This window comes from Gracilinanus agilis, chromosome 3 (genome assembly GCF_016433145.1).
Source record: "Gracilinanus agilis isolate LMUSP501 chromosome 3, AgileGrace, whole genome shotgun sequence".
Taxonomy (NCBI): domain Eukaryota; kingdom Metazoa; phylum Chordata; class Mammalia; order Didelphimorphia; family Didelphidae; genus Gracilinanus; species Gracilinanus agilis.
The window spans coordinates 412,818,008-413,102,331 of NC_058132.1; the positions used below are offsets into that span (position 1 = coordinate 412,818,008).

Genomic DNA, 284,324 nt, shown 5'->3' on the forward strand with positions numbered 1-284,324 from the left:
AAAAAAAAAAAAAAAAAAAAAGAATTGTCCCAGATCATTGTACTGCTGAGAGTAATTGTCTTTTACAGTTGATCATGAAACAATATTGCTGTTACTGTGTGCAATGTTCTCCTGGGTCAGCTTGTTTCACTCTGCATTGGTTCCTGCAGATTTTTCCAGCTTTTTCTGAAATAATCCTGCTCATCATTTCTCATAGCACAACAGTATTCCATCACCAACATATTTTGTTCAGCCATTCCCCAATTGATGGATGTCCCCTGGATTTCTAATTCTTTGCCACCATAAAAAGAGTTGCTATTAATATTTTTTTCAAGTAGGTCCTTTTCCCTTTTTTATGATCTCTTTGGAATGCAGACCTAGTACTGGTATTATAGGATCAAAGGGTATGCACAATTTTATGGTCCTTTGGGCACAGTTTCAAATTGCCCTCCAGAATAGTTAGATAAGTTCACAACTCTGCCAACAATACATTAGTGTCTCAATTTCACCACATCCCTTCCAAAACTTATCACTTTCCTTTTCTATCATATTGGACAATCTGTTAGGCATGAGGTGGTACCTCCGAGTTGCTTTAATTTACATTTCTCTAATCAAGAATGATTTAGAACATTTTTATATGATAATTGATAGCTTTGATTTCTTCATCTGAAAACTGCTTGTTCATATCCTTTGATCATTTGTCAATTGAGGAATTTTTTGTATTCTTATAAATGTGACTTAGTTCTTTATTAATTTGAGAAATTAGACCTTTATCAGAATAACTTTTTATAAAAATTTTCCTCAATTTTGTTGCTTAGGAATTAGAAATCTTGGTTACGTTGGTTTTGTTTGTACAAAAGCCTTTTCACGATAAAATTATTATTATTATTAAAATTATTCATTTTACATCTTCTAATACTTCCCATATTTCTATCTCTTGTTTGGTCATAAATTCTTCTATTTTCCATAGATCTTCCAGGTAAACTATTCTGTTTCCCAACTAACAACAAAAAAGTCAGTGTCCTCTAACTACAGGATAACAATAGTTGTTTATTCCAAAATAACATATAACGTATATCCCTTACCAAAACTCCAAAAATTTGTTCTCCTTACAACAGTCATAATGAGGACCTCTGTAAAAAAAAACAAAAAACAAAAAAACAACCCCACTGAAATTATTGTACAGTTTTGTTTTTTTTCCCACTGAGAGGGACAGATCCACTTAATTGAGCACAAGTTAAATGTCTTATTTAACAGTAAAAACTGTAAAATATAATTTAGTTAAGCTGTTTAATATTCATATATCAATAAATACATATATTCATTGTTTATTTTAATATTTTGTATGTGTATAACTTACGCAGGTAATCAACTTGGATGAACAATATAATTGTGTGAGATAAAAAATGATGACACTCGCTTAAGTAAACAAAACTTGGAATCAGAAGGTAGGAGTAAAAAGTAAAAAAGGGCAGTTGTTTTATTTCCTTCATGAAATAGAGCACTTCAATGATGGACTAAGAAGTGCCAACTGACTAGGCAGCAAACAGACAATATATACAAGTTCCCAAAACAAGGGACCCCTGCCCCCTTCTCCGGCACCAGTCCCTGACTTACAATCCAAAACACCTGTGACTGGTTTGTAGCTTCTTCCAGCCCAGCTCAGGTGAGGTAAGGGGAACAACTGAGTTGTTTATTGCCCTTTCTATCCTTCATCAGTCTTCCTCCCAAACTTTGTCCCTGAGTCCTTAATCAATAAAAGGTAACAAGCCAGCTTTTGTAAGTTGAACACTCATTCTGAGACTAGCACACTCAGTTCTGTCTCATGTTATAAGTTGTATTCATAGTAGAATTGATGATACAGAATAATCCTAATTAGTCATTGAATAATTGTGTATGAGAATCAATAATCATATTGTGAGTAAAAATCACAAAGAAAATCCTCTGAAATATCTTGGCAAGATATTCTTGCCAAGAGGAGGTGTGCCCATGCTCAGAATCCTGAAAGATCCCTAGATAGAATGATAGCTAAGTTGGCATTTGAAGATACCAGAGGTGACCTTGGTTTTTACTATATATGTAATCGATCATTACTTTATAAAATATATTTGCTTTAAAAAAGAGATCTTCTTTGGTCAACCCCCTCTGAGAAGAGCTGTTCAAAAGAGCACTACACTGGGTATTTGACAGAGTTGGGACTGGCCTGAGCACTGGTACATTTTGTAATTTACAACTTTCTACAATAAATGTCAGTATGGCTCAAAGAATTACTTCCCAGCATTTCTTTTTTCATTTTTTAAAAAATAAAATATAATGTAAGTGACATGGAAGGAAAAGGCCCACAAAAAATAGACAAAGTTAGATTATTTTCTTATGACTCCTGAGTATAGCTTAGCCCTGAAAAAGCTACCAACTTGCTCCTATTTATGTAGTGCCTCATTGGACCATGTGACTCACATAGAATACTGCTTAGATTGAGAATTAGTAGCTGTTCAGAGAAGTTAAAAGATGCACACAGAGAAGTTAAAAGATGCACACAAAAAAGGAAGGAAAAGACCTGGGATTCAACCCCAGATTATGATTACAAATCCTGTCCACTTTCCACCACACTGACTGAGTTTCATTTGCCCATTTGTCTTTGAGCTACAATTTCCCCCAATCTAGCCCGCAGACATCTACATTGGTTGAGCACAAACTTTTTAAGGAGTGTGTTTTCTTAAGTAATCTGCCAACGATGCATTAGTAAGAGTCAAATGATCCCAAAATTTACAAAGGATCTTGGGAATTATAAAAGAAGTCTTGCATTCCCATAAAATGAAAAAGAAGTAGCCTGAAATATGGTATTAGAAACTTATTTTGCACGAAGGTCACCCTGACAGTCTATAATGAATGTACCAGTAAATTCCCCAAAGTATAGGTGCCATCTCCATCCCCCAATAGAAGGCTATTACTTGTGTGGTACTTTCCCAGTGTAAGAAATCTTCATTTGTTACTTATTTCTGTGATGAAGCAGATTCTACATGTAAAATTTGATCATAAATAATTAAAACTTCAGAGTATTTAATGATCTTCTTGCTTTTTAAAAAACCTTTTATTCCATTTAAGCAATCTGAATTTTGCTTGTTTTTTTTCCAACAGCATTACAAATATAAAGTCATTAAAAATCTTTCATATAATTAGTAGGCAACTCAAGGAAAACATCTTTTAGAAATTAGCTGTGAGAATTAAAAATGCTACGAAATATAATCTTATTTTTATTTCTTTCTAAATGCACATTTAAATCAACTCTAAGATACTTGACATTCTAGTATAACTAGAATGGATTCACAAATGAAGTTTACCATTTTTCAACCTTTTTCTCTGATACAAACTGGCCATGAGGTTCTGTAGCATTTGGGGGTAAAAGAGCCAAATAAACTGGGGTTTCAGCTCCTTCTTCTGGACTCTTGTTAGCCTTGGGGCCCGCCATGTCAGTTCTCACCCATCCTGGGCAGCAGGCATTCAGAAGAATCTTATCACCTTTCCTTTGCTCATTCAGCTGCCTGGCATGGATTCTAGACAACACGGTGACTCCAATTTGGTCACTCCATAAGCACTGTTGGGCCAACCTTCCTTCTGATGCACTCCTTTCTTTGTATCTTCCACAAACTTTGTCATGAGCCCCACCAGCTCTTCCTCTGTGATGGTGTCACTGCGAAACTTCTGCTGTAGTTCTGGGCCGCAGCCTTCAAGAGAACGTAAGCTCATCCTGCTAGAGACATTCACCACTCTGCCTATGATGAAACACATGGATATATACATATATGTCAATTCTGAAGGACTTATGATAAAGAATGCTATCTGCCTCCAGAGAAAGAACTGTTGGACTTGAGGCTGAGTAATGTTTGGAGGTGGGTAATGCCCAGTTTTTTTGAACATAGATGAAACCTGGGATGCTGGGACCATTCTAATCAAATGTTTTTTACTGGCTCATAGTACCTTTGGCTATGTAGTTCTCTTCATATCTAGAAATCTCCCTTTCCTGCTCCCTCATGCCCACACCAGAATAAAGCCCTTCTTTCTTCTATTCTCTCCACCTCTTGAGCTGTATTTACTTCAAGCACTTGGGAAGAACCCTAGAGTGCAATAATTTATATGAAAGTGAGAATCAATGACATTTTTGTGGGAGTTTAAATATAGATAAGGAAATTGGGGGGGGCTGAAATGTAAGGTAAATTCTCCAAAAGAACTTTATTAATGCTGATAGCACTGGACTGGGAATCAGATTATATATGAATTTGGTCTCAATGGATCTGCCACTAAGTAAATGCATCACTGGTTAGAGTCCCTGAATTCTTTGGATTTCTCAGGAATATTTGAATCTAAAGGAATATTCTAAGGAATAAAGATTTCTTATTTGGAAAATGAGGAGAGTTACACTTGATCCTGTCAGAAGTTCCTTCTGGGTCCAATATTCTGTCATTTCTGTGGCCTTTTTGAACAGAAACATTCAAAATTGTATCATTATCATTATTTTAATGTAGCAACTGCTCTGGGATATCTCCCTAACACACATACCCTTACCCATAAATGAACTGTTTCTTATACCCTGTGTAAATAGAATAGCCAGATCCTATTAATAGTCAAAAATCTACCCAACCCAGGCGTGCTAATGATGTCACTCCCACCTCCCTTAGTGGGGAGGGGAGACGAGTTACCCACACGTGACAATAAGTAACAAATCAAGAATAAGGGACTGCCCTTTGGGCAGTCCAAATCAATGTAGGAACTGCCATTTGTCCATTTGAATTAGAGGTGGACCACAGGAAGTGATGAAAGGCACATTCTCTTTAAGTAAGTTAGTGAACTTCCTGTAGTGGGAGTTGGCGTCTGGAACTGGAAGAAGAAGCATCTCCTGAGACCACAGACAGATTACACTCTGTATTGTCACGTGGGTAAGTTAGGCTGGCTTCCTTGGCCTAGCTGGGCCAATTCTAAACTCTGCCTATCCGGCTGTTGGGCCTTGCGGCTTACAGCTTCATTTATTTAGTCTTCTACCTCCCTCTTCTCTTTATCCCTACTCACTTTCCTGATTGTAAATAAACTCCTCAACCCGATGCTGACTTGGGTCTGATTTAATTACGGAATCAACCTGAATTGTTGATTCCTGGCGGCCACATATTTTAAAGATATAACTATAATAACTAAATTTTAATTCTTACAACCCACACCCTCAACTTAAACACTTCAGACTTAGGAGGTAAAGCAATGAGAAAAGATAAGGGGGCACAGTTCGGTGGCTCAGTGGATTGAAAGTCAGGCCTAGGCAGGGGAGGTCCTAGGTTCAAATCTGGCCTCAGACACTTCCCAGCTGTGTGACCATGGGCAAATTAACCCCCATTGCCTAGCCCTTACCATTCTTCTGCCTTGGAACCAATACACAGTATTAATTCTAAGATGGAAAGTAAGGGTTAAAAAAAAAAGAAAAGAAAAGAAAATATAAGTCCTGAGTTTTAGCCAGTTCTGACACTAACTTTTCTGGAGGCTGGGTTAAATGATCTTCAATATCATCTCTGATTCTATCTTATAGCCATAAATCTGTTATCCAATGTATATATAAAAAATATTTTAAAATAAAAACCACCCAAAGTATTTGGGAATATTTTTAGGAGATCACTTTATGGAGAAAAGAGGATTCTTCCCTTGAGGAGATTAGAATTTGTAAAGAAAATGAAAAGAAAAAAAAAACAAGAAAAATCTCCTTTTCTCTCCTATCTTTGTTCATAATATCTGCTCTACCTATAATGTTCTCTTCCCTCATCTCTCATTATCTGCGACCAGGCTCAAATGTATCATTCTTTGCACGTCTGACTACTGTCTCAGCTGAAAGTTCTGATAGTACTTGTATATAGTACTTTATAGTACTCAAATATTATTGGGTATTATTATATTTTATACTTTTCTGTATTCTCCTCATTGTACCTAGCAGAGATGAAAAGAAAATCTGTTGAATGAATCACCCTGTGCATGGTGGATTAGTGGGTCAGTTTATAGTGTTACAAAGAGGAAAAATAAGAAAAGGAAAACAGTTTCATTTTTGTTACAATTATCCTTAGACGACCTCACTCTGTGACCTCACTCTGGGGTAGACCAAAAACATTTAAATATAGTTATTTTTGTAAAAATAATAAGATACTTGAGTTTTTAATCCTCTTTTTAAAGATGTCAGACATGTACCCTAGCTTTTAGAGAGCAGATTTCAAAGGGTTCAAAGGAAAGAAAGGCAGGATTTCATGGACTAAAGAGCTTTAAGAAAAGTCAGCCTAGGAGACACGAGATGCTCAAGAAAAAAATTCTGAAAGCAATAAAAGGACCGATTCTAATGAGTGGAAAATATGGGATTTGCTTTAAGAGACCAATGTGAATGCCCAGGGAACTCATTAATCAAATTAGATTTTGAAAAGAAATGTGTGGAAGATGATTACTAAAATGTAGCACATAGCTGATTGGCTAATATGACAGCAAAGGAAAGTAATAAATGTTGGAGGGGATGTGGCAAAATTGGGACACTAAGGCATTGCTGGTAGAATTGTGAATTGATCAAACCATTCTGGAAGGCGACTTGGAACTATACCCAAAGGGCTTTAAAAGGCTGCCTGTCCTTTGATCCAGCCATAGCACTGCTGGGTTTATTCACCAAAGGGATTATAAGGAAAAAGACTTGTACAAAAATATTTATAGTCGTGCTCTTTGTGGTGGCAAAAAAATTGGAAAATGAGGGGATGCCCTTTGATTGAGGTATGGCTGAACAAATTGTGTTATCTGTTGGTGATGGAATACTATTTGTGCTAAAAGAAATAATGAGGAATTCCATGTGAACTGGAATGACCTCCAGGAATTGATGCAGAGTGAAAGAGCAGATCCAGGAGAATATTATACACAGAGACTGATACACTGTGGCACAATCAAATGTAATGGATTTCTCTACTAGCAGCAAATCCAGGACAATTCTGAGGGATTTATGAGAAAGAACGCTATCCACATCCAGAGAAAGAACTATGGGAGTAGAAACACAGAAGAAAAACAACTGCTCGATCACATGATTTGATGGGGATATGATTGGGGATGTAGATTCTAAACAATCACCCTAGTGCAAATATTAATAATTTAGAAATAAGTCTTGATCAATAACACATGTAAAAACCAGTGGAATTGCTCATTGGCTATGAGAAGGCAGTGGGAGGAGGGAAGGAAAAGAACATGATTCATGTAACCATGGAAAAAATATTCTAAATTAATTAATTAAAAAAATAAATGTAAAAAAAATGTAGCACAATTCTATAAATATAAGGTCTATTAATGCTAAAGTTCAGAATGCAATGAAAAGTGCTTTTTCTAGCTCAACTCTTACATAAAAGGAGGATAAAAATGGATAGGACAAAAGGGAAGGCAAAACTCCTCAGCTTTTATTTTGTTTTTGCTCACATTAAATAATGTAATGACAGAACCAAAACAGTCAATGGGAAGTTGATAGTTATGAGAAAGATGGTAAAAGGCTATAGGCTGAATCTAATAAGATGAAATTCATGACTAAAGAGGAAGTTTTATATAAATTGTTTTGGAAAAAGTCTGCAGTTCTAATTGACTACAAGTTTAATAAGTGAATCAGCAGTGTAATATACTGGCTAAAAAAGCTAATGTAATTTGGGCTGCATTAAAAGGGGTATCCCTTCTAGGAGCAGAGAAGTCATTCATTTAGTGCTGTATTATTCAGGGATGTGCTGGTAAATATTTAACAGCTAGTTGAAGGGGGCAATGTATGTGTGTGATATACACATGTTGTATTTTTATAAAAATCCAAGATTTAAAATTTTGTTTGAGAAAATTTTCAGGAAAAGAAGCCTGCTAACACTTTGAATCCAGAAGATGAACTATTTGGAAAAAGATGCCTGCAAAAACCTACACTGAATCAAGATGATCCATAATGAACTTTGGGTTGCATTTGATTGAACTTAAGGGGACTGAACACAATTATTTTGAATTGTAAACTCTTATGCTAAAGGGGATTGCCCCCTAAATTGGCTTTTTGTCAATGTGTTTAGCTAAATATTGGTTTTACTCTCTCTCTCTCTCTCCTATTTCCCTCTTATCTCTATTGTAGTTAGAAGATTTTTAGGGGTACAAGATGATTACGTTGTCAAATGATCAATTGGGGAGATGGGTCTCCCAAATGATCATGGGGGGGATTGTGATAATGAGATTAAATCTACCTTGCCCATTATCAAATCTAATCACCAAAAGTGTAAACATCCCCACTTAATTCACAAGTTGGGAGGTCTGTGACCCATGTGTGCTAGAGTAAGTGACAAATCAGAATTTGCTGACTGCCTCCCTGGCAGTCCTAAGAAAAGCGTCTATTGTGATTGGACAAGTAAACTAAGAGGAAGGCACAGGAAGTGACACAAAAGAAGCCCCTTTAAAAGAGAGTGACAACTTCTTGTAGCTCTCTTCTTATTCTTGACTTGGACCTGGAGGAGCGCTGGCTGAAACCTTGGACTAGGCGAGACTGCTCTGAGTCTCTCCCTTGGAATTACACCTGGTGAGTGTAAAGACTAAATCTTCCTGGATTCTGTGAAGGAACTCTCCTTTCAAGAGAGGACCAGCGGGGGCAGCTGGGTAGCTCAGTGGATTGAGAGTCAGGCCTAGAGATGGGAGGTCCTAGGTTCAAATCCCACCTCAGACACTTCCCAGCTGGGTGACCCTGGGCAAGTCACTTGACTCCCATTGCCCACCCTTACCACTCTTCCACCAAGGAGCCAATATACAGAAGTTAAGGGTTTAAAAAACAAAAAAAAGAGAGGACCAGAGATTGAAGCTTTTGCTTCATTCATCCTCAGCCCTTGGGCCTCAGGGACTCTCAGCTCAGGCTTCTCCAATTAAGGACTAGTTAAATCTGCCTGGGTTGAGCCAGGGGCTGGAGAAAATTACTCAGTGTGTTAGATTACTCATCCTATCTTATTCTCTCTCTAATTTTCTTACTTTCTCTCTCTCTTCTCATTTGTAAAAAACTTCCATAAAAGTCATTTTGACTTGAGGTTATTCTTTAATTGGGGATTGATAATTATTCAATTCCCTGGTGACCAACCCTTTTAATATTCACCCAACCAAAACCCCTTTTTAACCCTTACAATGCCACATATTTAAGTGTAATCTTCCTTATTAACTATCACTATACTGGTAACCTATGTAGTTTGCTGCAGTATCTTTTGGCCTCTTGCTTTTCTGACTAGGTCAGCTCTCTTTGGAGAAACTGGACAACGAAATCATCTGATTTTCTTAAATATCCAGCAGGAGGATAATTTGTACACTGCACAATCATCCAGGTAATGATAAATCCTCATTATGTTAAAATGTTTCTTACTCTAAAGACTGCCTTAACATATGTGAATGGAGGCCAACTGCATTATAAATGTTTATACTATACTTAAAATGTTGCATTATCCTAATGATCAATTTTTTTTCTGTAACATATATTTTATTAAATTGCTCTTGGTCAGATGATGCTAGATGGTGTGGGGAGGTTAGAGAGGGGCAGAAATACCTGGAAATAAATACTATTAATAAATTAAAACAAAACAATGTAAATGGAAAGAACAATGAGTCTAAAAAATAAATATAACAAAATTATAAAGATCAAGGGAGAATCAAATGAGGAGATTTGAGAAGATACTAACAATCCAGCCCTTGTGGATGTAGGAAGTCCAAGGGTGTTACATATTGCATATGATTTCAGACTTTTTCATGGTATTGTTCAGTTGTGTTGAATCTCCCCCTCTAAAAAATATTATTTGCCATAGGGCATAGCTTTCTGGGAGGGGGAAAGAGATTCATTCAATGGTGATGTAAAAAATATAAAATATCAATGGAACTTATAGTTTTAAAAAGACATACATATTCCAATTTTAAAAAATTGCTCTGATTGCCTACTTTACCAAAAGTATATGCCAAATACATAAGAGATGAGTGGGCTCCTCTGATGAAGAAAGTGACTTTAATTATAATAATATTATTCAGTTTCCTTCTGGTAATATAAAGGCTTGAAGAAGACTTCCCTTTATTCAACACATATATAACAAGGGATGTATTTAAGATTCTGGCAGAATGGGTGACTACAGTTTCATTTACTAACCAGAAGATTTCTTTCAGAGAAATAAAGCTTCCTCTAAGAGTGTTGGAGGTATACCATGCTGGATTTTCCAAAGAATTTAAAATTAAAATTGTCTCCTTTTGAAATAATTTACTTTTCAGGTTTCTATGGGAAAAACTCTTTTAGAATAGTCTATCTTCTGTTGAGGGGAGAGACTTGATTTGATTTTTATTCTCTTCCCCTTTTTTTGCTATTATAACATTTTTTATAAGCATAATTTAAATAACTACTATAATGTAGTCAAACTTTTGCCAATCTCCCTGAATTATAAGAGGGAGAAAAGTACCAAAGAAACAGATATGGTATTAAGAGCTAATGGAATCTATTTTTTTTTAAGCTGTCAGAATCAAGGTCTAGAATCAAGGGGATAATAAGGCAAAGCAGTTATTTTTAGAAATAGATCTAGAACCCAGATCTTTTGTTTACTATTTAATGTTTCTTAATTGTAGAGTTTTCCTTCTTCTACAAACAAAGTTACAGCTTTATATTCTAAATAATGAATTTACCTTGGGGTTTTACTAAAGGCAGTAATTCTGCAGATACAGCTTTGGTGCCAAAAAAGTTGGTTTTCATTGTTACTTCAGCTTGAATAGGAAAAGGTGTGGTATCAGCAGCTAAAAAAGGAGAGTGAGAAGAAAAGGAAGAAAACCAAGAGTAAGTTAATCAATAATCACTCTGAACTTTACTCTTTCTAAAACAAATAAATTCAAATAATTTTAAAAGGAGAAAGCATTTCTAAAGCTCTTACTACATGCCCCACATTTTACAACACTCACAACAACCTTCTAGGTAGGTGCTTTTATTATAGTCATATTACCATTGGGGAAACAGATTAAGTGACTTGCTCAAGGTCATAAAGGTAGTGTCTGAAGATGTAATTGAACTTAAAGTCTTCCTGACTCTAGACCCAGCTTATATTTACTGAGACACTTAAGAGTAAAGGAAAAATGAAAAATTCACCAAAATGCTCAGACTAGTTGGTGCATAACAGAACTGAGTTTGAGAGTTTTCACTGAGGATTAAACTTCTCAGAGAAAGCATTTGTAAATGCAATTCGTGATGACACAAAGACAAAACACAATAGTAGAGGTACTGTAACATTACTTAGCTAAGAACTTCCTCGGAATTGGACACCTTGTAAAATTCATAAGGAGCAATTGCACCAAGATGCTTTGCAAGGTTCCACAACTACAAGTATACACTAAAGCACAAAACCAGGTGCAAACAGAAAACAGGCCTGGGGATACAATACACAGGGTGCTTTCACTCTACTGGCAGGCTACAATACATACACCAGGAAAGCAATAGGAGATACAAGCAAAATGATATAAAGTAAATTCTCAAGGTAGGGGCAGCTAGATGACTCAATGGATAGAGCAATCATTAGGCCAGGAGTCAGGAAAGACCTAAGTTCAGATTTGACCTGAGGTACTCACTAGCTGTGTGACCCTGGGCAAGTCACTTATTAGGTATGTATTAATGCACTAAAATGGGAAATGCAAACCACTCCAGTGTCTTGGCCAAGAAGACCCCAGGGACACGACTGAACAACAACAGAATGAGCTAACACACTGTAGCTGTTGCCAGCCCCCCAAAGAACTTTCTGATCTCTCCACCTCACCCTCTACTCATCCCCTTTTCTCCCGGAGTGAGGAGTTCAGAATTTTCCACTCAGCACAATCAGTTTTAGCGACTTTCATTTACACACACACACACACACACACACACACACACACACACACACACACACTCCATTCCCNACACACACACACACACACACACACACACACACACACACACACACACAGTCTCCATTCCCACGTCTCGTACCTTTGAAGGCCATTCCCGCATTGTTGACCAGCACATCCACACCCCCGTAGCGCTCCTGGAGAAAATCCCGCAGCGTCCGGATGCTCTGCGGGTCATCGACGTCCAGTTGGTGGAAAATCGGCTTCAGTCCCTCCTCCTGCAGCTTCTTCACAGCCTCCTGGCCCCGGGTCGGGTCCCGGGACGTGAGAATCACATCGCCCGAGAATTTCTTGCACGATGGCGAAGCCGATGCCCTTGTTGCTCCCTGTCACCACGGCTACTCGGCTGCTGGAAGACATGACTTAGCTGCGGGAGAGAGAAGGAGCTCGGAGGCACTGACCCGGGGAGGGACCCGTCAGAGGACGCTGCTACACAGTCCCAGAGAGAGTGCGGAACCGACTGAGTTGGAAGAGACTGGCACATTTTATAAAGCGCAGGAACACGCGCAGCTCCTCCTCCCTTGGATTTAGGGATGAGGATGAGGAGGCTCAATAACTTCCTCCATTCTCACTTCTCCTTCCCAATCTGTCTCTATCTCTCTACCCTCAGAGAAATAAACCCGAGGCTTCCAGGTTCCTAAATTCCCGGAGGAGGAAAAACAAAAAGTAAAACAAAAGCAAAAACAAAAAAAACTACAAACCTTTTAAAAGGGCTGATGCATTTTTTTGTTTTTGCCTCTCCCCCCCCCCCCCCCGCTCCATTCTCTGTGACAATTATTTAGCTCATAAATATTTGTTTCCCTCCTAATTTGTTTTCTTTAAAACCCTCCAACTAACCTCTAAATGTCTTATTTCAATGGACCAGATGTGATGGCAGAGGGAGGAGCCCTATGTCTGGAAACTGACCAAAAGACATCCTACTTAAGAATTAGTGGGAGAGAGCCCAGAAAATTGTCTCTACAGTAGATGAACAGTTAACTCTGCGAGACAAATTGTCAGAAAGCATTCATGAAGCACTAAAGGGGACCAGGAAAGGATATTACATCGGGCGGGATTTGTGTTGAGACTTAAAGAAGGTCCAAGAAACTACCTGGCAGAGGTGGGAAGGGGGGAAATGTTGGGCCTGGGGGACTGGGAGTGCACAGGTAGGGAGATTGGAGATGGATGGGTGGGGGGTGGGCTGCGGGGGGTGGGGGTGGGTTTTATACCCCCATAAATCACCCTAATGAGCAGACAGGTAACAGATAAGACAGTGACAGGGAGCCAGGAAGCAGCTTTTATTAGAGAAGAAACAGACAGCAGGGAACATTGCTGGGCTTCACCTTAGCCATGTCCACAGGTTTAAAAGAAGAATCCTTATTTTATGGGAAATCTATACGGTGGTATCTTGAGTTACCCACCACCTCTTTTTGAGCCATTGGTTTCTTATCAGGCATATTCCTTAACCCCTTTTTGGTTACCAGCTCTCTTTGAATCAAGAGAGTTTTTCTTAAATTAATGCTTTCTCAGTTTTAGTCATATTCAGGAATTGAGAATCAATAACAAAGAAAAGGAAAGGAACTTGGCCACTTTTGAAGAAGTACTAAGGGTATAAGAAGGGGTTTGGATTGGGGAACCAGCTATTCACTTCCCGGAGAGGATATCTCTACTCTTTGTTATGTAGAGATGGGCTTCTTTTCTCTCTTCTCGGAAGGGTCTTGAATCCTCGTTGGAGCAAGTTCCAACGCCTAGAGGGCAAATTCAAACTGTTTTTGAGCCCCGGGATTACTTGAGTTGAGAGAAAAAGTGTTTGCTTTGGGCAGCTAGTCAGAGGGGTGGGGGCAAGCAAAAACTGCCCTCCAGCTGACAGGGAAGAGGGGGAATGGAGAAGTTCCCCAAATGCGGCCTGTGCAGGTGCACCACTTCTTCCCAACACTGGTCTGGCTGAACTAATCTATATAGGAGAGTTACAGGGATAATTGATCAGAAATTATCACTATTATTACTACTTAATGCTAACCACAATTGTGAATAATACACTACTAAATATTAATTTTTACTCCACACAGATGGGCTATAGGAAGAACAAAGAAGTCAGTGTACCAGGATTGCAGAGTGTGGAGAGGACTGAAGTGTAATAAAAACTGCATAGGAAGGAAAGGACCAGGTTGTTAAGGATTTAGAAAACTAAAAAGAGGAATTTGTGTGTGATCCTGGAAGTATAGTAAAGTCGACTCCACATGTATTGGTTGTCTTCTCAAGGAATTCAAGAGGGGCAGGGGAAGGGAGAATATTCTGAATCCAAATTTTTTAAAATAAATTTTACGAGGGTAGCTAGGTGGCTCAGTGGATTGAGAGCCAGGCCTATAGATGGGAGATGCTGGGCTCAAATCTGGCCTCATACACTTCCCAGCTCTGTGACCCAGGGCAAGTCAAATAATCCTTATTGCCTAGACCTTACTGTTCTTCTGCTTTAGAATCAATATTGATTCTAAGAGAGAATGCATTGTGTTTTTTTTTTTAAAAGATCATCAATGATAGGTAATTCAATCTCTTCTACCGATTTTGTTACTCTGAGGATCAACTAAAAAGAAGAGTTAAAATTTGGAAATGGTGAATGAATCCTGGGCATTCTTAAGGATTTTATTCTAAATCATGACCCTCACACCAAGAGTTTCTCATCTCCAGGGCTCAAGCCTCAGACACCAGTGTCTAATCTCTGGGATATAAGAGAACAGAAACTCATTTTAGACATCCCTCCAGAAATGTGCAGAGCTGAGCATGGTTCTTGTAAAGTTTTAATAGATTTCTAATGACTTAATTAGGTTCCTAACAACAGGATTGTATTTTATTTCCTGAGTTTTCAGGAATCCTCCTTCAGATAGTATTCCAATATGTCAACCACTAACTTATTTATTGATGTTCGGGACAAAATATTGTTGACATGGAATCTAGAGACCGCAAACTTTGGCCTAGTGAGATCTGATGAACCCCAAGTTTTAGGAATGGCTTGTAGGTTGGACACCCCCAAAGCTTGTGCTTGTTCCCTTTTCCTATGAGAATCCACCCTGAAGGGAATCTCAGGCTAGCAGTTGCAGACTGAATAATGGACCCTAGGGTAAATGCTAAATATCCTTTCTTCTTAGGTAGTCTTCCTCATTGTATCAGAGGCCCTTTCCCAGGAAGACACACCTGGGCAGGGACCATTCTTTTAGTATCCATTGCCGGGGAGGACTCTCATCTAGCTTGGTGGCACTCCCAGGGGGTCAGGGACCAGAGCAAGCAGTGTTCAATCCTCGCATGTGGAGGGTGGCTCTGAGTGGAAGCCTAATCAGCCCTTTCCCCCCTTTTCCTTAATTAAAGAGTAGCTTTTAGGACTATTTAATAGTTCTGTGTTTTTTCAAAGTTAACAATATATTGTACTTAATTATCCTGGTTTCTGTTTTTTTAATTGCCTTAAATTGAAATAGTAATAGCAAGAGCTCACATTTATATAGGACTTGCCATGTGCCAGGCACTGAAATACAAACAACCTATCTAGTTACCAACATTGTACCAGAAATCTATTTTTTTTCTACAAGGTTTTCAGAAATCCCCTTTTGACTGTGATTCATCATGAACTGGAAGTCTTTACTTACAATTGGATCAATATTGGTAAAGAGATTTATTGGATGTGTGTATCTTCCTTTTTATTTAAAAGATTTTATTGCTGTAGATTGAAATAGAGCTATCCTGTTGTTTAGGAGCAATATGAAACAAATGGAAGTAAACTACTAAGTCTGTAGATCATATACTTTATTTGAATAATTGATTCTCGGTAACATATTTTTGGTACAATGTTGGTAACTAGATAGGTTGTTTGTATTTCAGTGCCTGGCACATGGCAAGTCCTATATAAATGTGAGCTCTTGCTATTACTATTTCAATTTAAGGCAATTAAAAAAACAGAAACCAGGATAATTAAGTCCAGTATATTCATTCATAGCTTCATAAAGATCATATTGTTTTCTTACCACAGGATTTCAAAGGTTCTTCCTCTAAGCATCAATCTGACATGACTTCCTGTTGGATGAATGTCCTAAATGAATTGAATTGGATTTAGGTACCTTCCTTTGTAGTAAGAATGTTTCATTACTTCACATTGAAAGAAACTTACCCCTTTGATTGAGAACAATACAAGTCCAGTGGTAGTGGCATATGTAGATGGGCTCTAGAACATTTTTCTTACTCTCATAAGGTCCTGGAGTTTTAGTTGTTTATATTTTCCTAATGGTGGTTGAGCTTTCAGTCTAACTATAGGTATACCTAACAAGATCTGCAACTGTCCACTGGCAACATTATTAGTGTCCTTGTAGAATATTTATTTTGTTTCTTTTAATTGAGACATCTTTTTTTAAAAAAGCAAAATACAAGTATAATATTGATTGAGAGAAATACAAACCAAATGGGAATAAAAATATTAGTACAGAGCCCATGTATTGTATTTGAGGACTAAACCTGGTTACTAGTTATACATTAAGGTTATTAAAGATTATATTGAGTTTTTTTCTAAATGAGTTTTTGAGATTCTTCCTTATAGAATCAATGCCCCAGATGAACGGTATTAACTTTCTCTCAACTTTGATTTTTCAAAACTAAAAAAAAAAAAAAAATTGAACCAGTTGAAGGAGGAACTAGTACATTTTTTATGCCTTGTGTCCCAAAAATGTTGCTATAGCTTTTGGGGGGGGGATATTACTGGTAACATCACATCAACACCTCCTTCCCTGAGACTGTTTTTAGACATAGTTCCAGTTAAAACTGTTAGGCTTGAAAGCCAACTGGGTATAAGAGCTGATAAAAATAGCAACACCTAATGAGTGGTAGGAAAGACCCCCAACCAGTAACATCTGGTGAATGGATGATAGGAAGCATGTGTTAACATCCAGCCCCCCCAGTTCCTGGAACTCAAACTGTATATAAGCTGGCTAAACCTCTCATTCCTGGTTCCATTGTGGAATGCAAGCTNAAACACCCCCAACCAGTAATATCTGGTGAGTGGATGATAGGAAGCATGTGTTAACATCTAGCCCCCCCAGTTCCTGGAACTCAAACTGTATATAAGCTGGCTAAACCTCTCATTCCTGGTTCCATTGTGGAATGCAAGCTTGAGCTTGCAATAAAACAGTATCTTTTGCTTTTACATTATCTGGTGTACCACCTAATTTGGGAAGTCAGAACTGGGCTGAACATTTCGGGGCTTATCTGGCATTTCCTAACTGGATTGCAAAGGGATAGAAGTACTGGTTCGGAGGGCGAAAGGGTCAGAGAACTGTGTGTGATATGTGGTTTATGTGTGATGTGTGGCTGATGGGGAACCAATCATGGGATTAGAGCATACGACTAAGTGGCCCAGTTAATCTCTCCAACTTCAGGACTTCTACTAAGGGGCCTAGTGTCAAGTCCAGTCTCAATAAGTGATTCGGTTCTTCCTGTTTCTGAGTGTGGACTGGCCTGATACACGTTTCTCAGACTTCACAAGAAGCTGAGCTGGAACAGCCAGGAAGCATTTGAGAAAAAGTGCAAGTAGATTGACCCTTTCAACTGTCCAGGCAGAAAAGATTCATTTCAAAGGGTTGGAGGCCCTTTGCCCAGAGTCCTGGGTCTCTGCAGCAATGGTTAGAGTTCTCTGAGATTTAAGGGAAACTTGCAGGGGATGGAGGCCCTTGCCTGGGGTGACCCCCAGTAAGTTGAGATAGCACCAGTGGACACACTGGAAGAGAAGGGAGAAGTCCAAGCAGGGACCCGGCCACACCACTCTATTTCAGTGGCTTCTTTGGGTTCCAGGCGTATGAATGTGTGAGAGAGTATGTCCTGTAGGTTTCTGTTGAGTCTGTGTTGTTTTTGTGTGACTAGCTATAAGATTAAACAAAGGAAGGGGCGAAAAGAGTTTAAGATGCAGCTTCACAAAGGGGAATTTCCTTCATAGTGGCTGTTCTATATTCCCTTCACCTACATTTCAAACCTCCCAGATTTTAGAACTGGAAAGGCTATGCCTGCTCTGGCATCAGACTTGAGATCTGAGTAGGAAGGGGGGAGAGGATTTAAAAGTTCAAAGTTCTTTTCTTAAGAAACACAGTCAGCCTTATGAATAGCTCACTTCCAATCCCCCCTGAGAACAGATAGCAGTTTTGTCTAGGTGCTACAAGAACATTTTGTTAGAAATCACAGCCAGAAAGAAAGACAGGTTAGATCTATCAGAATGTAAGGTACAGGGGGCAGCTGGGTAGCTCAGTGGAGTGAGAGTCAGGCCTAGAGACAGGAGGTCCTAGGTTCAAACCAGGCCTCAGCCACTTCCCAGCTGTGTGACCCTGGGCAAGTCACTTGACCCCCATTGCCCACCCTTACCAATCTTCCACCTATGAGACAATACACTGAAGTACAAGGGTTTAAAAAACAAAACAAAAAACAAAAACAAAAACAAAAAGAATGTAAGGCACAGGGAGAGTTAGGGGACAGGGAAGTTAGATCACAGTACCTGAGCTCAGCACAGCTTCCTCAGTTAAAGGGGCAGTGTGCTGAAACTGTTTTAATGAGTTTTCTCACTGCAAATATTTCTTTTTAAACATGGATCCTAAAGCACTGATTTTTTCCTTTTAAAGCATGCTTGTCACAAAGTTGTATGTTTCTGTTTAATTGTTGTCTTTGTCACAGTCTCATCTCTATGTATTCTTAAATTGGACACTTACAAAAAAAAGGCAGGGGAGTTGGAAGATTGAACTTCCCACTGTCAAAAATCCTCAGCAGAGGACAAAAGCAAATAGCTGTTCAGTGATTTTTCCTCTTTCTTCCTTTGGATGGGCCCCCAAAGGAGTGAGAGGAAAAAAAAACGAGAAAAATTCAGAGCAGAAAAGGGAGATTTTACTCCACAATTAGAAGCATTTTTCACTTAAGATTTGATTTTAAGGGTTGAGGATTGCTAATGATTTTTGATATGGTACAATGTAATTTTATTTATTGTGGTAACGGTTTGTCAGTCAAATGTGAAATATTAACCAGATTTTATTGAGCAAAAAAAAACTCATGGTTAGAAATTTGTTAGGCCTTGATTTCAGTGAATTTGATAATTGTCTAAGTGTGGTTAATAGCCAGTCTGACACAAAGAGGGAATGTTTATTCTATAAGTACAATAACTGTACTAGCTACTTTGTATATGTAAAAGTCATTCAGAAAAAGTTGTAATGTTGTTATTGAGAACTTATTCTAAAATTTAAACTTTGGATTTTTTAAATGAGATGTTCTTTTAATGTATGTGCTGTCAGAACTAGCAACAAGTAATCATATGACACAAAAGAAGTTTTTTAAAGTGGTTTTAATACTACAGGTACTAAGAATTTGGTATTTTGCAAAAGATGGAATTTCTAAAAGTGTTGTATTTGACTAGGGTTGTATGAACTGTTTTCAAAAAGTGTATAATATATAAGAAGGAATTCATGATCTAGAGATTAACATTTATTTAGACTCAAATTGCTAGAAAGCAATGATGAATAAATACAAAATATGTATGCATTTGGACTATAAAGAGAATTAAGGCCAACAAGGTCTAAGAGCAACACCTAATGAATGGCAGGAAAGACCCCCAACCAGTAACATCTGGTGAATGGATGATAGGATGCATGTGTTAACATCCAGCCCCCCCAGTTCCTGGAACTCAAACTGTATATAAGCTGCCTAAGCCTCTCATTCCTGGTTCCATTGTGGGACCCAAGCTCAAGCTTGCAATAAAACAGTACCTTTTGCTTTTACATTATCTGGTGTACCTCCTAATTTGGGAAATCAGAACTGGGCTGAACAAAACAAAGTTCTTTCTTTGTTCCTTTCTCTGCACTGGGTCATACTTTAAACATACTTGGGGTATAGTTTCAAAAGTGCTTTAGTTAACAATTCCAACAAAAACCCTTCTAGAATTTGTCATTTTTGTCAGCTTTGCCAAACTAAGGCCTATGAGGAGGAACATTAAAACTGTTTTAATTTGGATTTCCTCTAATTATTGGCTATTTAGAGCATTTTTTATGGCTATTGATAGCTTGGGTTTTTTTCCTCTATCATTTATCATTTATCAGTTGGGAAAAGCCTATTATATTATTATAATAAAACTGAATCATGTCCTGATAGATCTTAGAAATAAGAGCTTTATCAGAAAACTTCCAGTTTCCTCCCTTTTTACTTGCTTCTCTTCTTTTATTAGCTACATTGATTTTATTTGTACAGTTATTGTCATTAATTATCCATTTCCCTCTATCTTATTCTCCTTAATTTTAATTTTCATTATTTCTTGCTCCTTCTTTATAAAATAGAATAGGCTTGTGAGAGAAGGGGAATAGGCTCAGTACCAGTGCTGGAAGCTTGGTGCAATCTAATTCTGCTCCCCTATCCCTGTTCTCTTTCCCTCCCTGAATCAAATCACACATTTTTCTGTCTTTCTTTTATTTTTTTTTAAACCCTTACCTTCCATCTTGGAGTCAATACTGAGTGGTAAGGGTAGGCAATGGGGGTCAAGTGACTTGCCCAGGGTCACACAGCTGGGAAGTGTCTGAGGCCAGATTTGAACCTAGGACCTCCTGTTTCTAGGCCTGGCTCTCAATCCACTGAGCTACCCAGCTGCCCCTCTGTCTTTCTTTTAAATCCCACTTCATGATCAATCCTTCTTTGAGTGTTTAAAGTCTAATTCTTCCCCTAATCTCCCTTCCCACTTATCCTCCCCTCTATCCCCCTTTTCCTTTTGCTCCCCTATTGAGTGCACTGTATTTCAGTACCCAGTTGTGTGTATATATTCTTCTCTCCTTTGACCAGTTTAGAGTGAGGTTCAAGTGTCACCCAGTCACCTGCTCTTTCTTGCTTTAATCTATTTGTGCACTCTAATCATGCGAGATTTCCCCCATTCTCTCTCCCTTTCACCCTGCCAAGTATATTCCTCTTCCTTTTACAGTCTTAGATTTCTACTGACTCTTAGTGATATAGTATTATGAAGGTACACTTGTATCATCTAACCATATTAGCATGTGAAGACTTTCCATGTTCATGACTGCTTGTTCATGCTTGTTCTTTTTTTATTTTTGGCTCTTATCTTTTGGAAAATTTTCCCCAATTACATAAAATTTTTTTTATCATATTTTCAAGTTTTCTATTCTAATCTTTTCATCAGGAGTACTTGGAAGTTCTCTATTTCATTAAGATCTATCCCCTCACCCTGTACAATTACATTCAGCATTGCTGGTTGTTATTCTTTGTTATGTCTATATATTTTGGAATATTGTATTCTAATTTCTCTGTTCCTTTATAGTAGGGATTGCTAAATTTTGAGTGACCCTCACTCTAACACCTTAGTAATTGAATATGTCTATTTTGTCTGTTTACTACTTTTTTTCTTTTTTTGACCCAGAAGCTCTTTCACTGCAATGTATTTGGGAATTTTCTTTAATGTTTTTGATGACTGATGTTTTCTTCCTATTTTCATTTTGCCCTTTGAGTCTAAGTCATCAGAGTAGTTTTCTTTTATCTTTTCTGAAAATATTGTCTAGAATCTTTTTTTGGTTATATATTTTAAGTAGCTCAGTTGTTCTTATATGATCTCTTTCATCTTTCTTGGGTAGATATTTTTGGTAAGAGTATATTAACTCTATTTTTGCAATCTTTTGGCTTTAATATTTGTTTTTTTTTTAACAGAGGTATTTCTATATGAGTCATTCCAATTTTCAGAAAGTCTGTTGCTTGGGCAAGGTTTTCCCAAGGCGCTATTTCTATTTCTATTTCTTCAAGTCCTTTCATTTCACTTAATAAAACACTTTAAGTCTCTTGTTTCTTTTCTTCCAGAAATTCTAGCTGAACACATACCCAACCTATTTTTTCTTGTCATCTTTATTATTATAATAGCTTGTAATGTGGTGGGACTTTTACAATTTTCACTCTTCCAATTGACTTCCTGACTTTAGCCTTTATTTTAGGGTGAGGCCCTGCACACTTCTGTCTTGACTGAGTTTGTGTCCTCTTTGGTCCCAGAGTTTAGAGACTGGTATATGAGGCCTGAGCCCTGAAGAAAAGAATTTCTCGGTGTGAAGGTCAGGATTTAGAACAAATTCTCTAAGAATGCTCAGGATCCACTACTTCCAGGCTTTACCTCTTCTTTTAAGTTGATCCTCAGAGTAACAAGCTCTGGTTGTAGAAAGTTGAATTCTCCATCACTGAAGAACTTAAAAAATATGGATATTGGTAACTTGATTAAGGGATAGACTAGCTTGTAGTACTATTAGCTTAAATATGACTTTAAGATTTGCAAAGCACTTCATATATTATCTCCTTTCAGTCTCACAAATCTGTGAGGCAGAAAGACATTATCTTCCTTGCTATACGATATAGGTTAGTAGCAGACAATTAATAAATGCTTCTTTTCATTCCCTCTCTCCTTTTTGTCCCTTATTTAATAAGTAACAATACTGTGTTTGAGATTTTAATTCTAAAATTTGATGATTCAATGTGCTCTTCTCTCAACTTGTTTTCCAATCAAGCAGAAACACAACTATCCACATATTTTTCAATGTTTTATTTTTGACAGGCATTTACAACATTCCATTCATGGACCTAAAAACATAAAAATAGACCTTCTTTCAGCTTATAAAAGAAATATATAAGAACCTTTGACATAGACACGTCATGACAATATGTACAGAGACAATGAAACCTTCTCCAAGCACCAGATTTTGCAGTATTTTAAAACAGGCCATGTTTCACTGGGTACAGTATATAAGGGCTATTAATAAATTTCTACCTCTCTAATCAATTTAAACAACTGAACTGGAGTTAATATGGAACAATGAAGTGATACAAAGGGTATAGAAACCATTCTAAATTTTTTAAGAAAACCAGATAGTATAGCAAAAGTTTAATAGAATATGATTTTCAAAATATTAAGCTTAAGCCCCTGGAAACCCAAAAGGGAAAGAGGGAGTAAGAGTGGAGGTGGGGAGGATATAGGGTAGGAAAGCAGGTAAGACTAGAGGGGACATACATAGAAGCATTTGGAACATTTTCTATTATGTCTTAAAATATAAAGTTATAAATGATTTTGTATAAAATATAATCCCTAAAGCTACTATAAAATTCAGGTTCTTAAGTACCTACTGATGTGTCAAACACCGAATAGATATTTATCCCCAAAAGAAAGTTTTCATATTTGAGCCCTTCTTTGGAAGTGAACATTTGTGGAATGGGATGGTGTGGGGTGGAGGAGCTATAAACCTTTTTTTTTTTTTTGCATTGTTTTAAATTAAAAGTGCCATAACTTGATTTTTTCCCCTTCCTATTTGGATCTATTTAGAACATTAGATTTTGATATGTCTACCCTGCTTTGTTGGCATGAATAAATTATTAAACATTAGAGACTTGTGAAGAGATTTTTGGTTTCTAGGTTTGTTTATAATCTATACATCATGAAAGAGAACATTGATGGATAAAGAAACAATAGTAATGGGGAAATCAATGTGTATACCGTATTCAGTTTTTGTGGAAATGATTGATTTGTTGGTCAAGTTCTCCACCCCACCCCTACCTTGGCTATACTCACCAGACATGTAGAGACTCAGCTACATTGCTAATTCAAATAAATTTCCATCTCAAATATATATTCAAACATAAAATCTGCTTCTTGGGAAAACAATTATTCCCAAGAAAGAGTTCCAGTTGATCTTTCCCATATAAATATAAAGTCACTATGCCTAACTCTTCATTTTATAGACCTGGAGTTAACATTAACACTGTAAAAATCTCAACAATCTGTGCCTTGCACATCAGGTAACATTTTAAAAAAAATAGTGTTTTGTTTTCAAGTGATAAATTTGGATCTCTTTCTTAAAGAGTTTGGCATCTTTATGATTCTATGCAAAACTAGAGCTTCCAACATTAACATTAAAAAAGACCAGCCACAGACCAAAAAAAGAGGGGAAGAGGAAGGGAAAGGCTTATCAAAACATAAATTCCCAAGCCCTTCCACACACATTTCTAAAATACAAATATTCTCTGACATCTAAGAAAGAAAGGAGTAAGAACACTGCAAATTGTACAGAGATAATTGTTCAAGGCAGTTTCTTATCAAGGAGATGAATCTCACAGATAAAAAACAAAACAAAACAAAAAAAACCCAAACCCAACCCAAACCCTTTGTTCTCTTTGCTATCACTTAAGCTCATCTGTTGCACATACTTAAATGCCTTCAGTAACCTATTTTCCAGTGCTATATAATGCGCTTTTAAAAAATATATACATATATTTTCATTTCTCAGCCCCTGATTATTTGAGAATAAATAAAAGCCCTTAGTAATGTACACAATACAAGACTCCAGCTTATTCTTTTTCAAATTCTAAACTATTCTGTTTCTGTTAAAACTTATGAAGTGATGTGGCTACATGGTTTTGGAACAAGTCAGCTGCCAAAACCCTGTGTGCAAGTGCGCAATCTAAAGGATAAAGTCTTAGTATGTAGGAGGATGGGGGTGGGGGGGTGGGGAAACCTACAAATGCTACCTAAAAGAAAGTGACATTTAGATTTCAGTGTTCAGTTTCCTGGCGGGGACAAAATCTTCACGCCTAACCCAAATGACTTCCTCACTAGAGTTCTCCAGGCCACCATTGATGCCAGACAAAGCTGCTTGCTTCTTGAGCTGGGTCATCCTTGAGGCATGACTATCCATAGCTTGTTGGCCTCTTTCCCGCTGACTGAGAGAGGCAGCTTGTAGCTGCTCCTGAAGGTCTCTGTCCTCTGGGGACCCTTTCATGGATTTGCAGTATTCATCATCGTCACTAAGGATGTCCGTCTCCTTGATGTCATCTTGCTCCTCATACTGAGCAAGATCAAACTGTTCCTCTACCCAGCGGTCAGTGTCCCTGCCACTGGAGGGGTGCTGGGACTCTGTCTTAGGGCTGCTTGTGGAGACAGCATCTGAATCAATGGTAAACCTGTTTCGGGCCAGACGCCTCCTCCTTCTCCCAAGAGATTTACTTGGGGCAGACACTGCACACACACAAAACAAATATAAAAATAAAACCTCCATATGTTTTATGTGAAATGAAATTCCAGAAAATATGCCAACATAGATTACATTCCCCTAACAATTTAATCAATTTAATCATTAGATGCATTGAATCCAAGTTTACCTTGGTTCCCGGGAGAGATTCAAGTATTTAAAGAGCGACTGTGATAATGGATGAAAGGATAAAGAGAAACAAATTTCATTCCCTGAAAGAGAATCATTTTTCACTTGGATTCTGTCCACCTAGATGTCAGATGTAACAGAGTGTTTGCTGTCATTTTCTTAAACAAGTAGCTGAATGTGACCTTGGGTTTCTGATTGGTCAAGCCCATATGCCTAAGGAGAAAAGTCTACCCCTTTCCTCCTTTCCCTCCCCACTTTTAACAGTAACGCAGGCAATATCTTAGTGCTTTCTTCATGAATTAAGAAAGACCTTAAGGCAGTGGCCATGACTTGAAAAAGCTCTTTAGACCTAGAATATTTTCTGTACCAAAGGAGCAAAACCATCAATTTGCCTCCTTTAAGATTTTTAGCCAGGCCAAGAGTTCAGAATTTTATTTCTTCTTTCATTCACCCATCCATCCATTTATCCGTCCATTCAGACTGGTTCTCCAACTGCCCAGGAACTTTGGCCTGCTTTGTTTCCAATCTGGGCTGGTTCGTGCCTCCCTAGACAGCCTGGTGGCCTCCTGCTTCTAAGAGCTAGCCATATTGGTTCCAGACTTGGTGCAGACACACGAATAGCTTAGTTTCCTTTAGCTCATAATTTCTGAACTCAAGGACTACTTCAGCCCTCTCAGCAGCAGGGACCAAAGGACATGGGCCACTATGCCCTGTCCAGAATGGTTTTTAGAGTTCAACAAAGATTTTTTTGGGGAAAAAAACAAAACTAAAGTTGGTCAAAAAAGTTCATCTTCCTGGCCATCAAAATATATTCTTTATAATAAAGTTGATTACAGGCTCAGAGGATTAAACTTTACTTTGGAGCTCAGAGAACCTGAACATTGACTATACCTTTAGACAACTCCTATGGGTATCATCTGGCCTTGAACTGTTTCACCTTCTTGCAGAAGGTGGACTAGTTACCAATGACTGGGTCATTGAAAGAAATTAGTAATAAATGATTGTAAAACGCTTCATAAACAAAGTGCTGTAATCTTTCTACATAGGGAAAAGGGGGAATTCTAGGAATTATTGATTCACAAATATACTAAGTGCTAGTCACATGGCAATACAGCTGCGTCTCCGTCTCCTCTAGTGATAAAATGGTCATATTACAGACAAGAGGATGAAGTATGAGGATACAAAAGTTCAAACAGAGCCTAACGTCAAATCCCACAGAGAACTTCCTTGCCTGACACACAAATCATCACATTTCAAGGCAGCTCTATCACTGAAACTACTTTTAACTATTCCCAGATTATATCATGATTATCTAGAAATTTCAGTTAAAGGCTCAGTGGATCAACACAGGCATAGGGCACACATGACACTTGGACATTGGTTTGCCCTTTGGCTAATTTAGACCCCTATCCACTTTTTCATACCAAGGATGATGGTAAGAAAATGGTACGTTCCATCCTAAAACATGGACAAATATGCTCTGATATGGGAAGACATGAAGGTCATTTCCAGGAGAACTGAAAAACACTCAGAAAGATACAGAATTTCTGTTCAAATGTATCTCAATATCATAGTAGAATTTGGCTTTTTTTTTTTCCTGAGCCAGTTTTAACTCAATAATTGATCATTTGTGGTCAGAGCAATAACTAGGAATTTCTAAATCTGTTGTGCCAGCACATTTCTAAAGAAGGCTTGGTGGGAAAGGGGAAAAAAAGGGAGAGATACAAAGAGATACAGGGAGAGATACAAAGAAGCTTACCAAGGGTGAGGTAACTTGAGGGAAGTGAGGATAGAGAGGAAACTGTTTCTTTCTTACTTTAACTATTCCTTCAAACTAGGTGCTAAACTCAGCTATTTCTTTGTTGCTGAAGTATTGACAGTGCTGCCAATGCCTCTATAAATTTCAGGACTCTGGAATAATATTCTAGCTGCTCCACCTTAGTTACTGTTCTGACTAAAGTTAAATAAAGAGAGTCGAATACTATTAGACTTTCCTGGTGATGAGTCAGAGTACTCTGCTTTCATCTTTAGACAGATATCAGAGAGTGAAATTATCTTCATTTAGTGACAGCACGAATAAACATCTATCTGCTAAGTCCACTTAAGAACTTAGTCATCTTGGGTGAGCATATCCCACTTTATCAGACAAATTCTCTGATTTTCCCCAATTATCATCATGTGATCATATGTCTGATTACAGATATGAGCTCTCAGAAGGAGAAAGACAAATATGTTTTTAACAATGAGTCAATGAATTATTCATTTGCCCTATCCAACAGGAGGTGGTGAAAGTTCCTCAGGACATTCACAATGATGGCAAAGTTTGGAGTGTTTTTTAAAAAATGGCTTAAGAAATCTCATCAGGAACTCCTAATGAGTTCCCTAAAGATCAAAAATGCTTACTTTCAATGAACTTGAGTTCACTGAAATATGAATATGTAAAATATGAAAAGAGGCAAAATATAAATGGCTGAATGCATCATCATCAAATATTCCTGAATGGAGAACGGACAGCTGAGAATTTCCAAGTTATATTCTTTTAAAAGAAGAGGAAGAAAATGAGAAGTGAACCTTTCTAGCCTAAGGGCCCAATGGAACAACGTAAAGATAGACAGTATATTAGAATTGGCAAGATTCCTTACAGACATCAGTGCAGAACAGGACACATACTCTATGTAGTAGGCATTTAACAAATATTTGTTCATTCACTGAAACCTACCTAATGGAAAAATTATATTTATAACTTAGAAAACAGAGAATTACTTCTCAGCATTACCTAAGCTTTCTCTTTGAGGGTCTTCACCCAGTCACAGGACACTGTGTCTCTTAGATATAGCTGAAGAAAACGAGGAAGATGATGGAGGAAAGGTCAGACAGTGTAGGACAACTTCTGGTTGCCTCCAAGGGAGGAGGAAATGAAAATATCTGGATCTAATTAAGGAAAATTCTATCTTTTCTAGAAATATATCACAGCCAGGCTCCCAAAAGGATAAACTGCTACAAAACTGCTTTCCTCTCAACTTCTTATTTGTGTGTGTGTATGAGTGAAAGTGAGAGTGAGTGAATGAGTGTTTTGTGTATGTGTGTGTGTGAGGAATTGGAAGGGGAGGAATGAATCAACTTTCCCCTTTTTTATAACAGGTCAAACCATTCTCAAATTAAAAGACTCCTTCAAAAAGCCTCTCCTATGGATATGTTAAGATCATGTAAGATTTATCAAAAGAGAACAATAGGGATGACTTTCTCAATGATCCTCTGATTATTAAAAATTAAATGAAGCTGAAGATAAGGAAAGGTAAATTTGTGTTTGCCACTGCAATAGAGATGGAAGATAGTCAGCACGGATTTCATCAGAAGAGGTTTTCTTAAAGATGGAGAGGTCCTCCAGATGCTCTTCTTTATCAATATTGTTTTGATTCTATCAATCTCAGAGCATTATAGAGACTTCTGAACAAAATCCTTAATGATCCAAAAAGAATTTGGCCTGGCTACCATAATGGCTCAAAAATAATCTGCCCTTACAACCAAATGGGAAAAATCAAGTGTAAAAAAACACCTGTTGTCCAGAGTATGACATATATTTGTTTAGAAAACTGTAAGAATAAATTTATCAGTATAAGTATCTTGGACATTTAGTGCAAATAGAAAATAAAGTATAATCTTAATTAACAATTAAACAGGAAAATAGTAGGTTAAATGCACTATCTTTGGGAAGTGTTTTTAATGACTCTAAACTATGTCCTGAAACAAACTGGTCAGGTCTATATTTTTGTTTTAAATTCTTACCTTCTGTCTTAGAATCCATATTTAGGATCAGTTCCAAGGCAGAAGAGCAATAAGGGTCAGGCAACTGGAGTTAAGTGACTTGCCCAGGGTCACACAGCTAGGAAGTATCTGAAGCCACATTTGAACCTAGGATGTCCCATATCTAGGCCTGGCTCTCTATTCATTGAGCCACTTAGATGTCTATATTTTTTAACAGCAGTATTCTTCCAGAGATGTGGCAAGTGAGAAGCTTAGAAAATAAGGAAGAGGGGCACCTGGGTAGCTCAGTGGATTGGGAATCAGGCCTAGAGATGGGAGATCCTAGGTTCAAATCCGACCTCAGACACTTCCCAGCTGTGTGACCCTGGGCAAGTCACTTGACCCCCATTACCCACCCTTCCTACTCTTCCACCTATGAGCCAGTACACAGAAGTTAAGGGTTTAAAAAACAAAACAAAAAAAAAAATAAGGAAGAGCTGGGTTTGAGTTCTACCTTTAGCATATGCTGTGTGACCACTGTCGAGCCACTTAATTTCTCAGTGTCTTAGGCAATTCTAGAAGACTGTAAATTATAGAAGAGTTGCCAATCTGCATCACTGAGGGAATTTCCACATTAGGGAGTCCCCATAGAATTGAAATCACAGGTCTGGGACAAAAAAAAATCTCTCTAGATGTTGTATGCATGCAAGTTGTGAATGCTAACGCTACTAAAATATCAAAGTTGAGAATTACCAAAGAAGCAATGTAGAGACATACTTTTGGTGTGCTCAGGCTGCGATACACTAGCCATGAAGAATGGTGCAGGAGAAGCTAGTATAACAGACATCATCAAAGTGATGTGGGAGGGAGGGAGGCCAAGCATGAAGCTAAATCCAGAGATGCCTGATGGATAGTCTGTGTTCTCCACTGGTATCCACAGAGTTTCAGGAGCCAAAAAGAAAGGTCCGGCACTGGTAGGACTTTCCATGGAGGATTTATGTACGGATGTGGACAAGAATCATCAGTACAGGAAAGTTTATGATTTGTGCCATTTGCAGGAGCCTCCACTTCAATGGGATCACAGATCCATCAAAGCATTGAATTAAAAGAAGTCATATCAGGCATGAGAGCAAGGAAAGAAAGGAAGCCAACCTTCCTGCTATTTTAGCTGCCCACAAGACCAGAAACAATAACAAGAGTGAATGAGTTACTTAATCACTGTACTAATAGGTTTCCAGAACAGCTTGCTGGGAACTTGGTGAAAAAGTACACGCTTTGCTCTCTCTAAACAAAGCCAACCAGCATGCAAAGCAGCTCTCTTCATTCCTATGGAGTGATCAAGCCTACTCTGCAAAGAGGATGTTATTGCCACTGGCTTGGGAATAAGGGGTATGATAGAGCTCTCAGGTCAAAAGTAGGAGGGCAGTAAAGGGAAAAGGTATAAATAGATGATAATAGAAATGTAAGAGAAGGAGGAGAAATCACACCCAAGGAAAGCCAAAGCACCAGCCTTAACCCTACACAAAGCAATACCTTAGTCTTGCTCAGCAAGTAGGTTAAACTCACTTGGGTCCTATGATAGATTGGGGATGACAGGGATCTTTAAAATCTGTATCCCTACAGTACCTGCCCTGCTCATAGCTGGCCTTGCACCTTTAAGGGGGTATAGTCTTTTTCCTCCAAAAGGGACATATTGCTGAGATGAGGGCAGACTTTCTGTTTTGAGGAGCTGTCGTCTGTGTTTATCACGTAAAATTGAATGCACAGCCTTCAGAAAATCTTTTCTACTTTCTGGGGAGCTGAAAAAAAAAAGAAAGAAAAGATTCAAATAAGCTAAAAGGCAGAGGTCTTTAATATTTATCTAGACTTTCTAATGATATGGAACAAACAAAATCAAATGTCAAATAATCTCTTGTCTAATAGTTATGGACAGAATCATAGACTTAAAAACAACACTTTTTATGCTGCACTAACAAATTAGTAAACATGTATTTCTTTCTCCATAATATTTGATATTTATCTATTACCAGTACATACTTGTCTATGACTAGTGGTCTAAAAGTAGACAGATTTTATACAGCAAAATATAATTAAGCTCTGTTCTTTACAAGCATTTCAGAACTCAAAATACCTAAAATGCTTTCTTAATTCTGGACTGTATCTTTTTTATATCTATCTATCTATCTATCTATCTATCTATCTATCTATCTATCTATCTATCTATCTATCTATCTATCTATCTATCCATCCATCCATCTATCCATCCATCCACACATACATCCTTACCTTCTGTCTCAGGATAATTACTAAGTATTAGTTCCAAGGCAGAAGACAGGTAAGGGATAAATAATGGCATGGGTTAAGTGATTTGTCCAGAGTCATTCAGTTAGGAAGTGTTCGAGGCTGGGTTTGAACTCAGAACCTCTCATGTCCAAGCCTAGCTCTTTACCCACTGAGGTACCTAACTGCCCCTCACATTTTTATTTAATATTAAAGCCTCTGGATCTTTAAATATATATTGTATTTACTAAATGACTTATTCTTCTTGAGTACACATAGAATAGGCACAGTCAAAAATGCTTTTATTAATACATAGTAGATTTTACAGTGGATGGCTCACTAGTCTAGGCTAGGGCTCCACCATGATATCTCCTTGGACCACTGGCTTCAGCCTGTGTCTGCCTCAAATCTCCAGTTATAGAAAAGACACAATAAAATTGATATTTGATCCTCTCCTTTGTTCTCTCCCTCCCCCTCATCCCATTTCCTCAGTCTCTCAAGGATACTCTAAAGACAAATGTGAGCAAAGTAATTTTTCCAAGAGAGGAGAAATTTGGCATTAATTACTGCCAAAATATTATGACATAATCTAGATGTAAATAAAATAGCAGAGTTTCTATTGCATGCTACAAATATATAAAAACTTACATACTTCTTCAAAAGCCAAAGCATTAACCATTCTTATAGCCAGAATCTGTTGAACATTATTAATATCGGCTGTGTTGGCTTTTTAAATCCAGTGTAAACACCAAGGGAGTTTAAATTGCATGTTTTGTGGCTCAAGTTAATGTTTTTAATAGGCCCAATGACATAAAAAGTTCTCTACAGGAGCAAGCCATATAAAGGCTCTTCCATCAGAATATATAGTTTATGCATGCACACTTACCTGCAACAGAGGTGGAATGACCTCTCTGGTCTCCCTTCAGATTCAGATTTAACATGGACAATCTCACAGACTGAATTAGCTTCTGCATCTAGATAAATTGAGAGCAACACAAAGCAAGGATGAATTAATATATTTTTCAAATTGATGAACAAACACTGGATTTTACAAAATTGGTTTTCATTCTTCAGCATAAAGATGAAATCACACAAAACTCCTTATGTTCAAATCCCCCAAACCTAAAAGAAAAGTGTGTCTTCTTGGAAGCATAAAAAAAGCTGTTGGACCTTCTGTAATTTAGGACAGTGAAAGAATTCTTGACCAAACAATGGCTAGTAAGAATCAGTAGATGAAATGGACAATTCTGACTATATAATATTGAAAAATGTTTTCAATAAACAAAATCAATGCAGTTAGTGTTATAAAAGAAGCAGCTCCTCTAATTTTTATAGTATGATCCTTAATATTAATATCATGTATCCATTTAAAATATATTTCAGAATATAACATAAGGTATTAGTCTAAGGTTAATTTCTGTCAGACTGTTTTCTAGTTTTCTATTCAGTTTTTGTCAAATAATTCTTTGTAAAGAATAGAAAAATAAATTCTAATTTATCAAACACTGGATTACTGAGTTCCTGCCTTTCTGATTCTCTCTTATCTAGTCTGTCCTACTGAACTTCCTCTCTATTTTTTTTAACCAATACTAAATGATGCCTGATTCTTTATAATATGGTTTGAGGTTTGGAAGCACTAGTACTCCTTCATCTGTACCTCTTTTTCTTATTTCTTTTGATATTTTGGATCTTTTATTTTTCCAAGTGACTTATTATTTTATAAAGTACTATAAAGTATCCTTTTGACAGTTTGAGTAGCAAAACATTAAAACTGTAAATAAATTTTGGCAGTAATTATCATTTTTATTGCATTGGAATGACGTAGTCATGAGCAGTAATTATATTCCTCCAACTATTTAAGTTGTTCGCTATTTCTTTAATGGGCAGTCTGCAAATTAATTTACACAAACTATTTTATGTGTTTTAATAGACTGAAATGCTTATATTTTGTAAGTCAGTGGGGTTTTTCTTTCTACTATTGATTTTGCTATAGATAGGAGATACATTTTTTTTAAACTCTTACCTTCTGTCTTAGAATCAGTACTAAGTATTAGTTCCAAGGCAGAAGAGCAGAATGGGGGCTAGGCAAATGGAGTTAAATGACTTGCCCAGGATATATAGCAGAGTCTGAAGTCAGATCTGAACCCAGAACCTTCAATCACTAGGCTTGGCTCTCTATTCACTGAGCCACTTAACTTCCCCTAGGAGATGTTATTCTTAACAAAAAACCAAACCAAAACAAAACAAAAAAACATGAGATAGATGTAATTCTAAAAAACAGAGAGATAATTTTGATTTCATGAAAATGAAACATTTGTTTAAATAAAATTAATATGCTCATATTCAGTATACTTAGGATAAGAAGGTAAGTGATCAACTAGAAAAAAAATCTTTTTATTGGATTTCAATGATAAGAGCCTAGCATCCAAGATAAAAAAATAACTAATATAATACACACATATATGTATTATTGAATCATTCCCATTAATAGTGTTAAAACTAAATGAAACTCCTTTCTTTAATTTCTCCCAGGGCTCCCTGCTACAACTTCCTCCGACACCTCCTACTTCTTTTGTGGGAAGTGTGGAAGAAAAGTATCAAAGAGAAAGTTTGGCACCTTTTTAGAGTCACTCTGCTCTCTCAAGCCTTATCTACCCTGATCTCTCTCGGCACTTTTTCCCCTTTCTATCTACCTCCTAGTTTTCCTAGACCTTCCCCTTTCTAATTTAAATAAAACCTAACTATTCTAAACCCTAAAGTTGCTCTCTGATCTTTTATTTGAGCCCTGAAGGGCTCTGGTCAATTTCCCTCTTTTGGGGCTGGGGACCTCTACCTTCCTCTCTCCTCTCTCCCATCCATCAATCCTCCTACCGTCATCCCTTCACCCCCTCACAATAGGCATTATTGGTGGAGCTGTGAGTCAATAAAAACTTACTTATGCACTCTGACTGGCACTGTGCTTGCCAATTAATGGGGATATGAGAGAGAAAAAAAAGCAAAAGGCAGTCCCTGTTCTCAAGGAGCTCACAGTCTAAGAGAGGAGACTAAGCAAATAATTATATTCAAACAAATACAGACAGGATAAATTGGAGATGATCAACTAAACTCAGAAATTAGCAATAAGGGGGATTAGGGAAAGCTTCTTATAGAAGACAGGACTTGAAGGAAGTCAAGGAAACTAACAGGCAGGAATGAGGGAGAGAATTTCTGGGATAGTGAGAATGCAAAGAGGTGAAAAGTCAAGTATGAGAAAAAAGCAAGCAGTACTGAATCCCAATTACTGAATCCCAGGGTATTTAGGGGGTAAGGAAGTAATAAGAAAATTGAAAAGGTTATGAAAAGCTTGGAATGCCCAAAGGAGGATTTCATATCAGCCCTGTGCTTTAGGATTATAGTTTGGATTCAATAATCATCAATTTGATAGCTGAGTGGAAGAGGAACTGAGATGGGGAGAAATTTGAGACAGGTAGAACAATGAGCAGCAATTGCAATAGCTCAGGCAGGAGGTGACAAGGTCCTGATTTAAGGTGGTTAGGAAGGGTACATATGAGAGATGTTGCAAAGGCAGAATCAATGGACTTGGAAAGAAAATGGATGATACCTAGATTTCCAGCCTGACTGTGAGATGGTAGTTCCATAATAGGAAAGTTAGGAAGAAAGTTGAGAAGGAAAGATGAGTTCAGTTTTGGACATGAGAAATTTAATATATCTATGGGACACCTGATTCAAGATGTTGGATGGGCAATTAGAGGAACCAGACTATAGATTAGGAGAAAGGTTGGGGAAGGATAAACAGATATGAGAACCATCAGCATTAAGATAATTGAATCCTAGGAGTTAATGAGATCATCTGGCAAAATAATTGAAATCGGACATTAAGAGATCACTGGTAATTTTGAAGAGAACAATTTTAGTGTAATGATGTCAGAAAATGGACTGTAAGGAGTGAAGGGAAAGAAATGGGAAACATCTATTATAGATGGGCTTGTCAAGGAGTTTGGCCACAAAGAGTAGAAGACACATAAGAGTTGGGGCAGAAAGATAAAATGAGAGTTTTTTGAGGATGGAGGAGATGTGGGCATGTTTGTAGGCAATAGGGAATGAGCCAATAGAAAGGGAGAGATCGAAAACAAGTGACAAAGTAAGGAAGAAGGGAAGGGGGTGGAGGAGATGGGGATGAATGGGATCAATTTTGAATTTAGAGGAGTTTGTCTTAGATAGGAAAAGGGTCAGCTTATTCTGTGAGAAGGCTGTGGAGGAGATAGCTATCGAAAGCATCTGAATGATAAATAAGAAGAAGGAACTCAACAAATAGCTTCAATATTTTTAGGGCAATATGAGGCAATGTTCTCATCCCTTGGGAGTAGGAAGTGGTTGAAGTTATGGGAGGCTTGAGGAGGTCTGAAAAAGTTTAGAAAACCTGCTGCAGTGAGTGGGAGACTGAATGGATTAGGGAGGTATAAAAGGACCACCTTGCTACTGTGAGAGCCCACTTGAGATTATGTTACATAGATTTGCAGTGGCCCCAAATCAGAAGGGTTTCAAGATTTTCTTTAACTTCATTTAGGGGCATGAAAATAGGAATAAAGGCAAGGGATAGTGAGAGTACTCTAAAGCTGAAGTTTAGTATGGCAAGACCAGTAAAAGGATAATTGGGGGCAAAGTACAAGAGAAGAGAGGAAATTATTGAGTTGAGATGGTCCACCAAAGGGTCAAGATGGGGAAGGGCTGACAGTATGGAAAGTGCAGCAATGATAGGCTGGGTAGAAGGATTAGGTTGCTGTGAGGAAAAAAGAATAGGGTTAGAAATTGTAAGGCAGAGCAAAAGATAGAATGAAAAAACAATTATAAGATAAAGCAATACCAAAGTTCATGAACATAGAATTGAATTACTTGTGGGTAATGGCAAGATTAAGGGCATGACTATTTCTGTGTAGGGTGGAGGCATTAAGTCATGCGAAATGAGAAACTGAGAATGTGTTTGAGGGAGTATTATTATGTTGAATATATGTGAATATCAAAATAATATATGTCGAAATCCCCTGTTAAGGACAGGGCAGCTAGGAGGTGAAGTGGTTATAGTGCCTGGCTCGGAATCAGGAAGATGCATCTTCCTGAGTTCAAATCTAGCCTCAGACATTTATTACCTGTGTGACTCTGGGAAAGTCATTTGATCCTATTTGCCTCAGTTTGTAAAATCTGTAAGATGAGCTGGAGAGGGAAATGGCAAACCACGCCAGCCAAGAAAATCCCACATAGAGTCATGAAGAGTCAATGTGACTGAAAACAACAACAATAATTCTAAGGACAGAAGGAAAGGCTGTAAACCTGGTACTGAAATCACTGATAAAGTGTCCTGGGTGTTGGTAGATAAAAAGCTACCAGAATCTTGATTGGGTTAAAATTATGGATTAAATGAACCTCAGAGGAAGAGAGGTTACCAAGAATGGTAGAGGAAGGGTGTGGAAGTGCTAATGGAGAGAAAGGAGAGTTCTAACTGCACCATAATCAATGAGTTGGGGGAATATGAATGAAAATGTGACCAGTGCAGGAAAGGGTAGCCAAGTAAGCTATGTCATCAGGAGGGAGGCAGATCTCAGTTACTAACAGAAGACAAAAGGAATGAGAAAGAAAAATTTTTAAGAGCAAAGCAAGTTTGTCACCTAAAAAGCATGTATTCCAAAGACCACAGTGGAAATGTTAGGGTGTACAAATTTAAAAAAAAAAAAAAAAATATATATATATATATATATATATATAAATAAATAAATCTTTATTTTCTGTTTTGGAATCAATTTTGTGTTTTGGATCCAAGGCTAAGGGCTAGGCAATGAGGGTTATTTGCTAGACAGCTAGGAATTGTCTGAGGCCACATTTGAACCCAGGACCTCCAACCTCTAGGCCTGGCTCTTAACCCACTGAGCCAGCTAGCTGCCTCCAGGGTGTGTGAATGTTGAGTGAAATATTGGGGGGAGGCAGCAGGCTGAGGGGGTGGTAATAAAGGCTCAGACAATGGGGTGCAGGTAGGGATTGAGGGTTGTGCAATGATAGTTGGGGGTTCAGAACCACTGGGGTGGGGATGTTATATTAAGCCGAGACTGGAGATATGTCAGTCACCAAGGAATAAGTTTCAGCAGATTATCACTGTGGGAGGGGAGCAGCCAGTTTGTGGGGCAGGCCTGATGGGGAGCTGTTAGGGAAGGCTAAGCAGTGAGTCATGGATTTCTTTCTTGCTCTTTTCCCCCCTTAGTTACACATAAACGAAAATTAAAAATTTTGAGTTCCAAATTTTCTTTTCTTCCTTCTTCCCTTTCTCCCTCCTTGAGAAGGCAAGCAATTTGATATGGATTATACTTGTGCAGCCATGCAAAACATTTCCACATTAGTCATACTGCAAAAGAAAAAAGACAGACCCATAAACCCCAAGAATAATAAAGTATATGAATCTGGGATTTCTCATGATCTGGATCTTCAGGGTGGAGACACTCTGAGTCAGACTCTGGGTGGAGTCACCAGGGGTTTCAGGTGCTAAGCTAGAAAGCTGGGGGGAGAGCACAGGTTTAACCAAAAGGGAGGCTAGAACTTTCTCCCAGGGTGGGGCAAGCAAACAGAGTCTCTGACCTGATTATTGTGAATTATCAAATACCTTAAAGGAAGCCCAGTGGGAAGAAAGCAAAACAGCTGCAGTCCTGCTGATTAATGGATATCCCAAGGGAGGATGGGGGGGAGGGGGTGAAAGGAAGATAAAAATGAGGAAATAAAAAAGTTTATTCAAAAGAAACAAAAGAAAAAAAATTGTTTATAGACCTCATATTGGGACAGTTTAAGATTTGGAAGAAGGTGAAAGCAGGAGTCTAGCTTTGAAAAAAAACTATAGAGAGGAAATAGAAATAATTATAATAACTGTGTATAGTAATATGTTTTTATGCATGGGTGTGTGTGTGTGTGTGTGTGTGAGAGAGAGAGAGAGAGAAAGAGAGAAAGAGAGAGAGAGAGAGGAAGAGAGAGAGAGAGAGAGACTGAGAGAGAGCCAGACAGTTAAAGACAGAGAGATTGAGAGAGAGAGACTGAGAAATAGAAAAAGAGAGAGATAGAAAAGAGCAACAGAGCTAAACATAAAATGGACTCAACCTTAAAAAGTATCACTGAAAAAAACTTTAAAAGTATCACTGACAGTGAAAGAATATTATTTTAAATATAAATAAAAAATAAATAAAAGCATCTACCTGAATGCAGCCAAATTTTTAAATTAAAAGTTATCACAGAATTAATTCTAAGTTTATTTTGTCAGAAAGACAAAAAAGTTGGGAAATTTCAGTATTTACTAATGAAACATAACAAATTAATCAAAAAGATAAACCCCCGGAACTTAGATAGAACTTTGAAAACAAAAAAAAATGCAGCAAAATTTGATAACTATATGGTAAAAACACAACAGGAAAACTATGAAATTTAACTTTTTACTCAAATTTGGAACATTCACTGATCATAATGTGAGTGAGAAATCCTCCAGTTCTCCCTAAGATGAGGATTAGATTTTAATGTTAGCAGTAGTCTTTAAATAGTCATAATTGCAATTTTAGGATAGTTAAATAATGTTGGCATAAGTGAATTAATATCATAATACTCCTTTATGATGTTAGCAGTGTTTTTATGATTATTTTAGTATAGTTTTAAGGTATAAAATTAGTAGATAGTTGCTTTAATATAGTTAATCATGGTTCGCATAGGCTTTAGTTGTAGCCTCAGACTTGCTCTATCATGCACCCTCAGCAATTACGGTCTTGAACTTATGACTCAGTCTTCATTAGTAGTATAGAGGCTTTTCCCTTGGTTAAGCCTGATTACACCCCTAAACCTTCATATATATACCCCAGTATATATCATCAGGCTTTTGCCTCACTTGGAGGCCTGGCACCTCCCCTTCACTCTGGTCATCTTAGTATACATCATCCTTGACATCATCAGCCTTAGAAAGTAGGGTTCAGGCTCCCCCACTCTCCCTTGTCTATCAAGAGACTTCTATCAATGAGAAGGATTTCCTAGTTGCCTTAATCAATGAACATTGCTCCCATGTGCCTCTATTTTTAGCTGGGTATAACTATTGTCTTCGATTATTTTTGTACTGGTTTATAAATCGTGATATTCTTGGGGTATAAAGAAAGCCCTTTCACAGTGGTCTGGGTCTTTTGGTCTTGAGTAGAAGTCTGTCTTTATTGTGAAACTGGCCCTCTCCCAATAAACCTATTTCCCTTTGGCTTGGATCCTGAGACTTTGTTTTGTGAAGATGGGATTAACTCTCCCCTGCCCATTTTTAGATTTAATCACCAGAAGCATCTACACCCCACTTATCTTTAAGTATGGGGAGGTCTGTGATCCATGCATGCAATAGTGGGTGATGAATCAGAATCCACTAACTGCCCTTGGACAGTCCTAAGCAAAGCTTTAGCTATAAATGGTCCACGTAAAGTGGAAGGAAGGCACAGGAAGTGACGAAAGGAATGGTCTTTGAAAGTGGCAAGAACTTCCTGTGAGGAGGTCTTTTACCTTCAACTTGACCCTGGAGGAGCTCCTACTTAGAACCTTGGACTGCTTTTCTATTTTCCCTTAGAACTACCACATGGGTGAGTGAAAGAGGCTGACTCCTTTCCCTGGCTTGTTTTGGAGGTACTAGCTTCCAAAGAGGCTCCTCGTCTTGGAGGAGGCCTTGTGGATAAAACCCTTCCTTTGGGCCCCTTTGCTGGGGCCTCTTAAGCCCTGCCTGGTTCAAACCAGGCCGGAGTAAATATCTCTCTCTGATTTTCTTACTTTCATTCTTTCTCCTTTTGTAAATAAACTATTACAAAAAGTCATTTGGAATTGAGTAATAATTCCTGGCGACCACACTCTTACAAATTTAGTCCAACCCTTTTATTTTTACCCCTTACATTCTGGTCCTTACAGTTTCTCTCATTGGTGTTTCTGTGGTTAGAAATTTCACCATAATAACTCCTCCAGGGTAGGTAGCCATCCTCTCTGGAAGCCAGAGAGTTAAACTCTGTTCCAGGTAGTGGGAAGAAAGGGGAATAAAAAATATTTGGATAAAAGATCAAATTATAGTAACAATAAAAATAATTTACATACATACTGTGTGTTTGGAATTCAGGGAGGTGCCATTTAAAAGTATTTTACAAACTTCCTGTGGACGCATGGGGACTTTGAGACTACATTCCCCGTGATCCAATGTATAGGGAGCTTAAATGTGGAGGGCGGCCTGCAGAAGGCCTCTATTACCTGAGTGAGCTCTCTAGCATGGGAGACTAGGAAGATGGGTGGAGATACAGATGGGCGATAATTTTAAAGATAGTCAGGTGCAGTCATATATATTTTACCAACATGACCATGGCAATTAAAATATTAATTTCTCTTATAATCTCAGTCTTTATCATTTTTAATTGTAACATTAATGGCAACCACATGAAGTTTGGATTTTGAATTCTCAATTTTCCAGATAGCTTAACGAGAGCATTTAGAGTTCTCTTAAAAGCCATGCTTTCTTTTTGGCCATTTTGCTCAGCTCTTTTGAGCAATTTTTTAAAAAAGGAGAGTGGCTTTGCTCGCCATGTTTTTGCCTGCCAGCCAGTTGAGCCCGATCCACCTTGGGGCATCAGAGCAGCTTACCCCCGCTGCCTCTGCCGCCGATCTTCCTGACTACCGACCTGGCCTCTGTTCCTGCCTGCCCTGATCTCTGCCGAATCCTGAGCCCCAACAGTGCTGACCCCCAGCTGCCGCTTTCACTACCGCCCTGCCCTGACTTGCCATGATCTTCGGAGACTGCTGCAGCCTCTGCCGCTAAAGATTTGTTAAGTATTTCCCCGACTCTTAACCTGAAAGATGCTTTACTCCATTCTTGCCCTCCATGGGGCACCTCCTCTCACAATCTCTACACATGGGATTTTCTAAAAAACTCTCCTAAGCTTTTCTCTAGCCCCGAGCCCACGATCCCACGTGGATGCTAGTGTCTGAACCTTGAACTTTAAAACCTCTTAAGAAGAACCTTAAATTGAACCAGAGGTGGATTTTAAAACCTCAGAACTGAATGGGTTTTAAAAGGACTGTGTCTTACTGTATTTTGCTGATTAGTTTTGTGAATTAATTTTGTTTATATTGTTGATTTTCCTGTTGCACTGAATCACTTTAAGCTAATGAAGTTTCTGCTTATGATTTTATTGTAACTCCCAAATAATGAAAAAAAATCTCTTAGAAACAGTAGAAGGTTTTTTTTTACTGCATAGCTTGTTATCTGGTACTCATATTGTATTTCCTAATTTATTTAAGGTTTTACTGTACCAAAACAATGCTGTTATATGTACCATCTATGAACATCTTATAGGATCACATGTCTTTTAAGTTTTATTCTATCTTGGTAATTGTATAAAACCTTGGAGGTTTCGATGCTTTGAGATTTAATTTGTAATTTTATGAGAGGTCTTTTAAATTTTACTTTAGATCCTAGTCCTTTCTGTATAAATGATAAGGTTTTTATGTATTTATTTTAAAGAATTGTTGTCTTAAAGGATAAGCTTTTATATATTTTATTATAAAAATTGTTGCCTTAAATGGGTAGAAGCATAAAAATTTCCTACCCGGGTTTTTTTTAAAAGAGGAAGCCAAGAGAACTCCTGTATACTTCTATCAGAAGGATCTAGAATTCCTGAGGATAATTTAGACCAGAAGGTTTTTTTTTAATATCAGAGTTTGATATGGAGGCAGTAACAGAGTTTGTTGAGAAACTATCTTAGCCAAGATTTAAAATTTGTAACAAGTATATGATTTTTTACATATGATACTCTATTTGAATGTGCATTGTGAATCTGTTATTTTGTAAAACCCATTTACACTCACGGAAAATGAATCTCATTTTTGGGTAAAAGAAACCCTTCACTAGTTCTAAGCTATACATTTATTTATTTATTTGTTTGTTTGTTTGTTTGTTTATTTATTTATTTGATTTTTAAAACATTCTTTTATTTAATTAGAGCAATTGATTTTTCCTTTTTCTCCTCTTGTACTGGAAGTACATGTATAATCATTATTTATCCTTTTTTTGATTTTACAGTGATATAAACTTAAGGCAAATATATATTTGCTATAATGATGCATACCTGAAGAGCCTGAGACTGTGGGACTGTGATTTAATGCCTCTTTGTCTGATTCCAGGAGAAATGCTAACAAGAGCCACATGGTCATGGAGATTTGACTGAGAATATGCATGGATTGCAGGAGTTCTATGCCAGTACTGAAGGGCTTGAAACTGGGGTTTGAGTTCTGGAGTCCCAGTCTTTTCTAACACTTTAGAGGATGAGGGTCCCCTTTAACTTAGATTCCTAGTAAAGCACCTAAGATTGGTTATTTATTGGCTCATTCCCTGAGAAGTTGAAGGCAAATCAGACCAGGGAGAGACATTCCCTTATTTCTCTCTCTATATAGAGAGAATGGCAATTTTCTATATTCCTGGCCCTGAATAGATAAATGCAAACTGCTTAAATCACTTTAATTGGGCCTTGATTCAAGGGCCTGTTATTCTTTTTATTTTTTTATTATTTCTTTTGTCAACTGATTTCAACCCCCGTGACTCAGCCATGCATCCTTATCTGACCTGAGGTACCCTTTTCAGGGGAGGAATGTGTTGTTTGGAATTTTCCTCAGGGGGATGTGTGTTAAGTTTCTTAAAAATTGATAATGTAAAATTATATGTATATTTAACTCTTTTAGGAGTAATTTCAGGGGGAAATGTATAATTCTTAGAAGGAAATGTATGTTTTATAATCTATAATGTAAAGTTTAAATTCTTTTGAGAGTAATTTCAGGATAAGGATTTTGCCTTCTCCCCAGAATCCAGATGACAGACCTGTTTGGTGAGGGCACTATGAAGATGTCTGAAGACCCTTCACTGGACCATAAAAATCAATTTTGAACTTTGGGTGCAGTTGATTTGAACTATGGGGAGTTGAATGAATTGAACACATTTGTTTTGAATGTACACTCTTATACCAATAGAGGACTGCCCCCAAAATGGCTTTTTGTCAATGCATCTAGTTTTACCCATTTCTTTTATCCCCCAAATTCCTGAAATTCAGAAGTTGTCTATGTTTACAGATCCAGCGAAGAAAAAGGGCCAACCCTTTTTTTTTTTTCTGGATCTCAGGGGGAAATGTGTGTTTGGAATTCAGGGAGGTGCCATTTAAAAGTATCTTACAAAATTCCTGTGGACATGTGGGGACTTTGAGACTACATTCCCCGTGATCCAATGGTTTTTGGATGTGGGGACGTCAGAGACGTATAGGGGAGCTTAAATTCAGAGGGCAGCCTGGAGAAGGCCTCTTGGTTACCTGAGCAGGGTCCCGGGGGACAGAGAGGAGTAGGGAAGGCCATATGGAAGAAAATGGCGGAGGCACCATTTAAATAGATTTCGCATGGTCGATTTATCTCTGTCAGCATGGCTTGTATTAAAATACTAATTTCCCTTTTAATATCTGCCTTCATCATTTTTAATTGTAACAATACTAGAAATCCATGTCAAGAATCCCAAAGGTATATATCATAGTGACTTTACCTGCACTTGTCAAAGCTCGAACCTGAAGAGCTTCAGTAGGGATCATGTGACGAAACCGAAATGGGTCCCATTCCTCGTAAATTGAAAGCCTGTGAGATCCTACCTGTAGGAAGAATGGAAACTACTTCAGTAAAGAATAATGTATTCCACGTGGTAATTGGGTGTTTCATAGTACTTATAGGGATCAGAGGAGATAACATAAGCAAAGTGTTTTGTAAACCTTAAGATTTTTATACAAATATAAACTACAATTATTATTTATAGACCAGTTATAATAATTCGTAATGCTAAAGTGCTTTAAAGTTTATAAAGCACTTTGGTCACAAAAATCCTGAGAGAGAGGTAGAATAAGTACTCTAGTTTATAGGTGAGATAGCTGAATCTTTGAGAAGTTAACCTGTAAAATCATCCAGCTAGTAAGAGTTGGAGATACAAGACTCACAACTGTTATTTCTAACTTTATGACTCCACACTATATGACTATACCATATACTAGGCAGCTCAAATTGATTTTCAAATTGTGATTCCCAACTGAGGATCTTCCATCCTAGGGACCTTCCTTCCCCTCTATGATTAGCAACCAATATAAGTAAATTTTAAAAAATTAAAAACTTCAAAAAAGGAATATAAAAGGAATATAACCAAGGGTTTCACAGAGAATTATAGAATCTCATGGCTAGAAAAGCCATCATCAAAAGTCATGAAATCTAACAAATACACAAACAAGAGTCTTTTCTACATCACTTAACAAATTATCACCCAGACTTTTCTTGAAGACCTCTGGTAAGGGGGAAACCAAGCAGTTTTTTGGATAGCTCCTCTCATTATCAAGTTTTTTTTATATCAATCCTATATTTACACTTTTGCAACTCTAGTTTTGCCCTCTAGCATCAAACCTTTCTCCTATGTGACTGCTCTTGAAATACTTGCAGACTGCTATTTTGTCACCCCCTAATTCTTTCTTTTTCTTTTTTTTAAAACCCTTGCTGGGTTTAAATACTTTTTTGGTTTACTATACTTTATTTACTTTTAATAATAATAAATAACATATTTATTATATAATATAAATAATAAGCAATAAGTTTAAATACATATTGCTTAAATACTGATACTAAGTATGGGCTCTAAGGTACAAAGGCGGCAAGGGCTAGCCAATGATTTGCTGTGGGCCACATAGCTAGGAAGGGTCTAAGGCCACATTTGAACTCAGACCTTTTCAAGGTTTACCACTTGTAATTTACTATAACTGGCATTGCGAAGACTTTTCCAGGTCTAAGCCAAATAAATGTTTAACTAGTTGGCTATGCTATTTAGGATTTCAAATATAACCTTCATTGAAGAGAAGAGAGAACCAAAGTAATCTTATAGAGTAAAACTCGACATTGCATCCTGAATTTAAAAATATAGTCTTGAAGATATGAATAATTAAAACTACTCATAGTATATTGGATCTTCAGGTTGCAGATCTGTCCATGGATTCTGGTTCTCTATCCATTGTGCAGTCTAACTGTTCTCCTCTAATTCTTTCTTGACAAAAGAATTCCTCAAGGCCCTTTACCATCCTGAAAACTCTCTTCTGTTGATCAGTGTCTTTCCTTCCTAAAATGTGGCACTGAGAACCAAAACAATACCACAGATGTGGAAGTGGGGGCTGGCTGATGAGAAATAAATGTTGCTGACAGGCAAATAGAGAAAAAGTAAGCAATTTTTTTAAGGAAGTAGAAGGTAGGAGGTAGAGGAAAAAAGGGAAAAGGAACTAAATAGATGTTATTAATGGTTTTCTGGTTGGTCACTCACAATAGCTCTTTCTTTTTATCTTTTAAGTGGAAGACTGCTTGAAAGTGGTAAACTTTGAAAAAAAAGATAATGCCGATAAACATCTCAGTGCCTTTTCTCGGATATAAGTCATAAAGCTCTTAAACAAGCATGCCTAAAGAACACGTAGAAAGAAACCCCCAAAACAAATCTTACAAGTTTCTTCTTTTGTTTGGAACCATCTTTATACACGAGGACCACAGCCATTTTGAACACTGGAAAAAAAAATAATGTCAGTTATTTTTTTTTAAAGATATTTTCTCTTTTCAGACAAAACTTTCGGTTAGTTTAGTTGAGTGGAAAACAAGTCTCTCTAGAAATATACACTGTTCTTATTTTATATGTATAACTTCAGCTATCACATATGCAGCTTTGCCTCACTTAAATCTAATTTATTCATGTCTCAAAAGATATCATCAGTGATGTCATTTTGGTACAAAAGACAACAACCAACCAATGTAATTCAGGAGCTATGAGTGTAACCAATATTGAATATAAAAGTTGACCTTGGAGATCAGTAATTACAATATTCAACTTTATTTTACTTAAAAACATTTTTCATATTGGTAAATTGTCTTTTACTACATTTAAATAAAAATCTATCTCACAATTAAATACTTCAATATTTAAACAGTTAACCTGTTAAGAAAGGGTATTTGCTTTAAACAACACTGTTTGCTGCTTTGGACCCAAGTTTTATGACAATTAAAATTATTTACCTACACAACAGGGTGATTATTGCTGTGTTTATAATTCTTTTGGGTCTGCCTTGTTTTTAACCATCATTTTTACAGATAAGGAAACTGAAGCCCAAAAGAATGGTAAAATTATTTGTCTATAAGTTATAAGGAATGGAATAAGCCAACACTAGAATCCAGATTTCTTAATTCTAAGTCCAGTACTTAACTTACCAAACATTTATTTCTCATAATATAGTTATATATGTTTTTCAACCTACCCTACATTAAGTCAGTAAATGGTATATAGGCAATCATTGGTTTATCTAAAACCACTTTTCTATTTTTAAAAATAAATTTTAACCTTAATGAAACAATTTTTACATGACCTTCATTTTCTAGCACGTTTTACTCTTTGTTCCTCTCCATCACACAGACCCAAGATAACCCTTATAACAAATAATTTTGTTTTAAGCTCATGAAAATATATCTTTAAAAAGACTGATAATAAGTCCTCAAGGGCAGGCAACACATGTTTTGACACAATTTAATTGCCATCACCCAAAGTTTCACTCTCCTTTCACTCCTCTTGATTCTTTTTGAGCACAATGTGTCCTTGGTTTCGAGGACTCTTAGTTATTTCAGCCAGTCTTGGGCACTCAGTCCCATAGCTGATACTGCTAAGACTTTTTAAGGTATAAGCCAAATACATTTTTTAAAATGAGTTGGCCATGCTATATGATTAATTAGAAGGTTTAATTTAGTATTTGGGAGAACTTCATTGACATAGTAGAAATACCAATTCAGATAACTATTTTTGTTTCAAAAAATATCAGCTTGGGAATCAATTTCTCATCTAGAAAAATTTCCCTGGTTGTCTCTCCTTCTTCAATATTACTATTTATACTTACCAAATGCTGCCAATTCTGGCTCTTTTTTCCACTTTCCAAGTGAGGTTGGAGGATTTAGCCAGATTACTGTAGTATGCAATAGTAAATCTCCCATGGATAGATCTGCAACCTGAAGATCCAATATGCTATGAGTGGTTTTAATTATTCATCTCTTTAACACTGCATTTTGAAATTCAGAAATTGATTTCTAGTTTACATGAGATAAGACAATGAGAGAAGTAAGGAGAGTCTTGAGGACTCCAAAGTTACCCAAGTGGTTAAAAAAAAAACAAACTAGACTTATTTCATTACTACTCCTTCAAAGAGGATGATTACCTCCCTGAAGGCAGGAGCTACGCAGGTTGGAGGAGAAGCATGATGAACTCACCAGAGCAATAGCTTCTGAGGGCATGGTTTAATGCAGAGTGTCCCCTACATAAGGCTCATACATAACATTCTTGAGTCTGGCCTAAATTAGCTTAAAATATAACTGGGAAATATTTAACTAAAGAAATAAAAATACCATAAAACTAAGACAACACTGATAATATAGTTTTCTAAGTCAAGGTCCCCATTTCTATTTGGGTTTGATGCCTTTGGTTTAATGGATCCAAGCCTACTGAGATCCACAAGCTTAGAGATCTATCTGAGAATTTAACTATTTCAGCTAGCTTAATCAATTACAGCCTCCAGAAGGGAACTCCCTGAGATGAGGAGCCATTTGTACCTAGCCCCATAAAGATGAATTTTCACCTCAGACACTTCCAAGCTGTTTGACTCTGGGAAAGTCACTTAATCCTAATTGCCTAGCCTTTACTGCTCTTCTGCCTTGGAATTGATACTTAGAATTTATTCTAAGATGGAAGGTAAGGATATTATTTTTTAAAAAATGAATTTCCACCACAGCTAGCTCTGATGTAGATTAGCTAGGTGGGAGGTGTAGTTGGGTTTTTTTTGTTTGTTTTGACAAGAAAAGAATTTTTTATTGACATGTGAAAAGTAATAGAGGAGTGCGATTATGAATTATGTAGACTGTAGCTTGGCATTTACTAGAAAAGGATCCTGAGCACAGACATCATTGCAAAAATAATTCCACCTCTGCAGTATCCATCATATCCATCCCCAACTCTCCCTTTACACTTTCCTAAGATATGTATTGTGCATTAGAGCGGATTATAATCATTGGTAATTTGTCATGAGATGCAATGTGGTGGCTGAGGTGGCTTCAAAGTCAGAAAAATTTGAATTCAAATCTGGGGGAGGTGTACTTTCTAAAGGAAGTTGGTTTGCTCTTTTGGATTTATGCACTATGCTCTATGTCCTTCCACTCTGCTAGGCAGATGGATAGCAATTATACCCTTTTTTAGATATAGTTCCTGAAACCCAGGGCTCATGGAAAGCTATTGATAGCTAGCCTATGAGATGCTAGTAAAATTGTACAGAGAAATTTAACATCAGTCCCATCCAATCATAAAATTTTCTAAAGCCCCATTTGAAACATTCAGGAGAAGCTATAGAGGAAAGACTATGGATCTTGGGAAGGGGTTGTAATATGTACTTCTAAGAGTTAGGATCTGTGCCAGCCTTTTTAGCAATCTGTATGCTGTGTAGAGGCTAAAATAGAAACTTTACCTGGACCAACCCTTTGCTGTTTTAAGATTTTTTTTAAAAAGACCATCTTAAAAAAAGTCCATCCGTTTCTTTGTAAACTTATCAGTCTGTTTGCTTCTTGAATATAAAATTAATCTCTTCTGTAGTTTTGTTGGATAAATTCTGGAGTTTATGGTCTAATCTAATAAATTTTGTTAATGTAGAATTTAAATTTCTTTGATCTTTCCTTGTTCTTCACTAGTCCAACATAAGCCTAAATATTATTATATGATACTCAATTTTTTAATTTCTTTTTGGTAGCTTGTATCCTTTCCCATTGTTGTAGTACTGAAGTTTAATGCCATATGATGTGTTCAACTAAATCTTGGTTTCTTCCTAGTTGGTGATGAATAGATTCTTTAAATTTAAAGTTTGCTTACTGTCTTCTATTCTGGAAAATTTTATTTGATGATTCCCTGAAATAAAATACTCATATTCTTTTGTTTTTCTAAATTCTCTGGGAAGTCAGTAATACTGAGATTTATCATCCAGGGCTATCAGTTGGGTCTTCATATTTTTCTAATAAGTTATATAATTATGAGATTTTGGGGGGAGTCTTTTTTCCAGTTGTTGAATTATGTACAAATCATTTTTCTGCTACAATAATGCTTTTTAAAAAGCATCTTAAGGTTTTCCAATTGTATCTTTCCCTACCACTTGTTTTTTTCTTCATTGTTGGCATTCTTTTTTGGAGCCACATTTTAAGTTCTTGCTTAATTTTTTCATGTGATCTACTGTTTTCCAAGCACTTTTGCATCTGATCTTGTGATTTCCTCAAAATTGCCAATTTTTATTAATTCCTTCAAATGAAACAATTATGAAATTATTCTGGGGAAAGCTTACATTTCCTCTCCACCCTCATTCTCCTATCATTTTTGGTACTTTAGCTGATTCAGTTGCTCTATATGATTTGAAATTCTGCTTTGTACACTTTCTATTTTGGTTGGCTTTTATTTCCCTGGTACCTAGGTTAAGTTAACCAGAAATGCAAACAGATCTTAAGGCTAAGGAGTTTTCTCATAATTATACATCTTAACCAACTTATATACCTTATCTGAAAACTGGTCCCATATTGATTAATCAGTTATTATTTCAATGTTCCTTGTTTATAGATGTTTACAATGTTTATAGATACTTGGGAGAAGTAGGATATCTCTTTTCTTGAATTCAGGTAATTGTACTTATTCATTCTCCTCCTAGAAACGTGTAAAGTCTCTAATCTTTCATTTGGTTAGAAATCAGATTACCTAATGTTGTACAGTTTCTTTTTAATTAATTGGTCTTACTTGATTATTTTTAATGTATAAAAACCTGTCTCTGCCAGTATTCAGGGTCCCTAAATTGAGAAAGGAGTATGATAAAAATTGTTAGTTATCTGAGCTTAATGAATCAATATGCTAGGATCAGCTAGGTGGCTGTGTGATCCTGGGCAAATCACTTAATCCCTATTGCCTAGCCCTTACTACTCTTCTGCCCTGGAACCAATATACAGTACTGATTCTAAGGTAGAAGATAAGGGTTTAAAAATATTAATAAATTGATTTACTCAGAAGATCAAACTTTGTTTCCCTAATATTTCATCTTTTGCTCATTCCATCTGGAGCCATGTGGTAGTGTTAAAGAAATAAGGGTACAGTGAGGGAGATATAGATGTATAATGATGGTGATGATGAGTATCTGTCTATAGTCTCCTCAGCTGCATTTGGTGGGAGGAACACCTACTCCTATCACCCTGGCTACTGCTGTAAATTATCCCTTTCTCTCTAACAGGTTTGGTTGATAACCTGTTAGAATTCCTTTAACAGCTGCCCAAGTAAGAACCCTTGAGAGGTTAGATAGATGGGTAATCTCTCCAGGCCCAACCTGGGGTTGGATAAATTGGTATTAGGTTATTGATCAGCCTTAGATAATGTTCAGGATATGACTGCGTTTGACTCCCTTCCCAAGGGCAGGGATAGAAAGACCACTCAGGAAGGTACTTGTTATTGAACACTCTTTTATCTATAAGTAGGGAAAGGTTAACAAGGTCAATGATTGGGGATTGGAAACCCTATTGATCTATTATCTATTAAACTAATTAACAATCAGGACTGGAGGCTATTGGTCTGGTGGAGGCATGAGATTTTACCTCTCCCTCTATCTCTGGCTGGACCTGGCCACAGCCAAGCCAAAGAATAGGGAAGGCTATTGTTGCAGATGTATAGATGGTCTTTATTCTCTCAGCTCTCTCACTACTAGTGTTGATGGTTCAGTAACTCTCACAGTCCAGCCAGGAAATAGATTCAGGCTTATTCCTACCCTCTTCTTCTTCTACCTCCTGGCCACCCTTCAACCACCCTTCAGCCAGCCACCCACTGCCCAGATTGAATCATAGAGGCTTGCAGAGGTCTGTGATCTCCAGTTTTCAGCCTCTGAGTCCAGAGACCTCCTTCAATGTAGCTGTGAGGGGATATATATAAGGTGGGGCCAACTGACGTTTGCCCCTGACTCACGGCACCTGGGAACATTCCAAGCTCTCAACTGCCATCCCTGTCAATCAAGGTGGCATCCATCTCTTCCCAGATTATTGAATATAACAGTAGCAGTAGAAAGAAAAATGGATCTGGAGCCAGAAGACCTTTTTTTTTTTTTTTAAATCCTTACTTTCTCTCTAGTAACAACTCAGACAGAAGGGCTAGGCAAACAAGGTAAAGTGATATGTTCATCAGGGTCACGCAGCTAGGAAGTATCTGAGGCCACATTTTAAACCTAGGTCCTTTCAATTCTGCATCTGGTGCTCTATCTACAATGCCACATAGTTGCCCCAGGACCTGGTTTTAAATCCTGCTTCTGCAAGTAGACTGTGGGAAATTCACTTAACCTCATTTTTCCTCACTCCACCTAGTTGTTAAATCCTGTTGTTTTTAACTCTACAATTTATCTTCTGACTTCTCTCTATTCACACAGCTACCACTTTAGACTCTCATCATGTCTTACCTAGAATATTGCAAGAGTCTCCTACCTGGTCCTTCTGCATCAAGCATCCAACCACTGTGATACACCTTCCACATCACTGCTACAGTGATTTCCCTAAGCAGAGAGCCAATCACATCACTCTTCCAGCCCAATCAATTTAATGGTTTCTTGTTACCCCAACAATGACATGTAAAATCCTCTGCTTAGCTTTTAAAGCTTTATTCCAACCTATTTTCCAGTCTCAACACACATTACTTATCCTTTTACACTGTGATTTAACCTAGAGGACATTCTTATCTCCCCATCTTTACACTAGCTGCAACCCATGCCTGGAATGCATTTCCTCTTCACCTCTGCCTCATAAGATTGCCCTCTTCCTTCAAGATAGGGCTCAAACAGTACCTCCACATGAAGCCTTTCTGATCTCAAACTACCACCCTCCCTTTCAAACTATCTTATATTTATTTTTCCTTTCATTAGAATGTAACTTCTTTTGACTAGAGATTGTTTCATTAGTTCCATTTGTATCACCAAGACTTTCCACAGTAAGTATTTAATAAATATTTGTTGATTGATTGCACCAAAAAGAAAACCAATTAAACCTATGCTTTTTTACCTCAGAAATAATTCAGAATATACTAATATGGAAAACTCAAAAAATTCAAAATCTTGTAATTTGAGGAATAAAATATAAAAAGGCAACATATTTGAAATTTTGTCAACTGCAAAGGTCTCTTTCTCTCTCTCTCTCTCTCTCTCTCTCTCTCTCTCTCTCTCTCTCTCTCACACACACACACACACACACACACACACACACACACACAGAAACCCCGCTTCCCCCCCCCCCCAAGAAGTCCTTACCTCTTTTTTCTCTCCCATCTGTTCAGCAATTAGCTGGTCAAATACTGCTCCAAATTCCTCGTGGATTTTCTGCATTTCATTTATATGGCTTGCAACCTTGTTCATTGTTTTGATGGCCACTGGGAAAAAATTTATGGAGTGGATAAAAGGAGAATATATTTTTTTGCTGTTTGTAGGGATTCTTTACATACAGAATAATAGGCTTTCAAAAAAAAGGAGTATGGGGAAGCACTAGCAAAAACTTTTATGTCACTAACTGGCTTACCATCCAGGTAACAGTGCTCCTCACTCTCTTCATCTGTAAGGGCAAAGAGCTCCTTTAAGAGAAGAGGATACTTGAGGATCCTTTGGATTGGCTTGATGAGGTAAGACTCTAGAGTAGACGAATGTTGCTGTTCAGGGTTCTGAGCATCTAAAAATGCCTTGAAAGCTGTGTCTGTCCTGGCTAGAAAAATGCAAATATACATTATCAATGAAAAGCTCAAATTATTCCTCTTTCACAATTTTACTTTTTTTTTTCTTAAAGAGATGGAAAGGAACCTCTGGGGGGTGGAGTGGGAGAAAAAAAAACCAAAATGGGATTTTCCTGTGGTTCAAATAAATGTTTCCCATTAACTTGCTGGGGAATAACAGCTGGGTAATTTAGATTAAGTACTTAAGTTATTTAGGGTTTGATGCTTTTTTCTCCTCTTTCCCCTGATTTCTTGCCTTTTAAACATTTCATGGTTTGCAGCCCTTTCACTAAAGGATGAAGAGAAAAAATAGGTGAAACTCACAAACCCATCTTTCTGTTTCTTAGCTATTCATGACTGGGAGAAGCTTGACACTTGCTTCCCTATTGTCCTTATTATGAGCTTGTTATTATCAATAATTCATTCAGGGATGGAGGAGTTCTCTCACAGAAATAACCTAAATCTGATTTAATGTGTCTGGCAAAACACTTTCACCAAAGAGGCAGTGTCACAATGAAAATATGAGATTTGCAGTACAATCCCAGTTCTGCCATTTACTAGCCAGGTTCATGGAGCCATAGTTTCCTCTTCTGTGATATAATGATGATATTATGACATCCCTTAACTAAACTAAGTTGTTGTGACAATCAAATGAGATAATTCATTTACTTTGTCAACTTTAAAGCAATCTAGAAACACACACTCTTACTAATAACCTAATTCTTTATCTGATGCCACTGGTGAGTTAAAAAGCATCCAAGGAAAAACCATGAGTTTTCATACAATTAATAAGTCAGCTGCTGTAGGACAGCTACCTAGCCAGAGTGATCCTTCCAAAATGGAGAGGGATTGTGGAGTGAGAGAAATGGAAATAAAGACTATTCAATAAGCCCTCTGGTTAAAAAAAAAAGAAAGAAAAGGAAAATAAGTTGATTTAGTTCAAAGAAAACTCAGTTTCTAACAATAATTTCTTTTTATCTTTGTTGCTAAGGAAAGTAATCCAAAATAAGGACACTAGTGATAAGACTTAGTGAAGAATGAAATTTTATAATCCTTTAGAATAGTGTTTGGGATTACATACCCTCTATCAATCAAATAATTTTGAGCAGGTGTCCTTTATAGATATTTGCTTATTTATAGTATGTACTACTAGATTAATTATGTGTACTTTGCATAACTTAACAAAAATTAAAAAATTTAGAAGATAAAATAATAAAATTGAAATAATATTTGAACCTAGAGTTAAAAGAGAAGTGTTGGGGTTTATTGAGTGACATGATCAAATCAATACTTTAAGAATATCACTTTGACTCCGATGTGGAATATGGATTGCAGAGGGGAGATATTTGAGGCTGGGAGATTAGTTAGGGGGCTACTGTAATAGACAAGAGGTGAGGAAGTGTTCAGTGTGTGAATAGAAAGAATTGGATTATGAAAAATGTTGGAGACAAAGAAATGACAAGATTTGACAATTATTGGGATATGCGGGATGACTAAGCAAAGAGCTGATGTTGTGAAACTGGGTAACTTAGAAGGATAGTGAAGTCCTCATTAGAACAGGGAAGCATGGAAGAAGCGTAGGTTTGTAGGGGAAAGATTATGTAATGATATCTGCAATGAAGATCACAACCCATCCATAGCTGCTCTTCCTATGCAGCTCAAAACAAAAAGGGTAGAGAAGTTGGGCTCTTCACTAGTCACTGCCTTGGGGCACTGAACTGACTGTTATAATTTTTAAAAAATCCTTACCTTCCACCTTACAATCAATACTATGTATTAGTTCTAAGGTGGAATAGCAATAAGAGTCAGGCAATGGGGGTTGTGACTTACTTGGGGTCATACAACTAGGAAATGCCTGAGACCAGATTTGAACTCAGGACCTCCTGTCTCTACACCTGCCTCTCTATCCAATGAGCTACCAATGGTATCTGTGCAGCTATTGGCTATGGGTACCTGGGTAATGGCTCAGTTTATAATTGTCCTGAGGGGCTAAAGCTCAGTGTAGAAAGGGATGGGTCAGTGAATTTATAATACTAAGTAGGAGGACTAGAGGATTTTTGGAGAATAAATGTAAGCTTGGTAATGTTTCAGACAAGCTCTATAATTGGTTACTATGGGAAGGAAAGGATGCTACCCATCTTCCTACCTTCTAACTAATGATCACATCAACTCTTGGGGTCACAATTTATCTCCTCTGGAGGCTAATGCTCTAGAGCCTGCCTCAAAGAGAGTCAGAGGGCCTGGTTACTAGAGATTTGCTTTAATTTTTTACTATTCAGTCATTTATAAATAACAACAGGCTCCTCCCCAAAACTACCCAAGGTCAGAATTTTTGAAAAGGAATAGAAAAGGTTGTCTTGGAATGCAACCTTCATATAAGCCATCTAGACCAGAGCTGAGAGAGATCTTTGTGAAAGATATAGCTTTGCTCTTCTGATATAAGGTAACAAAAATAACATGTCATTTAAAGCATCTCTTTTGTGTGTGCTCCATTAGGTCTATATGCTTGACTGTGTCTCTCCCAAATGTGGGCTTTTATTAATATAAAAAAAATCTTCAAATAGTTTGTATGCCTTTTAATTCTATTTGGTTTATAAATAAAAAAGAGATTTTCATGGACTGGCTCCTATGGAAGAGCAGAGGTATGTCCCTTTTCAATGCCTCCAATACTAGTAATATGTAATATTACATAATATTAGTAAGATCTGGTATGGCAGCTAGGTGGTACAGTGGATAGGGTGCTGCACCTGAAGTCAAGAAGACCTGAGTTGTTATCTGGTCTTAGAAACTTACTAGTTATGTGACTCTGGGCAAGCCACTTAACCTATTTGCCTCAATTTCTCTTTTGTAAAATGGGGATAATAGCATCTAATTTCTAGTCATTGTGAGGATTAAATGAAAAAAATTGTTAAGCACTTTGCACAGTGTCTAATGCATAAAAGTACTATATAAATAGTAACCATTATTATCATTAACAATAATAATAATATTTGATTTTTAAAATGTTGAGACAGAGTTAATACAATTATGTTTTTAAAAATACCAACGAATCTTTCATGGTCCTTAAAGAAGGTCTGACCTGTGATGGATAGAGGAGATGATTCAATAACCCGACACTTCCCTTCACTTGTTAAAGGATGTGTAATTTCACAGGTAGAGGTACTCTGTATTAACTGAGCTCAGAGCCCCTCTACAACTTAGTAGAAGTTTTAGAGAAATTCTGTGGCTTAAAAGCTGAACAACTTGGGGAGAAACAATATGACAATAAGGATTTAATAAAGACAGGAATGTATAGACAGTATAAAGCATATAGCATAACACAAGAACAAATATCCTAGGCAAAGATCAAAATTCATTCCAAAATAGGTCAAGACTATGTTCAAATCAAATAAAGTAAGCCACTGATTGAGGCTTAAAGATGGTTTTTAAGGCAGACATTTTTAATAATATTTGTGGTAACCTGTAAATATTAACCTTGAATCAGGTAGCTTTCCAGAACAGCAAACATGAATATGGACAAACACTAGCAATCTCATTTATGTATATAGGATTTTGTTTGGCATCTCTTTTTTTTTGTTCACCAGTTAAGTAAAGAGAAAATAATATTTAGTAATTTGTGGACTTCCAAGTGGTTTTTCCATAGACTCTTGGAAATGTGTTGCTTATTTATGAAAGTTTCCTTTAATTCTTATTCAGCGGGCAACAATAGACATAATAAAATAATGCATGTTATAATTTGTATATTGAAATTTATTTGAAAATACTCCAGATTCTTAGACTACATTAAAATGGATTAGTTGCAAACACAAGCTCCACTTTTGTTCTGCACAGCCTAGATAATTCAAGAAATTTGTTCTAATTCAAGAAATTCATATGAATAATTGCAATAAATTTTGAAGTACTAGAGGTGGTAGCAATCACATTGACAACAACAATACTTAAGACAAATATCTGATTCTCAGAGTATGTATAAACAATGAAAACCACACAGTAAAGCAGTGATAGAAATAAGAATAAAACAACTTCTCAATGCTCCATCTATCAATCTGAATACAAAAGCATCCTGACTATATCAAAGAAAAGTATGTAAATCAACACAACATGAATGAGTACAACAAGATATTTGACCTTTTTGCTCCCTCATTTTTAAAAAAATCCTTACCTTCTGCTTTGGAACCAACACTATGTATTGGTTCCAAGGCAGAAGAGTGGTAAGGGCTAGACAATGGGGGTTAAGTGACTTGCCCAGGGTCATAGAGCTGGGAAGTGTCTGAGGCCAGATTTTAACCCAGGACCTTTCATCTCTAGGGGTGGCTCTCAATCCACTGAATGACCTAGTGTAATGCTGTTTCATTAAACAAAATTAGAGGCAGTTGAAGAATTTACTCTTTGCTTTAACAACCAATTAGGATTCCCCACCCTGAAACCCCATCAGCATTTCACCAACCAAAATCAATCCTTTTAGCATGTTATTATCACCATCTAATAAAGTGACATATTAAATCTCTGCAGACCTTACCTTTTACCAAGACTTTAGGAACTTTTGTGTGACTGGCACAGAAGGCACTGTATAGCTTAAAACGGTCAGCATAATAGAGAAAGGATCCCCCCAGAGAGAAGAGCACTTTCTAAATTGGAAAAAAAAAAGAAAGTTAATTTTGCCCACTTACAGCAATCTCACCACCTAATTTTTAAGCTCTGAGTGTCCTATCTTTGGGCCAATCTTACAGGTAAAAACAGAATTTCCATCTTTAACTGATATATTTTCTCACACTTATGTTTTTCATGGACAGATCCAGATGAGATGGAAATGGTGGAGGATTTTATCTTAAATAGTTTTCTTGGCTGCAATGCTACAAAGTTCTAACATGAGATACAAGTGGGAAAAGTCAATGAAGATGAAAGCACAGGATAACCTATATCAGACTATTTACTAGGGACAGGCGGAGGAGAAACTCTGAATTTTAAAATGTCAACAACTGTGAAAAAGTGTTTCTACATGTAACTGAAAAAATTTAAAAAATGGAAAAAAGCCAAAGAAGAGAAATTTAGTAGCTATATGAGATCAGAAACTGCTCAGAGAAAATTAGGAAACCTGAAATTTATTTATGCCAGTAATAGGGCAGTAAAAAGAAAATAGTACTCAATAAAAGGGAAATACATGACACCAGAGGTGAGCTCTTTAATAACTCTCTTGTTTCTGCCTCTGCTGTCCTTCAAGGTGTCAAACTTAGCCTATAATGAGTGTGGATATACATATGTCTTTTGGGGGAGGGAGAATTGTAGAAAAACCCTGCAGGTTTTGGCACTAATAAGAGGTGGCTTCCCCCTCTCCCCTCCAACTTCTTAGATGTACAGCGTGGACTTTACACATAGAATGGAATTGAAAGCAAAAATCTTATAATCTTGTAAATATGATCAAGAAGATGATAAAGAGAAAAAAGGAGATGAGATGAAAGAGAAACTTTTTTGTATAAATCTGATAGAGTGCATTTGGGTACAGACATACACACATGTGTGCAAACACATGTTATCTCTCCTATTAGAATGTAAGGTCCTTGGAAGCAAGGATTGTTTTAACTTTTGTATTCACAGAGTTTAAAACAGTGCCTAGCATACAGTACACACTTAAAAAAATTTTTTTTTGTTACTTGATTTAAGAACAGCATAGTAGAAAATTAAAAATTAATAGAAGAAAACATAGAGGAAAAGAGCCAGAAATAAAGCCTACAGGCTCAGACGTCTATAAACAAATGCACAAAGTATAAATAATAACAGAACAAATAATAGGGTGGTACCATGACACTATATATTAAAATATATTCCTACAGCATAGCACTGAAGATTCATAATAAAAAAAATGGGAACCAGAATAGGAAAACACAGCAGGGAACATTAGTGTGAAAAGAAATGGAAGAAGAAATAAATAATGATGTGAAGGGAGTATATCATAAATTACTTGTACATTAAGAAGAAAGGGAACAAACCCCAAGTTTAGCATAGTAAAATATTTCAGAATAGGGGGCCTTACATATTTATTGTGGTTTTCCCTCTATTAAAAAGAAACAGAAGAGCAATAGCTAATATATTCTTACAAATCCTAATGATAATTTGTCTTTAAAAATATGAAGAATCAGAAGGAATACAGCAGGTATAATGTGGACTAGCCAGGAAAAACAGAATGCTATTTCAGAAAAGATAGAAACCATAGGCTAAGTGATTTGTTAAGAATATAATTAATTATCATGGAATTTAAGATAGGTCAAGCAGGGCTTGAATGAAAGAGTAGTGAAAACACCTCCAACCTACCCTTTGTGGAGATTAGAGGTTTATAGGTGCTTCACATTGTACATGTTTTCAGACTTTTTCAATGTATCAATCAGTTGTGTTAATGGTATAGTAGAAGAGGGGTAAGACTTATTCTGCTTGGCATAAGGAAGCAAAACTTGAAACAACTGATGGATATTCAAGAAAGATATATTTAGGCTTAAAGTAATGAAAAAGGAGCAGCTAGGTGGCAAAGTAGAGGACCTGGATTCAAATCTGACCTCAGACATTTTCTATATTTGTGACTCTGGACAGGTCACTTAAACCTGATTGCTTAGCCCTTGCTGCTCTTGATTGCTGTCTTAGAAAGGTCTTAACAAGTAGAGTTCCCTTGTACTGTCAGAAGAATGACTTGTGTATATCCACCTCCAGAGACAGAACTGTTAAATAGAAATAAGCAAGACTGTTTTATATATACATAGATCCTTTTGTCAAATGATGTTTTCTCTAATGGGGAGAGGAGAAGGGAAGGAGATACCTGAGTATTTGAATGTAACAAACAAACAAATAAATAAATTTAAATAAAACAAACAAACAAACAAACAAGGAGAGCTTTTCAAAAGTAGGATGGGCTGCCTCTTCCTGGATGCTCTTCCTCATTGAAGGTCATTAAGTTCTGAGTAGATAACCATTTCTACTGTGTATGTGTATTTTTACAAAAGGAATTTTGTTAGGTATGAATTGGATAATGGCTTTTAAGGTCCTTTCCAGATCTTAGCCTCTGTGGGTCTATGATTGATGCCAATGCTAAAAATTTCAATAAAATTAATTGTATTTTCTAAAAATGAGCTTTGGATGATGGCAATTTCTAAGCTTGAAAATCTTTGAAAAAATATCGAAGAAGTGTCAGGTCTAAAATTTGTATTCTAATACTTCTTTGCTATGTTTCTGGGGAAGCTAACAGAAAACATCATAAGGTAAACTACAGAGAAGACCCATCAGCTATTATCATTCTAAATAAGTCACATATGAATCCTACCAACTGGAAAGTTCAATATAACAAAAATCACCAGATGTTTCCAAAATGAAGGACTCTACCAAAATATGAAAATTGCTACATAATATTTCATTAAAGAGGCAATCATGATTCCTCATTACCTTCTTATGAAGAAAAACTATGCTAGCCAAGTTTTTTCCTCCCTAAGAATTAGTTAAGATTTTTGCTGAATGAGGCAAATTAAATTTGCTGCTGCCTGTCAAAAGTAAATTTTCCTTGATAGTTCATTAGTAAATTTTCACACCACATTAAAATTGATGAATGTTTTAAAACTAGAAGTCAAGGATTTCTCTGGCCCATTTTATATGAAATATAACACTCTTAGTAAGACAAATAATAATATTTTTCTTGTATTGTATTTAGACTATGAGTCTATAAATGAATATAATGCAATGTACAAAACAGAACTTTCTACATGTCTTTTACTCTCAATAAAATGTGCTGTTAGTGGGTATCAGTTTTCCACGATTTAGGGAAAGAAATATATTGGGGCAGGGAACTACTGGGGCAGATTACTGAAGTGATAGTATGTGATGACATACTTCATAATGGACTATTTGGTGATGTTGCTTACCTTAAATTGTTCAACTTTCTCAAGTTCATCAAGTTCAGGTACCAATCTTACTCCATCTTCCAAAGTTTTGAGAAATTCTACTTGAAATGCCACCATTTCAGTTAAATTCCCAAAGAGTACATCAAGCTAATAATAAAAAAAAAGACATTGATCCACCAAAGTTCTCACAAGCATTTAAAATTTTAATTCTCATCTTCTCAAATAGTTTTCAAAGAAAAAAGTTCTGGATTTTTTTTAACCTTTCCAAAGATAAATATTGATCCTACAGTCAAGTTAAAGTTCACATACTTGCACAATGAAAAGTATGAAAGGCACCATTTGGCCTACTCAATTAGATTAAATGCATGAAAACATTCTTTGAGTTATCCTTGTTCTTCCTCTCCCAAAGTAAAAATGGCTACAAATTTAACCATATAATTCTAATGATATTAAGAAAATTACCACATACCTCATCTTGGGTAAGGAAAGTTTCTTTCTGTAGAGGTTTCAGGTAGCTCTCCATGAGACAGTTTAAGTCCTAAGGGTTTAAATAAGTACTCTTTAATATATCTAAACGCCTATTAAGAGCACATAAAGACAATATCCTAAATTCCATTATTAGTCTTTCTGAAATAAAATTTTATTTACAGAACAAAATATATAATTACAAAAGAGTTCACAGGGAAAATAAGTTTCCAGTAAAGAGGCAAGAGAGAGGAAAAATTATATGCTTGACTTAAATTCATGCTTTCAAATATTGATGTATGCTTTTAGATAATTTGTGCTTTTGGATAATCTGATATTTATCAAGATTCTATATATTTAAAAGGGAAGAAAGTTTAAAGACACAAATGTAAAACCTCTTCTTTCTCTAGTCAATAAATTTCTATTGGAGTTTATTTTCTGATTATTCTTTTTAGGCATGAGTTTTAAAAATCAATCAGTGAGTATTTTTTAAAGGCTGATTCTGTTCTAGATAGAATGCTAAGGGTTATAGGCAGAAGGAAAAAGAGAGTTTCTGCCCCTATGCTACTTAAAATTATTTATGAATGAGGAGAGGAGGCCAGGGAATGGGCACAGAAATAAGGAGGGCAGAGTGGGGGCAAGGGGAGAAAAAAGGACAAAAAGGGAAAAGAGGACAGAAGGGGAGGCGAAATGAAGAAAAAGACTTACTTTGACATAGGTTCGTTCAGTTTCAAGAAGTTCACAAATAACTTTGCGTAGTTTATCTGCATCTGTTAATTGTCTCATGGTCACCAACTGGGGTACAGTGCATTCCTGAGGAAACAAGCTTAGGTTAGAAGGATTCATCTCAGGCAAAATGTGGCACCTTCTCTGTATTGTTTAAAATTGATTTTTTAAAAATTTAGTACAGACACCTATCTTAGACACTTTTTATTACAGCCTGAATGAGTTTCCAGTAGTGCAAAATCCCTCTACTAACAAAGGCTGGTTTTTAGCCCTTACTTTTCTTCAGCCTTGGAACTAAAACTAAGTATTGATTTTAGGACTGAAGTTAAGGGTTTAAAGAAAAAAAAAGCAAAAGAAAACTGGAACCAAGGGTTGGTACACTTTCAACTATTTCCCAAAGTTGATTATATATATATATATATACATACACACACATTCTCTCTCTCTCTCTCTCTCTCTCTCTCTCTCTCTCTCTCTCTCTCCCCCCTAGTCAGCTTCTGTTAAATGACTATATTATGAAGATACACTCTGCAGACATACATACATGCAATTTTTGAGAAGCACCATTATTATAGGAGAATGTAGCTATATAGGGTGTCTCAAAAGTCTTAGTACAATTTACATACTCTATTTTTTTGGGGAAATTGGGAGCCTTCTCTGGCTCTGTACCACCTTTCCTCTCTCTAAAAAAATTTTTTCTAAACCATTACCTTCCATCTTAGAATCAATACCAAATATTGATAAGGGCTAGATGATGTTCTTAACTAACTTGTCCAGAGTCATACAGCTAGGAAGTGTCTGAGTTGATCAGTGTATCATCTTTAATTATTTTCTCCAAAATATTGGGATATTTAGCTATAGTGTCCTCGTCTGTACTAGCTGCCTCTCTAGTCATTCTAATATTATGCAATTAAGCTTGATTTTTATAATTATCAAATCAACCAACCCTTCCAGTAAAAGTTTCTCCATTATCCACTACATTTACATTTTCTTTTGCTGCTCTAAATAAACTTGAAGCTTTTGTCTGAATAGCTGTTCTAAGATGAGAGCATTTTTAATAACAATCTTCAACCCATACAGTCAAAAGGTGCTTCATTTCTATGATTGCAACACTTCTATTCCTTATTTTTTGCAAAACACAGAAACTTGATGCAACTTTACATTTTTCTTTTATTTTACCTAAGTGTTTTATAATATTCTGTATCATAGATTCAGGCATTCTAACATCATGCTCTGTTTTAGAATTAATGGTCAGGTCATTCAATTACATTTAAGTTTTTGTTCTAATGTAGGTTAAATCTATGCAGCCTGTTCATTCAGGACCATCCAGCTACTAATATATATATATTTTTTACATTTTAAAATACAATAAAACTTGATTTAATCATGTAAAAAACATCTTTAGCTTGCAAGCCCTACAAAAGTATGCCTCAGACCTCTATTCTAATTAATTCAGGTTTGAACATATTGAGTTTAAGTTAGCTACTGGACATTTCAGTTCCAGGCTTCTAATAAGAAGCCTCTTCTTTTATGATAGCAATGTTTCCATTTGAATAATTCTTCCTTTCTCCATTTTGTTAGCTCTTTTTTTTCTTAAGTTAAATGTCACATTAATTGTGTCACATCAATATGTGCCACATTAACTGAATTTTGGCTTCCATTAAATATGACCTGATATTATTTTGTAATTTGACTTGGTATCATTTTATAACTTTCACTAAATTAAATTTCATATTATTCAAACTCACATTACTCTTGACCTAATTGAATAACAATAAATCCATATTAGACATATGAATTCATATATAGAAACAAGGGGCAAAAAGGCTTAAAAGAATAAAGATAATATAGGTACTGTAGGAAGCATATGAATAAAAATTCCTCCTGGATGAACCCTCACTTGGAGCCTTTCATCTCCACTATTGTTCCTTCCATCACCATTAACTACATTTTTCATATCCCCTGCCTCTCTGCCCAGCAGTCCAATAGGAGCACTTTCCCCCCATGTGGCCTCTAAAAGGTGCACCATCACTGGTCTAAGTAGAGCCCTATTGATTCTTTCAGGGAGGGGTCAGGTAGAAATGGGATACAGACTTAGGTTGTAGGTTTCTTCAGTGTTAGTAGGGAACTGTATTGTGATTTTCTTCCTTAGAACTTCTATGTAATGTTATTTGAAATTGTTTTGAGGCAGAGCCATGTGAAAGTAAATGGAGAAATGCTATCATTTTGGATACCTTTCTAAAAACCAGAAATGGCTTGGATATAGATTAATGGATATAGATTAATTAAATAAAAATTTCCAGAAGATTTAAGCAAAAATTATATGGTATTAGTATTAATATTTTTTCTTTGACAGTATTACTAAGTTAAAATTTCTTTGACAGTATTACTAAGTTAAAGTTATTAGAATTAGATGGGTTTGGTAATAATCTACAAATAAAATTTATGGACATATATACTATCATTTACAATATGAAACTTTCTGATTTCATCTTACACACTCATTTTTATTTTATTAAGTTCATATATTTGAACATCTGTACTTGTCAATGGAAATCAGAATAAAATTTAGATTCAAAACCTTTACAAATTTTGGAGATGATTGAGTCACATTACTCTGTCAAATGATAAGAAAAGTATAATTTCCCTTCTATTAAATTAAATTTTTGTAGAAGAACATTTGTAGAGTATGGAATCTCAGTGTAATTACTCTGCTGTATATTTTATACCAGAGGTAGGTAATATTTTCTCTTTCATATCACTAATACACATAAAAATCATGATGACCTCATAAACAAAGAGAACTTTATTTAAGTTTTTCTATTCATTTTCCTTTTAAAGTAAGAAAAGGAAACAAAACTCAAGAAAAATAAAACAAATACCAAGAGTAAACTTACATATGTATATAACTTTCCTGATTTCTTTATTACAGCCAATCAATAAACATTTAATTAAATGTCTACTATGTTCTAGGAACTGCGTTAAATGTTTATCCATTAAGTAAGAAGGATGTTAATGAATAATAGATAGGAGGAAGAAAAAATATGCAAAGATGGCTAAAGAGAAATACATAGACATATATACACAGAAAGGGAGATAGACTAGAAGGAATTCCATTATTCTTTTAAATATGCATAAAGAAAAGTATAAACTGTAAATGACATCATAATTACAATTATACCATTTAGAAACACCTCAAGAATCAGATATTTTCTTTTAAAAAACCCCCCAATGACATGTAGCCGCCAAAGTAATATGTCAGCTATAAAGGAATCATAAGTTAGCCCATTGGATTAAAAAAAAAAATGACCCCAAACTCTTACCTTTCATCTTAAAATCAATACTATGTATTTATTTCTAAGGCAAAAGAGTACTAAGGGCTAGGCAATTGGAGTTAAGTGATTTATCCAGGGTCACACAGTTAAGATGTAGCCAGATTTGAACCCAGGACCTCTAGTCTCTAGGCCTACAGAGCCACCTAGCTGTCCCCTGCCCCTGCCCATTAAATTTTAAGTTCTTTGAGAGCAGGGACTATTTTTTTGCCTCTTTTTGAAACCCTAGCATTTAGCACAGTACCTGGCACATATTAGGCATTTAATTAGGCATTTAATAAATGTTTATTAATTGACTGATTCACAGACTTGTAATTCAAAAATTAAAATCTCTCACCTTGCTTGTTTTGTCACCCTCATCAGAGGACTCCAAGTCATGTACCTCTGTCTCTTCAGGAGTCATCTCAGCACTTCTGACCTGCTCAGAACATGGACTGTTACCTGTTGAAAATGTAAGCAAAAGAAAAAAAATCATATAGTTTCAGAGGTGAAAGGGAATTCAGCTGCAAACACAACCAACAAGAAGCTATTCAATCTCAGTTTGAAATCCTCCAATGAAGAAAGGCTCCTGAGGCAGCCCATTCTACTTTGTAACAGCTCTAATCATTAGGAAGTCTTCTTGACAAGCTGGTTCTGCCCTTCTGGGGCCAAACAAAACATATCTAGTTTCTTTTCCTTGAAACAATTTTACAAATACCTAAATGATAAAACTTTGCTCCCTGAGTCTTCTTCAGGACTGTCTTCTCTTCTGGACTATCTCCAGTTTATGATTAGCCTTAAACTGTCACAGCCCAAACAATACTCCAGCTACAGTCTAGTCAGAACATAGTATGGAAGGACTGATATTACTTATTTCTATAAGCTATATCTCTCCTAATATTAGTTAGCGTTTATTTTTAATGGCTATGCTAAAATCTCCTTTCTGCCTTTCTTTCCTCCCACTCAAAAGCAGAGGTCTTAGCCGCCTACTTTACTGAGAAGAGAGGCCATTTATAGTGATTGACCTCTTCTTCCTGATTTTATATCATCACCCACTCTTTCCTCCTTTTCTCTAGTCTCTGATAAAGAGGTGGCCTATCTCCTGGCCAAAGTTAACTGCTCTGGAGGGTAGCCCTTTGATCACTCCATAACCTATCTTTAATCTTTTGGCTCTTTTCCTGATGCTGGCCAATATGCCCATTTATGTAATGGTTTTCACTTGATCCTGATATTCTTTCAAGCTATCATACTTTTTTACTCTTTCTCATCAAGATTCTTTTTAAAAGATATATACATGTTGTGTGTATATAAAACATATGCATATGCATATATGTATATAAAACACATATACACAATGCTTCTCCTACTTACTTTTCAATCTCTTGAAATCTGTTTTCCTACTCCATCAATCTATTGCAACTATTTCCACCAAGGTTACCAATGAATGGTCTTTTAACTGATAGATCCAATGGTCTTTTCTAGTATTCATTGTACCTGAATGCATATGTATCTTCTGACAATGCTGCACATCTCTTTCTTTGGCTTCATAACACTGCTCTCTTTCTATTCTCCTACTATGTCTGCTTCCAGTTCTACTTATTGCTACTTTGTCTAATTTGCTAGGTCATCACTGGTAATCATCATTCCCCATGGTTCTGCCTGAGCCCCCTTCTCTACTCTCTTAAGGAGCATCTTGTTTTTCTATTTGTATTCCCAGTGTTTAACAGAGTACGTTGTAGATAGTAAATCCTTAAACAATACCTTTTCATTCATTCATTCATTCATTCATTCATTCATTCATTCATTCATTCCCTCTCTCTCNTTCATTCATTCATTCATTCATTCATTCATTCATTCATTCATTCATTCATTCATTTCCTCTCTCTCTGATTTCATCAGCTCCATACATTCAATCATTGGCTCTACATAAATGAATCTAATAACTATATATGCAGAACAAATTCCTCTCCTGAGATTCCACATCAACAAGCATATATTCAATAGCTCCTTCTGAATGTCCTATCAATATTTCAAATTCAAAATGCAAAAGGTCACCATGTCTGGAATGCACTCCCTTTTCATCAATGCTTCCAAAAATTTATTGAGCTTACTTAAAATCTCAGCTCATGTATTACCCAAGTGAACTATTTCCTGATTCCCATAGCTACTGATGTTCTTACTCCCCCTCCAAATAATTTGTATGTACTTATCTTTTTTACATGTTTTACCACCCAATAAAATGTAGTCTTCTTGAAAGCTAAGACTATTTTCTACTATTTTTTGTACTTTTATTCCTAGCACTTCATATGATGTATGTTCATAGTACAGGGTTAATAAATTCCTTTTGAATTGAATTGTATGTGGTCCTGAAAAGGTAGGAATAGACAAAAAAGGAAAATGACAAAGTTGCAGGAGCTAGGGAAAAGAGGCACATGAGCCTACTGTTGGTTGAGCTATGAATTTGTACAGCCACCTGGAAAGCAATTTGGAACTGACCAAAAGCTTTTAAACTGTGCAAACTCTTTGACTCAGCCACTATTAGGTCTACACTTCAAAAAGAATCTCTATCTACCAAAATATTTATAGGAGCTCTTTTTGTTGTGGTAAAAAATGTAGAAACTAGAGGATGTTCATCAAATGGGAAACGACTGAAAAAGTAATTGTACATAAATGTCATGGAATATTGTTTTGCTATCAGAAGTGAAGATGTGATTACAGAAAACCAGAAAGTTCAAACACAGGAGCCAAGAGAAATATAAGAAAGTAGACAAAAACAATGATAGAAGATTAAATAAAGATAAAATGCTTCCATCCTAATGGGGGAGTTAATATACTTGTTGTCCACGAACTGTATCATTATCAAAGGTCAGAGGGAGTCTAATTGTACAGAAGGTCTGAGAATGCTTTTGTTACATCTTGATCTTAAGAGAAGAATGAAGAGAAGGGTAATATATAGGCATAAAATCAAAAAGAAAGGGGAAATTACCTCACATTCTCAGGGTACACAATTAGAAATCTATACAATCTTGGGGAAAAGGGTCAGGAGGACTGACACCGGGGTCCTCATTCTTATATAAAATGGTGAAAGGAGGTAAGAACACACTTATACATAAAAGTACAAAAATATATTTCACTCAATAGAGAAATAGGAAAGATAGGGGATGGAGGGAAATTAGAAGAAGAGTAGATTAAAGGAAAAATTAGTCTTAAGCAAAACAAACTCTAAATATGGATGCACAAAAAATACTTATAGCTTTTTGAGATAGTAAAGAATGGGAATTTGAGGAAGTGTCCCTAAATTAAGGAATATAACCAGTAAGTTATAGTAGATAAATGTGATGGAATACTTTTATGTTGAAAGGAATGATAAAGGGGTTAGTTTTAGGGAAACACGGGAAAACTGAGTTAAGCAAGCAGAACCAGGAGAACAGCTTAAACAAAGATAAAAATATGGCGAAGACAAACAACTTTTTGAAAGAATTTGAAAGAAAGAAAAAAATTTTGAAAGAATAAGAAATCTATCCAGTCAGGAACTAGCAGAACTCATATCAAAGAGGAAGTATTGATATTTCATCATGGATACAAAAAATTTAGAAGTTACTACTATATATGACATTCTAGAAGGCAAAAGATATAGGTTTATAACCAAGAATAATTTACCCAGAAAAATCAAGAATAATCCTCCAGGGGAAAAACAGATTCTCAATGAAATAAAGGACTTCTAAGCCTTCCAGGGAAAAGGGTAGAGGTTAAGAGGTGATCATCACTTGAAACCCAAGTTTTATCAGAATTGGTCAAAGGAGGGAAGAGAACCTCCATGTATATGAATGTACATATATACATGCATGTACATATACACAAAAATGGATACACAAATACATTTAATTTCATAGAGAAATGAGAGGGAAAAAGGAGAGAAGAATGGGGGAAGATTCAGGTAACCCTAAACAAAGCAAATTCTAATTATAGGAGATAGATCTCGAAGAAGATTTTCAAAGGAAAAAAAGGATAAGGAGGAATTAATTCTATGTGGAGAAGGAAAAAGAAAAGGAACAGGGGAATAGAAATATCATATCAAATCTAGAACACTGCTGCTGATTTCTCTCATTATAAAGAGTGGATGGGACCCAAAGAGATAGAAAAGTGTAAGAGAATAGGATAGAGGAGAATAAATAATGTCATAACTGTTCATGTGAATATGATTAACTCATAAAACAAAAGAATATAGAAGAATGGATTAGAAATGAGAATCTAACATTTAACTGTTTATATTCAACACATCTGAAATGTAAAGATTCACATGGAGGGGCAACTGGGAGTTCACTAGATAGAGAGCCAGGTCTGGAGTAGGGAGGACCTGCATTTAAATCTGGCTTCCGACACTTCCTAGTTTTATGATCCCAAGGAAGAACTTAACGCCAGTTGCCTAACCCTTACCACAGTTCTGTCTTAGAGCTGCTACTTAGTATAGTATCAATTCTAAGACAAGGTAAGGGTTAAAAAAAAAATAAAATTCACGCAGAATTAAAATCAGGGGCTGGAGCAAAATCTGTCAAACTTCAGATCAAGCAAAAAAGGGTTCAAGGCAAATGCAAAAATGGATTTGATTGAAAAAGAAGCACACTACCTACATATACTCTACATGCTAAAAGGTACCACAATAAATTAATTCATTACTACTAAACATGGATGTACCAAGTGGAATTGCATCTAAACACTTAAAGGAAAAGTTAAATAAGTTAAAGAGAGAAACGGATAGTAAAAAAACAATAGTGGATGTCATATAATCATTTGGAGGTAATCTTGGTACACAGTGTTCTGCCAGAATGCTTTCCAGATTTCCCACAAGGTTTTGTTAAATAGCGAGTTCTTACCCTCAATAAATAGAATCTTTTAGAACACCAAACATTAAGCTATTGTACTCAATTGCTTCTATTCATTGTGTATCTAATTTATTTCACTGATCAACCCCTCAATTTAACTAGTATCAAATTGTATTATACTTTGAGGCCTGCTTCCTTCCCACCTTTCCCCCACTAATTCCCTTGGAATTCTTGACTTTTTGTTCCTTAAGACAAATTTTGTCATTTTTTCCCCTAACTCACCAAAGTAACCCTTTGATGGCCAAATTGGTAAGCCTTTAAAATTTTTTTGCTTGGCCTACCCATGAGCAATTAATATTTTTCCAATTGTTTAATTGTATCTTCACTTATGTAAAGAGTGTTTTGGAATTGTATTCATATAGTTGCCATCATATCTTGGTAGGTACAATCCCAATGGTTTTATATATTTTACAGTTATTTTAAACAGGATTTAGTTTTCTATCTCTTCCTTCTTGGTTTTGTTGGTAATAGACAGGAATGCTGATGATTTTTGTGGATTTGTTTTATAAGTTACAACTTTGCTGAAGTTGTTAAAAGTGCTATTTTTCTTGTTTGGAAGAAATACTATCTCCCTATTGAAAAAGCACACATAATATAAGAGGTCTTTGTTAGATAGCTAATTGTCCTTACATTCTTTAGATAGTAAATCATAATGGCAAGCTATGACCAGGATGAAACCCAACACAGAATACTCGGAAGATTACAATTCAGTTCTAGCTTTTTTTAAGTGCTCACTAGCAATGCACTGAATCATTCTGTACTTAATAAATAAAGAAGTGCCAGGGATGACTGGTTCAAAAGACTTTGGACAATTCCACAAAATGAATTCAACCCTCAAAGGAAAGGACAAAGGGAACTTAAAAGAATGTAATATAGATTCTAAAGGTAATTTAAATAGATGAGTTCCAAAAGTATTTGAGCAATGTTAGCATTATTAGAATAAGTACAGTTTGATGAGAACAGGATCCATTTATTTGTATAACCTATCTAGTATGTTATAACATGAATTTCAGTATTTTATAGGTAAGCTTCATTTAGATGATATTCACAATTTATATAAAGGCTATACTGCACACTTGAGCAACAAAAAGCATAGGGCAAGGCACTATTTTTCTGAATAATATGTGTTCAATTGTGTTAAACATTATGTAAAAAAATTAAACAATGTCAACTAGTCTGCTAACTTAAAAGTTGTATTACATAAACTATAATAATCAAAAACTGGGTTTCGGTGGCACAAAGCTGCCACCTTGTGGCTAAATAAAAGAATAGTTTAAAATATATATCTGGACTATTTTTCTCAAAGTCTGATCACAAATGATACATGTAAAACCCAGTGGAATTGCTCATTGGCTATGGGAGCGGGGTGGGAGGAAGGGAGCTAAGGGATTTAGATGTACTGGATGGCTTAAGGAGGTTCATTTGAGGGGGGTAAGAGGAGGTTGGATAATACTAGAGTGAGAGATCTATGCATCAGCAATGCGAGTTAAAGCATTAGGTCTCCATGGTTTTGATTTCCCTAGAAGGAAAGGCATCTGGTGAGAAGATGGCTGGATTGTGAAATATATTTCACCTAAATATATTTCATCTCTACATACATATGTAAGAAAAAAAGGGAGACTGGACAATAAGCCTAGTACTTATGAGAATGCACAACATTCTCTGCTGATGCAATGCGTATGTGGACTTCAGAGCATTCACAGAAATTGTTCCTGTTCTGCTTACTACATGACAAGAAGTCTTGATTGACTACTTAGCAAGAACTAAGAATGCTTACAAGATTTCACCCTACTTTTTCTTCCTGGCTGTGCCTGAGGGAGAGAGTTAGGAGGGCCTGGATTCAAATCTGGCTGCTGACACTTGCTCACTGTGTGACCCTGGGCAAGTCACTTAACCCTGCTCAGTCCTCACTATTCATGTCTTATACTGATAGACAGATAGACAAACAGACAATAGAAGTCTCTGGATGAAGAGAGAAATCTTGAGTTTATATCTACGCATCCAAGCCACACCACTGCTCCTGCTGTTGTGTTTATTTTGTCCTAATATTAGGTGAGGGAGCATTGGGATTGAATAGACTAGGCTGCCAATTTGTGAGATTTGAAAGATTGGAGGATCAGGGTTCCACCAAGATCAAGCCTCTCAGCCTGTGGAATGCAATCCAGCAGCAAACTGGATCCAGCATTCAAGATGTCATTGCCTTGTCCTGCGGAAAGGAAGCAAATTTTTCGGTATCTCCCTGTGGCCCCCCTGATAAAATAGAAATTCCTCAGCCTGACATTAAAAAGCCTTTCAGAATCTGACTCCTATGTACCTTTCTGGACCAATATACTCTAAGTTCCGACCAGATACAACCATTTGCTACTTCCCAAATTTAGTATTATATTTTCGTTTATGTGCCTTTGTACAGACTATCTCCTTTGCCTAGAATGCATTCCTTTCTCACCTTAGAATTTCTGGCTTCCTTAGAGACTCAGCTCAGCTGCCACCACCTATTTGAAACTTTTGCTGATCCTTTCCCTCTCTTGGTAATGCTCTCTCTTTTTTCAAATGGTTGATGCATATAGTAGGTATTCGATGAATTTAATTGAATCTCAGGCAGCTCAAGCAGAATATCTTGTCCTCTGATTGTAGACCACCTTGAGTATCCTTGCAGACTCAATTTGCCTCCGAAGGAAATGCTTTTGAGAACCAATGGCCTTTAAGAACCTAGTTCAAACATACCTGGGTTATTAGTGAGAAAAGCAAACGGGCTGTCACTGCAATCTGTAAGGCTGTCCACACGATGAGGGGGAGTCTCTAGCAGCTTCTGTCCTCCAACCAGTTCAGGATAGGTCTGTACTATAAGGCATAGTGACAGTTGAGTAAGGACGTCCTTAAGCATGGATGAGTTGAGGGCATCTGCAGCTTTATTATTGATTTCAAGAATCTCATCTCCTGTTTTCAAGCCTGCCAATATGAGATGGAAATTTTAAAATTTCAGGAAGAACATGGAATTGGAGCACATCACCCATGAACTCTGGTTTTCAATGTCATGCAAGGTTACGCCATTCATAAATGAAACAGTTGAGAACAAAGTCAATGCTATTCTAATACAGAATGTCTACTGACACATAGGTATTTTCTTGTGAATATTCCTTCACAATCAAACTTTACTGTGATCTGTGATACATTTAAAATACTGGTTATTATAATTTCTTTTAATACACTGAAGTAATTCTTTTTTTACAATTTTCCTGGAAAAAGATTGCACAGCAAATCCAATTGTGTGAAATAACCAATAAATAAAGAAACCTATATAAAGTAACTACTGTGCACTGTATGTACTGTTATAAGTATTGAAGATACAAGATCAAAGTTGCCCCAAAGAAGCTTATATTCTATCAGGAATTACTAAAAAGGTTGGGATATTTGTAGCATAGTTACTGAAATCAGTAATGTATCTTTTTTGATCTGAAAAGCTTATATATGCAAAGATTCTTAGAGTGCTACTTTTGTGCTACTTTAATACAGAAATACTGACAAATAATTTTGTACTTTGTCTCTAGACTAACTTGGTTATAATCAGATCTTGCACTGGATACATTTTTATAGATCAGCAAACATTGGGTTGCTTTCAAAAGCGAGTTGAAAAGGTTCTCAAAGCATGTAGTCACAAGACTAGAGTTTCCAGAAGCTACTAGAATACTGCTAATTTTCTTAGCCAGAAAATTATGAGATGACTGATTGTCTTATGGGAGTAATTAAGCCTTGTTAAATACAGGCAAAATGATTTTTGGAAAGAAAAATAGGTTAGAGAAGAGAGGAAAAGTGAGAAGGGGAGGAATATGAACATGTGAAAAAACCAGGAAAATTGAACATTCAATAGGAAGTGGGGAGAGACAAAAATGAGAGATTTAATGCTGTATTTTTAAGTGAGAAAACACTTAAAAGTCTGGTAAGAGTAAGGGAGGAAAGAGCTAAAGGTAGAATGGATTGCAAAATGAAACAATGATGATACATCCAACCACCCCCACCCCCACCCCCAACCTATTCGGCTATTCAGGGAAGTTAATTCCAATGCAACATTACAGAAATTTATACTTTGTGAATTTAGTGAATCATAAGCATTTGCAGGAACTCAGTTGTTTTGCAAGTTGAAATATTGTGTAAGAAATAATAAATTATCTCTACCCTCTGACCCAGAATTTTCATTAGTGGGACCAAGAAAGTTACTGCCAGCAAGAATAGACCCATATGTAAAAAATAAAATATTGAGAGCAGCATTATTTGTGATAATAAAAATGTGGAAAGAAAATGCATGTCTAATGACAGTAGTATATGAATGTAATGACATATTACTGTCTTTTAAGGAATGAAGAATTCATAAATACGTGTGACATATGAATAATGTAGAATGAAGAAAGTAGAAGCAAAAGAATATGCTTCCGAGTCTTGAATCCAAGACTCTGTGTAAACTCTTTTAGTCACTTAATCTCTTAATTACCCAGGCCAACTCACTATGACTATAAATTGAAGGGCAAATGTCAATCTGCACTGGAGGAGGAAGTTTCCTCACTAGGTATTTACCAATGAAAATCACAGAACCAGTAAAGGAAAGGATTTCAGGGGCTAGCTAGGTGGCTCAATGGATTGAGAGTGAGTCCTGGAGACAAAAAGTCTTGGGTTCAAATTTACTGCCCTTCAAATTAGAGGAGAATGAAACTTAAAATAATTTGTGTTTACCTTGTTATTATCACTTTAAAGAAATGGGGAATTTTTTTTTTTTTGGCCTCAGTGCTTAGCAAAGTACATGTCACATTTGTTGTTCAGTCATTCAGTTGTGTCCAACTCTTCATGACCCTATGGATCACAATGCATTAATACTGTCTATGCAGTATTGAATTCATTGAAAAGATAATGGAATGGTTTACTATTTCCTTCTCCAGTGGATTAAGGTAAACAAAGGTTAAGTGATTTGCCAAGTACTCTTTTAGTCACTTAATCTATAGTACACAGCTAGTAAATGTCTGAGTTCAGATCTGACCCCAGGCCCAGTGCTCTTATCCATCTAGTTGCCTCAACTTGGTGCAAAGTACTCACTTCTCAAATGAGCTATAACCCTCAGGTCTATTTGTTGTTGTTCATCTTTTGTTTTTGAAGACCAATGACACTATGAGGTAATGTCTTTTTTTTATGATTTGAAAAAGTTGCATTTATTATTTCTGCTTTTTTGCATTTGTTGATGCTTTTATTTCCAACCAAATGGTCAATCTTTGTATATGTACCATGTGCTCCTGAAATGAAGGTATATTCCTTTTTATCCCTTTTCAATTTTCTCCAGATATCCACTAACTCTAATTTTTCTAAAATTTCATTAACTTCCATTGCTTCTTATTTATTTTTTGGTTAGATTCACTTTTTATAGTTTTATTATCTATTTTCTCCTTAAGCTCCTTTAATTTCTCCTTTAAAATATGGATGCCATACTACTGATATTTCTTCATTAACTACACTGCCTCCTATCAAGATGTAATTTCCTTCCTTATCTTTTTTTTTTATTTTAAACCCTTAACTTCTGTGTATTGACTTATAGGTAGAAGATTGTTAAGGGTAGGCAATGGGGGTCAAGTGACTTGCCCAGGGTCACACAGCTGGGAAGTGTCTGAGGCCGGATTTGAACCTAGGACCTCCTGTCTCTAGGCCTGGCTCTCAATCCACTGAGCTACCCAGCTGCCCCCTCTTCCTTATCTTTTTTAATCAGATCTTATTTTTGCTTTAGCTTTGTCTAAGATCATGATTGCTACTCCTGCCTTCTTTGCCTCTGCTGAAGCCCAATAGATTCTGCTCTGGCCTCTTTCCTTAACCCTGTGTGTGTGTCTACCTGCCTCCTGTGTTTCTTGCAAACAACATATAGTAGGATTCTGGTTTTTAATCCATTCTGAGATTGGCTTCCATTTTATGAGTTTCATCCCATTTATAATCACAGCTATGATTACTGTCTGTGTATTGCCATGAGGTGATGTTTTGTGCATGAACTGGATTTTAGTGAAGAAGAATTGTGCAAAATTGTTTGCCTCACTCTCTCTTTCAGAGTCAACTAAATCCAGTGGCAAGACAAAAGTCAGGATGACTGGCAATGCTAAGTAAAGCAACCAATAGTCTTGAGCCCAAGTTAGGAAGATCTGAGCTTAAATCCAGCTTCAAAACACTTACTGTATGACCCCGTGCAAGTCACTTTAACTTTTGTTTTGCCTCAGTTTCATAAACTATAAAATGGGGATGGTAATAGACTCACTTCCTAAGGCTGTGAGGATCAAATAAGATAATATTTTCAAACTGCTCAGCACAGGGTCCGGCACATAGTAGATGCTTAATAAAGGGTCCCTCCTTCTCCTTATTTCCTCCTTCTTCTTTCTTTCTTTCCTTCCTTTCTGCCTTCTGATATAAAAATGACTGTCCTTCCACAACTTTCAAAGAGAGATGATAGAGAGGTTGATTTAGGTCAACCTTCATATGGTTGGTTTGAGTAAATTATAATTCTATAAAACAGTACTCATAGTGTGAACAATCATTTTAGTAAACAGTTTTGTGTTTGAGTTTGTAAAGTATGACTATTCAGTACAAAAGAGTTGGAAGCTGCATGGTGCACTCAAAAGAACACTGGCTCTTGATTTTGAGGACTTAGATTCCAATGATCTTTTTGACACTTACATCCACTAAGTGACTTTAGACAAGTCTCTAATACTCTCTGAGCTTCAGGCTCCTCATAGTGAAATGAGAAAGTTGGACTAATAGTTTCTGAAATCCCTTCCATTAGATCCTATCTGTGATTGGATGAAGAGCCTGGGTAGATATCATGTGGAGGATAGGTAGAGAACCTGGATAAGAATTGCACAGAATAAGAAAGCATGGATGGAATGTAATCAACACTAATGGAGGCAATACCTTGATTAATTAGTTCCTACAGATCCACTGAATTTCTGAAGTATTCTTGACTTTATTGGTCAATAGTGACCTTTGACATTTCCAAATTAAAATAAAGCCAGCACGTATTTATCTACTGTGCGAAGTATTGGGCATACAAATACAAAAAAAAAAAAAAAAAAGTCCCCTGTGGCAAAGAATTTATATATGTTCTATGGGAGGCAAAGAGGAAGAGGGATATGACATTTACACAGATACTATTTGAGGAGGGTAAGGGTACTAAGAACTAACAGATTTAGGAAGGATTCCCAATCTGTGCCATACTTGACTTCTCACTCACATTCACTACAAATAGCCAAATTATTTCCAAATCTAATAATTTCTACTTTTTATGACATCTCTCCTATAGATCTCTTCTCTCTAGTCACACAGCCATCACGCTAGATCAGGCCCTTTTTACCTCTCACCTAGACTATATTAGGCACTGCACCTCAATGAGTAAAGGAAGGGAATAAGCAATTATATAGTATCTATTAAATGCCAAGTTTAAAAAATGCTAAGTGCTTTAAAAATATTACTTCATTTGATCCTTACAACAATCCTGGAAGATAGATATATGCTATTATTATCCCTATTTTACAGCTGAGGAAACTTAGGTAAACAGAGGTTGTGACTTGCCCAGTCGCATAGCTAAGATGTGTCTGAGGCTAAATTTGAATTAATTTCTTCCTAACTCTAGACACTATCCACTGAACCACCTAGCAAACTCAAATTTTTCACCATTTTTGTATATGCTCTACTCAGCTTCCTAAGTGACTTATCAAAAACTGCCTGAATCATTATCTACCCCCCAATCTTCAATTAATTAATTCCATAGGTTCCCTATGACTTTTAGGATCAAATATTAAGTCTGTGTTTGACAGAGTGCTTGACAAAGTAACTACACCCTACCTTTCCACATTTAATTCTAATTCATGCCATCTATAATCCAGTTCCTCCTCAAAAAAATACTTCACCTCCCATCTTCATGCCTTTGCACTGGCCATTTCTGGAATGTTCACTTTTGCCACTTAATCTTCCTGGCCTTCTTCAAGACTTAGCACAAATGCCACTTTCCACAGATCTTTCCCTACTTCCCCCAGCTGCAAGTCTTTCCTTTTATGATTACCTTCTATCTAGTCTATAATTTTTTCCTATGTACCTAGATATTTGGACCTGAATTCAAATCCAGCCTCAGACACTCAGAAATGGTGTGACCCTGTGCAAGTCATTTAACCCTGTTTGCTTCATATTCCTCACCTATAAAATGAGCTGGAGAGGGAAATGGAAAAACCACTCCAAAATCTTTGCCAAGAACAGCAAAAACAAGGTCATGAACACTCATACATGACTGAAATGACTGAACAACCACAATCACTACCAACTAGACATTTATAAGTTGTCTCCCCTGCTAGATATGAGCCCCTTGGAGAGGGGAAGCTTTTAAAAATTTCTTTGTATCTCCAGTGCTTAGCAGGGTTCCTGAGACATAGTAAATTATAAATATTTATTAGGAATTGTTCACTGACTTATATAAGAGGCAATAACTGAGGTGAGCCTGGAAAAGCAATGTAGAACTGGACCAACAGGCTTTAAAATGCCAAGCTGAGAAGTTTATATTTCATTTTCCAGGCAAGAGGGAACCACCCAAGATTTCCTGAGCAGGATAACACATGGTCCGACATGCTTTAAGATTATTTTGTCAAATTATGGGAAAGATAAATTGGAAACAGGAGAAACTAGAAGGGAGACTGATGAGGATACAATCTCTATAGTTCTGGGAGAGGTGATGAAGGATTGAACTAGTATGGAGTCATCTGAGAGGGCACAAAAAGATGGATGCCACATGAAACCTGCCTAGCCCTTCTACAGAGCTGCCAGCAGAAAGGTTTTGTGATCATACTTTGATACTGTGAGAATCTGTGATGAGGACTTTTCATTTTCATGGAGACTTTTCCCATCCATATATGCTGCAAACCTCTTGCAGTCAACAGAGCACAGGGACTGAGAATCACCAATTTAGTTGGAAGAGTTATTAGAGGTCTCTTAGTCTAACTCTTCATTTTGTGAGATGGAGAAAATAAAGCCCAGAGATGTTAAGAGATTTGCCCAAGGTCATAGAGGCATTAAATAACAGAGCACATTTCCTGTGACTCCAAATTCAGTGCTCTTTTCACTATACTGTATCACTAATAAGATGGTCAAGAGCTGTGGCAGGCAAATAATTCATTCACCAGGGATCAAGCTGCATTAGATACAATGAACCCAAATATTCAGAGAATTTGGTTCATAAATTTTAAGCTTGGGATGAAATTATAAAACACTACCAGTAAAGAATGTTAGGAACAGAATACATTTCAAGATCTACTTGCCTAACCAATTTCTGCATTTAAACAGGAAGATATAAAAGGTAGGACCATATACAAACCATACCTGAACAGATAAATACGTAAACTAATCTGTGGGAGAAAAGTTCTCTTTGGGAACATAAAGGAATCATCTTTAGGTGGTGCAATGGAGAGTGTGCTGGGCCTGGAGCCAGGGAGACCTGAGTTCATATTCGAGCCCAGATACTTATTAGCACTGTGACCCTGGTCAAGTCACTTAACCCTGTTTGCCTCAGTTTTCTTATCTGTAAAATGAGCTGGAGAAGGAAATGACAAACCTTTCCAGTATCTTTGTCAAGAAAACACTAAATGGGACATGACTGAAAAATGACTGAACCACAAAAAAGGAAATTACTCTTCAGAGCTCCCAAAATCACCCTCTTGTTCTGACAAATTCTCAGGAATCTTTTACATATTAGAGATGTAAATGGTTAAAATTTACAAACTTGACTATGGCAGCAGAGACAATAACAAGAAATTTTAAATCCAAGCCTTGAAACCAAGACAATTCTGTTTGCTTTGCCCTGTCTGAGATAGAGCAGTATTTCCGGGGGGTCCTGGGTAAATCATCTGTTACTTAGCTGTTGCAGGTTGACTGAATGTGTCCAGTAAGTAAGAGAGCTGGAAAAGTTTTAATTTAGAGAGAATTAGAGGCAGCTGGATAGCTCAGTGGATTGAGAGTCAGGCCTAGAGACGGGAGGTCCTAGGTTCAAGTCTGGCCTCAGACACTTCCCAGCTGTGTGACCCTGGCCAAGTCACTTGACCCCCATTGCCCACCCTTACCACTCTTCCACCTAGAAACCAATAAACAGAAATCAAGGGCCTAAAAATAAACAAACAAATAAATTAAAAATTAAAAATTAAAAAATAGAGAGAATTAGGAGGCTTATGAGAAGATGGAAGCAGAATTTCTAATGATCATAGGATCCTGGATTTAGAGATGGAAAAAACCCTTGAAAGTCAGTAAGTTCAGTACTCATTTTACAGATAAAGGAAATGAAACCCAGGAAGGTAAAGGGATCACAAGAGCTCACAGATAGGAAATAACCGAATTCTACCATTCAACCTACTATACTATTCTTACTCACATCAAGTGAGTAAATGTTATTTATAATATAGAAAATTAGGTATACCTCTTATCCCCAAATTCTCTTTTATCAAAATAAAGATGAATAGTTTCAAGCTCCAACTTGTCTACTTACCTTTCTTTGATGCTAAACCTGTCTCTTTCACATTATTCACATACAACCTTTGAATACCTTCTTCTTCCACAGAGGATATTGAAAAACCTGTAAACACATATGCAGAATATATAAAATCCCTGGGAATCTATTTACTGAGAAACATAGAGGATTTATACAAATACAAACTACAAAAGACTCCTTTGAGAAATGAAAGATAGGCCTAAATTAGTATTTTATTTATAGTAAAAAAAAAATTAATTGTCCAAAGTCAGGCAATACCAATATTATATATATGACAATAATATTTAAATTAATTTAGAGATTCATTGATATGCCAATCAAACTACCAGAGTTACTTCAAGGAAATATTAAAAACAATAATAAAATTTTTCTAGAGGAATGAAGATTAACAAAACTCAAGGGAAATTATGAAATAAATGGGAAGGAAGGGCACCTAAAATACCAGATAACACCAGATAATTTATATTATTAAAACAATATAAAATTATAATTATTATTTTAATTATTAATTACCTCTAATTTTAGAATTACTTATGGTTAACATTACAACTATAACATTAATAATTTAATTAATATTTTAATTATTAAAACCATGTTAAAAATAGAAAAGTTGATGAGTGGAATAGACTAGGTAAATGAGACACAGAAGCAATTGAACATGGCAGCATAATTTCAGACAAACCCAAAGAGTCCAGTTCCTGAGGTAAGGAATCATTCTTCAGTAAACTGCTCGGCAAACTAGAAAGCAGTTTGATAAATTATATTTAGATCAATAGTTCATACCTAAGGCCACAATAAGATTTACATGGAAATAAGACTGAGATACAAAAAGATCATATTATAAATAAGTTGAGAGGCGGTATGGCCTGGGAACCAGGAGAATCTGATCTCAAGCTCTGCCTCTGGCACATCAGGGAGGTACGGCCCTGGACATGCCACCTACCCACTCGCTGTGCTAATGTCAATGATACTACAGAACAGATGCTGATGTGAACTGGGAGAGGGAATTTCCTATAGTAATGAAATTACAGGCAAACAAAAACAAAATCAAAACAAATAAGGAAGGGACAAAGTGGGGATATTATATATATGTATTATGTAAATTATATATAATTGAAGTTTTTGCATTTAAAAAACCAATTTAGTTAAAATTTGAAAGGGAAGAATTACTTGTGGAAAAATCTTTGCTATAAATTTCTCTGATAAAGGCTTGCTCTCCAATAGAGAAGAGAGAATTGATATAAGAACAAGAACCATTCCCCAATAGACAAATGGTCAAAGGATATAAATAGACAATTTTAAAAAGAAGAAAGGCTATCTTTTAGCAGTCATATGAAAATGATGCAAAAAACTCATAAGAGAAATAAAAATTAAAATAATTTTGATCTCATCACACTTAAATAGTCAATTAAAAAAGCATTTTTTAATGGCTACCCTTTACCAGGAATTCTGATAGATATAAAAAGAATGAAACAGTTCTTCTTCTCTAGGACCTTCAACAAATACAAATGAAAAGTATAAAAGAGCATAAAGACAAATGAATACTAGTTAGGGAAAGAAGCTATTAGCTGTTGGGAGTTGGGGGAGATAGATCAGAAAAAATTTCACATATAAGATGGTGGCTATGTCTCTAAGGAAGACAGGGATACTAAGAAGTGGAGATAAGAAGCGAGTACATTCTTATTATGGGGCATGAGCAATACAAAGAGTATGACAGAGATGAAGTGCTCTGTGTGAGGAATAGCCAGAACTAGTTGGACTTAACTGCAGGCTATAAACTGCAAAACAATGTACAATGAAAATAGAAGATTAAGTCTGGGTCTAAGTTTTGAGAGTTTTTAAAGCTAAATAAACAAAACAGCAGCAAAAAATAGGTTTACAATCCAGAATGGCACCCTGAAAATCTAAAAAAATCATACAGGCAAGAAATGGATTTTTAACAGATTTTCAAGCATTCCTGATGAAAAGACCAGAGCTTAGTAGGAATTTTGAAATGAAAAAAGAAGAATCAAGATAAACCTAGGAAAAATAAATTTATTTGGACAATTGGAAATGGGCTTTATGAGAGGGAGAAAAAAGTGTTCCTTCAGAACTTTAAGGTCTTTGAAGGGTATTAAGGTAATTCATCAAGAAAATAAAAGGCCTTTTTTTTTTTTTTTTTTTTTTTGATGAACTGATCATGTTCTAAGAGTGTTAAGAAAGGAAAGAGAAGGGAGTTTAAAAGGAATACACTAGTATAAAAAGAAGGAAGAAGGGGATAGAACCTGCTATTTTTCATAATTGAGGTGCATGAAAAGAATATGTAGACAAAGACTGAGTTGAACTGAACAAAGGTTGGATAGATACAGACACACACACACACAGTTGATGGGTGTAGAATATACCATAAAAGAGGGAGAGAACACTAAGAATAATTAGCTTACCATAATTATCATTGGATGAATCAGACTTCTCAATTTGGATATTCCGTGTGATTTTGGGGCATATTTCAATTTCTTTGTACAGCTGAAAAGTACAAAAAGTACTAAAATTAAGATAATTATTATTAATATAATAGGATTGGTCATCATTTTGAGTAAAGGTCATTTTAATGTCCATTTTTTCTACGTCACAGTGGCTTACAGTAAGGCTCAATAAATTTAAACTCATATTAGACAGATATTTTTATGTGGTTTATAAGAAATGACTCATGTCATCACTCCTAATACCTCTTCCCCCAATCTTAATCTGGATACAGTAATACCTACCTGTATAAAATTTGCAGTACACGTAAATTTTTAGTAGTCAAAAAAAATTCTAACAGTAGGAAAAAGTTGTTAAGGTTTAACTTTTAGAAGGATAAAGATGGGGTACATAGCCATCTTTCAATTCCTCTTTTACCAACTCAGAAAAAAGATAATAGCTGAATCTAATATATATAGAAAAGGGAACATATTTTTGGAAGGTATATTGCTGTGGTTACTAGGTAATCTATGAAAAGGAATAATAATTTAAAGACTGTGCATCAACAGCTATGACATAATCTGAGCATGTAAATAATTGATCAAACAAGAAAATCAGGTAAATCGTAAATATTAAAATGGATTTGAATAGTCATAAGAATAATATAGCTAAAAAACTAGATATGCTATTTCATGAATTCCATAGTGGAATTTGATACTATTTCCATTGAAAGGCAGAGATTTTTACTTATATAATGTTGATTTGGAGTATAAAAGGCTAATAATGATAATAGTTTTTGTCTCTTTCCTTTCAGCATATCTAGTTTACTTATTTCTTCTATGTTAAGAATTTTCATTTTAACTTTGTCTAATTACATGATTGCAATTCAACTTTTTTAGATTATGAAATGCAGAGAAAATTTTATTCTAGTACCTCATCTTTATTTTGTGTAAGTCATTGCTCTATAGCAGGGGTTGGCAACCTTTTTGGCTGTGAGAGCCATAAACGCCACATTTTTTAAAATATAATTTCGTGAGAGCCGTACAGGGCTTAAAGTGCATGCTCCCGTAACAGTGTGCGCTCCTGTAACAACACCTGAAAAAAATTGACTTTATGGCTCCTGCAGAAAGAGACATATCTGGCCCTCAAAAGAGCCAGATATGGCTCGAGAGCCATATGTTGTTGACCCCTGCTCTATAGGCATATTTCTTAGAGGCAAACATTGTGGAGTTTTGTTTTCTTGTCTAATATGCTACATTTCTTTGTTTCGTTAAAGTGTTTAATCCACTCACATTTGTAATGCAAGGTCTCAAGCCTCAGAGAATAAACCTGTTTGAGCTGCCCTCTCCTACATACCCCATTTCCTTTATCTCCTAAATACCTTCCCATACCTTCATTCCTCCTCCAATCACCTTATAATCATCTATATCCCCTTTTATCTTTCCTCACACCCAAATTGTGTTTCTTTTATCCACTCAGATTATCATACTTGCTTCTTGATAACACATTTAAATTTTATATATTTTAGGTTATATTTTATTCCATGTGATTTTAATATTAGAGGTCTTTTCTAACTTAAAAATTAGGATTTTAAAGATAGTGCTTTTTCTCTTCAGTTATTTTTGCTTAATCTACTTTAAGATTATTTTCCTCTTCCTCTCACTTTCATTCCTACTAATCCTCATTTTTCAAACTTTCTTCTAGTTTTACTGGAAGTTTTGCCTAAGAGAGTTTTAGTTAACATTACTTTTTCTTTCTCCCATTCATCAGTTATCAAACTATTAAACAGTGTCTGACACAAATTAAATGCTTAATAAATGCTTATTTTCTGTCTTCCTTCCTCTTATTTAAGTAAAATCTCTGTTTTCTCTTAAACATCTTTTGTTTGTTAGTTTTTTCATTTTCCATGTATTTTCTAATAAGGATTCTCTCCAACCAGAATCCCATAATATACTGTCTACAAGAAACACATTTAAAGCAAGGAGACAGAGATAAAAGCCAGGGGCTAGAACAGAATCTATTATGCCTCAACAAAAGTAAAAAACAAAAACAAAACCCACAAACAACAAACAAACAGGGGAAGCAATTATGATCTCATACAAAACAAAAATAAAATTGATTTAACCAAAAGAGATAAGGAAGGAAATTATATCTTATAAAAGGCACTACAGACAATTTAAAAAATCAATATTAAACATATGCACCAAATGACATAGCTTTCATATTCCTAAAGGAGAAGTTACATGAGTTACAGGTGGAATAGACAATAAAACTTTACTAGTGGGAGACCTTAATCTTCCCCTATCAGACATAGATAAATCCAACCTAAAAATAAACAAGAAGTTAAGAAGGTAAATAGAACTTCAGGAAAGTTTGATATAATAGACTTATGGAAAAAAAACTGAATTGAAATAGAAAGGAATATGGCCTTTTCTCAGCAACACATGGCAACTATACAAAAACTGACCATATAGTAGGGAACAAAAATCTCACAACCAATGCAGAAAAACAGAAATATTAAATGCATCTTTTTTCAGATAATAATGAAATAAAAATTACACTTAAGAAAGAGAAGCAGTAGAAAGTCTAGAAATTAATTTGAAATTAAATAATCTTATTTTAAAGAATAAATTGATCAAAGAAGAAATGATAAAAACAAGTATTTCATTAAAGAGAATAACAACAAGGAGACAAATACCAAAATTTATGGGATGTAGCCAAAGTATGTCATAGGGGGAAATTTATATCTCTAAATGCTTAGGTTCATAAAACAGAGAAAGAAAAGATCAATGAACTGGGCATGCAACTAAAAAAAAAGCTAGAAAAAGAATAAATTTAAAATCCCCAATTAAACACCAAATTGGAAATCCAGAAAATCAAAGGAGATTAATAAAATTGAAAGTAACAAAACCATTGAACTAATAAATAAGGAGCCTGTTTTATGAAAATAATCTGTAAGTTAAACCATTGGTTAATTTGATTAAAAAAAGAAGAAAACCAAATTACCAGTGTTAAAAATGAAAAAGGTGAAATCACAATCAATAAAGAAGAAATTAAAGTAATTATTAGGAACTGTTTTGTCCAAATATAAGGATTCTTTCCCTCATTCTCTTCATTATTTATCTTCCCTTTCTGTCTGTTATAAATTTTTATTCTTTGATTCATGGTCCTTTTACTTATTTAATTTCTTTATTAGCTGTGTTTCTTAAGAAATGCTTTAAGGTATGTATTTTTAATGTCCTCCTCTAAAGTTGGTATATTATTTCCATTAAAATCTTATACCTTTCCTAATTTTTTTTCTTGCTAAGTCTCACTCTTGGAAGTATCAAATCTTGTAGGAGACAGAGGAAGATAGAATTATTTCCTCATGATAGAAATTTTCTTGTATAGCTAAAAATGCAGTTCATTAGTACCCCTTTCTGTCTTCATGATAATTTTCCTCCATTTACTTCTCTGAGTCTATGTTCTTCCACTCTTTTGGATATGAGGTACCCCAGGAACCTTCTTTTGAAGCATGATGCTATTCATGAATGCATAATTTTTTTCCCCTGAGTTTGGAAGTATCAATTCCTGCAAGATTATAATAATTTTAAACATGGAAGTGCTCTTTAGTGGGACTCTTATCATACCACTGAACTGAGACTTCCATCTAACTTTCAATCTGTTTCAATTCATTCCTTTGACACCTTACCAATACTCTCCTAACTTTCTTTGGCCTGAAGGAATTTTTCCCCCTTTCTGATATAAAATTGACTTGATTAGGAGATATTATACATTTCCTGCCTTCTTTTTAATGTGTCCTCTCATTGCACAGTATAATCCTATGTAAGGCAGGGTTATGTGAGGTTTAGAGCCCATGATGTTTCAGTCCTACGCCTCAGGCATAACTTCTACTTATTACTTATATCTCCACTCTTATCTCTTTGTGTAATTTTGGAAAGATATCTTGTAATGACACTCTTTATAGGTACATCATTATTTGTTGTTGTTTTTTTAAACTCATAGTTGGTTTTTGCCTTTGTAGCTTTTTCTCCCTTTTTTCTATTGAAATCTGTTTTATACTTTTGTGCATTTCTTAGTTGCTGTGTTCAGAAGTTCTGGGAATTATTCTTGTATTATTTTTTGCATTGTAGTGTTCATATTTTTTAACTGTCATGCCCTTCTAGCAGATCTATGATACTTAAGTTGTCTCTACATATTGTGTCTTCGAGAGCAGCATATTTTGCTTGTATTTAGATCATGTTTTCTTTTAATGTCATAGCTTCTTGATTTTTCTTCACATTTTATTCCCAATCTGTTGTTTTCTTTAGTTTCTTGGATAAGACTCATCACTTTGGATTCAAGATTTTCTTATCTGACAATCATTTCTGCTGTGTAGGCCATAAATTCTGCATTCACAATTCTTATTTCATTCTTGACCTATTTGGAACATACTGCTAGAGTCCCATGCTCTGTTGGGAATCCATGGAGTCTTCTGTCTTATTAGACATTGGTTCATTTTCCTTCGTCCTGCAGTATTTATCCAGAGATGCTTGAACTAAGTTAGATATCATGAAGGTTATCTTCCCTTCTGCTATTAATACCTTTCCTGTCGAATTATCTGCATGTGCTCAAGGTTTTTAACTAAATTTTCTTCCTCCTAAGATCTTTGGTAATTTCACTCTTCTCTCTTAATTACCTTATCATTCACTTTCCCCTTTGCAGAACTGAAAGCTGGCATTTCAACTTAGAAGAGCTAATATTACAGTAATGGCAATAACAATCACCACACACTTTAGGTGCCGTGACTAGGGAACATTTCTTTTAGAACCATATCAGTCCCAAACCACAGAATTTGAGAATTTCTCCAAAAATTACCAGTTCATATATGTCCTCTTCTGGCTTTGGAACATAGTACTGCATCTTGTTGTCTATCAGGAACTTGAGACGAAGGTAGTGGATTGCAAGATCTAGTTGATGTGCCTAAAACAAACACCCCCCCGCCAAAAATCCTTTAGTAGTGAATGATATTTAATAGATAGATTATAATAAATAATAATAAAGTACCCATGGGATAAAAGGTAGTAAGAAATCTGAACATGATGGTATTTGGAAGGAAAGTGATGATTCCTATAAAAGATCTTGTGGAAAAACTCTGACTTTCAAAACATAAATAAGGTCATGAGTTGCTTCAGGAACATTGGTTTGCCTACTCATATGTGTTCTTTCTGGGTGACTGTGTGTTCCCATTCTCTCATATGAGTACTGTGTGCATTGCTGAGAGTGTGTGACATAGATTTATGGGTCTATTGCTGTATTTTGTTTATTCTTGCTCATGTCTCTTATGGAAGAAATGTTATAAACTTTTTTTTTGCCTTTCTCCCCTCCCCCAACTTATCATTAAATAAATGATTTATGTTTAAGTTAACATTGACAAGATGACTGCTTTTGTGTACATGGGAAAAAATGCCAGTGGGTGCTTAGAAACTAGTGATAATATACCTGTCCCTTCAAACTAGAATTCTGTGAGATAGGGTTTGAATCATAACCACCTGGCCAGAGATATAGCCAATCTTCTCACTCCTAAAACTTTTGGTATGAGAACAAGTTAAGGTGAGTCAGTCCTGAGAGAAATAGGGTACTAGAGCCACATTAGACCCCACAGCATTCAGGGATACCCACTGCATGAGTAGGTCACAGGGCATGCCCAGCTTAGATGAATCATTCTAATAACAAAAATTGTATGAGATCAAAATCTTAAAGCATTTTCTATACTGGTCTTTACTGGTTTTCACATGCAAATGGATATCTTTATTAGAGGGAAAAGAATGAGTAAGACAGAAGAAACTGATTATTAAATGTCAAAGAAAATAATCCATTCAGAACATGAGAGAATCATAATGGAAAAAATTATGATCATTTTAAATTTAAATTCTTCCTTCCAAAGGGAAAATATACAACATTAAATGTACTAATTATATAATTAATAATAAATACATTACATGATTTCTCATTATTGCTTTGCCTCATAAAAATAAAATCGGCTCTCACAGATTATCATGAAAAGCTTTTTGAATCAGCAGCCATTATCAAAGATGCCCCTGGGACTGAACATATTAATAATCCCCCTAAACAGCTGCTTTTATTTAGGCCAGATGCTTTAAATTTGTATATGTGGGTTTTTTTTTTAATAAACTTAAAAGATGAGAGAATATATTGCAATTATTTTGTTTCTCTTTTTTCCTACCATTAGGGAAGGGACTGAAAGTATGGTGGACATAGGTGTCAATTTTAGTTACTGGGAAGGATTTAATATTAAAATTGACATCATAAGACTTTTCCCCCAAAATCAATGATTAGTGGAAAAATCTGAGTCGGCTAGATGGCTCAATGGATAGAGCATTGAACTTGACATCAGAAAAAACAGCCTTAGTTCAAATCTGGCTTCAGAATTTACTAGCTGTGTGACTTTGGGCAAGTCACTTAACTACTATTTATTTAGGAGGCAGCCAAGTGGCTCAGTGGGCATAGAGTCAGGAAGACCTAAATTCAAATCTGGCCTCAGACACTTACTAGCTGTATGACCCTGGGCAAGTCACTTAATCTCTTTGTCTTAATCCACTGGAGAAGGAAATAACAAACCACTCCAGTCTCTTTGTCAAGAAACACATGAATGGTACGATCCATGAGACACAACTGAATGAAAACAAAATTGGGAAGTTTTGACCAAAGATGAAAATAAGTACTATTTATATTCTAAGATTTATCTATATCTGTAGAAGTTTCAGCCTAACTATTGAACAGTAATGAATATTAATTTCTGACACTTAGCTAGTAGTGATGGTTTCAGACAAGGTAGAAGGTGTATGTTGAGGTGTATGTAATAATTTCCAAATACAGGTAAGCAAGCAATCTTCGTAGGTGGGCAACATACCTTAGACTGTTAATGTATAAAGAATATTTTCTTATAACACTTCTAATACTTGTCATTCTCCTTTTTGTTGCCACCTTTACCAATTTGATGGTAGAAACTCAGAATTGCTTTATTTCCATTTCTCTAATTGTTAATGATTTGAACAGAAATTTTATTTGTCTATTGAAAGCTTGGATTTCATCCTGTTTATATATTTTGACTAGGTATCAACTTGGGAATAGCCCTTATTGTTATAAATGTAAATCAACTATAGATGCACATATGTATGCTTATATGTATCTATATGTATATGAAATATTTGAATATATTGAAGACATCTGTCAGGGAAACTTGCTCTAAAGATTTTGTTCACAGTCAACTGAATTGTTTCCCTTCTAATTTTAACTGCATTGATTTTATTTGTACAAAAACTTTTCAGTTTTATGCAATCAAAATTATTCATTTTATCTTCTATTCTGACCTCTATTCCTTGTTGGGTCAGATAATATCTTCCTTGCTCCTCTAATTTATTTATTAAGGTGACCTTTTATCTCTAAGTGAAATATTCCTCTGGAGTTAATTTTGGTATTTGGTGTCAGCTATTCATCAAAATCTAATTTCTCAAAGAATGCTTTCTAGTTTTCCTAGAACTTTGTGTAGAATAGTGCAGTAGCTGGGATCTGTAGGTTTTTCAAATACTAAGCTACTATGTTCACTTCTGCTTTAAAGGCTTCAATAAAGTCAAATTGTTAATATTCCTATATGGAAAAATGTTATGTGTTTGAACTAATTTTTAGTTGGCTTTAGGATTCTCAAAATGAACTCTTATATCATCTTCAAAAATCAATAATTATGTTTCTCTTTGTGGTTGTTTCATCCATTTCTTTTTTTTTTTTTTTTTGCTAGAGCTAGTATTTATATCAAAGAGTGTTGATGACAGTAATAGTCCTTGCTTTATTCTTGATTTTACTGAAAAGACCAATATTTACCCCCATTTTATATAATACTGGCTATTAGTTTAAATAGATATTACTTACACTATTAAGGAAAGTTTTATTTATTTTTATGTTTTTCTTATGGCTTTGAACAGAAATGAGCTTTATATTTGTCATAAGATTTTTTCTGCATCCACTGGTAAATTATAATAATAGTTTTAGTTTTCTTGCTATTATTATGGTATATTATGTAATTTTTTCTAATACTTGAATATATTTCTGGGATAAATCCAGTCTATTATATAAGTTATCTTTTGATAGGGTACTATAGTTTGTGTGAAATTTCATTTAAATTTTTTATGTCATGATTGGGGATGTAGACTCGAAACTACCACACCAATGCTACTATCAATAATATGGAAATAAGTCTTGATTGATGACACATGTTAAAACCAGTGGAAATGCGCATCGGCTATGGGGGGGAGGTTTGAAGGTGGGGTGAAGGGGAAAGTAAAAAACATGAATCATGTAACCATAGAAAATTTTTCTAAAAAATAAAAATATTTTAAAAAATTAATTTTTTATGTCAGATATGTTGGTACCTGCATTCTAGAAAGTAATTTTGAACTATGTCCAAAAACATAACCCAACAATACCTTTATTAGTCCTATAGCTGAAAAAGGCCAAAGAAAATAGTTCATATCTGAAAAAAAAATTTGTATTAAGAGAACTGGAAACTAAAGGGGTGCCCAAAAATTGGAGCTTGGCTAAAAATTTTTTATGCAATACAAATGTAATGAACAGCTTCAGGGAAATCTCAGTAGACTTGTATGAACTGATAGTGTGAAGTATGCAGAATCAGGGCATCAATTTACACAATAATAATGGCATTGTAAAGTCTCTAACCAGTGCAATGAATAATGATGGTTCCAGCAGACTAAATGATCTTTGCTACCCAACCACTTACAAGAGGTGATGGATATAAAATGAAACCATTGTGGACATGGACAAGAAAACTGACTTTGCTTGGCTATCTGTTTGTTATAAGAGTTTTCTTATTTTTTTAAAAATTATTTCAAATAAGGAAGAGAGGAGGAGAGAAAAATAAATGTTTGCTTATTGAAAAATTAATTTTAAAAAGATCTTTTGATGTATAAAGGAACACATAAATTATCAACAGATTCATTTTGGCTAAATAATTAAGTGAACAAATATGAACCCAAATGTTTTCTTAAAATGGAACTCCTAAAAGTGAAGGACACCTCAGTTTTGTTAAAAAGATATAACATAAACTTAGTAGTTAAGGGGAAGAGAGATATAAGAATTTCTTCTTAGTCTTAAGTTTTCTTTTATCATAGACCACTTGAATGATTTCCCTTTATTTTAAGAAATCCCTGGCCCTACTCATCTGAATAATCCTCAGTTTTTTCTTTCAAGATCAGCCTTTGCAATCTGCAAGGGCAAAATATAATTTGAAAAAATACCAGAAATTCCTTACTGTGTAGTTATGGAAAGTGGAAATCTGCCAAAATGAGAAAAATGTACTTTCATATTCATAGCATGAGACTGGATAGACACCTTTAAAATGTCATCCTTTCTATACTATTGTCTCTGAAAAGTGAAACATTGAAACCATTCCAGAAGAATGATTATCTTTATTTTCAGATTCTCTAGAAAAAAAATAATTTTGTGTTCATCTCCTAGACAGGGCTAGAGCTCCCTATTTTTAAACCAAATTTCTTGCCTTCTTTCTTTGGGGGGCAGCGGAGAAGCAAAAGATGAAAATCATATCTAGACACTGTAGAAGCTAATGGTGATCACATACTTTGTGGAATCCCCAAATCTGAGAGTAGAAAGATACCATTATAGATAATCTGGTCCAAAATGAAATTAAGTTTTCTTGGTTAACAATAAGCTGTATGCTTACTGATTCTCAGAGTATGATAGCAGGACTTAAGGATTATATACCACATCTTAGGAAAATGTCATCTTTTAAATTCCCCTGCCCCCATTGAAAAAACCCATATATTTTCTAATAAATATGTACTTTTATTCTGAAGAGATCCTCCTGAATGCATGATGAAAAGAATCAAATTCCACTTTAAAACAAGAATAGCTATGCTTGATCCTCTGAAAATCCCAAAAGAAATCTGGGATCCCATGTCCTAACATGCCTTCTACAGAAAATATATACATCTTACTCTATCCTACTTGGAAAAGCAACCACATCACTATTTCATACCTTGCAGATTAATTCTAGGATGTCTCTGGCTGTATCCCCTGGATGGACAACTATCAAGGCAGGCTGATTATTTGGCAAGCAGAACCAAGAGGGTGTGAAATACTCATGGACCCAAATGTCACAGTCAGGATTGTGCTGGTGCACACTAGATAACGCAACTTCTTTTTCCCTCTGAATAAAAAGAAATAATATTATCAGAAAAGCAATAGCTGATCACTTAAGATTTCCAGATACCACTCAGGTATCATGCTTCTCTTAGTGAGATCAATTCTTTCATTGGTTTAGATAAGGTGATTTATTTTATGCCCAGCCATAGAATTTATTTTCCATCATATTATTTGTTCTTTGTGCAACAAATTAATTTTCATTTTTTATTTGAACAAAATCATTTTCAACTTAAGGTACTAACATTCTATGAATAGGAAAACTGCTATATGACTTCCTTATATCAAAAGCAGAGAAAAACTAGGCACAAAGAGACATTGACAGAGAAAACAGTATTACAGAAATGGCATCATCCCAAGTAGAACTAGGATAGGCATTCAAATGTTCATGCTGTAACTCTATTTTTTTCTCATTTAAATATAATTTTACTAAACTATACAATATGAATATGACAACTAAATCTAACTAAAAAGATAAAATGGTAAGAACAAATCACTAATAAGGAACATACATATTATTATGTCTAAATAAAATAACAATTCAGAAGCTCCCAGGTTAAAATTAGAAAGTACCTCACCACTTAGATTATATGAGTGATATTTAATTCAACCCCCTCTCCACCAAAGCCCCTAGTATAAAACATTTGTTTATCTGGCCCCAAAAATTTACTTGTACATATTATTTGGGTTTGGAGATTCTGTAACTATGCTCTACTAAGGCCTTTTATATAAGATATATCAGATTAGGTAAAGGGCTTGGAATTTTTCCTCTACTGAATAAAATCACACCACAAATGTGAACGATCAATTTTTGGTTTCCAACAAACACTTGAGCTTATTAGTGTCACAAGAAAACAGTTCATTTTGTGTAGGTTGGTGTACTTATGGTACTTCTTTTACAAAAACAAACCATGTTTATTTTTACCTTGCCATCTGGAAGAGTGTCATCATATATTCCTTCTAAAGATTTCTTTATGGAGTCAACTCCCTCTCCAAACACCTGCATATATAAAAGCACCATTTAAAAAATCTGAAGAAAATAATAGCATAAATGATTTTGGCAAAATGGTCAAATGTAATAGCACAACTTATAGGACTATGACACCCTGATACAAAAAAATCCACATAATTTCCTTATATCTGTTATTCTTTAAAATGGGAAAATTAATTTCTAGACATGAATTAGAAACATGACTACTTGTACCTCTTCCTTTCATCCCACCTTAGTATTGGATGAACTGCTTGCTTTGAATCTTGTCAATTCATTTGAATTTAGTATGCAATGAATGCCCAATCCCAAACCAGCCAAAGCAAGCAATTTCTCTAGACAGATTGCCCTGTGCTACATATTGAAAATGCAGAGAATATGACTCAATTTGCTAAGAACATTGAGTATAATGCTGTTTATCTCTACAAAGGAGAATATTGAGGGAACACTTGGAGGAAAGGTCTTTGAGAAAATTGTCATGAAAGGCCACATAAGCTTCTGAATGGCTACTGGGATCCCTGGAACTTTAGATATGTAGGGAAAATCAGTCCTTTATTAGGTTCTTTGACTTGCTTTTCTTGGAACCCTGACTTTCAATGTTTGCAACCTTTGAGAATGTTGAGAGATGTTGCCCTTGGTGAGATCAATTCTTCTCTTATTGGTTGAGCTGGGATGGTTTATTTTTTACTCCCAGAATTTATTTGCCATCATATATTCCAATCTATATAATTTCCCTAACTTCTGTTTACTGTTTTTTGAATCAATAGGTTTATTCACTGTTTGTGATTCCTAATGATCTATTGTGTGAACAGTGTTTAGTGGGAAGGAATAAATCTGGTAATATTAAACTATTATATTACTCTTGACAGTAATCAGGGAAAGTAATATGAATCCTGGGTCCCTAAAAGTACTGTACTCCCAAGACTTTACAGAGAGTTGGGTTCAAAACCAGCCTGAAGGGCTTTCTAGCTGGGTAACCCTGTGCAAATCACTTAGCCTCAGTTTCCTCATCTGAAAAAATGGCATAATATTATCTATCTCCTAGGGTTGTTATGAGGCTCTAATGAAATAAAAAAGTGTGTAGCACAGTGCTTCATATACAGTAGGCACTATATAAATGTTGGTTACTCTCATAATCATAATCATCATCATCATCGTCTGTCTTGGAAACAGGAAAGTAAAGGATTAAGTGCCATGCCTTCACTCTCTTCAAAGACAGAAATTTAAGTCTTCCTTAGAAAGAAATGGGCCAGATCCCCAGATCAGATGCCTGTCTGTGCCACATTCAAACTAGACATTTTTATATATTTGGGCCATACCCAAATATCTTACAAAAAAAATAAATAATTTTGGCACCTCTATTTCTCAAATTTGCTTCTTCATCTTTATAATGGATTCCTTTCAGATTGTATTATTTTACTTTTTATCCATTTTATGCATATTTTTATAATTTGTCTTTCCTGGAATCCTCAAAATGGTATGCGTCTGTCTGTGCATCTGTGTATGTAAATGCTCTACAGTCTATTATTGGTTTCATATATTTTACTTTAATGAAAAATCCTTTGTATTCTTAAGCCATAGAGTCATTCAGAATGAGTAAATAAACTTTTCCTTATTTACACTTTAACCTTTTGAGATTTTCTTTCTGTTTCCCTTAGCTATTTCTTAGTACAATCCCATAACGGTAGTAGATGCTTTAATTTTTTTTTCTTTTAAACTTACAAGGATAGATTTACAACCATGCTGCTTCCTACATTTTACTTGAAAATAAGTGGGAGGGGAAAAAAACTAACACTGAAATGGTGCTTCAGCCAAATTCTAGATATTTTCCCATCTTGAGGATGTTAACTAAAATATTTCCAGATGGAGAATCATTTTGATAGTAGATCCCATTTTCCCTCCCCCAAATTTCCTGTCAATGGTCCTGTCTTATTTTCTACTCCTGGTTAAATGCTGACTTACCCCCTATCTCCATCACCATATGGGAACTCAGAGCCCCTGCTCCACTTTGACCCTTGGGCCTGTTCTCCCTTTTCTAATTTTCATTGGCTGGATCCTTTGACCTTTCATTCCTTGCCACCGCCCCATCTGGAAATTCTTCTGGTAAGATGGTGGACCACCATACCTTATCATCTGCTCTACTCTTCCAAAACACCCTTCTGATCAAGGTATATTGTAACACTCTAAGAACCACCAGGACTTCATATCTTCCCTTTAGCAAAATCCTTCCAATGTGTGTTGTTTCCCCTCATTACACTGTGAGTACCTTGAAAGTAGAACTGTCTCATCTTTTCTGTTAACATAGTGCTTTGTAATAATGATTGCTTAATAAATGCTTTTTCATTTAGTCAAGGTTTTTTTTGGTTCTATTTTATAGTTACTAGGAAATTATTGTAGAAAACCTTGGTTGTAGAGTTCTCAAGTGCTGTCTCCAAAGTACATTTGCTAGTTTTTATGACATGTATTTGGTAGCTAATAGTTGTTTGAATCACCTCTTAATTTGGTGGTTTTTTGTTTTCATCTTACATTTTGCTTTATATTGAGATTGCTCAACAGATGTAAGGATATAGCAGATTTAGAATCTCAGGGATTCCCCAGTCCCCCAGAGTGGCCATTAACACTGGAACATTTAAAAATCTACATATCCAGCCTGGCTGAAGTCTAACTTTCCAAAAAAATTAGATATTCTTCCCCAATCTCCCCATCCCTAACTGTTTAGTCAAAGTGACCAACTTGCTTGCTATTCCTTCTAAAAAATATTTCAGGGCCCATCTGTGCTTCTGTATAGTCTACCAAGCTATGTCTGGAACACTTTCTTTTTGAGAACTCCTTGATACTCTCTTGGTCTTAGCTCAGATGACATATTCTTCAAGAAAACCTTTTTGACTGTCTTAGTTTTTGGTCTCGTACCTATCCTCCTTCCCAAATCACTTTGTATCTATTTTAGTATATGTATTTATTTAATATATATTTTATTCACAAACATGTTCTAATTCCACCAGTAGAATGTAAGCTCCTTTATGGAAGGAACTGTGTATCTTTTTATTTGTGTCCCTAGCATCTAGTGCAGTATCTGTCATAGAATAGGTACTTAATAAATGTTTGCCAATGAACATACACACATATAATAAATATTACATATATTTGCAAACACACATATACCTATATATATGCATATACATACACACATGTACAAGTACACATATATCTGTGTGATTGTATATGTAAAATTGTATACCTCTCACACATATATAAAACTAGAAAATTTTCCCAGTCAAATTTGGTTCATGAAGTCCCTTTTTAAAATACATTTTCCATTGTTATGAAATTGTTAAGAAATCTGCAAAAGCAATGAATTTTTAACTTCTTAGAATGGGGAATTTTTCCTTTAGCTACCACTCAGCCAATCTGAAATAATAATTATTATGCTTAATTCAAATGTGTCTAAATACTTCAAAAGGCATAAATTGTTTACACTTTGTTGTTAACCACTACATTTTCTTATTTTGGTTTTTATATGGTGATTTTTTCCTCATAAGTTTTCATGAATCAATACTAAATATTTATCTGAAAACACTGCACATGGGGAGATATACCACTATGCAAACCATATATAAGGAGACATTTTTGAACATGTTGAAACCATGTGCACTGGCACTAAAGGAATATGTACTTTGCCCAGAAAAATGCATATAATTAGTAAAAGAACAATATTTTTCCATTCCAATAAGACAGATACTTTTTAATATTGAACTAATTAGTGAATGACCATGCAGTTTATTAGACCAGAGGTCATCAAAAATCTATTGAGGAGAGCCAGGCCTAGAGACAGGAGGTCCTAGGTTCAAATCCGGCCTCAGACACTTCCCAGCTGTGTGACCCTGGGCAGGTCACTTGATCCCCATTGCCTACCCTTACCAATCTTCCACCTATAAGTCAATACACAAAAGTTAAGGGTTTAAACATTTAAAAAAAAATCTATTGAGGGACAGCCATGTGGCTCACAGTGGGTAAAATGCCAGGCCTGAAGATAGGAAGTCCTGGGTTCAAATCTGGCCTAGATTTTTCCTAGCTGTGTGACCCTGGGACAAGTCACTTAGTCCCCAATTGCCTAGAACTTACTTCTGTCTTGGAACTGACACAGTATCAATTCTAAAATAGAAGGTATGGGTTAAAAAAAGAATCTTTTGGAAATAAATATTTTATGAAATAGTTATAACACTACTTTGCTCTTTATTGTAACATATTCAAAAGACCAAATATGCAGAACTAAACATCATTATTCAAAAAAAAAAGTTGTTCTTCAGTGCCATCTATTTTCTTGCAAAGTTAAAAATATTGATGGTGTCTTTTATTTATTCATCACAAGAATCATCCATCCTCAAAAAAAAGGTTCATCTGTTCAGAAGCAAAAACTAGAGCACCAAACTATATTCTTTACTTCTTCCTAAATAACACTGAAGTAATTCCATTATTCACCACACTCATTTTTATTAATAAACCCCCTATAGTTTTTGTCTTAGTGAGCATTCATTTTCATAAGTATTTCTGTCAAGGGCATCACCATCCTGCCATATCACACATGTTCACAACTTTGAAGCAATTCTCAATGCCTCATTCTGCATATACAATCCAATGAGGAGTGTTGATAATTCTGTCTCCACACCTCTCACATTCATTCCCTTCTTTCTACTCATAAGGCAATCTACACTAGTCCAGACCCTCATCACCTCTAAATTGAATTATTGGAAAGGCCTCTATAGTATTATTGCCCTAAATATCCCCTCTCCAATCTATGTTCCATATAGCTACCAGAGTGATGGTACTAATGCACATGTCTGATCATTACTAAATCTTACTCTTATTAAATACATTCTATATGTCTACCAATTACCTTTAGGATCAAATATATTCTTTTCTGTTATTGGAAGTCCTTTCTAATTTGGTTCCAAACTGTTTTTCAGGCTTTTTATATATTATTCCTCTTCATACATTCTATGGGCAAGTCAAATTGGACCTCTTGCTCTCCCTCATCCATAACATTCCAACATTCATATTTGGAACCGAGTATCCCTTCACATCCTCTGCTATTGAAATCCCTGGTTTCCTTCAAGACTCTACTCAATTACTACCTTCCTACTACTTGAGGTCCTTTCTCATCTTCCTAGTATCCCCCCCCCCAAAATATTGTCTTGAATTTATTTTATGTAAACCTTTATATTTATATGTTACCTCCTCCCAAAGAATGTAAGTTCCTTGAGGGCAAGAACTCTTTCATTTTTGCTTCTGTTTCTCCATCATCCAGTTCCTTTTACATTATAGATGCAGAATAAATCTTAACTATTGGGAAATAGCTACTAGTCTAATCTATCTATCTATCTATCTATCTATCTATCTATCTATCTATCTATCATTCAGATATCTTACATACCAAACCCATGTTGAGATATATGTATACACACACACAAAATTATGAAAATGACAAATAGCTATTCTCTAATAAAGAAGTGGCCAAAAGATATAAACAGTTCTCAAAAGAGTAGTCTCAAAGTATTCACAACCACATGAAAGAATGTTCAATATCATTAATAATATGAGAAATTAAAATCAAAACAATTCAGAGGTTCTATCTCACCTGGTATAGATTGACAAAAAATGGAAATAATTTAATGTTGGAGGGGTTGTGGAAGGATAGGCACAGTAACACTTTGTTGGTGGAGTTGTGATTGGTGGAAATTTTGGAAAGTAATTTGGAATTGTGCAAATTAAGTGACTAAAATGTCCATATTTTCTGAATCAGAAACTCCATTACCTGGCCATCAATAAGAAGAAAGTCCTCATATACACCAACATATTTCTATCAGCAATCTTTGTGATAGCAAAGAGTTGGAAACAAAGAAGATGGCCAACAGCCATGCTCTTGATGGTGGCAAAAAATTGGAAAATTAGGGGGTGTCCCTTGATTGGGGAATAGCTGAACAAACTGTGGTATCTGATGGTGATGGAATACTATTGTGCTGAAAGGAATAATGAACTGGAGGAATTCCATGTGAACTGGAATGCAGAACCAGGAGAACATTGTACACAGAGCCTGATACATTATGGTACAATTGAATGTAATGGGCTTCTCTACTAGCAGCGATGCAAAGATCCAGGACAATTCTGAGGGACTTATAAGAACACTATCCACATCCAGAGAAAGAATTGTGGGAGTAGAAATGTAGAAGAAAAACATACGATCAATCACATAGTTCGATGGGGATGTGATTGGGGTTTTGGTGCTAAAAGATCACTCTACTGCAAATATGAGTAACATGGAAATCGGTTTTGAACAATGATTCAACCCAATGGAATTGCTTGTCAGGTTCAGGAGGGGGGAAGAAAGGTAGGGATCATAAATCATGTAACCATGGGAAAACATTCTAAATAAAAAAAAAAAGAAGAAAATGGCCATCAACTAGAGAATTGGCTAAACAAATCATGGTATATGAATGTAATGGATTATTGTTGGGCTATAAGAAATGATGATGTATGTGATGAATACAGAGAAGCATGGAAAGCTCTGAATGAACTGGTGTAGAGTGAAGTAAGCAGAGTTAAGAAAACATTACACAAAGTAAGTAAACAATGTAAATGGAAAGGATACCACACCAAAAAAATAAAAAGTGAATGTAACAAAACTATAAAGATCTAATGGGAAGGGGCAGCTAGGGGGCTCAGTGGACAGAGAGTCAGGCCTGGAGATGGGAAGTCCTGGATTCAAATCTGACCTCACACACTTAATAGTTTTATGATCCTGAGCAAGGTACTTAAATCCTACCTGCCTAGCCCTTTCCACTCTTCTGCCTTGCAACCAATAGTCAGTATTGATTCTACAACAGAAGCCAAGGGTTTAAAGAGAAAAAAAAAAAGAAACTGAAGAACATCATAAAAACTCATTAAACATCCATGACAATTGAGCACTAGACTGCATATCTACTCAGTTTGGGGGCAATTCTGATTTTTAACATTAAATTATGAAATATAATAAATTATATTTACTTATAAAATTATTATTTACTAGAAATAATAATAATTATGAATTCTATCTTTTTCTTCCTGTTGTAGTCAGGAAGAGCAACCACATTCTTCTTCCACATGACAGCCCTTCAAATATTTTGAAATAGTTCTCATATTGCTATAAATTTTCCTTTTTTCAGAGTAAATATCCTCAGATTCTTCACCTTCACAACCAGCATCCTCTAGAAATGCTCCAGTTTGTTACTGGAAACCTCAGAAATGAACATATGAAATCTGATCACAAAAGGGTACAGGGGAGCTATCACCTTCTCTGGATAGTCTACTTTTGTTAATACAGGTCAACTCATTTTATCAACTTCATTCTACATCAATAGTATTCCTGACCCTACCTGATTGATGCTTGGTCTTCCCTGTTTCTTCTTTGAGGTAGTATCCAGACCCCAAAGAGAAGAAAATCTGCTTCTTCTCTTGCTTGCAGTTCTGGACATGGCCTGAGTTCTTCGTCTTACACCAGTCTCACCTGTGCGTGCTGCCACCTGATGATATCAAAATAAGTTGTGAATCAAAGATCAAGTTGCCTCTGCCATCACTGCCACTATATTTATTATGACATTAATAAATACTGACATTTATATAGTGCTTAGTGTATCTTAGACATTGTCCTAGACACTTAATAATTACTATTTCATTTGATCTTCACAACCCTGAGAGATAAGTGCTATTATTATCTCCATTTTAAAGATGAGGAAACAGAGGTGAAGGAACTTGCCCAGGGTCACATAGCTAGGAAGTATTTGATGTCAGATCTGAACCCAGGTCTTTCCCGATGCAGGCCCTATCTCTATCCACTGTGCCACTTTCATGTCCATATGCTATAAAAGTTTCAAAGAATCAGTGAGAAATGTGCCCTCCCAGGAAACTACAGATTTGTCCTACTTGTTCCTTGGCTAAGATACTTCCAAATAAACCACTCACTGCCAACATGATTATCAGAGGGATCCCATGATCCCTCTGATAATCATTGTTAAGGTCAGAGTTTTAGTCACTCAATATATAAATCTGAAGAGGCAAAATAAAGGCATAAAACAGTTTCTTGCTTATTATGGCTATTGGGGAAAAATCATTGTTTCCTCAAAAAGTGAGCTGAAAAAATAATTACTATATAAGGGCATTAAGATTTTGAACAAATATTTAAGAACATGTAAATATTTTTTTCGATCAAAATGGAGTGGGAGACCCTCAGGGAAAGAAATCATCTGACTAAAAATTCAGACTTGAACTTTATCCTAAATGTTGTAATCAAGACCCAAGGATTTCAGGTAAATATGACAAGCCTGATTTGGCCCACCCACTGGCTTTCTTTTGTGAAAAAGGGAGTAGCAGGAGGAACAAGTTTGACTTGAAATAAAAGACTGGAGGTGAATATCCCAGAGCTGACTTTGAAATAGTTGTCCATACAGGTATAACTCCCCAAACATAATTACTGCTGAGTTCAGGGATAACATGTTGCTGGGTAAAAGAAAATCTACATAACTAATTTGCTCTTTGGTGAGAAGTTCCACTTTATTTTCAGTGTTGAGAGAATAAACATAATGAAAGGACTAGAAAGAAAAAAGAGAGTTGGTAATGAAAGGTGTTTGTTAGCAAGATTCCTTGCCCCAAAGGAGAAATAAAGAAGCAAACAAAACTTGTGCTGCCAATGAAATACAACCTTTTGTGGGCAGGGGGTAGAGGGAGTGGCTAGCACATACAGGAAAACCCAGCTCAGTCCAGATCAAAAATGTGGTTGCCAACACTTCTGTGGGCAATGATAATCAACTACTGTGTTATGAATCTGTATTGAGGCAGGGTATATGTATTAAAGAGTAAAAATTTAAATACATAAAGATTAAATTAGGAATCAAAAAATCTCAGACAAACTAGTTTTGTCCACCTCTCCAACTCTGTAATGGCTTCACAATTTTAATTCGCCCATATTATTTGAATGATGATATCAATCTCTAAAGAATCTAAAAACACATTTTATTCCTGCATATATAAAGGTCCAATAGGTTGCACAAGTAGGATTTTACCAAGCTCACTGAACATCTTTATTCATATCAACACTGAGCCAATTTGAGTCTATTGGAGACTCTACATAACAAATGAGCCCCCAGAAGGAAGAATGTAGAAGTGAGGAATGGAGGGACAAGATCAGAGATAGAATGTATCATATTATAGTTGCCAAAGAATAAATATTTACAGTCCAGTAGGCCTTATCATACTATTGGTTACTTTTCCCTTTACCAACTCTAAATTTAGATTCAGAATGTTGTATTAAATTTAAAAGATGTAATAGGAATACATTTAAACCATAATAAAAGTTGCAAATATTTTATTACAAATAACAGCCATTCAGCAAGCTTCATTCTATCAAGTCAGTTTGATAGAAGGGGAGCTATCTAATAAACTATAAGTCCAAAGGACTAAAAATGCAATATACTAACTGTCTATCTCCTGTCAGAAAGGCAATGGACTTAAAATGAATGAGATGTATGTTTTTGAACATGACTAATGTAGCAATTTGTTTTGCTGGATTATGCATAATGGTTAAGAGATTCTGCTTTTGTTTTTTGTCTTTATTATTCAAAATGGAGATGGGAGTGGAAAAAAGACAAATGACCAAGAAAAATAAAAGTATATATTTAAAAAAAAACTTTTATATAAAGTCAGCTACATTAACTTGTTCCTCTGAAAGTTCAATGATGCATTAAAAAGATAAGTTCATGGTGCAAATAACCATATTTGTATTAGTATAAACATCACCAAAAAACCCCATTCCCAAACATAAAGGTTTTGAGTACCTAGCACAATGCTCTACAGAGTATTCATTTGATGTTTATTCCAGTAAATCACTGGACTGAATTGAAAGACAACCACAAAGAGAGCCTTCAAAAATTTAAAAATAATTTGTGGAAACAATTGTAGAATTGTCTTCCTTTCAGATCCAAGTTTTAATAGCCCATGTACCACATAAAATGTGCAAATGAGAAGAGCTGGGCAATAGTAACTCTGTATCAAGAATGTAATGAATTATGGAGAAAGAAAGTAGTCAGAAAGTGCCTGGCACCTAAGAATCTCTTCCCAAGATACAGGGAATACATCTGCCACATTTCTTAAATCATATAACATTAATATTATTCTCTTCTAAATTTTACATATATCATACATTTAGATGTCCTCATTTAGCATTTTTAAAATAAATTTTTATTGACTCATTTATAATTAATATAAGTTGATGACAATATCTTGAAGAAAACAATGCTTCAGGATTCTTCCATACATATTTACAATGGACATTCTCATCCCTATACAAGTATTTTGTACTTATCTCAAAAAAAAATGAATTAGAACCAGGAAAAGAGAACTCATTAATGGATTTTTTTTTCCATACATAGCTTCTCTACTACTAGAAGTGATAGTACTTAAACATTGCATTGAGAAGGCAGAGCCAACAAGACTGAGAGCATTATTATAATTAGTGTAGGGGAAACAAACTCTTTTTAAAAATTGTTTTAAATTAATTAATTGATTATTTTCCAGGTACAGTAGAAGCAATTCTTAACAATTGTTTTCTGACATTTTAAGATTCAGATTTATTCTTTCTCTCCATTCCCCTCTCCCTGAGGTAGTAAATAGTCTGATATAGGTCATATCATTGCTTTCATGGAGTATATATTTCCATATTGCTCATGCTGTGACAAAAGTCACATATCATACAAACAACAAAAAAACTCATGAAAGGAAAAAAAGTGGAAGATAGCATGCTTAGATGTACAATCAGACCCCAATAGTTCCTTCTTTGGCTGTGGATAGCATTGAAAACATAAATTCTAAATACAAGTTCTAGTAATTTAGAAATTAATTGTTCCAAGCAATAGGGAGGTAATAGTTTCCCTGATATTCTACTCTCATGAGACCTCATCCTGAAGTGCTGTGTTCAGTTTCGGGTGACAGGGTTTAAAAAGGTCATTAATAAGTTGGAAAGTGTTCGGGGAAAGACAAATAGGATGGTGAAGGGCCTTGAGTGAATGTCCTAAGAGGGTTGGTTGAAGAAAAGTAGGTAAGTTTAGCTAGAACAAGAGAAGACTTGGAGATATAATTGTCTTCAAGTATCTGAAGGTTACCCCTGAGAATAGAAATAGGAAAAATGAGAATAAAGCTCAAAGAAGTAAATTTATGCCTGATACTAGGGAAAACTTCCTAACAATTCAAATTGTCCAAAAATTGAATTGGCTGCCTAGGGAGACAGTGAGTTCTCTCTCTCTGTGGAAGTCTTTGAGCAGAAATTGGATAAACTCTTGTCAAGTATGTTAAAGTGAAGATTCCTAGTTTCTGAGGGCTTAAATTCTGTTAGCATCTTTTCCATTCTAATTTGTCCATGTAATTTGAATAATGATTGTTAATCTATAGAGAGCCTAAAAACACCTCTGACTGAATTACAGCTCTGTATTCAATTGATGGGTACAGCTGCTTCTACAGTTTTTACCCAAGTAAGATAATAGACTAGAAAAAGCAACAGACTAATTTAGTCCAAAGAACTCTGGTTCAACATCCAAGTGTGGGAATGGTATCCATGGTGACTCTACATTGGGATGCAATTTCATAGGAAAAGGGTGTGCAAGCCTCTATTTAGCCTTTACAATTTCATATTAGCTTTGAAAAGTAACAAACCCCATCAAGACTAGGGCTTATATAATAAACCCCAGAATGTGCCAGAGTAAAGGTTTGCATTCAATACAAAGTATGAAAAGAACCAGAAATTTCTATGCAATAGAGTGACATATGAATGCTGGGAGATTCTTATCAAGTCCTTCTAGGGATTAATGATTAAATTGAACATTTTCAACAACACGCTCTGACCATCAAATCAAACTCACCAGGGCATGAAAGGAGGATACAGAAAAAATTCCAAGGCGTCCCATGGCTACTTTGGTTGGTCGACTGGCAAATGCAAGTAGCCTTTTAGGATTTGGCAACTCCCCTCCTTGCAGGCTAGCTAAATAACAACGGTATCGAAATAGATCCATTTGGAATTGTTCAAGATTTTGCTCCCAAACAAATATCTACAATAGAAAGAAAGGGAGGCAAGATAGACATACAAGTTAACAAGTTTTGCTAAAATATTTACAAAAATATCAATAACATATCTACTCTTCAAAAATTGTTGTAGACCTAGGAGGTAAAAAGAAGACTCCAAATGTTCAAATGTAAACAAATCAAGTATTTTTGCATTCAGCAATGATTTTTTTTTTCTGAAAAGACTTGATTCAGTACGTGCAGAAACTTCAGTGTGACCTTGAAACCTTCCTTCCACTCTCCATTATAAACTTTTTACTAACTGGTATGAGAAAGGGTTAGGAACTCTAGGGAATAGACCAGAGGCAGAAAAAAGAAAAAGCTGAAAAAAAGGCCAGCATATTCATATACTTTAACTCAGTATGAATTAGTAACTTTTCTATATCAAACAAAATTATATATGTTCACAGGTTTTTTTGGTGAGGAGATTTATTTAGAGACAAAATAGGGTATAACATAATATATTTATGAAAGACAGGAAGGAAGGAACAGAATCAAACAGATACCTATATGTAGAGTCATTGAGATTGAGAGTGGGGGAAGAAAGGCCAAAATAAGGGAAAACAAACTAAATAAATACTTTGTAGCATCTTCATCAATAACTTATCTAAGAAGTCAAAGTACCTATGGTGATGATGCTGGGACTTGAAATATAATGCAATATAATAAAGGGAAATTTGGACTACAAGTAGAAGGTAACATGTTAGCCCATGTGATAAGTCAAGTGATTTACATAAACTTTATTTCTATAATTGTTTTATAAATTGTGAACACAAGTTTTAAAACATTGATAAAACAAAAAAAGAGAAGGAGGAGGAGGTAGCAAATATTTAGGTTACATTTAAATTTCACCTTTGCCTCTTTTCTACAAAAAATTTTTATGTATATTCTTATGCCTTTAGATATAACAATGAAAAAGATAAATTATTTTGATCTTCTGTGTGGAATCACTAACATATGCAATTCTTAGGACAAGTTCAACCACCTATGAAACTTTAAAGCTAAGTAAATATCTATCATACATCATGAAGCTGACCAGACATAATGGTTCTTTATAGCATGGAGAGTGTGTTAGTGGAAATTTGGGGTTCATTGAGCTTAAATATTTAGATATATGATATAAACTTCTCTATTTTAATTGTAACAAGAGGTACCTACTTAAACTTGCATTGTATATTTATAAACATTTGTTATCGAAAATGGCTTCTACCTTTGGTTCAACAGAATTGTCTACTGTAAATTAAAAAAACAACAGAAATTTATGATAGCTTCTGAGTCAAAAAACAACAACAGAGGGAATAAAATTTCAATCTTTACAATGAAACAAGCCTGTTTTCCTCTAACACTGCATTACTTGGGAGAGTGAGAAGCTTCTACTGGATTTTACCATAAGTAATTAATATAAATCCCATTTATTTTATGACAAACAACCCTGATCAAAAAGTTGAAGAAAACCAGCAGTCAAAATGATGAACTTAATATCTAGGATAAAAGATGACAACTAGATAATAACTGATTTTTCATAATTTTATAGCAGCAAAAACTTAGAAAGACCTAAGGATTTCACCTAAAACACTTAAGAAAGGTTACCTGATCAAGTATGGTTTTCTTCTTCTTGGAATCAGTTACAGAAGATAATTGCATGTCACCCATTTTCTTCATTTTCTCATCCATATCAATCTTTTGTTCTAGTTTTTTTATCTCTGATTTTAGGAGACGGAGGGTATCCTCTTTGTGGTGTTGTCTTGCTACAGCAGTTGCACAGGCAGAATGGATTGCTGTAATCCAGTTTTCTAACTCAGTCTGGCTGATGGTCTGCACAGAATGGAAGGGGAGCAAAGAAATTCACATTTTATGTAGCTATCAGATACTACAAGACTCATCAAGAAAATTTATTCTCTTGATCCCCAGATTATGTCTTTAAAAACATAACAATGAAAAGACAAGTTATTTCGATTTTCCATAAGAAACAAAAAAGTAATTCTTAGAGCTGATTCAATAATCTATGAGTTCAGGCTTTGGAGGGGAGCAAATAAAGATCCTATATCATGAAGCTGTCCAGACTGATAAGCAGAGTTGTAAATATCCTTTGATAGCTTGTTGTAGAATAGAGGAACCCTGGAAGTCTTTTAGATTATGGTGGACTTAAAAAGCAGTAAAGGATAATCTCTGAGTAGGTTCTACAAAGCTAAGAAGAGTTTTGTTTCTGCTTTAAAAATGTATTTGTTTGTTACATAGAAGTTCCCAGGTATTTCCCTCTCTCCTTCTCTTCCCTCACTAGCGAAGGCATCATTTCACAAAAAAAAAAAAAAAAAAAGTACATATAAACCTACATCTTGCTTATTTCTATTTTCAGTTCTTTCTCTGGAAGTAGGCATACACAAGTTATACTTCAAACAATATTTTTGTTGTTATATAAAATATTCTCTTGGTTCTGCTTATTTCACTCTTCATAAATTCATGTAGGGTTTTTTTAATTAGCCTGCTTGTCATTTGTTAGGGTGTAGTAGTATTCCATCACAATTCTATGCCACAACTTGTTTAGCCATTTCCCAATTGATGGGCATCTCCTTAATTTCCAGTTCTTTGCCACTACAAAGAGAGCTGCTGGAGAGACTTTGAATATGAGTCAAATTGTTGATTAGATTAGTAGGATATTGGAAGAATTCAGTGATGAATTCTTGGTTATGGCAGCACATGGAAAAGAAAAATTTCAAATGACTCTAAACCTTATGTAGTTCTCCTCTGCTTCTATGGAGAGAATGATGAAGAAATAGAAAAAAAGGAGAGAGTAAATATAAAGTTTTAAAGCAGCCTACAAACACTACCCATGGTTGGTATTCAAAATATGAAATTTTGATCAATGAAAAATGAGCTGATAAAAAATATTTTAAAAGTGAAAAAATAGAGCCATAACAAAATTCACATTTTGAATAAATAAGTGAATAATGAATGAAATCAAAGATGTAAGGAACTTGCAGCTTAAGAAAAGGACAGGGTTTTTTTTCTTTTTTTTCTTTTTTAGAGAGGCAAACAAGAGAATTCATAGTTGGTTTCTTTTTGTGTTCTCAAAGATAATAAGAAATATTTTATGGAAAACTCAGTCATTCCATCTTGTAGTTCTTATGATGAGCATAAGCAAAGAGCCTACCGTGTAGATAATTGTAGCTTATGATTCAGTATCTGCTACAGAAGATTAGAATAATAATTTGACAATGTCCTTCAAACCAAGTGAACATATTTTTTGATATTTAGTAACTTCAATGCAAAATCAGTCATGAGTAGGATGACAGAGACATGGTTTAGGCATAATAAATTAAAGATTTATTTGTAGACTACCCTGCAACCTCATGCCTTTGATTTATGAATATATTCTTTAAGAGAAATGAAAGAGTTTAAATGTAAAGCATTGAATAGAAACAAAAGTGAAGTCAAATATATCTCAACAGACATAAAATTACCAGTTCCTCATTTGGAATCATGTAAGAATTTGTGTCATCAGTCAATAAACATTTATTAAGTACCTACTATGATGTACCAGATATACAAAGAAAGGTAAATAATAGTCCCTGCTTTCCAGAAGCTTCAAATCTAATGGGGAAGAAATAAAAGGTCGAATTGTAACTGGACCTTGAAAGAAAGCAGAGAAGCCAGAAAGCAGAGATGAGGAAGGAGAGCTGTCAGTTTGTGTGGGATATTTGGTGAAAATAAGTGGAATCAGTTCAAAGAAGAGCCACAAGGCCAGTCTGGTCATTGAATTGAAGAGTATGTGGTGGGGTATAAGGTATAAGAAGAATGGAAAAGTAGAAAGGGGATCAAGTTACAAAGAATTTTGAACACTAAACGACAGATTTTATATTTGATCGTAGAAGTGATAGGGAGACTGCAGTTTTATTGAATTTGTGCAGGGGACAGGGATTTAAATGATCAGACTTGTGTTTAAGGAAGATCACTTTGAAAGATGAATAGAGGACATAATGGAGTGGGGAGACCAACCAAAAGGCTATTACAATGGTCCAGATATGAGGTGATGACTACCCAAAGCAGGATGTATCAATGACAGAAGAAAGACATAACTGAAAGATATTATGAAGGGAAAACCAAAAAGACTTGGCAACTTGGATATGAGGAGGTAAAAAAGTCAAGGATGACATCTACTTTGTGATCCTGGGTTATTGGAATAATATTAGTACCCTAAATAGTTATAGAAAGCTAATGAATTGCTAGACATCCAGTTCAAAATATCTAATGGGCAGCTGTAGATGAAAGCCTGGAGGTGAGGAGGCCATTTCCTCTAAAGAGGGGAGTAAAGGTTTAAGGGTAGAGATCCACATCTTAGATATGAATTACAGTGCCTCAATGGGAATAAAGAGAGAGTTTAAGTTCTTTCTACCAGTTTCAGGTGAGGTAAGTCATGGGTGGGGAAAGAGACCTTCCCTTATCAGCTTTTGGACATTTTTGGTATGGAGTAGTATCGCATAGGGAGATTGTACAGATCATTTCTATGAAACATAGTATAGGTTGGTCTTATCTGCCAGACATTGACATTTGGGAGCTTTAGAGATGGATGTATTAGCAGCAAATTCAGGTAAAATGAGAGGCTAGAGTTGTATGCATCAGTGTTTACTGGGTTGTCTTGGTATGGTAAGCAGTGTTTCCTTCAACCCCACTCTCCTTCCCCTCTGTCTGTCATTGAAATTTTTAAGATAGGTGGGGGATTCTTAGCAGAGTTATATATTATTCTACCACCTTTACCAAAATTCCAATTTGATTATTTTTTAAGAGCTCTTTCATGCCCTCCACCAAAAGTTAAGTGTTAATTCAACCCTCTATACCCATTTAAAACCTAATTAAATATCATCTCATCTTGTGGTTGTCGTCAAAATCTGTTATATTAGAAAGAATTTTTGTTCTTGCCGGCCTATCTAAATAAAGCAGCAGTCAGTGCCAATCTCTATTTTTAGGCTAACTCAATTTCCAGAGATACACAATCCATTAAATTATCTTTCCAACAAAATTGGTCCTTATTCAGAGGAACAAGCTATGCTGACATGAATGTACACTGTGAATGGCAAGCTGTTTCCTGTTGCTAGTTAAGTGCTTAATACTATTCTGGAATATTTTATTTAAAGGTTTCAGGGTTAACAATTCACCAGCATTCCTAATTGAATTTTTCACTTGACACAAATGCTTTTTATCACTTCTTTCAATCTTTAAATTCCAACATCCTGGAATCCACTTTAGGAAATTACTAATCTTATAATATTTTCTTTAGGTAAGTTTAATTAAGGCCTTTAAACCTGTTAAAGGGAGTCTCAGCAAAACAAATTCTCTTGCTCACAGTGGAGTATAAAAGAGCAGTATCTCAGTTCTACTCTCTGGACTCCCACACCACTTACTTTTTCAGTGAAGCAATTAAGAGATAGGCAGAAATAGGGAGTTTTATAATATTCTTGCCCTTCTGGTAATACCATAAATACTATATGAAGGTCAAAAATTAAAGCTACTAGAGGCAGTTAGGTTGCTCAGTAGATTGAGAGCCAGGTCCAGAAACAGGAAGTCCTGGGTTCAAATCTGGCCTCAGATATTTCCTAGCTATATGATCTTGGGCAAGTCACTTAACCCCCCCACTGCCCAGCCCTTATCATTCTTCTGCCTTGGAACTAAAACACAATATTTACTCTAGAACAGAAGGTAAATATTTTAAGAAATAATAATAAAGTTACTGATGACCTGAGCCTAATTATAAAAAATGCATTTGTGCTATAATAGAACTTCTTTGACATCACATGATTAAACTGACAGTTTAATTATTTAAACTCAGCTTCCCATCTCTCTCCACTAAAATCCTAAAGCTTCATTATAGAATAGATATTGCTTGTAATTATAACAATATCTTTTCATAGAAATAGAGAAAGGTTGCCATTACACTACAACAATAAGGCAATCCATTCCACACATATTCCTTATTAATATTAACCACATAAATTTGCAAGGTGGCCAACTCGATTTAATAATACTGTTTATAGACAAGGAACTTTCAAAAAGCTTGGGCTCAATCCTCAGTCCCACACTGTTCAATATCCTGATCAGCAATTTATCAATTTATACATTGACATAGAAGCATCAATCAAATGAGGAAAGGATGAAAAGTTGGTAAGGTTACATAGGTAATACAGCAAATAACGATCAGATTAGAGGAAAAATATTTAGTCAATATAAGCAAAAATGAATATTTGGGAAATATTTATGCAAAGCCCTACATTTAAGTTTAAAAATCAAACATAAAATTATAGGCTAGAGAAGATCTAGTTTACTATAACTCATAATAGAAATTACCTGAAGGATTTTAGTTGACCCTTTGCTTGATATCAGACGATAGTATAAAAGATACTCAAAATAAAACAAGAACAGTAAAGCAATTTTAGGATACATTGACAGAGGGGGCAGCTAGGTAGCACAATCTATAGAGTGCCAAGCCTGGAATTGATAGGAGCTGGGTTCAAATCTAGCTCCAGACACTTCTGAGCTATGTGACTATGGGCAAGTCAATCAACTCCAACTGCCTAGCCCTTGCCATTCTTCTGTCTTAGAACTGATGCTAAAACAGAAGATAAATGTTTTTTTTAAAGAATTCACTGATAGAAGTAGAGCATTTAACTCAGAGGAAGCAGAATCCACATCCAGTGTACTGTGTCCATTTACAGCTACTATACTTGAAGTTTTATTACACTAATGATAAAACTAGACAGCATTTGCAAGAGGGAAACCAAGATCGTAGGAGGTCCTGAAGCCAGGTAGCATGTAGATTAGTTAACAGAATTGTGGATGGTTAGTCTAGAGAAGAAAAAATTTTGGAATTTAATTGTTTATTTTTGCTCCAAAGGGAAGTAAGTGAAAAGAGGATTTCAACTCAACACATAACAAGAATTTTTTAACAAGTAAAGAGATGTTCAAGAATTGAACAGGCTCTGGGGAAGAACCAGATAAACTATGACTGTGATAATTTTTTTTCAAAATGCTGATTTATGAAACTTCTCATTACTTATATAAATATATTTACCATTAAGGAATTTGGTCATTTCAAATACCATCCTTCCATTGTAAATGAAAATAAGCTGACATTTCCTGCTACTTAATATACACATGTGTGTATTTGGGTGTATTTATATACATCTATGTAGGCCTCTTGTCCTTATTCTGATACTTGTACATCAGAAGTTTTTCAATCAATAATCATTTATAAAATGCCTACTATGTGGCAGGACTATGCAAAGCACTAAGGATACAAAAAAAAAAGGCAAAAGACTGTCCATGTCCTCAAGGAGTCCCCAATTTCATACAGAAGGCAACATGTAAACAAATACACACAAACCAAACTATATAGAGAATAAATAGAAAATAACTGACAGACAGAAGGCACTTGAGTTAAAAAGGGTTAGGAAGGGCTTCTTGTAAAACAGAATGTTAGAAATTAAAGAAAACTAGAGAAGCTAGTAGACAGAATTGAAGAGAGAGAACATTCTATACCTGGGGAACAGCCAAAGAAAATTCTTGGAATCAAGAGATGGAGTGTCTTATTCATTGACCAGCAAGGAGAACATTGCCACTGGATTGAAGAGTGTATGTCAAAGAGGAAAGGGAAAAAAAGACTAGAATGGTAGAAAGGGGGATTAGCTTATGAAGGGCTATGAATGGCAAATATTTTGTATTTGATCCTAGAGGCAACAAGGAGCCAATGGAGTTTCCTTGATGGGGGATGCCACAGTCAAATCTATTGCTTAAGAAAATCATATTGGTGGCTGAACGGAGGATCTGTTAGAATAGAGAAAGACTTGAGGCAGGTAGACTCACTAGACCAGATGTGAGGTGACAAGTGGTGGTAGTGTCAGAGAAAAGAAGGAAGTATTTCTAAAGATGTTGCAGAAGTGAAATTGCCAGGCCTTGATAACAGATTGAATATTTGGGGGGTGAGGAGGGTGAGAAGTCCAGGATATCTTGTAGGTTGTGAGCCTTAGAGATTAGGAGGATGGTATTACCCTCTCTAATAATAGGAAAGATAGAAAGGGAAGAGTCTTTAAGAGAAAAGGTAATGAGTTCTGTTTTGGACAAGCTATGTTGAGGACACCTACTGTACATATAATTTAAGATATCTCAAAGGCAGTTGTTGGTAATATGAGAATGTAGGTCAGCAGAGAAGTTGGAGCAGAATAAGTAGGTTTGAGCATTATAAGCACAGAGAAAGTAGTTTTTCACCTTCAGAGAAAGTTTCCTTCATCCACTCTCTTCTACAAAATATAAGCTAAAAATCATAAAAATCAAAAAGACTGTCTTCTCACTAAAGATGACCTTCCAATATTATTATTGGAATATTGTTATTCCAATCATTAGCCAATCAATTTTTTAAATGAGAACTCCCTTGGGATATCTACACCCATAGCAATTCTTCATTATTCTACATTATTTATGGAGCTTTAACTGCTTCCTTTGCATAGGCTTTCTGCCTCGAAAGTTCTCAACTCCAAAAATATCTATTTATGGACAAGTATCCACTTGGGACCAAATGGCTCCAAAGTGCTTGGGATAACAGTTAATAGACTTTTGGGACATCTTTATCAAAGGTTGGGGAAAGAACATTCTAATCCCATGTACTTCATCCAATTTAACCAATTACAAGGCTCAAAGATCCCCAAATGGTTGTTTTTGGAGCTAACACACACTATCTCTTGCTTCCATATCAATCACTGACCTGGAATCCTGAGGAAGTGAGAAACTGAGGGAACCATCCACAAAACATGTCAGAGATAGAAAATACTATTTTGTATAAAGAGAAAAACTGGAAAGCCATCTTTGGTTCTACTTGAGCCTCTTTCCTCTCCATAATATATTAAGAGACTTAAAGTATCTGCCATTTCCATCCCTTCTGAAGCATTGAATTGCTATAAAAACATCCTTAAATAAATCTCATTTGGATATTTCAATTTAGTGCATGGGTTCTCTCCTTTCCTAGCACAGTGCCTGGAACATAATAAGGGTTTAATTGATATTTGGTGATTGACTGAAAGATTACAAAACTACTTATTTAGAGAATATTTCATAGCAAATGTAGAACTGAAATGGGTAGAAGTTGATTAATTCTCCTTTATAGAAAAATTAAATTAAAAGAACAGTATCAATTCTTGCTCAAAGAATTTTAGTACAAGATTGGTAACCACTTGGCAGAAATCACAAAATGGGATGATAATGTAAGTCAGATTATTTCTAAGGTTATTCCTATGTCTTAAGAGCAAAGTTCCATAGCAAGTCTGCTGGATATAGTTGAAAGACTTTGGATTAAATCATAGCTTTTGTCAAATGTGTAACCTTGAACAAGTCACAAACTCCTTAGGTCTCAGCTTCTTCATCTATAAAATGAAGGAATCTGGAATTATATGAACTCTGTGGTTCTTTCAGAAACCTATTAACCTATAATGTTGTTTTCTGCTCTACATCCCTGTTTCCTTCCCCTACAATCTCATCGTTTTCAGGCCAAATAAACTCATTTTTGTTTACCAACTCTCTCTTAAGTGTGGTACCCAGTACTAAATACACTACATTATGGTTGGGAATAAGAGAAACTCTAAGGCAGAACTCTATAGCACTATAAACCAGAACCCTATAACTTTGAACAAGTGAGCATGTAGTTAGTAAGGCCCCCTTACCTAGTCTTCATTTGCAATATAAAGCCAAACTCTTTCAGCTCACAGACAAATTTTGTGCGTTTGATAGCAATAAATGTAACAACCTTTTAAGGAATTTGTCAGATTTTTCTTAAACACTTAAAAACCATTAGGGAATCAACTATTTTCTACCAAGTCAGGCTCATGCTGCTTTGTAAACATGCAAACAAGAAATAAATATAGGAGTTAGTGATAGAGCAAAATGCAGTAAATTTTCTGGTAATTCAGATGACATCTGAAAGTAAGGGAATTATGTTGGTATGACAGGAACTAGATGTACACTGAATCATGTGGGAGGTATGTAACATCTAAAGATTAAGTAGAAAGAACTGTAAATTACACAGCTTAAGTGCATATTTTTATGTACTTTCCAGAAAACTTCCACTTTCCAGATCCTCCACTTGCCAGAAAACAATATACCTCTTCTGCAGATTCAATTTTATCCCTCATTATGCTATGTATATTCCTAACCAATCTATGCAGCTAAGATAACATATATTGTTTCTGCATTTATGACTGTTCTCTGATTAGGGAGGAAATGTATTATTCATAGAGTTCTTATTTCCTTTACCTACATGCACACTAGCTACTCTCAAATTCTATTATGTACACCAGCCATGATAGCAGAACAGGAAGAAGGAGAAGAGTCCAGCTGTCTTCTGGAACTCCTCCAATGAAAATCTAGGAAGAACAACAGATGATGGACTACATGGGTAGAATAAGATTGGGGCCAACTTGGGAATCTATTTTATTTGACTATGCAAATTTGTTGAAAGAGTTTTGTTTTGATTTTTTTCATGGAGGGGAGGGTGGTTGTAGGAGGAATAAAAGGTGAGTGATTTTTTAAAAAAGCAATACACACACACACACACACACACACACACACACACAAAACAGAACAGCACTGAAGTAAGTCTTGATTGAGAAATCCAAGGAAAAAATGAAAATGAGTCATTTTTCCAACCAAGGGAACAAGATCAGGAGTCAGGGAACATCTGTGTCACTGTTAACCACAGAGCTGGGTGAGGGACTGATTCTAATAGGTGCTCTAGGGCCAGGAACGATCATGGATCTAAGAGAAAGCAAGAACTAGGGGCTGTTTTCTCTACCTCCAGAATTGGGTTTTAAACACAGCAGGGACTTTGGAGGGTATCTTGGTCCAGGCATGGGGCTAACCCAAAGCTATGTTCTAGGTGTGAAGTGACAGCCTATCCAGCTGATCAAGCTCAAACTTGGCCTGTGAGTATATAGTGGGCAAGAAGGAGCCATGGAAAGGAACGGCAATTGTGAAGCATTGACCTAGGAGTGAGATCTCTGATTCATTTCTGAACCTCATCTGAATTCTGTACCAAGCAACCCTCGATGAGCCTGCAGTTCTGTCACTCCACACCTGCAGGGCCTTCCAGCTAGCTTTATACTCCAGCCAGTGGCAAGTCTGTCTTGTAGACCTAAACCTGAGTCAGAAGACTGTCAAATTCAGGCCAATGGGGGAAGAGGGGAAAGCAATCAGACTTAATTCTAGATCAGGTCATTTAATGTGCACTGAGTATTTTCGGGTCTCTGCCCTGAGCTGCCTAAGAGATTAATGAAAAAAACAGTACTCGATACCACAATAAAACAGCAGTAGGATATTGGACAATATAAAACAGAAACATGTAAGGGCCTGATATTCTGATACTTAATCCCACACTGTGATTAGTATTAAAAGGATCAAATGGGCCCATGGATTGTGCCTCATTTATATCTCTTCTCAAATAAGGCAATTTCCCCAACATGTTGGACGTTTGACCCCATTAGGGGAGTGCACCAATTCCTGATATTGAGTGTTGTTTTTGGCTTTTTCTTTCACCTCCTTTCTTTGTAGAGTATCAAAGAAATAACAATAAAGAGAGAAAAAGGAGTATGTTGTATGTGATGTAAGCATTTAGTAAAAGAGGGGAACAGCATGTCAGGGAATCATTTTATATAGAGAATTCCCTTAGAATAAAGGAAGAAACAAACCTGAAATAGGAATGCATCACCAAGAGAGTTACTGAGGCAGAAAACAAAGTCTTTCTTTGGGTGTTCAGGCACTGCTTGCACGATGCTGTTCTCCACCCAGACTGCATGCTTGGGGATGCTGTTGTGATCTATTCCAGACCTCCCATCACTTTCATAGAAGAATAATGTGCATCCTAAGGGAAAAGATCAGAGGCATTCAATAAATTGGTTTGTTGAAAATAAATGATTTATACCCTGGGCAAGTCACTTAATTGCCTGGTCCTTATTGCCATTCTGCCTTGGAACCAATACACAGTATACTTCTAAGACAGAAGGTAAGGGTTTTTTAGAAAGAGAAAAAAGAAAATAAATGATTTATATAATAGCAAGACAATGCAACATGAGAACCACCATTTGAATCCAACTAACAGGAAACAACAAAAATGTAAAAGTCCTATTTTACAATTGACTCAATTTTTTTGGACTAAAATCAAACAGTAAATCCAAAGAGAAATGGTAGGATAGAAAGGTGGTGTGGTATGTTGTAAAGGGTTTTAATCTAGTAACTGATACTAATGAATGGTGTGATGATCTTGGACTCAGAGCCTGGAACAGTTGATGCTTACATAAAAGTTTGTTGATTGATAAAATCATTTTACTCTGTTGAACTCAATTTCCTAATTTGAAAATTGATAGAATTAATATTAGAAGGTCTCTAAAGTTTTCTTCTGGCTTTAAAACTCCAGTTTTATGGAACACATTTGCCTTTATTTTCTCTTTAACTTAGTCTTTATGTTCACATTTTCTCACAGTCTATCTGCCCCTAAATAGTCTCTCTCTTTATATTATTCTATTTATTTTAAATCCTTAACTTTTGTGTATTGGCTTATAGGTGGAAGAGTGGTAAGGGTGAGCAATGGGGGTCAAGTGACTTGCCCAGGGTCACACAGCTGGGAAGTGTCTGAGGCCGGATTTGAACCTAGGACCTCCCGTCTCTAGGCCTGACTCTCAATCCACTGAGCTACCCAGCTGCCCCTCTTTATATTATTCTAAATGAGATTTTCTTTCCAATTCATGTCCCCTAATCTGAAACACTGATCCTCTCTTTCTTAGCCAATCTTCCGACAAAAGCTATCTATACTTGAGGCCTCTACTTCCTCACCTTTCACCCTTCCATCCTTTGCAATGTTGGATTTTGATCTTATCCCTCAAGCTGAAACTACTTTGTCCCAATTTACTAGCAATATTTTGATTGCCTAATTTTCTTCATTTTTCTCTACCTATCTGCTACATTTGATACTTGACAACCTTCTTTTCCTAGATACATTTTCATGATACCTCTCTTAGTCCTCCTCCTACCTGTCTAGTTGCTCCTTCTCAGTCTCCTTTGCTGGCTCATCAATCCTACATATTATGACTCTAAACTGTGACTCATACAACCACCAAGAGTGTTCAGGTTATATATGTGAAGTGAAGGAGAATGAAGGATGAGGATAGCACCAATATTACCTGAGAGACTGGCAGAATGATGGTGCCTTCAACAGAAATAGGGAAGATTGGAAAAAGGGCCTGTTTGGGGTAGAAATATGAGTTTTGTTTTGCTCATGATGAATTTGAGATGTCTCTGGAACATACAGTTTATAATGTCAAAAAGGCATTTTGGTGATGGGGAAGCTGAGGAGAGACATTAGGAGTGGATTTATAGATCTGGGAATTATTTACCTAGAGATAATCTGGGGCAATCTGCACAGGGATAATAACTGAATCCATGGGCCTTGAGAGAGAATATACAGTGAGAAAAGAGCCTAGGACAGGTGACTGTAGATCACACATAGTTAAGGATCATAACTGATGAACTATCAAAGGAGAAGGAGAAGGAAAAATCTCACAGGTAGGAGAACCAGGAGAAAAAAGTGTCATGAAAATCCAAAGAGACTGTACACAGAAACAGATGATGACCAATGGAGTCAAATATAGTAGACAAGTCAAGGAGGATAAAAGTGGGGGGAACCCAAACAACTTTGGCCGCTATGAGATTATTAGTAATTTTAGAGAGAGCAGTTTTTAGTGAAGTGATGAGGTTAGAAGCTAGATTACCAAAGGTGAGATGTGAATGATAGGACAAGAAGGGAAGGCAATCATTGAGGCAGATTTTTCTAGGACTTTGAGAAAGAGAAGAAAGGTAGAGGATAGGTTGAGAGAATGCTAAGGTTTTGTGAAGGATTTTTAGATATGGGGGAAACTTTAGCATGGTTGAAGGCAGTAGAGGAAGAATCACTAAATAGAGAGATTCTGAGAATTAGAGAGGAAGGTGATGATAAGGAGGGCATGCAATCTGATGGAGAAGACAAAAGGAAATGGCATCAGGGATACACTTATAGGACAGGCTTTGAAAAAAGAAAAGGCCACCTCATTACCATGGATTGGGGGAAAGGCAGAGTAGAGAGGGCATGATGTTAAGAGGCTTTGAGATGAAGGAGAGAACAAGAGGCTGACAGCAAGTGGTCTCAACTTTCTCAGGCAAGTAAGAGGCGAGGCCTTTGGTTAAGGAGAAAAGTTAGGGGAGTACTGAGGAGAAGAAAGTTTGGAAGAGTTTCCATGGGGATTAAGAAAGGATTAGAAAGGAATACAAGGAATTTCTTAAGACAATGAGGAATCAACTAAAGCTAATTATAATGAATTTGAAGCTTACCAGGCAGCATGGTTATATCACTTCCTCTGGGGCTTATAAGCAATACATGTGTAGGAGTGGAGGACAAAGAGCAATATCCCACTACAGGGTTAGAGGGAGAATTGTTGGCCTACCCCTATTTTCTAAGTCCCCTTCCTGATCACTTACTTAAGAGCTTAATGATACTGGAATTTTACTCTGCCATCTTTGCAGATTTCCTCTGATTTTACAATAAATTCAATTCATTTCATCTGAATGTGCCACCACTAACAGCAAAGCTATCCTTTTAATCTTCCCTGTTTGATTCTTTATCTCACTAGCTTCAGCAACTATTTTAAATCTTCTGTCCTCAAACCTCCTCCAGCATCCCTCCCCTAATTTTTCCAACCAAACGCCTCATTTTACATTTTATTAAGAAAATATAGACATTTGCCATGAGCATCCTCTTCTATTCATCTCAGAACTCATATCATCCCCTATTCTCTCATCATGTAGTCTAATCACTAATGAAGTAGCTCTTCTCTTCAACAAGATCAGATTTTCTTTCTTTTTTTAAAAAATTACCTTTCATCTTAGAACCAATGCTGTATATTAGCTCCAAGGCAGAAAGAATGGTAAGAGCTGGGCATTGGGGTATAAGTGACTTGCCAAGGGACAAACAGCTAGAAAATGTCTGAGACCAGATTTAAACCCAGGACCTCAGATCTCTGAATCTGGTGCTCAATTCACTGAGCCACCTAGTAGCCCCCAAGGTCAAGCTTTCTACACTCGCACCTATCTAAAACAGATTGTCACACCCCTCTTCCATGCCAATGGTCATCCTTTCTCTCTAATCTTCCTTTCTACAAACATACCCAATTCTCCTTAGCCTTTAAAAAAGAACCCTCATGGATGTGGCAAAATTGGGACATTAATGCATTGCTGGTGGAGTTGGGAACTGATCCAACCATTCTGGATGGCAATTTGGAACTATATGCTCAAAGGGCTTTAAAAGACTATCTGCATTTTGATCCAGCCATACCACTGCTTGAATTATACCCCAAAGAGATAATAAGGGAAAAGACTTGTACAAAAATATTTATAGCTGCACTCTTTGTGGTGGCAAAAAATTGGAAAATGAGAGAATGTCCTTTAATTGGGGAATGGCTGAACAAATTGTGGTATCTGTTGGTGATAGAATACTATTGTGCTCAAAGGAATAAAGAACTGGAGGAATTCCATGTGAACTGGAATGACCTCCAGGAATTGATGCAGAGTGAAAGGAGCAGATCCAGGAGAACATTGTACACAGAGACTGATACATTGTGGTACAATCAAACATAACGGACTCCTCTATTAGCAGCAATGCAAGGATCCAGAGCAAGGCTGAGGGACTTATGAGAAAGAATACTAGCCACATTCACAGGAAGAACTGTGGGAGGAGAAACATAGAAGAAAAACAACTGCTTGAATACATGGGCTGATGGGGATATTATTGGGGATGTAGACACTAAACGATAACTCTAGTCTGACTATCAATAATATGGAATTAGGTCTTGATCAATGATACATGTAAAACCCAGTGGAATTGTGCATCAGCACAAAGGGGGATAGGGCAGTTTGGGGGATAGGGCGGTTTGGGGGAGAGGGAAAGAACATGAAATATGTAACTATGGGAAAATATTCAAAATTAAAATTAAAAAAAAAAAAGAACCCTCGTTAGAACATATCCATTCTCTTAAAGGCTTAAACTATCATCCAATACCTCTCCTTTCTCAAATCCTAACAATAAATCTTTCAACTTGTTGCTGCCATTTCCTCTTTTCTCACTCACTCTCTAATCCTTTGCCATCTGGCTTCCAAATTTATCAACTCATCTTCTCTTGCCAAAGTCACTAATGATTTCTTAATTGCCAAATATGAGGGGTTATTTTTATTTCTAATCCTTAACCACTCTAAATCACCTGACAGTGTTGACTAACTTCTCCTGGATACTCTCCTCTGAATTTATTTTTTGTTTTATTTTGTTTATATTCACTCTCTTTTTGTTTTCCTTCTACTGGTTTGATAGCTCTTTCTCAGTTTTATTTGGATGATCATCAATATTATGCCCACTAAATATGGATGTACTAAGGATCTATAAAGGTCCTTTCCTCTTTCTCTACATTCTCCATCTTGATGACCTCATCAGCTCCAAGGGTGCCAATTTTCTTCTTGATGCAGATAATTCCCAAATTCATAAAGGAGCTCCCAAATCCCTGTCTTTTGAGATGGAAGTCTGTACCTTCAATCTATTGGCCATTTCCCAATGGATATCTCATAGGCATCTCAAATCAAAATGTCCCAAATAGAATTCATTCTCTCTCCTCCAAAATCCATCTCTTTTCCAAACTTCCTTATTTAAGGTAAGGGAACCACTATTCCTACAGTTCAGTGCCAACCTCAGTACCTCCTTCTCAGTCACCCACACATCCTATCAACTATCCACCTTGCAATTTCTATCCTTATAAATTCCCTGTCCAATAAATACTTCCTAGTCAGGTATTTGTTACCTCTACCCCTGCTCCAACCCATATGGCACATAACTTCATTGTGGATCAAATGTAAACTCTGGCTTTCAGACCTCTTCATATCCCAATCTCAACCCATCTTCCCAACATCACATATGACTCTCTTTACCACTCTCTGGTCTAGCTATACTGACTTTTAGTCAATGGAGCTATCTCACCACCTATAATTAACTGAAGAGAAGACAACATACTTTGAACTAAGTTATACCACTCAACAAAACATTGATTTCAAAGTCTTCCAAAGGTTTAGATTGATCTTTACCTATCCAGACATTATATATCCCATAACAAGCAATTTGTCAAATTCTATTCTATTGTGACCCTTTATAATTAGTTCTCTTATATTTAAAGCAGCTTTATAATTTCAGGATTGGGTGGTTCTCATACAGAAACAAGCATCCATTAAATCCACTGACAAATGGTTCATCCTATACAACCACTGTTTGCCACAGTTTGTTCATCCTGTTCATTTCATTTCAACTTACAAGCTATCTCTTATTCCCTCTCACTATTCTGATTTCAACTAATTTGATGATAAAAATATTGCTTTGGGTCCCATTGTATGAATGAGTGAATTGTTTTGTAAATATAATGAATCATATACTCATAATATAATTTATGGACTATATATATAAAATATGCATGTAAGTATATATATATGTGTATTATGGAAGAATGCATATTTTTACAGTTAAAAGAGAAGACACGAAGGATCAGTGGATTAGGAAAAAGCAGTCTTGATGTAAATGTTGGTTCATATTAACTACCTTGGAAAAGACTTTGGAAAAAAATCACTACATATTTTGGGCTTGTTTCCCTAATGTTTAAAATGTTGAGTTTGAAACAGATGCTAAGGTCTTCCATAGAATGTGAAGATATTCTGAATTCATATATTTCAGTCTCTAAACATTGAAATTTAATAATCTTGTGAATTTTCAGGATGGAAATGTGAATGTCTTGTGTGTCTATGTATATTTAGATCTATAGGATATAGATAGATATAAATACATACATACACACACATCCCTATATGAAGTTGCAAAAGACACTGTGGTGAGCCAAATTCATAGTGTTAAAATTAAGGTAGAATTCACCTGTGAATTTACTAGGTGCTATTACTGTTCCTAAATGCAGTGTCTATCATTATATCGAATGCCAGGAAAAGAGCCTAGGACAATATTAGCCTTCGGGTTTCAACTATATGTGTGAGTTAGTCCTTCCAACAGGTCATCTTGGGAGCAGGCCCACAGTGCAGTTTGGAAATATGGACTACAACAGCCTTACTTCCTAGTGCTAACCAATAATATTGCTTATAAGAACCTCTATAATGATACTTTCCCCCCACCCCCACCCCCTTTGGTCAAATGCATGAACTGAATTCCTCACATGTGCACACAGATTTCATGCAAGTTTGATACACTATGCATATAAATGAACATAAAATAACATAAATATTCAAGAGCTATGTATCCAAATTAATATTGTCTAAAGTAAAGTGGTCATTGTAGGAGGGCAGCATTTATTTTTTTTTTCATGACACTGCCTCTATTTAAATCATTTTAGGAATTCCTTTTAATACTACCTTCATAACCAGTTAGTATAAAAGCTAATGTTTTGACAAAGCCATCTATTAGCCTTTCCTCCTCCTCCTTTGTAAGTACAATTCAGGTGCCACCTCCTACATTAGGCTTTTCCTAATCTCCCCAGCACTTTGCCTGCACTTTCTCTCCTCTTCTTCCTCCTTTTTTTTTCTTCTTCTTCACCCCCTCCCTCTCTCTCACCATTCCATGTCAAATTCCATTTTGTCCTTTGTACAGTTATCTCTCTCTGTATGCTGTTTGTTGATTATAAGAAACAGAAAAACAAAAATTAAATTATTTTGTATTACTTTGTATTTACTTAGGTGCGTATCCATCCTTTCCCCTATCCCCTAGAGCTCAAAGATACATAAACTTTTTTGATAAAATGTGTATTTTTAATCATTTTGGGGAAGCCAAATATGTATCAAAGAATTGACAATAGTTAGATAGATGAATGAAGCAGCTACTGTTACTGTATACGTTTAAACTTTCTATGTGTAAGAGACTGCAACATTTAATAATACATATATTCTTCCTTGAATCTTTGTATCCCAATCATCTAACATAGAACCCAGAAATATAAGGCACTTAGTGTTTGATTAAGTCTATTAAAATTATAAACAAGAGATGCTTGGATTTTAAAACAACATGTAAGCATATATTAAAAAGAACAAGTGATTAAGAATAGACAGATTAATAAACTGTATTTTCTACCCTTACCTTTCAAGGACACCCAATAGTGTTTCCATTTCCTTCGGGTGGCAGACTCTACTTTCTTGTTCTTCTTGTGGACAAGAAAGTTCTTCACTGCTAGAGCTCCGGCCTTTCGTACTGTTCCTTGAGCAGCTGAGAGGAGGATATCTGACTGTCCTAGAGAACTCAAAGTACCACTACTCTGCTCATCACTGTGGGCAGACCCAGCTTCCTCAAGGCTCTCACTGTTATTGGTGCTCATCTCCAGTTCCCGACGGAAATTCTCATATACCCCTTGCCGGGCAGCATCTCCAGTAGAGCTGCTGCCACTGTCACTGCCCACAAATGCTCGGCTAGTAGTTGGGGAATAGCTAGAATTGGTAGCATTGGAACGTCTGGAGAGGAGGTCTGTATCAATGGTAGCTCCTTCAATCCCACTGTCGGCAAACTCACTTCCCTCACCTATGTTCACATCCTTGAAAGGAGAAAAATACAAGGGAAGAAAAAAGAAATGTCATTTAAGGGAGTCCAATAATACTAAAGAAGGCCCAGTGATAAAATCAATGTACTCTTCTTCCCCCAGTTGTCTTGTATTTATTTATCTATGTACAAATTATATCTATTATCCTCCCTCCCCCCAGAATGAAGCTTCTTGAAGGCAGAGATAATTTTGGTTTTGTCTTTGAATGTTCCCTGAGCACTGCACAAGGTAGTTGTTCAACACATCTTTACTGATTTGGAGGAAGAGAAAAATACTTTGGAAAACTTATTATTTATCTGACTGGGGTAATTAATGAACTGGCAATTCAGCAATTGAGATTTTGCCACCTCCTAAGAGTTGTAGCACTCAGCTGCTCTTACTTAGCCTCATTAAGAGTGCTTTGGAACCTATGGGATAGTGAGGGGGCAGGAGGCAGCTAGATACTACAACAGATTGAGTGCCAAACCTTGAGTCAAGGACCTGGGTTCAAATAGCCTGAGACAGTTCTTAGATGTGTGACCCTGGGCAAGTCAATTAACTCCAACTTCCTAGCTCTTCTGCCTTGGAACCAATACTTGAATCATTTCTAAGAGAGAAGGTAAGGTGTTTTGTGTCATTGCTGGGGTTTTTTAAGACAGAAGATAAGAGTTAAAAAAAAAAAAAAAAAGAAACCACTGGGAAAATTCTATAGGATAATTAGTTGCTCCAAATGTAAGGATATATAACAGCATAACTAATTCTGCATAGCTGCTGCCTATAAAAAGCCCATTTGGGAGTCTATTGTTTAACGTGATGACTAACAAGATAATATTGTACCACTCCACCCACTCATCCCACAAGGAAAAGTAGCATGTTCTCTTCTTCTACTCAGATCTGATAGCTTCACTTCTCAGTTGTTTAGGTAAAGTGTCTTATTCTGTATTGTGCCAAATAATTCTGCAAGATCCATTACTCTTCAGCATTCTGAAATGTATTTCACTTTTTAGAAGTAAGCAGTGTTCTGCCTCTAGCTGGAATAGAGTCAAAAGATAGGAGAGTGTCAATTCCCAATTTTGAAAACTTTAGACATTTTTAGTCTATAGTTCTATGCTTGTTCTCAGATAATAAACTATGCAGAAGAGAGAACTAACCTAAAATTAGTCTTAATTGTTATAAAGTATTTCATGTATTTTCCTAAAAATAATTAAATTCGATTGTAGCAAGGCTATTAGAGACTACCACACTCACTTGTCACCCCTCAGCCTGCTACTTGAGTCACTCCCATATTTAATATCATCTCAAGCCTAGGGTAATTCAAGGTATGTATGTAGTGTTCCTCATTTGTTAATTAAATTTTGACATATTGCTCAAATAAGCTCAAAGTCCACACTCTAATTCATCAAATAATTTTCAAATTGGAAAAACTTCCTTTCCCAATTTAGCACTCATACTTTTCTATACATTAAATCCCTTCCCTTGATTAAGGAACCTCTTAATAAATCCTTTGACTAAGATTAATTAGTTATAAAATATAGAATTTGTTAACAATGACAGATAATAGAACAGAAGTAAAAATAACTATTAACATTTTAGTTATAAGAAAGTATTACCTCACACTATCATGGTAACCACAGATGATTTCACTTTGGAACAATTATTGAGTTCACTCAAGAAACCAAAGACTCTTCAAGTACCTTTATAAGATCAAGGCTAAGTTCTGCCAGAAGGAAGGCCTCTCCATTCTCCTTCTCTATCTTCACTAGCTTCTCTCCAATCAGGAAGAATAAGTCTCTCTTCAGTGCTAAAAGCACCGAAATAAAGTTTCTTCATAAAATAATAAAGATAGTTCTAACAAGTTTTTTTCTCACCTTCTGTCTTCTCCATAGCTCATGTCATAAAATAAAGATAAACATACCTTCTCCCTTACTTCATAAGAAAAATCTCATAAAATGAAAGAGGCAACTGAAAATTGTAGCAACTGAGCTCTTAAAGAGTCAGTAACAATTTCCATTGCCTCTATAGAAAGAGTTTTTTGGTGGCAGCTGGGTAGCTCAGTGGAGTGAGAGTCAGGCCTAGAGACAGGAGGTCCTGGGTTCAAATTTGGCCTCAGACACTTCCTAGCTGTGTGATCCTGGGGAAGTCACTTGACCCCCATTGCCTAGCCCTTACTGCTTTTCTGCCTTAGAACCAAAACACAGGATTGATTCTAAGACTGAAAGTAAAATTAAAAAAAAAAAAAGCTTTGGGTGGGGTTTTGTATTAAAAAATTTTTTTACTAAAAAAAAAAAAAGAGTATGATTTTTTTTAAAGGTTGTTTTTCTTTTTAAACATATAAGAAAGTCAACCTGCAACTTTTAAAGCTGTCCTTCATGTCTGTGCTTCTTTCTGTTCTATTTTCTTCCTTGCTTCCCAAACCCCTCTTTTATATGTGGGGATATATATATACCCTATTCCTAGTCCCCCACCCAAAAGAAAACAGCAACAAGTATACATCAAGCACAACAAATTTCCACACTGGACACATCTGAAAAGATATGTCTTATTTTGCACTTCAAGTTCTTCTGTCAGAAGGTGGAAGACATGCTTCATCAGCAGAAATATTGGATCATGGTTGATCACAATAATGATTAGAATTCACAAGTCTTTCCAAGTTTTCTTTATAATGAAATATCTATTTCAAATACAAGTCTTTACAATGCTGCTATTACTGTATACCAACGTTTGTAAATTCCACCACTTTAATGTAATCAGTTCATACTAGTCCTCCTAGGTTTCTGTAAAACCATTCCTTTTGTCATTTCTTATGGTAGAATAATATTCCATTTCAGTCACATGAATTGGTCAGCCATTTCCCAACTGATAGATATCACCTTAGTTTCCAGTTTTTTGTTATTATAAACAAAAACAAGCATAGAAATACAAATACTTTTGTACAAATACAAATTAGAAAGGTTATACTTATAATCACCTTTGAAAGAGCTGGTATCAAAGATACCCAAATCTTGGACTTTATTATAACCCCCCCCAAAAAGGCTACTTAGAACATATTACTACCCATATTCACCAAAGGTATTTTGTGGAAGGTTAGAGAAGGGAATAGGCAGGCTTTTTCACATTCCATATTCCATATTCACATATTCCATAGAAGAAAAAAGCTAAATAGCATAGAGAACTGGCCTTGGAGTCAGGATACACTGGGCTCTAGTCCTGACTCTTATACAGAGCAGATACTAGTCTGCATTGGTAAAGTGTATTTCCTTATCAGAAATTCCCTTTACTAATAATATGACAGATAGTTTTCAAAAAAAAGAAAAAGAAAAAATAGAACACATCTTTATTGTTCAGTTATTTTTAAATTATTTCTATATATAAATAATTAATAATTTTTAATGTTTTCTGACTCTGTGACCCCTTTGGGCTTTTATTGGTAAAGATACTGGATTGATTTGCCATTTTCTTCTCCAGCTCATTTTACAGATGAGGAAACTGAAGCAAACAGCGTTAAGTAATTTGCCTGTTGTCATGCGGCTAGTTAAAGTGCATGAGGTCAAAGCTGAACTCAGGAAGATGATTCTTCCTGACTCCTGTCTAAATACTGTGTAATACATCTTTACAAGCCTATAATATGCATAGAATATAATATTCCATTGTACATACTGTTTCTTGACTGCAAAAAAGTATTTTTAGTCAGTAGAGCAAAAGACCTCAAAATCTCCGCTTCAGACATAGGTTAAATCATTTCCTTGAAAGATGAAACAAGTGATAACTGTTGTTATGAATAACCCCCTGATTATTCATTTTAAACGAGGAATATAGTGTTCAAAAAGTATTTGGCACTATCATGCACACTGTCAGGTGCAGATTTCACATAAAAGGAAGAATCCCAACAGGTGAGGTATTCCCCTTTGCTTCCTATTTGTGAATAATATTGTACCAATTATATCAAATCCCAGTACTCCAAAGCTTACTAAGCGAAAACAACAATCACTCAAAAGAGACTAGTAAGAATAATTCTGCTAGGAAAATTTTGTATAGATAAGTTTTATTTTTATGTCAATACCATCCTTAGGGTATAGTCAAGAGGTAAGATCAGTAGGGTAAAGGATATGAATAGTTTTATAGCAATTACAATATAGTCATATAGATGTCTAGAAAGAATATACCAATTAACAGCCTTACTAACAGAGAAAGAGTATGCTTATTTTTCCACAGCCCTAGGAGCATTGAATTTTAAGGTTTTAAACTATCTTTGCCAACTGAATCAATTTAAGTATTTCTGAATTTAGAACTCTGAATATGAGAGTTTATTCAGTTCAGGTCATATGTTTCTTAAGAACTCCCTATTCATACAGGAAAGGACCTTCCTCTATATCAATTCCTTATAGATTCTGGGTGTCAAGATTTTTATGGTAAAGATTTTTCCTTTGGTCTGTTGCTTTCTGCTTAATTATAGAAGCATGACTGTTTGTTAAACAAAATAATCATAATTTCAATGTAATCAATTCTCAAATGCATCTATTTGGCCTAAGAATTTCTTGTACCTGTTCAACAGTTGAGAACTTTTTCTTTCCATAATTGTGACATCTCCTCACTCTCTCTCAGTGTACCCACATATATACACAAATGTAGATTTGTGTATATATTCATACAAACATGTATATATACATCCTATTCCTTAAAAATTCATTGTGTATTGCATTCAATATAAATTTAAATGATACTTTACACCATATTGTTACCTAACTTCCCTAATTTTTATTGATTAATTCTTTCCCAAATGTATATGATCTGAAATTTACCAAATGTGAACATGTATATCTTTACTAGTCCTAGGGCTATATTACATACCTGTTCCATGAATCTAATTTTCTACCAGGTATCAAATAATTTAGAAAATTACTGCTTTATATTATAATAAACTACAGCAGCAAAAACACTTTTCCTTTCTTTCTATCCTTAATGAGCTGGGATATTCTTGTCTGTCCCTCTATATGCATTTTATTATTTTATTTAATTCTGTTAATTTTAATATATTTGCATTTTGATTGGTATTATATTAATTCTATAAGATATGCCAATTTGTACAATTGCTTCCCTCCTTTTTATCTATAATAATTTAATTTTTATCTTTATTTTGTTGAAATTGTTTTATGTAACTATTTGTTTTGATACATTAATGTCCAAGTATTCTACACATTTTGTCACTCAGAAACATTTTTTATTGACATGGTTTTAAAATAGGATATTAATGATGCTAATGATTTTATATATCATTAATTATTTTTATTGTTCAGTTACTTCAGTTTTCTAGATAAGTCAGTATGTCCTCTACAAAGATAAATTTTTTCACCTATGTTTATATTTTACTTTTAGTTTTTAACATTATTGCTACATTTTTATTTCTAAATGTATGTCACAAAATAACCATTAGAATACAGAATCGATTGTGGTGGCAAAGCCTCTGATTTTATTTATTAAAGTAATAAATATTTTTATTGTATTATAGAAAAATCATTCTATTTCCATACTTTTTATGACACACAAATAAGTATTGCATTTTCACAAAGAATTTTTTGTATCTCCTGACAGAGTTCTATGATTATTATATTGACTATTTTCTTAATATTAAACTATTATTGATATAAACCTATTTTGAACAATTTCGAACAATCTTTTAAACATAGCTTTTATTCTATTTGTTAGCCTTTTGTTTTATTTTTTTTATATAGGGAATCATTGATAATCCAGCTCCTTCGTTGCCTTTACTTTGCCAGGTTCAGAAAACAAAATATATTTCATGTAGAGTAAGGTAGAAAGAACAAAGTAAAGTTACATTTCTATTGGTAATAGGGGTTTATACAACATAGGGATTATTTGTTCTTTCAAAATTTGATAGAATTCACTTTATTAATTTGATTAACACCAATTCTTTCTTAACCATACCAAATACTAACTCAATATGAAACAGTTCCCACACAAAAAAACTGCTCTGTAAGTTTTTCAAAACCTCATACTTCTAACCCTCCCCTATTTTGGATAGAACTGAACTATCTGTAGTTGTTCTTTACTAATTTATAACTTGAAAAATTGATTTATTCCTCTCATCATTCCTTTCCCCTTATCAAGAGAAATAGCATTACTTATGTTTTTAATCCTCTTAAGATAATTTCATTGAAAAACATCTATAAATTACTTAGCTTAATAACTCATCTCTAGTTCTATGATCTATCCATGTCAAAAACTATTTTAAAGTTGGCTTCTCTCTCCACAAATGTCTTAACTTCATGTAGGATTTTAAAGGACCATATTTTGTCCTTTAAAATGTTTTGCAGTGCCTAAGGGTTAATTTTCAAATAAAAGTCTAATTCTTAATCTTTCATCCTATCATATCCCAGCTGCCATTTTTTCTTCTTATTGTAGGATCTTTCTGTGTTTTAAGTGTTTTGAAATGTAGTACTTCTCAACTGCTTGTAAAATCAACTCCTTATCACTGTAGTTTTTAAACTTAAACACATGAGTGAAGAGAAGTTGGGATTTGTCCCTATTGGCATCTTGTGAATTCTGCTAATTTTTAATCTTTCTCTTGTCTCCAGTTTGTTGTGAGGATTCTTTAGTTATTAATTTAGTATTAGTGTTGGACCTAGCAGGAAGGACTGGAGAATTCTAAGATGGAATGAAGAAGCAGGAAGTGTGTTTCTTGCTCACTGAGAGAAACTCCATGGTGGTTGGAGCAAGCAGCAACTGACAACTAGAAGACACCAGATTTACCAGTGATCCTGTGGAAAGACCGTCACCTACTTGTGGGAGATTTTGGTAGAGACTGCTAAATCCCAACCTGAGTTGCAGGTCTCTTGGGCTGGGTCAGCTCCCAGAATCTGACCACCTGGAAGAGTGCAGTTGGTGGTCCGGGAGGAGCAGAAACATCACTGGAGTGAGGCTGAACACTACTGTTGTGAGGATACTCACTCCTGTCCTGCTTTTCCCTGGGCCCTGTTTTGCTTAGGTCTTAGTTTAGTGTAGTCGAGTCCTTCCTCTGTCCCTGTGGTTTGCCCTTAATCTGTTAGTGTAGAAAAACCCTATTCCCATCCTTTGTCTTATAGTCCCTGATTAAAAACTGTTATAAACCTTTGCCTTTTGCCTGCTGGTTCCATAGGCCCTTGCCTAGGTGGGCTGAGTGACTATTGGAGCCTAACTGCCATTTCCAGTAACTGTAACCTCCTAGTAGTTAAACTTGGTCTCCCTACCTTGTTGCGTCCTGTTCATCTGTTATTTCTGTCTCTCTCACCCCACTGTGAACCCACAAATAATAATAGTTAACATCTCCATTACAAGTTGCTGGAGGTTTTTTTGTTTGTTTTTGTTTTGTTTTGTTTTGTTTTTTGGTAAACCTTTTATGCAATGTCTTAAACCTTACCATCAAATTATTTTTTCTTCACAGTTTTTAGAAAAATTATACCATTCTTAAGTTTTCTCCCTTTGTCCTCTGTATCTATAACTTTGAATAACTTCTAAATCTGCGTTGCTTTCGTTAAGTATTTTATTGATGATTTTTTAAACTGTTGTTATTTTTTGTCCTCCTAATAGAACCCTCTCTTAAAACAAAGAAATACATTTAAGTAAAACAAATTGAAATGATTAATTTCTGAAAACTTATGCTTCGGGGCAGCTGGGTAGCTCAGTGGAGTGAGAGTCAGGCCTAGAGACAGGAGGTCCTAGGTTCAAACCCGGCCTCAGCCACTTCCCAGCTGTGTGACCCTGGGCAAGTCACTTGACCCCCATTGCCCACCCTTACCAATCCTCCACCTATGACACAATACACTGAAGTACAAGGGTTAAATCCAGGGGCACACAGATAGAAAGTGTGTGAGGCAGGATTTGAATTTAGATCTTCTCACCCTAAGCTCAGCACAGAGAGAGAGACAGAGAGAGAGAGAGAGAGAGAGAGACAGAGAGACAGAGAGAGAGAGAGAGAGAGAGAGAGACAGAGAGAGAGACAGAGAGACAGAGAGAGAGAGAGAGAGAGACAGAGAGACAGAGAGATGAAAAAGGAGGAGGAGCTGGAGGGGGTAGGAGGAAGAGGAAGGAGAAGCAGCAGCAGCTAAATCAAAAGGTCCCATGGTTCTTAAAATGTAGTGGCAATGCAAATGTTACTACATTGATATGAATATATAATTTCTTATCTTGAATCATTTGTCAGTGCCAAGAACTTTGATGGAAAGAACTTTCTCTTCTGGGTCTAAGGTAGTTGTGACATGACAAAAGTGCAGACTACAACACCTGTTTTTTTTCAGAAATTAATCATTAATCTCTGTCTCTCCGTCTCTCTCTCTGTCTCTCTCTCTGTCTCTCTCTCTTCCTCCCCCTCAGCCCCCCTCCCATGGGTTTGTTTAACTATCACCTCTATACAGATGACTCACAGATATAGATCTCAACCTATATTTGTAGCCACAGTATTTTCTCTGAGCAGTCTTTTCTCATCATCAATTGCTTTTTGTACATTTAATGTCCCAGAGACATCTTAACCATACAAAAAAGGACTCATTATCTTTCTCCCTAAACTCTTTCCCTCTTCCAAATTTCCCTGTTTCTATAGAAGCACCAGCATTTTTCCAGTCTCCTAAGTTTGTAGCCTTGGCATTATCCTCAACTTCTCCCTCTTCTGTATCCCTCATAGTCAGTCAGTTACTAAGTCTAGCCATTTGTGCCTTTATATTATCTCTTACATTTCACTTCTTTCTACTCACACAGCTACCAATCTTAGTTCAGGTTTTCATCACCTCTGGCCTAGACTTTATAACAGCTTCCTATCCCTGCCTCAGGTTATTCATAACTCTAATCCATATTGCCCATTTACACTACTGCCAAAGTACAAAAATTAAGTGTATATCTGACTATATAACTTTCCTACTAGATCAACAAGAGTGGTTCCCTATTGCTCCCAAGATCAAATATAAAATATTTAGCTTAAAACCTTTTATAACCTGGCCTCAATCTATATTTTGATCCACACTGGACATAATTTCCCATCCCAGAGTCTGTGGTATAAACTGCACTTGTTATAAAATATTCTATTTCCCATCTTTAAGCTTTTGCCTGGCAGTTCTGAATTCCTATAATGCATTCCCTGTCTCAAAAAATCTGTATTTTCTTTAAGATGTAGCTCAAACAATACTTTCTGCACGAGGCCTTTCCTGATCTCCCCTTCCTACTGTCTTTTCTCCCAAACTACCATGTATTTAACTTCTTTGCATATATATTTATTTATATTTATTCAGTACATATTTTTATATTTTTCTCTCCTCCACTAAATTATAAGCTACTTCTTAGGAAGGCCTGTTTTATTTGTATTTGTTCCCCAATACAGTGTCTGGCATAGGTAGCTACTTAATAAATGCTTTCTGATCGACTGGGTTCTAACTCTATCTAACCTAAGAAATGCTTTGAGTTACTTATCTTCCTAAATAAAGTAAAGTGATGAGGAGACATTTTTATATGAGTAGCTGTAGAGCACAGGATGAATTTATCTACCTTTATTACTCACAACTTAAAGTAACAGCTGAATCTGTGATTCAAGCAGAGAATTTTTATTGCTTCTGTAAGTGGAAACATATGCCCAATACTGCACACCAAATCATAGAATTTTTAAATCGAATCCATGTGGAAAAAACAGTTGATTGCCAACTTCCAATCCCTTGTCTTATCAACTGAGGCATACCAAATGCCCAGAAACTCAGGAACCTGAGGGATTCATTAACACAATATAAATCATTCTAGGCTTCATTTAGAAAAGTATGGTTGGATTATTTCTAAGATTCTTTCAAATTTTAAATCCTATGATCCTAAATTCTATCAGATATTATAAGATCATTATAATTTGTTTGAAGGAATTTTTCTAATACTGTGAAGCAAGTTTCCTCATATGATTTCACTTCATCTACCTCTAATATTGTATTCAAGATATTCCATTGTATTTAATTCTAGAGATTCATACTATACTTAATGTCATTTCTTAAGGGCTAGAAGGTGAAGCAATAAACTCCTCCCAAAGCCTTCCTTAATAGATGGCTCTGAACTCTTAGAACTTTTCAATAACTCTCCATTTTTCTAGCCATAGTTCTTAGTTCTGATTCCACCTACCCCATCCCAATGCGCTTTGTTTTGTGTATGGTCTTCCTCTATTTGACTGTAAACTTCTTTCAGGCAGTCTGCTTTTTCTCACTGGCATCCCCAGTGCTTAGTGCAGAGCCAGGTACACAATAGATATTTAATAAATGTTTATTGAATTTAGTTTTTATAGCTCAGAAGAATAAGAGAAATCTTTTTTGGGTGACAGGGAGGAAATTTTCTACATACTTATCTCAGTTTCTTCAAAACTCTTCCTCTTCTGTACTTAAAGGGCTAAATGACATTCTATACAACTGAAAATTTCCTTTCTACTAGAAAGCAGTTAGGTGACTCAGTGGATTGAGAGCCTGGTCTAGAAATGAGAGGTACTAGGTTCAAATCTTGCCTCAGACATGTTCAAACTGTGTGACTCTGGGCAAGTCGTTTAACGCCCCCCTTGCCCAATCGTTATCACTCTTTTCTTTAGAACCACTACACAGTATTGATTCTAAGGTAAGGATTTAAAAAAAAAAAGGAAAATTTCCTTCTTACTGTTCATGTATTCAAACAGTGACCCTTCCAATTCTTCTCACCAGTCCTGTGTTCTACCTCAGAAAATAGACACTTACATATAAAGAGAAAAGGTTGGAAGTGGTCATGTTTCTTTAGCAGTTTCTACAGAAAACATAAGCCCCAACCTCTCTGAAACTCAGTTTTCCTATCTAAAATTGAGGGTGACTGGACTAGATTCCATGATACTTCCTGTTTCAGTTTATGTCATGTCAACTGATCTTTTCTGAATTAACTAATTTCAGGAGTTAGAGGAGGGAAGAAACTGCCCAAAATGTTATTTAAAAACAACCTGGAAATGATTTGAATGTTGATGTTCTATGGGTAGGCAGAGAATTAACTGCTAAAACTAGCCCATCACCAGGTCAGAAGATACCTGAAAAGGATAAAAATAATAATTTCATGCAAAAAACATTCTATTACAATTACAGCTCAAACTCATCAGACAACTTCATGAATCTTACAATTCAGCATAAATCTTTCTGTTCCAAGTTTTCACGGAATTTTCAAGGAAGTTTCTATTGCATAAGCAAGTACGTAACTATGCATTTTGGAACTACCAGAGCTACAATTTTTTCAAAAAAGTAAAAAGTGACTATAAAATTTATCTAAACCATTTTAGTAGTATCATAAGTCACATGAAGAATTTGTGATAGTTTCCTGGGAAGAAGAGTAGATTCCAAGTATATTCTTACCTGCTTTTAATTTTTATTTTATTATTTTTTCTTATCTGCTTTTTAAAAAAAGTGCCATGAAGCTTAAGGATGGATGAAAGACACGGTGGTCTTTACTAAGGCAATTGGCATGTCATACTATGGCATAGTTCATTCTATTTTTATAATAGATTACAATTGAAATGGTGAATAAGCTATGTCTTGATACAGCAGGAAAGATGTCATTATGAATGTTTAAAAATAATTAGCATAGAACTTTTTAAATCTTTCTTTTTAAATCTCTGTTACAAAGAAGGGCAACTCAGTAGGAGAGGAGAGATATATTGGGAAATGAACGTGATTTTAAAAACAGAAAGTATCAAAACCTCAAAAATGGCAAAAAAGGAAGCAAATTAAGGAAGGCACTCCACTTCATTAAAAAAAAAAAAAGAATATTTAGCAGCAAAACCCAGCAGTACCCACAGAAATATCTTGAAAATTTTGATTCAAAGACTGTCGATCCATGTGGACTTGGATATAAGTATCTAGAAGAGGATCAAAGGCCAATTCCATTTAATATTTTTATTAGTAACATGTCTAAAAACAGATGGCATACTTATTTGATTTTCATATAGCTATCCCCTCCAATGTATTTATTCAAATACAGTCACTGATCAAGGATAGATTTAAAAAATACCTCAATAGGCTAAGAACAATGGGCCTCATCATAACAAGATGAATTTGAATAGGGATAAATAAAAAGCTTTATATTTGGTTTGAAAAATCAACTGTATATCTTGCCATTTTAGAAAGCAATTGACGGGGTGGGCTGCTGGGTAGCTCAGTGGATTGAGAGCCAGGCCTAGGGACAGGAGGTCCTAGGTTCAAATCTGGCCTCAGACACTTCCCAGCTGTGTGACCCTGGGCAAGTCACTTGACCCCCATTGCCTATCCTTACCACTCTTCTGCCTTGGAGCCAATACACGGTATTGACTCCAAGACGGAAGGCAAGAGTTTAAAAAAAAAAAAGCAATTGGAACTATGCCTCAAAATTTATTAAACAGTTAGTACCCTTTGACACAGTCATACATTTATACCCCAAAGAGATCAAAGGAAGAGAAAAAGGACCCACGTGTACAAAAATCCTTATAAATGCTCTTTTTCTGGAGACAAAGCATGGGAATCTAAGGGAGTACCCACCAATTAGGGAACTGCTGAACAAGTTATGGTATATGAATATGACAGAATTCTATTCTGCTATAAGAAATGTTAAAAGAATGTTTGAAGAGAAAACAAGATTTCCTTGAATGAACTGAAATAGAATTAAATGAACAGAACAAAGGAAAACAATTTCTACAACTAAAACACTGCAAAAACCAATAGCTTTGACAAACTAAGGAATCTGATCAATTCAGTGACCACTATTCTAGAGAACTCCTAATAAAACATGCTACTCCTTTCTTGATAGAAGTGATTGATTCAAACTACAGATCAAGACATTCTGCCTATAGTTAATGTGGGAATTTGTTTACTCTACTTACAAAGAGTAAGGGTTGAAAATGGCCATGTTTCTTTAGCAGTTTCTATGGAAAACACAAGGCAAGACCCCTCTAAACCTCAATTTCCTAAGAAACTGTGGGGACTGGACTAGATTCCATGATACTTCCTAATTTCAATTTATGCCATGGCAATTGATCTTTCAATTTCTTTTCTTTTTAGCTGGGGGAGGGAGTGGAAGGAGGGAAAGGAGGTAGATTTTTGCTTAATGAAAAAAAATTAAGGCCTTTTCAGCTCCAAATCTCTAATACTTTATTGCAGAAAAAGGTAACTCATCAGGTATGGATTTAGAGTAAATTGCCTTTGAGATCCCCTCAGGGTTTGTGAGTCTATTGTTTTTTTTAAGTACCATATGAGGGCAGCTAGTTGGTTCAGTGGACAGAGCACCAAGCCTGGAATTAGTAGGACCTGAGTTCAAATTTGACCTCAGAAATTTCCTAGCTGTATAACTCTGGTCAAGTCACTTAACCCCATTTGCTCAGACCTTGCCCTTCTGTCTTAGGTACTCTGTTGTGATTAGCAGATACAAGTTGATTATAATGAAAAAAAAATAATAATAATAAAAACTAGTTTTGCCTTAACAAAATTATGGAGCTATGATGATCTCAGTCCATGGAATTTTTTTTTTTTAAACCTGTACCTTCTGTCTTAGAATCAATACTATATTTTGTTCCAAGGAAGAAGAGTGAAATGGGTTAAGCAATGAGGTTAAATGACTTGAATCCAGGACTTTCCATCTCTGGGCCTGACTCTCAATCTACTGAGCCACCCAGCTGCACCCCCAAGCACATGGAATGTTAATCTTGAGGCAAGAGAATTTTGGTCTACTAAGGTTGAGTTAAGAAATCGCTACCCCTATTTAAATGTTTTAATGATTACTGTGTTCTTATATTCCAAAGAAGCCCTTGTGAGAGAGAACAAACCATCTTCTAGAGCAGGGGTCGGCAACCTTTTTGGCCGTGAGAGCCATAAACGCCACATTTTTAAAATGTAATTTCGTGAGAGCATACAGTGCTCCCAGTGCGCACTCCTGTAACAGCGCCTGAAAAAAAAAATTGACTTTATGGCTCCTGCAGAAAAGAGCCGACCCCTGTTCTAGAGGAAGCCCGTTCCACTTTACAGCATGCTAATTGTTAGAAAATTCTTCCTTATATCAATCAACTAAAATACCTTTATTAATTGCTTACTATGAATCAGAAATAAGCAAAAATACGAGAAAACTCAAGGTGCTCACATTTTGACAGATGAGATAACGTAAATAAAAGACATATACAGAGTAAGTGGAAAGTAATGTCAGAGAGGGAGGGCAGTCACCTAAGGTTTCCAAAAGACTGTAGGATGTGAATTGAGAATTGAAAGAAGCCAGAGAAACTAAGAGGCAGCTGAGTGGCTCAGTGGATAGAATGTCAGGCCTGAAGTCAGGAGGATTTATCTTTCTAAGTTCAAATCTGAACACAGACATTTACCAGCTCTATAACTCTGGGCAAGTCACTTAACCCTATTTTGCCTCACTTTCCTCATTGGTATAATGAGCTGGAGAAGAAATGTCAAACCACTGTAGTCTCTTTGCCAAGAAAACCCCAAATGGGGTCAGAAAGAATTGGACACAACTGAACAATAATAAGAGAAGCTAAGAGTTAAAGGTGAAGAAGGAAAGCATTCTTTGGGCCACACAGCCAGTGTGAAGGCCCAAAGATGGAAGAAGACCATGTGTCCTATGGGAAGAAAGTAATCAGGCTGTCTAGATCATAGAGAAATGAAGGAGAGTAAAGTAAAAAGTTTGGAAGGTAGAAGGGGCAGATTATAAAAAAGCTTTAAATGCCAAATGGAGATCTTTATATTTTATTCCAGAACTAATAGAAAGCCACTCTAATTTACTGAGTAGGAAGAGTGACAAGTCAGACAAGCCAGGAAAATCACTTAGGTATTTGAGTGGAAGATGTGCTGGAAGGAGGGAAGAGGCCAGGAGACCAATTAGAATTCTGTTGTAAGAGTCAAGGTGAAAGGTGAGGAGGACATGAAGTAGGTGGTGGCTATGTGAATGGAGAGGGGATGAATACAAGAGATTCTTGTGAATGACAAGATTTGGCAATAGTTTAGCCTTGTAGGGTGAGTAAGTAAAGTGAGTGAGAAGTAAAGATGGCACTGATGTTGCAATTCTAGATAAGTGGAAGGAGGATAGCCTGTCCACAGTAATAGGGAAGCTTGGAATGGGTAAGATTTTAGGGGAGGAAAAAGATAATGAATTCAGTTTTGGACATGTAGAGTTTGACTACCAGATATCCAGTGCCAGATGTCCAAAAGATAGCCAGTAATTAGAGAGTTCAAAATACAGGTAAAGGCTAGATCTATTGAACTGGAAATCATCTTTATAAATATGATACTTGACTCCATAGGAACTGATGAGATCACCAAACAAGTGCATACAGAAGTAGAAGCGGGGCAAAGGCAGAGACTTAGGGAACACCCATGTTTAATTGACATAATATAAAGAACCAGAAAAAAAGAGACTGAGAAGGAAACGACACATATAGCAAGAGAATCAGGAGAGAGAGTTGTCAGAAAGAACTAAAGATGAAAGAATATCAAAGAGAAGAAGGTTACTGACAGTGTCAAAGACAACAGAAAGATAAGGACTGAGAAAAGGCCATTAGATTCGGCAATTAAGGGATCACTGGTACTTTTAGAAAGAGCAGTTTCAGTAAAATGATGAAGTCAGGAGCCAAATCAGACTACAGAGGGTTAGGGTTTGGAAGAGAGTAGGAGGAAAGAAAATAGAGGCACCCAGTGTGACTGACTCCTCAAGAAATTTAGCAGAGGAGGGCAAGAGCAATATGGGCTAGAAGGAACTGTAGTTTTCTCAGCAACTACAGTATAGTGCATACTGAGAATACTTCTATATTCCAATATTAAAACCAAACTATGTTTATAGTTTATAATAGTTTATATAATTTATAGCTCTCCCCATAAGTAATGAACTAGGAATCAGGAGACAAGTCCTATCTCTGCTGTATCTGTGATCTTGGGCAAAAAAATTTAACTGAGCTGGGTTTTAATTGTGTTATCTCTAAGAGATTTGGATTAGATGATTTACTAAATATTTCCTTCCTTTCTCACCTCAACAATTTCACCACCCTGTGATTCAAAATTACCTTTAAAAGAATCATCCTTTAAAGACATAGCAACAAGAGTAGGGGAAGAGCACAGGGAAAATTTGGACAGGCTTTGTAGTTAAGGGACCTGGATTCAAGTTATTTTTATCACTTAGTAATTATGGAACCTTTGGCAAGTTATTTAGTCTATCTGGACCTTAGTTTCTTTCCCTGAAAAATATGCTTGAATTAGATGGTCTCTTTGGTTACTGCTAGCTCTAAGTTCTATGCTCCTATGAGCTATGATCTGATTGAAAAATGTTTTATCTTGTTATGCTACCTAGGTGATAGCAGGTTATATCTCCAGATGCAATGAGGTACTAAATGGGAAATTCCTTACCTTCTGTCAAATTGTGATGAATATAACTAATAACAGGAATTTCAAATCACTGCCATTGGCTCAATAAGGAGCCCATATTATCTACCATCAGTAATAATTTTCTTATACCATTTTACAAAGAACTGCTCAGTTGAATGGATACAATATAATTCTTATTCTTTAAATATAGAACATGGCTTTTCTTCTTAAATAGCATTACTGAATTTCTCTAAGATCTTCTTCAAAAGTCCCAAAAGGATAGGAAAGAAGATTATTAGGAGAATGAAAATTTTATAACTACATAAGGACATTAGAAAGTGAAGTTCTAAGCCTGTTTCAAAAGTAAGACTAGATTCTAATTAAACTCTGGAGGCGGTGTCTCTATAAAGATGAATAGAACCAACCTCTAATTCAGATTCTCCTAATTAAATACTTTGAGGCAGTATGTAACATGGGATATATATACATAGAAGTCAGAAATGTTTTGTGGGTATTAATGCCCGATGTACACTAAAGCCTTAGGCTTTATCTAGGACTCATCTAATAAGTTATAGAAATATATGATCTACATCGAGAAATCAAAGGTTTTTTCCTTACTGATCTGACCTTGAAGAAGACATTTACTTTCCATAAATAGTAAATGGATCAGACTTTAAGGGAGTCAATAAAATTTATTAAGTATCTATAATGTACAAGGTGCCTTGCCCAATGGGTTTACATCTCCATTTACATATCCAACTAAACCTGACTCTACTTTACCTGGCTTTTCTCAGTTTTGAAAATGTGGAACCAAGAGGTAGTTAAGCACAAATCTAAAATTTGGAAAATGTGTTCTGGGCAAAGCTTTTTCAAATTCAAGTCTAAGGTAAATTCTAGTAAGACCTTCCCCCGCCCCCTAAAATTTCAGTAAGGTATTCACTTCTGTGAATACTTAAAAACCCTTTATTTATTCACTCCCTAGGTATCTCTCACTTCTCCTTCTCATTGACCCTATGAATCACATTAACTGAAAGGAAAAACACTCAAAATCCAGGGCACCATGGCTATGACTATCAGTCACTTGAGAAGAGAATCCTGGCAAAAACTGTTTGACTATCAGGACGCATAGTTGATGTTCACCTTTCCAAGAGAGGAAGGTCACAAGATAGGACAATAATAATAATATAGATGTGAATAGGAACTAAGTAATTAAAAACCAATGTGATTTTTCATTTTCTAACTCATCTCTAAATCTGTTTCATAGTTTCAAGTTCACCATTCCATTGAAAATAGTCATTGTACAAAAGATGATATGGCAGCTTAGTGTTTTGAAAGTATGAATGTATATCTTTGGAAGGCAAACCAATATGACAAATAGACATGCCATTTCTGGTCAGGAGTGATTGCTTGCCTACCTACCTACTTATTACCACCAATATAGTCTAAGTAGAATGATCCTGGTCCTGCTGTAGTTTTCAATATAAATAACTTAAAGAGAACCTCCAACAAAAACCAAAGACTTCCTTTACATGAAACTTGGGCCCAAGAACAGAATGAGTATCAGGGAAAGATTCTGTTAGCATTATAACTATTAATAATAACAACCGTGATAATTATTATGACCTTGTAGCTACATAGAAATTTTAACTTTTCAAAGCAATTCTACATAATTACTCACTTAATCCTTACAAACCCACACTGGGAGATAGGGAGGGCAAGCATTAGAGTTCCCATTTTATGGAGGAGGAAGCTAAAACTAAAAGAGTTTTAATGAACTTGATCACGTTCATAAAACTAATTGGGGGACATGGAATAGGACAGCAAAGAATAAAACTCAGGTTTTCCAACTCTTTGACCCAGGAAATTGAACTGGTTCTAAGAAGATAAAATATAGTCTGCCAACCACTTATTCTATAGCAAAGAAAATCAAATGCAAGCTACTTTACTCATCCAAAGTGTCCCTAGGGTAAGAAATCCAACAAACATTAATCTTCTAACCCTCTTCCCACTAAATTGAAGGACCATTGAATTAAATATAGAGGCTAAAATGACTTTCAAGGTCAAGCTTCCTGACTCTACCACTTCATGGTGACAGTATATCTAAGATAGGAAGAATGTTGAAAGAATGAAATCTATAACAATAGTCAAGTTAGCACAGATAAGTTCCTCCAGTTTCCGGTTCCTCTCCCTTCTCTTATCCAACAAACTATGAGATAAGGGAACTAGAAAGGCTTCTCCTGAGAAAACTAGCAACAGAACTCCCAGTATATCTATTAGTTCTTTTAAAATGGTAGTCAGAAAAGTTAAAAGCTGATCAAAATGAACGGGCTATTCTAACAGCAAAGCAGTGTATTTTTAAAGATCTTTTCTAAAATGCTTAAGTAGAATTAAATCACTTTACCTGAGTTGTTTTTGCTCTTCTGCCTTGCATGCTGTTGCTATGGCTAATTTGTGGGTTGGTGGCACCTTCAGAAAGACAGTGAGATTTCCTACAGGGAAGTGTATTATAATTACTGTACGGAGGAGTATCCTCGGCAACAGCTGATGGCATCTTACGGTTTGCAAGATCTTGAACATCAGACATTAAATTCCCACAATATCCCACAAATTTGCTCCTTGGTCCATGACTTGCTTTTACTCCATTGTTCTGGGGTACGTACAAGGCACCCAGGGAATTGGCACGATGGCAGGCACTCAGCTGCTGGGGACCATCCCTGGCTTCCATCCCCTGATCCTCCCCACGGTCTCTCTCTTCCACGGAACCCAAGATTTCTTCGTTGCTTGTTAAATGTTCTTGGCTCAGATCAGATAGCGAAAATTCCAAACTGTCCTCCCGCCAGATGTCTGCAGATTTTGAGCGTTTCTTTTTAAAGCTTGAAGTTTCCATGAATGTGGTCCCATTGGTTGTATAGGGACGCTGCCTTCTGCCTCCCTCCGGCAGATAGGTAGAGTCATTCCCATAATGCCTGGTCTCCTCAGAGTCTGGCATGCTTTGTGCAGAGGCTGCTGTAAGGATTGTGCTGCTGTCTATACTGGGAGCGATGGAAGAATCGGTATGACAAGAGACTGGTCTCAAGCCCATACCCACCCGGCCTACCCAAATGGGGCTCCCAAAGTCTTCTAGGTTGCCTTCTTGGGAGAAGGGCTCCATGCCATTTTCTGCCAGAGACTGTGGGATGCTAGGAGTGCTGCTGGATCGAGTGCTCACTTCAGAATTCCTGTGGATCACCCTTGCGGAGGAAGCATGCCTCATCCGTCGGGTCTTGTTGGACAAGCGAAGAGAATGGGATGTATGCTTCCTTGACAGGTTCCCCTGCTTCTCACCATAAAACCTGTGCTCTACATTTTGGCTTTCTGTATTTCCCATGGTTTTGTGGTCTGTAAGACAAAGGGGTGTGGGGTAGAAGAAATTTGATTAATTGAACCACTGCTATGTATAAGCATTTAAAAACATAAAGAGAAAGGGGAGACAAAATGCAAGACACCTTATCTTATGGGAATTATGAAGGGAATCACAGTTATTTTAACAGCATTCAATAGATGTATTCCACTGTGTACCCTGAAAAGTAAAAACTCTTGACATCTGCAAGAACTGATACTAAGGGATGGGGATTTGGAAAAGGAGTATTATCAATATTTGCCTTAGCATAGAGGTTATGGCACATATTAGGCACTTAATAAATTATAATAATATGTCCCCAGTAAATGCCATGAGAGCAAAAAACCTTATAAATCTTTTCTAACTTTTTTTAGTTAAAAAATAAGAATTGAATTTTAAAATTGGGCTAAAAAAATTCCATCATCAATCCCTAAGAAATTAACTGGACATACTAAAGTGTTGGCCAAATTATTGGTTTGCCTTTTTTCACCGAATAAAGAGGAAGATTTTTTTTTAAACCCTTACCTTCCCTTGGAATCAATATTATGAATTGATTCCAAGGCAGAAGAGCAGTAAGGGCTAAGCAATGAGAGTTAAGTGACTTGTGTAGGGTCACACAGCTGGGAAGTGTCTGAGGCCAGATTTGAACCTAGGACTTCCCATCTCTAGGCCTGGCTCTCAATCCACTGAGCAACCCAGCTGCCCCCTTGGGGGAGATGTTTTTCATTAAATTTGACTGGATCCCTTGGCTAGCTCTTCATATAACATGAGAGAGTCACCTTTAAACCATCATTCCCTTATAGTGCAAAGGACAGAGAGAATTAGTAGAGTATAGCTATGATTATCAATTATTATCCAATTCAGAATAACATTCATTTGGTAACCATTATTATAGAAAATGTGTTCCTTTGTAATCCATATTAAAGGACTAATTTAATTTAAAAAAGGGAATCCTTAAAAGTGTAAGTCCTATCTACTCTGTCTGATAGGTCAAAGTTATAAGAAAAATGGACTTTTACCTGCAATTCCACAAGATTTTTTTTTAAAAAAAGGATGCCTTTTAAGTAAGATGATTGTGAGTAAAGGGGGGGGAAAAGCTAGTTCTCTGTTTAGCAACATGCTAATGAGTTTATTTCTGGGATCAAATCTAACCAAAGAACATTAATCTGGTACACCATTGCAAACAGAAAGATACATTATGAAACCACTAAATATGACTCAGCTTTTAGGAACTACTTTTCTCACTGAAAGGAATTAAATATTCCAAAGCAAAAAACTCATTGCCACTTCCCCAGTCTTTAAGTAGCAGCCAAAAACTTAGCATGGCATTTACAAACAAAGGCACCAGAGAGGGCTACCCTATTCCAACTCTAAATAGGACATCCTTGCAAGAGGGAAGGAAGACTGAATATAATTCCACATTGTAATTTTTTATTGCTGTATAGGAGAGAGTTAGTTAGAGATAGGACCAGAGTTGGGATTTCACTTGAATTGTGAACTCCCATTAAAGAAAACACCTCCTTTTCTGCAACTTTTAGTCTTAGGAAGACCCCCTGGAGCACTGAGGGGTTAAGTGATTTGCCCATGGTTACACAACTAGTACATGTCTGAGAAGGTACTTCATAGGTCTTCCATTCACTATGGCCACACTGCCTTTGGAATAGCCTGTTTGTCCATACAATCTACTTATTGGCAAGGGAACAATAAATAATGTCAATTTCCTAGGCACGTGTCAAATAGTACCATTAATGGTTCTATTTTGAAAATCATTCAAGTGAAGGGAGAAATATGTAAAAAAAAAAAAAAACAGGAAAAATAAGATCTAAAGTGAAAAACTAAAATGCTTATCAAAAGCAAATTGCTTGCCTGTTACATCTATCATTCCAGCCTATATCAACCTCTTTATGCTATGAGCCCCGTAACTCTTATCCCTCCAAAAGATTTGGCACCAAGTGATGCAGTGTTTTAAGACTGGTGTCTTCTACAAGTTGAAATGCCTTTCGAAAGAGGAATGGACTGTTTCAATAAAGAGTAAGCTCTCTGTCATTGGACTTATTCAAGCAAAGGCAGAATAACTACTTGTTGGAGATTGGTGTATGGGTATATGTTGACCTAGAATGCATTTGAAGTACACGCCAACACTAAGATTCTATGGGGTCAGGGGCAGGGAATAGAGAACCACGCCTGGAATTGGGAGGACCTGGGTTCAAATGTGACCACAGACACTTCCTAGCTAAGTGCTGGGCAAGTCACTGAACCTCAGTTGCCTAGTCCTTAACTGCTCTTCAACCTTAGAACTGATACTTAGCATTGAATCTAAGACAGAAGGTTAAGGGTTAAAAAAAAAAAAAGATTCTAGGGTACCATTTTAGGGGTGAGCCTTAAATACCATGCCTAGAACTGGAAAGATCTGGACCTTCAATAAAAGTCCACTATTACCTCTACCAGGCTTTATTTTAGCTCACTAAAATTTAGGTGGTCCAGTAGATTGTGTGCTGGGCCTGAAGTCAGGAAGACTCATCTTTCTGAGTTCAAATCTGGCCTCAGACACTTACTAGTTGTGTGACCATGGATAAGTCAGTTAACTTTGTTTACTTCAGTTCCTCATTTGTAAAATTGGCTGGAGAAGGAAATGGCAAATCACTCCAGCATCTTCATCAAGAAAACTCCAAATGGGGTCACCAAGAGTTGGGCAGTACTGAAACAATTCAACATAAATGACAAACTTAGTTTACTAAATAGAGCATCAAAAGTATTAGTTCTGACAGAGACCTCCATTTTCAGGAAATCTCTTCCAGGTCTTTTACCTTAGGATGTAATTACTATAATGACCCTACATGTGAATTCAGTTGATTCCTAGGGGACATCAAACTTGAACCCCTGGCCACCAACACACTCAACTCCACAGTATTTGGAGAGGAAATATCTTACTAGTATAGTCTTCCATCACAAGACAGCCCCAACCAACTGGCACCCGTAGCTAACAAATTTGCCTTTCCTAGCTCCCCTAAATCATAGTAATTAATGACATTGTCTAGCAGCATAAAAGCCCCCTTCACAATCTACCACCATCATATTCTTATTTCCAACCTACAACTTCTTATTCCTTTCCCCCACCCCCCTGCATCCCTTTCTATTGTATATTCTGGAACCTGTGCTAAATCATTAATGAACTTCTCTTTATTGTTGATTTTTTCAAATCCTCTTCATCCTTTTAGGCTCAGAGAAGCCTGGTTATCATCATGGAATACTTCATTCCAGATTCACAATTTTCTCTTCCCCAACTTTTGCTCTTCAACATACATGTTATATGTTCCTTCAAACACTCTAACCTCTCAGTTCCTTCTTCTTAAATCCCAAGACCTACTCCATATTTGCACCTCAGCTACATGCAACAAGACTGATACCAAATCTCACCATTATCCAAAAGTGTTCTCCTCCTGTGGCTTACCCCAAATCTTTGCCTTCATTATAACTTCAAATCTCTCAACCCTCAAGATTTTCCCAGGTTATTAGACCTGCTATTAGATTTCACTTTTCTTCCTTTCCCATTCTTGACCCTATAATTAGCCAGTTCAACTCCACCCTGTCTTTTATTCCCATTAAATTCCGTGGCCAATCACTAACCATGCCTTGGAAAACACCAACCCTGAGGCATTTAGGTGGCTCAGTGGATATAGCCAGGCTTGAATATGAGAGGTCCTAGGTTCAAATTTGGCCCCCACACTTCCTAGCTATGAGTGAGACCCTAAGCAAGTCATTTAACCCCAATTGCCTATACCCTTCCACTTTTCTGCCTTGGAATTGAAACATAGTATTGATTCTAAGACAGAAGGTAAGGGTTTTTTAAAAATAAAATAAAATCCCAACCTTAAATTAGTCCCATCACATCTCCTTTGCTTTTATGATCATGCTACAGAAGAAAGCTGAAGGAATACCACCAAGCTGATTGGGTCCGTCATAAATATAGATTAACTAATTTCGATTGGGCCCTAACTACAGCTACCAAATAAATTACAAATTTCCTCTTCTACCTACAGATCTCTCACACCTCCACTTCTCCCAGACTTCCCAGATGAGAACTTCACCTCATACTCTGCCAATCAAAGAGGCCATTACCTGTGAAGTCCTTGTTCTTTCCTTCTCTACATCTCTCAACTCTTTGATATCATACTCTACTCGTTAGTCTCCTAGCTGAAGATAACCCTTCTATTCTTGTCCTTGTTCCATTCCCTTCCCCTTTTTCTCTAAGAGAGGGCCTCCTCCATTCTCCCTCTTCTTCCTCTCAATCTGTCCCCATCTACTGGCTTTTTCTTTGCTGCTTTCAAATAAGTCTCCTCTATTCTTAAAAAACCTTCAAGAGGGGGCTGGGTAACTCAGTGGATTGAGAGCCAGACCTAGAGATGGAAAGTCCTAGGTTCAAATCTGGCCTCAGATACTTCCTAGCTGTGTGACCCTGGGCAAGTCACTTGACTCCCATTGCCTAGCCCTTACCACTCTTCTGCCTTGGAACCAATATACAGTATTGATTCCAAGATGGAAGGTAAGGGTTAAAAAAAACCCAAAACCTTCAAGAGACCTTTCCATCCCCTCAAATCATCCTATATTTCTCTATTTCTAATCCAAATTTCTATAAATAGCTGACCGTACTTTTTGTCTATTACTTCTCATCTTACTACTTTCTCAACCTTTTGCAATCTGGCTTCCTACCTCACCACTCAACCAAAAATGTTCTTTCTAAAGTTCCTAGTTATTTCTAAATTGCCAAATATTATGAAGACCTTTTCTTTAATCTTATCATTCTTGAAAATATTATAACATCTGACACTACTGATCACTGTCTCCTTCTTGATTCTCTGTTTATCAGACATATCATCTCTCCTTTGGGTGTTCCCCAGGACTCTGTCATGGGCTCTTTTCTCTCTTTACAACTATAAATGACCTTATGAATTCCTACAAACTTTAAGTCTCCAAAACATATATAGACCTTTGCAGGAAAATGAGGGACTTGGTGACAGTGAGCATTACAAGACATTAGCTCTTCAAATTCAGAATTGGATCATAAGGCATAAGACTTTTAGGAGTTCTCCTGGAATGAAAGAATCAAACAATGGTTGAGGCAAAAGCTCAACAGGATGATAGTAGATTTCATATCAAGAGGGCTTCCTGAATAGGAGACAGGCCTCCTTAGCTCCCAAATAGAAACCCACCTGAAATTTATGCCTGACCAATATGATCAAGAAATCCAATTAAAAACTACTGTGACTTCTTCAATCCCAGAGGTCCACAAAAGCTTGGACAAAAGCCAGATGACAATAGGAAAGGGAACCAAGTACCAAAACAATCAGACACCAGATAAGTGTAACATGTTAGACTCTATATCCAAATGTGGCAAGAGTAGAAGGCTCCCTTGAGAAAGCCCCAGCCCTAGAGAACATTGCTAACTAGCTCTGTGCTTTCAGTGCTCAGGCTGGGAAAGTCTAAGCCTAGAGGCTTTGAGGTCTCTATCACTGTCCAGAGATGCCAGAGAGGACCTAAAGATCCAGCTCTCTGGATTTTGGAGGGTCAAACACTGGGAAGTAGAGATTGGTGCAAGAATCTGGAACCAAAAAGTCAATTAAACTTCCTAAAAGAACAGCAGAGGGCAGAGTATGGCCCTGGCCCAAAAACCAGTTCAGGAACTGAAGTAGAAGAGATGCATAAATCAAAGAAAACACCAACCAGAATTAAAAATTATTACAAATCTAACTCCATAACAACTGTAAGCAGAGATAGACTCAAAGGAAAAAAAATGGATTTACCACAAGGACCACATGAATACTTAGAAGAAATGAACCAGGGGATGCTTTTTTAAAATGAAATAAAAGGTCTTTTTTTTTTTTTTTTAACCCTTACCTTCCGTCTTGGAGTCAATACAGTGTATTGGCTCCAAGGCAGAAGAGTGGTAAGGGTAGGCAATGGGGGTCAAGTGACTTGCCCAAGGTCACACAGCTGGGAAGTGTCTTAGGTCGAATTTGAACCTAGGGCCTCCTGTCTCTAGGCCTGGTTCTCAATCCACTGAGCTACCCAGCTGCCCCCCTGAAATAAAAGATCTTGAAAGAATCAGGAGAAATTACAGAAAGGCATAAATATTATCAAAATGATGGATTCCCCTCAAAATAGAACAGGACAAAAACCAGTGATTCCACAAGATAGCAAGAAATACTAGGGGAAAAAAAAGATTAAAAAAATAAGAAAATGTAAGATATCTTCTATCAAAAACAAATGAATTGGAAACAAGGTCAAGCTGAGATAGTTTAATATTCAATGAACATCAGGGGCTGCTTGATGGATTGAGTGGATTGAGAGCCAGGTCTAAACATAAGAGAACTTGAGTTGAAATCTAATCTCAGAAACTTCCTACCTGTGAGACCCTAGGCAGTTCACTTAACCCCCATTGCCTAGCCCCTACTACTCTTCTGCCTTGGAACAAATACACAGTATTGATTCTAAGATGGAAGGAAAGGATTTTTTTTTTTAAGATTCAATGGACGTCTTCAAAGTCATAATAAAGAAAATTCCTCAATACTTTCAATATATGTGGACATTATATTTTCAGAAATCATCATTTTAAAACTGCCCAGATCCATTAGAATGAGAGGACAAAGTAAAGACACTATAGGCAAGCTGAAAAAGGAAAGTCCCAGGAGTAATATAACCAAAATCCAAAGCTCCCCATCAAGTAATTCCTGCAAGCATTCAAAAAGATTTCAAGTATCCAAGATTTCTAGTTAAGATAGTACAAGACCAAGAAGTTTCTATCATAAATGAGAGGGCAACTTGGAATACAATATACTAAAATATAAAAGAGATAAGCTTGAAACTAACAATAACTTACTCTACAAAACTGAGTATCTTCCTGGGAACAGCAAAGGAATGGATATTCAAGCATTTCTGAGGAAAAGACCAGAACTACCAAACAAGTACATGATTTAAATCAGTGATTCCCAAAGTGGGCGACATCGCTCCCTGGTGAGTGCTGCAGCAATCCAGGGGAGCAGTGATGGCCACAGGTGCATTTGGGGGCGGTGAATAACTGTAAGGGGGTGGTGATAGTATGTGACAAGGGGCACTAAGTAATATTTTTTCTGGAAAGGGGCGGTAGGCCAAAAAAGTTGGGAACCACTGATTTAAATAAAAAGAACATCACAGGGCAGGTAGATGAGTCAGGGGATGGAGAGCCAGGCCTGGAGGTAGGAGGTCCTCAGTTCAAATCTGGCTTCAGGCACTGTGTGTGACTCTGGGCAAGTCACTTAATCCCAACTGCCTAGCCTTTACCACTCTTCTGCCTTAGAACCAATACTTAGTATTAATTCTAAATCAGGCAGTAAGATCTTAAAAAAAAAAAAAGAATAAAGGGCTATGATCAGCTCATTATCAAATAATTTAGATTTTGTTGTCAGTCATTTCAGTTGTATCAAACTGTTTGTGATCCCATTTGAGATTTTCTTGGTGAAGGTACCAGAGTGGTTTGCCATTTCCTTTTCCAGCTCATTCTATAGATAGGAAACTGAGGCTTACCCAGGGTCACAAAGGTAGTAAGTGTCTGAGACCACATTTGAACTCAGATCTTCCTGACTCCATGCCAGGCACTCTATCCACTGTGCCACCTAGCTGGGAGAAGACAGATAATTATATCAGAGAAGAAAAGCTACATGCATTCAACTGGTGATTAAACACAGATATGCTGTTATAAGCAAAATTAGAGAAATGGTTACACACATAGCCAGATAACGAAGCTAATGTTAACTCATATTATATGTGCCTTGCATACAGCTGTTAATGTGTACATAGGTTCATTAATTCATGTGTAGGTTACTGCATCTGTTCAAATAAGACTTCTTGGAAAAGGTGGGATTTTTAGCTAAGACTTGAAAAAAAGTCAGGAAGTCAGAAGGTAGAGAAGAGAAGGAAAAGGAAGAAAAGATTTGGGCATGGAAGATAATTGAAAATGACCTGAGGTATGAGATGGATGCATCTTGTTTGAGGAACAGCAAGGTGTTCTTGGATTGCAGAGTATATGGAGAAGATTGGGGTGTTAAGAAGACTGGATAAATAGGAAGGGGCTAGTTTATAAAGGGATTCAAGACAAAGAGATGCCGAACAGAAGATTTCATATTTAATCATGGAGGAGAAAGGAAATGCCTGGAGCTTATTAAATGTGGAAGAGCAGATGACAGTCGGACCTGTGCTTTAAGAAGACAGTTGAGAATGGATGGAGTTGGGAGAGACTTGAGGCCGGGAGACCCACCAGAAGATTAATTCTGTAGTCTAGAGCCTAAATCAAGAGGTAACAGCATCAGAAGAGAGAAAGGACTATGTATAATGAAAGATGTGAAGTTTGAATTAATAGAATTTATACTGTAGATATATTTGTTAACTATGTAGTTTATTTGAGTATGTGCTACTTGTGCATTTTTTGTTACTTTGTAGGCTTATGGAAAGGCAGCTAGATGGCTCAGGGGTCTAGACTCTAGAAGCAATGGGTCTGGACTCAGAAAGAAGTGAGGTCAAATCTGGCCTCACTCAATGGCTGTGTTGACCATGGGCAAGTTAACTTAACCTCTGGAGAAGGAAATGGCAAACCACTCTAATATCTTTGGCAAAAACAACAACAACAACAACAACAAAAACAAATGGGATTACAAAGAGTTAGATACAACTGAAATGAATGAAGAACAACAAAGGCCTATAGATATTATTGTTTTGCTTTTTCCTATTACATATGTTTCTTGTATTCTCTTTTCCAGTGCTCTCTTAAGTACCGGTGTTCTTTTGATGCTGTGATGTATAACTGCAAATTTCAAGTGTACTGTGAATGATACTACGAATCACTAAAACATTTCTGACTCTGGGGAGGAACTTAAATGGATACAGACAGACAGAAATTATCTAATTTTTAAAAATGGATTTACAGGGGAAATCATCTCCTCTCATTTCCAGGAGGAGAAGACTGAGTGAGAAGCATCTTCATCAGACACTGGAGAAGATGATGAGACATAAGCCAGTTAGTAAAAGCTGGGCTGAAATGCTATTCTAGCTATAACCATAATTGCAATTGAACTGGCTATGAAGATAATGCCTAGAGGCTAAGAAAAAGCAAATGGCCTGAAAGTCAGAGAGAACATATACAAAGTAACTGTATCTTTATAATTTGCTGAGAACAAAACTGTCAACTCTATACTTTACTGCTAGGAAAAAAAATTCTTTAAGATAACATAGGGTGGCTCCATGGATTGAGAGCCAGACCTAGAGACAGGAGGTCCTAGGTTCAAATCTGGCCTCAGATACTTCTTAGCTGTGTGACCCTGGGCAAGTCACTTAACCCTCATTGCCTACCCTTACCTTTCTTCTGCCTTGAAGCCAATACATAGTATTGACTCCAAGATGGAAGGTAAGGGTTTTAAAAAAAATTTTTTTAATAAGAAAAATAAAAAAGATGACAGTCATTTACCTGGTTTGCTGACTTGTGTGTGTTCTTCAGATAAATATCAACCAAATACCTACCAACCAAAAGTGAGTCCATGAATGTTAAAAGCACATGGGTGAAAAAGATTTTATATTCACAAAAAAAGAAAGATAATTCCTTAATTTCTGGGACCTTCTCAAATGTGGGCTTGAGATGAACAAGAGAGATTTTATTAATGTTTCATAATTTCCCCAAAGCAGAGTAGAATAAATTAATCCAGACCCATAACTAAGCACAAATGAATGAGTCAGTAAACCAGCTAGGGAGAGGTGAAAAGCAAGGTGGAGTTTACGTTTCTGAGACAGTAGCCTCAGAAATCTTAAATTCCTATTGTTCTTTCCATAGAAGGTTTAAGATGAAAGCTGTTCCCTAAGGGGTGAAGCCAAAAGTATTGACTAGAGTCAAGCCAAGGGAGGAGCAGGTTGGAAGTTTGGCATAAAGGAGTAAGCAGCTCTGCCCTCCAGTCAAGTACATACCACCCCCAACTACAGATTTGTACTTATTCTGGATATACTTATGTTTTGTTGTAGTTTAGTCATTTTCAGACTTTGACCCCACTTGGGGTTTTCTTGGCAAAGATATAGGAATAATTTGCCATTTTGTTCTCCAGTTCATTTTACAGTTGAGGAAAGTGTTGCAGACACTGTTAGGTGACTTGCCCAGGATCATACAAGCAGGTGTCTGAGGCTAGATTTAAACACAGACAGATGAGTCTTCCTGACTCCAACTCATTCAATCCACGGCACCCTCTAGCTAACCCAAGTCTGCTCCATTCAAATCTAGGTCTTCCTGACTCCAGGCCCAGCACCCTATCCATTGTGTCACCATAATTGTATAAATCTGAAAAATAATGTGGCAAAATGGATAAAGATCTGGCTTTGAAGTTAAGAGGATCTGAATTTAAAAGTCCCTGACTGATACTGTATGACCTATTGTGAATGTATGGTTATGGGTAAGTCATTCAACCTCAGTGCTCTAACCAATTTTCTCGAGCTGTTGAGCTGCAGAGAAAGTGCCAACTTGTACCTTTGATAAGCTAAATTGGTAAATTGGCAAAAAGAGTTTCCTCACTGGGGGATTCTCTCTACCAATAAAATGTCAAGTCTAGTTCTCCATCCTGGTATATGTACATGTTATCTCCCAAGAAGACTATATTAAGCTCCTTGAGGGTAGGAACTGTTCCACTTTTATCTTTGTATCACCTGCACATAGTACATACAGATCCTGGATCATAATAAGTTTGTTGATAGATCAACTATTTGATCAATAACTGATCAACAATTTAATTAATCATTAGTCACAACTGACTTCTTACCATCTCCTTCCATTAAGTATTTATTAAATCCCTTCTATGTGTCAGGCACACATGTGTCAAAAACTTTACAAATATCTCTCTAGTGCTTGTTGCCCTCCTAACTTCATGTCTTCTTACATACAGGATTAAAAATTGATATCGACCTGGCACTATTTCAAGAAAAGGACTTTGGTCACCATCTTCAGCAGCTTCTCCTTTCAGAATCTGGCCTCCTTCAAGACTCAACTAAAATCCCACTTTTTGCAAGGAGTCTTTCCTAATTCTTCTTAATGCTAGTGCCTTCCTCAGTATTACCTCTAGTATATTTATCTTGTTTGTACACAGTTGTTTGTAGGTTGCCTACTCTTTTAGATTATGATCTCCTTGATGGTAGGGACTGTTTCTGCAATTCTTTATATCCCCAAGTGCCTAGCATATATCAGTGTTTAATAAATGTGTGCCACCAATATTATCAGCCATTCTACCTCTTCTCCTATAGAATTTAGTACCTCAACCATGGGTTCTATCTCTAAGCCTCACGCTTGAAGAATTCAATATACACTTTAATAGTCCCTCAAATACCCTAGGTGGCATGGTAGATGAAGTACTAGAAGGAAGACTCTGACTTCAAATCTGACATCGGATACTTAACTAGCTGTGTGATCCTGGGCAAGTCACTTAACTCTGTTTGCCTCCCTTTCTTCATCTGTAAAATGAGTGGGAGAAGGAAATGATGAACTATTCCAATATCTTTGCCAAGAGAACCCCAAATGGGGTCACAAAGAGTAGGACACTACTGAAAAATGACCAAACGACAACAACAAATGTCCTCACCTTCCAGTTTATCTTCTTTTCAGCTCTCATGACCCACAGTTTCACCAAACTCATAGCCACCCACAGGGATCTCACCATGATTCATAACTGTACCATCCCCAAGATGACTGAACTCTCAAAATCCCTTTCTCTTATTATAATCTCCTATCCTTTCATATTTCCTCTGCCTTATTCCTCCTAAATCTATTCTTTGCACACCACAACCTCTACTCCTCCTTCATTCCTCCTAGTCTTCATAGACCAACACCCTTGCGCTGAACCACACTTTCATATCTATTAAAACAAGGATAATAATAGCTTAAGTAACTAGGATCATGATAGGACCTAAAATGAGAGAAGTTATATGAAGCATTTTTCCAACCTGAGTCACATTATATTTTTGGGGAAGAGAAGCACTATCAGATAAGGAAAGACTGAGAATAGAAAAAGGAAAAGGTAGGAGAGAGAATGAATGATAATCAGACAACAGAAGTTACTGCCCAGGGCTGGAAGAGAAAAGAATCTAGGACACAGGTAAAAGAGGAGAGAAAAAATTGTCCAGAGCAGGAGTTCTGAACCTTCTTTGTGTCATGTACTCCCTTTGATGGTCTGGTAATGGAGGTCTGTGAACCCCTTCTCGAGAGGAATATTTTGAAATTCATAAAACAAAATACATAGAATTACAAAGGAAACTATACTGGATGCAGAAATCAGAACATTTTTTAAACTCACAGACTGTGCCATTTAATAATTCCTAATACAGAGAGATTAATCATCTAATGAAAAATTAGCTATTAAGTGAGAAGAAAAAGTCTGAAATAACTGCTGAGGCCAGCAGGATAGTCAAGTAGGAAGAATACAAGTTTAATGATGAAGCCAAGTCATGAGGTGAGATTGCAACTATATGATATCAGCTGAGATTCAATAACATGATTCAGTTGCAGAAATTCCATTCTTCAGACTCTTAATACTGTAACTGTCCAGTTCAACTGTACATTATCCTACTCCTTTGACTCCCTTTGCACTTTGTTCTACTGCCACTGAAACCTTGCCAATCAGTTTTTAACCATGAAAAACCTTTATTCAGTTGCTCTTCCAAGTTCCTAAACTCTGAAGGAAGTCATGCCACAATGCCAAATGGATTCACTACCACTTTACCAGTGTTTACCGGATTATCATACAAATCATGCCCCTTTATCACAAATTATACCCAAAACTTTGTTCTAGGCCACTTTCTCTTCTATGTTTTGAGTACATCATCAGGTTCCAATTAAAATATACAGGGAATTCTTAAATCTAGACTGTAAATCCATCTCCTAGTCATGTATCAGTTAGAGAAGATACTGCCCAATTGTCCAGGAAGCATATCAAACCCATCATGCCCAAGTCTTAAACCCAATTTCTACACCAATCAAATATGCCAAACTATCTCTTTGTTTCCCCTTATATTCCTCTATTGTATCCCAAGCCCAGTAAAATATAAGCTCCCTAAAAATTGGGGTTCACTCATATCATTTAATTCTCCCAGCCTTATATAGTTTCTGACACATTATATAAGAGCTTAATAAATATTTGTTGATTGATTAGTCTGCTACTGAGAGTTTGGAGTTCTGAATTAATGCCAGGAAAATGACCAAATGAAGGGAACTTCAGATACACCTGCTCACTCCATTTTATATCTCCATCCCTGCCTGGTTTCAACTCCACTAAACGAGATGCCCCTAGTGTGCCCTGTTGTCTCCCCAACCTTTCCCTATTTCCAGTATCCTTTTGTATGCCATTTCCCCCTATTATGCTGTAAGTTCCTAAAGAGCAAGGACTATCTTTTAATATTTTGTATCAGCAGGATTTAGCACAGTGAAGGCACACAGGAAGTGTGTCTCCCTTTCTCCAGTTCTACTACCCAAACTTAATACTACTTCATGCCAATTCCACTAATCTCTCTAATGATCTTCTTTTACTTCTCTCACATTAACTATTATGTTATGAAAGGATTATGGTTAACTGATGGAACTATGGTGGCATGTATGTACAGGTCTTCCTTAAGCTATCCACAGAGATTTAACTTAAATTATTCCTTTGATCCAGTGACACTGGCTTTCTTGTTGTTTCTCAAACAAAACACTCCATTTCTCAGCTCTGGGCATTTTCTCTGGCTCTCTTCCATGCCTGGAATCATCTCTTTCCTCATTTCCCACTCCTGGCCTCCCTGGCTTCATTCGGGTCCCAGTTAAAATCCTGCCTTCTAAAAGAAGTCTTTCCCAATCCCTCTTAATCTAATTTTTAAAATAAGCCATATAAACATATATAAGAAGAGGAACAAGTACCAGACAAATAGATTTCATTAATGTAAGGTATTCCAGGATGAGGAACCTTTCTACCAATTCAGGTCAATAACTTCTTTGAAGCTTAGCAGGCTACGGCACAAGAGAAAAATCACTTTTCCAGAGTAACATAGTTGGCATGTGTCCAAGTCAGAGTTTTACTTCAGTTCTTGGATCCAAAGTCAGCCCCCTATCTTCTATAACTACACATAGAAATAATAAATGTTACTATATGCTAAAAAGTACAATGGCATACTTCTAACTAGATATTACTTTTTTTATAGCTAGATCATGATGCAGCAGTAGTAAGAGCAGTTGGAAGAACTTGAGTTGGATATCGTAAAATGAGCCCAATTTGAATGAGTGGAGAGGGTGGGAGGGGATTTCAGGTGGGGGTTATAGCATAAGTAAAGTAATATAGGTGGGGAATTAGATAGAAGGGTAGAAAGCTAGTAAACAGACCTTATTAGCAAATAGAGATGAAAGTACCTATGCTAGTAACATGAATCATATGGATAGATGGATATGAGAAAGACAGAGACAAAGTAAGAGACAGAGATAGAGAGACAGACAGAAACAGAGAAATTGAGACAGAGAGAAAGACAAGAGACGGACAGACAGACAGAGGCAGACAAGAGAGTTTTAAAATGTAAATGTGTTTCATTCTTAATATTATTAGTGATCTATAGATACAGAGGGGGCAACTAGGTGATGCAGTAGATAGAAAGCCAGGCCTAGAGTAGGGAAGATCTCAGTTCAAATATAGCCTCAGACATTTACAAGCTGTGGGATCCTGGGCAAATCACTTAACCCTGTTTGCTTCAGTTTCCTTGTCTGTAAAATGAGCTAAAGAATGAAATGGCAAACCACTCCAGGATCTTTGCCCAAAAAACCCCAAACAAAGAGCAACAACAACACAAGCTTTAAAACACTGAATGTATCTTCCCTGATTTGAGGGGGCATCATTTATTTGAATGTCTAATAATTTATTATATTACTATTCACCAATTTCTACAAAATCTAATGATCAAGAAGGCAAAAAAAAGTTAACCATGAGTTCTGAGAGTTAAGTTTTACTTGAAGTTTTACTGTATTTGAGGGAAAGCTATTTAAAAAGCAATAGAAATATATAACTATGGGAAAATATTCAAAATAAAATAAAAATAAAAATAAAAAATGAAAAGGCAATAAAAGTTAAATGCTATAACTATCCAAAGTTTCTGTATTTTCATACCAATGCTTCTCCCTGAACCAGAACAGGAAAATCAGAATCTAATTCTAAATTATGTGTTTTTTAGCTAAAAAAATCCCATTTTAAGTACCTGAAGATTTAAATTTGAACTTCACAGCACAAATCTTTGGTTTGGAGGATATTACTTTTACTTTTCATTAAAGCTTTAGAGGGTTGAATCTGTTGTTTGTTAAAAATAGAAAAATAAACAGTGCAATGATGACAGGTACAAGAGAATGACAACCCAAAATTGATGATGTTTACTTAGGATAAAAACAGAAAACCTGCTAAAACATGAAAAATATCATTTGCTGCCTTGGATATTAAACCTAAAATGGAATTCCTTAGACTAAGGTAAAAAAATCAAACTTGGGAGATAGGAATGTATCTCTTTTCTAAAATGGATTTTTAAAAAATAATTCTATTATTCTATAAGAGACTACACAAAAACATTAACAGAAGACTGAGCTCTGAAAAAACAGAACCCTATGTTTTGCTCCTTCACTAATTTCTTCTATACCAATGGGATTATATGCTTTCTTGGTTACATTTTTCTTATCTATAAAAGGAAGACAAAATTGTAAATTACTACTAAAATATACTGGGATTTCTCTATTGCTATTTAAGGTCCATAATGTAGGAATGCTTTACAATAAAGACTGCCTAAAAACAAGGTTCCTGGGATAACTCAACCCCCTTAAATAGAATCTAAAATAGATATACTTCATATGGAATTCAGTACTATAGCTAATGGTATTTGAATAGGGATCTTCTAAATTTTACAGGGATTTTCTAATCATTGACAAATATAAGATCTTCATAAGGTCTGTATAGGAAAAATTATAACATAATTATCTTTAAGTCAATAAAGTCTTACAAAATGCATGAAAAATAAACAAAATGATTACCATTTTATAGTTTGAAAATATCTTTTAGACTACAGGAAAATGAACGGAATGTATTTACTTCCAAGTTAAATTTGAAGGGAAAATCACAAGACAGATTGCGAATTTAAAATTAGATTCTGGTGGGAGGCCTTGGTTACAAACCTGTTCTTTCCCCACAGGAGGCTGAGCCTAGAGACAGCCAAAAAAGGGGGGAGCTAAGATTAAATGGAGATCAAGTTCTGGAAGTTATTGCTAAATTTTACAAACTAATGAACACAGTTTCTATAAGTCAGATTCAAAATGCCCCAAACAAGAACACAAGAGGTTAAACAGGATAGCTAAAAAATAAATAAAAGGGGTCTTCCAGTCAAGATAGTTGCTTGAACAGAGTCAGGCAGCTCAGAACCACAACTATTCCAGAAAAACCCTGAAACTTCCAATCAATCAAATATTGATCAAATAATGAAACACAATGAAAAACTATAATAAGAGACTTCCAAGAGATGAGGATTATTAACAGTGCCAAATCCTGCAAGTAAACCAAGAATAATGAAGATTCAGGAAAAGCTACTGGACACGACAATTCAGAAGCCATTGCTAATTTTGGAAAGAGCTGTTACACCCAAATAACAACTTTAGAAGACAAGCTGCAGAAGATTAAAGAAGCAAGAAGAGAGAAAAGAAGTAGAAACAAATAGAAGTTTTTCTAGGAAGTCTGCTGAAAAATGGAAACAAACAGGCAAAGATTAAATTATGTGATATTTTTTAAGGATGAAGGAGACCTAGTCATATTTGTAGGTAGCAAGGAGGGAATCAATAAATAGGAAGAAATTGAAGATCAGTAAAAGATTGCATAGGCAATCTGGCAGAGGAGAGAGGAATAGTGGAAATCAAAGGTACAAGTATAGGGACCAGCCAACATATCAGAGTAGTAGTACAGCTGAGCTCTCCCCCACAACTACTCCACAAGAATCTTAAAAAAATAAATTGGACCAAGTTGATCAAGAAATCTTTTTTTTTTTTTTAAATTGCAATGAGTCATTTTTCTAGCCCATCTCAGCAAAGGGAAAGAAAAAGAAAGGTCTCCAACAGTGGGAACTAAGTCTAGGTAGGAAGGTAACACAAATAACCTCACAATATGAAGGATTTCAATATATAACAAAGGTTCCAGACTGACACAAAAGGTCACGACTTATGTAGAAAGCAAGAACAAGCACCAAGTGGCAGGTTTGTCACTGATTACTCAGTTCTGGCTCATAGATCAAGAGTGGATGAGAGATGACCTGGGCATCAGGGGAGAAGAGCAGGGATGCAGGGCAAAGGAGGATTATCCAAACTATGCTGTATAGTATGTGAAGAACAAGGTCAGAAGCAAACAATATTGGTATGGGTCTGACACCAGGAATATTACAAGGTCTTAATTCTGATCTCCAAGATAGTCTAAGCCTATAATTGAATAACCAGGGAAGGAATTACAAACCAGAGAAGGAATTGCAGACCAAAGATGAACATGCAATTCTCTCACTCTGAAAGTATAGAACTTTCAAATTATCTGATAATGCCTAACACTAGAAATAGTCTACTGGAAGTCTAACTAGAAGCAAGCCAAAAGGTGTTGCTTAGAACAAAATCCAGGTCAGGAACTTACAAATCTCAAGAGCAGTGCAAGTGACAATTAGATCATAATGGGAGCACAATAAGGCTGTGATGGATACCTTGAGTTGTCTTTGAGGTTCTCTAATAATACATTATACAATAGCCCAAGAAAAGCAGCTGCAGTTCTTAAGAGGGTATAAGTCCAGTCTAATAATTTACACCAAAATTAGGTAATGGCCAATAGGACAGAAAAGGAAAATTATATATATATATACATATATATATATGTGGCAATGTGGGAAAACACTAAAGGTGGAGCTATGAAATGATCCAACCATTCTGAAGAGTTGGATCTATGCCGATGGCTATAAAACTATATACTTTGATCTAGCAATATGATGACTAGGACCATAGTCCAAAGAGATCCAAAAAAAGGGGGGAGGGAAAAAATTTACATCAGGTTTTGTTTGTTTGTTTGTTTGTTTGTTTGTTTGTTTGTGGTGGCAAAGAACTGGAAATTCTGAGGATGCCTATCAATTGGAAAATGTCTTAAATTGTAGAATACTACTGTGATATAAGAAATGATGAGCAGGATGACTAAAGAAAAACTTGGAAAGCTTACAAGAACTGATGCAAAGTAGAGTGAGCAGAATCAGGAGAACCTTATACATAATAACAGAAATATTGTACAATGATTAACTATGAATGGCTTAGCTATTCTCAGCAATACAATGATCTAAGACAATTCTAAAGGTCTCATGATGAAAAATGCAGTCCTGGAGTAGCGAGTGAACTCCAAGAAGAGAATCACTCCAAGAAGGAAGTTGGCGTCAAGAAGAAGGTAGGCCTCAGGAGTCACCTTCAGCTCTAGTCATTGCCTTGGTTGAGTTGGATAGCTGGTTTTCCCTTCCTGTCTTCTGGAGATAGTTTAATTCTGATTGAAGGTTAACAAGTTCTGAACTGGAACAATATTTAGTTACATAGGTTAATGTCTTTTCTACCCTTTTGTATTTCTCTACTTTATAAATAAAAGATTTATAATTTTCATATTAAAAAAAGAAAAATGCAGTCCATCTCCAGAAAAAGAACTGATAGAATGTGGTTTTTTGGGGGGGAGGATCTGTGTTTTCTTTCACAAGATGACTAAAATGGAAATATGTTTTGCATGATTACACATGCATAACCCATATCAAATTGCATACTGGCTCAGGGAGGGGAAAGAGGAAAGAGTAAGAAAAAGTATATGGAACTCTAAAGTTTAAAAACAAATGTTAAAAATCGTTTTTACACACAATTGGGAAAAAGTAAAATATTTTTTTAAAAAGAATTATGCTAAGTTAGGCCTTAACATAAAATCCAAATAATTAAGCAGATAAGAAGAATAAATAAAAAAGGAAACCCATAATAAAAGGCTAATATGGGAAAAGAGACAGAAAATCAGAAGAAGATAATTCAAAAACATCTACAAGAAAAATTCAGTTTGATAAAAAGTACAATTAGGAAGGAAGAGAAAGAGGGAGAGAGGGAGGGGAGAAGCATTTATTAAGTACCTAGTATCATCAGGTACTTCAAGTGCTTTATAGATATTATCTCTTTTAATCCTTACAACTACCCTGAGTTGGATGCTATTATTATACTCGTTTTACAACCAAGAAAACCAAAGCAGATAGATATTAAATTATTTTCCCAGGATCACATAACTAATAAGTAGACTTAAATTCTAATCTTCTGGCTTCCAGGACCAGTACAATATCTATTGGGCCACCAAGCTGCCTCTAGGCAGTCAAATCAACAAGCACTTGTTAGGGGATGGCTAGTTGGCACAATGGATAGATCGCCAGCCTTGGAGTTGGGAGGACCAAGTTTCAAATCTCGCCTTAAACACTTCCTAGCTGAATAGAGGATAGACTAGAATGGAGAGAGGCTTGAGGCAAAAGTCTGATCAGTAGACTATTGCAAGTGAGAGGATAAGGACTATACCAGGGTATTGGCAATATCAAAGAAAAAGAAGAGGTACATATGAGAGATGTGGAGATCAAAATAAAAGGACTTGGCAAATAGGTATTTTGGTGCTATGGGTGGTAAGCAAGAATGAAGAGTGAAGGGAATATTTGGGTGACAAAAAGAATAATGATGTCATTGACAGTAAGATTGGAGGAGAAAAGGGTTTTAGGAGGAAAGACAATAAAAGTTCAATTTGGGACATGTTAAGTTTAAGAAGTCTATGAAGAGAAGGGGAAGAGAATAAGTGTTTATATAGTTCCTATTCTGTGCTGAGCACTTTATTTTTTTTATTTTAATCTTTTATTTAATTAATTAATTTGTAGTATTTTTTCATGATTACATGATTCATGTTCTTTCCCTCCCTTCCTCCCTCCTGCCTCCCAGCACCAACTGGGTTTTACACGTGTCATTGATCAAAACCCATTTCCATATTATTAATATTTGCAACAGAGTGATCATTTAGATTCTACATCCCCAATCATATACCCATCGAACCATGTGATCAATCATATGTTTTCCTTCTGAGTTTCTTTCTCTCAATGTGGATAGCGTTCTTTCTCATAAGTTCCTCAGAATTGTCCTGGATCATTACATTGCTGCTAGTAGAGAAGTCCATTACATTCTATTGTACCATAGCATATCAGTCTCTGTGTACAGTGGTCTCCTGGATCTGCTCCTTTCACTCTGCATCAATTCCTGGAGATTTTCCAGTTCACATGGAATTCCTCCAGTTCATTATTCCTTTTATCACAATAATATTCCATCACCATCTGATACCACAACTGTTCAACCATTCCCCAATTGAGGGACACCCCCTCATTTTCCAGTTTTTTGCCACCACAAAGAGCATGGCTATGAATATGTTTGTACAAGTATTTTTCCCTATTATCTCCTTGGGGTACAAGCCCAGCAGTGGTATGGCTGGATCAAAAGGCAGGAAGTCTTTTAAAGCCCTTTGGACACCAAGCACTTTAAAAAAATACTATTCCATTCAATCATCATTTTACAGTTGATGAACTTAGGTCACAAAGCCAGGATGTATCGGAGGCTGGATGTGAATACAGAACTTCCAGACTCCAGGCTCAGTGCTCTATCCACTATACCCTCTAGTTGTCAAACAGGCATTTGGAGTTCTTAGGTAAGAAGTCAGGAAAGAAATGAGGGCTGGACAAATAGATATGAGAATCATCTGCATTGAGCTGATAATTGAATGCATGGGAATTAGTGATATCATCAAGGGAAATAGTACAGAGGGAGAATAGAAGTGGGTCTTGGGGGACACCTATATATCATGGACATGACCTTGATGAAAATCCAAGAGGGAATACTCAAATGAAGCAATCAGAAGATGGGAGAATGAGGTGTAAGCAGTGTCACAAAAATCTAGAGAAAAGAAATAAAGCAAGAGGTTGTTCTTTCTTTTAAATTTACAAGTTAAAAAAGATTTTATAAATTAAATGAAGCCTTGGAATAAAGAAAAAAATTTGGGTGGGGGGAGAACAAATGAGAGCTATGGAAGAAAGAATTGGAAACAGAATTAAAGCCTTGGAACAAGAGGTACAAAATCAGATCTAAGTTATCAATTTCTAAAAATTATAATGTACCAAATAGAAGCTAATGACTCTATGAGACAAAAATAAATGTTAAAACAAAGACAAAAGCCTAGAAAATAAAAAGGAAATGTCAAGTATCTTACAGTAAAAACAATTGATTTAAGAAAGATTTGAGAAGCAATATTTTAATAATGATTTTACTATCTGAAAATATGACAAATAAAAGTCTACACATCATATTTCAAGAAATCATAAAATTGCCCATATCTTTTGGAACCAGAGGGCAAAGTAAGAATAGAAAGAATCCATTTATTGCTTCCAAAAAGAAAAACCCAAATGAATACTTACAGGGACATTATAGCTACAATCCAAAGCTTCCAATTTAAGGGGGGGGGAGAGGGGGAAGAATACTGCAAACAGCTACAAACAAAGAATTATGAGTATCAAGAATAGTCAGGAATACAAGATTTAACAGTCACCACTACAAAGAAGCAGAGAGCTTGGAATGCAGAAAGCAAAACTATGTATGTCTTTATAAACAAAAATAATCCAGCACAAGTAAGTAAAATCCTGCAAAAGAAAAAAAAAATTAGATCTTAAGGGAAATAAAATACCTCCAAATGAAAAGACCAAAGCTATGTAGAAACTCTGACATACATACATATTAATTAAGTGAAATATAAAAAGGTAAATAGGGGCCACTAGGTGGCTCAGTGGATAGAGTACCCAGCCTGGATTCAGGAAGACCAGAGTTCAAATCTAGCCTCAGATACTAGCTGTATAATATGGGGCAAGTGTTTGTTTCAGATTTTTCACCTGTAAAATGAGCTGGAAAAGAAAATGGCAAGCCAATTCACCAAAAACCTTCAAAAACTGGGTCACCAAGAGTAGGACACGACTGAAATTACTGAGTGACAAATAGAGGCAAACGATCATAAGAGACTAAACAAGGATAAACTATTTACATTCTAACTGGGAGAGATGATACATGTGTACACTCAGAATCCTATCATTATCAGCAGTTACAGAGAGAAGCTAATAATAAGATTTAGAAGTTAAAATATGGAACTGGACAATAATCATTTTTGCATCAGTTAAAATTAGAAAAGGCAGGTGGCAGCAATCATGATCTCAGAGAAGGTAACAGCAAAAATAGACAATTAAAAGAGATAATCAGGGAAACTACATTTTTCTGAAAGGTAACATAGACAATGAAGCAATATGAATTTTAAACCTAGGTGCACCAAATGACATTACATCTAAATACTTAAAGAAAAAGTTAATAGAGTTACAAGAAGAAACAGACAGGATAATTATACTACTAAGGGGCCTCAGTTTACTCCTTTCAGACCTTAATAAACAACTAAGAAATAGGAAAAGGACTTGAATGGCATTCTAGAAAAGTTAAATATGAAAGGAAGTATGTGTGTGTTTGTTCACAAGTATAGCATCTCGACAAAAATTGACCATGAATTAAGGTTATAAAAATCTAACAAAAGCAGAAATATTAGACATCTTTAAAAAATACAATGCAATTTAAAATTATGTTCAATAAAGGGCTTCATTAGAAAATGGTAAGGGGGCAACTAGATGACTTCATGAATTGAAAGCCAAGTCTAGAGAGTGGAGGTCCTGGGTTCAAATCTAGCCTCGGAACTTTTTAGCTATGTGACTCTGGGCAAGTCACTTAATCCCTACAGCCTAGTCCTTACTGCTCTTCTATCTTAAAACCAGAACACAGTATTGATTCTAAGACAGAAAATAAGGGTCTAAATTTATATATATAATTAATTTCAACATAAATCACTATCTTAAAGATGGATCAGAGAACAAATCCTTGAAATAATTCATGAGAAACAATAATGAGAAATCATAGCAAAATTTTGGGCTTGCAGTCAAAGTGATCTTCAGTGAAAAATTTATCTCTCTAAACACTTTCATTAATAATGAAAGATAAATAAATTGGGCAAATTAAAAATCTATCCAATAAATTCAACAACAAAAAAGAAATCTTGAAAATAAAAGAAGTGATTAACAAAACTGAAAAGGGAAAAACCCACTAAATTAATGTATGAAATTAGTAACTTTTAAAAAGCAATAAAATAGATATAATATTAGATTATTTAATTAAAAAGAAAGAGAACCAAATTACTAGTATCAAAAATGAAAAAAATGAATTTAGAACCAACAGAGAGGTAAGGAAAATTATTAGGAATTATTTCTTCCAATTATAGGTAAAAAAAACTGGGAATCTAGATGAAAAAGATAAATATTTACAAAAGCAGAAATTTTTCAGAAAGGATAGGAACCAAAGGATTTATATAACTCAATCTCGGGGGGGGGGGGGGGGGGGAATCTTGAATAAGCCATAAATAAGCTCCAAAAGATAAAAATCCAAGGATCAGATAATTAATATGCAAAAACTTTTAAATGTTTAAATAACAATTCTAATACTATAAAAGCTGTTTGAAAAGTATGAAAAATAAGCAGCTCTACAAAATTCCTATTATAATGCAAATTGCAGTCTTGATACTTCTAAACCAATGAGAGTCAAAACAGAAAAAGAAAACTGTAGTGTGATGTCCCTGGTGAATACTAATGCAAAACTTTTAAGTAAAATAGCAAGGAAAATAAAACAAAAAGATTAGCTATAATGATCCATTTTTTTAGATTTATGAAGTTAAGTTTCTTTGCCAAGAAAACCCCATATGGGATAATAAAGAGTTGGCCACAACTTAAAAATGACTTAACAAAATTCAAGACTGTACCAATAAAACTACCAAAAATTACTTTATAGCTATAGGAAAATATATATATATATAAATTACATGTAAAAATTATATATATACATATATATACACATATATGTATATATATATATATACATATATAAATTCATCTGGACAAACCGAAGGCCAAAACTCTGGAGGAAAATAAAGGGGAAAAAAGGGGGGGGGGGGGAGTCTAAGAGTACAAGATCTCTAACTCTAAAGCAAAGCAGTAATCAGATCAATTTGGTCCTTATTAAGAAATAGAGAAGATAATCAACAGAATAGAGAATAGATTGGAAGAATACAGAAGCAAATGAACACAGTTGCCTAGTATTTAATTAAGTCAGATGACTGAAGCAATAACAGAAGAAGAGGTGGAGGAGGAGATGGAAGAAGTAGTGGTAGTGGTGTTGCTAGTAATAGTAGCGGTAATAGTAGCGGTGGTGGTAGTAGTAGTAGTAGTAGTAGTAGTAGTAGTAGTAGTAGTAGTAGTATTGGGAGTAGTGGTAGTAATACCTAAAATTTATATAGATTTTTCTAAATTTATGTGGGTTTGCAAAATGCTATATGTATGTTATCTTATTTGAGAATTACAACAACTTTGTGAAGTAAATTCTATTATTAGCTCCATTTTACAGATTTGGGAACTGAGACAACTTAAGTGACTTGCCTGTGGTCAACACAGCAAGTAATTATCTGAGGTGAGATTTGAACTCGGGGCTTCTTAACTCCAAATGCAGCACTCTTAACCACTGCTTCCCTACTAAACAACTAGCTAAAGACTAATATCTCACACTGTATACCAAGATAAGTTCCAAAAAGGTACATGGCTTTAACATAAAGAGGGCATCATAAATAAATTAAAGGAGCAAGTAAGAAATTACCTCTTATGGAAGGAAGAGTGACCAGACAAGGGATAAAGAGAATCACAGATGGTAAAATGGATAATTTTGTTTAAATAAAAATTTTAAATATTTGCACAAAGTCAATGCAGCTAAAATTTAACAAGAAACAAGAAAATGAGGGGAAATGTTTATAGCCAGTTTCTCTGATAAGATTTCATTTCTAATATAAATAGGGAATTGAATTAAATTTATAAGAGTAAAAACCATTCTCATTCTTATTAATTGACCAAATAACCAAGTGATGAATGGTCAAAGATATGAGAATCACTCCTTAGAGGAAGAAATCCAAGTTATCAATAGTTATGTAAAATGCTATAAATTATCATTAGAGAAATGCAAATTAAAATACTTCTGACCTTCCACCTCATACCCATCAGATTGTCAATGCTGGCAAAAGGGAAATTAAAAATGTTGGAATGGCTGTAGGAAAACAGGTATATTAATGCACTGTTGGTAGAAATTCTGTCAAGCCAATGAAATGCTGAATGTGGTGCCTTGTTTACTTGTCTGATGGAGGCAAGGAGGAGAAATTATCTCCTCCTTCAAGCCCTCAAAAGTGGGGTCTCTTCTATAAAGAGCTCAGGAGCTTTTCCTACTTTGAATGTTCCAGGACTTAGCTATTTAAAGCCCCCAGGAGTGTAATTAATTTGTATGCTTATCCAATAAACAGGAACTGTGGTGAAACTGCAGTTAATTGGTCTAGCCATTCTGGAAAGCAATTGGGAATGATGCCCCTAAAGTTACTAAACTGTATATGCTGTTTGACACAGCATTACTAGGGTCATTTGATCCATTATTATGACTAAATCTATATACCAAAGAGAACAAAGAAAAAGGAAAAGGACCCCCACATGCACATGCACACAGAATTATAGCAGCTTTTGTTGTGTGACTAAGAATTGGAAATTAAAGGGGTACCTATCAACTGGAGAATAGCCAAACAAATTATGGTTATATGAACATGAAGAAATACTATTGAAAGAATGATGAAGGGGATAGTTTCAGAGAAATCTGGCAAGACATGAATGAAGTGATGTACAGGGAAGTGAGCAAAACTAGGAGAACGAGGAGAAGTGGAAGAAAGAGAAGGTGAATTTTCATTGATTGGAAAAAAAATAAAATTAAAAAGAGAAAGGCAACTACTGAAAAGTCTGAGACTGGAGCAAAAGAAGAGAGAATGGAGGATGATATCAAGGAATTTTAAGATGTAGAATACAGAAGAAGATGGACCTTAGAGCAAATTGTCTCTATCTTCTCACTGAAAAAATGAAGAGTTCCTTTGCTTTGAAGGAAGAATGGAAGAGATAGAGTGAGAGGCTTAAGAAGAAAAAAGTTTAGAAATAACCACTTTAGAAATTTGGATTTACAGAGATAATTTAAACTGATTTTTATCTAGCAATACTTATTAAAACAAAGTACTTCATTTTAAAGGGACATTTGTAAGCTATATTGTAAATGTAATCTTACATGAATATGATAAAGCAGAAGATATCTCTAAAAGAGTATGCAAGCAATTCAGTCAAGGAGGAAGAGAAAAGAGCTCATTATCAACTATTACTATCAACTACCTATTAGAAAACTACCATTTTGGGATTATTAAGGGGTCAATAACTGATTGGTCACTTCTCCAAAGTCTCTCTTTGTCAAAGCCAGATAGAACACATCTTTCCCTTAATGATGAAATTTATTACCCACATGAAGGATCTTCAAATACACATAACCTACCTTCTCAAAAGGCAATAATGGTGTCCAGCACAATTCTCCCCAAGAGAACTCTGGCATTTAGATGTATAAAACTGCAAATGATATCAAAATGAACAGCAGCAAGAACTTGAGAGTCTTTTTGCACCAGTTACTTGGTACTCCATTAATGTTTCATTAGAGTCTGTGAAAATATCCCAAAAACCTGGAGGGAGAGAAAGGAGATACAAAGATTTAGGTAAAAATATATTAAAAGGGCATTTCCTAATGAAAACATTTCCTTACCTTACACTCTTCACTCTGGGCAAAAACCAAATGAAAAACTTACTTTTATGCAGTACTTTAAGGTTTACAAAGCACTTTTCTTATATCATCTTATCTGATAATCATAAGGATCAAGTGAGGTAGGCATTATTATTAGCCCCACTTTATAAAGACAATTGATTCTCAGAGAGATTAAGTGGCTCAGTCAGAGGCAGATTTAAACATGGGGTTTTTTTTGTGCCATCAAGTTCAATAGTCTACCCATTACATTTATACAATGTAAGATATAACTCAAATGCTTAAAATTCCACTTTTGTAATCTTTTTTTTTTTTTAAAAAGATGGCTACATATGCAAGGATAAGGTAGGGCAAAATGATTATAGATTACTACTACTAAATAAATTCTGTCTTACATTGCTTCCTTTAATCTTAAATCAGAGGATATATATATTTAATATATGTTCAAACATTTGGGTAAGTAATGTCAGGTCCTTTGAAACATTTCATTCCTTCTACAGAGACCCAACCCATCAGATTCTCATTCCCTTCTTTCTCTCATTTCTCAACAGATTAGTTTTTCTCAGTCCTCACAATAAAGAGTCATGTTCCTCTTGACAAAGCAGTAATAATACTCATTATATTCCTGCAGGGTGCTATGTGGAAGGTAACTTGCTAGTACCTCTACTATGGAAAAGAAAAATAAAGGGACTTCAAGAAGTGGATCAAATAAGTGGATTTTCAGAAGGTGCCTTCTAACTCTTGAATATTATCCTCAAGTCATTATAATAACCATTTCTCTATTACATCCTTTATTTTCATTTTTCTTCAAAAACATATCTTTGCTAAAGTGAGGAAACAGTTTGTCTTAATTCTTATTTGGCACTTGTCAGAAATACTTGTAGAAAAACTTGTGTGTGTTGAAAATTTTTAATCTTTTATATAAATATTGTCCTGGGTTAACATGTTAAACATAACCATTCTGTTTTGGTCACAGATCATGTTGACAGCTTTTACTAGTTTTTTATTTCTAGCTAGAGGTGGGTGCATACCCACTTAGACATGATATGTATCTTTTAAAATATTAGCTCACAGTCCCGGAAAGCCCAAAGTACTATTCATTTAGTTCCTGTAGATTAGTTCCTGTTCTACCACAGACAACTGAAATAGCTATAATGTTGTTAGCAATGTCTCTAAGAGAAACATAACACAACTACAAACATTAAAGGTTTTGTAAAATATTTTTAAAAAGGATTTATATCTTAATTACTCTAACACTGTCCATTTTATTCAAACACATTTTATTGATGCCTTTTTATTTTTATATCACAGTAATTTCCCTCTACCTTCTACACTTTCCTTTGTGACAGAAACATAGCTAAGCAAAAACATTGAAATCTTTCATGAAAAAAAACACCTTATCTTCTGCCTAAGAATCAAACTATCAGTTCTAAGGTAGAAGAACAGTAAGGTTATACAATTGGGCTTAAGTGACTTGGCTAGGGTCACACAGCTAAGAAATATCTATGGTCACTTTTGAATCCAGGCCCTCTTGATTCTAGGCCTGGAATTCCATCCACTGAGCTCCCTACCTGCCCCCAGAAATCTTATATGACAATGTTCATCAATCATTCTGGACTGGAGCAACCCATCTTCTACAGTAGATGACTTTTTTCTACCATCTCCAACCTCACTTATCTTTACTTCCTCCCTAATACTTCCATTCCCATCAGTTACCATATTTGAATTTAATTACCAGCTCTATGGTGATGATTCTCAGATGTACTATCCTGCCTTAATCTCTTTGCTGACCTCCAATCTCCTATCTCCAGTTGCCTTTCAAAATCTCAAACTGATGCCCAGTAGACATGCAAAACCCAATATGTCCAAAATTGATTATCTTTCCCTCTAAACTCTCCCTTATTTCCTACCTTCCTTACTACAGCTGAGGGCAACACCATCCTCGGGCTTGTAACCTAGTTCTCAACCACCACTCCTCAAGGTCTCTCATCCCCCAAAGCCAAGCTGTTGCCAGTGCTTTTGTTAACATCTCTTGAATATGCCTCCTTCTCTCCTCCAGCACTGCCACTATTAATGCACTCCTACATCAACTTCATCTCTATATTGCATTACAAAGCTATTAATTCTGCCTGCCCCAAGTTTCTTCCCTATTCCAAGCCATCCCCCATTCAGCCACTCCCCTCCACACAAATTCACTGATCCAGATGATCCTCCTGGCTGTTCCTCCCACAAGACACTCCATCTCCCAACTCCCCCATTTTCCTCTTGTTCATTTTCACCTCCTTCCTGGCTTCTATAGCTTCCTTCAAGTCTTAGCTGAAGGGCCATCTTTTGAATAAAGCCTTTCCAGTCCTCAAGTCTAGTGTCTTCCTTCTGTGATTATTTCCAATTCATATATATACATACATTTAAATGTCACACATGTATAAATACAAATATATATAATACCTAGTACTTTGCATGTTGTATTTTGTCACTCCAATGAACCTATGAGTTCCTTGAAAGCGGGGACTTGTTTTTGATTTCCATGCTTAGCATAATTTTTGGTATACAGTAGACACTTAATCAATTGCTTGATTTGTTGACATGTGTAAATACATACAGGACATCACAACCCCCCATAATGCAAGGTCTAGGAAGTCTTTTCTCTCTTAAGTCCTTGCACAGCTTCAATGTGTTGCTCAGATGGATTCTCAGGGTTTGCTTCTCTCCACAGTGTCACTCTTGATTGTCAAGGTTAAGTCTCTTGAATACATAGGCAGCTCACTTATTTGCTATGGCCAGATGAACTATTCCTTGAAGATGCTTCTGTCTTCAAGGAACTTTTTTTCAGTTATGTGTCTCTATTCCATTAACTGTGCCTTGAATTCCCTCTTTATTAAGAGGCAACTATGTCAGGTACTCTACTAAACTCTAGAGATACAAAAAGAGGCAAAAGACAGTCTCTGCCATCAAGGATCTCAATAATGTGATAGGGAAGATAACTAACATGCAAACAAATATATACAAATTACTTGAGTGACAAGACAGCCTCTGTATAATCCTGTCGGTCTGGGGTGCTTGAATCTCTGCTCCTTCAACTGTGCCTTGAAAGAGTTCTCTCAAACCAACAAAGCCTCAATATGCTGGAAAGGTGTCTAGCACCCACCTGCTGAATACCATGTTGGAGAGGATGAGGAGGAAGAAATCTTTTCCTCTCCCACCTCCCAAAGCCCCAGCATCAGGAACTTTTCCCCAAAGAGCTCACAAACATTTACTACATTGAATTCCCCAGGACTGAGTCATTTAAAGCCCTCAGGAGTGTATTTGCTCATGCAACAGAGTAATTCGCTTTCTCAAGGGACTCCATTGTATCTCATAAAGATAGGTTGTAATTCTATAACTAGTTTAACACCTTGTCATCTTATTAAAGCTTCATCATCTGTGACTAAATCTAATGACAATATCAACTGGAAAAAGGAAGAGAGAAAAGTCCTCCCTCCTTAATGAATTACAAAGCATATTCAAGGTGATGGTTGCATTGCTTGACTCAGCTACCATATGTCTGGCTCTGAACCTCCAATTCCTCTTGTTCTAGCCACAAAATCAGCTAGTGGCAAAACAAAGACAAGAAGCCAGTATTTTTTCTTTAACCCACTAATCTTTTTAGGACTTTCAGGGTCTTAGGCTTATTAGAACCAGAAAGTTACCAACAAGTACTTAAGGGAACAAACATCAAATTGAGCTCAAAATTTTAACTACAGACTCATGGTACAAAAAAGAATTAAGGCAAAATGTCCTTATCCAAACTGCTAACCTAATAATTTTTAAAAAATTAATAAGAACAACTAGGATAAGTGGGCTTTTAAAAAAATCTGCATACTAAGGTAAAACTGTTAAGGGAAAGGTCTTTACCTTTGTTTGACTTCAGTCTACCATGAAAACATGCCTCAGCAAAGTCCACTTTGCCTATATGCTGAAATACTACTACTACTACTACTACTACTACTACTACTACTAATAATAATAATAATAACAGCAGCTAACATTCATATAGTATTAAATGGATGCCAGATGCTATGCTAAGTGTTTTATAATTATTATCTCATTTGATCCTAATAACAACTCTACAAGGTAGGTACTGTTATTGCCTCTATTTTACATAAAAGAAAACTGAGACAAAACAGAAATTAAGTGATTTGCTCAGGGTCACTCATGCTGAAGTGGCATTTGAATTCAGATCTCCAGGGGCTCTAACCAATATACCACCTATTTGCCAGAACTAAGACAAATTACTAGAACTAAGTAAACAAATTATTTTAGCAGCAACACTAAGAAAAAATGGATATTAATAGAAAACAACTTGATGACAGGCAGAAAATATGGTATCCTTTTGCATCTCCAATTCTTTGCCCTTTTCCCTATATTACCCCATTCCTCTCCTTTCAGCCCTATTATCCTATTTAACTTTTAAAGCTAACCTTAAAAAATTTTCTGTCAGTTCATCAACTGTTCAGTGGCTGTCAAAAGCCAGGAAGCCCACATCAGAATGAAAGTACAGTAAGCTCCATTTTGTTAAACTAGGCTTTCCATGCTGATTGCCAAGGCAATTCTCATAAATTTTTGGCTACCCAACATATGGATCTAGAGGCACAAATATCCCCCTTCCTAAATGTATCAGATAGAAAATGCATTTATATGCATGTCTATATGTATGCACAAATATGTATTTATGTATCTACATCCCTTTTCTATAAAAGTTCCCTCTCTTCTAAGCAGTGAAAAAAATTGGGGTGGGGGGACACTTGAAGAAAAGACTTAATGGAGCATTATAAGACTGGATTGGAAAAGTAATAAGTATCTGTCGTTCTTTTCCCTTCTTGTCATAAACATTGGAAATTTTTATGTTACCACTAAATATATAACTTACCTAAAATGTGAGTTGATTAAGAGAAATAAATATATTCACATATATACAAATATATATATTAATACACACACACACACACAAACACACACACACACACACACAGCACCTACATGGCACAGTAGATATGAGTGCCTAGCCAAAAGTCAGGGGAAAATCTTCCCGAGTCAGACACTTAGTTGCTGTGTGACCATGGACAAGTCACTTAGCCCTGTTTGCCTCATTTTCCTCATCTGTAAAATGGTGTAGAGAAGGAAATGGTAAAGCCACTCTAATATTACTGCTGAGAAACTTCCAAATGGAAAGAGTCAGACACAACTGAAATGAATGAACAACAATATACCACCCACAAACAGTGATGTTTTAGGGCATATTTTCCTATGCCTCTGTCATATATAAATATTTATATAATTCACTGCATTGCTGCCTTACAATTTTAATTTGTCATGGAATTTCTGTGACTGTCATACAATATCAGAATTCATATTACTCAATATTTATCTGCAAAAAGAGAAAGTATTTTTAAAAAGCCTTCCAAGTTTCCCCTTCCCATGAATAGATTTCTGCAAAAGGGGACAAATTAAATCACACAGAAAAACTAAAAACAATGTTGATTATAAGTTAAGAACCACCCAATTTGATTCACTTTGGTCACAGGAACAAGTCAAAGTCAAGAAATCACACTACATGAATTTGCAAATAGAAAAGAAGTCACCTCTATTCATATACACTCTAACAATTTTACAAAAAAGGTAAAACAGGCTGGCATATGTGAAATTAATTAATGCCATACTGGAGTTTAAGTTGGGATATGGGAGAAACTAGGTAGCTCAATGAATAGAGAGCCAGGAGATTCTGGGTTCAAATCTAGCCTCAGATACTCCCTTAGTTGTCTGACCCTGGGCAAATTGCTTAACCTCAATTGCTTAGCCCTTACCACTCTTCTGCCTTAGTATCAATATTGAATATCGATTCTAAGACAGAAAGTAAGGATTAAAAAACAAAGTTAGAATATGGTGAGTAACCGTATACATATTTTTAGCTTTCTTTTTAAAGGAATGTCTCAGAGGATAGAAAATGGGGGGAGGGAAATACTCAAAATTAAAGTGAATTAATGTTTAAAGAAAAAGAAATTGGTCTTTTAAAGTGTCCTTTGAGAGGTGCCTGGTTAATGACTAACATGATAGAGGACTTCGATAATTAATAAATCCATTACACAGTATCTTTATTTCAGCGCACAATTTTTAATTAAAAGTTCATCTACTTCTGCTTCTAATTACTTAATCTTTAAAAGTAACTTATGTTCTTTTCCTTGCTTTGGCAAAACAGCTTTTCTTTCTTTTTTTTTAATACAGCTTTTCCACTTTTGGCATTTCAGTTTTGGCATCACTTTCTTCTATGTGTTTGTTTTTAACTAAGCTCATTACTTTTTTATTTTCTAACAATCTGATGAATTACTTCTAATATAAGTCTTACAATATTACCAGTGAAAGACCAAATCAAGAAAGAAAAATTATCAAATTTGTTAACTATGGAGTATTTCTATACTTCTATTGTAAAAGCTAATCACTTATTAAAATAAAATATCTTTATTAAAAAAATCAACAAGCATAAGCATTTTATTCACTGCAATTTCAAAAGCATATTTATAATATTACATATCCTACCATGTATATCTAATCAAGGGTTAAGGTTATTAATAATATGATAAATAATTACCTATTACAATAAAAATACAAATACAGACCTTTAAGACTTCCAGGATACATGACCAATAAGATAGAAGGCAAGATATAGTCTCTAGACCTCACCAACTTTTAAAAAAAAACCCAAATGAGGAAATTATGTGCCAGAGATAGAACAATAGCATCTGTCTCCATAGGACAAGAAACAAAAGAAAACCTAAGAATACCAACAAAGTCACTGTCTTGTGAATTAAGAATAGACAACACTGGGGGTAGCTGGGTGGCTCAGTAGACTGAAAGCCAGACCTAGAGACAGGTCCTAGGTTCAAATCTGGTCTCAGACACTCCCTAACTGTATTACCCTGGGCAAGTCACTTAATCTCCATTCCCTAGACTTTACTGCTCTTCTGCCTTCAAACCAATATACATTATTGATTCTAAGACAGAAGATAAGGGCTTTAAAGGGGGGGGGGCCGGTGGGCGGAGAGAGAACAGAAATCACTAATCCTTAAGACCCTCACTCAGAACCCCTATCCATCCATCTTCTAAGGCCTGACAGGGTATGATAAACCTGTGCTTTTTTTTTTTTTTAACCCTTAACTTCTGTGTATTGGCTCATAGGTGGAAGAGTGGTAAGGGTGGGCAATGGGAGTCAAGTCACACAGCTGGGAAGTGTCTGAGGCCAGATTTGAACCTAGGACCTCCTGTCTCTAGGCCTGACTCTCAATCCACTGAGCTACCCAGCTGCCCCTTAAACCTGTGCTTTGTGACCCATTCAGTATTTTTTTTTTTTGCTGCTACAATCTCTGCTGTCACAGACTGACTACCCTATGGTCAACTCTGGCCAACCACATGGGAGAAAAAGGTATATGAGGAAATGAATATGCCTAGGGCAGTCCTAAGGCTGGCAGAAACAACACCCACTCTACCCTCCCAGAAGCCTGCAAAACTAGAGTAGTAGACTTGCAATACCATGCCTGAAAGAAAGGAGACCGGCATCTGGCTGTAGCCAGGTTGTTTCTCCAAATTTAAATGAGGCAGTAACCAAAAGCAGTTAAGGGTAAAATAGTCAAAGTGGGAGGAGACAGAACTTTGAGGTCTAGCCCCCAAAATAAGCCCCATCATTAAAATGGGAAGGAGATAGAAAATGAGTGACAAGGGAATGTAAGGTAAAAAGATTAAAACCACTAAGGATCTCAGGAGGAAAAAAACTCAAATTAAAAACCTAAATCACCAGAACCTAAACCAACAGGAAATATACTAAAATCACAAAGGAAGATGAGTTACAAGCCAACTAAAAGATAACAATTATCTCTAAATAAGTGTCAAGAGGCAAAGGAAATTGAACCAACACACCTTTAACCAACCTATTTTTTTTAAGTGTCAAGTAAAATTGCACCAACAAAATAGCAAATGAACAAAATGAAATCACAAAACCAAAAGAGATCCTAATACTCAGTTAGATATTACTAAAACTAAGAACACAAAACACCAAAAGAACAGAACACCAAGTATGGATTTTGCATAGTCTAATCTCAGAAAAAGAAATGGAACTAATTATAAAGGAATTCCCAAGGAAAAACACTCCTGGAACTGGTGGATTTACAGAAGAATTCTATCAAATTTTAAGAGGAATAATTAATACAAATAATTGACCAATTATTCTTAAAAACTTAACAGCCACTCAACTAAAATCTCTTTATGAGGCAAATATAATCCTAGAATCTAAACCAGGTAAGGATAACATTACAATTTATACCAGAAATCAATCTTTGTGAACAAGATGCTTTTACTATTCAGAGATAACTAAATGCAGGTCAGACCACTTCACATGCTCCCACTCCCATCCAAATTCCAGTGGCTCCTGATTTTCTCTAGGATCAAATATTGGCGTTTGAAGCTCATCACAACCTTTGCCTTTCTTTGTATCTAACACTTAGCAGAGTGCTTGGCACATAGTAGGCAAGATAAATAGACCAAAAAAAATAGACCTTGTTGATAACTTACCCATTTTCCAGTTTTCCTCCATATTACCCTCTCTACTATAATTCATCCACACAGCCCTACTTGTTGCTCCACACAAATGAATCTCTATCTCCTGTCTCTGTGCTATTCCACTGGCCTTAAACATTCCCAATACCTGAAACGTTCTCCCTCTTTATGACACAGAGAGGTCCTCTAGAATCCTTGGCTTCTTTAAGACACTTCAAATGCCACCTCTCCTGTAGGAGGTTTTATCTTCTAATGTGGTAATTTTCACATAGTATTGTCTCCTTCATTAAAACAATTTCTCATCTGGCCTCTTTGGGACTTCTTTGAGTTTGACTTTGGGACTTCTCATGTATACCCCAGGAAGCCCATTATTGGGGATGGATAACCTCATCACTGTGTAAGATTTCTTCAACCTTGGTCCTCCACCTCATCACTACCATTTCTGCTTCTTGATTAGAGGATGAGGCCATGAATGCCAAACCTCCATTTAAGGAGAGAGCTCAGCTCATACATTTTATTTCTCACATGTCTGCACTACTACTGGGGGACTTCTTTCCCCATACCCACATAGCATGGCTCCCCCACATCTTTTCAGCTTCTCTTAATATGCTGTCTTCCCCCATTAGATTCTAAGCTTTCTGAACCAGGGACTGCCTTTTTCCCCCCTATATCTGTATCCCCAGAGTTTAGCACTTAGCCTAATAAAAATTTACTATTAATTAAACAGCTGAACTGTTAGATGCCTAATTGCCAGACCACCACAAACTATTTACCCAATTAAATTTTCTAATGTGTTCAAGGTATAATCATTCTAAATACTTAGCCTTAACCTTTCTGCTCTGGAAACCATTTAGAAAAAATAAAAAGATTTTTGATTTCCCTGGCATAAGGATCTTCCAATAAGGAAACTCTTTATGAATGTAGTTGGGCACCTACTTGGCAACTTACAACAGTCTTGGAGAAGCAGCAAGCCTCAAACTCCAGTCTTCCTCAAGGGGGCGGGGGTTAACTTTCTATCAGCTATGCATACTGCCTCATCTATCACACTTGAGTCTATCACAAGCACTTGATTTTTTTCCATATCTTCTAATTCTTTTTTGTTTTTCAGATGCTTTTCCTAGCTGAATCTGATTTTAAAAAGCCAGTAGCATGTTTTAAGAATAATTTTATAATTTGGCAATTACAATAATTTCTCCTTTGTAAACACAAATCTCATTGCAAAACATAATAATTTAAGAAGGAAAGCTACCTCAAACTAGTTTGGGAACTTTTCATTTATGATTATAAGCTTAGATTTACTTCCAAATATAATAAACTTCTTTAAAAGACTGAAATGTTCCCAGAGAGGAAACTGATTCTATTTACATATGAAAGCCACTAGTTTATACAGTCAGGTCCAGGCAATCTTTAGCCCAAAAAGGAAATCTGATACTTCAAGCACCCCTCCCCCCAAAAAAGAATTTAAATTCAAAGAATTTTTTAGTATTAAGAAGAGCTGTATGAGGACCTCCTATAAGAACATCCAACATATGGCAACCACCTAAGCACTCAATTTAGGGGTTATTTACAACAAATGATCTGTGATGAGAGACAGTTCTGAATACTGGACTAACCTGAGATTCAAAAGACCTGAGTTCATAACTTCCTCTCACACTTAATGGCTATAAGACTCTGGGCAATGTCACTTAAGCTTCCAATGGGTCTAAGAAACTCTCTAATTCTGAAAGTTCATAGGAAAAAAGAGATTACTCATTAGGGAGTTCTCTATATCAGTGAAATCACAGGTACAGTCCCATTATCCTTGTCCCTACTATCTATGAGAGACTCTGGCCCCTCCACGTTTAGAGACTTCTCTTAACTAACCTGCCTCTCTCTCTGTTCCTGCCAAGTGGCAAATGCAGCTATACTGTTAAGTTTTTTGGACAAAAAAGCAAGCAGAGTAACAATAGGTTTCATTAATCTAAGAAGGAAGAGACATGACCCAACCAAGCAGGAACTTGAATAAAGAACTCCAGGAGCACCCAGCAAGTAGCCCTTATTTCCTCCTACCTTCACTTCCTTCTGATGTCTACAAGTCACATTTTCCTAGCACAATACTCACACAGAGTGGGATGGCCATCTGATTAATCAGGTGACTGTACCATTTTGGGGAGAGGCCACAAACATGTGGTAGCTTGTATGACAAGTATGCCTATTAGTAAGGAGGGATAAGACTGTCTGGATGTTTGATGACAGAAGGAAAACATTTTAAAGTCTTTCAGGGAGACTCACCTGAAGGGGATGGTGCCAAAATTGCCTGAGTTAGCTACTTAAACTTTGGGTACAAAGGAAGTATAATGATCAAAATATAAACAGCCGTGTGAAAAGTATATCTCTGCCAAAAGAAAAAAAAAACCACCCACCCACAATTTGTGGGTTTGCTGACATAAACATTCTAGGCAGACTGGTTTTAAGACTACTGAGATATTACAAGTTACAGCAAGCAAAATATAACATAAAAACTGATCTGAAGATCAGTAAACATATAGCTCTTTCTCACAGAATTATGTCACAAATAAACTGAAGAACCGAATCTGGACTTTGAAGCCTTTTCAAATAATATTGCAGGCAAGAATTTCTGTTTTCTTATTTCAATTTAATTCAATCATTTGGCAAACCTCTACTCTGTATACAAACAAGGGATCCCCAATTAGTCTGATCAGTTTTATCCTCACCAATCAATTCTGTTGCAAAGTAGTCCTCTACAGGGTTCTGTTCTAGCTACTATGACAGATAAAAAGGTTAATGGCCCTGTACACCTTTTCCGAGAGCTGTGACCAAGTAAATTTTTTTTTCTTTCTTTAGTTAAGTTCGAATTCATACTACTACAATGATATTATTGGCAATTTGCTGGCCCCATGAGAAAGGTCCAAACATTGTTACAAAGGGATCTTATGAGCAAACATTGGCACTAAATGGCAAAGCAATATGAAGAAAAGAATATCCTCTAAAAACAGGGCTTCACACCTGGCAGGTTACCCACAAACTTAGGGTGGGGGTGATGGATAACTCCAAGTGTACTGTTCATAAAAATTGTTTTTAAAAAGATACATAAACAACTACAAAAAGGAGACCAGAAAGTTAAATAGATTTTTCTGAAATAACCTTGTATACACACACATTCTGGAATTTGAGTTAGAAGTATCTCAATGGCTATCTATCCCAATCCATACATGAAAGAAATCCCTGCAACATTTGTTGTATCCTTAATCTCATACTCTCCTATCTTTTCTAGAATACTTACCTATTTCCTTTATCTATCCTCCCCCTTCCCTGCCCTGCACTCAATACACTCACCTTTTAATAGATCTCACCATCCCTACTTTCATCTTATATTTTTTCTCCCTTTCTCAGCTAAATTACTTGAAAATTCTATTGACAGAGAAGCCAGTGAAAATATAGCAAAATAGGAGAAAGCAGTGCAACCATGATCCCTGACAATGACACAAAGATCTCAGGTGAGTGTCAGGCTTAGTAGTGATTAGAAATCTGAAGAAAAACATAGTAGGTCATTATTTCAACATGAAATCACAAATGTGACCCATTGGCAAGTGACTAGGACATTTTTATCCTGTGTGGACCAGGATCATGGAGTCAGACCCTAGGAGCATAACAGGACAACTAGGATGTGGGATTCAGCCCCCTAGTGATCAATAGAACCTAGATGCTGAAATTCTTCAAGGACATAAGGGGAGGGGAGACAAATTTTAAATATGAAAAACCAACAGGTATAAAGATTCAGCTTCTCAACACCAATGCTGCTCCACCCAAGAAAGAGGATCTTGAAGCCAGACCCGAAGAACAGAAGAGGACCCCAGTTCTATCTCTCTAACCCAGCAGAATTTTGAGTCAGACATTGTGTGAGGAACAGAACCACAGAACTGTCACTTTGATCTCAGCAACAAGACAACAGATAAGATAGTGCAGGAAAGCAAGATATATGACATCACTTATCCCATGTATATATGGGTATGTGATTTGGGGTTTAGGCTTTTAAAAAATTGCTCTATAGCAAAAATGGAAATAGGTATCAAGTGATAACATTTGTACAACCCAGTGAAATTGCTTGTCGGCTCTGGGAGGGGGGAGGAAAGAGGGTAGGAAAAGAAAATGAATCACGTAAACATGGAAAATATTTTAAAATAAAAATTAAAACAAAAAGCTAGTACAGGAACATGTGAGACTATGATGATCCTGCCAGACAGGAGTCCCAACACAAAGACCCAAAGCCAGAAGTTAGGTTGTAAGAATAAGAATACTCACACAAAAAAGAATACCATAAGAAAGAGCTGTTATGGTGACAATGACAGGGAAAACTCAAACCAAAGAGAATAACTCCAAAATGTCTTCAAGCAAAGCTTCATAGAAAAACATAACTTGCTCATGATTTCAGCTAGAATTTTTTTGGGGGGGGGGAAATGATACCATAGATAGCATAGTTTTTGTTTTTTATTTTTAAATTACAATTAAATTGAGAGCTGGGGAAGTAATTTTAAAAGACCTGAAAGCTTTAAAGGAGAGACTTGAAAAGAGAATTAGTAGCTTAGCACAAGAGGCACAAAATTTTAGCCAAGTAAGAAATTCATGAAAATTAAGATACTCCAAACAGAACTTAGTGATTCTATGAGAAAAAATATTAAAATAAAATCAAAAGGTTGAAAAAATAAAGAGAACCTATTTTATATTGAAAACAAATGACATAAAAAATTGATTCAAGCAGAGATAATTTAAGAATCATTAAATTACCTCAAAGCTATGACAAAAAAAAACCCTCAAAAATGTGATATGTCAAGAAATCATGAAAGGAAACTACCCAAACATATTAGAACATGGCAGGGAGAACAGAAAAAAATTTACTAACCCACTCTGGAATGAAAACTGAAAATAAAAATACCCAGGAACATCATAGCCAAAATCTTGAGTTTACACTGCAAAGGAAGAATTCAAGGGAGATCCTGCCTAGTGCAGTAATTGAAGCATGAGGTGCCACTGTGGTGGCAATGACAAAAGAGAGAAGGGAGCATGCATAGGAGGTACCAGGCATTTTATTTATGACTAATCTCTCTCTGAATCTACCTTAACTCCTACTCCACTCACTGCTAAAGTGATCTTCCTAAAGATACTTCATTAAACTCTGGGACTCCCTACTACTCCCAGGATTAATAATAAAATCATTTGCTTCACTTTTTTAAAGCCTTCATACACACCCAGGCATGTTCCTACCTTTCTAGGCATCTTGCAATTTACTCCCCTTCCTACACTCTATGATCCAGTAAGACTAGCCTCCTTGTGTCCTTGCAGTCCCTGGCACAGGACACTCCCATCCACTGATTCTGTGGTGCCTTTCCACTGAGTGTCCCCTATGCCTGGTGAGCTCTCCTCCTCATCCCTGCCTCCTGGCTTCCCTAGCTTCTTTCATATCTCAGCTAATTTCAGAAAGTTTTTCCTGATCCTATTCAAGTTAATACTCACTGTCTGCAAATATCTTCAATATTTCCCATATACATAGTATATGTACACAGTTGTTTGCATGTAATCAATTTTCCCCATTAGAATATGAGCTCCTTCAAGGTTAGGGATCTGTTTTTTGCCTTTCACTTAACAGTGTCAAACACATAATAAGTAGTAAATAAATGCTTGCTGACTTGCCTCACATTACTAATAAATAACACATTTGTTCTGCTACTTAAGTCTACAATCTTATCAAAGTGGGATATTCTCTTCCTAAGTGCTTATTACAACTATTCATATATTTTTGTCTTATGCGATTCTTGTTCATGTTTTCCCACAAATATTGCACAAATGTGCCAATGTAAAAACCCATCTGTATTTTCTAATATCAATAGAAATAAAAATAATACTGGCATAATATATCATTTTTTAAGAATCATGCTATGACATTTCTATTAGAAAATAAATGAGCACCCAATATAGCTCCCGACTTTGGAGTAAAAACTGAGTTCAAACATTCCTGTCATTTACTACTTAGAGATAGCTAGATAACAGTAGAGTATTGGGCCTGGGATCAGAAAGACCTTAGCTCAAATCCAACCTCAGATACTTCCTAGGCAAATCACTTAACTTGTCTGCCTCAGTTTCCTCAATTATAAAATGGGGATTATAGCAGCACCTACTATTGTGGTGCTATTGTGGGGCTCAAAGGTGATAATATTTATAAAAAATTTATAAAAAAATGCTTAGTTCAGTGTCTGACACAAAGTAGGCAGTACATAAATGCTTTTCCCTTCCTTAACATCTCTAAGTCTCAGTTTCCTAGACAGTAAAATAATGAGATTGTATTAGTTTGCTTTTAAAGTCCTTTCCAGTTCTAAATCTATGATCCTATAATCTTCTCCAACTTCAAAGATCCATGAATTTGTTCTTGGTTGTGGCCAACCTTCTCTGCCTAGACAGATAATGACACTTCTCTGACTAAGCAGATGATGTTTAGAAGCTATCATAGCTACAAAATTCACCACCCTATACCCAATCTGGTGATGAGACATCTGTGAATTTAGCTAACCTGATGCTCAGACCATAGAAATATGGTCTTATTAATGAGAGCTATATTCAATGCCATTCATCCTATCTAAGGAATCTTAGGGTTTCTTCTTTTTTAGAAAATAAAACAAGAACTTCTCCTCAACCCTTCCAATCATTCCACCTTTATCCCTTCTACTAATCGTCTATGGATTCATGGCTCTTCAGCACAATTTTGTCTTTCTACAGAGCTAATTCAAGGAACTAATTTAGTCTCAAAGGGTTATTCTTCACTGTAGGTAGTCGCTGGAGTTACCCATTGTTTTTCCATATTATTAAGAAGTCGAGAGCTCAAAGGTTAAACTTCAAGACAGAAGGGATGCCAAGGATAGATGCTATGTGAACAAAAGTAGTCTGAAATCATGACATCAAACATCAAATAAATGAAGGCAAATAGATTTTTGAAGAGAATCAATTCACTTGTCTGCTAAGTTAATTTTTTTTTAAATCAACAATCCTACCAATTGGCTGTAGCCCTGAATATACACTAGATCTCAAGTGACAAGGTAGAAGAGACAGATAATAGAAAAGGGAAAGAGGAGATGGTAATGCTATTTAGTGAACAGTGAAGAAAGATGTTAAGATACTAAGCTTTTCTAAGTATGAATCCCCTCTCCATTTTCCACGTCTCCTAACACCCCACAAAAATTTGCACATTTACTACCATATAATACTTCAAAAGCATGTAAGGTCCTTAGATGAAAAGCACTACCCAAAAGCAAGTAATTGCTACTGTGTTGTTCCTTAGGGTGCCCCTTAAATCACTTCAGTGATGAATAACGTGATCACACTATGTTCCTTTCCTACTTTGCTATTAGGTTTAATTTGACTTCATGTTCTTTAAGTTTTGACTTCTATGTGAAAAGATGAATCATTAAAAGTTATAGTTTGTTTAAAAGGCAGTTGTAAAAAAATAAAATGTGATTATAAGGATATTTCTTGTGTTATGGACACTTTTTAAAAAAAGTTTCTTTAAAAACTGGCTTTCTCCAATGATACTGTTTTCTCACTTCTGAAAAAAAAAAAGTTAGCAGTAGCTACACCAGGAAGATGTGTGTCAAATGTAAAGTTCAAGTAAACAAAGTCATTTCATCTGAGACAAGTACAATACTGATAAATAAGTAGATAATTTCTACTTCTAAGTTATAAGAAATGATAAACTATTAGGAACATTATACTATCTGAACTTTGTTCATACACCCTTGAAGCTATCATATTTATCTTTCCTTAACTTGGGCTTTTCTTTTTTCCCTAATCTAGGCTAACTACCAAAAGCATACAGCATTAAGACTTCAGTTATATTATACAATATTAAGAAATAACATTTTAAAGTATCCTAGTCCTTAGGATTCACTTGAATCGAAGTTCTAATCATTACACCTTGAATAGAAGATTTAATCAGTTTTAGGAGGGGTCTTTATTCTCTAAAATTAATACACTTGGTCTCTAAAACCTATCTTATTTAATCCAATTAAGAGAAAGAAGTATCTCTTTGTTCCCTTTGGATCAACCTGAAAGGGGATCCCTTAAAGGGGGTAAAGGATGACTGGTTTCAGGAAGACATTTCTCCAATAATTTCTAGTCAGTGTTCCCATTTGAAGTTTTCTTGGCAAAGATACAGAAGTGGTTTGCCTTTTTTTTTTTCTCCAATTCATTTTATGAGGAAACTGAAGTAAACAGGAGTAAGTGACTTGCCCATGGTCACACAGCTAGTGTCTGAGGCCAGTTTTGAATTTAGGAAGATGATTCTTCCTCACTCTGGCACTCTTTTCACTGTGCTACCTAACTGCCCTCCTTTCCAATAATATTCTAGCATTAATATTACCATTTATAATAGGGACAATATTCTTTAGGGCTTTGCCTGAAGAGGGATTACTCTTCCTAAAGCCCTATCCTACAGGTCAGGCCAGTCGCTTTCCTTAAGTGGAATTGAGTTCCTCCTTGAAGCTTGATTTAATTGCCTGACTGAAGATGATAAGGATATCTGGTCCCAAACTCTAGCTCCTTCTCCAGGATAGAAGAACCCAGAATCAAAGGCATTATGAATATCAGGAAGCTGTGCAAAAGCAAATAAACAGGGTATCTGCTCTGAATATCTTTCTTTTATCTTTCCTCTGACATGACTAGGTAAACCCTCTATTTGTTAATTATTGAATGACCTAGTTATCTACCAACAAATCTCATTTCCTACTATGGACAAATCACTAGTAAGGCCCAACCTTTAATACCGATTAAGTAAATCTGGTAGATTTTGAAACTCCCCTTCCTTCTCAGTGACTTCAATACTTGGTTCAGTCTTTTTCTTCTCAACTCCTGCTGTCATAATAGAGAACTTCAATATATATACACACATATACATACATAGATATAGATATAGATAGATAGATACTCCCTAATACACTTCAATGTCACAGTTCCTCAACACACTAAGTACATGTGATCTATTCCCATATTCCATTTTATCCACAAAGATGGTGATACACTTGGTCTTGTCATCACCCAGAAATACATCACTTCCATGTTCATAAACTTTGTTTTTTATAATGAACACAAATCCACTGTCATTCCATTTCTCTCTCTGCCTTACATCCTTGCTCTTTCTCCTCCCTGTGACCTCCAATCCTTCCACTTCTTGGTTCTTTCCCAGGTTATCACCCCTGTCTAATCTATCCTTAACCAACCCTCACTTTGATCTATCTAACCCCATTATCATCCCATATTTCTCCTCCCTCACTTATGTGACTAAACTCCTTGGATCATCTACAAAAAGTTCTTTCCTTTTCTTTTCTCTCACTCTCTTTTGACCAAATTATTCAACTGAAACTGCTCTCCAAAGTTACTGATAATAAAGTTAATGATCTCTTAATTGCCAAATCTTAAAACCTTTACTCAATTCTCAGCCTTCTTAATCTCTCAACAGTCTTTGACACTATTGATCTCTCTCTTCAGTAGTCTCTTCTCTCTACATTTTCATAGCATTATTCTCTGGTTCCTCTACCTTTCTGACTGTTCCTTTTCAGCTTCCTTAGCTGAATCTTCACTGAAATCAGATCTGCTAACCTGGGTGTCCTCTTCTCACTCTATACTATTTCAAATGGTGAACTCATCAGCTTCCATGGTTTCAATCATCATCTCTGTGCTAATGATTCTCAAATCTATTCCCTTGTTCACCTCCAATCTCCCATTTCCAAATGCCTAATGGACATCTTAAATTCAGAATGTCCAAAGCTGAACTCATTATCTTTCACCAAAAACCCTCCCCTCTTTCTAACTTCCCTATTGAAAATACCACCATTCTCCCACCCATACTTGAAAACCTAAAATTTTCATCCTCAACTCCTCACCATTTCATCAGTGATATCCAATCTGATGCTCTACCTTCCTAATACCTCTTCTCTGTGCTCCCTTCTCTCCTTTGCCACTGCTACCATCTTGGTACAAGTTCTCATCACCTCTCAAAGAGTCTACTGCAATAGGCTTCTGGTAGAGCTCTTTGCCAAGTGCCATTCTCCACTCAAGCTGTCAAACCAATCCTCTTAAGAGATAGATCAGATTTTATCACCCTTCTGTCTCCTTCCTGGGGCAAATAGGTGGCATAGTGGATAGTCAGAAAAAGACATCTTCCTGAGTTCAAATCTGGTCTCAGACACTTTTTTTCTGTGTGACCCTGAGAAAGTTTGCTTCAGTCTCCTCCTCTGTAAAATGAGCTGGAGAAGGAAATGGCAAACCACTCCAGTATCTTCACCAAGAAAACCCCAAGAGGGGTCACAAAGAGTCAGACACACCTGAAAATAACTGAACAACAACACTCAAAATACTCTGACTCCCTATCATCTCCAGGATCAACTATAAAGTCTTCTGTTTGTCTTTTAAAGCCCTTCTTAACTTTAACCATTGGGCTCAGTTTTGACTTAATATACTAGACCAACTGACACTGGCCTCCTTGTCTGTTTTTTCCACAAGCCATCCTACAATATCCCCTATTAGACAGTGAGCTCCAGAAAGCAACAACTGCAACTGGGTTTTGCGTTTCTTTGTATTATCAGCACAGTTGCCTGACACATAATAAATGCTTGTTGATTTACTAGTTACAAAGCAATCTTACATATTTTGTCTAAAGCACAAAGTATAAATCGAATGTAATGGACTTCTGTACCAGCAGCAATGCAATGACACAGGACAGCTCTGAGGGATGTATGGAAAAGATGCTACCCACATTCAGAGGAAGAACTACAGGAGAGGAAACATAGAAGAAAAACAAAAAACAACTGCTTGAACACATGGGTTGGGGTGGACATGACTGGGGATGTAGACTCGAAACTACCACACCAATGCAACTAACAACAATTTGGAAATAGGTTTTGATCAACGACACATGATAAAACCAGTGGAAATGTGCATCGGCCATGGGTGGAGGGAGTGCGGGGGGTGAAGGGGAAAGTAGGAGCATGAATCATGTAACTATGTTAAAAACGAATATTAATAAATGTTTAAAAAAAATAAAGCACAAAGTATAGTAAGTTTGTCTTCAACAGATTATTTTGTTTGACAGGAATATGTTTACAGGACATCTTCATAGTACTTTGTTGGCTGTCTTTCACAATTAAGGCCAAGGGGAGAATTCTTAACCAAAGAAGGAACAGAACACACTCCAGGGAAAGAAAGAGAAGTTCCATATACACCAAAATATTCAGAGTAGCACTTTTTTGTGATACCAGAGAACTGGAAACAAAAGGTGATTGTGATAAGGCCAAACAAATTTTAATATATGGAACTGTGGAATATTGTAAAGCAGTAAACAATGATGACTATGAAGAATTCGACAAAGTCAAAGACAAGAAATGAACTAATGAAGAGTGAAATAGAGAGAACCAGGAAATAATATACACAATGATTACAACAATGTACAATCCTAAACATAAAAATAAATCCTAAAATTAATTTAATTTAATCATTAAATTAATTAAATTTGAAAAGTTCTAAAAATTTAACCGGATGATTTTAAGGATCAAACTTTGGTTATGTAAAGGAGCCTTAAAATGTTCTTGTAGGGGGAAGTAGAGATCTTATGGATGTGAAATGCTGCATAAATTGTTAGACATAGTAAATTGGTTGGTTTAGTTTATTTGGTTTTTCCTATCTTTTTTATTCTTTGCCAAAAAGTATTTACTGCTATGGGGACATGGATATACCCAGGGGAAAAAAAGTGACATAAAAAAAAAAAAAACAGTATCCAAGAGTAGAGGTTTTGAGGAAAAGTAGCACAGAGTAAGGGCAAAGTGACTGACTAAAATATTTTATTCTACTTTAATGTGACCCACCAGAGAACACTTAAAATTCTCAATTAAAACAAAATTGAAGGAGTTTTCACACTGACTAAAAGCTCCAGTGATGATTGATCATAGTTTTAATTATAATTATAAATAGATTAGAGAATGTTTGCCATATAGGAATGTAAATAATGACTAGATAAAATGACACATTTAAATTTCTAAAATGTATGTATCTTTTTAATATAAAAACAGCAAAAATCTAGATTCTCTAATGTAGGAACAAATCAGCTAATCCTAACCTTGTCTAGAAAAGTGTGACTATGATCAAATATTAAAAAGGAAAACAAATTGATATTCTCACAAATTTTTTTAGCATTCTCAGTGAAAACTGAGCATTAGCCAGCAGAATTTGGTGGACATTACCAAGGTCCTAAACTCCAAAGAGTAACATTGTCTCTGTGTGTGTGTGTGTGTGTGTGTGTGTGTGTGTGTGTGATAGAATTATAAGAAGGAATACAATCAATGATACATTTAAAAATTACAATGCAGCCCACTTTTCAGGGACTTTGTCTTTGAATCTATTTTTAACTAAAGTAGCATTTTAAAACATCCCCCCTAATCCTATTGAAAAGATTCCCTCATTGAACACGATCAAAAAATAAATGCCAGGGGCAGCTGGGTAGCTCAGTGGAGTGAGAGTCAGGCCTAGAGACAGGATGTCCTAGGTTCAAATCCGGCCTCAGCCACTTCCCAGCTATGTGACCCTGGGCAAGTCACTTGACCCCCATTGCCCACCCTTACCACTCTTCCACCTATGAGATAATACACCGAAGTTAAGGGTTTAAAAAAAAAATAAATAAAATAAATGCCCCATTCTATACCTAGAATCCAAGCAAAAATAACTGATTATATCAGAGGAAGAAATTTATGGCCTTTCCCTAGCAATGTCAATGTAATCCTCCATCACAGAATTTAAATATATCAGGTATTAATTTTTAAAATGTCAAAATGCCAACCTTTTGAACAACAGAGTATGTTTCAAAATTAAATATCTCTATGAAAAACCAAATCCATGACTAGACGAGTTGCATAATGGTTAAATCAGGAAGCCCAAATTTAGGGTTATGTTTACCTGAATTCAAGTTGGAGCTCCACCCGCCACACATTATTCTAATCATTCCAGAAGAATGAGTGCAATGATCCCCCACTCAGTAATCCAAAATTGTTACAGAATAAACGCCCAGAGCTGCCATCTGTTCCTACCAAACTGTTGTTTGGTTGTTTTGTATTTTTGTGGGTTTTTTTCTTTTCAATTTAGGCATGAGAAGAATAGAACCAAGAAAGCAGAGAAAAAGCTCTTTTCAAATTCTGATTCAGTAACATTTTAAAGCTATGCTATACTGTGCAACAAAATAGTTATATTTAAAATATCATCACTGTCCCATTTTTTTGGAAAGTTTTCCCACATAAAAATAATTCTTGATATTAACCCTTCCCAAAGCCTTCTCCTGTCAGTAAAAATACTTTAAACTTATTTCAATTATAGATTCAAGGAATCAAAGCCAAGTCTATTCTCTTTAGGGCCCCTCAAGATTCCTAGTATGTTTTTAACAGTCTATAAATCAAATGAAAATTTTCTATAGTTATTTTCTAATGAGTGAAAAACATCTTGTAACAATCAAGACAACTGCCATTTTAGGTGAAAATCAGATTGTGGGATTTTTAAATTTATTTCCTCAACCTATTTTTTTAAAAGAAGCCTAGGGCTCTCTGCATTGAAATTTTAAAAAATATATAGATTAAATTCCCAAATTACAATTTCTATGTATTTTTTAAAAATTCAGATCCTTCAAGCAATGTACGATGAAATAATACTGAAATTCAAAAATGCTTGGCTTTTCCTTGGAGTTATAATGAACTGCTGTTTGACCTTTATTCAATCAATCAATAAAGGAGCTATTATTTTCTAGATCATGTGCTAGATGCTGGGAATACAAAAAGAAAAGAAGTATAGAGCTTGTAATTAAGGAGTTTAATTCTATCTGAGGAGTTCTCTACAAGGAGAGGTAGATACAAAACATATAAGAGGAAATTTATGGGAAAAGAACAGAGAAGGAAAGGAGAGGCATTAGTAGCTTTGGGAACCAGGAAAAACCTTAAAAAGAAGGGAAGTAAAGTCTTCCTCCAAGTTAATTTGCCTATTTTGCTTTTGGGTCATTAGAAATGATGAATTGACCAAGTATCCTGCAAGTTCAAGCTTAGGGTTTTACTCTGGAGGAAATCAAGGGATCCTCTTGATTGGTGCTTATTTCTGTGTTCAAATATATATACAAAAAATAATAATAATAACTAACATTTTTACAGTACTAAATAGAAAGATAAATAGATGAGATAGATAGATGGATAGACAGATAGAGAGTCAGGCCAGTACTAATCACTTTATAAATGTTGTCTCATTTTATCCTCATAACAAACCTGGAAGGCAAGTGCTATTTTTAAATCCATTTTTTTAAGCCCTTACTTTCTATTTTAGTAGTAACAGTTTTAGTAACAATTCTAAGATAGAAAAGCAAGGGCTAGATAAGCAGGTAGGAATTGTCTGAGGCCAGATGTGAACCAGGTCTTCCTCCTATCATCCCCATTTTACAGATGAGTAAACTGAGGTAATCAGGGTCAAAGTCACACAGCTAGGCACTGTCTGAGACCAAATCTGAACTAAGGAATTTCTGACTCCAGATCTATCTACTTTGGCACTTAGCTGCCTAAATAGAAACAATGGCATATACAAAATAATTTCAAGAAGAAAAGCAATTTCGAGAACATGATTTGGAGAAATCAGAAAAAGCCTAGTATAGGAAGTTACGAAAGAAAGGAGTCAAAAAAGAGTGGGCCTTAAACAATAAAAAAAATTCAAATAAGTAGCAACAAGGGAGAACATTACGGACATGAGCAAAAAAGGCTAGAAATAGGATTTGTTCGGGGAACAGTAACTAGACCAGCCTGGCTAGAACTACACATATGGCCAAGGGGGGTGATAATGAAGCTGATAATTATAATAGTCTGCATTTGCACAGCACATTGAGATTACAAATACCTTTCTATACCTTATCTCATTTATGTGACATAATGCATGATGGGCCAGATTCTGGCTAAACTGCACAAGACAGGTAGAGGAGTTTTGTCTAATGAAGAGTCACTTAATAATCATGTCATAGAAAAAGTGATTGACCAACACGTATGCCTTCTACCTACCTAAACCTATAGCATTGTTTCTGCTTGATTATCTCTGAATTGGAGAAATCTACTTTTAGACAACCCTAATTATGTCTTTATACTATTCAAGTTTTCCAAAACCTAACACACTTGAGACAATGTGGGCATAAAGAGTCTAGGACTGTCAGAAGACTTGGGTTCAAAGCCCAACTCTAATATTTGCTAACATTGATAATTTGGATAAGTTATAACCTCCCTTTGAGTTTACCCAATTGTAATTAACAGACTGGGCTAAAAGACCTCTAAAGAGATCTTCCAGGTTTAGACTATGAACATTTATGGCACATGATACATTTAAAAAATTAAGAAACAAGGAGCAGCTTAAAAATCTTGGGTTCAAATCTGGCTGTAGACACTTCCTCACTGTATGACTACGGGGGAGTCATTTAAGCCCTACAACCCTCTTCTGCCTTGGAACCAATACTTAGTATCAATTCTAAAAAAAAAGAAACAAAACAAAGCAATAGTCTCATCTGTCTAATAAAGTTAAATGAGAATTCAAAGTAGGAACAGTAAGTATACTTAAGATGAGTAATGATTTCTTACATTTTACATGACACCATTTATTTCAAAACACTTTCATGGATGTTTTCATTTTAGTCTGACAAGCTGGTTAAGTGGAGAAAATGAGATTCTAAGAGATTAGTGTTTTACCCAATGTCACATTAACTGGCTTAGCATCAAATGAAAATATATTTACTATCATTTGGACCAGTCATCTCCACACTTTTTTTCTCTTACTACTATGAGTAAAAAACTTTTGAGCAGATAGACAGAATATATGTATATTTATTTATATTATTCTGATATATCATCTGAAAGATTCTGCCAACAGAGGATGTGTTCTGGCATATTGTGTCGTGTTGGTAAAGCTTGGATTATAGCCTGGTATCAGAAAAAATTTGTTTCCAAGAATTAGCCTACCCAAGTATGGAAAGGCACATTACCCCCAAAGGATGGCCAATTGGTAATGAATGTTTTTGGCCACGGCAATGAACGAAACCAAGACAAATATGATACAGACCTCCTTAATCCTTCCATTTGGCAGTGAGCGTGGCAATAATGGGAGACAGTATCACATAGTTTTTAGATTGTCAATAAACACTAATTATCAAATTTAATTTTTCTTCTAATTAACAAACATTTACAAGTCTTGTAACAAATAGGCATAGCCAAGCAAAATAGATATTTTCATTGAACATGCCAAAAAACATGTCTCTTTCTGCACCTTGAGTCTATCACCTCTCTGTCACAAGGTAGACATCAAGAAATTTTAATCTAATCTCTAATTTGAGTAGTCTAATTATGAGCTTCTTGTCCAACAAATAAATGGACATGTTCTTGGGAGGTCCTGAATCATAGCAATCTTGACTTCTTCATGTGAATAAAATATTTGTAAAAAGGTACAACTAAATACAAAGATGGATCAAAGTCATTCCTTAGAGAAGCAAAGAAGGAAAGTGCATTTTATTGTACACACAAAGGGAAAAAGAAACATTATTTCATGGGGTTTTGGGTCATCACACCATATATTTTATTTTAAAACTGTATTTTCAAACATACCACAATAGGCGGGCAGCTAGTTGGCTCAGTGGATTGAGAGCCAGGTTTGGAGATGGGAGATCTTCAATTCAAATCTGGCCTCAGACATTTCTCAGCTGAGTGACCTAGACAAATCAATTAATCCTCTTTGCCTAGCCCTTAATGCCTTTCTGCCTTGGAACCAATAGACAATATTGATTCTAAGACAGAAGGTAAGGGCTTAGAGAAAAAAAATACCACAGTAAAGATAGCTATAGCTTATCCTTATTGATAAGGACAAAAATAGAATAATTCTACATAACATTTGATAAGTCTCTGGGAATTAAACTAACATGCATTATAATACTTGGTGATATTAATGCCAAGATGGAAAAAATAGAAAGTGAGGATAATAATATAAAGAAAACATAGTTATAGGCAAAAGAAATAAAAAGTCAAAGATTTTCAGTTTATAAGAAAGTCTCACACTTTTACATCAGAGATACATTTACTAAGAAAATAATTGGCAAATACTGGACACGAAGAATGCCAAATGATAATGCAAAAAGTTAAATAGGGGGCAGCTGGGTGGCTCAGTGGATTGAGAGGCAGGCCTAGAGACAGGAGGTCCTAGGTTCAAATCTGGCCTCAGACACTTCCTAGCTGTGTGACCCTGAGCAAGTCACTTAACCCCTATTACCTAGCCCTTACCACTCTTCTGCCTTGGAGCCAATACACAGTATTGGGTTTAAAAAAATTTTTTTTTAATTAAATAGATTTTCTCTTGATGGAAAGGAAGTCTTCTCTAGGTGGAAATGAGTCAGCTATCTGTAGGCAAATCATCAATTTATCAGGTTAAAATAGATTGTTTAAAAACCAAAACCAAAATGAGAAAAAATATGGTGAAAACTTAATTTTGAACAATTAAATAAATAACAATGTGGAATGAATAATAGATATGACTTTGACACCAATTATACTGGCTTTATTAGAAAATTAAGCCAATATAGACCAACTGAAACAATAAGAGACTAAAAGAACCCAGAGAATGCTGGAAAGAGACAAAAAGCAAATATGTTTTACTTAACAAAAGTTAAGACCACATAAGACTATGAAATTGTTTGTAAAACCTTATAAAGAAGGATGACATTATGATTATGAGTAGTATCATCTCATAAAGCAAAGCAATATGGCAGAGGGTAAAATCACTTTAAAGAAAAGCTTAGCAAGACATCCCATTAAGCAAAATAATACAAAGAGTATTTAAGGAAAAAATGGAAGGTGGACAACAAACTAGAAAACGGAAAAGATCTTTCTTTAAAAATCAGTATATACTGGGGGCAGCTGGGTAGCTCAGTGGATTGAGAGCCAGGCCTAGAGACGGGAGGTCCCAGGTTCAAATCTGGCCTCAGACACTTCCCAGCTGTGTGACCCTGGGCAAGTCACTTGACCCCCGTTGCCTACCCTTACCACTCTTCCACCTATAAGTCAATACACAGAAGTTAAGGGTTTAAAATTAAAAAAAAAAAAAAATTAAAAAAAATCAGTATATACTGGGAGGCAATATGGTGGGGATACGTCCCATAGGCATAGAAAAATATCTTGGAAATTATTAATACTAGAAAAAAACCAATAATGAGCGATATGTGTGTATAGCCCTATCACAACTAGACAAAGCCATTATGAGAGTCATCTTTACCCCCAAGGTATCCTCCCTGAGGCTGAAGAAGGGAAAAAGCAGGCTTTCAACAAGTGCTATTCTATAATGAATTACATCATGACCATTTCACAACTGACTAAAAGATATAGAGAATATACAATTCCATAAGATATCACTGTGCTTGTTTGTAGATTATAAAAAAGCAGTTGAGAAAATCTGAGTGGTAGAGAAAAACGTTTTTTTCAAAAAAACTCAAAAGGTTTCTCATTCACACATTATAATTATTTGAGATTCCCTGAAAGATCACAAAAATAATCCCATTCAATGCAAGGCTAAAAACAGGGAAATATAAATTTACCTAATGGATTTGCCAGTATTATGGAGGACATCCATCTCAGTGTCCAATTGAAAAGGAATTCCCTGTGGATGGTGAGAGCCTCTAGAAATGTTATTTTAAAAGGACATTGTGCAGATTGCACAGAGCCCCAGAACATTGTTGGACCTTCCAGAAGGGATCTATAATTACTCAAAGGAATCTACCTTGCCCATTAACACCAAAAAGACTGAATGGATAAAAAATGTCTATTGCCCAGAATTCAACATGTATTTGGATGAGCACACAAGTGTATGTACATAATACACACCTACACACACACACACACACACACACACACACACACACACACACAAAGTCCTCAAAATTCTTAGAACAGTTTAAAGGTATTAAAGCTTGAAATTTCCCTAAGACTTTTGAGGCTTGTAGATATGTATGTATGTGTATGTTTTGTGACTATGTGTGTATATATAAATATACATATACATATAAATACATATAAATGCATGTCTGTGTGCGTGTGCGTGTGTGTGTTTGGAAGATAGTACAGATGGACAACAAATTGCTTACGGAATTAAACTAAAGAATGAGCAGGCTGGATTGCCTGTGGGAAATGGAAAATCTGTCTTAATGAATTGGAGCTTCAGCAAAGCAAAGGCCTATGTTTTTATACCAACATTCTATCAGAATTGCTACATAACAGTAGAACAGAGAATATAACATTCTCTGAAGAATTAAAAATGAGTATCTCACAGAAGGCAAAGGAAAGAAGAATGACAGATAAGAGCAGGCTGCAACATCAAACCCCAAACCAAACATATTTGGAAGGCATTTAGCACTTCCCTGCCTTCCCAGGAACATTCCGCTAATATGAAAGCCTCAGTCATTTATCTTTCCCAGTATAATAATAATTAAGAAAAAGACCTAGTATTTATATGGCACCTACTATTGAAATGACCAATATTGACTCTGTATCACTTTCTTATTAATCCTATTTACAGTTAATTGGCTTTGGTCCTGGAATTGCTCTGTCTCTTAACTTAGTTCAGAGATTCAACCAATTCAAAATGGGTTACTTTTAGAAACCCAGTTCTCTTTGTAATTACTGCTCTATTCTTCCCTCAAGAAATTAGGTGACCTTGGGGAATACGTGTGAACACAAGAGAGTTGAGCTAAAGACTCAAAAAATGAACATTTCTTAATCATATAGAAGGAGGGGGGTAGCTAGCCCCTCATTACCAAAGTTTCCCACCCCTCAAGTATGAAATCAGTTATGTTATCTTGAACCTCTTGATGTTACCTACACTGTTCTATTCTTTGTTCTGTTCTCCCCCAAATCTATAAAAGATTCATTCAAATCACAGCTTACTGAGGAAACTGAGAACCTATCTATTGATAGATTCTTACTTTACCAATAAATTGATGGTGCTTAGAACTTCTTGCCTCAGTTTACTTTAATGGTTACTCTTTTACTTTAACTGTTACGCTATGCATTTTACAAATACCTCATTTGATCATCACTGCAACTCTGGGAGGTAATTGCTATGATTACACACTTCAGCATCCAGCAACTATTTTAGGTGGTAATAAGAAGTGGAAAAAAGAGTGGAATAAAAGCTAGAAGACTCTGAGTTCAAATTTTGGTTCTACTATGTACTATGTGGCCTCAGGGAAGTCACTTTGTTTCTCTGGGCTTTGGTCTTTTCATATTAAAAATAAAGGGGTTGGGCTAAATGACCTCTGAGGTTTCTTATAACTCTAAATCTATAATTCATAATAAGATTCATAATCCAAATGGTCATCTAGATCAAATTGCCCCTTTCTGTCTTTTGACAAGGTTACATTTCAACCTCTTTCTTATCAAAGAATTTCAATTCAATTCAGTTTAATAAATATTTATTAAATACCTAATTTGTGACTGTCACTCTGCTAAACACTAAAGATAAAAAAGAGGCAAAAGAGTCCCTGACCTCAAAGAGCTTACAATCTATGAAGGGAGACAACAAGCAAACAAATATATACAAAGCAAGCAACATATGGGATAAATAGGAAATAATTCACAGAAGGAAGGCAGGATTCTCAAAGTAAACCATCATCATCTGCAAAAATCAGTAATTTTGTTTCTTTTTGTCTGTGATTATTCCTTCCATTTCTTTTTATCTTATTGCTAAAGCCAGTAAGTGATAATTCTTGCCCTACTGCTAATCTTAACAAAAAGGCCAATATTTTATTCCCATCCTATATTATTCTTAGTTATCATATTAAGGAAAGGTCCATTTATTCCTGTTTTTCTCATGTTTTGTTTTGTTTTTAACAGAAATGGACTTTGTATTGTCAAAAGTTTTTCTGCATCTGTTTTTTCTTGCTATTAACGAAATGGGATTCATGAACTTTATAATGATTAGATTAATTAGAAGAAATAATGGACTATTATTGTATGTTAAGATATAAGATTGTTTGAAAATTCCCAAACCTGAAGGATGAAGTATAATGAACTACATTCCAAGTCTGGAATCATGGACAAATTAACTCTGTTTCTGGTAGGGGTGCCATTGTTCCTGGTAGAAATATATTTCTTTATTTGGAGTGGAGAATACAAAGGGAAGAACTTTCAAGGAAAGAGATGAGGAGCCAGGAAGAGAGTTGCCCAAAACAAGATAAAAAAGATCATTGAATCATTTTTAAAAATGAACAACAGATCACAGAATTAAAGTTCAGAAGGAAACATGTGTGTGTGTGTGTATATATATAAATATATATATAAACACATACATTCATATGTATATAGTCATGTATACAAAACTTTTTAAAAACTGAATGTACTAGAGATTCATGGTTTCATATAAAATTCTCTTTTTCTGTGCCACTTTTTTAGAGTTCATTCAATTAAGAATTAAAAAATAAATAATTTGAACTGAATTGATGAATACACCCATAAAAGAAAAGGCCCTGGAAGACAGTATTTTTTGGTCTACTGCAGTGATTCCCAAAGTGGGCACTACCACCCCCTGGTGGGTGCTGCAGCGATCCAGGAGAGCAGTGATGGCCACAGGTGCATTTATCTTTCCTATTGATTGCTACTAAAATATAAAAAAAAATTAATTTCCAGAGGGCTAAGTAATATTTTTTCTGGAAAGACGGCGGTAGGCCAAAAAAGTTTGGGAACCACTGGACAGGAACAAATGCCTTTCCATAATCAACAAATGATAAAAGAGGGTTCTCATATTCTTTATAACTTTCAGTTAGTTGTAAAATGATAGAGATTAAACCCATTATAGAACATAATTTGCAACAGGTCACTTGTTCCTAACCGATACCCCCATTGAAGATGTTCTTGATTTGTATAAAGATGATTCTAATAAAGATTTTATGTATGTGGGAGAAAAGGTGTACAAATTGCTCATTATCAATGTTCTCTCAGTGGCTTTTGAGAGGATGAGATCCAACATTTTTTTTCCTCAAATGAATACTGATCTCTCAACACCCTTATACCTCTATATACACTTGATCCCATTCATCTGCTTTTCCCATCTTTATACTCTTATAGTGCCATTTCCACCAACCCTTCAAGTACATGTGGAATTATAATATTAGGATCCTGGGGTGATGGTTCCGTTGTCTTTGTTGGAGGTGGGGGGAGAAACCCAGCAGTTTATAATATTGATTTTAAAAAATCTTTTCCATTTCTTATTTGTTGTCCTCTTTCTATTTTCAGCCTTAAATGCCCTTCAGATTACTTTGCTTAGTTGGCTGTGTTGCCAAGATTTTCTTTAAATTGATTTTACCCTCTACTGCTTTTCTCTTCTTTATAAGATGAAATTTCTCATAACCATACATCATTCCTCTTCATAAGAATTTACAAATGAGTTTACATTCTAACCTCATACTACTGCCTTTGGCATCCTTTGTCTCTTTCTTTCTGGCAGATAAGTCAGAAGTTTGCTAAGTGGTTTTCTGGGATCTTTTGGTCTTTCCTTGATGTGCCAACTAATTTACATTATTATAAATAACCATTTTTAATAAGATTAACCAATAATGCATATTATTGGTTAATCTAAATAAAATTGCTATCCTCATTGGCAATACCTTTTCTGCTTCAGTATCCATTTTTAGTTCCCATGTTTAAATAGTTTAGGTTAAGTTAGTTCAATTGAACACCATATCTTATTCTCATTATTTCTTTTTTTTTAAACTAATTCTGATCTTACCTTTTATGAATGGTTTAATTGTAAAAAAAAAAGCAGCTGATTCAAAGATAATTCCCATATTAATAACAAGCCTCTTTTTGTATTTGAAATATAATCTATTTCATTCTTTAGAGTTATTTGGTGTTTATATGTCTAGTTGTTTCTGGACAGACAACATTAATGCAACTAGGATAAGAAAGGAAGTGGTAAAAAATTTTTTAATCAAATTTCTGATAAGAGCTTGGAATCTAAGATACATAAAAATATATATGATATAAAAATATATATAAAAGCCATTCCTCAATAAATGGTAAAAGGATATGAACAAACTATTCTCAAAAGAACTCCAAATAAAATAAACAGACTTGTACAAAAATATTTATAGCTGCGCTTTTTGTGGTGGCAACAAACTGGAAAAGGAGGGTATGTCCTTCAATTGGGGAATGGCTGAACAAACTGTGGTATATGCGGGTGATGGAATACTATTGTGCTAAAAGGAATAATAAACTGGAGAAGTTCCAGGCGAACTGGAGAGACCTCCAGGAACTGATGCAGAGTGAAAGGAGCAGAGCCAGAAGAACACAGAGACTGATATACTGTGGTAAAATCGAATGTAATGGACTTCTGTACCAGCAGAAAGCAATGACATAGGACAGAGTTCTGAGGGATTTATTTTTTTTTATATTTTATTTATTTATATCTGAGGGATTTAAGAACACTACCCACATTCAGAGGAAGGACTGCAGGAGAGGAAACATATAAGAAAAACAACTGCTTGAACACATGGGTTGAGGCGGACATGATTGGGGATGTAGACTCGAAACTACCACACCAATGCAACTAACAACAATTTGGAAATAGGTCTTGATCAATGACACATGTTAAAAACAGTGGAAATGTGCATTGGCCATGGGTGGGGGGGACGGGGGATGTAGGGGAAAGTAGGAGCATGAATCATGTAACCATGTTAAAAATGAATATTAATAATTTTTTTTAAAAAATAGCCCACAGAAACTGCTGTCAGCTAGCACTACTGTTCTATCTAGTCTTTGATATGGCATCTCAAGACAATCAGACCAATTCTGGCCTATAAATCTAACCCACTCAAGGTCACCCTATTCCTGAAGAAGGCAGAGCACAAAATGAAACCCAAGACAAGTCACATACTCTTTTTGGTAATATAATTTAACAAAGCAATACAAATATTCTCCTTCCCACTTTTAACCCTATCCATTTTTCAGGATAGAGAACCAAGCTTAAAGTCAGGAAGACCAGGTTTGAAGTTCTGCCTTTGAAATAGAGTAGCTATGTGACCCTAGGAAAATAATTTAACCTTAGAGTATACCTAGGCAACTCTGAAGCTCTAAGTTGCTAAACAAATGTAAAACAGAATTGTTAGAGGGAATTTTCTTTTTAGGCATTCCCTCTACCAATGAAATCATACATGTGACCCAAAAATCTGAACAAAAAACGATCACTGTCAGACAACAGTCAATGTGTTGTCTAATTTTGCTGAACTGCTTTCTTTCTTCTTAAATCTTTGTTACAAGCAATGGTTCACTGACTTGTCCAGGGTCACACAGCTAGAAAAATGAGGGACATATTTGGAAATGAATGTAATATAAAAGAGTAGAGACTGATTTTTTAAAAAACAATTATAATGTATACAGGCAATAGAGATGAACAAAACTTGCCCTTTTTTTCCCCATGGTGTTAAAAAATGGTTCATTAAACCAAAAGCAGGGGGGGAAATGGGCACTGGGGAAAAAAAAAGTCACTGGCAGTCAAAAAATGGAAGGAATGCTGGAGAAATGAAGTTTTTAGTAACTCATTCACACCCTGATAGCCCACCTCCCAAGGACATACAAAGGATAAAATATCTGAGAAAGTTTTTCAGAGTATATCATATCAATTCAAAATTTTGTAGTTTATAACAGAACTGTCTATTATGCGTGGGTGTACTCACACACACAGAGTTCTTGTCTCTTGTGCCAGTTTTTTTGCCATAAGGAAGATAAAAAAAATACAAATGAAATGAGAAGAGGAAGGGAAGTATTGAATTTTGAATGAAGGGATCACAAAATGTTGAATGAAGGAACCACAAAAAAGGGCAAAATGAAATTATGGCTCAAGAAAAGTAGCCATCTGACTTACATTGACCACAATCTGGTCAGAAAAATCTAAAAATGAAGCTAGTGATTTCAGCACTCAGAAAAGTAAAAAAGAAATAAATGGAAAGAAAAAATAGTATTTAATTTGATAAACACTTTAGCACTCAATAAGCTTTCTAGTTTTGTTTGTTTTCTTAAAAGAATGTACTATGGCCTCAGACACTTCCTAGCTATATCAACCTTGGCAAGTTACTTTACCCTGATTACCTAGCCTTTGCTACTTTTCTGTGGTAGAATTGAAACTAAGACAGAAGACCAGAGTTGGGGGGAAAAAAGTACTACCAGTGATAAAACCTTTTATAATGCCAATAATCTCTCCCTCTCCACCTAATTTATTATATAAATTGAGACTTTCATAGAATGGGTATTTTTAAGGGACAGTCTATCATTATTGAAATGGACTGCATCCTTGCAGTCCAAAATTATTCTGGGAAAATGGGGATACCCACCTGACTGACAATTTAACTCTAGGGAAAATACCCAAGAAGCTTTCATTCAGTATAGTCTTTGAAGGTCCTACTTCTTACACGCCCTTGGTAGATGGGGACTGAAGGCCTGAGACCTTTTATTCAGCAATCTTATTCCAAAGGCAGGCCCATATGCCCAAGATCACTACTTGCCTGCTTAATACCTAAACTAGGGGAAATGTAACCCAAAAGTACTGTAAATTCTTTTGTTCTGAGAGCTCAACAAGAACTCTCTTACACACACAACCCTCCTCCCCCATCCCACTGCCCTCTACTTGTCTTTTCAGGGAGATGTTCTACTACAACTCAATATAAATCTGAGATTGTTAAGAAGGGGCTGGAGAACAGTTAGGATATTGAGACAAGAGGGTAGTGGGGTGGTAGAAGGAAAGTCATCAGTTCACCAATCTCCTGGGGCAACAGCAGGATCTTCTAAGGCAGCATACATATAAAAAGAGAAGCTTTTCTGCATTATTGTTAGAATTTCTAAAAAAATTAAGTCTTATGCATTAGATTAAAAAAAAACTCCCTTAGTTATCATATAGAATTTGTTTTTCCATCATGCAAAATAAAGGAGTAGCATGAGATGAGCTGAAAATACCTATAATTCACATATGAAATCTTAAATAAATTTTAGAAAGAATTTCCCAAATCAATGACAGTAAGTATGTCATAATATAACGAAACTCAAAGCTGAATTTTTGAAAGACATGGCTGAAAGAATATCTTTCATTTCAATAAAACTAAAAAATATTTTCTATGGCAGAGACAAAGAAATAAATACAATAACAACTTCCTCCTTGAAGTAAAGGGGGTCAGTTCTTTAAATACCTTTTAAAACTAAAGCATTTTAAAAAGAATTATTAGGTGGCTCGGTGGATAGATAGCTAAACCTGGAAACAGGAGGTCCAGGTTGAATCTGACCTGAAACACTTCCCATCTGTGTGACCCTTCGCAAGTCACTTAACCTCAATTGCCTAGCCCTTCCCTCTCTTTTGCCTTGGAACCAATAGTATTGATTCTAAGACAGAAATCAAAGGTTTAAAAAAAAAAGAGGTGAGGGAGGCATATTAAACTAAAAAAAGTCAATTGTGATGATTAAGACACAAGGGAATAGCTCAAAATCTAACTATTGGCTAGAAAAATAAAATGTATTTGGGACTGGTGGGGAATAAATTATTAAGGATCTAATTAAAATGTAAATCATTGTACAGCAATTTTTTCCAACTCTATTGTATCATACAATAATCACATTTTCAATTAGCTCCATTAACAACTGAGGTCTAACCTATGAATAATTTCACCCTTTATCTAAAGATTCCAATTAAACACGTCTTTTCATTTTTACAAAACTACCAAAAAGTCAAATGTAATAATGTTTTAATGTGAAGTAAATTGTAAAAGTACTTTTGCTTTAGGGGCTTTTACATGAGTAATGGGTGAAGATGAGGTCTATCATAACATGTAATATATTCATCCTACTGACCCAACAGGTCTCAGGAGAAGAAATAACTAGATATTCTTATAATTCTCACATGTTTCTAGCTACTGTGTGTGGTTACAATTTAGCTAAAAAACGAGCTTTAAAAACTTCTTAGGGCCTGTTATATTGCTAAAATGTCAATTGCGAAATGAAGGAAATAATGAAAACCAAAAAACTCTTTCTGACCACCTGTAGTATCTAGGAAAGAAGAAAAAGTAGCAGCCACAGTCACTAAAATATACAAGACCCCAAAGCTCAAACTAAAGGCAAAAAGATACCAGTGCTGGAGCTTTCTTTGCCTTCAGTCAAGTTTATTCTCCAATTGCCAGACTGACTTTCCTCTGCAATCATCTCCAATGCTACTGCCCTGCATGCAAACTTCCATTTTTGCAAAAGTAGAATTAAGCAATCAAAGCCGAAGAAAAATTGCCGCCCACACAACTGAGTTTTTTTTAAACGAGGAGCTTGGTTAATAGCTATAGAAAATAAAACCTCAATAGACAAGAATGTGAGTCAAACAGCCTTCTGTGATTTAATTTTTTTTTTTTTCAGGAATCTGAGCACTCCAACATGAGCTCTAAATCCAAACTTCAATCACGATGGCTCTAAAACAAGATCTTCCTAATTTCTCCTCGGAATTTTTTTTTCCCAGGCATGTAACATAGCACAGTTTGAGTTGAAGCTGTTCACAGAGTTCATTTTCCATAACAATAACCTGTAATTACTGAAATGAAGGTAGACAGCTGGGTAAAGGACACAATATTTAAGATGTAATGTGAGCCCACATACATTCTCCCTAGGAAGGAGAATGTGTTCAATACTATGGAGGATGTATTCAAGGCTATGCCTCCTCACTTGCTAAAGGCTGAACAAAAAAGAGATGAAAACACTTAAAAGCCCCAATCTAACGATATACCTCATAAATCCATGAATAAATGGCATTAGACTGAAAAAGGAACTAAAGAAATTCTGGGAGTGAAGCTTATGATGGTTCAGGCATGCTGGCGATCTCCGGTTCTTCTCCCTAGGCAAATTCAGTTTTATCTAAATTCCCACAGTACCCTGTTGCTATCCCTGGTAACCAAAAGCCCCAAGCATTAGATTAGAAATGGCTCCAAAGAGAGAATAATAGAAGCTTACCCCAGATCAGCAAGAAGTACATTTTCCCGACTCTCTCATCTCACATGCTCTCTTACATCTAGTAACACAAATGAGGAAGCCCAAGCCTTTCACTTAGCTTCTGGCAGAGGGAGTGGGTGTAACTCATTAAGTTTCAGGCAAAGATGAATCTGGTCATTTGGGTGTGTTGGAAAGACTGTTTCTCTTCTCCACCCACTACCACCTCCCAACCTCCCTCTTCTCCGCCTTCTCCTCTAGTTTTCCCCTCAGGCATTCTCACCTAGGAGAACTCTGGCTTCCTGTCATTCAGTGTCTTAGAGACCAGCATCTCTTATCTAGGTGAGACTTACCAGGGGCTTATTTATACATTTTAGATGAACCATACTTTCCCACGGAGTGTGACAGTTACTGTCAAAAGCACAGGCATATGCCAAATTTTGAGAGAACCACAAAACAAGACAGCTACAGTTTGGTTTTAGGAATAAAAAAGTTCTAAATTCCTTAAGAGAAGGTCAGTAATTTAGCTAATCAATATAATATTCTGCTGAATCTGACTCTTTAAAACGAGATGATAAAAACAATGATCAAATTTTATTTATTTGAATATCTTTGTATTATAATACAAACAGAATTAAAGGAAACAAACTAAACTAGATTTACTTCTTGAGGAGTTAACAAAAGCTCTCACAAAAGTATTCCTAATTGGAAGGAAAGAAACAAGTATTTATTAACTCTCTGCTAAGTGCTTTACAAATATCATAATTGTATTTTATCCTCACAATAACCCTGTGAGGTAGGTGCTATTATTATCCCCATTTTACAGATTTTCAGGAAACTGAGACAGATAGGGGTTAAGTGACTTGCTCAGGGACACATAGCTAATATCTCTACCAAGCTACCCAATTGTCTTGGTTCTATAAGCATAGATACTAGATGAAAACCTCAAAAATGACTAAACCATCTCCTAATGCCAAACATTGGGGCAAATCAGACTTAAAGACCATCTCATGCTGTTCCATGGGAAACTATACCTATGGGGAGGTGGGGGGGGGGAGGTACTGTATCAGACACGGTCACACTCTTCACTGATGAAATCTGATAGATTAATAGAGAACTATCAGCTAATATACCTCCTCTGAAGCTCTCATTGTGAAGTGAAGTTGACTCTGCGTTTTCAAAGGTTATAGCAGTCGAGTACAAGTTCTAGCAAATCCCACTGAACAGGAAGGGGGAGAATGAGCTTGGCAACATAGGGAACCCAGCTAAATTAGGAGAAGTTCATCACCAGACGAGGGAGAGAATGATTAATTTTTTGGCCTCCACAACTCACATACTTTCTATTAAGTCATAGAGACATTATCTGTATCTAAAGAGTACTTACTACAACAAAATCAAGGGATCTTTGACGCATTAAAGTGTCACAGCTGACAAACCAACAGTTATGTAATACTTGCAAAACTAGTATATAATGGAAAGTACTTTCCTCAAAGAAGAACCATAAAAAAGATGAGCTAATGTTAAATGATGGGCAGGTAGGTGGCACAGTGGATAGAGTATTTGGTGTTTCTGAGTTCAAATCTGGCCTCAGATACTTACTAGTTGTGTGACCCTGTGTAAGTCCCTTAACCCTATTTGCCTCAGCTTCCTCATCTGTACAATGAGCTAGAGAAGGAAATGGTAAACTACTTCAGTATCTTCTCCAAGAAAAGAGTTTGATATGCCCCCTCTCCCTACATCTTCCATGTAGCTTTGAAGAAAGGATATTGGACCAGTGGCATCCAGTGGTAAACCCAACAGATAGATACAAATATAAAGGGACAAAAACCCAAGAAAAGAAGCAACTGAGAAGAGTTGGACTATGGAGACCAACAAATGCTGGGAAGACAGCTCTATAAAAGCATATCCAAAAGGAACTAGGGCTCTATGAAGAGAGTATTTCTAGACTCTGTAGTACCAGGAGTCATGAGTTGCATCACTACCACCATCTAGGCATAAGCCCAGATATCTCATAGATATTGTATATGCTTGAAGGAGACTAGGTAGCCCAGCTTCATGAGAGGGAGAGGAATGTATGGCATCTGCTCTTCTTCCTATTCCATCTGCATACATGCAACCATGAAGAACTGAGTCTTCTGTTGAATTATTAATGGAAAGGAAATGGATGTTAAGAGTACAGACCCTAGGGTTATGCCTAAGATCCCAGATAGTGACCAGCCTCTGAGGGCTCAATCTGCAAGTTCAAGTACCCTAGCTAGAAGGAACCCATAGGGGATTTTACAATAAAATTTACATAAAAACTGTGGATATTTAATTAAAATCCTTCACAATCTGGGTCTAACCAATCTTGTTAAACTTATATATTACTCTTTACAAACTACTGTCTAATCAAAATGACTTATTTGATATTCCCTATTCATGATATCCCATCTTCAGCATCCCTATCTTTGAACAAAGAAGTCCTCACTCATTTTGAAGCTGAGCTCACATGCCACTAGCCCTTTTCATATCCCCTCCCCCAGCTGTTAGTCTTGTCTCTCCCATTCCTTAAAATTATTTTATGTATTTTTTGGATTTATTTTGTATCTATTTATCTGTGTGCATGGAGTATGCCTCCAGGAAAACATGAATTCCTAAAGTGCATGGGCTATTTTTCATGTTTGACATTGTATCCCCCAGTGCCTAGCACAATTCCTGTTACAAAATAGGCATTTAATAAATAATTGTGGAATTAAATTAAGCCATCAGAATGTAGTAGGGGGTTGGATTGGAGAATTTCCCACAGAGCTGGGCATGCATGCTTTGGCTGCATGGGGAGGAACTCGTTGTTCTAGACTGGAAAGTGAAGAAACCATACCAAAAAGGATTGTTGACTGAGCTGCCCACTCTGTGAGCCAAAGGAGTGAGGAGAAATGGCTTCTAGTCTTTTTTCTTTTAAAGCATACTCTTTGCTGGCACACAACTAATGCCAACTTTCCCTTGGGTTTCCAAAACAAGAGGTGGAGATTCTCTCTCCTCCCATTAAAGCAGCTATACATACATGCAAGGAAGAAAGAACGTGTGTCTGCCTAGGTGAACCAGACCCTTGATCTAAAGTCTGTAACTGCCTCTTCTACTTGATGTTTCTTTCCCTAAGGACAGTTCACTGAAAGAAAGTTCTAAATGATGAGTTTCCAATCTTGGCAGTGACCATTTGAGTTTGAAAAGTTGGTCATTTCTAAATAGTAATTGTCAGCAAGAAGTACTTATTGCAACTCTGCAATTTCCCTACTGAGAAGAGAACAATTGTTGGGATTGTGCTGGAATATGAAGGTCTAAATTGGGGTGGGGGGGTGGGGTAATGAGGGGGTAAGGAGGGTGTTCAAAGACCAACCATGAGGCTGCTGCATGGATACCACAAAATGAGAATTAAGTGAAATCTGTCTAACAGTCCCACAATTCTACTGCAAGTCTCTTCCAGAAAGAAAAAGAGAAGTGATATATTATAAATTATGTGTGAAATATGCGTTAACTGGCAAATATGAATCTTTTGTGATAAGCCTTTTCTTTATTTTGTGGTAATAGATATATAAATAACTAATATCTATCAGTTAGTACACTAAGTAACATTTCCATTTTTTCTACTTTTTGTTCTCAGTTACTCTACAAAAAAGAAGGTGGTAATAGAGGAGTAATATTAGAGTGATCTACTTCTGCTCTACAGAACCTATTCTTTTCTACTTTCTCAGATCCTGATTACTGGTTCATGCCTTTTCTCTTCATGCCCACCCTCTCATCTCCCTCTCCATGATCCTTGCTCTCAAGTTCCAAGTTTCTTTTGCTTTTAACTCTTCCCTCCGTCAGGAATGCCTCCCCATTAAAAGTCTGCCCCACCTTTCCCTGTGTCCATGTGCTCTTTAGTTAGTTTTGCTATATCAAAATTGTGAATGTGCCTGTATATTCAGCTTTCTTTTGTCTGGTTCAGGTAACAGTAAGGTTCATGTGGTCCAAGTTCTTCCATTCCTTCATGTTCATGTTCTTGTTTTTCTTTTTTCTTTCTTTTTTTTTTTTTTTTTTAAAATAAATCCTTACCTTCTTTCTTATAATGGATCCTCAGTATTGGTTTCAAGATGTAAGAGCCATAAGGCGACTGAGGTTAAGTGACTTGCCCTGGATGACACAGCTAGAAATTATTTGGGGTCAAATTTGAACCCAAGACCCCCTACCTCCAGATCTGGAGCTCTATCCACTGAGTCACCTAGCTGCCCCTCCTACACTTTTCTTCTAACAAAATTAAGAAAAATAGTTAAGTTTCATCCCAAGACTGCTGTTGTTGTTCTGTCATGTCTGACTCTTTGTGACCCCCTTTGGTGTTTTCTTAGCAAAGATACCAGAGGGGTTTATTATTTCCTTCTCTAGCTCATTTTACAGATGAGGAAACTAAGGTAAAAAGGATGAAGAGACTTGCCCATGATCACACAGCTAGTAAGCAATTGAGGCCAAATCTGAACACAAGGAGATGATTCCTTCTGACTCCAGGCCCAACACTCTATCTACGGTGCCACCTAGCTGCCCTATTATATGTGATGCTGTTGAATCAAGAATACTAAAGTTTTGACCCTGGGTGACAAGGAAGATAGAATTGCCCTCAAGAGTAATAAGAATGTTGGGAAGGAGAATGTTTGAAAAGAAAGATGAGTTCTGTTTGGGAACCTGTTGAGATGAGATGCCTATAGGACACTCAAAGTTATCTAAAAGTAGCAGTTAATGTGAAACTAAAGCTCAGGAAAGAGATAGGACTGCATATTAGAATAGTGATTCATCTGCATAGAGATGATAATTGAATCTATGGGAATTGATAAGATTATCCAGGAAGATAGTATAGAGGAAAAAGAAGGAAAAGTCCAAGATAGAGTCTTGGAAGACACCCTAAAGTTAGTGGATATGACTAGGGTGAAAATCCAACAAAGGAGACTGAGAAGAAGACATGTAAAGGGATGGAGGGAGGAGGAAGGGAGGGAAGGAGAGACAGAGACAGAGACAGAGACAGAGACAGAGACAGAGACAGAGAGAGGGGTCCCAAAATCCCACAGAAAAGAGGGTATCCAGAAGGACAGAATGATGAATAATACCAAATGCTGCAGAGAGATCAAGAAGCAAGAGCACCGCAACCCTGGAGTGACAAGAAATTGCAATGGGAAGCAAGGAGTATCTCCCCTATCATGACCACTGAGGTGGTAAGAATAAGTTAATGTACAATTAACATTGTTAACATTGGAAAGGGTGGGCAATAATGATGGAGCATCATCATGAAAGAGTCAGGACTTAATGAGTAGCAGAAGGTGAAAAAAATGAGAAAAGAAACGTTCAAGATGAAAAGAGGGTTAATTATAAGCAGGCATTCCAAGGAGCATAGTGGAAGAGAAGGGAAGATCTGGAAAGAGATATGATATTGCTGAGAGTGACTCCTGTAAAGAGATAAGCAAGTAGAGGTGGGAAATGGAGTCTATTCCATGGTGAACAGGGAAGAGGATGCAAGTAGAATACTGAAGAACAAATTTCCTCTCCTTTCTATTGGTAGCTGTCAAGTCTTATATAATCCTGTCTGTTACTCCTTGGTAATTGAAAGTTTTCTTCTGGGTAGTTTGCTACATTTTTTTTTTTGAAAATTTCTGAGAAACTGGATTTTGGCTATAAAATTTCTGACAGCTTTCATTTTGGAGTTTCTTTCAGGAGATGATTAGTGAATTCTTTCTATTTTTACCATGCTTTCTAATTCTAATAGAATAGTAGTTTTATTTATTATTTATTGAAACATGGTATTCAGGCCTTTTGGTCATGCTTTTCAGTGGAAAGGAAAGGAGGAAATAAATATTTATTAAGCATCTATGTGCCAGGCTAAGCACAATAGGTAGATAGGTAGGTAGATAGACAGACAGACAGACAGACACACACACACACACACACACACACACACACACACATACACACACACACACACAAATATAATCTCATTTGATCCTTACAACCCTAAGGGGGTAGCTGCTATTATTTCCCCCATTTTACAGGTAAGTAAATTGAATGAATCAGACAGAGAAGTTAAGTGACTTTCCTGGGTCACATAGCTGATAAACATCAAGGCCACATTTGAATTCAGGTTCAACCCTGAATTCCATTCACTTCACCTAGCTGGCTCTTGCTTTATGGTAGATTATCTATGCTCCCTGACCTATGTTCCAAGTTAGTTGCTTCTGATAGGAAAAACCTATTTTTTAGTGTTTTGATTTTGTTCTAATATTTTCCCCATGAAATCCCTGAATTCTGTTTGCCCTCATTTTAACTTTTAGTGTCTGTTACTTGAATAATGTTTATCATTTTTTGTTCTAAGATACTTATTATTATTTTGATCTTTCTTCCATTAGCCCTCATTTCATGTATAATTGCATTTTCTATCTTGTTTCTTTTTTTCCCCCAGCTATTCTGTGAATAGTGGTACTTTTGGAGCCTTGTCTGAGCTCTCCAGTCCCCCTGTTCCCAGGAGGCTTTAGCTATCACTGAAATATGTTTGATTGTCATTGACAAATTTTCGTCTTGTTTGCCTGCCCCCACTCTAGCTTTTCTGATGGCCTGTTTTCTGGCTTCTGGCTGTACACGTTTAGTCCTGTGCTAGATTAAGGTAATTACTGAAGATTTTCTTTAATTTTCTTTAATGTTATTTAGTCTTGTATGGAATAATTTTTTTAAGGGACCCTATTAATCCTTTTTGGGAAAACCCTAAAAATAAGTCATACACAAACTTTATTTAGATTTTTCCTAAGATGTCAGTGGCATGGAGATAATACTTATAAAGCAATTAGCACAAAGTCAGGCGCATAGTTAAGTGCTATATAAACATTTGCCATTATTAATGATTGTGGGACTCTAGACAAATCTCTAAAAAAAGAACCTGAATTTCAGGGGAGGTGTCAAGCTACTGGTTTGTTTTACCAGAACGCATAAATTTTAAGGGAGATAGTGCAAAGCTAAAGTGAAATATAAAATTACTAACCAATAGTCCCGCAAATTGCTTCACATTTTTGTAATTCAGTTCAGTCATTTCAGTCATGTCCAACTCTTCATGACTCCATTTGGGGTTTTCTTGGCAAAGACACTGGAATGGTTTGCCATTTCCTTCTTCAACTCATTTTACAGATGAGGAAATTGAGGCAAATAAGGCTAATTAACTTCTCCAGGGTCAGACAGCTAGTGTCTAAAGTAAGATTTGAACTCACAACAATGAGTCTTCCTGACTCCAGATCCAGCACTCTGTCCACTCACTCCACTCCTCGAGAGTGCAACATTTTTTTTATACCTCTAATCAATACTTTATCTTCCTTCCCACCAGTCCCCAGCACCAAAATAGTAGCATTCATCAAGAGATTTCTCTTCTCCCCTCTCTTATCTTGTATTACTCAGATATCTTCCCCCATCATCTTCTTAGAGGTAAGTCTTCTCCTTGCCAAGACAAACCCCTCAACATGTACCTTTCACCCCATCTCCTCCTTTTCTCTAATTTTCAATCTATCTCTTGACTCTTTCCCTTCTTCTATAAACACAGGTCTTCCCACCATCCTTAACAACACCCTGATTAGATCTGACCATCTCTGACCATCCTATTTCTTTCTTCCTCTGAGTAACTGTGCATCCCAAGTTTTTAAAGAAGCCACAGGAATCTCTGAGAGAAGCACAGAATGAGAAGGAACTACAAAGAATGGGACTAGGCTAAGGCTGTTTGAGCCAGCTGGGCCTAAGATATGTCAGGAAAGAAGCTTCATCACTGAACCATATCCTTACACCCTCAAGGACACCGGGCAGGAAGAATCAGGAAGAAGCAGTGCAGGAGTGAGATGGAGGAATCCTCAAAAGAGAGATATAGATCTAAGACCAAACTGTTTTGCCTGAGGTACTGTTTCTAGCTGGGGGCTCAGAGATCCTTGGATACTAATTCCCAGAGTCAAAAAAGAGTATTTAGAGCAGAAAATGTGTTTGGACAATAGGTCAGTAGTAGGGTGAAGGGCAAAGAGGAGTGGCTGAACAGCACAGATCACCATACCATCCCTTTTAAATTGCTTTTAATTGCTATTAGTAGGGGCAGCTAGGCCCCTTGGTGGCTAGAGAGCCAGGCCTGGAGACAGGAAAAATCAGTCCTCAGACACTTCCTAGCTCTGTGATCCTGGGTAAATCCCTTTATTACCTAGCCCTTACTACTCTTCTGCCTTGGAACCAATACTTAGTATTGATTCTAAGACAGAAAGTGAGGGTTTTAAAAAATGATGAGGTTAATTTTTTTTAAAACATGGGAAAACCTATATGAAATTATGAAGAGTGAAATGAACAGCACCAAAAGAACATTATATATAACAACAGAAATATTGTCTGAAGGAATAATTTGTATATGTGCACTTCAAGAGAAAGAACCAAAGAACCAATAGAGAAAAAAGTAAGACATAGATGCATATATCTTTTTGTCAAATGGGGAGAGGGTTGGGAAGGAGAGAGATACTTAGGAACTTTTTCCTAACAGATAATTTTTTTTTTAATTAGATGTGAGAGAAGGAAAAACTTCCTAACAATCAGAACTTTGCAAAAGTATGGGTGGACTAATGAAGAAATGGGTTCCTCTTCACTCAAAGTTTTTTAATCAAAATCTGGATAAACCACTTTTCAGGTCAATGTTTTGGAGGATTTTCTTGTCAGACACAGGCAGGAATCAAGATGGCGTTAGGGGCCCTTCCTAACATTGGGATTCTGTGACATGCCATAATTTGTTCAACAATGTCCTAATCTTTGGACAGGATTTCTTTTCTAGCTTTGTATTATCAGAAGTAAAAGTACTAGAAAGATTTTTGTACATATGTGACCTTTAATTTTGAAAAACTCTTACAGGAGAGGAAAAGCTGTGGCAGGTCTTACCCAAGCTAGAAAAAATTTTACATAAGTCAAATCACAGGACCAACTAAGTTTGTAGATTGACTACAGAATCATGAATTTTTTTGACCCTAGAAATTCTCAAAAGCCATTATATTAGTGTGCATTCAATGGAGGGATTGCCTACACCCAACTAAATTTGCTGATTCTCAAAAGCAGTTTAAAAGTACAAGTTGTTGGGGGCAGCTGGGTAGCTCAGTGGATTGAGAGCCAGGCCTAGAGATGGGAGGTCCTAGGTTCAAATCTGGCCTCAGACACTTCCCAGCTGTGTGACCTTGGACAGGTCACTTGACCCCCATTGCCTACCCTTACCACTCTTCCACCAAGGAACTAATACACAGAAGTTAAGGGTTTAAAATATATATATATATATATATATAAAAAAACAGTTGTTGAAAATTCCTATTCCTAATTTTCATTTTTAAAAAATCATTTTCTATCTCCACTTTGTTTTTTTAATTTCAGTAGTTCCCAAGGAATAAGGAGGAAGTCTTATTTACAATATCTAACATGAACCTCTGCATACTGCTGGTATTTAATAATTAAGTGAATAGGCAGAATGGCATAAATGAGAATAGAACCCATTTGTCTTGTTCTCTATCCAAGAATCTGTCTACCAGACCTTATTGCCTCTAAGAACATGACATCCCCAGTAGGCACTACTTTCCCAGTAGGAAAGAAGTACAGTGTGTCAGTGTAAAATAATCCATTTGAATTCTAAAGTATTAATATTATCTGAAGTTGAAGAAGAGGGAAGTGGGAAAGGAGGAGAGAGAATGGTTAGAGAACGTTAGATTTAACTGGTTAGTGATTGCCTCATCCAGCCCTTGACTTTTGAAATGAGGACACAGAAAATTTCAACTCACATAGATTAAAAATTTTTTTTCCTTTCATTATTATGCACTTGACAAACATCGACGACACCAACACTTCCCTATACAAAAAAAGAGAGAAATGTAGATGAAATTCTACAACATATGTTGGTTCCCACACTGCCCTCCAGGATTTATATTTAACCCTAGAGTATTCCCATGTGGACTTCCTTCTGCTCTCTTCTGTATATTTTTTAAAATGATTTACTGATATTCTACTTTCTTTTTTCAATAACATTGCCATACCTTTAACATTGTCCCTTCCCTGAAGTCTTTCCCCATCCCCCCAAAATTAAATCAGACTCATATTTTGTAATAGTCAAGAAAAACAAATCCTCACACTGGCTTTGTCTAAAAATGTCTTGTTCTGAACCTCACTGTACTTAAAAACACAAGAAACATTCTTAGCTTGCAGGTAGCTAGCAACAGGCACAGCAGGCTGGATTTGACTCCTGGGACATAATTTACCAACCCCCTTCTCTACTTCATCACCTCTCCGCAACAAGGTAGAATGATCATTATTGCACAAAAATACTGTTAACTGCTCTTTTTGTGGTAGGAAACTGAATGGATGTCCATCAAATGGGAAATGACTAAACAAGTTGTAGTATATGATTGTAATAGAATGCTATTGTGCCATAAGAAATGATGAAGAGGATAATCAGCAAAAAAAAAATCCATGAAGACTTATATGAAGTGATAAAAAGTGAAGTGAGCAGAACCAGAAGAATGTTGTACACAGTAACAGCAATGATAGTTGATGATCAACTATGGATGACTTAACTATTATCAGCAATGCAGGGATTCAAGACAATTCCAAGGGACTCATGATGAAAAACACTAATTGCTGCCTTAAAAGGAAATGGTGGAGTCTTGCAGTTTGAAGCATATCATTCTTCACTTTATTTCTTTCATTAATTTTTCTCTAGTATAAGCAACATATATCTTCTTTCACAAGATGACAAACATGGAAATATCTTTTGCATGATAGTACATGTACAAACTAAATCATATTACTTGCTGTCTTGGGGAAAGTGATGGTGTTGGAGTGTGGGAGAGAACCAGGATCACAAAACTGCAACAAATGATTATTAAAATTGTAAATATGAAATAAAAATATTTCATAATGCAAAACTATATGCATTGGGGCAGCTGGGTAGCTCATTGGAGTGAGAGTCAGGCCTAGAGACAGGAGGTCCTAGGTTCAAACCCGGCCTCAGCCACTTCCCAGCTGTGTGATGCTGGGCAAGTCACTTGACCCCCATTGCCCACCCTTACCAGTTTTCCACCTATGAGACAATACACCGAAGTACAAGGGTTAAAAAAAAAACTATACGCATTGGTAAGTATATAAAGGCCAGCATGATATAATGAAAAGAATATATGATTCTTAAAGGCAAAAAGACAAGTTCAAGTCTAACTTTTGCTTCCTACTAGTTATATAACTTTGAACAAGTCACTTTCTTGGTTTCCTCCTTTATAAAATAATATTTCTTATCATGAGTGCTTCAAATGGTTGTGGTGAAGATAAAATAAGGCTTGTAAAATATTTTTCTTGGAATCCACTTTGGGCTATTCTCCCACTTGATCTTGGATTTCTAGGCTGGGGGCCTTGAAGGTGGAGACCAGACTGAGGGTACAGAGATAAACCTATGGACATGCTGCCATTTGATAAGTAGCTATCAGATTCAATTAGCTCTTAGCAAAGGCATTTACTAAAATGGTATAGTAAAAATGGTATCTACATAACACTACTCTCCTTCCCCTCTCCAGAATCTGAGTATACTCTGTCACAAATACACAAAGTATCTGTGGGAAGAGTAGAAACAAACTTATGGTACAATAATAGTGAACTGCTAAAGACAGACACAGATACAGAAAGGATGTCATCTAAGGGAGGAAACAGCTTCAAACGTTAAGGGAAAGTACACCAGTGGACAGATTATGAGCTATATAGCATAGGAAATTAATGTGTGGCAAAGTAACTTACAATTCTAAAAATGAAGGCTTAAAGTAATTTATCCTTGAGGCAGGAAGACTAAGTATGAGGCTGTGCAATAATCTGGGCAAGAGATGATAAGGATCTGAAATAAGGTGGTACCTGTGTGAATGGAGAGAGGGTATGGGGCAATATAGGTGCTATACAAGATAACCCCCAAAATTTGGCATCTGAGATATGTGGGTTAGTAGTCAAGGATAATGCCGAGGTCATGAATCTGGGAGGCTGGAAGGTCAGTGTTGGCTCTGACAGATACAGGGAAATCTGGAAGTGCAGTAAGTAGTGAGGGAGGGGAGATCTTAAGTTCAGTTTCATACATTTTGAGTTTTAAATGTCCCTAGAACCTTTAGTTTGAATTGTACAATAGGCAACATGTGATAAAGAATGAAGCTGAGGAAAGACCTAAATGAACTGATGTAGAATGAAATAAGCAGAACTAGGAAAACATTGTACACAGTAATGGCAATATTGTAGAATGATCAAACTGTGAAAGACTTAGCTACTCTCAGCAATGATCAAGGACAATTCTAAGGGACTTATGGCAAAGAATGCTGTTCACCTCCAGAGAAAGAACTGTTCAAGTAGGAATGCAGATGAAAGCATCTGATTTTTCATTTATGCGGGTATATGTTATGGGGTTTTAGTTTTATATGATTAATTAATTACCTTTAAAAATGAACAATACGTAAATGTGTTTTTCATGATAATATATGTATAACCTAGATTGAATTTCTTGCCAGATCCAGGAGGGGGAAGGGGAGAAGGGAGGGAGACAATATGGATCATATTTCATATTGAATAACCTCAGTTTTCTCAGTAAGAGAAAGGAAAAGGTGATAGTCCTCGACTGAGGGGCAGTGAGTGGGAGGGACAGAGATAGAGAAGTTATAGGAAAGGAATGAGTAGGGAAGAGAAGATTTAGAGTAGTGTCTGGTAGAGTTTGATAGTAAATTAATTAGGGAATAATAAAACACCTGCCTTATTGCAATCATAGGTTGGTTGGATAACATGAATTTGTAATGTAGGCACAGTCAGTATAGTTGTGAAACTTCCTCCTACTGTATTCAACAGCTCAGGGAGGAGAAGCAAAGGGGCAAATGGTAAGTATAATGTACACCAGTGGTTTGGTAAAACAGGAAAAGTGGGCAAGGTTTTCAAGAGAAGATGGAAATGTAGAGCCCAAGTAAATATTGTACTGAGGTAGGAGAGAGAGGTAGTCAGAGAAAGAATAATGACTTGAGATGGTTTGGACCAGCACCTCACTCCATAGGACAAAGTAAGCTGCCAAGGAATATATGACCTAGATATAAATAAGGTCATATTATAAACAAATTAGAAGAACAAGGAAGAAATTACCTTTTCATCCTTTGGATAGGAAAAGAGTTTATGATGAAACAAGTGATAGCTTTAAAACATTCTAAACAAATTTCATGAAGTAAAAATTTGAAGGGCAAGCCCTAGGAAAAAATCTTTACAACATTTCAGAGCTATCATTTAAAAGGAATTAACTCAAATTCATAAGTTAAGAACTATCCTCCAGCTGGATGACTCAGTGGATGGAGAGCCAGGCCTAGAGATGGGAGGTCCTGGGTTCAAATATGACCTCAGACACTTCCCAGCTGTGTGACCCTGGGCAAGTCACTTAACCCCAATTGCCTAGTCCTTACTATTCTGCCTTAGAACCTATACTTAGTATTGATTCTAAAATGGAAGACCTTAAGAACTCTGACCAATGTAAAGAGTTATACTCTCAATAGAAAAATGATGGAGTCAGAGTACAGAATAAGAAAAACTTTTTGGACAAAGACAGTGTGGGATTTGTGTTGCTTCACTATGCATATTTGTTACATAGACTTTTGATTTTCTTTTTTTTCCCAATGAAAGGTGAAAAAGAAATCAATTTTAAAATCAGAGGAGAGGAAATCAATTTGTATTCATTGAACATAATCAAATTTTTAAGGATAGCTTCCATTCTTTTTCAAGTCTCTAGATTGGGAGGCCAGTAACTTTCCTGTGAACAGGGAAGGGGACACAATTTTCCCAACTCCACAGCATGGCAACTGTGAACACAGTGGCTTACGCACATGGGTTGGCTAATATAATTCGGTGACTAGATCTCAAACAATTAATTGCTTCCTCTGCTCCCCTTCTATTTCTTCCCTGAGTATAGGTGAATAAAGATCCCAATGTCTTGTCTTAAAGGCAACTTTGTGAGTTTGAGAGATTAGAATGCAGTTCTGCTTTGGGAATGATCTCTAGGAACTTCTTCAGATATTTTGAAGATAACCACAAGCAAGAAGATAAGATCAACACCTAGCCTGGCTTGACAGAAGACATGGACCCAGAGATGTATGTGTACAATGCAAAGCTGAGATGAAATGCCAACTCAGCAGTTTTGCTACTTTGAGTAACTAAGTCCAAAACCATTGTAAAGTGGTTACATTATTCAAATTGTTATTGCATATTTCCATTAGGCTAGAAGCAATTATCCTATTTTACATACTTCTACTATTATGAGTGTGAATAATAGAACCATTTCATGTGATTTGTCATTTGTACTAATTCAGCTTGAAACCTCCAAAGAGAGTATAAAAGTAGTTATAAGTTATTACTACTATTGGTTTAAGTTTTTGTGTTAAACACTTAATTTGTGTGAAGAAAATAAAAAACAGTTCAAAAGACCTTATAAACAGATTCTCATTTTTATCTATTCAGCACACACATTTCTCCTAACTTACAGGCTTCCATCTTCAACTACCAGTTAGACATCTGGAATTGGATGGTCTATAGACATTTTAAATACAAAATGTCCAAAACTGAACTCATTTTCTTTACCTCTAAAAACTTCCCTCCTTCAAAACCTTCTTATTATTGTCAAAGGCACCACCGTCCACCCAGGAACTCAGGAGCCCAATCTATGTGTCATCCTTGACTCCTCATCCTTTCTCAAGCCCCATAATCGATTCAAACTGTTACCAAGATCTTCTACCTTCATAATATCTCGTATCTCTTCTCCTGATACCACCACCATCCTAGTGCAGACCCTCACCACCTCATGCCTGGACTATTTAATAACCTGCTGGTTGGTCTGTGAATCTCAAGTCTCTCTACATTTGAGTCCATCCTCCATTCAGCTGTGTAAATGAACTTCCTAAAATGCAGATCCAGTCATATTCAGCTTCCTATTTAATCAACTCCAGTAGTTCCATTAGTAGTTCCATTTCCATATAGAGATACCTCTAGGATCAAATATATAATTCTCTGATTTTAAAGCCCTACATAATTCACTTGGTCCCTCCATCCTTTCCAGTATACTTTACACATACTTTCTGATTCAGTGACACTGGGATACTTGCTATTCCTTGAACAAGGCATGCCATCTCCTGACTCCAGGCATCTTTGCTTTCATCCATATCTGAAATTCTCTTCTCACTGTTGCTCCTTGGATTCTTTTAGGCCCCAGCTAAAATCCTGCCCTCTACAAGATCCCTTTCCTAATTCCCTAAATCCCTAAACATGTTAGTTTCTTCCCTCTATTGACTATCTCCAACTTATTCTATACATATATTGTTTATACCTAGTTATTTTGCATGTTGTCTCCCCCATTAGACTGTGAGGTCCTCAAGGACAGGGCCTGTCTCTGTATTCTTAGCACTTCGCAAGTATCTGGCATATAATAGGCATTTAATAAATGCTTGTGGACTTGACTTAATTTCATCTTATGTCTATTTAATGTTCAGTGATGTTCTAGGTTGGAGATATGTCTCCTAGACATGAACTGAATATACTATTTAAGTGGTTCTCCTTGGGATCCAAAGTGGGAGATTTATAGAGCCTAAGAGTTTGATAAAGAAGTCTGACTTCTCTCTCTATAGACTAGATTTCCCTAGGACTATCTTCAATCTATGTGTATATATCCAAAGCTGATAAAAGCGCCTTAGGGAAAAGGAGGGTGAGCTGCCCAGATTTATTGGGCCCAGTTATGGTTCTACTTGTCTATTGTTATATGAGAGTCATCATACTTCTTGAAACCTATGACTGCACAAAAATCTTAGATGCCATATTTCGTGAAAACAGTTGGAAAATAGAGGCACCACCTCCTAAAAAAACCCAAATAGAAAACAATTATGAAAGCTATAAGCAAAAACCAGAGATTCAAGATAGGGAAAAAGAACTGCAAGCAAAAAGAAAGGAATAGCATTTAGCATCACACTGTGCTATAACTATGATAAAGGAGATTAAATCAGCCAAGAATAACTTACTTATCCTGCAAAACTTGAGTATAGTCCAATAACAACAATGTGAATTGAAAGAATAGCTACACATCTATATGTAAAAAAAATCAAATATGAATGTTGCAAATTTATAAAGAATATGGGAAGACATTCCCACTATAATCCTTTGCAGAGATGGAAGGTCCACTAATATCATACATTATATTTATTTTCCAACTTTCCCAGTGTATTGATTAGTTCTCTGATTTTTTTTCTCTTCTTTTTCTTTCTCTCTTTTTTTGTCTTTAAAAAACACTGTTATATTGCTGGTGGAGTTGTGAATTGGTCCAGCCATCTCTGGAGGGCAATTTGGAATTATGCACAAAGGGCTATAAAAGAATGCCTGCCCTTTGACCCAGCCATACCATTGCTGGGTTTGTACCCCAAAGAGATAATAAAGAAAAAAGCCTTCTACAAAAATATTTGTAGTCACACTCTTTGTGGTGGCAAAAAATTGGAAAATGAGGGGTGTCCATCAATTGGGGAATGGCTGAATAAATTGTGGTATCTGATGGTGATGGAATACTATTGTGCTGAAAGGAATGATGAACTGGAAGAATTCCATGTGAACTGGAAAGACTTCCAGGAATTGATGCAGAACAAAAGGAACAGATCCAGGAGAACATTGTATACAGAGACTGATACATTGTAGCACAAACATAATAGACTTTTCTGCTAGCAGTAATGTAATGATCCAGGACAATCCAGAGGAATTTATGAGAAAGAACACTATCCACATCCAGAGAAAGAACTGTGGGAGCAGAAATGCAAAAGAAAAACATAAGATCATGTAGTTCGATGGGGATATATGATTGGGGTTTTGGCATTAAAAGATCACTCTAGTGCAAATACGAATAACATGGAAATGGGTTTTGAACAATGATACATGTATAACCCAGTGGAATTGTTTGTTAGCTCCAGGAAGGGAGAGAAGAGAGGTGGGGAAAATCATGAATCATGTAACCATGGAAAAATACTCTAAATAAATTTAATTTAATTTTAAAAACACTGTTATATGATATGGCTCTCTAGATGAGGAGGTATGGTAGAGGAAACTAAGATGATATTAAAATATATGCATATAAATAAAAACTTATATTTTAAAAATCTGAGAAAAGTCTTACCAGTAAGGAAGTGTGTCTTTAATACAATAGAGGACTTTCAAGCATTCCTGATGAAAAGGCCAAAACTGAGTAGAATCTTTCGAAAACAAACAGGTTATAAGAGAAACCTGGAGAAATGAAAAAATAAATAAGTGAGCAATTTAAAGTACCTAAATGATAATCAAGTATTTATATCCTAATTGGAGCTGAGACAAGCCAGAGAAGAAAAAGTAAAAGAAAGCAGAATTAAGTTCAGAAAAAGACCTAGAAAACTACTACTAAGTTAAATTTAATAATCTTTAAGTCCCATGGTTTCTTACCTAAAAATCACTTCCATACTGATACTTAAACATTTCAAATTCAGGATTTATTCAGTTATGCTCTACTTGTTGCTTTCTTTGTTTCCTCCAAGAGAATGCAAGCTCCTTCAGGGCCTGTACTATTTCATTTTTGTCTCTCTATTCCCAAAAAACTTGCATAGTTCCTGGCAAATAGGAGGCAGGTAAGTAATAAATGTTTGTTGATTGATTCTTTTTTATTATTGTATTTTAAAAACATGTTACATGAATATTAAACTGTACCTATTCTACCTGTCATATTTCTATGGTCAGAATCTGTTATTTATCTAAGTATTTTTACTAATTACATATGAGATAAAATGTGATTTACCTCATCAAATTAGCAAAATTAATTTTAAAAAATTAGAATGATGCAAAAATCAGCTGCAGTTTTTCTTTAAGCATTTCCTCAACATGCCAGCAATAACATAATCACATGTGACATCTGTCTATAGATCTGCGATCTATCCAAAGCCATAAACCCCCAGGAATGCTTAAGGAAAAGGTAAAAAATCATAATTGCTAAGTTCAAATCTACTTCTTAGAAAGAAGTGAGGAAAATTAAATCCAAATTAATTCAAGACTTCAAAGATCTATAATTTCATCAGTGTGGATACTGCTTCTTTGCCCTAGTAGAATATTTTTTAGAGTTGCTCAAGTTAAAAAAAAAAAAAAAAAGAAAGCCCTTTGCAAAAAAGGTGTACCAGGACCATAGCTAAAGCCATCTAGATATGGAACACATGATCTTCAGACAGACTTTGCTAACACAAACACACCAATTCTCAATGACCGCTGGATTAATAAAGGCATTTGGAACACAACTAATTAAATAGATTTGATGACAGCTATTCCTTAGTCGGATGACCCTGCATGTCATTTAACCTCTACTTCTCTATAATAACACCTCTAAGTTTACATAAAGTACTTTGCAAACTCTAAAGTGCTACCTAAATACTATTATATTGTACTATTGTATTATTTTGTTGTAATATTGTTACTATTATTGTTGTTGTCATTATTATTATATTTCCTTGACCCTATGAAGGTAAAAGATCCAAAGCCTATTATTTATGACTACTAAATAACATTTCTATCCAGCTGAGTAGGCAAACATCGTAACCAAGGCTTTTTTGGCAGATGCTTACAACATTATGATCATTGTATCAGCAACCCTATCATCTGAAGAAGGAAACTAGTATAATTGAACAACACTGGGCTGATAAAGCTTGGCAAAAGATGCTATATTTGTAGCAACTATGCAAAACTATCTTGCACAGAACCAACTAGTTCTTTCTGAAAGTAACCTATATGGATTCTCATAAGAATTAACAGTTGTAATTTTGGTTTATGATTAAAGAAGATAAAGTTACTAGGATCTTCACTCATTTTTTCTAATCACTCTCTTTCTGCTTTCTCCATAGAATGTATAACAAAGTTTCCAACTCCTGTGGTTCTACAATAGTTAGTGATAGATAAAATAGATAGATAGATAGATAGATAGATAGATAGATAGATAGATAGATAGATAGATAGATAGATAGATAAATGCTACTCATATGATATTTTTAACAGAAGTCAAAAAAATTTCAACAATGTGAATAAAGTGGCACTCCTTTTGATTTGGTATGTAAGGCAAAACTGTAATCCATCAGCTTACATTTGTCTCTTTTCTAGAAAGTAGAATTTTGCAACTATCAGTCACATTAAACAGTTAATACTTTGATTTGACTGGTTTGACAAAAGTGACTTTTCTTTTCTGGGCTCTAATATAACTTGCCTAAATGATCTATGATTCAGTTCTAATTCTTCCTATATCCTTGCATTTTTGAGGACTATTTTTTCTAACTATAGATGAAATCAACTTATTAAAGAACTATAAATGATTTGCATGCATGGCTGGGAAAAGGATCAAAGCTAATCTGGGTCTGTGAATTGAAAGTGAGACTGCTTGGTATGGAAAGTCCATGAATGTAGAATCATTAACTGACCTCAAACCTTGGGTCACCTAGAGTAGTTTAGATTGCTGGGAAATGAAGTGATTAAGCACATGCAATAGGCCTGTGGCAGTGATGGAGAACCTTTTAGAGACAGAGTGCTGGGTCCCACCCCCCAGACCAAGTGTCATGCCCACCCCTACCAGAGACCCCATGCCACACCCTATCCCCACACTGAGTGCTGGGTGCACAAACACCCTGCACAGGGGAGGGAGGAAGTGTTCCCATTGGGCTGCTGGGTGAAGTGAGGAATATTCTCAGCAAGTACAGAGAGGGGAAGGAGAGTGGCCCAAGGGCTCCACTCTTCTCAAGCTCTGCCTTTTATGAACTGCTCACCTTATCCCTTGTATGCTCCTATTGGGCTGCTGGGCAGAGGAAAGGGAGATGTGAAAAAATGTCCTCAGATGCAGTGGAGAGGGGAAGAAGAACAGAGGAACTTCTCTGTCTTTCTAATTTGGGAGAGGTACCAGCATGCCCACAGAAAGCACTCTCTGTGCCCTCTTTGGCACTCGTGCCATAGGTTCACCATCACTGGCCTATGGTAACATAGCTAGTATGGATGAGAGATAGAACTTAAACCTATTTCTGACTCCAAAGCAAATTTTCTATTCACTACACTTCCACAGATTACCATGTCAAAAATGGATTGAGAGGGACTTCCGGTTAAGATGGCGGCAGAGTAAGGAGCAGCTGCTCGATCTCTCCTGACCAAAGCATACAGGACTCCTCAAGTGGAAAATAAAAACGAGTCCAGAAGAACGAAGGAACCTCACAACAGGGCGCAGCATTGAAGGTACGCAGAATGGGGCATTTCCATGCTATAAAGGGGTGAAACAGCTCTCACTAAAACACGAGAGGAAGAAGCCCCTCCCCCCCCACACGGCACACCTCTCACAACTCCAACACACAAGTGTGAAAACAGGACTGGGGCAACCAGACAATCACTGGCAGCCCCAGGGCTTGTACCTGTGTGCTGCAAGATGAGGGACCCCAGGTGGCTGGGGGCTCACACTGACTTTCCCAGAGCATCCACGTGGGTGAAGGCACTGCCTCGGGCCAGGACAAAGGCCCCTAAAACACAGCCTTTCCCAAGCACTGAAGGCAACGCCTCAGGTGCGAATAAAGATCTCCAGCCCACGTACTTTCACTACCTTCTGCAGGGGGTGAAGGCAGGGCCCTAAGAGCATCTGCGCAGGCAAAGGCAGTGCCCTAGGCTTGAATAACTATCTCCAGCCAGGCTTGGACCTCCAGTGAGGGCCCGGTGTGGACCGGAGCGAGGCAGTGGAAGCAGCCCCAAAGACTGCTGAAGGAACCTCGGGCAGAGGGGCAGACCGGGAACTACCAGGAGACCTGACCCCGAGGACAAGGAGACCAGAGCCCCCCGGAGCTTGCAAGGCACAGGCAGACCCTGAGTGCAAAGACAAAGCGGAAAAGGGGCAGGGTTAACAATGGCCAGCAATAAGGAAGTCCAGAAGAAAAAGACTATCAAGAGAAACTCTGGAACACTCGACAACTTCTACACAGAGAAAATCCAGACAACAGAGGAGGGAAAACAAAAATTTAAACCTCTCCAAAAAAATGAAAGCTGGTCACAAGCTATGGAAGAGTTTAAAAATGAAATGCTGAGGAAGATGGAAGAAATCTGGCAAGAAAATAACAGTTTAAAAGGCAGAATCTCACATTTGGAAAGTGAGACAAGTCAACTGAAGACCAAAAATGACCAGATTGAAAAGGAAAACCAAAAAATTATAGCCGAAAACCAAAACATTAAAGCCAAAAACCAAAACATTAAAGCCGAAAACCAGTCCTTAAAGGCTAGAATCGAACATTTAGAAACCAATGATCTCTCAAGACAACAAGAACAAATAAAACAAAGTCAAAAGACTGATAAAATAGAAGGAAACATGAAATATCTCAATGAGAGAGTGACAGACCAAGAAAACCGGTCTAGAAGAGACAACTTGAGAATCATTGGTCTTCCAGAAAAGGCAGAAATTAATAGAAACTTAGACTCCATACTTAAAGAAATTATTCAGCAAAATTGCCCTGAAGTTCTACAACAAGAGGGCAATATAGACATTGAAAGGATCCATAGAACACCCTTTACACAGGGAGAGGACAGGATACTAAATGGTCTAAGATGACATGGGGGGGTGGGAAAAGGGGGGGAATAGTAAGGGACACCAAGAAAAATCTGAGTAAATAAGAAAAATAAGATATTCTATTACACACAAAGAGGGCATGGGAAGGGGAGGGGATAAATAATACCATAAGAAGGAGAGGAAGAGAGCATAATCAAACCTTACTCTCAGTGTAATCAACCCGGTGAAGGAAGAGTAGCTTTATTATCCATCCAGATAAAAAAACTCTATCTAACCCTACTGAGAAAGTCAGAAGGGATAAACCAAAGGGAGCAGGGGAGTGGGGAGGCCAAAAAAGGGAGGGGAGAAGAAGAGGGAGGGAATTCATTTGGTCTTTAAAAAACAAAAAGAGGGGAACAACAAGGGAGGGGGCAGAAAGGGAAGTTAATTAAGGGAGGGGATAAGGGATAGCGGCTCAAAGCAAACCACTGGTGTAAAAGAAAATAGTGTAATAAGAAGGAGTGGGTCTAGGGGAGGATACAAAAATGTCAGTGAATACACAACTAACAACTGTAACTCTGAATGTGAACGGGATGAACTCGCTCATAAAACGGAAGCAAATAGCAGAGTGGATCAGAAACCAAAATCGTACCATAGGTTGTCTACAAGAAACACATATGAGGCAGGTAGACACACACAAGTTCAAGGTTAAGGGTATGAGCAAAATCTTTTGGGCATCAAATGAGAAAAAGAAGGCAGGAGTGGCTATCATGATCTCTGACAAAGCCAAAGTAAAAATAGATATGATTAAAAAAGACAGGGAAGGTCATTACATCCTGATTAAAGGTAGTATAAACAATGAGGAAATAACACTGCTCAATATATATGCACCAAGTGGTATAGCATCCAAATTCATAAAGGAGAAACTGGCAGAGCTAAAGAAGGAAATAGATAGTAAAACCATAATAGTGGGAGATCTAAATACTCCTCTTTCAGATCTAGATAAATCAAACCAAAAAATAAATAAGAAAGAGGTAAGAGAGATGAATGAAGTCCTAGAAAAATTAGATGTAATTGATATGTGGAGAAAAATAAATAGGGACAAAAAGGAATACACCTTTTTTTCAGCTGCACATGGTACATTTACAAAGATTGACCATGTAATAGGGCATAGAATCATGGCAAACAAATGCAAAAGAGCAGATATAATAAATGTAACCTTATCAGATCATAATGCGATAAAAATAATAATCAGTAAGGGCACCTGGACAGACAAATCAAAAACCACTTGGAAATTAAACAATATGATTCTCCAAAACCAAATTGTCAAAGAAGAAATCATAGAAACAATCAACAATTTCATTGAAGAAAATGACAATGATGAGACATCCTACCAAACTCTGTGGGATGCAGCCAAGGCAGTACTCAGGGGGAAATTTATATCCTTGAGTGCATATATTAACAAATTAAGGAGGGCAGAGATTAATGAATTGGGCATGCAACTCAAAAAATTAGAAAGTGAGCAAATAAAAAAACCCCAGATGAAAACTAAATTAGAAATACTAAAAATTAAGGGAGAAATTAATAAAATCGAAAGTAAAAGAACTATTGAATTAATAAATAAGACTAGAAGCTGGTATTTTGAAAAAACAGATAAAATAGATAAAGTACTAGTCAATCTAATAAGAAAAAGGAAAGAAGAAAACCAAATTGACAGTATTAGAGATGAAAAGGGAGACCTCACCTATAATGAAGGGGAAATTAAGGCAATCATTAAGAACTATTTTGCCCAATTATATGGCAACAAATATAACAATTTAGGAGATATGGATGAATATTTACAAAAATATAAACTGCCTAGATTAACAGCAGAAGAAATAGAATACCTAAATAATCCCATATCAGAAATAGAAATTGAACAAGCCATTAAAGAACTCCCTAAGAAAAAATCACCAGGACCTGATGGATTCACAAGTGAATTCTATCAGACATTCAAAGAGCAACTAATCCCAATACTATACAAATTATTTGATATGATAATCAAAGAAGGAGTCCTACCAAATTCATTTTATGAAACAAATATGGTACTGATTTCAAAGCCAGGTAGACCAAAAACAGAGAAAGAAAACTATAGACCAATCTCCCTAATGAACATAGATGCAAAAATCTTAAATTGAATATTAGCAAAGAGACTCCAGCAAGTAATTAAGAAGGTCATCCACCATGATCAGGTGGGATTTATACCAGGAATGCAAGGATGGTTCAACATTAGGAAAACCATCCACATAATTGACCATATCAACAGTCTAACAAACAAAAACCACATGATTATCTCAATAGATGCTGAAAAAGCCTTTGACAAAATACAGCATCCATTCCTATTGAAAATATTGAAAAGTATAGGAATAGAAGGACCCTTCCTAAAAATAATAAACAATATATACCTAAAACCATCAACAAGCATTATATGCAATGGGGATAAATTAGAAGCCTTCCCAATAAGATCAGGAGTGAAACAAGGATGCCCATTATCGCCTCTATTATTCAACATAGTACTAGAAACACTAGCAATAGCAATTAGAGAAGAAAAAGAAATTGAAGGTATCAAAATAGGCAATGAGGAGACTAAGCTATCACTCTTTGCAGATGATATGATGGTCTGCTTAAAAAATCCTAGAGAATCAACTAAGAGGCTGGTAGAAATAATCAACAACTTTAGCAAAGTTGCAGGATACAAAATAAATGCACATAAATCATCAGCATTTCTATACATTTCCAACACACTAGAACAGCAAGAGGTAGAAAGAGAAACACCATTCAAAATCACCCTAGACAATATAAAATACTTGGGAATCAATCTAACAAAACAAACACAGCTATTATACGAAAACAACTACAAAACACTTTCCAAACGAATAAAACTGGACCTCAACAATTGGAAAGCCATTAACTGTTCATGGGTAGGACGAGCTAACATAATATAAATGAACATCCTACCCAAATTACTTTACCTATTTAGCGCCATACCTATCAAATTACCAAAAATCTTTTTTACTGAATTAGGAAAAACTATAACAAATTTCATCTGGAATAACAAAAGATCAAGAATATCAAAGGAAATAATGAAAAAAATGTGAAGGAAGGGGGCCTAGCAGTACCAGATATCAAACTACACTATAAAGCAGCAGTCATTAAATCAATATGGTACTGGCTAAGAGATAGAAGGGAGGATCAGTGGAATAGACTCGGGGTTAATGATGTCAGCAAGACAGTGTATGATAAACCCAAAGAGCCCAACTTTTGGGACATGAATCCACTATTTGACAAAAACTGCTGGGAAATTTGGAAAACTATATGGGAGAGATTAGGCTTAGATCAACATCTCACACCCTACACCAAGATAAATTCAGAATGGGTGAATGACTTTAATATAAAGAGGGAAATTAAAATAAGTTAAGTGAACACAGAATAGTGTACTTGTCAGATCTCTGGGAAAGGAAAGATTTTAAAACCAAGCAAGAGTTAGAGAAAATTACAAATGTAAATTTAATGGTTTTGATTATATTAAGCTAAAAGGCTTTTGTACAAACAAAAACAATGTAGTCAAAATCAGAAGGGAAACAACAAATTGGGAAAAAATCTTTATAACAAAAAACTCTGACAGGGGTCTAATTACTCAAATATACAAGGAGTTAAAGCAATTGTATAAAAAATCAAGCCATTCCCCAATTGATAAATGGGCAAGAGACATGAATAGGCAATTTTCAGGTAAAGAAATCAAAATTATCAGTAAGCACATGAGAAAGTGTTCTAAATCTCTAATAATTAGAGAAATGCAAATCAAAACGACTCTGAGGTATCACCTCACACCTAGCAGATTGGCTAAAATGAAAGAAGGGGAGAGTAATGAATGTTGGAGGGGATGTGGCAAAATTGGGACATTAATGCATTGCTGGTGGAGCTGTGAACTGATCCAGCCATTCTGGCTGGCAATTTGGAACTATGCCCAAAGGGCTATAAAAGACTGCCTGATACCATTGCTGGGTTTGTACCCCAAACAGATCATAGATAAACAGACTTGTACGAAAATATTTATAGCTGCGCTTTTTGTAGTGGCAAAAAACTGGAAAATGAAGGTATGTCCTTCAATTGGGGAATTGCTGAACAAACTGTGGTATATGCGGGTGATGGAATACTATTGTGCTAAAAGGAATAATAAACTGGAGGAATTCCATGCAAATTGGAGAGACTTCCAGGAAGTGATGCAGAGTGAAAGGAGCAGAGCCAGAAGAACATTGTACACAGAGTCTGATATACTGTGGTAAAATAGAATGTAATGGGCTCCTGTACCAGCAGCACTGCAATGACACAAGACAACTCTGAGGGATTTATGGTAAAGATGCTACCCACATTCAGAGGAAGGACTGCAGGAGAGGAAACATATAAGATAAACAATTGCTTGAATGCATGGGCTGAGGCGGACATGAATGGGAAATAGACCCTGAACAAGGACACATGTTACAACCAGTGGAAATGTGCGTTGGCCATTGGTGGGAGGAGGGGGGGGTGGTGAAGGGGAAAGTAGGAGCATAAAGTATGTAAACAGGTTAAAAACAAATATTAATAAATAAATACTCTGTAAAAAAAAATGGATTGAGTAGGTATGCAGGTTCTATTATCTTAGTAAGAGAAGAACCCAGAACTAAGCATAATGAAATATATGATTTGTATAACAGCAGGTTTCTTTGAGATTTTCCTAAACTACTATGATTACACACACACACACACACACACACACACACACACACACACACACACACACACCCCTCCCCAAATGTCCAGAAGCCAGAGCTCACCATACTTGACATATTGACATTTTTGTTACATGAAAATGTAAAATAATTATGTAATCCAAGGCTTAAGCTTATTTATGTAAGTCTTTCCACATTGGTGAAGAATGATTATTTGATGTGCCTAAATAAAGGATGAAGTTGATGAGAATTTGTGAGAAGAGTGATCTTCTGGCTTCCAGCTGTAAAAGAGGACACAAGGGTTCTGGGTTCTCTTCTGGCACAGGTCCATAGAGGGAGAGGAGGGCTTTGAGAAGAAGCCAACATGTAGAAGATCTGGTGCCTCGAGCCTCTATTCCTAGCTTAACAGACTTAAGGAAATTTCACCTTGAATAAGACTAGGGACTCTTCACTAAGTTGAACAAAGATGTCACTCAGAGTAGAAGAGCCCATCCACTACTTGTATTGTCTGATTTATTTTAACCTATAAGTCTTTTCTGATTTCTATTTGCTATTGGCTTAAAAAGATTTACTTGCTATTCACTAGGTGTGGTCTTTGAAAGGAAGAGAGTCACACTTATGGATATAGGTTGGAGCACTCCACCTTAAAGGGATAGCAATCAGGAACACAGCTTGAACCTAATATGATTTTCTCTAAACTAACAATATATAGCAGGACAGATAGATATAATTTTGCCCTGTTAAGCATTCTCTGAGGAGAGCAAAATAGCCAGCTTCATGACCCTAATTTCCTGATCTCTGGCTGGCAGGAATCGAAACTCCCTTGGAAAATCATAGGTGGACCTCCCTCTAAGCCACATCTAGATAAATCCATGTGAATAGTCATTACTTACATGAGCAAAATGTGCACGCTTGCGCATACACATACACTATATTTATATCTAGAGAATTTTGCCCTTGTCCTAGAAAATATGTATAGCCTTCAAAAAGTGAAGATGATACACTAACACATAATTACAGTAAACTAATGGTAAGGACCAAAAATACAGTAAATGCCCAAATAAGGAAGTATTCAACGAACTACAAAAAGGGAAGGAAATTCATTGAGACTTCCTTTCAAACCCAAACTTGGTGGGGAGAGGGAAAAAGGGGAAAAGTAAGGATTTAAAACAAAACAAAACAAAAAAACCTTTTACCTAACTCTTAAGTTTCCATCCAAGAGGGCTAGAAACAGTTCTCAAACTCAGCTGCCCATATCCTCTTTTTCTATTATTTTTAAAAAGGTACTTTTTGTCTTTACATTAGTCATAGATCCACCCCCTTACACACAAATACAGTCCAGATTGAATCATCTCTTGCAACAAAGGAAAACAATTAAAGAGGAAAGAAGGAAAAAAGCCTTTGTACTGGAAGAAAAAAAAAAGCAGATAACAGTGTGTTGAAATGTAAGTATGAAGATTTTTTAAAAGATCACCTCATGCTAAATTCAACTGGACCAAGTGTATGTTTGGAATTGGGGAGATGCCATTTAAAAGTATGTTACAAATTTCCTATGGACACGTGGGGACTGTGAGACTACATTTCCCATGATTCCAGTGGGTTTCTGATTTCCACGTATGGGGCAGTTTAAATTCGGAGGAGGGCCTAGAGAAAGCCTCTTGGGTTTCCTGGTTAGCTGGCTGGCATACAAGAGAAAGAGGATAGGCACCAGCGGTAAATTTAAAGATAGTCAAGCGCGGTCATAGATATTTCACCAACAAGGCCATGGCTATTAAAATATTAATTTCTCTTATTTTATCAGTCTTTATCATTTTTAGTTGTAACACAAGTCACCAGGCTACATTCCAAGATACAGGGAGGATAGGTGCTGTCCCACTAACAATGTGTCTAATACTTAGTAAGTACCTGGATGACTTAGGGCAAATCACTTGACTTTCCTGTGCTTCAGTTTCCTCATCTGTAAGATGAAGGGGTTAGACTAGATGACCTTTGAGTTCCCTTCCTGCCCTAAATCCAAATGTCAGATATAGTAACTGTATCTGATAATGCACACAATATTCTGTTCTAGCAGTCCCCACCTGTCTGCTGGGAGTTATTCTTGTCAATGTTCCTTAGATTTTCAATACCAGAGTTCAATATCTTTTTGATTGATCTTTTCATTAGCACTGCTATATATCATGTATTATTCTTTTGGTCCTGCTTATTTCACTTTATGGTAGTTCATACAAATCTTCCATATTTTCAAATTTCTCATTTTCAGTATTTAGTCAATAAGAATTTATTAAGCATCTGTTATGTACCAATCACTGTGTTAAATGCTAGGGATACAAAGAAAGGCGAAAGACAGTCCCTGCCTTAAAGGAGTTCACAATCTAATGGGAAAGACAACATACAAACAAATTATATATAGGATAAATAGGAAATAATTTACAGAGAATTAAATTAAATTACCAGAATTAAAAAGGATTGGGAAAGGCTTTCTGTAGAAGTTGTGATTTTATCTAGGGTTTAAAGAAAGTCAGGGAAGCCAGAAGGTAGCATTGAAGAGGAAGAGTATTCCAGACACAGGGAATAGCCAGTGAGAATACCAGGAACTGAGAGAGTGCCCTGTTCAAGAAAGAGGAAGGAGGTCCATGTCATTGGATCAAAGAGTAGAAGGTGTGGGAGGCGGTAGCAGTGTATGGTGTAGGAAGACTTAAAGGATGTGGTAGGGCTAGGTTCTTAAGGACTTTGAATGTCAAAAGGATTTTATATTTCATCTTGAAGGTAATAGGGAGCCTTTGGAATTAATTGGGTAAGGGGATAACATGGCCAGAACTTCACTTAAGGAATATCATTTTGGCAGCTGAATGGAGTAAGGGAAGATTTATGGCAAGGAGACAAATCAGCATTCTTTTTCAATAGTCCAGGCAAGAAGAGATGAGGGCCTGAACCAGCCTAGCAGCAGCATCAGAGGAGAGGAGAAGTATATTTGAAAGATATTACAAAGGTAAAATGAAAAGGCCTTGGCAATTGGCTTAGACATAGTGAAGTAAGAAAGAGTAATTGAAAGATGACACCTAGATTATGAGCCTATATGGCTGGGAGCACTGTGGTTCCCTTTCCAGCAAAGAGACTGAGAAGGAGCACAATAATGTTCTATTGCATTCACAGACCACAGTTATTGTTTTTTTCTTCTGTTTCCCACTTGAGATCATTCACTTTGCTCCCAATTCTGTATTAGAACAAATAATACCGCCATGGATATTTTGATACATATTGTGCTTTTGTTTTTATAGTCTTTTTCTTTGAGTTTCTATATTCGCTTCTAATAACTAAGTTTTCCTCTTTTACACTTATTTTAAAATTACTGATTAACTTATTTCTAACTTTTAATTACATTCAATTTATTGATATTCTCTTTTCTGTTTTGTTCATATAAGTTCTCTAAAATAAACTTTCCACTGAGAACTATTTTGACAGTGTCCCAAAAGTTTTGATGTTATTTCTGGTTTCTTGAACCACAAAGATGCTGTTGTGCATAGTTCAATATATGTTGGCCCTTGGTATTTGTCTTTTACTTCCTTGAGGTACCCTGGAGTGAGATTAATGGGTTGAAGCATAGGGCAATTTAGTAACTTTTCTTGCATAATTCAAAATTTAAATCCAGAATTATCAGAACCCTTTACTTCTCCACTTTGGGGATGCCACTTGTCCACAAGATACATTAGTGTGCCTTTCTTTGTAGTCTCTCTATTGACTGTCCTCATCTTTTATCATCTTTGTAAATTTGCATGATGTGAAGTGCTTTATATACGTTTCCTTGTTTAAGCCTCAATGTCAGGTAGGGGTAATCATTATCTACATTTTGTAGATGAGGAAACAGAGAGAGGTTAAGTAACATGACAAGGAAGACAAACAAGTAGGTAAATAAGGCAGGATTTCTTTTTTTTTTTCCCAAACCCTAATCTTCCATCTGAGAATTAATACTAAGTATTGACTTCAAGGCAGAAGAACAGTAAGGGTTAGGCAATGGGGATTAAGTGACTTGCTCAGGGTTGCACATCTAGGAAGTGTCTGAGGCCATATTTGAACCCAAGACCTCATGTCTCTAGCCTAAAGCAAGACTGCATCTAAGGTCTCCCTGAATCCAGGTCAGGCATTCTATCTGCTGCACAGGAACCATATTAAGTATTGTTTCATTTCTCCAAAGAGCACGTAGCATAAGACTTTTTTTTTTCTCTCACACTTTCTCAGATCTGGTATCTGTTTTTTTTAATTCAAGAACTTTTAAATTTGAGATCACCCCATGAACCAATATTCAAAGCTGAGATTACTTATTCTCTTAAGTCAAATGGACATGCACATGACTGCTGCTGAATACAAACACAGAGTTGCCATGTGTTTCAGTCATGAGTTGCTATCTGCTGTTCCTGAGGAGAGAAAAAGAGAAATCTCCCCATCCTCTTATTATACGCTAAAAGAAAGCACAAGGGGAAAAGGTCAAAGAAAAGTCCTGAAGAACAAACAAGATAGAAAAATTAGGTTGCTTTTATGGATAAGAGGAAGGCCTAACCAGATCTTTGAATGCCAATTATGAGGAAGAAGTTCCAGTATCTGAAATTAAATCAATATCCATACCAATGGGCAAACTCATATTCTAAGAGAAAGTGCCTCTTTGTTACTTCCAAACAATGGCTCTGGACTGGTAATATCATCAGATTGACTAAAGAATTCCTGAAACTGACCTGTGACTTCTATGATCACTCCCTTTACATAAATAGGCTGCTTGTTTTTAAAGAGAAAATGGCATGAAAAAAACTTATAACCATGGGGTCAGATTCATGATTTATCCAGTCCTGTTTTGTCTCTGACAATGACAACAAAGGGCATTTTGTTGAAGTGTTTGTTCTCCCTGTCCTCAACCTCAAAACTCTTTAAGACTCTCTTTTCCCTACATTTTTATGACATTGCTTTTTCTTGGTTCTTCTCCTACCTGTATAACCACCACTTCTCAGTCTTCTATATAAGATTTTCATCCAGATTTCAGTCACTAATAATAAGTGTCCCACAGGGCCTTCTCCTCTTCTCCCTCTATATTATTTCACCTGGTGATCTCATCAGTTCTCATGGATTCAATTATCATTTTTGGTCAGATGATTCTCAGTTCTATTTGTCTAGTCCTAAACGTTCTTCTGAAGTTGAATTTTGCAACTTTAACTGTGTATTGGACATCTCAAACGAGGTGTTTCATAGACATCTTCAACTCAACGTGTCCAAAACAGAATTATTTTTATCTTTCCCCCTAAGAGTCTCTCCTCTTTTCATAAATTCTTTATTAATTTTAAGAGGACCACCATCCTAAGCTCACAATATAGATGTCAGTCATTCTTGCTCTCTCTCACCCTCCTCATACCCAACCAGTTGCTAAATCCTGTCAATTCTACTTTGACATCTCTCACATACATGGTCATCTCTCCTCTGACACCCACCACCCCTCGTTCAACTTCAGTGACTCCCTACCATCTCAAGTACCAAGTATAAATTCCTTTTGTTTCCTACATGACCCTAGTTCCTTCCTACTTTTCCACTCTTCTTATACCTTTTTTCTCTCCACATCCTCTGTGATCCAGTGATAATGGCCTCCTTGTTATTCCTTGAAGAAGACATTTCATCTCCATACTCTGGCCATTTTCACTGTTCCCTTATGCCTGAAACTCTCTCCCATCTTCACTTCTGCCTTCTTGGCTTCACTGGATTCCTTCAAAGTTCAGCTAAAGTCTCACCTTCTGCAAGAAGCCTTTCCTAATTGCTCTAAGTTAAGGGTCTTCACTCTGAGATTATCTCCAATTTATTCTGTACATGACTTGTTTCTACAAAGTTGTTTGCATGTTCTCTGGCATTAGATTAATTCCTTGCAAACAGGAATTGTCTTTTGCCTCTTTTAGTGACCCCAGTGTTTACCACAGAGCCTGCCACATAGCAGGCACTTAATAAATGTTTGCTGATTGATTGATTTTTGCCCTTATTTAAAATTTAAATTTTGTCCTTAATTAATGATCTCTTTTCCTTGGCCATTGCTCCACTGTGAAGATATATTATTATTTATATGTGTATATGTATTTTAAAGATTCTGGAGGTCAATTTTTATCTGACATTAATTTATAATGAATTTCAATTTCTGTTCTTTAAATTTTAGATATACTGTTTCTGGTTATGCAAAATCCTTTATCCTAATCTATTCAAACCTATCAGTTTTGTCTCCATTAATTTCTTTTCTCTCTGAATGATAAAAAATGGCCTGTTTCATCATAACTGAGACAAATATTCCTTTATCTTCCATTTAAAAAATATTTTTAAAAATATATTTAGATAGGGGGCAGCTGGGTAGCTCAGTGGATTGAGAGCCAGGCCTAGAGACAAGAGGTCCTAGGTTCAAATCCGGCCTCAGACACTTCCCAGCTGTGTGACCCTGGGCAAGTCACTTGACCCCCATTGCCTACCCTTCCCAATCTTCCACCTATAAGTCAATACACAGAAGTTAAGGGTTTAAAATTTTAAAAAAATATATATATATAGATAACTGATTGTATTAGAACACAGCACATAGCTTCTAATCTTCATACCCTCCCCCACATTTAAAAAAAGTATTTAGTTGTTTTCCCAGTGGTTATCACCGAAGAGTATTTCCATTTCTTGGTGCTTTGAGGGTGTGAATTTATCCACACTAATCTTTTATATTCATTCAACTCCTTATATTGAGTCTCCATTGATAAATATTTCTATTTTTCCAGTACCAATATTTATAATTATTGCCTTATACTACAGTTTTATTATCTGGTTTTCCTAATCCCATCCTTTCTCTATTTTTTTTCACAGTTGTTTTAACATTCCTATCTGTATGGATTTTTTAAATATAATTTTTGTTAAGATTTTAATTCTATTAGAACAACCTATTGGCATTTGTATGAGTTTTGGATTAAATCTATAATTTAATTTAGAAAGTACTTTTATTATATCTGTTCTGCACAATCATGATAGAGATATGCCTCCATTTGTTCAATTCTTGTTGTCAAAATTATTTTGAAATTGTCTTTGTATGGACCTCCTATATAGAATGGTAAACTAAGGCTCAAAGCAGTCTTGAGTTTTCTAGGTATATACTCAAGCCATTTACAAATAGAAATATTTAAATCCATTATAGGATTTACTATACCAAGGTTTATTCCTTTGTTTCTCTACAAGTATATAATATAGGCTCATGGTTTCACATATGTACTTTTTCTGTGTCACGGGAAAAGGTCCTTTTTAATGTTTTCAAAATAAATATCCATTTTGTGAAAAATTTCTCTACGTCTGATCATATGATCCTGCAGTCTATTTTTTTAGTCATTTTTATATTTATCGGGTTTCCTTGCAGTAAACCATTCTTACATTCCATTTATAAATACTAATGATCATGATTGATTATTCTGAATTAGTTCTATGTACACTATTCATGAGTATTTTATTTACTATTTTATGACAATATTAATTAATGATATAAACCTATAATTTTTCTCAACTTGGTTTAGGAATCAATATCACATATTCTTCATGGGAGAGACTGTACACTCTTTTGAAAATTCCTTAACCCCTCTGAACCTCAGTTTATTTGTAGAAATTGGGATACTATCTCCTTCATAGGCTTTACATACTGAAATGAAATAAAGAATATTTATCAACTTATAATCCTTAAAGTATTATATGTAAGCTATTAATAATACAAGCATCTATAGAACATATTTGCTTTTCTAAATTTTTGTAGAATTCACTTATGAACTTGCATACTTCAGCAAGACAACCCATTAAAGGCAGGTCTGATTTCTTTTTTCAAGATAGGTCTATATTATCTACTATTTGTTTTGTAGGTTTGAGTATTTTTATTTTTTGCAGATATTTATCCAAGTTTAAGTGACTCAATACTCTAAGAGTTCTCACAATTAGCAAAAGGCTTAGTTTGGTCCCCTCAACCTGGACTTTTAAAGATAGGAATTTTGCATGAAGATTATCTTGGTTGTGGGGAGAAAGTGATGCTTCCCCCAACCAATTCCCTCTCCTGGTTTTCTCTCATTTCTATGAAGTCTTTAGTCAGCACAATGCTCTAAGAGTTCTCATACTGTTAGCAAAAGGCTTAGCTTGGTTGTTTTAAAAATGTATCTTTTATGTTGTTTCTCCAAAGCATATTGACTTTGGCTGGGTACATAATCCCTTATTCATGATCCATTCTAAAATTTATATAGCATTCTAACTTCTGTGTCACCACTGTCCTCTTTGACAAGTGTATTGTGATTTTAATTATTATTTCTTGATAAGTGATACCTTTGCTTCTTCTGGCAATATCTAATATTTTTTTATCCATGAGGCTTTAGATCTTAACTATGATGTATCTGTGTGTTAAATCTTGCTTCTGAGAATTTTGGCAAGTTAAGTCTTTTTTTATCTACTGCTGGGGCTTTTTCCCTCTATATTTCAAAATTTTACTGGCAGTTACAACAATGTTTTACTTAACTATGTCTCCTGCTGAACTTCCTTCAGCTCTCTCTCTTTTTTTAATGACTTCTTGATGTTCTTTTCTTTCATTACTTCATTTAAGAATATTATACAATAGCTCTCCTCAGGCTCTACCAAGCTCCTCACCTTGCCCATCAATCCTTACCCCTCCCTCAAAAAAAAAAAAAAAAGCCTGTTACAGAGAAAAGAGGACCTGGATCTGGAGACAAAGATTGGTGTTGTTCAATTCTGTCTCTTTGTGATGCCATGGACCATAGCATACCAAGGCTGTTCATGCAGTTTTCTTGGCAATGATGCTGGAGTTGTTTGCCATTTCCTTTTCCAGTAAATTATGGCAAACAAACGTTAAGTGACTTGCTTAAGGTCATACAGCTAGTAAGAATCTGAGGCTGGATTTGAAATCAGGTCTTCCTTACTCCAGGCCTAGCACTCTATCCATTGAGACTCTAAGCTGCCTACAAACACAGAGGACATAGATTCAAATCCCATCTCTGATGCCTATGTGACTGTAAGCAAGTCAGTAAATCTCCCTTAGAAGATCTCAATTTCCTCAACTATTAAATGAGTAGGTTAAACTGTGAGGTCCCTTCCTGCATTAAATCAGAGATACCTCCCTTATAATAAATAAGCACAGCCATACAAAAAAAAAATCCACACATTGACTGTTTCTGCATGGCATCCTCAGTTGTTTTTTTTAGACTTTTTTTTTAAACCCTTAACTTCTGTGCATTTGGCTCTTAGATGGACGAATGGTAAGGGTGGGCAATGGGGGTCAAGTGACTTGCCCAGGGTCACACAGCTGGGAAGTGTCTGAGGCCGGATTTGAACCTAGGACCTCCCATCTCTAGGTCAGACTCTCAATCCACTGAGCTACCCAGCTGCCCCCCATCCTCAGTTTTTTGACTGGCAACTGAATTGATATGAATACTTGAGTTTTTCTCAGTTTTCATTTACAATGCTATAATCACTATATAACTGGTTCTTCTGCCTCCATTTATTTTGCACTATATCACCACATACATGTCTTCTCAATTTTCTCTAAATTTGTCCCTTTTCATATTTCTTGCAGCACAACATTATATTGCATTGGAAAATGCAGAAAGATAGTAGCATGTTATTTAGACATAGAAGCACCTAGAAACCCAAAAAATCCCAAAAAAGTTCCAAAAATGTCCCAAAAGAAACAATGATAAAATTACTACCAAGTTCTTCCATCCTGTTTGGAATAGGACAAAAGACTGCCAGTCTCCACAGAAGCAGAGAGAAGACAAGAGAAAAGTGAAGCACACAAGCAACATAGATTCAAAGCAAGAAAGAGTCAGATGAGTTCCCAGGTATCAGTGAATAGGCTGATATAGGTTACAGCAGTGTTTTCATGCAATACATATTTCCATATTACTTGTGTTATGATAGAAGACATATACCACATATACAAAAAAAATCTTGTGAAGAAAATAAAGTGGAAGATAGTATGCTTTGATCTGCATACAGACTTCAACAGTTCCCTTTTTGGCTATAGATAGCATTTTCATTATGAGTTTCTTGTGGTTACCTTGAAAATTTGCTTTGCTGATAATGGTTTAGTCCTTTATGGTTGATCAACATGTAATATTTCTGTTACTGGATACATTGGTCTCCTGGTTCTGCTTACTTCACTTTGCATCAATTCATATGTCTTTCCAGGTTTTTCTGAACTTATCTTGTTCACTGTTTCTTATGGTACAATAACATTGCATTATAACCTTTTATATGACAAATTGTTCATCCATTCCCCAAGCAATGGACAATTCCACAATTTCCAATTCTATGCCACTACAAAAACAGCTGCTAATATTTTGGTACAAGTAGGTACTTTCCCCTTATCTCTGATCTTTTTGTGATACAAACCCAGTAGTGGTATTGCTGGGTCAAAGGGTATGCATAATTTTGTGGCCCTTTCAGCCTGATACTTTAATGCTCTCCAGAATGGTTGTTTCAGTTCACACAGTTCCATCAACAGTGTATTAGTGTCCCAATTTTCCTATATGCCCTCTAACATTTATCATTTTCCTTTTTAGTCATGTTAGCCAAGCTGATAAATGTGTGGTGGTATCTTAGAGTTGTTTTAATTTGCATTCCTCTAACCAATAGTGATTTGAAGCAATAGTGAATAGTGATTTTCTTTATATGACTAGGATAGTTTTAATTACTTCCTCTGAAAACTGCCTGTTCACATCCTTTGACCATTTTTCAATTGGGGAATACTTTGTATTCTTATAAATTTGACTCAGTTCTCTATATATTTGAGAAATGAAATTTTTGTCAGAGACACTTGCTATAAATTTTTCCCCAGATTTGTTGTTTCTCTTCTTACCTTGGTTGCATTGGTTTTGTTTGTACGAAAACTTTTAAATTTAATATAATCATAATAATCCATTTCATTTTTCATAATGTTCTCTATTTCTTGTTTGGTCATAAATTCTTCCCTTATTCATAAGTCTGACAGGTAAACTTTTCCATGTTCCCCTAATTTGTTTATGGTGTCACTTTTTATTTCTAGATCAGAAACAGTGACCCAAGATAACTCTGAAGGGCTTAAAATGAAAAATGCTATTGAATGATAAAGAAGAGATGGAGTCTGAATGCAGACTGAAGCATATTTGTTAAAACTTTATTTTTGTTATTTTTTAATTGTTTTTTTTCACAACGTGACTAATATATGGAAATGTTTTTCATCATGGCATATAACCTATATCAAACTGCTTTTCATCTTAGGACACTCCTTGAGTAGAGAGGGAGGCAGAGAGGAAGAGAATTTGGAACTCAAAATATTAAAAATTAAGTCCTAAAAATTGTTTTTACATATAATTAGGGAAAATAAAATGTTAAAGATGAAAACTTGGAATGTAAAAAAAAAGAAAAAGAGGCAAGAAAAGGAAGGATGAAGAGAGTCACCAACAATTAAAGAACTTAATATAAGACAATGGCCTTGATTTAAAAAAAACAGATGAACGTAGAGCTTAAAGACTGTTTTCTACCACTGATATGATGTGGGTGAAACTTGATGATAGCATATATACATGTAGAACTTCTGGGGACAGAGTCACAATTCTTATATTAAGTCTCCCTACTCCACCTTCTGTGAATCAATAAGTTTTTTAGTACGTTCTCTATGAACTTCCTGAAGAACTTGGATGCCTAAGAAATGGGAGATCTCTTAAAATTGTGCTTGGAGTCTTGATATTTAAATTTATGCCACTTGCATTTAGATATCATGAAAATGGAAGGGGTTTTATGCTGTAAGGTGCTTTAACAGAGGTATCTAAGAAATGTCAAGCTAACTAAAAATGTTGAGGCTTGCCAAGATCCACATCAAATTGATGTTTTTACTTATTTCATTTTTTCAAAAATTGGATTATTTTTTGCTTTTAAATCACAGTCATTTCTGGTAAAACAAAAAAAATTCTAAGCCCTCACTCCAGAATGAACCTTCCTTTGTGACAAAAAAAAAAACAATTAAGCAATTTTTTTTGCTCCTTTTCCAGTTAAGAAAGTAAAATTCTAAAATCAATGATGTTTCACATAATTAGCTACTTCTGATTAAGCTAAAGCACTTAAGTGATTTCATTACTATAATTTTAATGACATTTGTTTTGTTGATGTAATGATAGCATCAAAATTTAAAAACGTATAAGGCCTTTTGGTAAAATTCATGATTATTCAAAAGAATTGGCTTAATAATCCATATAACATCCAATTTCCAGATTATTAGCTTTCTAGTCTATTGAGTTAGCAAATCAATATGTATATATATGGGTCAAGAATTGCAGTTGGATAATAATTTGGACCCAGAATTGGAAAGTCAAAATTTGAGGAGAGGGAGGAAATTATCCAATTACATAATGATATCTCCCATCTCTTTCCAGAAGGGTACAGAATAGGATCTATGTTTTCAGAGGTCACAAAAGTATTTTGTTTTGTTTGATTGTACTTATTGATTTACAAGGAAAGGTTATATTGATAGGAGACAGGAGAACATAACTCTGGAAAGGGGTGGTTATCAGAAAGTCAGTGATTCTAGAAACAAAAGGGGTGCCCATCAATTGAGAAATGGCTGTACAAATCAAGATATATAAATGTAATAGAACACTACAAACAAACAAAAAATGAAGAAAGGAATGGTTTTAGAGAAACCTAGAAAGATTTGTATGAACAGATTTAGAGTAAAATAAGCAGAACCAGAAGAGCAATGTATACAATAAAAACATTATAAAAAAAATTCTTTAAAGACTTAAAAACTGTGATCAGTGAAAATTATCTTAATGAACTTAATATCCATAAAATGGCTATGATTTCAGAGAACTGATGAAGGATGTTTCCCCATTCCTGACAGATAATAGATTTAAAATGCAGAATGGCACATGCATTTGCAGACATGGTTAATGTGAGGATTTGTTTTGCTTGCATATTTGCTAAAAGGGGTTTTCTCTCTCTTTTTTCATAGGAGGGAAGAAAGAGGGGAAACAATAAATGGTCATTAAATTTTTTTAAATGATCCAAGGGATAACACTGAGTAAAAGAGGCTAAAGCTCCCTCATGTGGTACAAATTAACTGGAAGGGATTTAGAATTGATTTATTCCATAGGTCACAGGTGGATAGCACTATTCATACTTTCAAAATATAAAATACCCAAAAAAAAGTCTTCAAGATGTTGGGTCAGTCCTCTCTGGAATATCTCTGGCAGAACACAAAGAAAAAGTACACAGGCAGAGAATCCATCAAAGAATCAACAAATCATTTAAGATGTACCAGGCACTATACTGAGTTCTGAGAAAAAATATAAAAGCAAATATACAAAATCAGTCCCCATACTCAAGGAGCTTACATTATAATTGAAAAGACAATATGTACATAAGTATAGATTCATAAGAAATACAGACAAAAAGTAGCCATTGAGGGCAAGGTTCAAGTGACTAGGGGTCCCAGAAAAGCCTCTGGTAGAAAATGGAAATCTGAGCTGGGTTTGAAAGAAGCCACAGATTCTAAGAGGTAAAAGTGAGGTAGAACATTTCAGAAATGAGAGATGAAAAGTACAAAGCTAGAGAGATGGGAAAGGGAGTGTTGTGTGCAAGCAAAAAGAAAGCTGTCTAGTCTCACTGGATTGTAGAGAAAATGGAGGGAAATAAAGTGTGAGAAAAAAAGGTAGGAAAAGATTTTCTATATGGTCCTAGAGATATAGACTTTTTATAGCTAGAGGTGACATGTCTCACCTATGGCTTAGGAAAGTTGCTGTGAGGATAAAAGGAGATAATATTTTTTCTTTATTTCTTTAAAGAGTGTTGTATAAGGGGACAGCTAGGAGGCTCAATGGACTGAGATCCAGGCCCAGAGACAGGAAGTACTGGGTTCAAATGTGGCCTCAGACATTTGCTAACTGTGGGCCACTGGGCAAGTCATTTAACTCCTATTGCCTAGCCCTTATCACTCTTCTGCCTCAGAACCAATACACAGTATTGATTCTAAAACAGAAAACAAGGTTTGTTGGTTTTTTTTAAGTTATATAGCTTTTAACATTAAGCTTAACTACCTGACCTGGTCTCAGGAGAAGAAATAACTTGATGTTCTCTTAAATTTCTTATTTCTAGATACTGTATGTTTATATTTTGCTAAAAATGATCTTTTAAAAACACCTGTGAACAAAACAAGTCCATTTTATTGCTAAAATGACAATTAGGAAGTGATAAAGAAAAACAAAAAGCAAAAGCTTCACTCAGATCACCTGATGCCTGACGTAATAAAGAAGAAAAAAGGAGTAGCAAATACAGTCAGTAAAGCATAATTTGTAGTGAGTAGGAAAAGTACCTGGCCATTTTGTTAGCTTCCTAGTCAAACTTGAGCCTCTCACAACAAAGCTATAATTTACACAAAATTCAAGAGATATTTATACAATTGCAATTGTTCTGATTAATAAGAATTCTTTTAGGGAAGATTCAAAAGTGACTAATTACTAGTCTAAAAGAAATGAAGTATGATTTAGTTGGGCACAGTATAAGAAATTTCTAGACAAAATATCAGACTGAATTGTTACTTTATGAAAAATAATTTCCCCTTCCCCACCTTACTATTCTCTAACCATGGCATATATTTTGCTCTGAGACCATATGATCTTCTGCCAAGATCTGTTAGCTAGAATCTTTTTTTAAATCTATTAAAATAATTTCTGAACTTATTCTTTTTCAATCAAGCAAATTCCAGTGTATCAGCATATGTCCTCTCCTTTCTCCACTTCCTTGATATTAAAAGGCAAAGATGTTTTATTTTAAATGTGATTTATAGAAACAAATCAAGGCTGGATAATAATAACTAGCAAAAAGCATGAATAATTAACAGCTAAATTCATTCATGCAAAATGATAAAATAAAGAGTTTTAAATCTATTTTTTAAAAAAAGATTCCACCATGGTTTTAGCCATATATCCCAAGACAGGTAAATACATAAGGTGATATTTTAGTTTGTGCTAGCTTTTATTTTCCCTTCCAGTTTTAAGTACTGAAAACAAAAAAGTTCAATCCCCATCTTCTTAAATGTTCATTCTATAATATTGGCCCCACATTCCTCAGCTATCAATTTCTTACCACTACAGACAAGGCAGCTCTGAAAACACAAACCATTTCAACAGTCTAAGAAAAGAATAAATGTAAGATAAATCTGCTAGTGTTGTTGTTGGGGTTGTGGGGTGGGGGAAGGGGTTACAACAGTCAAATTATATAAAAGACTTCTAGATTTTCTTGTGCTGAATTATTCATGTCCTTGTTTCACTGATCCCTCTCTAATAACACACTGATAGTAAAGAATAAATTCCACTGGGATCCCCCCCACGTACATTTTTCAAACTTTATTCTTTTCCAATAAAGCAAATTAAATGAGAGTGCTAAGTATTTACTTTTTAAAAAATCTTTACATGTGACTTTTCAGTTTTTTCTTAAAGAAAAAAATTAAGTCATAGCTCAACCTTATATACAGTCCACCTGCTACTTCTACAAGAGAATCTCTGATAGTAAAATTTGCTTTAAGTTGATTTAATTTCTATTGCACAGGGAAGAAAATATCAAGACAATCTGCAAGCCATTATGTGGAAAGCTTTGAAAGTCTGTGGTTTCCCCTCAAGGTTCAATTATTGTCTTTGATCTACTCTAAGATCCATTTCATTATCTGATCTAAATTGCTCTCTAGTTCTTTTGGTAAACTGTCAGGCAGCTGGTATACTATTTCTGTTCTCTAAGATGCCATGACTTCTTTAAAAAGAATTTCAAAAATTTCACAGAATATTGTCCCATAGATTCTTTTACTGTATCCCCTGATTTTAAGTCCTATTTATATAATAAGGAATTATAATTTATTCATTTATATAATAATGAATTATTATTCATCACTCAGAGTAGTTATATTAATCAGTCATAACTCCACCTCCCTACATTTTATTTTCCACGTCATCAACTATTTTATCATCATCAAAGTTATCATTTTTCATCAAAGTTATTATTTATCTGTCCTTGTGTTAAATCAACCATGCAAATGTATGTCAGTTCTGTTCTTTTTTTTTTTTTTTTAAGCCTTACTTTGTTTTAGTATCTTAGTAATAACTCTAAAACAGAAAGGTAAAGATTGGGTAAATGGGGTTAAGTTACTTGTCACATAGATAAAAGTGTCTAAGGCCAGATTTGAACAAAAGTCCTCCCAACTCCAGGCCTGGAACTTTATCTACTGAGCCACCTAAGCTCCTGTCAATCCTGTTCTTGATGTAAGTTCTTTATGTATTGTGGTCTTTACAACCACTTGTGTACTCCTGAGCAGGACATTTAGTCATTTCATGATCAAAACAACACCATAGATCCTTCCTTTCTTCCCATACCCCCATAGGGATTTTCTCCCATTACAAACACGTATAGTCAAGCAAAACCAATTTCCACGCTGCCCAAGTTAAAAATATATATATGTTTCATTCTGTACTCTTGATCTTTCACATCTCTGATGAAAAGTGGGTAGTAAGTATATTTCATCATGAGTCCTCTGGAATTGTGGTTGTTCCTTAGGTTGATCAGAGTTCCTAATTCTTTCAAGGTTGTCTTTGTTATACTGTTATCATTGTAAAAATTCTCCTGATTTTGACCCCTTTACTGCTCATCAGTTCATACAGATCTTCTCAGATTTCTTTAAAATCTCCCTTTCACCATTTCTTAAAGCACAATAATATTCCATCACATTTATACACCACCACTTGTCCAGCCATTTCCCAACTGATGGGAATTTCCTCAGATTCCCATTCTTGACACTTCATAAAAAGCTATTTTTGTGTGTGTGTGTGCCTGTTTTTCTCTCCTTTAACTAGCTCAGAAGAGAGTGAGGTTGAAGCATCAGACACTTTCCCTCACCCCTTTCTCCTTGTTTGTATAAAGGTCTATTTTCCTTTCCACTCATTCTAAATGTATTTTTCCACAATCTTTCCATTATTCCCTTAATATCATCAAGGCATCAGACAACCACTCCCTAGACCAGGGGTCAGCAACGTATGGCTCTCGAGCCATATCTGGCTCTTTTGAGGGTCAGATATGGCTCTTTCTGCAGGAGCCATAAAGTCAATTTTTTTTCAGGCACTGTTACAGGAGCGTGCAATGTTACAGGAGTGCGCACTGTGAGCACTGTACGGCTCTCACGAAATTACATTTTTAAAAATGTGGTGTTTATGGCTCTCACAGCCAAAAAGCTTGCTGACCCCTGGTCTAGACCTTAAGTAATTAGACTGATTTGCATGATCTCTGATAACAGGGTTGAGAAGAGACACTTGAATTATCTCCTCATATTTCAACATAAGCACTTTATCTGTTTGGTCTCATTATTGTTCATTCATGTTTATCTTTTTATATTTCTCTTAAGTCCTATGTTTGAATTTTAAAGTTTCTATACAGCTCAGATCTTTTTATCAGAAATGCTTGGAAGTCCTCTATTTCATTAAAGATTTATTATTTTCCCCAGAGGATTATGCTCAGTTTTAGTGAGTAAGTTATTCTTGGCTGTAAGCCTATATCCTTTCCCATCTGGAATAATGTATTTCTAGCTCTTTTCTCCTATATAGTGGTGGCTGCTAAATCATGTGGGACCTGACTGTGGTTCTTCTGTACTTGAATTCTTTCTTTATAGCCCTTTGTAGTTATTTTTTCTTTGACCGGGAAGTTCTGGATTTTCACTATAATGTTCATAGGAGTTTTAATTTGGGAGTGTCTTTGAGGAGGTGACAAGTGGATTCTATTTCAATTTTATCTTAAGACATCTTGAAATATGGTATCTAGGCATATTTTTTAGTCATGGCATTCAGATGGTCCAATGATTTTTATTCTTTTAAAATCCTTACCTTCTGTCTTAGAATGAATAATAAGTATCAGTTTGCAAGGGAGAAGAGCAATAAAGTCTAAGCAACAGGAGTTAAGTGACTTGCCCATTGCCACACAGGTAGGAAGTGTCTGGGGTCGTATTTGAACCCAAGACCTCCTATCACCAAGCCTGGTTCTCTATCCATTGAGCCACCCAAGCTGTCCCAGCCAATGATTCTTTAATTTTTTTCTCCCCAATCTCTTTTCTATGTCAATTATTTTTAATAAGTGATACCTTCCATTCTCTTCTACTTTTTCAGTCTTTTTTTTTTTACTTTATTTGAATATTTTTTGGTGTTTCATAGGCTTCTATTTGGTACATTCAAATTTTTAGAAAGTTTGTTGCCTGTGTCCCATCAAGCTATTAAAATTCCTTTTCAAATTCTTCCTTCTATAAGAACTATGAGAACCATTTCTTTTCCAATTTTTCCTTTAGCAATTCAATTTCATTTACAAATGTTTTTTAACTTTTAAAATTTTTTCATGTCTTCCAAGAATTCCAGTTAAATTTGAAATAATGCTATATTTTTCTTTTAAGCTTTTCTTGCAGATGTTTTGGAGTCATTCTCTTCCATGTTTGCGACTTAAGCATCATCACCATAATAGCTTTTTATGATGGGATTTTTTTGGGGGGGTGCTCATTCTTCTTACTTCTAACTTCAAATTTGATTCTGATTTGGGATCTGAACATTTCTGGCAGAAAGGACTGGAGAGGTCCCATTTGCTTGTTTCTTAGGGGGTCTTTTATTCCAAGATCTCAGAGACAGTAGAGGCTAGAGATTTGCAAGCTCTCAATGATCCCAAAGTGGTCTGATCCAAGGAAAAACATGATTGATGTCCCTTAGTCTGAGATCTATAAGTTCCTAACTTGGGTTGAGTATGAGCAACAGTAGATCTCCACTAGGATTTTTAAAGAAAAGAATGTCATTCAATAAACAGAAGTTTTTAGAACATCTACTACATGTAAGGTATTATGCTAGGCTTACAGAGATACAAAATCCAAAAGAAAACAGCCACTTTATTCAAGTAGCTTAATACTTACTTATCAGGGGATACAACATATATGAACCTAAGTGTAGCCTACCACCTTTTGGGAAAGAGGGAGACTAGAAGGAGAGATGACTTTTATTTCCCAATCAAGAAAAAGAGGCTCAAAAATCAAGGCAGAAAGAATAAGGGACTTAATAGTCAAAAAAAGAGCAAGTACTATGCTGAGAGATAAGCTACAACATAATCTAAAAGAAATCTGTGCTTTTTTTTCCGCAAAGCTCTTCCAAAGGATTTTATCATTTTTCTTTTTTGTCATGTTTGCTAATCTGATGGGTATGAGGTAGATTCTAAAAACTGCTTTAATTTGCACTTTTTAAATTTAGTAGTAACTTGATGCGTTTTTTTCCATATGGCCACTGATAACCTGGTTTCTTCTCCAAGAACTCTCTATTCATAATCTTAGACCATTTATCAATTGGGAAATGACTTTCTTATAAATTTTAACCTATTCTTTATATATCTTAGAAATGAGACTTCATCAGAGAAATTTGCTGTAAAGTTTTTCCCCACATGTTTTTCTTTTAGTTTTAGCTTTATTAAGTTTGTTTATAGAAAAAAATTTTAATTTATATAATCAGAATTATCCATTTTATCTTCTGTGTTCCTCTCTATTCCTTGTTTGGCATTTTCTCCTATTCATAGATCTGATGAAAAATTTTCCCCCCATGTTTTCCAAATTTGTTTATGATGCAATCCATTTGGAGCTTTTTTATTAATTTAATATAGGTGTCATTTGGAAAGCAATTTGGAATTATATACAAAATGTTACTAGTGTGTCCTTTGACCCAGCTACACCACTGCAAGCATTATATCATATATATATGTATATATATATATACATATATATATAGACCACTGCAAGCATTATATCTATAGACCAAAGAAAAAGGAAAAGATTCTTTATATACAAAAAAATATTTATATCAGCTCTTTTTGGGTGGCAAAGAATGGAATGTCCATCAATTGAGAAATGGCTGAATAAACTGTATGAATGTAATGGAGTATCGCTATGCTTTAAGAAATAAGGAAATAGATGTTTTTAAAGACACAGAAAGACCTCCAGGAATTGATGCAGAGTGAAAGGAGCAGAGCCAGAAGAACATTGTACACAGAAACCAATACACTGTGGTAAAATAGAATGTAATGGACTTCTGTACTAGTAGCAATACAATGATCCATAACAATTCTGAGGGACTTATGGAAAAGAACGCTACCCACATTCAGAGGAAGAACCACAGGAGAGGAAACACAGAAGAAAAGCAACTGCTTGAACACATTGGTTGAGGCAGACATGATTGGGGATGTAGATTCGAAACTGTCAACAATTTGGAAACAAATCTTGATCTATGACACATGTTAAAACTAGTGGAAATGTGCATCAGCTATGGGGGCAGGGAAGGTCTTGGGGTGAAGGGGAAAGTAAGAACATGAATCATGTAACCATGATAACTTTTCTAAAAAGTAAAAATTATTTTAAAAAAAGAGAGATAAAAACGCAGAAAGATTTGTATGAACTAGTCAATAAAGAAAACAACCATCAGAAAAACGTATACTATATAATATCACAAAAATGAACAGTTTTGAGGAATTTTATAAACTAATAAAGAATAAAATGAGGACCAAAATAAAATTTTGTGCAATAATAAATAAATAAATAAAAATTTGTGCAATAACAACAATATAAAATCAAATTACTTTGAAAGTTATAAAAACTGTGTTCACTATAATAATCACTCATGATTCCAGAGGACCAATGATGAAATATGCTATTATGGAAAAGTGATGGATTTACAGTGTAGAATGGCACATTTTTTTTGTATACAGCTATTAAGGGAGTTGGTCGTGATTGACTATGCATATTTGTTACAAACAATGTTTCTTTTTCTTTTTTCCCAATGGGGTAGAAAGTGGGAGAGAAAGAAAAGAGATTTCTGATAAAAAAAAATTGAGTTGGGCGATGTGATAGATGTGAAAGGTTGTGTGCACTTTCAAATGAGGCCACAGTATTACAAATTTTACTTAACTGTACTGCTTTGTTTTAAGAGACCTTGCATGAAGCAGGAATAATCTGCCAATGTTTGTAATGTAAAAACAAAACATATCAATAAAATTCTAAAACTTTTTTTAAAAATAAGAAAGAAAATCTAGAACAAGTCTGAGCTAAGTTACAATGGGATCCAGAGTGGTAGCAACAGGAATCTATGTTTCTAAGGTTGTGAAAGATGGCCATAGAAAATGATTAAGGGTGAGTGAGGTAGGAAATGGAAAAGACTTCTTCCTAGCAAAGCCATTTGTGGGGTATGGGGCTCTTCCAGTTGGCCAGCCACTCTGGCTTTTAATTCTGTATCAACTGCTTTCAATTTAGATTTCATTTGCCTACCATAAAATTCTATTGGCCAAACGAAATACTAAGACATATGTATGTTATTTAAAGCTTTCAAGTAGAGAGTCAAGAAGGGAGAAAGTATTCTTTATTCTCTGGAGATGAAAAGTTGATCCATAGTAGCTTATCTGTGAGCTTAGAGCTACAAAGGCAGGAGAGGAGAATGTTTATGCAGCCTAGAAGACTGATATATTAATACAGGATTCAGATACTCCTAAAAATCAAACATAAGTTGGTAAGAGAGTGGCAGGTTGTGAGGGAATCATGCATGAATGAAACTTATTTTTATTTTCAAATTGACAGCTGTCATTCTTAGTGGACAGGGTCTGAAAAGAAGGTTTCTTCTTGCCTTTCCCCAGGGAAAAGAGAGCTGAAAGAAAGTCACCTCTACAGGGTTGAAATAGTTTTCTCCTTCCCCAGCTTACTGGCAGCTTAGCTTTGCCTTGTTAACTAACACCACCTACTGCATACATAAGTATATACAGAATAAATATAAGCTAATCTAGGGAAAGAAGGTACTAGCAATTGGGAAAAAGGAAAAGCAACATATAGAAAGTGGAGCTTCAACTCAGGCTTGAAGGAATTGGGAACTCTACAAGGCAGAGGTGAGAGGGGAATTCATTCTATACATAGCATACAGCAAGTACAAAGTCATGGAGTTGAAAGATGGAATGTTACATATGAGAAAGAACAAGAAAGCCAGTTTGATAGCACCATATGTTGCAGGAAGAAGACTGATATACACAGTGACTGGAAAGGTAAGTTAAGACTTGGTTTCAAAGGGAACAGAGACAATCAAGTCAACATGAAGCTAGTGAAGTTCATTGAGTAAAAAAAGGGGAAGAGTTAGACTTGTGCTTAAGGAAAATCAGTTTGGCAGCTATACAAAGTATGTATTAGAATGGGGAGGGACTTGAAGTGGAGAAAATAATTTAAAAGGTATTTTAATAGCCCAGGTGAGAGATGATGAGGGACTGAACTAAAGTGGTGGCCAAATGAGAGTGAAAAGGGAGTGGGATGTGAGAGATACTGCAGAAGAAGAAAAAGCAAGGATTACAGCTAGAGAACAAGAAGAGATCTCAGAGGCCATCTCATCCAACCTCCTCATTTTACAGATTTACGTTTAACTGAGGTTAAATTATTTGTCCAAGGTCACATACACAATAGGCATTGCAGATGGGATTTGAACCTATCAACTGACTCCAATGCAAATGCTCTTTCCACTACCATGCTGCCTCTCAAATTTTGCAATTAATTGGATATGTAGAGTAAGAAAATGAAAATTGGAAAATAATGTCAAGGTTGAAAATTTATGAAATGTAAAGGCTTCCTCGGTTCTGGTATCTCATTGTAATAGAATACTATTGTGTCTTAAGAAATGATGAACAACATGTCACAAAAAAAAAAGCCTGGAAAGACATATGAAGTGATACAAAGTGAAGTGAGCAGAACCAGGGGAACTTTATATGTATGTAATTTCCTTTAAGAATCAGTTCAGGTGCCCCTTGTACATGAAATTTCCTTTGATCTTCCCAGCTGCTTTGCCTCCTCTTCTCATAATTTTATCTTGTATTTATTTTATATATTTATATTTGGAAATGCTTCCACCAATAGAATGTAGACCTTTTTTTTTTTTAATGCTTACCTTATATCTTAGAATCAATCCTGTGTATTGGTTTCAAGATAGAAGAGTCATAAGGACTAGGCAATGTGGGTTAAGTGACTTGCTCAGATTCACACATCTAGGAAATGTCTGAGGCCATATTTGAACCTAGGACCTCCTATCTAATCCTGGCTCTCAATTTACTGGTCACCTCTCTGCCCCAGAATATAAACTTCTTGAGGGTAGGGACTACTTAATTTTTTTTATCCCCAGTTTCTAATACTATACATAGCACAAAATAGAGAATAAAAGCTTGTTGATTGGTTAATAATTTCCTAGAACTAAAAACAATAGTTCAAAACTAGTATTTGTCCCATCATTCTGGAAAGCAATTGGGAATTATGGCCCAAAAGGTATTAAACAATGTATATCCTTTGACCCTGTGATCACTACTAGATAAAGAAATCACAGAAAGAGAAAAAGGACTCAAACAAACAAAAAAATATATTTGGTGGCAAGAACTGGAAGTTAAGCTGGTGGGGATGAAGGGGTAGTCCATCAATTAAAGATGAGCTTTACAAATTATGGTATAAGAATGCAATGGGAAACTATTGTGCTGTAAGAAATGATGAAGGAGATAGCTTAAAGACAACAGGGAGAATCTTACGAACTCTTGCAGAGTAAAGTGAATAGAACTAGGAGAGCAATTTACACAGTAACGTTATAAAGATAAACAATTCTGAAAACTTAAGAATTCTGATCAATACAATGACAAACATGATTCCAGAAGACTCGTGACAAAACATGCTATCATATCTACTGACAGATTTAACAGCCTTAAGGGACAAACTGAAACATAACCAATGTGGTCATTCATTTTTGCTTGACTATACATATTTGTTAAAAGGATTTTGCTCTTCTTTTTTATCTGAGGGAGTTAGGAGGTGGAAGGAAGAGAAGGTGAATTTTTTTTTCATTGAAGAAAATAAAATTTAGTTTAAAAAAAGAGATAACAACTTTCCATCAAAAAGATACTAAAGAAAATGTATGTCAGCCTAACTTCACCTTTATCATAAATAAATAAACTGTCCTTTTGAAGGATCACAGCCTGCCTATCCATCCTATAGTTAAACTCTGTTAATATGTATGAGCTCCCATCCAGAGGAAAATAAGCAGAAGCAGAACACTGTACACAGTAACAGCAATGTTGTATAATGATCAACTGTGAAAGACTTAGCCACTCTCATCAATACAATGATCTGGGACAATTATGAGGGATTTATGGCAAAGAATGCTTTCCACCTCCAGAGGAAAAACTGTTGGAGTCAGATGCAGATCAAAGTATGCCATTTTTTTCACATTAGTTTATCTATGGTTTTCTTTGGGGTTTTGGCTTTAGATGAGTATTCTCTTAAACAATGACCAATATGGAGGTATGCTTTGCATAATAATACATGTATAACCCAGATCAAATTAGTTAGCATCTCTGAGAGGGGAGAGGGGAAGGAGGAAGAGAAACAATATGGATCTTAAAATTTTGGAAAATGCATGTTGAAAATTGTTATTTCAGGTAATTGGGAAATAAAATATATTTGAATAAAGAAAAATAATAATAACAACAACAATAAAAAGAATGTGAGCTCCCCAGGAGAAAGGACTATCTCACTTTGCTACTTTATGTTCTGAGCACTTACCATATTGCTTTGCACATATTAAATATCTAATAAATATTGGCTGATTCATTCATTTATGAGTACTTTGTGTCATAGCACAAGATTAATTTCTATATATCTTCTATAGGAATATGAGAAATATCCATATTCTCTATACAGAAATCCCCTTAGATCAGTCAAATCTAGTTTTCCTAATATTTTTCAAGTATGTAATTTCCTTCCACTTTATCTAGTTGTTGGATTTGTCGATCTCAACATCTAGGTCTTTTTTCATTTTAGTTTTTCCTTTAAGAATTTAGTTATTACTATTATTATTTTATTATATATTAAGTATTAAAATTATTTTGTTAGCTATTATATTTTAATAAAAATACACTTATCCTACTTTTCTCTCTTAATTGCATGTATTTTCAATCATATCTGAAATCATGATTGTAACTCCTTTGGGATTCAACTAACATATAGCAGGTTTTTATTTCTAGCCCTTCATTTTTTAATCTATAAGATTTTCAATTTATTCTAAATTTTAAATTCAAATATATTTTGAACTATATATAGACAGTCAATTCTCAATATTCAAGGGTTTAATTTTCATGACTTTAAGCATTTGCCTGATTTTATGAGTAACCTCACTTTTACTTTTACATTGGCAACAGTGCTTATTCTCAACTTGGCACACTAAAAAAATGAGAGATGTGTTGCTCACAGCTTTATGGAGTTAGTTTGGTATCTTACTAAGCCCAATGGTCTGCTACGGTAAAGAGCTCCTATGTATTCATTGTATATTTTCATTGTTTGCCTTTAAAACTCAAGCTTTGTGCTGCAATTATGCCCCCCAAAAATAGTGCAAGTCCTTTGGGCTCTAAGCCCAAGTATGCAAATTCAATGATGCAGTTTAGTGAGAAAATAAAGGTGTTAGATAAACTTCGTGCCAGAATGTCTGCTGCCCACAAATGTCTGCTGCCCACAAATGTCTGCAGCTGCTGTCCCCCACAAGTTTGATGTTAATGAACCAACTATTCGTTAAATCTGCAAAAAGGAGGAAAGTATTCATAAAACTGTGAATCTACTCCAGAAAGTGCTAATGTAACCTCTCAAGTGCAGTGAGGGAATTCAAAATAGTGAAATAGCTTAGTTTGTGGGTAAATGAAATGGTAGTCACCCCATCCTCTTGCCAGGTCCCCTGCTAGCATGCTGGGCCAGGCTCAGTAGAGCAAGTCCTCAATGGAGTCTGGGGAATCATCCCAATGTATGTGTTTTTCATGGGGAGCAGTTCAAACATAGAGCCAAAAGGGAAATTAGAAATGGCAGGTTGCCTTTTTCCCTTTTTTTTTTAACCCTTGGGTTCTTCTGACATCCGAGCCTCTTCTCCTCCCTGTCCAATCTGTCACTGCGTCTCCTCTCCTCTGCATTTTATGGGTTATGTCATGGCTACTATATTGGGGAAATTGCATATTATCATAATTAATGTTTTGTTATTACAGAACTTTATGCACTAAAGTATATTTTCAATAGTCTCTAACATAAGCTTACAGTTTTTGGTGGTGAGGGGAAGCCTAACCCCTTATTTCCTGTAGCTTCAATGTATCAATATTTGTATTTTTTTACTTTCATGGAGTTTTCTAAGGGTAGTATATAGGAATAATACATTATAATAAAAGCATATATAGTAATATGCACATATATATACATATAATATATACAACACACAAAAGTTGAAGATTGACTATATGTATGTATTTGTGCCATGATTCTAAACCCAAGAAGTACTTGAACCAGGAGTGGAAGTTAGGTTTGCTGCCTGACCCTTCCACATTCTTTATTCTTTAAACAAAAAATTAGATTTTGAAAAAATATTTCTGAACAGCTACTGATATAATCAAGTGATTTGTGTTGTTTTTGTTATTAATACAATCTCCTGAATTCCTTTAATGAATCCAACCCTGTCATAATTTAAATGCTTTTACCTTGTTTTTTTACCCTCTTTGCTAGTATTTTATTTAATATTTATATGCCCATATCCAATAGAGATATTGTTCTATAATCTTTATACAGTTATCTTGTTTCCACCTTTTTAGTTTTTGAATGCTTATTTTTGCTTTATCAGGTAGCAGGCAACCTCCTACTTTAGGGGATTCGCTTGATGCATAGTAAATTCTGGACCACTGAGTTGCCCCAGGGCTTTATATATATATTTGTATATTGCTGACTAGAGTTCCTCAGCACTTGAGCTCTTTTAGGGGAGGGAGGAGTGGAGGGAACACAATCTTTGCAATATTTTTTCTTTGACCAAGAAGTTCTGGATTTTAATTCTGACATTCCTGAGAGTTGTGTTGGGGTTCTTTCATAAAATTACTTGTGGATTTTTTCTACTCTTTGCCATATGCTTCTAATATATATGAGTAATTTTCATTAATGAGTTCTTGAAATATGATATCTAGATTTGTTTGGTTTGACTTTCAAGCAGTCCAATAATTTTTTTCTTCTTGACATGTTTTCTAGTATAGTTGTTTTTTGATAGGAGACACTTTACATTTTCTCTTATTTCTTAAGTCTTTTGATTTTCTTTTCATATTTTTATTTCATGGTCATTAACTTCTTTATTGGGGGCAGCTGGGTGGCTCAGTGGATTGAGAGCCAGGCCTAGAGACGGAGGTCCTAGGTTCAAGTCCAGCCTCGGACACTTCCAGCTGTGTGACCTTGGGCAAGTCACTTGACCCCTATTGCCCACCCTTACCACTCCTGGGCCAAGGACGGTCCCTAGCCTGGATGACAAAGGAGGAGGGTTGGGCGTGGGGCTAGCAACCCCACCCTGTAAAAACTACATCTGCTAAAGAAACTGCAACCTAAAGTAGGGGCAGCTGGGCTAGCTCAATGGATTGAGAGCCAGGCCTAGAGACAAAAGGTCCTAGGTTCAAATCCGGGCTCAGACACTTCCCAGCTGGGTGACCCTGAGCGACTGTGTGACCCATTGCCTACTGGTTGTGGCCCTATGCTCCTAGAATGGAGTCCCAGGATAAAAAAAAAAAACTTCTTTATTCAGTTCATACTAATTTTCAGGGAGTCTATCATTTAATTTTGCATCTCTTTTACCAAAGTGCTAATTCTTCTTCCAATCTTTCCTATAGCACTTTCATTCGGTTTTGTTTTTACTTCTATCATTCATATTTCATTGATAATATGATTTTTTAAATTTCTATCATTCATATTTCATTGATAATATGATTTTTTTATTTCTCCCAGGAATTTTAGTTGTCTTTGTTGCCAATGAATATTTTCATTTGAGTCACTGCCTGTAGATGTTACAGTTAGTCTCTTCTTCTGGGTTTTTGTCTAGCATCTTTGGCTCCATAATTATCTATGGTGGTGATTTTCTAAAATTTACTCTTTCTTCCAATCTTACTTCTAGAATAAGGACTCTATATTGGAGCCAGGTTCTAATACTTCTGAGTTCTTGTCTGATGTGATCCTGATACGAATAATCCAGGGGACTGACAATGCCTTCTCTGTATATGGATCTCAATCATAGATTAGGCCAGGGAGCAGAAAATGTTAAGAATTTCCTAAATGGTCTATTCTAGCGCATGTTTTGATTGCTTCCCTACAGATATAAGGTTTGCTGGCTACCAATTCTGGTTTCGGTCTAGGTAATACCACTGCAAACTTGTCTTTTGTTGGGACCAGATAACCATTGGTTCCAGCTCTTATCAGTCAGCTGAAAGGTACTACAGATTCAGGAGGAAAGAACTTCAGACTTGCCCCTAGGTGTCTATGTTCCCTGTTCTAGTTACTCAACTACAAGCCCCAGCCTAATTATGTAAACTAAATCTAAGAACCTACTTTAGATCTTTCTTTCTGATTTACATTCTTTCTCCATTTTACAGTCTTTCTCCTGATTTACATTCCCTTGGAATACAACTGTAGACCTCAGCCTCAATCCTTCTTTGACTCTGCCCTGATCTGAACTCCTTGCCTAAGGACACAGATGCAGGTCCCAGTGCCCAGCCCCAGTCTGCAATAGAAAGTTTTTGACTCAAAACAATGCAGTTGTAGGATTCTTCTTATTTCTATTATCTGCTACAGGCAAAGCCAGGCTCTACCTTCAGTTTACCTGGGATTCAGGACCCTAGTATGTGGTTAAGAGGAGGTATGGGTTTGCCCTTGGTCTGTGCTCCCTGTCTCAGTGTGTGCCCACAAGTCTTAGTCCAATCTGCATGCTAGAAGATTCTGAATGGCTCACCCTCTATAGTGCTCATTAGGACTCTTATTATCTCCTTTGTCAACCAGTGCTAGAAAAATGAGCACTGTGGTTTCTTCTTAGATTACCTGATCACCACTCACTCTAGGCCTCTTCATAGTCTTTTTGGGGAGTAGTTATGGGAAATAGCCACAAGGCTCCATTGCATCCAGTTATTTCACTACATTTGCTTTGTCTCCTCACTACAGATCTTCGAATGAAGGCTAAATGTTGGCTTGTCAGAGACATTGTTACAGGTGTGATTTGGACTAGATGTCCTCTGAGGGCATCTCAGATTCTGTCGTTTTGCTGCCTAAGGACCAAAGCAACATAATTCAAGGAAATTTCATCATTAGGTTGGTAATGAATTTTTCAGCCATAACTATTCTCAAAAGCAGCCTGATATATTGAGGAGAGATTTATCCTTCAAGTCAGAACTTGATTTCAAATGTCCCACCTCTGACATATACCAGTTATGTGAACCTGGGCAAGTGTCACCAAGAAACTTCTCAATTGTCTAGGCAATTCTCTAAAACTACACGTTTTAGAAAAAATGCATTCTTGCACTAGTAGGAGTTTCTTCAGCAGGAAGTTCTCTATACCAATCAAATCATGTCTATTCCCTGTCCCTAACCACTCTCAAAGATTATCTGCTACATTATAGGGAGAGGGACAGAAACCAGATGCATGACAGCAACAAGGTGGCATAGTGCTGGTCTCAGAATTAGGGTGAGAACAGGGGTCACACTTGCCATTACTCCTTTGTATACTTTGTAATCTTGATCCAGATGATGTGTTCTAAAACACAACGCACATCATACCAACTCCTCGTTCAATTTTTTTCATGGCTCTTTATTCTGTTACTTAAGACTATACAGTAAGGCAGACCACAGTACCTTTCCAACCAATTCTCTGTACATTATATAGTACATCTCATGCAAACTACTACTTGCCAGTCTTAACATGTTCCATAATTTCCTTCCTTCAGTTCATTATTCTTCCTGTTTTTGCCTCCTAGAAAGTATGCTCTTATATACATTTGTCAAATTTCTACCCACCTTTCAAGTCTTGGCTCAAGTGAGAACTTCTTTGTAAAAGTGTCCTGATACTCCCCTTACAGCCCTTTCTATTTCTCATTAGTATTTCTATCTTACACTCACAGTCTCCTTCATATTTTGGTTATTTGTGTACTTGTCTCATTCCCCTACAGCTATGCTGGCAAACCTATGGCACACACGTGCCAAAGGGGGCGGCTCCCCTTCCTCTCTCCATGTGCAACTGAGGACATTTCTCACATGAGACAACTCTGCCCAGCAGCCCAATAGGAATGCTTTCTCCCTCTCCTGCCTAGAGTAAGGTGGGAGGTTCACATGCAGTGTGAGGGTTGCAGTTTGAGCACTCAGTCTCTAAAAGGTTCACCATCACTTCCCTAGAGCAATCATCACATTGACTTGTGCATGGTAGTGCTTGTTGGTTGAATGGTAACTGCCTTATAACTGAGAAAGCATGGGTAAAATGACAAAAGTCTTGAGTTAGGGGAGCCACTTTTAGGCCATATTTTTGGCATTTAAACTTTTACTCAGAGAAATCTCAGGATTTCAAAGATTTGTGATTTTGTTAGCACAAGTAGTCCTCCACTGAAAAAAACTGCAACTCCACTACTCCTTCATATATGGTCTTTGGATGATGCTGTAGTTGAGAATTTTGTCACTTGTGGCTAATTTGAAAGATGAGTTTCTGCAAACTTAGACTTGTTCCTAAGCAACAGACATGATATCAGTCATCAGTCCCATATCTAAAGTCCAAGTAACTTTGTAGGAACAATCAGAAATTGAGTTCATTATGCTTAGCTTTAGAGAATTGAGAAAAAAAGTAATTTGAGGCACAGAAATAGAATTTTAATGAAAAATATATTTTAAATCATAATACCTCTGTCACAACAAGAAACTGCAGGATCCTATGTATCTTTTGGATTTTTGCCCAATATGATAATATCTTTAGTTTTACCAAAGTGCTTCCAAACTAAAATTATTGTTCAAGTACTACATGTTACATATTACTGATCTCCCAGAAGAGCTGTACTTGCCCCAGGTTCAGTTCAAAACAGCAAATATTTATTAAGCACCTTCTTTTGTGAAAGTCACTGGGCCTCAAAAGGATAGGTACAAGTCTTACTTTCTGGGAGATTATAGTTGGAGCTTTCGTTTTAACTGGTGATGGACAAGTACCAGTTTCCTTAAAAAAAAAAAAAGCCCTAATAACTCAATCAACATAGATATTATTTTATATATGCATACATACACAATATGCATACTAGATATTATCCTACATTTGCCCTTGCCCACTCAACTAAACTCCTTCATAATGCACTCACTGCCTCCTCTTTCTCTACTCTCAGTCTTTCCTAAACTGTCTGCCGTTTGGCTTCCAATCTCTTCATTCAACTGAAACTTCTGTCTAAAGTTACTAAAGGTCTCAAAATTGTCAAATCTAATGGTTTCTTCTCAATCCTTATCCTTCTTGATTTTTCTATAACCCTTTACACTACTGATTTTCTTCTAGCTTTTAATGCCACTGATACTTTCTAGTTCTTCTTTGTCTAACTACTCTTTCTCAATCTCTCTTGCTGGATCTTCTTCCAGACCATACCTTTTTACCCTGGGCATCCCCTAAAGTTCTGTACTGGGCCCTATCCTCTTCTCCCTTTACACTATCTTGCCTAGTGACCTTATCAACATTCATAGATTTAATTATCATTTTTACATGGATGATTCCTAGATTCATATATTAGTCCTAATTTTTCCTGTAACTTCTAATCTGGCATCTTTGCATCTTAGATAACTTAAAATAAATGTCTCATAGAAAGCTCAAACTAAGCACATCCAAAACAGAATTCATTATCTTTTCTCAAGATCTATTTATCATCTCTGATAAGGACGGCTTGTTTAATAAGAAGTAGGGACACAGAAGATCTCCTGCTTCCAGCTCTGTCTCCAGGAGCATGGAGTTTATTATATATATTTATATATATTATATATTATATATATGATAATATATATATATTTCAAGACTCATTTCACACAAAAGAATCTCTCCCCCAAAACTTCACAGATGCGCAAAAGTTACAAATTATGTCATATAAAAACACAAAAAATCTCATTTGACTTCAGAATAGAACAAGGCCAAGGCTGAATTTTGGCTGGCCCATTATCGAAAGCTAAGTCTAGGAATACTTTCTCAGGGACGAATGGCCCCCACTGGAGGAGGTTTTGTCTAAATTTTGTCCATTATTAACCTTGACGTGTCTAGAAACAGATTCAGAGACCAGGCAGCCTTTTTCTTAATTTCTGTCTTTAGTCTTGGAGAGAAATTGTGACATTATGTCAAATGTGGCAAAATTGGAACATTAATGCACTGCTGGTAGAGTTGTGAATTGATCCAACCATTCTGGATGGCAATTTGGAACTATGCTCAAAGGGCTTTAAAAGCCTTTTGATCCAGCCATATCACTGCTTGTTTTATACCCCAAAGAGATAACAAGGAAAAAGACCTATACAAAAATATTTATAGCTGCGCTCTTTGTGGTGGCAAAAAATTGGAAAATGAGAGAATGTCCTTCGATTAGGGAATGGCTGGACAAATTGTGGTATCTGTTGGTGCTCAAAGGAATAATAAACTGGAGGAATTCCATGTGAACTGGAATACTTCCAGGAATTGATGCAAAGTGAAAGGAGCAGAACCAGGAGAACATTGTACACAGAAACATAACGGACTCCTCTACTAGCAGCAATGCAAGGATCCAGAGCAAGGCTGAGGGACTTATGAGAAAGAAAACTAGCCACATTCAGAGGAAGAACTGTGGGAGGTAAAATCAGAAGAAAAACAACTGTTTGAACACATGAACTGATGGGGATATTATTGGGAATGTAGACACTAAATGATAACTCTAGTCCAACTATCTATAATATGGAATTAGATCTTGATCAATGATACATGTAAAACCCAGTGGAATTGCCCGTTGGCTAAGGGCGATTGGTGGGGGGGAGGGGGAGAGAGTTTGGGAGAGAGGGAAAGAACATGAAATATGTAACTATGGGGAAATATTCAAAACAAAAGCTTAATAAATAAATAAACAAACAAACAAACAAACAAACAAATAAATAAAGGCCAGGCTTTCTACAGAAACAAGTAATTCCATTCTATCCCTTCTTCTCCAGCACACTATCCAATGTGACACTAGTACCCTTGATACTGGCCTCCTTACTGGCTGACCTCCATGCCTGGAACTCTTTTCTTCTTCATCTCAGCTACCTGAATTCCCTGGCTTTCTTCAAATCCCAGCTAAAATACCACTTTCTGCAAAAAAAATTTTTTCCCAATTCCTCTTAATTCTAGTCCCTTCTCTCTGTTAATATTATCCTGTGTATACCTTGTTTGTACACAGTTATTTATATTCTATCTCTCCCGTTATATTTTGAGCTTTTCAAGGGTCACGATTATCTTATGCCTTTGTTTCCACAATACTCAGTAAAGCAGAGTGCCCAACACATAAGTAAGAGCTTAATAAATGTTTATTAACTAACTAATAATTCTAATGTCTTCAGCCTCATATAAGATCTAGTCAGAACTCACTTGGTCCTAGATCACTTATTCAGGGCAAAAAGGTTTAAAAAGTCTCAATGGCAGTAAACTCTAGATTTAACTTTAACATATTGCTTTCATTTAACTCCTTGAGTGGACAGTTCTTCCAGACAGTTACTAGTAAGATGACAATACTTAAGTTTTCAGAACTCTCCATTCTAATTCTCTATTATACCTATTAAGGTTAAAGCTACTCTAAGACTTTGGGGATACCTTGTATGTATACATATGCCTAAATATATTTATATTGTATTAGGCAATTTTGATTTATATTTCATCTGCATGGAGATTTTTACTATCATGTGAAAAGATAATACAATATGTTACCTATCCATTTCGTAAGCCCAAGGACTTAAGAGCAACTTTTAACTAACTTGAAATAACAAAGATCAAAGATCATATCTGATTGGGAAATAGGAAGCTGGATTTTCATTTTTCATTTCATAGCAAAAACTCTAAAATAAATAAATGAAAGAATGACTAAATAAATAAACAAATAAAGAAATAAAAGGGAAGAGAACAAGAAAAGGGTTACAAAGAATCCCAGTGTTTTTTTTTTTTCATGACTCTTTTTGATACCTCAAATGATTTTGGTCATCAAGAGGAATTAAAACTATCCAAAATATACAGAAGAGGGACATCTAGGTGGCTCAGTGGATAGAAAGCCATGCCTGGAGATGGGTGGTCCTGAGTTCAAATCTGACCTCAGCCACTTCCTAGTTCTGTGACCCTGAGCAAGTCACTTAACCCCAATTACATAGCCCTTATCATTCTTCTGCTTGGAATCAAGACTTAGAATCTAATATAGAACATAAGGGTTTAAAATTATACACACACACACACACACACACACACACACACACACGATAATGATGAGATAATTGAGAGCCATTTCCAAAGATTTTATAAAACATTAATTGGTAACAATAAACTATCACCCTATCACATGGCAAGTTTACCAAATATACCAACTGGAGAATTTTTGTACAGGTTTTATAAATTAATTTGGAGAATTTGACTTAAAAAACTCAACCATGTCCCCAAATTTCCCCTTGTATATTTCATGTTTGAATTCAGAACTTTTATTGAACTTAAACATGTTCAATGTTTTTTGTTACTAAACACAAACCATTTTTCTTTCATTCTATCTATACAAATTAACAGAAGTTAGTTTGGAGTTCACAGTACAGTGCCTTTAAATGAGAAGCAGATTAAAATACAAGCAGAAAAATAAATAAGTAAAAGGCTTGAATAGAATATTGAAAAAACTAAATTTGAAAAATATATTGCTTTTCTGCATTTAACCATAAAATGTTTGTCTTAATATATGATCATTTTTTTAAATAAAAGTACCATGTGCCACTGAGAAAAAAAGTATATCCCTTTCTATTCCTGTCTAATTCTCTCCAGGTATTTATAATGACTAGCTTATCTAAGATTTTATTTACTACCTTAACTTCTTTATTGTTTATTTTTTAGTTAAAATCTGCCTTCTCAGGGAAGACAAAAACTTTTTTTTAAGGTTTATTAGTATCAGTCCCCGCCCTCAAGAAGCTTACATTCTAACATGAAGAAGCTGAAAGATCGAGAAAGGGCAGGATCCAGAAGAGGGAGGAGACACTGTTCAGAAAGTCCAGGGGTAGAGTTAAGAGTGCAGCCTGGAGAGCATTCTAGTGTACAGAAAACCCCGAATAAAAAACTTTTTCGTTCATTCTATAAGTAAAAAACAAAATATGTACAAAATAAACACTTTAAGCACCTGTGTACTTAGCCCTATTGCAGGCTCTTGAGCCATATCTGGATCTTTTGAGGGCCAGATATGGCTCTTTCTGCAGGAGCCATAAAGTCAATTTTTTTCAGGCCCTGTTACAGGAGCGCGCACTGTTACAGGAGTGCGCACTGTGAGCACTGTACGGCTCTCACGAAATTACATTTTTAAAAATGTGGTGTTTATGGCTCTCACCACCAAAAAGGTTGCCAACCCCTGCCCTATTGTCTCTGTAAGGTGAAACTATAATTCAAATAAAACTTTAGAAATTGAAAAGAAGCTTATTAGTTTCTTGTTGAAAAGAGGAGTTTAAAAAAAAAGAAAAAAGAAAGGAGAATTTGGAAAAAAAAAAGTAGGATTAATGATAATAATATCAAAAAAGAAAGAAAAGAATATTGTTGAAGTATATAGGATGAAAGTCTCCTTTGTGGTATAAAAATTAGGAATTCATGCTTTAACAGTGTCCCTGTGATAATGAGATTAAATCTACCTTGCCCATTCTCAAATCTAATCACCAAAAGTGTAATCAACTGCACAAGTTAGGTCTATGACCCATGTGTGCTCAAGTGAGTGACAAATCAGACTTTACTGACTGCCTCCTGGGCAGTCCTAAGAAAAGCATCTATTATATTTGGACAGGAAACTAAGAAGAAGGCACAGGAAGTGAAGAAAGAAATGGCCTGGATAAATTAAGAGAAACTTCCAGGGCTCAGCCTTTTTGGCTCTCTTCTTATTCGTGTCTTGGATCTGAAGGAGGTCTTCTTGTTTGTGACTTGGACCTGGAGAAGCGCTGAACCTGGGACTCAGAGACCTTAGTGAAACTGTTCTTAAATCTTTTCCTTAGAACTACGTGGTGAGTGAAGAAGGCTGACTACCTTAGCCTCTGGGGGCTCCCTTGATTGGGAGAAGCCCTAGTGCCTAAACCCCTTGTTAATTGACTTTAGGCTCTCTGGCTGGGCCTCTGGAGCCCTGCCAGAGGAAAGCCCAGACTTGAATACAAATCTAATTTGTTGAGTTAGATCTCTTATTCTACCCTCTTCTCATCTCTCTACTTCCACTCTCTCCTATATTTTGTAAATAAATTACTAAAATCATTTTAGGAATTGGTATTTATTCGGTTCCTTGGCAACCACATCTTTAAATATTACTATACCCAACCAAAAACCCCCTTTTCCCTCTTACATCTGGCAATCTTAACCCCCACAACTGTGGACCATAAGATAGAGTATATACTTAATCCTTTTCCTTCTCTCCAACTAGCCAGAATGAAGAAGTGATAATGACTTCTCCAGTGAAAATGGAGAAATGATTAGATTAACAGAGGAAATGTTCTTTGGTTAAAAAAATTTTTTTTTAATTGAGAGAGGATATGTGCCTTGGTTAAACATGAACCAAATAAAGAAAGGCTTATCTAGGACATTAACCAACACTCAGAGTTCTCAATGGGACAGCAGCCTGTACCTGCAAGAATAGATGCACTAGGATTCATTTTCAACTATAACAACTAAGGTGGCAAGTCACAGCACTGTGAGGGTCATTTGCCACCTTTTGGGACCTCTGCTGAGTATAGAGGCTGACACATTGTGATCATGATTCCTAGAGATGGTATCAGACCTGAGCAGATGCTGCATGTCAAGTCTGTGTTCAGACATGCCTGTTTGCCTTTGAAATTTGAAGAGGTTCAGGTGAGCCATAGTGGTGACAAGGAAGACACCTGCAATGCCATCATGGCCATGCAATGTAACCATATAACTTTTTTTTTAACCCTTACCCTTTGTCTTAGAATCAATACTGTGTATTAGTTCCAAGACAGAAGAGTGATAAGAGCTAGGCAACAGAGATTAAGTGACTTACCCAGGATCACACAGCTAGAAATGTCTGAGGCTAGATTTGAACCCAGGACCTCTTTTCTCTAGGCCTGGCTCTCAATTCGTTGAGCTACCTAGATTTTCCCATAACCATGCAGAGCTTTGAATGGAAACATCAAAACCAACCACAATCTGCCAACATCCTATAAGTCTGATAACAGCATTCTCACCAGCCTAGATCTCCATGCCAATATCCTCTGTAAAAGTCTGCCAGGCATGGTGATTTACCACAAAGACACAACAATCTTATAGTTAGGGAGAACACAGAGGAAGAGCATAGTAGCCTGAACCATGGCAGTGTTTCAGGTGTGGTGGAGAGCTTGAAGGTCCTCACCAAGGCTAAGTCCCTGGATATCACTTAGTTTGTTTTCCAGCTGGCTCAAGAAACTGGGTGAAAGAAAGTGACTGCCATGCTGAGGCATCAAGAACTGGAAGATGGTTCTTTCCTCAAGTGTTATAAAGAGGTTGCTTCAGGCTATTCAAACATCACTTTCTCTAGAGAATGATCATGGAAAATACCACAAAGCAGTATCTGGGTCCCAGTAGTTTAATGCATGCTAATGTCCAATCTCTATGGCAACATCATCAATAATATCTGCTCTGGGCCAGTTGGGAGCCCAGCTAGGGCAAATTATGAACACATGTATACGGTGTTTAAGATGACACCTAAAACACAAAAGCATTGCCAATGAGAATATTATTTACCTTATAGCCACCCTATTAGGTAGTTGAATGATGGACCATCTGAAGCTACCTGCATATGCCATTTTGTTCTGTACAGCTGTCCTGGCATCAATGGACAGGCCATGAAGGTCTAGCTCTTGAATATCTGCCAAGAAAAGCTCCACCTCCATATAACTCCAGATGTGCTGCCTATTTATTATCTCCTAATAACGTCTTGTCAGACAGGAAACTGAGTCAGGGAGAGGTTCATAGATCCCAAATGTGCTTTTCTTTTCCTGTTGCTTCTTAGGTTATAAAATAAATAACTGTGTCCCTCTTTAACAAAAACAAAACATCTTTGTCAAATGGCACAAGTCAGCCTAGACAATTAATTACTCTTTCCCACTTAAAGTGATATAATACTAAGCCCTTGTTCCTTATCCAAGTGAGAACATATCTCTATCAAAGACTTTACTATAAAAATTTTCTGGATCAACTGTGATATATTGCACAGAGATTCAAGGGAGCAGTGCACCAGGAGGTACCATTTAAGTCAACCCCCTGAGAAGGAACTGTTTAGGAGCAGAAGCTCCTCTTTGGCCTCACCATTCTCTCCTCTACCTTGGCCAGAGTATCTCGTGAACATCATAGGGTTTGGACTCTAGAGCCATGTAGGGGAAGATTTGGTACGTGTGTCCTGGTGGCACAGAGGGGGCTGCTCCATTCCCCCTCTCCACTGTGCCTGAGGACATTTTTTTGCATGCCCTGCCCCTCTGTCCAGCAACCCAATGTAAGCACTTCCTCCCTCCACTCTCTGGGGTAATGCCAGGGACTCAAAGATAGCTTAAAGGTGCAGTTTGGGCAAGCAATCACTAAAAGGTTTGTCAACGCTAATCTAGAGGATTCTGTATTTCCAATCAGTGTCATCATGGTGACTTCATTAGGAACCAAGAACAAACTAAACAGAGAATCAAGGTTCTACAAATAGCCTAATCCTCTCCACCTCCACTGCCTTCCAAAAAATAATTCTAAATCTGAGTACTATATCCTGAGGATTCCATCCACAAAAGTACTTTCAGGAATTCTGAGTTAACTGTTTACCACATGTGAGCTAGGTCCACTTTCCCCTGGATTCTATATATTGATGGGAGAGGATGTCACAAAACTTGGAGGGAAGTTGTTTTGTTCCAACTATACCACCATAGTAGATACTCTACCTGGAAGCTAATTAAATCTGACTGACTAATGGATAACAGCTAATAATCATGGTGGGAAACAAACCAGCTTAGGAAACTGTTAGCAACACTGAGAGGATGTAGGAGTCACATTTTGGGGACTCAATTTATCAGTGTGTTAGGAATTGGGATAGTCATATGAGAACATATGCTACATTATATACTTAAAATTTTTGTGTAGTTATTAAGTTGAAATAAAAAAGAAAATTGAAGGAGGAGAGATAAAGTGACTATTGTTTACTATTAACCAAACAAAAAAAAAAAGGAGGGGGCTGTCACAGTTTTCCTAGAAGACAATCTTTTACCCTAAAGGGTGTGCCCTCCATAACATTACTACTGCTAGGTAAATCAAAACTCTTAACTGAGAGTATTTGCTTTATTTTACTGAAAGAATTTCTTCATCTTTTGTTTCACAGCAACAAAAAAATATGAGGTAGAAACTGCCTGAGTCAAGGTTTTGGTATTAGCAGGAGGAAACTGTCAGTCAAAAATGTCTCTCTCTCTAAGCAGAGTGCTTGTACATGAATAAATAGTGGGTCTGACAGACTTTAGGTAAAAGCAGAGTACAGACTATTATTCTACCACAAAGTAAACTAATAATCTGAAGGTCTTCTGAGATAGTCCTGAACCTAAAAATCTATCAGTCTCATTGGTGAGTAAATGGAGGGAAGAAAGAAAATTAACTGACCAGTCAATTCAATCAATATGGTGGCTCCAAACCCCTACCTCAACAATGTCACAAAATCACAGAATTTCAGTTGGAAGGAACTCCTATGGTAAATCCAATCTAAACTATACCCCAAAAAAGAATGTTTACTTACAACATACCCAAGCAGTTATTTAGCCTTTTTTTAAAGAGCCTCCAATGAGAGGAAAACTATCATCTCTTAAGGTAGTCTATTCCACTAGATAGCCCCAATTAAAAGGAAGTTTTTCTTTACTTTAAGGCTAAATTTGCCTCTTTACACTACCAAGCATAGCTCTGAGTTCTGCCCTTTGAGATGAAACTGCACAAATGTAATAACTCTTCCACAGGACATCTTTTCGAGTACTTAAACAAAGCTTTCATGCCTTTTCTGAGATTTCTATTCTCCAGGCAAAACATCCATAGTTCCTTCAACCAGTCTATATATGGCAGTGACTCAAGACCCTTTGACATTTTGGTTGCCTTCTTCTACATGCTTTCTAGCTTGTTAATGTCCATCCTAAAATGTGCTGCCTATAACTAAACACAAACTGAGCAAAGTAAAATACAGTTGGACTCTTTCTTTATTCATGGAAGTTTTGCCTCTTTTAATGCAACCTAAGACCCATAGCTTTTTTGACTGCCACATCATAATGCTGATGTATTTATTGATCTTCCAATCAAATAAAACTCCTAAATCTTTCAGGCAATTCTTGCCTACCCCATCTTCTACTTCTGAAGTCAATTTCTTGACTTTACATTTATCAGCATTAAATTTCATTTTATTAGGTTCAACCTAAACTTCCAGTCTGCCAACATCTATTTTTGTCCTTGACTCTGCCACACTAGTATGTGGTAGATATAACTCCCACCTCTGTGTCATTGGCAAATTTGATAACAATATTATATAATGCCTTTATCCAAATCCCTGTTGAAAAAGTGAAGCATTTTCAAATGCAGACAGCTGAAAAGCAAGGAGCACAGCTGAGTTACTTACACACACACACACACACACACACACACACACACACACACACACACACACACACACTCCCTCAACAAAGATCTAGAAAATGCTCTAGAGCAAGTCTTGACTGTGAAATCCAAGAAAAAAATTTTACTAAGGCATTTTTCAAATCCTGGTCAGTAAAAGGAGACCGACATATAAGGTCTGCAGACAATAGGTTTTGCCATGAAAACCTGCATGAAGCACTGGGATTGAGGGAGGACTGAAGCTATGCCCTGAGACAAGTCTCAGATCTACATAGAGGGAACTGATCTTGAGCAGGATACAGTAACAGGTGCTGATGGGGAACCCTACCCCTCACTTATTAGTCCAAAGATACAAATCCAGGGCAGACTAAAGCAACTTGTATCTAGGGACAGAAGTCCAGCCTGAGGAGTGTTAACCCTTGCTCTAGGTCAGAGCCCTTTGGAAAGCACTGGAAGTTTGCACTTCATTGTGTACTAAGCAAAGAGTAAGTTTTAGAAGCAGGTAATAACCATGTGGCTCTGATCCCAGAAGATGAGTAGTTCCTCAGTTCCAGCCTCCAAACCAGTGTGAAGCCTATAGTTCAGGGGTCGGCAACATTTCTGGCCATGAGAGCCATAAACGCCACTTTTTTAAAATGTAATTTCGTGAGAGCCATAAAGTGCTCACAGTGTGCACTCCTGTAACAGCGCCTGAAAAAAAATTGACTTTATGGCTCCTGCAGAAAGAGCCATACCTGGCCCTCAAAAGAGCCAGATATGGCTCAAGAGCTATATGTTGCCGACCCCTGCTATAGTTGAATAAGCAGGGCAGGAATCTCAGACTGGAGGGGAGCTTAATATAGTAGTTGAATCCAACAATAAGCTACAGGAACTCCAACTAAAGAGTAATAATAGTTCACAGGTGAACTGCTCAGACCCCTAAAATGAAGCCAGCAACTAAGTCAGGTCAGACCAAGAGGGAAGAAGTCAAACTTTTTTCACTTTGTGAGTGCTGAAAGTTTGTAAGTATCCAGTTTGAGATGTCCGTAAGACCCTAAGATAAAATGACACTCAATACCTTAAGGAAAACAGCAACAAGACTATGACAGATCTTTCCTCCAGAAACATACAGAACCCAGAACTAATACTAAATCAAAAGTCAGAAAGTAGACTGCAATTATGAACAACAATAATAAATATAACTATAATCTCCTGACAAAGAGCTATTAATGGTGATGTGGGACTCAAGACAGAAATGTAGAAGACAACAATGAACTTCAAAGGAAAATAGCTTGGGAATAAGTTAAACTATAAATCATGGAAATAATGAAGCAAGAGGTTTTTTTTTTCAGTTAAAATGTTTTTATAAATGAAATGAGAATGCTATAAGAAATATAGGAAAAGAAATGAGAACTATGGGGTAAAGAATCAGAAAGGCAATTAATAGTTGGATATAAGCCCTTGCCCAAGCAACAAACTCCCTGAAAATTCAAATGCGTCAAAAAGAAGCTAATCATTTCATAAAACAACAAGATTTATTAAAGCAAAACCAGAAATTTGAAAAAAGTTAATCTCATAATTTAAAAAACTATCCTGAAAAATAGAGTAAAAATAAATAATTTGAGAGTTTCAGATGACTGAAACATAGTGATGGGAAGGGGGACAAGAGCCTAGAAATCATATTTGAAGAAATCTTAAAAGAAAACTACCCAGACCTCTTAGAATTAGAGAGTAAATCAAAATAGAAAGAATATACCAATCATCTCCTTAAATAAAATATCAAATGAAAATCCTAAGAACATTATAGCCAAAATATAGAGTTTCAAAATTAAAGAAAAAAATACTTCAAGCTAACAGAAAAAAAGATTTCTAGGAATGTTCATTATCACACAAGATTTAGAAGTCAAAAAACTGTAAAATATAAGAGGGTGGAGAGTTTGGAACACAATATTCCACAAGGCAAAAGATATAGACTTACAAATAAGAATAATAGAATCAGCAATATTTAGCATTATCATGCTGGAAAAAATAATAATCCTTAAATGAAAGAAATTCCAAGAACTCCAGATGAAAAATCTAGAACTATGCATAAATTTTGAAATACAAACTCAAAAGTCAAGAGAAACATAAAAAGATAACATGAACAAGCAGTCAGAAGGGAGTAAATTAGGATAAATGGTTCACATCTTTTTAAATTTTATTTTATTGATTAATTAAAAGAATTTTTCCATGGTTAGATGATTTGTTCTTTCCCTCCCCTCCTCCCACCTCCCTCCCCTAGCCAACACAAAATTCCACTGGGTTTTACATGTGTCATTGATCAAGACCTAGTTCCATATTACTGATATTTGCACTAGGGTGATCATTTAGAAGTTCACATCTTAAAAGAGATGATGATGATAGATGTGTTTCCTCATAACTCTTCCATCATCAAGGATCATAAGGAGAGTCTAATTATGCAAAGGAGCTGGGACAAGATATGTTTTGATGATCTTAAAAGAAGGATAAAGTGAAAGAAGAATACACTAGAAAGGAAAGGGAGACAGGAAAGACAGAGGAAATTATCTTACATAATTAGAATGAAGGAAGGTTAAAATGGAGGTAGAAAAGTATATAAACAAAGAGGAAGAGTGAACAGAAGGTGCAAGTTTCATTCATTTGAACTGGTAAAAGGAAGGAAGAAGACACATAACACACATAGAGTACAGAATTATATTTCACTCAATAGGAGATAAAGGGGGGAAAAGAGGAATAAGAAAGAGAGGAAAAGCAGGCCCTATCAAAGTAGGATCAATCTTATAGATGGGGTTAAAAGAAAAGAAAGGATAAGAAACTGTGATTGGGCACTAGGGTAGGGAAAGAGAAGACAGAGAAGAAATGAAGGGAGACAGAAGAAAATCACATCAAACCTAGAGCACTGGTGCTGAGTATAGTTCTCTGATCTTTCTCTTTCTTTATAAAGAGATGGCAGGATACAAAGAGAAAAAGGAAAAAAGCATGAGTATTGGATAGAGCAGTGGTTGCCAAACTTTTTTGGCCTACCGCCCCCTTTCCAGAAAAAAATATTACTTAGCACCCCTGGAAATTAATTTTTTTTAATTTTAATAGCAATTAATAGGAAAGATAAATGCATCTGTGACCATCACCACCCCACTGGATCACTACAGCACCCACCACAGGGCGGTGGTGCCAACTTTGGAAATCACTGGGATAGAATAATACACAACCATAACTGTGAATGCAAAAACAAAATCAATGCAGCTAAAATGAGAAGAAAAGCAGTTAAAGGGAAAGGGGAATCTTTGAAGGAAGTTTCTCTGATAAAGGTCTTATTTCTAAGATATATAGGGATTCAATTTTATAGAAATAAAAACCATTCCTCAATTGATCAATGATAAAAGACTTGAACAAGCAGTTTCCACAGGAAGAAGTACAACCTACAAATGTTGGTCCATTGTTCAGTCATTTCTGACTCTTCATGAATCCAGATGAGGTTTTCTAGGCAAAGATACTGGAGTAGTTTGCCATTGTGCAACTTGCCCAAGTGACTAGCCACATAGCTGGTGCGTATCTGAGGTAGAATTTGAATTCAGGTCTTTATCACTCCAGGGCCAGGACTCTATTCACTGAACCACCTAATTACTTCCAAGATATAAAGAGCAAAATGTAAAAAATTGCTCTAAATTTAAAAAAGCAATATGCAAAAATCACAAGTAATTCAAGAAATACAAATCAAGAAAACACTGAGGTTTTACTTAAAACTCATCAGATATGCAAAGTTGTCAAAAAAAGGAAAAGGATGAATCTTGGTGGGGCTGTGGGAAAATAGGCACACTGATACTGTAAACTGGTCCAACCAATGAACTAAATTTCTGGAAAGCAATTTTGAACTCTGTACCAGATGTTTTTGAACTATTTGATCCAGCCTTATCATGTCTAGGTCCATACCTCCAAGAAAATGAAGGAAAAAGGAAAAGATCCTATACATAGCTACAAAAATACTAATAGCAACTCTTTTTGTGTATGTGTGTGGCAGCAGAGAATTGGAAGGGGTGGTGCAACAGATTGAGTGCCAAGCCTGAAGTCAGGAAGACTCATTTTTCTTAGTTAAAATCTAGCCTCTGACACTTACTAGCTATGTGACTACAGGCAAGTCACTTAACCCTGCTTGCTTCAGTTCCTCAACTATAAAATGAACTGGGGGAAGGAAATGGCAAACCACTTTAGTATCTTTGCCAAGAAAACCCCAAATGAGGTAGTCTGAAATGACTAAATGATAACAAAAAAACATAGAAATAGAGGGACGAAGAAGGGGGAAGAGGAAAGAAGGAAGAGAAAAAGTGGAAGGGAGGGGGAAAGAGGGAGAGGGAGGAAGGAAGTAAAGAAAGAGAAGAAAGATGGAAGGGTGGAAGGAAAGATTTTACAAATATTATCTCATCTGTCCTTCATAATAATTCTAGGAAGTGAGTGCTATTATTATGGTTAAAAAACCTGAGTTAGCAGAGGCTAAGTGAGTTGCCCCCATAGCTAGCACATGTCTGAGGTCAAATCTGAACTCAGTTCTTCCTTATTCCAGGCCTAGCACCCTATCAGTTGCACCATACCTAAATGCCCAACAAATGAGGATTGGCTGAATAAATCAAAGTATGTGAATATAATAGAATATTTTTGTGCTGCAAAAAAAAAAAGTGAAGGTGGTGATTTCAGAGAAACCTGAGATTTGTATAAAATGAATAAGAATGAAGTAAGCAGAATTAGGAGAACAATTTATACAATATAACAATATTTTAAAGAAAAACAACTTCGAAAGTTTTAGGAACTCTAATGAAGGAAATGACCAACTTCAACTCTAAAGACTTCATGTTGAAAATACTACCCACCTTCTAACAGACATGAAGGCCTCAGAAGGCAAATTCATATATTCATTTTTCTAAACTCTTACATTCTTTCTATCTTAAAACCAATATCGGTTGTAAGCCAGAAGAGCAGTAAGGGCTAGGCAATGGGGGATAAGGGACTTGCCAGGGTCACACAGCTAGGAAGTGTCTAGGAAGAAGAATTTGAAGCCAAATTTGAACTCAGGACCTTTCATCTCTAGGCCTGACTCTCAATCCACTTAGCCACCTGGCTGCCCCCTTATTCTTATATTTTTTGAGATGACAGTTTAACATGGAGATTTGTTTTGCTTGATCATACATGTTTTAAGGAAGCAGGGAGGAGAAAAGAGAGAATTTTCATTGTCTAAAAAAATTTAACAAAGAAGAGGAATGATAAACATTCTCAAAACACATGGTAAAAAAGTAAAAAACCTAACAATATTTCTGAACAAGTAGATATTACTGCACCAAGAAAGAGTAAAGTATTATAACAAGTACATGTCATTGAATTTCTCTAATGTAACTAAAAATCATTTGTCTCCAGATAAAGTCTATTAAACTATAAATATTCAAAGGCAGAAGCAAAAGGATTTCTATGAGTTAAACCTACATGAACTCAGCCAACACTACATTGACAAAGATAAAGACAAAAAGTTGTCATGAGAATATGATTATAGAAAGAGATGTTTGGGGGGAAAATTCAAGAAAACATAATTGGAACTAGAAATTACTGAAGAGCTATCTTTAAGGAGCCTGGATTTAGTGATCAGTTCATGTTATTTAAATAAGTGTTGTAAAGAGTGCAATACTGAAAGCAGCAGAAATTTAGCACCTACTAAATGCTCACTAGGACATGAACTGGTGGCTAGTATTAGGCATCATAATCTCATTACCTTTCACAGTTCAACAGATCATAAATCCCCATACTACAGATAGAGATGGCAAAATTTCTAAGAGAATTCAACAAAGAAACACTTTCAAAACTGAATCATTGGGTTCCAGGTTAAGATGGCGGCAGAGTAAGAAGCAGCTTTTAACCTCTCCTGACTGAAACACACAAAACTCCTCAAGGGGACATAAAAACAAGTCCAGACGAACGGAGGAACCCCACAACAGGGCACAGCGTGGAAGGTACGTGGAATCGAGGCATCTCCATGCTATAAAGAGGTGAAACAGCTCTCACTAAATCGTGGGCCTAGCAACCACCCCACCCCCACCCCCTCCACACATAACACCTATAGCGCCCAGGCCAGCTAGGAAGAGGTGGAGCAAGTTCGGGGCACCCATTGAGTCATTGGCGGCTCCGGGGCCTGTTCCTGAGAGCGGCGGGATTTGGGACCCCAGGAAGCAAGCGAGCGCACAAGGAATTTGAGCGCGGGAGCAGGACGCCAAGAGCGGACGCAGGGCGCAGAGCGCAGGCTGAGAGTGCAGGCACAGGTAGAGGCGTGGGTGGAGGCAGAAACAGCCAGGAGCTAAAGCTCTGAAAACCTGAGTGGGGAACCAGTGCAGACAGGCATACGACTGTGGAAGCAGCGCCCTGAGACTTGTAAAGAAACCTCCAGCAGAGGATCAAGCAAGGGGTTCCACCAGGGGGCTTGACCTTGGAAAAAACCAGACAGACCTCAGGAGCCAATAGACCGCGGACAGACCCTGAGTGCAAGGATAAACCTGAGAAGCTGCTGGGCTAATGATGGCTACCCAGTCTCAGGAAGCTCAGAAGAGAAAGATTAACAACAAGAAAAAGAAGTCTTTAACACTCGACAACTTTTACACAGAGAAAATCCAGACAACCGAGCAAACAGAGGAGGAGAACAAACAAGAATGCGGACCCTCCTCAAATAAGGAAAACTCCTCACAAGATATGGAAGAGTTCAAAACTGAGATTTTGAGGAAAATGGAAGAGATCTGGCAAGAAAATAACAGTTTAAAAGGTAGAATCTTGCAATTGGAAAGCGAGGCTCAGAAACCAAATGAACTGATAAGTAAATTGAACAACAGAAATGACCAGATTGAAAAGGAATACCAGAAGATTATAGCCGAAAACTGAAAGATTATAGCCGAAAACCAATCCCTAAAGGCTAGAATTGAGCAATTGGAAGCTAATGATCTCTCAAGACAACAAGAACAAATAAAACAAAGTCAAAAGACTGAAAAAATAGAAGGAAACATGAAATATCTCAATGAGAGAGTGACAGACCAAGAAAACCGGTCTAGAAGATAGAATAGATAGAATAATTGGTCTTCCAGAAAAATCAGAAATTAATAGAAACCTGGACTCCATACTAACAGAAATAATTCAGCAAAATTGCCCTGAAGTCCTACAACAAGAGGGCAATATAGACATTGAAAGGATTCATAGAACACCTGCAACATTTGATCAAGAAAAGAAAACACCCAGAAATATAATTGCCAAGTTCAAGAGTTTCCAAGCAAAAGAAAAAATCTTACAAGAAGCCAGAAAGAAACAATTCAAATATCAAGGAGCACCAATCAGGATCACACAGGATCTGGCAGCCTCCACACTAAAAGATTGCAAGGCTTGGAATACAATATTCAGAAAGGCAAGAGAGCTGGGCCTGCAACCACAGATCAACTACCCATCAAAATTGACTATATATTTCCAGGGGAAAGTATGGGCATTCAACAAAATTGAAGAAGTCCAGGTATTTGCACAGAAAAGACCAGGGCTAAATGGAAAGTTTGATATCCAACCACAAAAATCGAGAGAAACATGAAAAGGTAAATAAGATACAGAGGGGAAAGAAAGAAAACTTATAATTTTTAAATTTGCCTTTTTAAGGGCCTCAGTGAGATCTAATTATCTGTATTCCTATGTAGAGAAATGTTATGTATAATTCTCTGTAGTGAACTCTATTCACTATTATAATATTCACT

At 36.1% G+C, this 284,324-nt stretch overlaps 1 protein-coding gene and 2 pseudogenes across 1 annotated transcript; 1 reads left to right on the top strand and 2 right to left on the bottom strand.

Moving 5' to 3' along the window:
- Positions 1-3,316: 3,316 nt before the first annotated feature.
- Positions 3,317-12,273, bottom strand: LOC123239604 (annotated as a pseudogene).
- Positions 12,274-24,464: 12,191 nt separating this feature from the next.
- On the bottom strand, positions 24,465-145,948 carry TIAM1 (TIAM Rac1 associated GEF 1). The gene is made up of 25 exons (XM_044666876.1): positions 144,983-145,948; positions 125,815-126,262; positions 118,316-118,488; positions 108,186-108,410; positions 106,397-106,582; positions 101,867-102,013; positions 94,395-94,469; positions 93,306-93,476; positions 88,094-88,198; positions 83,218-83,299; positions 80,792-80,878; positions 72,982-73,206; positions 65,733-65,836; positions 62,046-62,150; positions 61,342-61,410; positions 60,894-61,019; positions 57,515-57,623; positions 52,809-52,988; positions 52,544-52,662; positions 47,099-47,207; positions 45,667-45,725; positions 43,696-43,798; positions 31,987-32,074; positions 30,447-30,619; positions 24,465-24,934 (listed from the first exon to the last, which is right to left on the bottom strand). Exons 1-25 carry the CDS (start codon positions 145,946-145,948, stop codon positions 24,465-24,467), a joined length of 4,704 nt encoding a protein of 1,567 aa, XP_044522811.1.
- Positions 145,949-272,691: 126,743 nt separating this feature from the next.
- Positions 272,692-273,807, top strand: LOC123241639 (annotated as a pseudogene).
- The last annotated feature ends 10,517 nt before the right edge of the window (positions 273,808-284,324 follow it).

Bases quoted from the DNA above. Each gene is read 5' to 3' on its own strand.
- TIAM1 (XM_044666876.1), bottom strand. From the start codon at position 145,948: ATGGGAAATACAGAAAGCCAAAATGTAGAGCACAGGTTTTATGGTGAG. The intron at 61,411-62,045 runs GTAAGTCTTTTT...TTAAACCCTTAG, and splicing joins CTGAACGAACCTATGTCAAA to GACTTAAACTGTCTCATGGA. The intron at 32,075-43,695 runs GTAAAGTCACTA...CAATTTATCTAG, and splicing joins TCGAGCTTTGACAAGTGCAG to ATGCAGAAGCTAATTCAGTC.